This window comes from Anopheles arabiensis, chromosome X (assembly GCF_016920715.1).
Source record: "Anopheles arabiensis isolate DONGOLA chromosome X, AaraD3, whole genome shotgun sequence".
NCBI classification, from domain to species: Eukaryota; Metazoa; Arthropoda; class Insecta; order Diptera; family Culicidae; genus Anopheles; species Anopheles arabiensis.
The window spans coordinates 259,570-539,112 of NC_053519.1; the positions used below are offsets into that span (position 1 = coordinate 259,570).

Below are 279,543 nucleotides of genomic sequence, written 5' to 3' on the forward strand. Positions count from 1 at the left end.
TGTATCCCCCTGTTTACATTAGCCCTCTCGAACCTTTCGAAACTGAGCTACTGGATACCCGCAAGTAGTGATAGGTCAAGTAGCACTTTTCACTGTATGGTGCGGTGCTACCACACACAATTAAGTGTGCGGTGTTTTGGTGGTACCACTTTTGTACAACAAACACACCGGAGCCACCGAATTAACACCTTCAAAAGTAGGCCCCGTTGATTATATATTATGCCCGTTTTATACTTCACAAGGCCCGAATAGAAATGACACAGCTCAATTCAGAAATTACGTCGCCCGAATAAGTATTTACGGCGACCAATAACGCCATTACGATGCTGGATTGGCTAGGTAAACCCTGTAATGATATTATATAATAATAAAACTTATAAGAGGGGTGGTCCCGTTTTACAGTCGTCAACTCCAACGACTCAATAATATGCCCGTCATGGGGTCAAGCCTACAACCGTCTCCCCGTAGCAAGGACTGACTATCCGGCTGCGTGATCATTGTTGTGAGCTAACCTGGCTCGGACTCATTCACGGCGGTAACTCACGGATGACAGTAAATGGTCATCCGTCGATGTATGCGTGTGATAAATCCGAGGGTCATCGGTTGCGCGGTCACGGACGTTGACCGCCAAACACCAGCGCACACTGAAGAACTAGCGGTCAGCAAGGTAGCGTGCTCGGAGCCAACACCAAGTGTAACAAAGAAGAAGTTGCATATACGTTATTAAGTTTATTAGAAACGCGTTTTATTCAACCACCTCCGCGATCGAAAGAACATAAAAATAATGAATAAAGTCTCGAAAGCCTGTTTAAGCTGACAAGTCCACGTAGGACGTTATGCCAAGTAGAAGTAGAAAAAGAATAAAACTTACAATACCAGCAGTATCATGATCTTTAATGTTATCGATTTGATGGAGCTGATTTCATTTGGCCAAAGAGAATAACATTTTGTATTTTATATTCAAATTCATAATATTTTAACAACTTTAAACAACAGAAGAAAACAATAACGCGTTACAACAAAACTGTGCGTAGTATACTGTTTATGTGCAGCACATTTTTCGTACGTAGCCCAACAATTGGACTCAATTTAAAAAAGGGCATCACAAAAACTGTCCGCAGAACCAAACCGACGTAGCACGACAATATAGAACCGCACATTCAATGTGGTAACACACTTACTACAGTTGCGCAAAACTGTGCGCACATAAAATTGTGCTATAGCTAAAAACTGTGCTCTATCCCCAAATTGTCCTCTACCACTAAATTTTGCTCTATTTACAATTTTGTTTAGGGTGCAAGTGTGCTCGCACATATTGATGAGCTGTGCGTGCGTGGTAGCACTGTGCTACTTGACCCATCACTACCCATCGTACCCTCAACTCCATATAAGGCCGAAAATACACGGACCGGAATTTCGCGGCCGCGGAATTCCGCCTGCTGTCAAACCCATATACAAAGTGTCAACAGCAACTTTCCCGAACTGTCATATCCATACATTTTTCAGCAAGCGGAATTCCGCGGCCGCGAAATTCCGGTCCGTGTATTTTCGGCCTAATGTTGACAGAAGTTCGATGGGTTCGCTACTGGCGATTGGCATTGGGCATTGGCATGTCTATTTAAACGGTCAAACACCTTGCGCCATTTTCGCTACCCGGTATCTGCAGGCAAATCCTCGGTCGGCGGCAGTCGGGCTTGCTGCATTTTGTTGTTTAAAGTGCGTTTTTTCTCCGATTTTGGAAGGTGCGGTGCTGTGGCAAGGCCTTCGAAACTCCATCCGTCGGTGGGGCAAACGAAGATTTGATGGCTCGCTTGCTGGCGTTGGATGTGCAAAAGTCTCATAAACCACGAAACCCAAGGCTTCGATATCCAGTTTTTGATCAAGGCCGCACGATAGTGTGGTGTGGGGAAGAAATAAGAAAAACAAAAAAAGTTCTAGCCAGCTCTCAGATTTTGGAATCATGGAAGAAAAGCCAAAAAAGCGTGGACGTCAACCGAGAGGTGGTGCCAAAGAGACCGCCGTTGAAGCGGAAAAGCAGCAGGAGCAGCTTACGGAACCCGATCAAATGCCAGCGGATCCGTTGAAGGCTCGCGGTGGTAGCAAACGGAAAGCGATTGTTCCAGAACCGGCACCGGCGGTGGAAAAGGCACCACGGAAACCGGCAGCAAAGCGTACAAAGGCGGCCGACGTTGTTTTAGAAAGCAATGGAGTGGAGGAAAATGGTGCAAAACCCAATGGGGAGGTGATGGAAAAGGCCGTACCGGCTAAGAAGGGTCGATCGACGAAAAAGGAAGCAGTGCCCGAGCAAGAAGCATCCAGCAATGGCACGGTGGAAGATGTCAAAGCAAAGGGGAAGAAAGCTCCTGCCAAGCGGGAAACGAAGGCGACCAAAGCTTCGAAGACAGCGGAGGAGCCTGCTGCTGCTAAGCGTGGACGAACCAAAGCTAGCACCAAAAAGGAGGAAAAGTCGGAAAAGGCTGCTCCAGCGAAGCCCAAGGGACGTGGAAAAGTGAAAGGTATGGAGCGGATTGATATGGATCTTGGAGCAATATGAACAAAACGTGGATATTTATGATTTTAGACAAGGCGGATGGCGGTGACGATGTCTCTGAAAGGAAGCCTGTAGAACCGGAAGCGTCTTCTGCTATCAAATCCACAACCATGACCGCTAAACCGGCCCTAAAGGGTAAAAAGAAAGCAGCGGAGGACACTGGCCCAGGTATGTTCATTGCATAATCCTCCGTATTTCAAGGAATCCTTATAAAACTACACATCAAATTGCTTTTGTCACCTGCACGATGTTCCTATCGCATTGCTTTGTCCTACACAGGATACCGTTGAGCAACTCTGGGTAAGAGTTTATGGTAATAAACGTACTTTTATCACGGGTGTAGTGTACATTCCTCCAGATTTAGTAAACAACACTACTACCATGCAAACTATCTGCTCCACCATAGATAATATTGCTTGTGCAACCACCGATACGTTTCTCCTATTCGGGGACTTTAACTTCCCCAATCTTTCCTGGAACACCGATGATTCTAACGTTCCTGCACTGCGAATCAATTATGAGAATTCACGAATTACGGACAACTGCCGCTCTTTGCTTGACTGCATCTATAGTAATGGGCTTTCTCAGATCAACTTTATACCTAATGCATCGAATAACATTCTCGATCTCATAATTGTCTCTGACGAGATCCTACATTATTGTGCCCCACCGGTGGTGTCACCTTTCCCTATGGTTGCCGTTGATGTTCATCATCCTCCTGTTGAACTACATTTAACTGGTGCTGGCAATACAGCTCGTTCCTGGCGTTCTACCGCACCAAACCGTGAGTCCGGCACACGTAACTACAGGCGAACTAACTTTATCCGTCTAGCTGAACTGCTTCAATCTACTGACTGGTCTTTCCTGGAAGGTAATCCGGATGTTAACTCAGCATTGGAACTATTTAACACAACACTACTGGCGCTTATATCTGATTGCTGTCCTCTAATGCCACCGCGTCGCAGTCCACCATGGTCTGATGCACGTTTACGCCGTCTAAAGCAAAACAAAGCGTCATGCTTTCGCTTTTACAGTACAAATGGTACACAACACTCCAAATTAAGGTTCATTGCTGCCCATAATGTATATAGAAGCTATAACAGACAACTTCATACTCGTTATCTCATTCGAGTGAAATTCTCGCTCATCAGACACCCAACACGATTCTGGAGGTATGTTGAATCAAAACGCGGTAACAGCTCGCTCCCCGATGTTCTCACATATGTCTCCACAAGCAGTAAAAGGCATGTGCAACTTATTTGCTGATCGCTTCAAGGACTGCTTTACTACGGATGATGCAAGCTTATCATTAGAAGCAGCTTTAAATAATGTGCCCCGTGATGTTGTTGACATTGACGTACGCGATATTATTATCTCGGTAGATACTGTACTATGTGCTCTGCAGCAGGTCAAAACCTCATACAACCCTGGACCCGATGGTATTCCTACGGCAATCCTTGCCAAATGCCGCGAATTTTTAGCAGAGCCTCTGTCTCAAATCTACCAACTCTCTTTTGCACAAAGTACTGTACCCACGGCCTGGAAATCCTCTGTGATGTTTCCGGTGTACAAAAAAGGGGATAAAAACTCTGCTGAGAACTACCGCGGTATAACCACCTTGCCTTCTTGTGCCAAGGTGTTTGAGATCGTCATACAAAACTCGCTAATGTATCACTGTCGTTCTTATATTTCTACACGCCAGCATGGTTTCTTTCCTCGACGCAGTGTTACCACAAACCTGGTGGAATTCGTCTCCAACTGCCATGCAGCCTTTACTTCCGGAGCTCAGATGGATGCAGTATACACTGATCTTAAGGCTGCGTTTGATCGTGTGAACCATCGCTTGCTGTTGGCTAAGCTCGCCCGGATCGGTCTCTCTACTCCGCTGGTGAATTGGTTCAGGTCCTATATCTCTGAACGTAGCTACTACGTACAAATCGATGGTGTCTCCTCTAACGTTTTCGAGAGTTCATCTGGCGTCCCTCAGGGCAGCAACTTGGGACCACTGCTGTTCTCGCTTTTTATTAACGACGTCACACTGGCCATTACGGAAGCAGATTGTCTGCTTTATGCGGATGATGTTAGGCTGTTTCGTATCGTACGGAACACTTCCGACTCTCTTTCTCTGCAAAGATCGATTGATGTTTTCTCTGACTGGTGTATCAATAACGACCTGCTAATTTCTGTTGATAAGTGTACGTCAATGTCTTTCTTTAGAATAGCTAGTCCGATAAGGTATATATATAGCATATCAGGGACACAACTACCGCGGTGCAATACGGTCAGGGATTTAGGAGTCACCCTGGATCGCAAACTAGATTTCCGACAACATTACTGTGATATTTTAGACAAAGCTAACAAAATGCTAGGATTTATTCGTCGCCATTCGAGAGAACTCAATGACCCACACTGCCTGTTAACTCTGTATAAGTCCTATGTTCGTTCCATCCTCGAGTTTAGTTCTACAGTTTGGTGTCCATTCTCTAGTGTTTGGTCCAATAGAATAGAAGCTGTCCAAAAGAGAGTTACTCGTATTGTCCTACACTTCACTCCGTGGCGTAATGTAACCCCTCGTCCATCGTATCATACTCGTTGTTTGTTGTTTGGTCTGGACACACTTGCTAGGAGACGTGATAATGCCCAATGTACGTTTTTGTCCAAACTTATTGTCGGTGAGATAGATTCGCCAGAACTACTGGCTAGAGTCAACATAAATGTCCCTCCTAGAGTGTTCCGTAACTACAGACTAATAAGAACTGACCTTACAAGACGTGCATACAGCGAGAACGACCCAATGACTGCGATGGCCCGTAAATTTAATCAGCGTTACATTTCATTTGACTGGCACCTACCTACTAGATTTTGTTGATCCGTTTTGTCATTGTACACTGCGTTAGTTATTTAAGTTTTAGTTTTAATTCAGTGATAAGGCCGCTTGTTTGGCCAATCACTTAATACAATAAACAATACAATACAATACATGATGGATGATTTTGTATTTTGATATAGTTTCCAACGCACCCGAATCTCCCCCTTCCAAGGCTGTAGAACGGCCAAAACGGACTCGAAGGGCGATTATCCCGCGCGTGGGTAATTGATTGCATGGCTTACACTTATGTTTGTTATGATAACTGTCGTCCACCCTGATGGCGTGTCCGTTCATGTATTGTCGTATTTTTATCTTTTGTGTATTTGAATTGTAATCATTAAATGTATTGTCTGGTGTTTGTCTGGTTGCTTGATTTATGGTATTATTGCACTTAGATAGTCTAGCGTTCACTAGATGGTTGTTTTAAGTGTTAATGCCGCTTAAAAAATTGCCCGTGAAATGAGTTATGAATTTTGTTCAAGCAGCTGACAACAGAGAGGCTCTGGAAGAAGCTCCCAAAAAGGTAACGAAGAAAAAGGCACTTGCGGTAGTAGTTAGGAATGGAGGTAAGCGCGTGCAGTAACGAATGTACACACTCAATTAAGAAACAATGGCCTGAATATCAATCTCATCACAGACATTCCCACAGTAACTCAACGGAAAAGGGTAAAGCCTCAACCACCTGCAGAAGAAATGGAAGAAGACGAGGAGGAAACGGCACCGTCCAAGGGAATGGAAGCGAAAGCGGCATTGGCAGCAGCAGCAGGCCCGAAAATGAACAAATCTGCCACCAATTATGGGGAGCTAAATTTCGCCCTCGAAGAGGACAAACCGTGGAACTTCAAAATCTCCAGCTGGAACGTGGCCGCACTGCGCAGCTGGGTTGGCAAGGGCGGGCTCGAGTTTCTCGAGCACGAAAAGCCCGACATCCTGTGCGTGCAGGAAACCAGGTGCACGGAGGACCAGATGCCGGACGAGGCACGCCACATCAAGGGCTACCATCCGTACTGGCTGTGCAAGCCGGGCGGACGCGCGGGCGTTGCGATCTACTCGAAAAAGATGGCCTTCCACGTGGCGTACGGGTTGGGTGACGAGGAGCAGGACCAGGACGGGCGGCTGCTGACGGCCGAGTACGAAAAGTTCTACCTGGTGTGCGTGTACGTGCCGAATGCGGGCAGAAAGCTGGACACCCTGCGGAAGCGCTTGCGGTGGAACGAAAAGTTCCACCAGTATTTGCGCGATCTGGACGCTAAGAAGCCTGTCATACTGTGCGGCGATATGAACGTGGCGCACGAGGAGATCGATCTGGCCAACCCGAAAACGAACAAGAAGAAAGCCGGCTTTACGCCGGAGGAGCGCGAAGGGATGACGGAGTTGCTGTCGTACGGGTTTGTCGATACGTTCCGGAAGCTGTACCCCGACCGGACCGGTGCGTACACGTTCTGGACGTACATGCGGGGCGCTAGGGCAAAGAATATGGGCTGGCGGCTAGATTACTTCATCACGTCCGAGCGGTTGGCGGGCAAGGTGACGGATAATGTGGTCCGCTCGCAGGTGTTCGGTAGCGATCACTGTCCCGTGACGTTGTTTTTAAATATTTAAAGCGGTAGAAGCGATTTGTAGGTTTGTTTGTGTTCGAATATTACAGGGTCTCACACTTTAGGCCCGATTATTAAACAAAAATTGTAAAGACAAGTTGTCAAAATCGGAAGATTTGTATTATGACTATTATTATTAGTATTATTATGTGTAGTATTATTATGAATCGGAATATTTGTATGTATTATTATATTTGTCGAATCAGAGTTGTTACTGTTGCTTTCACGACAAAATATAAGTATTTTATTTCAGAAATTATCAAATTTTATCATTTTAAACAAAAATATGTGTACTGCCTTATCCATACAAATGGCAATATGCTGGAGATACTGGTAACGTGCTGCTGTTTTGGGTTAATAAGCTGCTGTTATTTCCTTCCTCTGTTGTACTTCGATGGTAGTCGAAAGATGAAGGGCTCACGCTCCCGGTTTGCGTTAAATAGCATTGGATTCCAGCAACTTCTTCAGTGAGTGACTGTTTCAACAACCAACAGCATAGGTACATGTAATTATCACATCTAATACTGCATATACTTTTAGGAATACTCGGAGGGTTCGATCTCCGCCAGAATGTCACAATCGTGTCTTAAATAAACTTGTTTACGTTTTTTGTTTTGATTTTGAACATGTTGACACATCGACACAGCTTTAACGAAAGAAATAATTTAACGAAACTTGTCTGTCACAAGAACGGTTTCAAAATGCATACCTAGGGGTTAGTTGGTATTAGTGGGATTTTTTTTGCGTTGATACCGTTACGGATTAGTATTACCACGCCTCCGTAGCCATCCTCTCTGTTATCGGGGATCACTTGGTAGTGTTGTGGTAGTGGTCTCTTGGAGACAGGCTATATCTATATTTTTTTTATCAGTAATTCTCTGATTTCTTCCTTGTTATTTTTTATTCCTTGTGCATTCGCTTGAAGCAGTATGAATGTTAATCGGATAAATAAGGAGTGTTGGATGTGATAGTTGTCTGTTGGTATGATTTGGTAGTTTTTGATTTCTGGTTTGTTTCCTGCTTGTGCGTTAGTTATAACCCTACCCGCAAATTTCCGTTAAATGCCTTCTAATCGCCTTGTAATCGCCGGCGAATTGAAGGCGATCAGCAGTGCATTTATCAGTAATTAAATGCCTTTGAAATATGTCAATGAAAAATTTCGCTTTTAATTTGAAACTTGAAATTGCAACTGTCAAAAGAAAACCTTACAAGCGTCTTCAGCACTGCACTGTTGTAGTGTTCCCAGATATGAGCGCGAGATTCGATAGCACGATTTACGTGTTATGTTCTATTGCGTTAAACTCTGAGCTATTTCATTTTGTTAAAGATGGTCTGCATTATTCGGTTGTTAAAGCCCAACCCGTTGAAAGGTGGTATTATATCTAACTCATCTCGATAACTCTAAGGCTGGAAATAGACGAACCGAGATCATCGCGGTACCACGAAAATCGCGTATGACTTGAGCTGTCAATTATGTTATAAAATCTGACAGATAGGCGAGATAACCGCGGTTCGTGTGTGGAACCATCCGAGGTCTGGTGACGATTGAATGTGCCAAGAAGAAACATTTTTCTATCAATTTGCAAATCAAATTATTTATTTCACATAGTTTATGCAAAATAAAATACAAAACTCATTTCTCGACACGAGTTTTCACACAAATCCGCCAGAAAAAGTAAAAATAATCGGTTCGCGTTACCGCGAAAATCTCAGAAATACCGAAGTTGGGTATCTCTGCGAAACAGCAGGCGCGATTGGAGCAAGGTGTTATAAATGACAAGGTTAAGTTGTTCAGAGCAAAATGACATTTCTCGACTTGACATTTCTCTTCCGGGGGCTCCGGTATAAAAATCGGGGAGGGCTGGTGAGGGGTAATGAAATTTGTATGCAGAGAATGACAGATGTCCCCCACAATGTCGCCCAGCAAAATCGATAAAAATCAACCTTCTAAATATATTATCCTTGGATTGGAGGCGCGGAAGATTTGACAGCTCTACTGTTCTACAACTGTTATAAACAAGGCGCGAATTTCGCGGTACTGCGACGATCTCGGTTCGTCTATTTCCAGCCTAATAAATGGAGAAAAAAGATACATATTTCTTCCATTCTGATAATGAAGGGATATTGTAATTATTATGTTTTTTAAAAAGGTATTATTTTCATTTTGCTTCACATAAATTTTGTTTGTATTAATTATAGCAAGAAAATATTCATTTAAAAAGAAATAAACACAGAAAAAAGATCATAAAAATCACGATTTGAACACACGTTTTCTCGGTTCGGAACCAAAAGCGTTGTCACTGCTCTATTTGGCAGTTACATTAGTAGGGGTGCTAAACCAGTATATAAACAAGCTAAGATGGCGGCAAGCTATGTGTTCTCGTTGAATCAAAAAGTTGAAAGATTTCGAAGAGTAATCGTTACAGCCGTGAAAGTTTCGGTTGAAATCTTTATTCGCCTTCTAAGGCGACTAAGGCCTTAAATGCCTTCTGAATGCCTTCAAAGCCGTTTAATGCTGGTATGGAATGTATTCCTCCACAATCATTGTGGGCGTTTTTGGTGTTACATTTATTCCATCTACATCGATGGATTCTTCTGAATCTTCTGTAGATTTCGTTGGTGTGTATATTTCGTTTAAAGTGTATGTTTGTTCGTTACGTGAGTTGGTATTTTGTATTTCTGTGTTGGGGATTTGATGTGGTGTTTTCTGTGGTGTGAGTTGCCTGGATTTCTGTGTTATTGTGTTATTTCTTATCGGGGTTTGGATTTTTGTACTTACATTTTCTGTTGGGGTTGTGTTTGTTTCACTCGTCGGGGATTTTGTTTTTTGTGCATATGTTGTTTCTGTTATATAGACTCTTGGGATACCGGGACATTGGCGTCTCCGAATACGTCTTGCTTCCCCATACGTTACCTTATTTTCTGTTTTTATTCTGCTGATCTCCATTTCGTCGACGAATACAGGGCAGTTCCTGTTTAATGTGTGGTGGGCTTCTCCGCATGACACGCATTTTGTTTTATTGCATTGATCTTTGTGTTCAATTTCGCTACAGTTCGCGCAGATTTTTTCTGTCTGGCACCATTTTTTTGTGTGACCCAGTTTCATGCATTTTATGCACCGCATGGGCCTGGGGACGTAGAGTTCTACCTTTACTGGGTATAGTCCAAAATCCACTACACGTGGTATCTTTCCCGTTTCGAACGTTATGATTGCCGTTCGGGTGTTCCTGAGTGTTTGTTCTGTTTTCCTTTTCATTATGACGACCTCTAGCACTTTTTGCTCCTTTAGTCCCTCTAGCAATTCTTCTTCTGTGAGGTATTCGATGTCTGGGCATCGGATCATTCCCTTACCTGAGTTCAGGGTCGGGTGTTCGTAGGTTTTTACCATGGTTTCGCCTCTTCCATTTGAAATTTTCTTTATTGTTGCCAATTTGTTCGCTTGTTTTTGGTTCGCTACTTTGATGAGTAGTTTGCCGTCTTTTAGCTTGTTGACCAACAGTGCTTTTGTACCGATTGCATTGTAAATCACTTTTGCTGCAAGAAACGGGTTTATCCGGCTTAGGTCTTGGGTTTTAGAGGTTGTCTCCATCAACATAAAGACCTCTACGTCTTCTATGTCATTGCTAAGCGCTAGTCTTCTAGGATTTTTTCCTATTTTTCTTCTCGGCTCGCTTTGGTCTTCTAGTAAGCCAAAGGAGTAATTGAGAGGAATACCCCCTCCCGGGTCCTGGACCCCTTCCCTCCTTACTTCCCACCGCCTTTTTTTGCCTAAGTCAGAAATTCTTTTTCTTTTTTTTCCTTTTCCCACTCTTTATCCACTATCATGCACTCGGTATCTGTTCACTAGTTTTCTTTTCACCAAAATCGTCACTTGAGTCAATCACAACTTTATCCTTCAGGGTTTAACTGTCGAATGACTGAAAAACACACAATTATTTTTTTTTCGTTTTTACATGTCCTCGCATGTCCTCGGCGCGGAACAGTGTGTTCGAGAAATGTGCCGCAGATTCAGCATTGCATCCGATGAATTCAGGTATCATCAACGTTTTCAAGCATCATACCACAGTCTTGACATTGGCCAAGACAGATAAGGGAAGGGGTCCCGCGGTCTTGAGATAAAGTGTGAAACCCTGTAATGAATGTCGTCCCCCGGTTAGACTACGGTGTCGGTCTACGGGGGTTACCGTGATGTGCATGATTTAGTTTTTGTTTCGTAAAGGTATCATTTTAAATCCACATTTTATTTAAACTAAGCTACAATTAACGAGCGAAACAATAAGTTTTTTCTATAATACAATAGTTCCTACTACCGCTGACGTGAGGGTGTTTAATCAAACCAGCGGCATGCTTATTTTAAAAAACAGTCTGTTTTAAAAGTGATTCCTCTTCCAATCACATTTTCCCCATATTTTCTTTTTTATCTCGCAAGCATAAAGCGGGTTAGCGCATGGACCAACAAAACAACGTGAAAGAGTGTTTTATAATAAACTTTTTGTTTGATACGGATTGAAGAGTACACATGTTTTGTTTTGGGCCGGTAGCTTCCCAAGCGCCACAGATTAAGCTGAAACGACTGGAAAATTGAATATCCATAGAAAAAAAATGAAAGCTCCACAGCTTCATTGGTTTGATCAATAGATGGCGTATTACAACTCATCATTATATTGACATCCTTTTCTTACAATGTGTTTCGACAAGTTTCATCTTATCATGACCTATATAGCCTTCTAACTTTCTGAGCAAAAATCTATATGAATGGTCGTGTGGTCAGATACGTGGGTATCAACACCAACGACCATTACTCAAATCTCACTTGCTTCAGTGCTGGTGGTTTCCATTGGAGTTTAGTATTTAAACAATCGTACCGCCGTTCTAGTTCTAGCGATGCATAACTTCAATGCGAAACCATACAACAGTACAGAGGAAATGAGAAAGCTCTCCTCCAAGCGATGAAGCTCAACTGGTTGGAGTATCCCACCAACAGAGAGCGCCACCAGCTTTTTCGCTATTTTTAGAATGCATGAGTCGTTTGCCGTCTGCTAAACGAAGTCTTTCTATATTCCGTTTAGGTAGAGAACTTGAGTCGTTTAGACGCCGTTTAGTGGTCGTTTAGTGGATTTGTGGCACTTGGGTTTTGCACAACGTGACGACAATTTCAAAATGGCACCAGTAAAAACGCTTCACTCTGACGTTTCAACTGTTATAATTAGCTTAAAGTCGTTGATATCGCCAGCTCTTTAAGCTAACTTTAAGCCTGCTCTTTAAGCTTCCAGCAGCTCGAAAAATGAAAAAATCTACTCGAAAATGTCACTTGGGTATACTGCCCGTAACGGCTTTTTGTAGGTTCGAATTTGAACGCACTGCTCGAACGGGTGTTCGAGTGGCGCCGCGCTCGAGTACTGCAGCTGACAGTTGACAGTGAGCGACGCAGAAAAAAAAGGAAAGAAACAGGAAAAGGAAAGAAAGATTGAACCAACAAAAAAAAGCACGCAATACATGGACGGTCGAACTGTCAGAGGGAATTTCTGAAAATCATTTTCTACCTCTTGTGCTTCTTCTTCCTCCTCGCAGTAAAGGACAAATAGTGCGAGAACGCGTTTTTGCAGTGCACAGTGCACACGGTGTTCGTGCAGAGTCATCCCGAAAGCGAAGCAAAAAAAAAAGAAAGGAACAAACCCGTACGTTGGTACGTGCGTGTGTGAGGTAAAAGACGAACGAGCGCAGGCGGCAGAGAGCATTTAACTTCCGAAAACCAGCTGAAGCCAGCTGGACGGCGACGACGACAAGCAGAACTTTCCTTTACATTCGTGGCAAACGCCCGTCGAGCCCGTTCTTTGTGTGTGTGTGTGCGTGTGCACGCATCGTGCCGTTGTGTCTGATTGCGTGCGTGTGCCCGCGTGTTTGTGTGTGGTTCTGTGGTGAAAACACCAGGTGAAAAAGGGCTTCTGGGAAGGCGTGTAAAGGCCACGGCTAACAGCAGCGCGTTAGCAAACATAAAAAGTCCGGGAACAGCCACGCGCCCAACATGAAGATCACACTGAAAACACTGAAGCAGCAGACGTTCTTCGTCGAGGTGGACGTGGAGCAGGACACAGTGCGGACGCTGAAGGAGAAGCTGCACGCGGAGAGCGGGCTGGCGTACCCGGTCGACCGGCAGCGGCTGATCTATCTAGGCAAGATCATGGAGGACGACCATCTGCTCAGCCAGTACAAGCTGGACGATAAGAAGTTCATCGTGGTGATGAGCAAAAAGCCCCCGGTGGACGAACCGGCGCCGGAGCAGAAGGAGTCGGGCGATGGCAAGCCGGCCGACAAAGACACAGCCGCTGCCAGGGGCGAGGGCACGGGCGAACCGGCCACCAGCGCGTCCAAACCGTCCACAGGCTCCGCCGTCACCGCCACAGCCAGCAGCACCGCCACCCCATCACCAGCAGCAGCAGCAGCAGCAGCTGCCGGTGCCCCATCAACCGCCAGCGATCAAAAGACAGCGGCCGCCGCCAGCCCTTCGGCGGACAGCAGCAACCCGACCAACCCATCAACCGATGCCGTGCCGGAGGAGATGCGTGTCAACATTCAGAGGCTAACAGGTAAAACAAAACACAGGGCAGGAGGTAGTGGGGGGTCCCTTTGTCTCCTCGGAGGGAAATATCTCGCATTGGCCTAGACCGGGGTTTTCGATGCTGATGTCATGCTGATGCTGATGATGCTTTGTGCTGATGTCATCTTTTCTCTTTGTTCACTTTCTGTTCTCGTCAGAGATGGGCTACCCGGAACAGAGCGCTCGGCTTGCGCTGGAAATTTGCGCCAACATTCCGGACCGGGCCGTCGAGTACCTGCTGTCGGAGATGGGCGGCGGTAGCGACATGTCGTTCGCGCTGACAGCCGCCGCCCAGTTGCAGCAGCAGCAGCAGCGACAGGGACAGGGTGCTGGTACCGGTGGTGCGGCGGCGGCCCAGTCGGGCGACGCCAACCCGCTCGCCTTCCTGCGCGATAATCCCGTGTTCGAGGACATGCGTCGCATCCTGCGGGACGATCCGTCGATGCTGCCGTACCTGATGCGCCGGATGCAGGCGAGTAACCCGGACCTGCTGAACATCATAGCCGAGTATCAGGACGAGTTTCTGGCGCTGATCAACGAGGGCAGCAATGCGAGCGGCCAGCCGGCCGGCCAGCCGATGTCGCGCGAGCTGGAGAGCATTGCAGCTGCGATGGTCAACAGCCTGACGCCCTCGGACATGGACGCGATCGAGCGGCTGAAGGCGCTCGGCTACCCGGAGCATCTCGTGATCCAGGCGTACATTGCGTGCGAGCGGGACGAGTACGATGCGGCCATGTTTCTGGTGACGCAAACGCTCGACGAGGAGGAGTAGGGTGGGCGGGCGGCTTGAGACAGACGGGCAGCCCGTCAGCGACACACACACACACGCACACGAACGAACAGCCCCCGTTTTCGCGAGAGAAGAGAATTGCAAAAGTCGGGGTGGGGCCATCGTTCAACGGTTTTTTTTTAAATCCACGTGATGCACGGAAAAATAGATTTTGGATTTTGTAATTATTCAACAAGAAGGGCGTACCCGGATGTGTGTGCGTGTTTTTGTGCCCATGTATGCGGCGGGTGTGTGTGTGTATGTTGACGATGTTTCAAATTTTTGCAACCCTTTGTTTATCATCACTTACATTTTTAATTCATTATTTTGCAAGCCCATCCGGGCAGGTAGGAAAACAGATTCAAATGGAAACAAAAACTAGCGCAGCGCCCCCTCCGTTTAATGACTGAGACGAAAGACGTCTTGCGATTGGGAAAATCATCCCCTCCTCCCACACAGCTTTTGGGAAGGAAGGGAGAGCACGGTGAAGAAAAAAACACAACGATGGGCGGAACGGGGGGATTAGAGGTTTATCCAAGATCATCTGGACCCATGGAAAAATGAAACGATTAAACGATGTTAGCGCGAAATGAATGGGCACCAAACATTACGGTTATTTCTTCTTGTTTTTTTTTTCCTTCTGTTTGTACCACAAATATTCACAACAAAAAAAAAACACACAATCTAAAAAACCAAATCTCTCTCTCTTGTAACGGCAACAACAACAAAAACAAACCAAGAAATTGCACTACTTACGCATTGTGCCCCAATTTCCTCTTTATGTTTAAAATAAAAGCTCTGAATTCTGGTTCGTCCAAGAAGCAACTCGTTCTCGTACGCTTTTGTCGCTTATTTATTTATTTACTCCGTTAACTGCATCTGGCTTCCGTAGCCTGTAGTTGTGCAGAGCATCCAAAAATCAAGCCAAATTTTAACACGCTTGGGTAAACTAAAGGACAGTTCGACAGCAATGTAGCAATCATTGAATAGTTTAGTCATACTATGCAACGGATCGTTAGCACAGTATAGACGAGAGCGGTGGTCAATGGCTAAAATGTGTCGGGGTCTTAAACTCTGTTCCGTACAAATTTTACGAGGACAACAACAACAAGGAGCATCGATGAGTCCAGTCAACAATTTAAACACCAATAACCCCTGGGCCACTTTCCAACGATTCTCCATAGTATCAAGCCCTAACAGTAAACAGCGCGACCTGTACGATGGATGCTCAGATCGATGTCTCCATGGCAGCCTACTAATGGCAACTCTAGTACATTTTTTTTAAATAATTTTTCTATCCTATCTATTTTAGTAATGTGAATCGGGGTCCAAGCAACAGACGCATACTCAATGATCGGACGGACAAAACAACAATACAACGCTTTTAGACATATAAGGATCATGAAACATACGGCTAGATCTAAGTATAAAGCCTAAGATCCTATTTGCTTTGCTTTGGTTGCTTTGGTAATAATAGCGTCAAAATGTTGATCTAGGCTTAGATTAGAGTCCAATAGAATATCTTAATCTTATCAGAATGAGGAAGTGTGACGACTATAAGTTTGTAATTGTATTTTAAAGAGTGCTTACTGCGAGAGAAGGATATAACAGTACTGCTGTTGGCAGATAACATATTCGCAAAACACCAAGATTGGAACAGGGAGACAGAGTACTGCAGTTTTTAAACAGTCACTACTATTTCTGATCGCAGAGTACATTTTTAAATCGTCAGCATATAATAACGTTGAACCTTTCCCGGTACTGCCAAAGCTACGTAGTTGAACAAGATATTAAACAGTCACGGACCTAGTACGCTTCCTTGAGGGACATCTGCAACATTGGAATAATCTTGCAAGATGCTATCTCCTATCTTGACGATCAAGGTACGATGGCAGAGAAAAGAGATGATCCATTGGACTAAATCCAAGTCAAGTTGAGTAGCTGCCGTGCAAAGATGATTAACTCTAGTAGCTGCTGTGACAAAGATGATCTATCGCCTTTTTTGAAAACAGGAAAACCCCAAGCTTTCCTCTTTCATAGTGCAGGAAAATACCCCGAACAAAGTGACTTGTTGTACAAAGAAGTTAGAGTTTGAGCCAGGGATCTTGATGCACTTAGCTACAATAATTACCGGGTATGCTGTCCGGACAACACGCCGTAGACAGCTTCAGTCCCGAGGCAGCTAGAAGAACATCTTCAAGTAGGACGGCAGAGAATCGACGACGCAGTCTGCCGAAATTGCGCGTATTTTAATTTTTCCCGCTAAACTGCTGACCAGTGACCGGTCGGTGACACTGCCGCTGCGACACTGTCTACTATGTGCTGCCCAGATTGGTAAGAGATCTTCGACAGTTTCTGCAAAAACTCGCATCGAATGCAACATTTTTTGTATTTTTTCCATCTCTTGCTTTTTTTAGGTCGTCAACACGGAACGCACCCCGGGGAAGCTGTCGCTGTTCCGCGTCTGCCGGAAGTAATCAGTTTTTGGGGCGTAAGTATAGTTGAGCAGGGCCACGATCAACGTCTTGCGCTGAATTGAGCGTGTCGCAACGCGTAAAGCGCGGCAACGGCCACGCATTGACCATTCGCTGCGCATTCGTGTTTTGCGTGTCCACCAAAGGTGTGTGTTTGGGGATCGGATTTTTCCGTTTCTCGCAAGCAGCAGCCGGTGTCTTTCTTCCACTCTCACACACACACACACACACACACACACACACTCGTCGTGTTTGGGATGAATGGGTGGAATGAGGAAGCGAAAATAAATACTGCTCGATCATGTTCTTCCGGCGCGCGGCCGCAAAAGAAGAACCGAAGTGCGCTCATGCGTGCCGTGGTCTTGAAAAATGCGGCTTTGCGGCAGTACACAGCGGTGACAACTCAGCGCGGGCCGGAGATCCATGAATGTTACTCCCTAGCCTCCCCCTCTTTTTTTGGAGTCGTTTTGGAGTAGAACAGTGATGTCAAACTCGCTTTGTGCCGCGCTCCAGAATGTAGTAATAATAAGCTTGCGCTGATTTCATATTCCAGTTTTGAATCTTTATTAAAATCTAACCTTTTATTACGAAAAACTTAAAAAAAATAGGCAGAAAGGATGAGTAGGTTGTGGAGGTTTCTTTTAGTGTCATAAAGATTTTAATCAAGTATTGACTTAAAGGGCATATGAATGATTTTCCACTATTTTGGAAGCATTTTCAATTAATAAAAAAATTAGTGGTTGTTAATTTGTCCTTAGTCATTGCTTTCCATCGGTGAAAATAAAGACAAATCCTTGGACCTAGAATCATACCTACATATGTTGATAGGCTTCAACGAATCGATTCATGACAAATAATATCTCATACATCGTTGATTATGTTAAAATAAGGAACAGGGAAATAACAACTTTTCTACTTCAACTTCATGCAATGGGAATTAGACTCTATAGCACCCTTGTTGCACAAAACCAATAGAAATTTCCAAGGAGCTTGTCCAAAAAGGGTGCCATAGAGTCCAATTTCCAACGTTATGAAGTTCACTTCTAATAGGAAAGAGCCAAGGAAGTGTCCCGCAACTATGAAAACCACTGGAAAACCCTGTATAGCTTCAGTGGTAGTCGTCCTAAATCGAAAATTTTATAACTATTATACATTCCTCCACATAAAAACACACATAAAAACATAAAACTTTAAGCCTTCATGAACAGTTTTTTAAACCCCTTGGTTGAGCGAGAGTGAGCCATTATGTAGTTTTCCAAACTGTCCAAAATGGGTGAAAATATGAAGAGTCTATCTTTAGCCTCCCGCCACTTACACTAAAAAACACACGCTACATGTCCTCTTTGCGGTTGCCTTACCAAAGAAGCCACTATGAGTGAATTACTTGAACTAATAAGACTCAATGTCCAAAGCGAAACAACATTAGCACAACCATTTTTTATGATCTACAATCTATTCCTGCTTCATGCCGAAATAACTGCCGAACTTCTTCGTGGGCCGAATTAAAAGCCTTCGCGGGCCGTATGTTTGACATGTCTGGAGTAGAATCTCGAACACAGAACGGGACACGAAAGTTGAACTTTGCGATTTTTGGAGCCGGGCTGCCGGGCGTTAGCATAAAGGGGGAAGACGCTTTTTGTCGCCGAACGAAAGAGTGGGGTGGTGGAACGAATAGTCAATGGATGGCGTTGCGAAGATTGCCACTTCCCTGGCCCTGGCCCTGGTGAACCAGCAGCGGGACGCCCGGGGGCCGAAGGTTCTATTTAAGCCTACCAGCCGACGCTCGCCACGGTCAGTGTGCTCCCGAGTGTCTTCCCGCGTGGTGTGGTGTGCAGTTGTTCGTGAACCAAAAAAAGAAAAAAAGAATGTTGCTCAACAATCGGTGCAAGTGTCCGTGCTCGGTGGCCCTGCTGGTCTTGGGTTTGGTGTGCAGGCTGGCAATCGCACACGCCTACCCGTACGCGGACGATTTCCCGTACCAGGTGCACGGTCGACCCGTCGCCACCGTGTCGGGCGGCTCTAGTTCGGCCGGCGTGAAGAAGCTCGTCGCCGGCAGCTCGCAGGATGCGCGCGGCGAAGGTGGCAGCGATGCGCGCGACCACCGGAAGGAGCACGCGTTCGACGAGGCGGGCAGCATCGGGTCGGCCTCGGACGCGGTCCGCTACCATCAACTCGACAATCAACTGGACGGGCACCGGGTGGTGGACGCTAGTAAGGGCAGCACGGTCGACAAGGTGAAGCATCTGGCGGGCGAAAACTTCGAGGCGGACAAGTCACACAACCGAAAGCACATCAAGTCCGGCTTCAGCAACTCGTACCACAAGGACGAGAGCGGCAGCAAGAGCTCGTACTACGAGGACTCGGACGACCACGGCGGCAAGCAGGTGTACGACAACCGGCACAACCTGCGCAACGACTACGCGGACAAGCTGTACAGCCAGGACCGGCGCAACGACTACCTGCGCGACCATTACGATGATCGGGCGTCGGGCAGCGAGCTGCTCGGTGGGCACCACTACCGGCGGGTTGGGGCGCTCGACCGTGGTAAGTGGGTTGCTTGAACAGGCTAGCCTGTGGGACATGGGAAGGAATTTGATTTCGCAAAGGAGCATGAGTTTTAATGATTGATTCTAGAATATTTCTGAATTATTTTCGTTGGTTGTTGGAGTTGATTACCCTGCAGTCGCAAAGTTAATACTCCCTAATGTCCTTGTTGTGTCCATTTTTCCCATCACTAGTCAGGATGACAAGGTAGAATAAAGTTTTCTGGAATCGATTCCGGAAAGTGGGTCCGGAATCAGCTCTGGAATCGGATCCGGAATCGGCTCCGGAGTTGGCATCGGAATCGACTCCGGAATCGGAATCGATCTCCAAGCAGATTCTGATTTCGGAGCCAATTCCGATTCTGGAGCAGATTCTGATTCCGGAGCCGATTCCGATTCTGGAATCAATTCCGGAGCCATCTCCAAAATCGGAACGATTCCAGCATCGGAATCGGGTAGGTCCGATTCCGACCTTCCACCAGTAATCCCAACACCTATTAAGAATAATATCAAAACGTTCTCTTTCCCTACAAAAACAAACCAATCCTCCAGGCAACGCATACGGACATCGAGACGGCTATGCTCACAACGACCACAGCGATCAGCACTACGGCACGCAGTCGTACGATGGGTACGATCACTATCAGCCGGCCGCCAACTATCACTACGACGATCTGTACCGGCGCCGCTCGTACTACGATCCACGGCCCGCCTTCGCGACCGCTCCCCTAGCACCCGCCCCCATTACGATCTACGAGGATCCCCGCGACTACGCCCCGTACCCGGCGGCGCTGGCCTCGTCCTATCCAGCGCGCGAAATCAGGGACGGCTCGGCCGTGCTGAGCCGGGACGAGAGCAGCTACCACCATCACCATCACCGCCTGCACCAGGACCCGGCCGCGGCCGGTGGTGGTTCGTTCGGGCAGCGGCGCCGACTCATCTACCGGCCGAGTCCGGTGGCCGCCGCCGCACCGTTGCTGAACGGCGGTTACGGCCGCTACTGAATAACTTCGCCCAGTGGGCAATCCCATTTTTTTAGGTTTAGGCAAGCGTCGAGCGACTTTGTGAGAATGGGAAAATAAGATTTCCAACCATTTCCAACGTGTGTCGCGACGGTAAAGTATTGATTTTAGCTGTGTAATATTTCGCCTGTAGGACGAATTCGATTCGATTACCAGGACGCTGGCCATAGTTGGCGTTCTGACACGAAATAAAACAATAAAAAGAAGCTTTGACGATATATCGCTGAAGCTTCAATGAAACTATCTATCGAATCGTTTTCATTGACCGGGTTGAACGATACAGAATTGTGAAATTCTTCACAATTGTTACAGAGTTGTTTTAGTATTCACAATTGAAGTGCTTTTATCACAACTGAATGTACAATTTCTGGAATAAACATTATTCGCAACTAAATACATATCTCAAATCCAATAGTTGTGTGCAGTTTTGCTAAATCTTCACATGCAACTTTCTCGTAGCAAATTAGCAAGTGTGATCTGTGTGTCTCAACCTGAGTTTACAAAAAAGTATTCTCGTGTGACGGAACCAGTGGCGGATCTAACGGTAGGCGGACTAGGCGGTCGCCGGGGGCCCCGTAGATAGCTAGTCTATAGTATGCCGTATGGACAGAGTACTAGCGACAAGGGCCCACGGAAGGATGAACGTTGGGGCCCCGAGGCGGATTTTTCTTGCTCACCTTTCCCCACCGAGCCCTAGTATCATGACACCACGGTGCTAACGTTACACGAGATTTTGCTGCTGCATCTTAGTAGACTATTTTCGCCTATACTAGACGGCGGCCGTATGATCTCGACGAGTTACGCGAAACGCTGATCAAATGAAGGACATGTTTTGTAACCTTCAAAAATGGGTAGAATAGGTTATGCAAATGATTAAGATATGATTTTCGCCATCATGCTCAATTCCTTTAAGTCTACTATGTCCACAGAAAATAGACATGTGGTTATAGTGGTTATAGTCGTGGCATGAGTAAAAATAGTTCATACGGGGAATTCTGTTGAGGATATGTTTAAAAATGCAAAGGAAATAATTGCATGTTGATCATTTACGAAACGAAGGTCAAAATTTGCATACTTAGTTGATTGAAAAATCGACGTCAAATCAAACACACCATTGGTTGACTATAATCGTTCAGAAAGCTACTTTCAATAAGTTTCATCAAACATCATCATACCAAGCTGACTACTACATTGCGCTAAAAGGCATACCTAACGACAGTAATCGTTGCTATTGATATTCGTTCTGTTCCGTTCAATAGGCCAAAGGCATTGAATTTTAGAAAATAAATTATAATTATAAGGTATGAGAATATAACAAGCCTGATTGTGTATGTGCGTGTTTTTTTGTTTCTCAACTCGACGGCAAAAGTCACCAATCAGTAGTTCAACGAACGCCCAAACACAAAAATCATATCTAGGTGTAACTAATTTATTTTTCATGTTCAATTAGTGCACCTTGCTCGGGGCACGTGCACATGAGAAGCACAAATGCGTAGCGCAAAAACCACAAACAAACATAATAATGATTCGAATGAGAAATGGAAAGCATCAAAATAAAAAAAACCTTGTCTTTTGCACAACAAGCGCGCGCGTTTGTGTTTTTAAGAAACAAATGATAAGTTATGCGCACTTCTAAAAGTTTGCGTGTGCTTTTGAGTTGTTCTCTCTTTTGACCTGCTTGCTTGATTGCTTGATGGATGATTGGTTGGGATGGGTTGGTAGACAGAAGCAAAAAAAGCGCGGACAATCTTTGCCTTCGCACGTTAGGCGGTGGATAGTAGCCGACGGCGCAGCTCCTCGATGAACGTGTCCAGGGCGACCTCTTCCTCCTTGCGGGTGGCAATCTCGCGCAGCTTGACGACACCGCGCGACAGCTCGCCATCGCCGAGTATGACCGCGTACGGGATCTGGTACTCCTCGCAGTGCTGCAGCTGGGCCAGCAGCTTCGGGTTGAGCTTGTACGAGTGTTCCGCCTGTGTTGGAAGAGGAGGAAACGTGTGCCCCATTAGTTTCGGTGCCATTTTCTTTTCTTTATTTGCGCCGTCCAAGAATGAATTTGTTGTAGAAAGCAACGTGAGGGCAACATGTTATAGTAAGCAACATTTACCGATAAAGGTTTCGAAGTGCGTTTCGATAAGTTAGGATACCGAGTCCTGAAAGGAAAGCAAGTATTGCTGACAGGTGAACGTAAAGGTGGACTGTATCACCTAAAACAGACTGAACAAATCATGTTGGTGGATAAAGATCATGAAGCTTCTTGTATACACCTGTGTCATAGTCGATTTGAACATCGTGAAACGAATGCCAAAATGAAAATTGCGCGGCTGAATTTGGGAAGCGGCTTGTACATCAACCAATGCCACGTAATGTTCTTGTTACTATGTACTATGAAAAGTATCGCACCTGTTCCCAATTCAGAGAAGAAACTTCTGTGGTGGGTTCTTCTGAACAAAATGAAGAACCCAGGAATTTTAAACAAGTTCTCGTCTGTGAAGCACGCAATAAATGGGTATAGGAAATGATAAAATCGCATGAACTGAAACGGAACTTTGGATGTGGTGTTACCTTCAAGAAGAAATGTTACTGCCATACTAACGAAGTCACTGGCAAAGCAAAAAAACCGAAATGCTAGAACTTCATGGCACAAGTTGAGGAAGAGTGTTAAGAAAGAAACATGTGTGCAATGAAGATGATGAAGTCGCTGATGTATGCACTAGTAATGGGTAAAGTTGATTCCGAAATTATCGGAGTTGGATCGGAGTCGACTCCAGATGTTTGCTGACTCCGACAGGTAGGCATCCGCCCTGCATTATCCGGAGTCGTCCGGATTCGCCCGTAATCGTCCGGAGTTGATCAGAGTTGTTGGGAGTTGGAGTCATCCGAAGTCGTCCGGAGTTGTTGGAAGTCGTTCGAGTCATCCGGAGTCGTCCGGAGTCGTTGGAAGTCGTTCGAGTCATCCGGAGTTGTCGGTAGTCGTTGGGAGTCGGAGTTATCTCGAGTCGTCCAAATTCGTTCGGAGTCTTTGGAGTCGTTCGGAGTTGCTCGGAGTCGCCCAGAGTCGTGCGGAGTCATTGGTAGTCAGAGTCGTTCGGACTTCGGAAGACTCAGACTGCAACCGACTCCAAAGACTCCAAACGACTCCGGACGACTCGGGATGACTCTGACTTCGGGTGGAACTAGTGGTTCCCATTTTGTCGGAGTCGTAATCAGACTAACAATAGCCGGAGTCGGATCGGAGTCGTGAGTGCACTCCAAAGAGCACATCACTAGTATGCACATTATAATAGTCGTTGGTAAATGTTCATTATAGTTAGTCCTGTTTCAAATACACTAGGGTCTAGAAAATCCAGTTCAAATAACCAGAAAATAAATTACTGTGTTATAAACTCCGCTCCACAGAATGGACCTACCTTGAGGCCGGCCGTCCACAGCTTGTTGAGTATTTCGAGCCGCTTCAGGTGCAGACCCTTGTGAGCGGACGCGACGTACACCTCCGTCTCGTTGGTGCGTGTTTTGCCGCCGGCCCGCGCCTCCAGGATGGAAAACAGCCGCTCCACCCCGATCGACACGCCGACACACGGCACCTGCTTGCGCTTTGGGTTGAACATGCCGACCAGATTGTCGTACCGGCCGCCGCCCGCCACCGACCCGACCGTGATCTCCTCGTCCGCGCTGCCGCCGCCTCCTGCGCCGCCGCCGCCGACGAGCAGGACCGCCTCGTATATCACGCCGGTATAGTAGTCCAGCCCGCGGGCCAGGCTCAGATCGAACGACACTCGGTCCGCCACCTGGAATATCTCGCAGTACTGCAGCAGCAGCCGCATGTCCTCCAGCCCCTCCATCGCCACCTTGATGCCGCGCAGCGTCTCGTCCGCCGCCAGCCGCTCGATCAGCTCGGTGCCGCCGTGCAGCGTCACGAACTGCCCGATCCGCCCGACCGCCTCCTCCGACAGCCCCTTCTCCTCCACCATCTCGCGCCGCACCTCCTCCCAGGGCGTCTTGTCCAGCTTGTCGACCGAGGAGCAGGCGGTGCGGAACTTGTCTGCCGGCACGCCGCACGCCTCGAAGATGCCGTCGAGCAGCTTGCGGTGGTTCAGCTTCACCACGAAGTCGCCCACCCCAACCTCGGCGAGGATTTCGCACACCACCTTCACGCACTCCGCGTCCGGCAGCATCGGGTCGTACGTGCCGGCAATGTCGAAGTCGCACTGGTAGAACTCCCGGTACCGGCCGCGCGTTATCTGCGGATTGTCTCGCCGGTACACCTTCGCGATGTGGTACCGCTTGATGTTGAACACGTTGCCCATGCCGACGTAGCGCGCGAACGGCACGGTCAAGTCGTACCGGAGCGCCAGTATCTCGCCGCCCTGGTCCTTCAGGTCGTAGATCAGCTTCGAGTCCTCGCCGTACTTGCCGGTCAGCACCTCCTTCAGCTCGAACACGGGCGTGTCGATCGTTTCCGCGCCGTGCCGGCGGAACACGCGCACCACCTGGTCGAGCACGCGCTGCCGCAGCGCCATCGCTTCCGGGCCGTAGTCGCGCGTGCCCTTCGGCGTTTTCAGCGACAGGTTGCGGTTGCCGGGCTCACTGGTCGCCGCTGGTTTGCCCGGCGCTGGTGCTGCTGCTGCCGCCGCTGTCTCGCCGCTGCCATCATCGTCAACGGTGAGCTGCTTGAGCTGTTCCTTCAGCGCCAGCAGCTTCTGGACCTCCTCGTTGATCTGCGTATGATGCGGAAAAAAACAGACGAAATAGGAATTAGTTTCCAATTCATAGCAAAGCAATAAAAATCCCTTCAATCCCTTCAATCGATTCGGGGGTTTTCCTCCTATTTTTCTATCGCCTGACCTGAGCGAGCCGTTGCCGGACGTCCTCCTCGCCCGCCCGTATCGCCTGCATCGTGCTGGCCACCATCGCACCCCGACTGGCGGAGGAAAACCGGCGCAGCGAGCAGCCGGCTCCGAGCAGCAATTGTCTCGCCAGCATTGTGCAATGCCCTTCCCGCCCCACTCCCAAGAGCCCTTTTCTTTGTAACGCGGGCGCGGGAGTGCACTTTCGAGCCACACTTTTCAGCTGATTTTCCTTTCACTTTCGTGTCGTCACTCGCGTTCGTGCTGCTGCTGACGCAATTGTACTCTCTTTCTCTCGCGCTCGCACCTAGCGTGAATGGTAAGATGGAATGGAATTGAGTTTTTGTTGGCCTTCTTTCCAACAATTGGAACTGCTTTCCCCATTTGTGAGTTGCTTGTGGTGGGTGGGTGGTTTATTGGGCGAGCGGGGATGGTAGTAGTGGCTTGATTGCAGACCGCATAATTTGCTGCGGATTTCCGCGGTGAAACTCGATCGCGTTGCGGCATTGTTCGATTTTTGCACTCTCAGCAGCAACAAAAAAAATACAAGAAGCAATTGGAAAAAGTTGGAAGTGGAAAAAGAAACTGTACACAAATTGGCCCCCAGAAAAGTACTAAAGTTTGGGGTTAAAAAGTACCAAATTGTCGCTCACGCCCCCCACGTGCTTAATGCCTTCTTAGCGTCGCCTGTGGACCCTTGGGGTTTCCGGCTGGTCGCAATTTACCTTCGGCTTATCCTTCGTGGCGGCCGACTTCAGCTTCCGCACCACGTCTCCCTGGGCGGTGATGGCAGCCTCGAGCGTATCCTTTGCCGTCATCGCTGCTACACTTTCTGCTTGTCTTCCACGCGCGTGGCCACACGGGGGAAACCAAAACTACCGAAATGTGGCACCGATGGGAAATGGGAAAGAAGTGGGACCCTGGGGCAAGGGCAAGGGACCGCGCAACACGACCCGGCACCGGACTCTGTGTGAGTGAGTGTGTGTGTGTGCGCGTGTGGAAGGAAAGCGCGTTGTGTGCGGACGTACTACCGCTGCTGCTGACGCTGATGGCTGTACTGCACTCGCAGAATTGTCCCTTCCGCCTTTCTACCAACCCGCTTCCCCTCTCGCCTGATCAGACCACCTCGTGCACACCCCTGCCACAAAACGGGGGAAAGCGTATTTACACGTTGCAGACCTACACGAGCGGTACCCTCGATAAGCGGCCAGCAAAACAGACCCGCCGCCCCGCCTGACAGTTGCACGCCGTGCAATTTTTGACGTTTCGCCCTGGCGCAGGCTGTCAGCGTTGGTGTCGTCTGCCGTTAAGCACCCTTCTGCACCCAGCGAGAACGTTTGCGGCGCAATAATTACAAAAATTTAAGGCCCGTGTCTGTGCTCCATCGCATGCGATTTTATCGCACGTGCTGTCAAACGCTTTTTCGTATAATATTGCGATTATTTGGATGATATTAATAATATAACGATTATGAAAAATTAAGTTGAGATTGTTCCTACAAAACACCACACATTTAGTTTGACAGATAAAATCGGATGCGGCGTCTGACGAAATCAAAAAATTTTGATTCCGTCGTACGACGAAATCGCACGTCCGACGTTATCTGTCAAATCTCATATAAAATTTTGACAGGCCTTCCGATAAAATCGCATCCGATGGAGCACAGACACGGGCCTAAGGCCGCAAATACACGACGCGCGTTTCCGCGCCCGCGGAAACGCGTATAAGGCCGTAAATACACGACGCGCGTTTCCGCGCCCGCGGAAACGCGTATAACAATCCAGCCATATAAATGAAATGTCATTCGAACGCGCTACCGCGGAAACGCAGAGATGCTCATGCTGGATATCTCTGCAGAACTGTTATACGCGTTTGAACGCGCCCGCGCAAACGCGCGTCGTGTATTTGCGGCCTAACAATCCAGCCATAGAAATGAAATGTCATTCGAACGCGCTACCGCGGAAACGCAGAGATGCTCAGCTGGATATCTCTGCGGAACTGTTATACGCGTTTGAACGCGCCCGCGGAAACGCGCGTCGTGTATTTGCGGCCTAAGGCCAGTTCCGCAGAGATATCCAGCTGAGCATCTCTGCGTTTCCGCGGTAGCGCGTTCGAATGACATTTTATTTCTATGGCTGGATTGTTATACGCGTTTCCGCGGGCGCGGAAACGCGCGTCGTGTATTTGCGGCCTAAGGCTGGAAATAGACGAACCGAGATCGTCGCGGTACCGCGAAAATCGCGTATGACTTGAGCTGTCAATTCTGTTATAAAATCTGACAGATAGGCGAGATAATCGCGGTTCGTGTATGGAACCATCCGAGGTCTGGTGACGATTGAATGTGCCAAGAAGAAATAATGTTTATCAATTTTCGAATCAAATTGGTTATTTCACATAGTTTATGCAAAATAAAATACAAAACTCTTTTCCCTACACGTTTTTTCAAGCGAATTCACCAAAAAAAGTGAAAACAATCGGTTCGCGCTACCGCGAAAATCTCAGGAATACCGAAGTTGGGTATCTCTGCGAAACAGCAGGCACGATCGGAGGCGCGGAAGATTTGACAGCCCAACTGTTCTACAACTGTTATAAACAAGGCGCGAATTTCGCGGTACCGCGACGATCTCGGTTCGTCTATTTCCAGCCTTACTTTTTCTGGTGGATTTATGTGAAAACGCGAGTCGAGAAACGAATTTTGTATTTTATTTTGCAATCCGCGGCCGCGAAATTCCGGTCCATGTATTTTAGGCCTTAAAATTTGTTGGTTATCAAATCGAACATGTCGAATCCCATACATTTTCAATGTTCAATGTCGCGTTCGATTGGTGCCAGAGCGCCGTCAATCGATGAAGCTGCAAATATTGCGCAAATGTTCAACACACATCCGGGCGAATCTTTGCGCGTGGTGTAGAGGGCACTTCACGTCTGTCAAACGGATTCAAATTCCATTGTAACAACATCCAAAACAAATGTAACATTTTATAACGCAAAATAGTACTACCAGTTTCTAGAAATAAAGGAAACTAACAATTAATGACAAGAATTTTAAATGTCTCATACCTTACGGTTCACGAGAATGTCCCCTCCCTCCTGCCCAGTTCTGTGGAAGTGTGTGGTGGAATTCCGCGAATAGACAACATAAACATTCCATGCTGCTGGATGACATTTTCCAGCGAAACTGGACCCGTTTTTCCCGTCCCACCCACAGCTGTTCGATAGCAAAAGTGGAACAAAAAAATAACAGAAGCAGTTGTTTAGATGACACAAGGGCAGAGCGACAGTGGACACATTTTCCTGAGACGCCATTCCCGTGCTCAATCCAGTTGTTTTGCTCACTTTTTTTCTCCCCTCAATCGCCCATCTAAAACACGGAGTGTGTGCGTCGGTGAGTCATCACCACCACCCAGCACCGGATACAATCAACCGCCGCCAGTGCAAGCTGCAATCAATCCGAAATGTAATCGCTGTACAATCAGCAACAATTGCGAGCTTTTCGCGTCTGCACGCCGACGATGTGAGTGAGCTTGCAAGTGCGAGCACAACCAAAAGTAGCAAAAACAACCAGTGTGCGTGTGAGTGAGTGTGTGTGTGTGTGTGTGTGTGTGTGCCAAGACAAAGAGGGGCAAGGAGATGGGCAGCCAGGCGTCCAGCATTTCGCAGCGCATTTTGCCGGCCGATGCGGTCGACTCGCTGCAGTTCGAGATCAAAAAGCAGGTCCACATCTTCTCCGAGATCAACAACCTCGGGTACGAAGACTTCCAGAAGTGTCTGGCCGATCTGAACCGACTGTAGGTATCCCCCTTGTCCGTCTCTCTCTTCGCCTCGATGACTCATCGTTCGGCTCAATCCGCTCCTTTTTCGCTTTCCCTCCCTTCCCCAGCTCACGAAAGTGTCTCGACCCGAACGGGAAGCAGCTGGTGTTTGCGGTGAAGAAGGGCACGGACAACTCCATCCTCTGGAAGCGGACGGTGCGCATCGCCTGCGTCAAGATAGACCCGGAGACGCGCAAGATTGACTGCTTCAAGCTGCTGACGCTGCAGCAGTTCCTGCAGGTGTTCCGCACCTTCCAGACGAACCTCCACGCGATGGTGACGGTCGAGAGCCAGCGGATACACAGTCCGGGCGCGAGCCCGTCCCGGTCGAGCACCGGCAGCTCCGCCACCGGGCCGCCGGACACGCCGCCGTCGGCCAAGGTGGACGGGGCCGGCCCGTCCGCTGCTGCTGCTGGCGCCGCCCGGCCACCGCCGGAGAGTCCCGCGCGCACCGCCACACCCACCACCGTCCCGCTGTCCAGCTCGGCCTCGACCTGCTCATCTTCGGGCGGCGGCACGTTCGTCTTTCCCGACTGCACCACCGCCTCGATCCTGATGGCGCAGGTCGATGCGATCGCGGCCGGCCCAGCGGACGCCACCGACCACGCCGACGAGTGCTGCATCTGTCTCGAGCGCCGGCCGGAGGTGTCGCTGCCGTGCGCGCACAGCTACTGCATGCCGTGCATCGAGCAGTGGAACATCCACCAGAAGACGTGCCCGATCTGCGACGAGGCGCTCGCCAGCACGGACGACACCTGGGTCCTGTCCGAGATGCCGGAAGCGAACGAGGTGAGCGAGGAGATCTGCGCCACGCTGCTGAAGCTGTCGAACGAGCCGGTCGCGGACGATGACGACGACGGCGACCGGAACTGGCTGCGCCGGATGCTGGACTTGTGATTTGGCCTTTGGGAGGGGGGAGGGGGGAGAGAGAGTGTTTGTTGGCCACTGTAGTTTTACTTTTTGTTTTTCAACTCTAAATTCAAATGTTTTATTAATTCACTATTAAGCGCTGCTCATTTGTTGCTCAGGGATTTTCGAATCTAGAGCAAAGTGATCGGTAATGTGCTTGCTCAATGAATTACGTCAAGCCCTTCCTATTTAATATTTTCGTTTCATCCTTTAGACTGTCCCATATACTTTCGATTTTCTAAAAAGCCTTAAATCACGCTTCTTTCAACATCTTGTTAATCAGTTTTGCAAAGCCATCCTAATGTTATAGCACTATTAACCGCTTTTCCCTCTGTTTACGACTCTTTAAAGCCGGCAACAATCGATATATGTTAGAGTTAGGTTAATATTTTCATGACATTTTTGCTTTGACAATTAACAGCAATTATCCTATTACAGCGAGTTACTCGTAGGGCGCACTAATCAAAATGGTATGAGGACCTTTTCGCATCGCAAACATGTTCGGTCCCTTTTTAGATATTATTATGCTTTACGATGCCAAAATTCAATCAATTGATAATATTGTAATGCATTTAAAATTGCACCAAAGCCACCACGTTTGATATTGTGATGAAAATTATGTTTTTATTTCTTACACAATGGCGGCCACCTAAAGTCGGGAACCGCGTAATTTCACCTATCATCTGACCTTGCGGCACGCTACGTGGTCATTTTGCTCCTGAAATGACTGAAATGACTGAAAAGACTGCCCAGTCTTTCAGTGGAGCGCATACCAAATTTCTTACCTTTGCTATCAGTTATCAGCATACCAATTTTTTAAATCATTTGCTATCAGTTATTACAGGGGTTTTCAGGGGTTCTCATAGTTGTGGGACACTTCCTTGACTCTATCTTATTGGAAGTGAACTTCATAACGTTAGAAATTAGACTCTATGGCACACGTTTTGGACAGGCGCATTGGAAATTCCTATTGGATTTGTCTAACAAGGATGCTATAGAGTCCAATTCCCATTACATTAAGTTCATTTCACGTAAGAAGGAGTCAATAGTGTCCCACAGGTATGAGAACTCCTGGAAAATTCATCGACTATTTTGAGTGGACATCGGCGTATTAAATAACCTAGGCAATCTAGAGAACTGTCCGTCTAGAGAACAGGGTGTCGCAAAGTCAGATAATAGGTGAAAATAAGCAGCTTTGGGTGGCCGCCACTGTAATCCAAATGAACGTTTGGCAAGATACCTTACAAGCACTATGAGTACCAAAATTTACTTTAATAATTGCGGGCCCGATCGTGCGATGCGAGAAAAGGAAGATACTGTTGAATGCGGCATCTCCAGTTGAAAAAAGTATGAAGTGCCAAACAAAGAAGTAGAAGTACAAGAAGCTAGCCATAAAAGGTGTTGTCATTTCCCGCTTAGATTAAAGAGCTTTATTAAAAAGTACCTGCAAACGCTTATTGTTGTTTGCATGAAGTTTAGACGTATTGCCGATACCACATTGCCGAGTCCACGTTGCTCGCTTTGATAATGAAGGGAGGCTTCGTTGCAATTCTGCTTCTATACAGGTTTCGTGGTTTCTTTCTCTTAAATATTTGTTTAAATCAGCGATGTCAAACTTATTTGACCCCGCGGGCCAAAATGCCGCTGAAAATAGTAGCACTTGTCGCAGCCTAGTTTTTGTATTACATCTTATGATACAAACATCAGATCGTTAGCAGTTCTTTTCATTCCATTTCGGAATAACTGTTACGTTACAATAGTTAAAACATTGATGTAAAATAAGATACAAAAAAACAATTGTTGTAGCACATTATTTTCAATAGGCCAAAGGCCTCTGATATTTTCATAATTTGCATAATTTTGTGCCAACTAATAAGATTTTATGCGCGAAAATAATGCCAACAACCTGGGCATGACTAATTACGTTGGTTTATCCAATACAGGTGTAGTAAATTTTATGTTGAAATTGGTGTCATTTTGATTATCAATATTTTTGAGTCGGGATCGATTGTGAAAGCCGTTTTTACGTTCATAAGAAATAATGAATTATTTTTGATGATGTGCAAGGTCCATGAATTCGTACAGGTTGGTTTGTCCAATCCAGTCTAGACGTAGACAAATATTCATTTGACAGTAGGAGAGTGCAAAGTGTAATACAAGTCTTTAGTAACCATTACTCTTCTCCTGCTAATCTCCATAGCAATCCCTATTTGTTATGGCAACAAAAATCAGAACCAATTCACCAGTAGTCTATCTAATCATATTGGACTTGGTAGGCTGCCTCATGAAAAGCTTGCGATCGTTTGTAATATCCTATCAAAAGGAACATGTGTTTATGCTGAGATATGATTGCAGCTAATTTGTAAACGTTTGGCAGAAGAATAATATTCTAAGCTGCAACCATACCTAAAGGGGGTTCGACCTTTTTTAAAACAATATGCCAAAAAAGTGTTAAAAAAAGGGTTAAAGTGTTTGGAATTCATATCTTTTTGTGCATACGTGCATAGAGAAAACGGTAGAGAAAAAACACAGATAGAGTGTTGATGACGATGCATGGTCTGACAATTAATAAATAAACCTGGGAAATTGTACATCTCTTCATATTTCGGGTGTGCGGAGTTCACTGACATGTACTGTAGAAGCAGAAATGCTACTACAAATAAATGTTGGCTTAACCCTTCGCAGGCCACACCGAAAGACCTCGCGGGCCATCAGTTTGACATCTTTGGTTTAAATATTTTTCATCACTTCAGTCGGATAGCTTTCCGGAAAATCTTATGGCATTATTCTTTAGTATGTCAAAATGTCTTAGATTCGAAGCACATGAAGCCATCAGCTTGTTTGATTATGTTGGCCGCGCATTTTTCTTGCTAGTTCACATACGAAAGCTCTAGTTACCTCCGGAAGACGAATTCTGAAGAGTTGCAGGTTACCGATCCACTGTAAAGGGTGTTCCGTTCTGTTAAAGGGTTGATCAAATACCTTTTTAAATGTAGGTACTGGCAGTAATTTCCAGTTTTTAACATTACGTGGAGACGAGTTACCCTTTTCTGATAGCATGTTTGCCACCGGAAGTTGCTAAAAACCCCTGTCCCTTTTAACCGTTTTGAACAGAAAAGCATCCATAGATATAGTTTTCCTCCATAATGATTTACACTTACGACGACCTAATTTGGACCGCAGAGCACTCTTTTCGCTACTTCATTACAGTTGCTCGATAAGCATAAGTAACCGTCGACACTTGGGCACGCGTGCAGCTTTTGAAAAGCCGAAATAGCGTCCCTCCCACAGCTTTATTACTGTATATTTTAGCGATGGGGAAAAATGAATTTTTCGTCGGAATCGATTCCGGCTAGCGCCGAAGTTTTCTGGAATCGATTTCGGATAGTAGGAATCAGCTCTAGAATCAGAATTGGTTTCAGAATCGGAATCGGGTCCGGCATGGAAAACGGCTCTGGAATCGGAATTGGCTCCGAAATCGGCTCCGGAAACAGAATCGGTTTTGGAATTGGAATCGGCTCCGGAATCAGAATAAGAATCGGTTTCGGAATCGAAATCGACTCCAGATTCGGAATTGGCTCTGAAATCAGAATCGGCTTCGAAATCGGAGTCAGTTACGACATCTCCATAAGAATAGGCCTTTGGGTCCAATGATGCTACGTATTGATAGCCGCAAAGAATCCAAATTTACTTGCAAACGATCCATTTTCATGGAGATTCCTGGATTGAATTCGCTTGTGAAACTTCATATTTCAAGAACTGATGCTCATTCCGGAGCTAATCCAATTTCCGGAGTCAATTCCGATTCCAGAGCCGATTTTGATTCCGGAACCGTTTCTGATTCTGAAGCCAATTCCGGAGTTGATTCCGAGCTCCCACCACTAGTATATTCACGATACATACCGCGATTGAAATGGAGAATTTAACGAGAAAGGGATAAAAGAACAGGAATACCCGATTTGTGACAAAAATCCATATATTTCTTCAGTTTTAAGCTCTCAGACTCTTTCTTGTTTCTAACGGCATTCTGTGTGCTTTCTCCGTGTTTTCCACACTTTTGCAATGAACAGCCTACTTTACTGGCATGTGTGTGTGTGTGTGTGTGTGTTGAGAGGATGTCAAAATAAAAAAAAGTCCTAATTCAAATTATGTTTACAGCTGCGCAACACGTGCTATTGCTTTCTACTTTCGCAACGGAACGCACATGGGCGAAAAAAAACAAAAACAAAAACGATGCAAATGTTGATGTTGCACCAGAGTTGGTCATCTAAATTATGGGATAAAGAATCAAGCGAGAGTGAGAGAGAGAGAGAGAGAGAGAGAGAGAGAGAGAGAGAGAGAGAGAGAGAGATGGAGAAAAAGAGAGGGATTGGGAAGGGAGTTTGGGGTGAAGTTAAAAATCTCCCAAACAATACATGTTATCCTTAACTGTCAAATAAAAACAAATATAAATCTACATGAACAGGTTTAATTTAAAACGAACCGTTAGATAACCGCCTCCGCCGCCGCCATACCCAGCGACCGAGCTGGGTGGTTTTTGAGAGAATTGAGGAGATTGGCCCCGTTTACCCTTTCCTCTTTCTGCCCGGCCACCATCCTTGTTTGTCCTGGCCCGCGTTTGATTAAATAAGTGCAAATGGAAGCGAACAGAGAAACAGCAACACTGTCCACTATTTCCGCTTCGGCGGCCCGCCCTTCTTCTTCACCGTCTTGCGGCGCTTCTCCTCCTCCTCCATGCGCATGTCCTCCAGGTCCTCCATCAGACCGATCTTCTTGCTGATGTACTCCTCCCGCATCTGCTGCGCGTACGACGACTCCATGTTGTCGTCCTCGTCGTCGTACGCCTCGTGCCGGTACCGGGACTTGTCGTAGCCGAAGATCTCCTTGATCGCAGACGAGTAGTCCTCCTCGCAGTCGCCATCGTCGATGAAGTCGTCCATCTCGCTGTCGTACTCGCTGTCGCTGTCGATGATGCGCCGCTTCTTGCCGGGGCCACCACCCGCACCCGGGTGCGGCCGGCCGCCCACCATCGTGGGCGGACCGGCGCCGGGCCGCTTCACCACCGGCGGGCCCCGTCGCACGTCGGGCGGCGGAAACTGGCGCGTTTTGGCGACCGGTTCCGGTGGACGCTTCGCCTGCTGCTGCTGTTGCGCTGCCGGACGCGCCGCTGCGCTGCTGGCACTACTGACGGCTGGCGATGGCTGCCGGGGGGTGGCGGAGGCGCTCGATTTCGAGCCCGCCGACGAGGACCGCGGCCTGGCGGACGCTGCCGTCGCCGCTGCTGCTGTGGTGCTGGTCGGTTTGCTTTTGAGCGCCGTGGAAGACATGGAAGAAGGTTTGCTGTGCGCCGCGGACGACTTCCCGTTCACTGCCAGTGCCGGTGCGGAAGCTTTGGGCGTGGGTGCACTGGCCGTGGAAGGAGCGCCCGTTTTGCTGGTGCGTGCGGCGGGGGCGGCAGGTGTGGCCGGGCTGGCTCGTGGCACACCGGAGGAGGCCACCTTACCATTGATCAACCCGCTGGTGCTGCTGGTAGTCTTTGTGCTGCTGGAAAGTTTCGCCTTCGGCTCCCCGCCGGCTGCGGGCGGCGGGCCGGCCAAACCCTTATCGCCCGGTTTGGTCGGTTCGCCCGCTTCGTTGCGTTTTGGAATTTTAAAGCCCGGGGCCCGAGCGGCAGGGGTGGCTGGCTTTGCCGCCGCCGGTCCCCCCCTTCCTCCACCCTTCCCAACCGGCAGCGGTGGAATGTTCGGCAGCTTGCCGGCCGCCCGCAGCTCGTCCAGCCGGGCCAGCTTCGCCTGCTTCTCCTTGTCGGACAGGTTCGGGTCCTGCTTCACCTTGTCCCGCAGCCGCTTCATCGCCAGGAAGGCCTGCTGCTCCTCGTACTCCTGCTTCTCCTTGCTCGTCATCGGCCGCTCCGGTTCGCGCTTGCGGCCCTCGGCCGGCACCTCGATCTTGACCGCCTCGTGCTGCTTCGCCTCGGCCAGCTTCAGCAGCGTGGTGAAGTCGGGCGGCGGCGGCACATTCGCCCTGCGAACCGGCCGGGGCTTCTCCTCCGCTGGTTTCGCGACCACCGGCTCCTCCCGCCGGCCGCCCACTGACGCACCCGGCACCACCCGCGCCTCCCCCACACCGCTCCGCGTATCCTCCATCTCCGTCCGGGCCGTGCGGGGTTTGCGGGTGCGCGGTGCGCTCTGCTCCTCCTGCTCCTTCATGATCGCGTCCTTGACGCGGGCCCGGGCCCGCGCCAGCTCCTCGCTCGACATGCTGCGCTTCTTCGCCTCGGTAAACAGCGACTCGTCCGGTGCGTTCTTGTACTTGTCCACCAGCTTGTTGAAGAACTGGCTCGCGACCGCCGACGTGTAGCCGTAGTCGTCCTCGAGGCTCTCCGTGCCGAGCGCAGACTCCGCCGCGTCGGCCGCGTCCTCCAGCACCGACTTGTTCGCCGACTTGATCACCTTCAGCATCTTTTCGATCTTTTTCTTCCCCTTGCCGCCCCGGCGCGCCATCAGCTCCTGGGCCTTCTGGTGCTTTTCCAGCGCCTTCTGCCGCTCCTCCTCCTCGCGCTTCGCCAGAAAGCGCTTTATGTTTTCCGACAGGTCCTTCTTCTCCTTGGTGACCTTCTTTGGCGGCGAATACTTGGCACTGTACCCTGTGCGGTTCTGTTTGCGGCGATGGTGAGAGGGGGGAATGGTTGGTAGTGGGAGGAGTGGTTCGTTTGTTGTTCACACCGGCGGCATGAAACGGAAACCAAAGCAAAGAAGAAGAAAAGCGTGTTAAGCGTTTTGTGTGATTCGATTGTTCTAGAAACTTTCCAAACTCCCCCTCCCTCCCCGGAAACCACATGCCGTGGTCCTCCCTTTGCTTTGCTGGCCCACCGCACATTCTCGCGATGTTGTTTTTACTTACCGTTTTGGTGCCATTCTGTTGCTCGAGCGCGTTTTGCTTGGCCACATTAATCAGTTCGCGAAAATCCATCGCGCACAAACACACAACTACCAGCGGGTCAGTCTTGCGCTCAGATAGAGATCATCCACCCTGTGACGGAAAGAAAGTGGCCGGTTAAAACACACCTCAAGCAATAACAACAAAAAGTTACGTCTCCAGGACGCCAAGCTGCCGGCACCATACGGCGGCCACATGTTATCGATCCCGCATCGACTTACATCCGCGCAGCTCTGCACTTTCGGAGGAGGAGGAGGAGGAGGAGGAGGATGAGTGATGGTTGATGGCGGGATCGGTAGGTAGTGGTAACAATCTGTTGCCACCGTTCCCCCTTCCACCGTGTGTGTTGAGGGTTGAGACGGTTGATCGTTTTTTTTTCTGTTGAGAGGTTTGTTTGGCAAATGCTCCGTAGCCACTTTGATTGCGGAGAACCGTCCCTCCGCGCGAGGGCAAGACGAGCAGGTGGGAAGGTTAATTTTCCTGCACCGACGGTTAGCTGGTGTCGCGAGTATGGAATTGCATTTATTTACCTTCCCTTCAAGCACTGTGCTGTGTGTTGCTGTTCCGTAGCAGAGGGTTCCCGAGCGGTTGGATTGTTCCCGATTTTGTTGACATACCCTACAACTGTCAAATTGAGGATAGGCAAATGTCAACGTGCGTAATTTTGAAACAACAATAGACTGATGTACACAAAGGTTATCCGTGTAAAAAAATATTCGACCGCATGTCCTCGGCGCGACCAGCGTGTTTCGAGCAATGAGCCGCAGATTCAGCATTGCATCCGATGAATTCAGGTATCATCAACGTTTTCAAGCATCATACCGCAGTCTTGGCTTTGGCTAAGACAGATTCGGGAAGGGGTCCCGCGGTCTTGAGATAAAGTGTGAAACCCTGTAACGTTTATTTAGCGTTCTTCGAAAAAAAAAACGAAAATATAACAGTGGCGAAGAGGATGGGATACTGTTTACATTTATTTAAATGGTTCTTTTTAATTTATCTACCACATTTTTCGATTAAATATACTTTAAAAATATATTTTGGGCTTTGTGAGCTGTTATTTTACAATAAAACATCGATTGAAGTGAGTTACTTTGTGTGATTTCATGAATTTATTATATAATTAATTGTGTTTCGACATGTCTTATGTTTAAAACTAAGACATCATTCATTTTTCCTGTTTTAACATATATTCCTAATTATCTACGAGACACCTGTACGGTTTTAGTGAGATTAGAACTCTTACTCATTTATTTTAAATTTCGTGACGAAACAAATCATCAAATTGTTTGTTATTAAATCTCATTTTTTCGATAAAATCAATAGAAACACAAAAATGCACGTAGTAACGAACAAATCTGTTCTATTTGCTAGGCTTTGTGTGCGGAAACCATTAGTTAACGGTTTTAAAAAGACGTAAAGTCCCTCAACTATGGCGACCCCCCAAAGGCTCTTATCCACCACCTGAAAGTTTTAATCCACCTTGCTTGGTAGTACGGACAATGTCCCCCGGCCATTACGTTGAGTACCCGTCGCTGTGTGTCAGCGCAGTCTAAACATTTTTCGCTTGGTGCCGAACAAAAACCGCTTGGATTGTGGAATAAAATAAAAAAGCTTCATGGAATCATCCACATCCAAAATGGATCAGTTCAAAAATATAAACCACCAGATGCACACCATCTGTACCACAGGGTTCGAACGCTTGCGCGATCTGTGGGACGAAATGTTTGATGCCAAGCTGTGTTTGGATCAAGCCAAGCAGTTGCCGGACCAGATGATGGCATTTTTCGACGAGATATACCAGGAGAGCAACCAGCTCCGGGAGATCTTCGTGGCCGAAATAGCCGAGCTGAGGCAGGAGGCGCTGGAATTGCAGCGCCAGCTGGGCGAGCAGCAGCAGGGTTTGCCGGCAGCGATCGAATCCCGCTCGCTGTTCGAACAGCGTTCCGCACTGGACGAGAGCCTCAATCAGATGCAGCAAAAGTTAAGCCAGCGGCACGTAATCATCGACGAGTATCTGCTCGAGATGGAAACGCTGTGTGAAGGTAGGGATTTTGTGTGTGCCCCAATTGTCTCAATTTGTGTTTAATCCCTTTTTTCACCTCGTCCTCCCCCCCATCTAGAGCTTAGCGTAGAACCACGGACACTACCGAAGGACCCACTGCCAACGGAGCGCGAACTGGTCGAGTTCCGCTCCTACCTGGACTATCTGATAGCGAAAAAAATGCAGCGCCAGGAGGACATTGGCAATCTGCGGCGCGAAACGAAGAAGCTGATAAGCTGCCTGCAAACGATCTCCATCACGAAGGAGCAACATCGGCTGCTGAACGCGCGCAAATTCCCGCCGACACGCGAAAACATGCACGACCTGCGCATGCTGCACGAGGAGGTGGCGGCGCAGTACGAAAGCTTGAAGCAGCACATCGACGATACGCGCCGCAAGCTGGAGCGGCTCTGGCAGTGTCTCGAAACCGATCCCGCCATCGTCCAGAAGTTTGGAAAGCTAACCTCCTACACGCAGACCACCTTCGACAAGCTGTCCGCCGAGCTCGACCGGTGCGACGCGTTGCGGCGGGAAAACATGGAAGCGTTCGTGGAGCGCACCCGGTGCTACATCATGGAATGGTGGGAACGGTGCATGAAGTCGCAGGACGAGCGTGCCCAGTTCACCATGTTCCACTCGAAGGACTACAACGAGGGTTTGCTGAAGCTGCACGAGCTCGAGCTGGACTGTTTGAAGCAGTTTTACGGCGAGAATGAGCAGATCTTCCAGATGGTGCTGCAGCGGCAGGAGATATGGAACCGGAAGCTGGCGCTCGAAAACAAATCGAACGACCCGACGCGCTACCACAACCGGGGAGCCAAGCTGCTGCAGGAGGAAAAGGAGCGGCGACGCATCAGCACCCAGCTGCCGAAAATTGAGGCCAAGCTGCTGGAGGTGTGTAAGCAGTACGAGGAAGAGCATGGGCGTAAGTTCACCGTGTACGGTACGCCTGTGCAGGAGCTGATCAAGCAGCAGTGGAAGCAGCTAGAGAAGTATCAAAAATGGAGCGCACGGAAGAAGGCGAACGGCGTGCTGGGTGTGCCGACGGTCGGGAGCACCTCGAACCGGCTCGACGATTTGATGGTCAAATGCTCCTCCATCATGAGCAGCAATCGGTTGCGGCTAGTGACCGGCAGTGGTTCGACGCTAAAAGCATCGCTGACACCATTGGTAACGGCATCGGCCACTAAATCAGGGCCCTGGCTGAAGCGCAAGCTGGCCACACCGACCAACAGCAAGAAGCACGCGAAACGCTCGCTGCTGCCGGAGCTAAACAGTCCTTCGGTCGTAATCATCAGCTCGGCGGAGAGCACCATCATGCAGGAATCGGATTGTTACGAAGATATTAGGACCTACTTCGACAATAATGTCCCCAACCGGTCATCGTTGGTGTCGCGAAGAACACGCCTGCACCAGTAACGGATGGTGCAACCGATCAAACCGCTGCCTTCCGATACCAGCTTGATGGAGGGGGGGGGGGGGAAGAAAACCAATGCCAATGTAGAGCCAATGCCACAGCAGGCCCCCATGCTGCCACCGGTACAGATGAGCTTCTCGCACTCACCTGCTGCTGCTGGGTCGTTGGTTTTATTTACGCAAAATTGCAAACTGTCTTCCGAGCGCGGACGGTGGCTGTTAAAACGCTTGCTCCAAGGAATAGAATTAAGGTTTTACAGAACTTGACGATATTAAATTGACGATACAAAATCATTTTAGTCTGTTGTTTAAGTGTAATAAATATTAAAATTTGTAAATCGAAAAAAAAGTCTGTCCTTTCTGCTTTATCTTTTGCTAGTGTCGCTAACTTTTTCTATAGCGCCTATTCTCGAACAGCTGATCCGTCTTGACCGCACTTGACCCTGTTAAGGGACCGCTGTCGAACTTATTCGAGCTATCCTTCTCTTCTTCTTCTTCTTCTTCTTCTTCTCTTTGCGAGGTTATATGCGGTTCGGCTTCAGAGTCCAGCTTCCTGGGCCCTCTTAAAACTACAGTGGAGCGCCGATTATCCGGGGTCATCGTGACTTGAATGAGTCAAACAATATATTTTATCACCAATTCCTGATTAATTTTTGAAAAATTATTTTATTTTTTGGTAAAAATAAACCAGTTTTTATTAACTTCATGTTTTTCCATTGGGAATATTTGAAATTTGCCATGAATTATAGTGTTTTTTGTTATGAGAATGTGCTCTGATAACCGTAAGTAAAAAGAATGTTTACTGAATCATTCAGTAATGTCCGGTGCTCACCAAAATGACAGCTCGTTTACTGAAATCCCAGTAAAGCCATTCTCATATTACTGATTTTTCAGTAGTTGGTAGCGATTAAAAAATGACGAAATACTTATTTTAAATTGAGTTTTTATTGATACGCAGATATTGCTAGTCGCTCAGTTCATATTAATACATGTTTCGTGTTGTTTTATACAGTTTTTATACAGTATTTCACCGCCGCAAGTGTAGATGGTTCAGTAAGCGCTCACAGACACCACGCAATTTCAGCAAGCACAGTGGATTGTAGCAAGCATTTTACACACCAACACGACTGCCAATTCTTTTAAATTAATCCCGTCCCAAGTGCCACAAATCCACTAAACGACCACTAAACGGCTTCTAAACGACTCAAGTTCTCTACCTAAACGGAATGTAGAAAGACTTCGTTTAGCAGACGGCAAACGACTCATGCATTCTAAAAATAGCAAAAAAAAACTGGTGGCGCTCTCTGTTGATGGGATACCCCAACCAGTTGAGCTTCATCGTTTGGAGGAGAGCTTTCTCATTTCCTCTGTACTGTTGTATGGTTTCGCATTGAAGTTATGCATCGCTAGAACTAGAACGGCGATACGATTGTTTAAATACTAAACTCCAACGGAAACCACCAGCACTGAAGCAAGTGACATTTGATTAATGGTCACTCACTGTTGGAGACGCTAACCCGTCGGCATAAACGCGTTGCGTTGTTTGACGTTTGCTGCTTGGGTCGGAACCGAAGCCAGGAAAGTGCGCGCTCTTTGTATGCGATCTCCACGGTGTACGGACGTGTGTGTGAACCAGAATAATTTGTAACCCTTTAGAACTATCTGAATTACCGAAATACAAGAACTTTTACTTCGTAAATACAACAACTGGCGACGAGAATACCACGATGTCGAAACCACCTGCAAAAGAAAGCTCAGAACAATGGATAATTGAAATGTTCAACCAGCAAAAGCAAATGCTTGATCAGCAGCAGCAGCTCTTGAACAGTGTATTGTCGGTGATGAAAACAAAAATGATGATGGATCGGAGAAAGCGATCGATGCCATTGCGGGGCAAATAAAAGAATTTCACCACACGGAGGATACAAACTTCGAGGCTTGGTATAGCAGATACGAAGGTTTGTTTCTTGACGATGCGAAGCGGTTGGATGACGGAGCAAAATTGCGTCTTCTTCTTCGTAAGATTGGCGTTACGGAGCACGAACGCTATATAAGTTCCATCATGCCGAAACAACCGAAAGACTTCGATTTCAAAAACACCGTGGAGAAACTGAAGAAACTGTTTGGAGACCGTGAGTCCATCGTGTGCAAACGGTTTAAATGCTTGCAGCTAGTGAAAGAGCCTCACGAAGAGTACGGAGCGTATGCGTGCCGCGTAAATAAATAGGTTGTTGAGGCGAAGTTGGCGGGGATAGCAGAGGAGGAAATAAAATGTCTGTTGTTTGTCTGTGGTCTAAAACGGGATGCGGATGCTGATGTACGAGTTCGGCTGCTCTCAAAGATGGAGGACAACAGTGAAATCACGTTAGATCAGCTAACCGGTGAAGCTCAACGCCTGCTTAACCTGCGCCAAGATAGCAACCTTATCTCAAACACTGCGCATGAGGTAAACGCAGTGAGAAAGAATGAGACGAAACAACAAAACATCAAAGGAGGTGGCAAGGAAGCGAAAGCAGTAAGTTGCTGGTTGTGCGGAGGGCAACACTTTGCACGAGAATGTTCTTTTACGTCACACAAATGTGAGGACTGCAACGAGATAGGTCACAAGGAAGGATTTTGTGAAACGGCGTACCGTAATCGTTCTCGCTATCGCAATAACAAAGCGAAGGTAAGGGTGGTGACAGTGAACAAAATCCAGGCTGGCCAAAAGTATGTCACTGCTGCGCTAAACGGACGCGAGCTGAAACTGCAGTTGGATACCGGTGCAGATATCACCATTATATCGCAGGGAAAATGGCGTCAGATAGGAGGTCCCAAATTGAGTCCAGCATCCGTTTCAGCGAGGACAGCTAGTGGAACACCGCTTAAGCTACTAGGTGAGTTGTTAAGCTACTTGTTGCAAAATAACGATTAACAAACAACAGAAAGAAGCGTTAGTTCGTGTTGTAGAAGAGGAACTGTTACTTTTCGGAGCAGACAGTATGGATGTTTTCGGGCTTTGGAAACAGCCACTTGATGTCTTTTGCAACATCGTTGGGTGTGTTAAAGATGCCGTAGCAGCTGTGATTCAGCAATTTCCATCGTTGTTCTCGAACGAACTTGGTCGTTGTGATAAGATGAAAATTAGTCTACAGTTGAAGGATGACGTGAATCCTGTATTTCGCCCGAAACGTCCAGTAGCGTATGCTATGCAGTCGATGGTTGAAGATGAATTGACCAGGTTAGAGCGTAATGGCATAATAACGCCCACTGATTCTTCGGAGTGGGCAGCTCCGATTGTGGTAGTACGGAAGGCGAACGGAACAGTCCGAATATGTGGCGACTATTCGACAGGTCTGAATGACGCGCTTCAGCCGCATCAGTACCCGTTGCCTATACCACAAGACATATTTACAGCCATTGGAAAATCAGCTGTTTTTAGTCAGATTGACTTGGCAGAAGCTTTTCTCCAAGTGGAGGTATGTGAAAGGAGCCGTGAGTTGTTGACGATAAACACTCACAAGGGGCTTTACCGTTTCAATAGATTGCCACCGGGAGTAAATACAGCACCTGGTGCATTCCAGCAAATCGTTGACTCAATGTTGAGCGGATTAGAAGGTGTCGCGGGTTATATGGATGACATCATTGTAGGCGGTGCTGATGAGGAAAGTCATTTGAAAAACTTACGCGCAGTTTTGATTCGTATCGAGGAGTTTGGTTTCAAGCTGCGGGCAGAAAAATGTTCCTTTTTGAAGCCCCAAATCCGATACCTTGGACATTTGCTAGACCGGCAGGGTATACGACCAGACCCAGCAAAGATTGAAGCGATTTTGAAGATGCCAGCGCCAACGCAGCTCAGCGAAGTTCGTTCGTATTTGGGAGCGATAAATTACTACGGTAAATTTGTGTTTCAAATGAGAGATTTGCGTTACCCCTTAGACCTTCTTTTGAAAAAGGGCGGAGAATTCCAGTGGACAGCTGAATGCGAAAAAAGTTTTCGCCGCTTTAAGGAGATTTTAAGTTCAGACCTTCTCCTGACCCACTATGATCCTTCCAAGGAAATTATTGTGTCAGCGGATGCTTCATCAGTAGGTCTTGGAGCTACGATCAGTCATCGGTTTCCAGATGGTAGCATAAAAATTGTTCAGCATGCTGCTCGTGCTCTAACGAAGGTGGAAATGAACTACAGCCAGCCGGATCGCGAGGGTCTTGCAATCGTGTTTGCAGTAACAAAGTTCCACCGCATGTTGTTCGGACGCCGCTTCATCCTCCAAACCGACCACCAGCCGCTCCTTAGAATCTTTGGCTCACGTAAAGGAATTCCCTTGTATACTGCAAATAGACTGCAGCGCTGGGCATTAGCACTACTTCTTTACGATTTCGCAATCGAATATGTTGCGACAGACAATTTCGAAAATGCCGACATACTGTCCAGGTTAATGGACCGACACGAGAAACCGGAGGAGGACTACGTCATTGCTAGTATCCAGCTAGAGGATGATATTAATCATCTAGTAACCAGTGCTACTCAAGCCCTACCGTTGAACTTTAAAGATTTGGAGCGTGGTACACAAGCAGATCCTTTGTTAAGGAAGGTGTTCCAGTTCGTCCAAAATGGTTGGCCAAAGGGTGAAGAGAAGACTGAAGACCTAAAGCAATTCTTCGCACGACGAGAGGCCTTATCTACGGTTGGAAAATGCCTCTTATTTGGAGAACGGGTAGTAGTTCCCGCGAATCTTCGGAATCGAGTGTTAAAACTGCTACACAAGGGTCATCCTGGAGTATGCCGCATGAAGGCGCTTGCAAGAGGGTATGTGTATTGGCCGAAATTGGACAGCGAAATCGAGAATGCAGTGAAGACGTGTCAGTCGTGTGCAAGTGCGGCGAAATCTCCAGAGCATTGCACACCAGTAGATTGGCCAAAAACTACAGGCCCCTGGCAGCGTATTCACGTTGACTACGCTGGACCTATGGAGGGAGAGTATTATTTTCTGGTTGTAGATTCCTACTCGAAATGGCCAGAAATAATACCAACGCGTCAAACCACAGCACAAGCGACAGTTCAAATGTTACGGGAATTGTGTGCACGGTTTGGTATACCAGAAACTGTCGTAAGCGATAACGGAACACAGTTTACAAGTTCGGAGTTCCGTGACTTTTGTATGGAGAATGGTATTCATCACGTGCGGACTGCGCCATACCACCCGCAGTCAAACGGCCAAGCCGAAAGGTTTGTTGACACGTTTAAGAGAGCGGTCAAGAAGATTCGGGAGGGTAGAGGTGAGATACACGAGGCTTTGGATGAATTTCTTTTCACCTACAGGAACACGCCGAATAGAACCTTGGATCAAAAATCGCCGGGGGAGATGATGTTAAATCGCAAGGTTCGAACGTCTCTGGAGATGTTGCGTCCATCATTTCGCGATATTCGACCAGCGGATCCAGTGGTGGCCGACGAAGCTACTAAGAGGAGTTTCTCCATAAACGACCGTGTCTACGCAAAGCGATACCATCGAAACGGCTGGGAATGGGTATCTGGAGTAGTCGACAAGCGCGTGGGTAACGTAATGTACATGGTCAAAATCGATGGCAGGACCTTGCGCTATCATGTGAACCAGCTTCGGATGCGTAATGCAGAGACCAACGAAGGGCGAACTCAGCAACCAATGCCACTGCATGTGTTATTAGATGCCTGGGATATGTCTGGAACAACGGTGTCAGCATCCTCATCTGAAACAGCGGCAGCGACTACAACAAATCTTGCGGAACGTGAGATGACACCTGCGGATGGTACAGAAGCAAGCCTTCGCCGCTCGACGAGAGTGAGGAAGCAGCCTGCGTGGTTGGAGGGGTATCATCGCAGTTAAAGCGGGGGAATGTTGGAGACGCTAACCCGTCGGCATAAACGCGTTGCGTTGTTTGACGTTTGCTGCTTGGGTCGGAACCGAAGCCAGGAAAGTGCGCGCTCTTTGTATGCGATCTCCACGGTGTACGGACGTGTGTGTGAACCAGAATAATTTGTAACCCTTTAGAACTATCTGAATTACCGAAATACAAGAACTTTTACTTCGTAAATACAACACTCACGTATCTGACCACAACGACCATTCATATAGAATTTGCTCGGAAAGTTAGAAGGATATATCCCAAATAACCAGCTCGAACTCTATATCTGATTTGAGGCTGTTTAACAAAAAATCGTTCCGATGTCGTACTTGTGGCTAATTAAGAGATAGACGGTACTTTGCGGAACTATGGAGCTTTTTAACAGGCACATGGTACTCTCAGGAACCTTGCGGCTGATTAGCCTTGATTGATGTGTATGGTTCACGATGGAACTTGAAGGCTTGTTAAGAAAGCGTACCGAACTTGGTGGAACTCTTTATAGCTTTTTAATGCATGACATCAAAAGTGTCAAAGACTGGTGCCGCCAATCATCTCGTTGCTGCTGCCCAAGCTAGATACGTTAATTGAAGAAGGAATATTGAGTGAAGTGATTGTGATTTTTTTAGTAAATTATGTAAAATTATGTTAAATTCAAGAAACAACAAGAAACAAGAAAAACACACATCGTGTTGTTTATATCATTTATGACGCCTTGCTCGAAAATAAATCGCAAATAAAAATAATCACTGGCACCGTGCCATAAGGAAGCTGCTTAGGCGCTGTTTGAAAGACTTACATGGAACTTTGATGCTTTTTATCTACTGCAAAAGGCGAATTCATGCAGCGATCTTTAGCATGCCAGAATTAGCTTCTTAAGCAATTTTGGCTATTTGGGATAGGTCATGATTAGATGAAACTTGTCGAAACACATTTCAAGAAAAGGACAGCAATATAATGATGAGATGAAATACGCCATCTTTTGTGCAAACCAATGAAGCTTTGAAGCTTTCGTTTTTTTATATGGATATTTGATTTTCCAGTCGTTTAAGCTTAATCTGTGGCGCTTGGGTGCCTTCTTATCATCCAATCTATTCTTGCGTTCACGCTAAAAAAATACATTGTAATTGTAATGAGAGCGTATTGATTAGGAGATGGACAGCGCGCGACAATTTTGCTTCATCCGAAATAATCGAATTATCTAGTTTTTTTACAAGCCAGATTAATGCCAAACGCAAAAAATAGATTTGAACACATTTTAACCTAATTTTGTGTGTTTTCAAATAAAAAAACAAGTTGGTTGACTGAGTCAACTGAGCTACTTTGATCTACACCAAGTGAAATTTTGAGCTATTTTTCGTCGCGCGCGACGTTGCCGCTCTATGTCTATTTGGACGGTACAGTGTGGCGCCGTCTATCCGGGCTCATTGGAACTCGACCTCGCCCGGATACTCAAATAACACGGATAATGAAGGAATAGGGTAACTGTACCAGTTTTCGGCAGGCTAGTGCAGCAGTTTCACAAAAATTGCTCACACATCAATATTTTTCATTATTTTTCTTGAAAGTGTTGTTATTCTGGTTGATAAACTATCATAGTATGTTACAATATTTTTTATTTGCCGGTTCAAAGCCCTTTTGCATAAATATTCGTGAAAATGCAAACATTGATTTTGCTCCTATTTTCGGCAGTTTGTTCCTATTTTCGGCAGGCTGTGTTCCTATTTTCGGCAGCGCGAATACGGGTCAGAAAATGTTTGTATCAATGTGAATATGTACAAAAAAAATGTTTAAAGCAATTTAACACTCTTATTTTCCTAAGATTGGTGTTAAAAAGCACTTTAATTATTAATTTTATGTTGCTTATTTTGGCCCGTTTTGACAGCCATTTTGATGCGACGTTTAAACAGAGCAGCCATTGACAGTTTGATGGTTATAGCGTACGGTGCGAACTGGCTTACAAATATTTATTTTTCTCTTAATTTAGTGCATTTTTTGTCGTAAAATTGGTGATATTTGGTAGAAGAAAGGTCATATTATGTGTCGACATACGCATTGTAGTGTCCTGATCAATTTTAAAAGGAATATTCAGTCAAATTCAAAGTGTTATTGTTCCGAGTTTCGACAGGAGCCCACAACATTGAGCTGTCAAAAATGAACATTTACTGTGTACCTATTTTCGGCAGCATTTAAAGTGAAAAATAACCTGTTTATCGTGATTTTAAAATTCCGAACAAGTTAGAATAAATTAAATAAGCATAAAATCTTTTATATACACCACTTTTTCATTGTTTTACTGTTCTGATTCTCTTAATCACAAAACCTGCCGAACGATTGGCTGACAGCAAAGCTGCCGAAAAAAAGCACAATTTATTTGATATTTTGGAAAATACGTAATGAAATGGTGTGAAACTTCGTATGTAAATATCAAATAAGTACACTTTCACTACAAAATTGTATTTTGTGAAATTTTTTACCGCATTTATGCAGAATTTCACGTTTTTAGCTACCCTGCCGAAAATAGGTACACTGCCGAAAACTGGTACAGTTACCCTACATATATTTTAAAACAAATTCGTATTTTTTACAGTTGTCAACTCGTACAATGGGCTCAAGACCCGAATGGACCGTGCCGAAATACGTAGGACTGACTAACCTGCTATTAGGTGGGGGTAATCCATAAGTCACTGAAAGCCAAGCCCACAAGAAGTACAGGGAGGCCTTGACCGACAACGGTTGCTGAGCCAAATAAAAAAATAATAAATTAAAAACTAGCCAGTTTTTTTATGCATCAGGCCGAAAATACAAAGACCGGAACTTCGCGGCCGCGGAATTCCGCCTGCTGAAAAATGTATGAATATGACAGTTCGGAAAAGTAGCCGTAGACAGTTTGACAGTGACAGATATTTTTGGCCTAATGTTTTTCCAACAAGAATATTTTAAATGTGCGTTGAATTATAGCGGTCTTTGTTACGACAATGTGTTCTGATAACTATTTTTTTTTTCATTGTTTCCTCAGCACGCAATGTCATCTTTGTATTGAGCTGTCAGCTGAGCCCGGGGAATGATTTTTTTTGCAACTTTGACCAGTCATTACTAATAAAATTGAAATGATTGAGTTTTAATATTACAGATTTTTCTTTAAATTAAAGTTGTTAATAAAAACAATTTTTTTTTCGAAATATTTTTTTGACCTCCGACCGCCGTTGCCCCGCAGTGCAGTGGCAAACATGACGCCGCTGTCAAACAAAAACGTAAATAAAAACATAGCCTCCGATGGCGTCATATATCGCGCGCTTGTTGTTTAAATAGTTAAATAGAAATAAATAAAAACAGTAAAACAAAACTTCGATTTGTAGCTAATTTTACCAGGCCAGTGGGCTTAAAAATTCTGGAAAAGGGTAGCATTGCGCAGTGCGTGTAGTATTTCCCAAAGGGAAAAAGGTTTTCCTTTCGGGTCCGAATCCGACTCGCCAACGGGCCAACAGTGCGACCCGTGGGAGGGGTGGGGGAGAGTATGGCAACGAACCGGGGCGGTAGCACGGTGTACCTCGAAATGGACGGCCGGCGGGAGCAGCACGCCCAGCCGGAACAGGACGGCGAAAATGACGCCGATAGTGGTGAAGGCAAGCGAACCGACCGGGTAGAGTAGCTGGGCCGCGGTTGGACACGTTTGTATAACACGGGTTTTTTTGTATGTTCCCCTCCACCAACAGACACCGACGAGGCGAGTGAGAGTGAGCTGCTGACCGGCACGAACAACCAGCACAGCGTGGACGAGCGGATGGAGATCCGGGAGCAGATGTACCAGGACAAGCTGGCGAACCTGCTCGGGCAGCTGGAGCTGCTGAAGCAGGGCAAGCACCCGGAGTACCTGAAGATCGTCGACCGGCTGCAGCTCGAGCTGGACGACCGGGTGCTGCTGAACGAGGTCGAGCGGGACTACCTGCTGGCGTGCGCGGAGCGCGACTGCATCCTCGAGAAGGCGGCCGCCGAGAAGGAGTTCGACGAGAAGAAAGCGGAGCTGATCGAGAACCTGATCGCCGACCTGGAGGACCAGAAGAAGATGATCGAGCACGAGTTCGCGACGATGGAGCTGAACGGCGACTCGGTCGACGTGAAGCCGACCGTGACGCGGAAGCTGCGCCGCCGCCCGAACGAGCCGCTGCCGGTGCCGGAGAAGCGCCGCAAGCCAACGACCAACCAGCTGACGTTTCTGCTGGAGGACAAGGAGGTGGACCACGATCTGAAGCTGATCTCGCGCAGCAAACCGATCTCAGCGAGCCGGGCGGCAGCAGCGGCGGCGGCAGCGGCGGCCGCCGCCGCAGCCTCCTCCACCGCCGCCGCCGCTCAACATTCCGTCAACGATGGGGCGGGCGGTAGCACCGGCGGCACGGGTGGAGGAACGCAAACGGGTGGTGGGGGAGGAGGAGGAGGAGGAGGGGGCGGCGGGGGAGCGAATGCCGCCGACCAGAACGGTGGATCTCAGCCGACGGAGGGCTACGGTGGCAGTGGGGCAGCACCCACGGGAACGGTAAGTATAGCTGGCGGGTGTGTGTGTGTTTTGATTCAATTTCGGCTCAAGACGTGCGTTTTTTTTTATTTTTTTTTTTTCAGGGTGGACAATCGAACGCACAACCGTCGACGGAAACGCGCATCGAGGATGGGAAGCTGTGGTACGAGCGGCGCTGGTTCCACCGCGGCCAGCCGGTGCACGTCGAGGGCCGGGACATACCGCGCTTTCCGGCCAACATCTCCGCGATCGGGACCGAGGCGATCTGTGTGAAGAAAACGTCCGACGGGCAGAAGGTGCGCATCTTTCTGTCGCATCTGCGCCGCGGCAAGGTGTCGATCAAGCGGCGGGCCAACTAAACCATGGGGACAATGGGGGAGGGGGGGGGGGAGTGAAGGGCCTTTTTCGGTAGAGAGGCGTTTTCGGTGTTGTTGTCGGCGGACGAGAATGAGAAGCGTTGTTTTGTGGTTTCCGAGCGCCACTGGACACATTTGTTTGGTTAGAGATTTATAATAATTGCGTGCGTTTTTTTGTATAAGGAGATTTGTGCGCTACGCGAGGATGGAAAAGGGCGGGGACTGGGTGGATAGCCAAAAACCGTACGACACTTACCCACGAACTAAGGTCAATCTCGGATTACAGTTGAGCAATACACACACGCGCGCACACTAACAAAACCGCGGACTGCTAGAAGCAAACACGATAAAACTAAGAATTCGAGCTCGCGCTCGCGCTCGCTCACTCCTACCCCACAAAATACACACACGCACGCAAACACACACCAAGAGAGAAGTGTCGCCTGACTTCCTGACTGTAAAGATCGAAAAGTGTTTGAAACCAACGGCCGCTCGTGTATCGGACCACCGCGCGGAATTCGCAAGAAATTCACATCCTTTGTTGTGCTCTAACGGTCTGTCGCACTACCACCAACACCATCGACACCACCACCAGCACCTCTAGCTCCACCCCCGTCGCAAATGAGATCGCTCCAGCGACTGTTGCTGGGAGCCGTTGGCGACGACGAACGAGATGAGCTTCCTTTTCTGCACAGCCTCTCGAGTCGATCGGACGTGTTTCACCAAGCCCGGACGTGCTTTGTCAAGAGCTAGTTGGTGTTGGTGCGTGTGTGTGTTAGTCGCGATTTTGGAGAAAATTCTTTGATAGCGTCTCACATCTCGGTGGTCGAACAATGGATCATAGCAACAAAGGTAGGCAAAAAAGCGGACAATTTGGAAGAGTTTTCTCGCAATGATTTCCCTGCCCGGGTGGTGCCCGGTCCACTTCCCTGCCCATTTTCTAACCACACAAATTCACACAGACCACCGGCTCGGATTCGTCGAACGATGAGTTTGATTTGGCGTCGCCGAGCTTTTACGAGCTGAACCGGCCGGCTATGTCAATCTCGCCGATAGAAACGGAGGACGGGCCGGCGGTTTCGGCCTCACCCATTCCGCCGCTGCTGGCGTCCCCGGAGCAGCAGCCGATGAATTTGTCGGTGGGCGGCGGGCAACCGGCGCGCACACCGGCGCGCCCACAGACGCGCAGAACGGTAGGGCAGAACGGGCAGAACGGGGCAGGGCCGGTGCACGCATCAGCATCCTTTAGGCGCCCGGTAGTGCTGCTGCAGGACAACGTGAGGTCGCGCTTGATCCAGCGTTACAGCGCGACAATGGGGTCCCCGCCGACACCGTCGCGGCAGACGGGTAGTGGTTTGGGCGCGATCCGGCATCGTCGGCACATCGACGGCGGCAGGCGGGCAGCTGCGGCGATCCGGGCGCACGGGGCGCCGGACGGTGATGCCCCAGCTGGACGACATGGCGGCGGTGGAGTGGGAAGACGCGCGCAGCGGTTTGTTCTCGCCGCGCCCGGTACGCCGCGCCGCTGCCGACCAGCAGGCGGCCAGCGACGACGAATCCATTGCGCGCAAGCAGCGCCAAGCGGACGAATCGTAAGATAATCGTAAGATGCGCATCGAGCCCGTTTTTTAGACACCCGATGTGCCATGACGAACGATGTGAATTACCAATAAAGATGAGTTCAAAGGTGTGTCTCTTGTGAGGCACCTGAAAAGCAACTGTTGTTTGATGATTTTTATTAATTTTAATTAATATTTTCATCCCCGATCACATTCGAACCCAACATTAGGGAAATAACAAACATATTAAATAGTTGGACATTTTTCAGTTTTTTCTTAAACCTCAACGGTAATAGACACAAAGCATACTGAAGAGATAAAAATGATATTTTTTCTTAAATAATGTTTTCTCAAACAAAGCTAAATCTCCTGTAAGCATGTTGCTGCTCCATCCATCTAACATAATAAAGTTTAAAATGTGAAATCTCCATGCAAACAGTATTCTCCACACGCATGCCTTACCTTCGGATCGTGATGAAAAGCAATTGGATAAGGTGTGTAACGGTTTATTTGAAATTCTACAGGTGATCCACGTGTTTTATCTCACCTGTCGAAAGCATGGGCACAACACGCTGAACAATGGCGCAAAGTATGAACGGTGCCAACAGAGATACACACCTGTGGTAGTGACGATGCGAGGAGACTGGTATTGTATCGCAGACATACCCGCACCGGTCCAAATGTCGTTCCGAATCCGGAACAGTTCCAGGTATTGTTCCTGAAAATAAATGTAATCGAGAGCTATTTCTGGATTTGTATGGGTTCATGATCGATTCCAGGACCGGTATGGGTTCAGAATCAGTGCCAGGTCTTTTATAGGTTTACCTTCAGTTCCAGGACTAAAATAAATTTATCTGTAGTTCTAGGACTGGTATGGGACTAGTGTCAGTTCCAAATCCGGTATGGCTTCAATATCAGTGTCAGGTCCAGTATAAGTTCATGATAGGTTCCAGGACCTGTATGGGTTCATGATAGGTTCCAGGACCGGTATGATTTCATGATAGGTTCCAGGGCAGGTATAGGTTCATAATCGAAACCAGGACCAGTATGGGTTCATGATAGGTCCCAAAACCGGCATGGGTTCATGATAAGTTCTAGGGTAGGTATGCATTCATGATAGATTCCAGGGTATGTATGGGTTCATGATAGGTTTCAAGACCGATATGATTTCATGATAGGTTCTAGGGAAGGTATGGGTTCATGATAGGTTACAGGGCATGTATGGGTTCAAGATAGGTTCCAGGGCATGTATGGGTTCATGATAGGTTCCAAAACCGGTATGATTTCATGATAGGTTACAGGGCAGGTATGGGTTCATAATCGAATCAAGGATCAGTATGGGTTGATGATAGGTTCCAGGACCGATATAGGTTAATCATAGGTTTCAGGTCCTGTATGGGTACATGATAGATTCTAGGACATGTATGAGTTCATGATAGGTTCAAGGATCGGTATGGGTTCATGATAGGTTCCAGGACTTGTATGGATTCATGATAAGTTCTAGGGAAGGTATGAGTTCATGATAGGTTACAGGGCATGTATGGGTTCATGATAGGTTCCAGGTCCTGTATGGGTTTGTGATGGGTTCGAAGATCGGTATAGGTTCATAATAGATTCCAGGACCAGTGTGGGTTCATGATAGGTTTCAAGACCGGTATGATTTTATGATAGGTTCTGATAGGTTATGATAGGGGAAGGTATGGGTTCATGATAGGTTCCAGGGCATGTATGGGTTCATGATAGGTTCCATGATCGGTATGGGTTCATGATAGGTTCCAAGACCGGTATGATTTCATGATAGGTTCCAGGGCAGATATGAGTTCATAATCGAATCAAGGATCAGTATGGGTTCATGATAGGTTCCAGGACCAATATAGGTCAATCATAGGTCCTGTACGGGTTTATGATAGGTTCGAAGATCGGTATAGATTCATAATTGGTTCCAGGACCAGTATGGGTTCGTGATAGGTTTCAAGACCGATATGGGTTCATGATAGGTTCTAAGGCATGTATGGGTTCATGATAGGTTCCGGGGCAAGTTTGGGTTGATGATAGGCTCTAGGACCGGTATGGGTTCATGATTGGTTTTAAGACCGGTATGGATTAAAGATCTGTTAATCTGAACTAATATGAGTTCAGGATATGATTTAGGGCAAGCGTGGGTTCATAATTTGTTCCTGGACTGGAAGGAGCAAGGTAGGCTCCAGGGCAGGTATAGATTCATGATCAGTTCTTGGACCGGTCCGATCCGGTTCAGTTTCGGATCCTGGACCGGCATAGGTTCAGCAATCAATTTTTTAACCGGCATTAGGTCATGTGCAGTTCTTGAACTAGAAAAGGTGATATTATACTATGTTTTATTGTTTTTTTTTCTCAAAGCCAGTTGCTGCAGCACTATCGTGCCTGTAGTACATGTGCAAATGTGATGAAATTGGCATTCACACAGTAGTCTCATTTGCATGTCTTACCCTGCTGAAGTCAAAATGAACAGCATATATGGAAAATTTGTGTAAAATTTCGGATAGGTAAAGGTGATCCACGTGTTATCTCACGTGTCGCAAGCATGAGCGCAAAATTTCGGAAAAAATAAACTGATTGTTTGAATAGTGCAAGACGGCTAATTTTGGATGATACATGACCATTAAAACGATATTAGCTTAAAGATAGAGAAATGCAATCGTTACATAAACCATGATAGGATTGAATTTACAAAAATAATGTGATAATTTCTTGTTTTTGAAGATCCACCAACTCCTACTTGAAGATTGCATACAATAACGAAAAAGCTAAAACCCTTAAAGTTTGCAGTTTCTATCGTTAGCAGGCCGTCAATGTTTCGCAAGTATGAAATTGTCGGTTTTTTACTGACAACGGCTAATCCAACTGTAAATGCAGATAAGTGATTAAAATTAAACGTGTTCATGGCTAATCATCTTCAACCAGCAACCAGAAATGGGCCAGAAATGTTTCGCAATCCTTTTTCGGCGGTGACTTGTACCCCGTTACGACCACAAACGTACCCCACGCACCGCCTAACGACAATGGAGAGAGGGAAAACGACGCCGTTTGCACTCCCTTCGCTGACGGTTCTTTCCTAATGCCGATCGAGAGAGTTTGATTTATCGGTGGACAGGATGTTTGATTGAAGAAGAAGCGCGCGTTGGTTGATTGTGGCGCAGAGAGGCAGGATAGCAGGAAAACAGAACAGTTGGGTGTTTGTGTTAGAGCATTAAAGTTCGTTCTGCTTTATTCAATCGAAGAGAACGTCTTTCCATGATTTCTTTTATGTTGTTGCCTAACACAAAATTATAAAGGTAAGCGTACCCGGTGTTTTCGAAGCGTTCATGTCACAAAAGTAAGGAGAATACAACACCCTGCTCGCGCGTGTTTCGGGAGGGGAAGGGTGCTGTGTGCTGGACATCAAAACATTTCCCACAACTTCGTCTTTCCGCTCATTAACAAGCAAGCACGTGTGTGTGCACGTTATCGTACTGCTGTGAATCGAACTTGAAAAACACCCGGACAGGATTTGATTGTTGGAAAAAACAGGGACGCCTTTACATACGGTTACCACGGCCGAATCCACCACGCTGTAAAAAGGGAGGGAAAAAACCAATGTTATTGACGAATGACGCCAGCAATGCCACACACATTGCACTTACGTATTCGAGCTCGCCGGCACCGACACCGACGTCTCCCTTCTTGTCGGCCGGGGCGGCCTGCTGCATGCGCCGGTACGCCTGGCGGTCCTCGCCCGTCTTCGGACCCTCGGGCCGGGGACCGGCCTGGGTGCGGGCACGCTGCGGCTCCGAGCGGGCGGCGCGCTTCAGCGTCGACGGCACGATCTCGGACGGCAGGTGCAGGAAGGCGCGCAGGTACTCGATACCCTCGTTGGTCAGATACCAGTAGTAGTGGCGCCAGGCGAACTGCTCCTTCACGAAGTTCTTCGACTTGAGCGACTGCATCGTCTTGATGACGTGCAGGTTCGGGATGTTCTCCAGCTCCGGGTGCTTCGGGGCGTAGAAATCCTTCTGCGCGACCAGCACGCCCTCCTTGAAGAGGTACTCGTAGATGGCGACGCGATGTGCTTTTGGCATGAACATCTGCAAAAGTGGAGAAGAAAAAGAAGGGAAGGGAAACAATCACGATTAGAATCGTTCAGTCGCGTTCGGGCGGGTTTGCGGGTTGATGTGTTGGGCGGGGAAAATCGGCTGTGCACACTTTTACGTATTACGGGCGATTGTCCTCCTACAGATTCACTTTTCAGATAAAAAAAATCTCAGTCACGCGCACGGAAAACACATTTCGGCAGAATGTATCAACAGCCACACACACGAACACACACACACATGCACAACGGAACGCGCTTCACTTCGAAGAATCGTGCGTGGAGCGCGCGATCCAGTACCCGAAGAACGTTTGGAAACACATAATTTTCACACATTTCCCGGAGGAAAATCGCCCGCAAAAGTGTGCCACCGAGTCGCGGGAGCGTTAGGCGAACCGTTTCCACACCAACCCGCCCAAGCCGGGGCTGTTTTTCGGCCCATTTTTCACCGAATTTCCTTTACCTTGGCGAAATGTGTCACAACAGTTTCGGTACACTGCCCGGAAGAGAAAGAACGAAGGCACGGCAGTCGGCTCAACACTTTTTGACAGCTGCGATGGAGCGTTTCTGTCGGCCCCGGGGGCGAGAAAGGGACAGAGCAGGACGGCACGCGAACGCACCATCCGTTTCCGGCCGACGGTGACGTTGACGTTTTGGGCGCAGGAAAGAACGCGCCCAAGGTTTGTAGTGCGCGGTTGAGCCGTCGATTGTACAAAGCGCGGGCATTTGTGGTGGTGAGAGATTTTTTAACGCAAAACTGAACATTTGCGCAGAGGAAATGTGTACAAAACGTGTGAAAAAATATAAATTAATTTTCATACTGGCTGTAGCGCCGAGCACTGAGGCTAATCATTCAATTTTACCCACTGAAAATAATTGCCCCAGGGTGATCCTGCAACATTAGTTAGAGCTTTGAACCATCAACGACAGAGGGCGCTCTACGTCGGAATTTTTATTACTGAAGTTGTTCTTGAATCAATATTTATTTGCTGGACATCAGTAAACAAAAGTTATACAGGCGGTCCCCGAGATACACGGTTAATGGGGACCGAAATCCGCCGCAAAATACCGCGTATCTCGAATTTCCGCGTAAGTCGAATCTTGTGATTTCCAGCTAAAATATCACTAATTTTCGTGCAATTTTGCAAGTAGGGGGTGGTTTTAGCCACCAAATTAATTATTTCATATGTTTCTAATGAATTGTACAGTTTTAAACCGTTTGAAATGGTATTTTACATTCGATCAATACGGAAATTATTTGGTATTTCACAATGGATGTGTCAAATCAATACAATTTGCTCAAATAACTGTCAGATTTGGAAAACCGCGTATCTCCGAATCCGCGGATAAGAGGTACCGTGTATCTCGGGGACCGCCTGTATAGTGGAGCACCATTTATCTGGGCTCATCGTGACTTGACCTCGCCCGGATATACGAATAACATGGATAAGAGCCAAATAATATATTTAATCACAAATTCTTGATTCTTTTAAATTTATTTTGGTGTTTTGATATTAATTACCTAGTTTCTATTAACTGCATGTTTTTCCAGTCAGAATATTTGAAATTTGCCATGAGTTGTATTTTTTTTGTGATGCCAATGTGATTAGTTAACCTTTTTTTAATATCCTCGTAGAGCATAGTAAACTGTTTGTTTACGTTTGAAAGCGGCTTCCTAATTCGCGAATGCAATTTGTCTGTAAAATTCTAATAAAAGGTAATTAATCATTGATTACCCAAGCGCCACAGATTAAGTTTAAATGACTGGAAGATCAAATATCCATAGAAAAAAAAAGAAAGCTCCATGGCTTCACTGGTTTGCACAATAGATTACGTATTACAACTCATCATTGATATTGATGTCCTTTTCTTGCAATGTGTTTCGACAAGTTTCATCTAATCAAGACCTATACAACCTTCTAACTTTCCAAGCAAAAATTTATATGAATGGTCGTGTGGTCAGATACATGCATGTATGCATGGGTATCAACACCATCGACCATTATTCAAATCTAACTTTCTTCTGTACAAATGGTTCGCACTGAAGTTTAGTATTTAAACAATCGTTTCGTCGTATCAATGCGAAGCCATGTAACAGTACAGAGGGAAGGATGAAGCTCGCAAAGCAAGGAAAATATTCCACTGGTTGGGGTTAAACTATTAAAAATCATAAAATAATCGCAATATGAATGGAAAAAGCGTTTGACAGCACGTGCGATAAAATCGCATGCGACAACGCACAGATGGGGCCTTCATGCAGATTCGAAGATACGCGGTTTGCTAAATTTGACTATTAAAACGCTAAATCAGTACAATTTGCTTCTAGAACTGTCCAATGCAGTATTAATTGAATAATTCGACTTATACGGACGTCACACGAAGCGTAAACTTTGGCGTAAACTGGATTTCAGCCATACAACCCTGAAATGTTTTGACAGGAAGTTTACGCTCTCCCATACAAATCAAGCGTAAACTTTTTGAGTTTACGCCTCGTGTGACGTCTGTATTACGGCGATATTGGACTTAGGGCGGTGGCAACGCTCATCGGATGCGATTTTATCGGACGCGATTTATATGGGATTTGACAGATAACGTCGGACGTGCGATTTCGTCGTCCGACGTTATCTGTCAAATCCTATATAAAAATTTGACAGGCCATCCGATAAAATCGCATGCGAAAAAGCGTTGCCACCACCCTTACGCGGATTCCTCGGGAACGTACGGGAACAAACTGTAGGAAACTATTTTTAAATGCATAATATAAACCGAGAGACCACTTTTTTCTCAGCTTCATTGTTTGTGCCAAGTAGCAGATAAATTTCTCATTTTTTCTCAGCTGCAATTGCGTGTCTGTGCCAAGCTCGCACAGATTTGTTGTTTGGGCAATCACCAGGTCGATTGACTTCAGTTTCCATTTACCGCCAATAGAGGGCGTCTAGCACAGGGTGCCCAATAAAGATTAATTTATTTAGCCGAATTCGCAGAATTTTTATCACCTTTTCCCGCTAATAATTAAACACAATCAAATCCACATTCAAAACACATTTGCTACACCTATGTAAACGGTATATATAAGTTTTGTTTTGTTATTTATTTCAGCGCCAATTTCGATTATTAGTTTCGTTTACGTGTGATTGTGTGTGTCTGTTGTTTTTTTTAACTTCTTTCTATCTATTTTCACTGCACTATGTAAAATCGATACAATAGTTAAAGATATGCGTTCTCCACTCTCCTCCCGCAACTGGCAAATATATGAAATTGATAATTCCCTGCCACACCGATGAAAAGTTGCGCGCGCTGTTCATGCTCTCTTCCGTTTCCAGTTTGATTTTGTTTCTTCGCGAGGGGGAAAGGGAAGGGACCGGGCTATCTGCGGTGCATTCGGTGAGTAAGCTGGAGTGTTCGGCTGAGATTGCGAGATTTCATATAATAATGACACCCTCCTCGTTGTAGTATTCGCTGTAATCCGGCAGCACACTGTGGTTGCTGTTGTTTACGCCGCCGGTGCCGGTCGATGACAGCCGGTCCGGACGCGCCGTGTGTTGATCACCCTGCCGCTCCACACCCGTCCAGTGGCCGTTCTGCGCATCACGAGCCTGGTAAGTTGACGTCCGGGAGGAGTGGGGGAAAAGAAAGAGCGCGTGAAAGAACACACAAAACAGGTGCAAAACCCCCTTCTCCGGGGGTCAGCATACATACCTGGGTTAGATTTTCCGGCACGGGCAGCATTTTCCGGCTGCTGGTGGAAACAGAATTTTCTACCGTTGTGCTGCCACCGCCACCGGGATGCACTGCGTTGGTGTTCCCTTTCGCGTGCGGCTCACCACTGTCGACGCTGCCGCCCGAGTCGCCGTCCGGCGGCTGAGCGACCGTCGAGCTGCGGGACGGGGACGGCGAGGAAAGGTAGCGCACACGCTGCAGGTGCTGATGCTTGCCGCTGTAGTCCTGTATCTTGACCGTGCTTCTGCACGGTGGTACCAGCTCGTCACTCCCGGCGCTCCACCGCCGTGGTGCTGCGCCTCCCGCAACCGGCAGGCAAACCGGTGCCGGCGGTGGTAGTGGTGGAGGCGGTGGAGGCGGTGCAGTTGGCGGCAGGGCTGGCGGCTTTCCGTCCTCCAGGCTCGCGCACGAGAAGGAGGAGGAAGAGAAGCAGAGATTGCTGGTGGTGCTGTCCCGCTCGATGCACGTGACCCGTTCGCTCAGCTTGACCGTCTTCCGGCCGGCCGGGTGCTGCTCCTCCTCCGCCGGCGTGAACAGCTCGTCAAACTCGTCAAAATCGCAGGCCGGCCGGCGGAAGATGTCCACGCTGCCGGCCGAACCCTGCCGGTGGTGGGGCGGCCCCGTCCCGCCCGACTCCAGCTCCGCCAGCTGGCGATCCATTCGCTGGACGATATCGAGCTGCGGCACGAACGCTTCCTCCAGCTCCATCGCCGTGACGGCCGGCCGGCCCGGACCGTCGCCGCGCGGCTCGCCCTCGCTGCCCTGCGACAGGAAGTCGTTGAGCCACTTGCGCTTCAGCTCCGCACTGTCGATCGATTTGCGCAGCACCTCGGCCAGTGGCGTGAAGGCGCGGCCCGGGCCAGGTGGAGCAGCAGGCAGTGCGGGAAGATTAGCGGGCGGTGGAAGGGGAGGAGGAGGAGGAGGAGGAGGGGGAGGGGGAGGGGGAAGAGGTGTGGGATCGGGTGTCTCGCCTTTGGGCTCGTGTTTCGGTACCCCGGCACCCGGCTCCCATCGGCCCCGATTGGCGTCCGAGTCGGTCCGGCGGAGCTGCAAAACGCGCGGCGGCAGGGGCAGCTTTTCCGCCATCTTGCTGGGCTCGGTGGCTTGCGCAGGCGGCGGGGCGATGGCCGCCACCGTCGTCGTGGCGTCGCTGCTGCCGTCCGTACTGTAGCCCCGCCGGAACCGCACCTCGATCTCGTCCGAGTTGTTGTCGATGGAGAAATCGCACGCCCGGTCAAGCGCCCCGGCGGGCGGCAGTGAGGTGGAGCCCGACGCCGGTGGCTGCTGCTGTTGACGTATGGTGCGCAGTGGAGCCCGTTGCGTTGCGGCCGTCGTTGGGACGATTTCCGCCCCGGCAGCCGACGAGGTGCGTCGATGATGATGGTGCGATGGTGGCTGATGGTGCCGTAACGATTGTACCTGCCGGTCGGACGATTCACTGTCCGTGTCGTCCCGGGAGCGCTCCGGCTCGGCGAAGGCGCCCCGCCGTCGCCGGTGGTACCGCACCGCCAGCAGGTTGTCCACCGATTGGGCCTTCGTCTGCTGGACCAGCTCGACCACACCGTCGCTGCTCGACGTCGGTGCGTCTAAAAAAGCGCTCTTGGCCGGGGCGGCGGCTGCGGCACGGTGCGGTTTCTTTGCCCGCGGCATCCCCAGGCCGCCCGCCGAGCGGGCCCGGGCCGCGGTCGCCGACTCGCGCTCCACGATCCGGAACAGCTCGCTGCTGTTCTTCTGCCACCGGCTCAGGTCCGCTTCCGGAGGGCCGGCGGGCGGTTGCCGCTGGTGGGCCACCGCGGGCGGGGGCCGCTTTCTGCGCCTTGGCGGCGGCCTTATCTCGGGCAGCGGCGCGTCCATCGCCGGGGGATGCCGCTTGCAGGGGGAAAACTTCTCGTGCACCATGGCGGGCGCACCGTGCTGCACCGTCATGTCGCCGCTGCCGCCGACCGCTTGCGTGATCTTGCGCGGCAGATGGAGCAGGATGCCGCGCTTGGCCGCGCTGCGATCGCACTTGAGCGCGTACAGGCCGAGATTGTCCCGGTGGCTATAGTCGGCCGGCGTGCGGCTGCTGACCGCCGCCGAGATGATGGAAATGTCGGACGAGTGGCGCATGTGCTGCGGCGGCTGGGCGCGGGCTGGCGGTGGGGCGGGACCGTGCGGCGGGTGCACGCAGTCACCGCGGGACAGGGTCGGCTGCCGGCGGGTGCTGGTCGTAGTTGCGGGGGCGGCCGGGACACTGCCGCCGAGGTTGAACGCTGCGGGCAGGTTCGGGAACTGGTGCAGGTTCAGCAGGGAGCCACCGTTCCATTGGCGGATTTTCTTCAGCTTTGGGAGCTTCGGCAGCGGTGGCAGCACGCCTACAACGAACGTGTGGTTAATTATAGTGGAGGGAGGAGGAGGGGGAATTGTTTGTACACTAGAACATCTAAAGGAGCAAGCTGACGCAAGGCGTGGATGAAGCATTCTTGGGATGGTAGAGACAGTGGGAGATATAGCACGGGTAAGGCTGATGAGAGGAACTACACTTTTCCAAGTCCAACGGTGTCGTGGTAAGGTGCTCGTGCTCGTGTCTTGGGGTCAAAACTGAAGCTAGATCGAATTTGACAGGGGTCCTACTAAAGATGTTCATTAGTAGGCCACCCAGATGTGTAGGAGAAGCCTTTACCACAGCAATTACCCGAGATTTAAGGGTTTCCAGTCATATAATGACAAATTTCAATTCGTTTGTGAAAGGTTTAAACTCAATATTAAAATATGGAGAGCCTTTTTCCTATGAGGTTTTGCAAAATGGATTGCAAACTGTAAACCGAATAGTGGAATTGTGCAAGGATCCGGTGGAAGCTTACATTCAACTGTTGGGTGTAGTGTTGGGAAAATATAATTTAGATTCATGAATCTTAATGGATCTTTTAAATGAATCAATGAAGCTTATTCTCAGTTGGAAAGAATCTCCGAAAAAGATTCATATATTTCATGCACTAAAATATTCATATATCTCGAAAGATTCAAAGAACATAAAGTTCTTTTTATTCTTCTTGGCGTAACAACCTACTTGGTCATGCCAGCCTTTACAGGCATTCGAGATGTTGCAGTCGGATAGTCTATTTGGCTACGGAGAGACGGTTCATGGGCATGTACCATGGGATCACGCTAATTAAATATTTTGAAAATTCTACATGTCTAATGATTCATGAAGCTCTGGAGATGTATAAATGTTCATGGATTCATGATTCTTTGAAGATTCCTGAATCTTTAAAGATTCCAATGGTGGTTCAAATAACTCATCGCTGAAGATTCCTATGAATGAAACTTAACGAATGATCGGTGATCGTCTAAAACAGTTCCGAAGTGATACTCAATTGAACAAATTCTGAATTCTCACCTCTTATCCGACTTCATGACTTTCAAATGACTATGGGCATTTTTTTTATTTAGAAAGAACGGCCTCGGCCGTATTGCTTGACTATGGATATTAGTGATGTGTAAAGTTGACTAAGATCCGGATTTCACCCCGATCCGAGTCAATAAAATTCGGTGCCGTCTGGGGTTGACACGAGTCGGCCAGAGTCGGTCAGTAATTTAATATAGACTGATAAAACACATTAGACCAAGTGGGCAACAAATGACCATGTAAATTAGCTCTAAAGAAATGTATCAACAAGTCTGATATGTTGTAACCCTCGTTAAGAATCTTTAGAGTGGCATATCTCGCGAATGGGTGGTCCGATCGGGGTGAAATTTGATAGGTGAGTTGGGGCCATCGAATTCTCCAAAATGCATGACGAACCATCAATACTGAATGCAACTGCGATTATGTTATGATGTTTTGCCTCCATGCTTCGCTAACCCGAAAATCTTTCTGCCGCCTAGAAACAGTGTTCATAGTAAAAGTCTTTTTGCAACGGCCATCTTTGGATTGCACACTGACCGAACTTAATCGATTCTGGTCGATTTTGACTAAGGCTTACTTTGGTCGATTCAGATTCCTGGCGGTTCCGTGGTACCGTTTTCGCCCGGAGCTGGAATTGGACTAACAATAACTGGAGTCAGATCGAAGTCCTGGGGGTCGGTTCAGAAAGTACATCTCTAATGGAAATGGTGCGCGAGCGCGTACTCATGGTAAGTTCAATACTCTATGCCTAGTAGCCGTGCGGAAAAATGCACTGCCGTATCAAACGATTTGTGACCTCTTCTCAATATGAATATTATTCTCAGATGGTTTCCAACATTTTTTGATCATCATAAACATCATATACCCATTAAGATTCTTTACGATTCTTCAATGCGGGTAGTTCGATCGCTCTTTCACGAATTTTGGGAACAAATCTAGTCTGCGAAGTTGAAGCTACCAGCCGCCGCCAGATGCGATAGTGAAAATCGAAATTACACTAGCGAGTACGGATAGTGTTCCCCGGCCTTTATATTTGAAACCGATTCATTACAAAGCCGCTCCAACTCCAACAGTTGATTGTTAAGTTATACAGACAATACTTTTTCTGATTGATCGATTCTGGACGATTTCAAACATTCGTCATGTGATTCGACGATTACATTATATGATGATATATGACTCATAGATAACTTATCTTCACCAAATTAATCTCTAATTCGCAAAACATGTTTTAGATGTCGACACAAGCTACAGGAAATAGGGGTACATATATACTGGAACGCACAAAAACTGATCAACAAAACAACAAAACGTAGGTGTCTTGGTTGATAGTTGCCGTAGTGATGAAAATGCCACTTTTTCGGCCAACCATGTATACATCCTACCAGACGAAGTATTGATCCTCCCAGCATGTGTCGATTAGATCACTGAGCGAAATTTAATGGAAGATGTTGAGCGAAATTCTCAAAACCGTAAACGTACATTTATGCCTTGTGTTATAGTTATAGACATATCTCAAATATTATATGATATATGGTTGTATTATGAACGTTAACTGAAATACACGATTTTTTGTTGACCATTGATAGCTCCTCACCAAGACTTAAATTGATTAAACGAATTTGAAAGTCACTAACTGCGCACTAGCCGTGTGTTGTCCTCAAATTAAACTGACTCATTGAGCCTCACGTTTACACACATACCCACACTACTTGCCCGTATCTCGCTTACTTTTAAAGAAGTCCATCCTCTCGGTTACGCTCTCCTTGTTGCCGGCAAATCGAGCACCTTCTTCCAAGAACAAGCGCACAAGATGCACGGTAGGATCATTTCCTGTGCCTGGGCTGTTTTGCGGTATGTTGAATGCTGCGTTCGCTATAGTTCACCTAACGTTTGCGGAATGTTTGACTGCTATAACCACCCCAACACCACCACCGTCTAGGAGCACCTAATTAGCATTGTTCGCGATACTGTGAAGCACGCAAACGGAGGTTCCTTTTCCTCCGACGAGAAGAGCACACCAAAAGCAGCTCCCGGGGTGCCGCGACACTAATTAAATTACCGACCACCGGGACGGGCTAGACGGGGTTTCTGCTTAACTAGGGCGCGTGCGTGCGCAACATGCAGCTTGTGTGCAGGGGCAGGATCATATGTCAGGAGGGGAGTTTTTGCCGCATCAATGTGTAGTTCAAGAACTTCTATAAATTAAGTAATGCTAGCTTAACTATAAGAAGAATACTCAAATTAAAAGAAAAACATTGGGTGAACGAAATTATTAGCTGTTTGAACAATCGAAAAACCAGACGCTTTGCGCGACATTACGTAATGAACGGATGCTCCCCATGCATTGCTCGACTTGCGTTGTAATAACAATGGAGGACGCATTGAGCCTTCCGTTGAGGAAAATGGAACAGGGATCAAGACACACACACACACACATACAGCGACGACAAAAGCATTAAAACCGAAGCAGAGAAAGGGAGGAGAAGACAGAAAAGTACACCGAAAACACAAACATCCACTACAACACATATCGTTAACATTGATAAACCGTATGCATATTATTTATCTTTCTATTTTTTGTTGTTTCTATCTACGTTTCTCGTTTTGTTCCATTTTGTGTTTTTTTTTTTCGTTTGTTTGTTTGCTTGTTTTTTGTTCTGTTGCTTGTTATGCAAGTTTACTGGAAGATCCACAGATTTCACTTAACTGGTGGCTACAATTCAAGTCAATTAAATTCAAATAGGAAGCAACTGGTCTTAACCCCCGCTATACAACGCAACGCGCGCAACCACGTGCACGCCTAATGGAAAGGAAAATAATTGTGACAGAGTGTGAGAGAGGGAGGAGGGAGCGTGAGGGGGTAATTTTCCCGAGTGTCCCGAGGAAAAAACAAACTAACGCAATACGGAGTCGATTGCCGCGTTGCCGATCACACCTTAGTTACTGATTATAGAGCTAGTCGTCGTCGGCGGCAGTTGCGCTGCGCAGCGAGCGTCTCAAACACGTGAAGAACGTGCGCAACGTACTATAGTGTTGGGTGTTAGGAAGGAAAAGGGAGGTAAGGTGAAAGACTAATGCTGCTTGCACAACCTGCCGACTACTAATAAACGCAACGAAACCCGCTTCCCGCTAAAGCTTTAAAGAAACAACAAAACAAACACAAAACACAGCTACTACCTCGCTACCTACTCCTGCTGACTGCTGTGTTGCCCCCTCTCTCTCTCTTTCTTTCCTTCTCTCTGTCTATATATATATATATATCTGATAACTCTTTTCTAGTGACCCATAGGCCTGTTTTTACAAGATCCTTGGAGCTGCTACTGCTTTCTGAAAAGTACATGGAGAGAGGTTTCGCTATAAACTACCACGTGGTAGCTGATCTGGGTTAACGCTCCCTTTTCCGGCCTGGTGTAGTGAAAACCCTGAGCTACAAAATATCTCTATGAGGAGAACAGTGGGAAAGGGGGAGGGATGGGGAGGATTTTGGTATATTGGTTCCGGCTAGCTCCGGGTCCTTGCGGATTATTGCGTTGCCCCTTTGTTCGTGTGCCTTAAACCTTCAACAATTCCACGCCGCTATCTATTTAAATGGAAGCATACACACGCACACATACACACACACACACACTTACGTACACACACATACACGCATACACATGACAAGATAAGGAAGCAGGGGTGAGGTATCGAGAGAGAGAGAGAGAGAGATAATGAGACGAGGGAAGTAGAAATGTTGAACAAAAACAAACAATCGAAACTACGCAAACAACAAACTGATTACAACATTAATACGCTTATAGAAGGACGCGAGGACATGCTATCTCTTTCGGCTCGTAATTCTCTCTCTCTCTCTCTCTCTGTCTCTCTCTCTCTATTGACCCCTCTCCCCGAATCCGTCATGTATCGCGCTCTCTAGCCTAGTTTTTCTTGGGTTTTGTGGCAAGGGCGTAAAGAGATTAGATGAACACCTGCTCGTCCTCGGAAGCGTTCGAGAGGGACAGCTGCGTCCGGATTGGGCCGACGGTCGTTTTGAACGTGTCCTTCGCGGGCGTCACCGGGTAGCGGGTCGGTCCGGTGTACTTGCGGGACATGGTGCCATGGTGCTGCTGCTGCTGGCCGGGAAGTTTTACGGACGAGCCGAGCCGTGGGCCGCCGACCGCCGCGGTCAGTAGCGTACCGAACGTGGGCGGTTGCTTGCTGTAGGCCTGCAGAATCTGAAAGAGAGAAGCCCGTGATCGTCAGTGTGGGTGTTGCTGGGGCGGGTGCAACCAATTTTGTGTGCTACCTTCGGCAAGTCGGGCATGCTTTTCGACGGGCTAAGCCCAACGTAGGCGGGTGCGGGATGTTGCTGCTGCTGTTGCTGGTGAGCCGGCTGGTGACTCCGCTCGGCCAGTGCCATTCGATTGCGCGTCCGGAGAATGTCGGCTACGTTTTTCGTGTACCGCTGGCTGGCGACATTGCCACCGTTCGTGTTGCTGTCCGCACTACCGTCCGGCTTTCGTTGTTGCTGCTGCTGTGGGTTGTAGGCCGATTTGACTTCCTCGTACAGCTTCGTGTAGCTCGGCGCTGGCGGTAGGTTGTAGTGCGTGTCGAGCAGCGGTGTTGCGGTCGCCGATCGGCTACCATTCTTGATGTACAAACTGTTCGACTTGGTAACGGTGGGTGGCCGTGGTTGGTGCTGCTGCTGCTGCTGATGGTCGAGATCCCTTAGGGAGGGTTGCTGTTGATGCTGCTGTGGCCGTTGGAAGATTTGTGACAGCACGAGCTCCACCGTACGTCCCGTTTGCTGTAGAATACTGAGCGACTCGGCGTACGGCAGATTGAGCAGCGACTTCCCATTAACTGCTATGATCTGTGGGAAAGGACGGTACAAAACGAGTCATTATTAAGGATTTTTATTTGCTTAATTATATAAGATGGAACGTTTTCTTTCGATAGATTTATTATTCTAAAGTCAATATTTGAAAATGAATTTAGAATAGGGATTGTGCAACCCTTTTGGAGCTGTGAGTCACATTTGTAACAAAATTCTGGTGCTAGCGGCTCACATGACCATTATTCCCTACAGGATATGACAAAGAACTTTCAGCATATGCATTACAATATGCATAATTGCATACTAGTGTGTGCTTTCTGTATGAAAACATCATCGCTCCAAGTGATCTCTCGCTGTGGAGTATGCAATTTCGAATTAGTTAAGATATTTTATACTTCTTCTTCTTCTAATTTGGTGCAATAGACCTGTCTTAACCACTAACAGATCTGCTATCAGTGGCCTATTGATTCACCCACATGGTCCATACGGTCCTATGACATTAAGTCGTGCGAAATAACGATAGTGTTACGGAGTTGTACACTCCATCGACGATAATATTTGCCACTATGTATGCCCTTGACTATGTTCGGCTGCATCTTGTGTGACCATTTATGAATTTGAAATACTAAACATGTGTGCGTATCAGGTAGCAGCATTTGTACTGCTTACCTGTCGTATGCCGCTGTGATACCGAGCGAGACGCATAGACCACGCATCAAAAGGACATGTGTAGCCGTGTGGAAACTTTCCTGTGTCTCTTTTACCTTATCCTTGCCTTTAGTTCCTGATGGGTGAAGCATGCATACCTTTTGGGTACGTTCGGGGTATAAGCCCTGTACCTCTCATGTTAATGGTAAAGATAGAATCGTATGTAATCGGATCTGCATTCGGGCGTGGGCAGCCCCGTGGGCGTCATGTGGATGCTCGCATTAAGTACCACACAGTCAAACCTTGCTTAGGGCGATAGTCCATATGAGGCTTGAACCCAGGACGGGCATTTTAAGTCGTCTGAGTTGACGATAGCACCGCGGAACTCCCCGATAGGAAAACCACTGGACTGGATAATTCCATGACTGAGACAGGTTCAAGTACAATGTTTAGTCCGGAATGGGAACAAGGAATGAGGTCAGAATCTGTTCCAGGACCGATATGGAATCTTAATCAGTTCAAGGACCAGTATGGATCTGGGATTAGTTCCAGTACCGGCAGAGATATGTGACAGGATATGTATAGGATTCGAATTACCCAGAATCGACATTGATTCGGGATCAGATCCAAGATCGCTAAAGGTTTTGAATCCGTTTCTCTTAATGTGTCCCTTGGAAATTTAAAGACACCTGGAGTTTGTGTTGCATTACCGATTAACCGGGCCAAATAAACTAGTTGTTATAAAACAAAGAAATAGACGACAAAAGTAAGTAGGAACTTAAATTTTGTGTAACTAGGTACTTTTTCAGAATAATTAGTCATTTCATCCAGCTACAGCAAAACGTTCCCATTTCTAATTTAGACCTTGTGCCTAATCAAATTCTGGATATGTAGACACTCTACCAATCAAGATTCGTTTCTGGATTAAAAATATTAATTTGAGAGAATTTTCTCAAAAACTTTTGGTGTTTTGTGCGGTTTTGATTTCTCTTTCTCTTACCTGGTCGCCCACCCGCACACCATTGCGTTCGCCTGGACCGTTCGGTGCGAGGTCCTTCACGTACACGTTGTTATCGTTACCCTGCACGATGCTGATGCCGAGCGTGTACCGCGTGGTGGTGTTGGCGGCGACAGCGGCTGCAGGATCCCGATTTCTCTTCCGCACGCCGCCACCCATCGTGGCGTACGGGAAGCGCTCGTCGAACTCGTCGTACCCGTGGTGGGGCACCGTCAGCGACCACTTGCTGCCCGGGAGGGCGATCGATTCCTGCGACCGGGACAGAAAGTGGCACTGGGCGGACGGGGCGTCGTCCACGATCGCGTCCTTGACGATGAGCACCGTCGCCAGGATGCGATCGGTGGACGCACCGCCGCACTGGCTGATGTTGTTGAACTTCTCCAGCAGCGTGTCGGAGATCGTTTCGTCCGCCATCGGCAGCTCGAACTGGCAGCTCTCGCTGCGGATGCTTGATTCTGTGTGCAGGAAGGCAAAAAGAGAAACCCGTGTTAGCTGTGGCGGTTTCACTTGGTCACGCAAAACAGCATGGTGCAACTCACGTATCACACAGGCCTTCGGCGACAGCAACGTTTCCGCACTGCCACCGACCGACTGCTCGTCGATCTTCTCCATGAAGTACACCGAGCCCATGCTGCTCTTCACCGACAGCACCTCGTCGACGCTGCTCTCGATCAGGGGCTGGGTCGCCGGGGCCGGCGGCTGCTGACGGCCGTCGCCGCCCAGCTCCCCGTCGTCCTCCTGCAGCAGGTAGGCGCAGCTGCTGCTGCGGCTAATGTTGGCCACGTTCTGGAAGGAGGCGGCACCGCTCAGCCCGCCCGGCGGCTGGTGGTGATGGTGGCCGGTGCCCGCCGCCGCCAGATTGTCGAACGATTTGTTGAGAAACTGGGCGGAAAACACCTTCGTGCCCATCTTCACCTTGTTCCGGTTCATGCTGTGCGTCGTCTTGGGCGAGTCTTCCGGTGACATCAGCTGTTGCTGCTGCTGGTCGTAGCCGAACGTTCGGCTGCCTCCCGACTGCGTGGTGGAGCGCAGCGTCCCCACCGTGTGGCCCGTATCGGTACCGTCCGACGGGGAGGAGGTTGGCCGCCGCATGTCCCCCTCCTCCGGCTCCTGGTCGGGCTCATCGTCGCCCGGCACCATCCGTCGGAAGGGATTTTCGTTCTCCTTGTTCTGGTTCTGCTGGTTAGTGATCTCGACCGTCAGGTTGAGCGCGGACGTGCCGCCACTGCCCGGCTCGACCGTCGATTTGGAGCGCTTCAGAAGGAACCGCTGCCGCAGCCTGGCCAGCCGGTTGTCGTTCAGCATCGACTTCTTCAGGTTGCGCACCCGCAGCCCGGTCGTCTTGAACGGTTTGTCGATCTTTTCGATATGCTTCGCATCAAACGCGGCCGGATCGGGCGACGGTTGGCCGTCAATGACCAGCTCGCTCACCGTTCGCTTCCGGCGGCCGTCCTCGTCCGCCAGCAGCCCACCAGCACCACCGCCACCGACGCTGCCCGCCGGCTGCTCGATCGGGATGTTCAGCTCGCTGGCGAGGGTTTTGATCGAGATGAACGAGTTGCGCAGCTTCATGTAGAACTTGTGGTGCTCGGACGCGAGGTTGAACGCAAAGTAGCTCCTGCAAAGCAAAAAAGGATGGAGAATATTATGACGCTCGGGCAATGCTGCAATTTGCGGGCACTTACTTCCTGCCGTCCATCCGCAGCTTGTACTTGACCAGATTTTTGTCGCTCTTCGGGCCGAGCGTCTCGCTGCGCCGCACCACCACGCAGAACGCGTGCTTCGAGAAGCAGATGTTTTCGATCTCGAGCCAGTCGAAGAACGCGTACAGGTGGCGCAGGAAGCTGCTCTTGCCGTTCCGGCACTCCTGCTGCTCCTGGGCGGCGGTCCGCGGCTGGTAGCGCACGTTCCGCTCGAAGATGGCGACGCCGGCGAGCGAGATCGCGACGTACACGTCCAGCAGGATGCCCTCGCTCGTCGCCCAGGACGCGCTGTACAGATGCAGCCCGTACTCCTTCAGCTCCTGCACGTACCGGATGAAGTTGTGCTCTGCCTCGCGCTGGTGCAGGCCGCGCTTGTGAAAGTGCGCGTTGCGCAGGTAGCGGGCCAGCTCGCGCTTCTTCCGGTACACCTCCTCCGGCAGGTAGTGCGAGATGGTAAAGTACTCGGTGTACTTCATCTGTGGGAAGGGAAGGTGTGGTTAGAGTGGATACAGACAAGCAAGTAAGTCCTCCAAGTGCTCGCTTACGTGCTCTTTGAAGCTGCCAATCTCGGCCTGTAACGCTAACCCGCCGAGTGCGATCAGATCGTCCTCCGCGCACAGTATCTGCCGCTCGAGGATGCTTTTGCGCAGCTGCAGATAGAGCAGATGGCGCGACTCGACACAGCTGCAAGAGAGGTGGAAAGGAAGGGAATATGTTAGAGAGTGTGGCCTGCAAGAGGGAGGAAGGTTCGTCCGCGCTCACCTGACGCCTCGTAGCGTGGGCAGGAAGAATTTGATGCGCACGTAAAGGGTAAACACAACGTTCTCCACCACCGGGGTGGACTTTTTCGACGTGTTGATCCATATCTGGGGCGCTACCTGGAAGTAGTATCAGGGAACGCAGAAAGATGCATTAGCAAGAACCTCATAAAGAAGATATTGAATCGCAATATGGACGCCGTGATGAAAAGTTGGGTAAATCGCGCGGAGTCGCCCAAAGTCGAAGTCATTCGGAGTCGTCCGGAGAAAGCCGGACGGTTCCGGTTGACTCCGACCAACTCCTCCAACTCTGGATAACTACGGACGGCTCCGAACGACTCCAAACGACTCGGGATAACTCCGAACGACTCCGACCGGGATGAATTCGACTCCGGACACTATTCTTATTAAAACTATAAAAACTATTCTACTTTTCGTGGCGACTCACTCAACGTTAATTGAATACCAACAAAATGAGTCGGTCTTCAGGATGGGTTGTGAGTGTATTGAATCGCAGTGAATCAGTAGTTGGAATATAGAGTAAGGGTGATTTTACTTGCAAAAGAGTCGAGCAGTAGTCGCAACAGAGCGTAATAATTAAAGAGTTGAAACGTAAAAATGTGAGGGAGTGGGCTATTCGATCTCGGATTCGGTCTCGGATGAATCTTTGGGATGTATGATTTTTAAAATATTAAATTGGCGCGATCCCGCCTAACAACATGTCCGTCGTGGGTTCAAGCCTCGCATGGACCGTCTCCCCGGAGCAAAACAAACTATCCGGCTGCGCAAAAGTGCTAGATTGCTACGTCAAAAAGAAGAATAATGGGAAACTCAAGCTCTGTGACTCTTTGGAGTTGTATGACTACCCATAGATTCGTGAATCTTTCGAGATATATGAATCTATTGAAATTCATGCATCTTTCTAAATTCACGAGTCTTTGGAGATCTTTGGAGATCTTTGAACTGACCACTGACCGTTTTAACAAATCGGGAAACAACCAAAAAACCCTGTTCGAATCTCTACACATCTACTCATTCGTTCTGATTCTGAGCACGTGGAAAATTTAAGCTAGGAGAGCATTCCCGCCGATTGTGTGCAGGCTTTACCTTGTAGATTTTGAGATCGAGCGGCAGAAAGACGAAATCGCCACCGATGAGCGCGCACAGGCCGAGGAAAAAGTTTTCCCCCAGCCCCTCCAGCCGCAGTATCGCCTCGAAGATGTGGCGGGCGAGCGTGGTCGTGGGATTGCACGTGACGTTCACTTTGGTACCGTTGAGCAGAAGAATTGTAACAACTCTGCGATGTTGCGTCTGCCGATGAGGATAGTTAGCATTAGTGTTTCATTTTTTCCTTCTGGATTGTGGATTAGGCGCGATGGCCTTCCGAAACCGTTGCCTACCTTTGCGTCGGTGAGATCAATTGACTTTGGTGCTGAGTGGGAATTGATAATGAACTCCGGACCCTTGTGCGAGGCTGCTTGTGCGGGGACGCTGGGATCGGTCTGTTGGCCACCAGCAGCCGCCGCCACCGCCACCGTCGCTTCGGCCGGCTTTCGATTGGCGATGGTTTGGGTGGCGATCGAAACCGTCGTCAACGGTATGCCAAGATCTGCAATGAAAGAGCGCGGGATAAATGAGTCGTGTCAGTTCTCCTGCCGGGAACTCCTCGCCTACTTACTGGGCATGGAGGTGGCATTGAAGCTGCTCTGGTCGAGTGGGGCGGGACCGTCGCCACCATCACCACCGGCCAGACTCGCCAGATGGTTGATGGACTTGGAGGGCATTAGCCGGCCGGGGCGGCCAGTGAAGTAGGCGGCAGCAGCAGCCGCCGATTGCAGATGCATTCCCCGCTGCTGCTGTTCCGCCGCCGCTTCCGCCATCTTGACCTCCACCATCGTCACGTCGATGGTGTTGCGCCGGTAGTCGGCTCGTCGGCGTGCGGCCAGCAGCTCCGCATTATGCCGTCGCCGCACGGTAACGCCCTGCTGGGGCAGATGGGGCTGTGGCTGCTCCACCAGGCCGGTGCTGTCCCGTGCCGCCCCACTCTTGGAATACGAGATGGTGTGGTAGTTCGGGTACGGTTCGGGACCACCGAGCGTCTGCTGCTGCTGGTGCCGGTCGTAGGGTCTCGGCAGCGAGCAGAACCTCTGCTCGGCCGGATGATGGTTGCTTGCCGTCGGCGGTCGCTTTACCTTGAGCAGCGTCGCGGCAGTGGACGCACCGTACTCGTGGAAGTCGTCGCCGCAGGACGAAACGATCGGACCGTAGCCTTGCGGTTGATGCTGATGGGTCTGCTGCTGGGTGCCGACCGCTGGTTCCTTCTTCCGATGTACCTCCAGCAGCTCACCGTGGTCAGACGATCGACCCGAGTCGGTATCGCTTCTGTACGGGAAGGAAAGAGAAAGAAATGGGCGCAAGCGCATTAGAACTGGCTGGAGTCCGGCAGTCCGGACCATCTCGGCGGTGCTGGTGTACGTACTTTTGCTCCTCGAACGACTCGAGCGAACGTTTGATTTTCAGCTCCGGTGGCTGCCCTATCGGCGAGGGGCGCTGCTGGCTGGGCGGTTCGGCCGACGAGACCACCTCGCGGTACAGATCGATCAGCATGTGCGAGAACGGTTTGTACAGGTGATGGTTCTTGCAGTAGTCCGATATAATCTGGAATGAGCCCAAGCACAACGAACGAGTTAATTTAATTCCGATTACGAGACATTACTCGGATAGATGCAACCTTGGTATATCATATATTATAATGATCATGAGTTTTTTTTAACAAGAAAAAAAAAAGATAAATAACCTTATTATGAATATGGCTTCCGCAAATAATAATGTTTTCCCATTTTTATTTAATAATTAATTGATATAACCATGGTCAAAAAAAAGTATAGTAGTAATATTTTTTTAATTTCTTTAAATAGCCATATAGCATAAAATATCCACTCAATGTCAACCTACGCTGTTTACATGATCGGTATTTTCATGTAATCAATGAAACTTCTTCTCGAAATCAAATCCATATAGAACATAAAACTGTTGTATTCCCGGTTTGATGGTCAAAACAAAACATAAAACGAGGAAACAACAAGAAAACAACCCAACATGTATTTAAAATTCATTACTTTGTTCAATTTTTAGTTCTTTTTTCTGCTATTCAATAACACTTCCCTGGGGGAAGGCTATGGCTATCATATATGATAGCCACAAGAAATGTAAACATAAATTGTTTGGCTCCCAGTGAAACATAAACAAAAATGGTCTGACACTCAACGTTAATTGTTTGGCAAACGTTTGATAACGGATTTAATTACTATAAAGTGGGATCAAAACAGTTAAAACTATATTTTGTTTTGTTTTAGAAGTAAAAATACGACACTTATGTTGGAAATATTTAGCAATCGAGACTTGAACAGAATTGGAATGGCATCGGGAACGTTCAGAAAGTATGCAAGTAAATAGAAACCAAGATAGAAACACTGTCATGCAGATGGATTGTTAAATGACTTGCGCTCCCGGGTACACAACTCTGAGGTTATATTGCGTAGATACTTTTGGCTTAAAGTTCTGGGTAATAATCGCATGATTCTCAAAATGTCGTTATACTCCCAGATGAGTGGTTCGAACGAGTCTTGAATTGCAGATTTATATGATGAATTCCCTTCAAAAGATGTATCAATCGCTAGACTAACGTACATTTTCCTCTGTTCCTGTACAGCTGCTTCAACATGTCACAAACACGTCCCACCACCTACGAGCTGACCAGCTCGTCGACAGATTCACGCACTGATCCAGCACTGCAACGGCTGCTAGAATCGACCTGGTCCGAACGGCATGATGCTGGCGTTGGCTTTCGCTACCGTCTGCACATAGAGCGTGAGCGTATTGCGGAAGGAAAGTTCAACTTTCTCATTCTGGTAAGCTTATTCTGTGCGTCACTGTTCCCACAAAATTTACTGATTGCTAGTTCTTTTCTCTCCCGATCGGGTTCGTCCAACAGCTGAATCGCAAACGGCTGACAGAGCGCCGGCAGCCGCAAGCATTCCAGCTCGATGCACCGTTCGATCCGTCCCGGTTTAACTTTACCCGCGTCGATCCGGCCGAGGTGCAGCTCGAGCTGTTCGCGCCGTCGCCGACCACGATCCTGATTAACAACAGCCCGGTGACGGTGTACCACTCGCTAGTCGTGCCCGATCGGGCGGGTCAGCATTCGCAGCTGCTCACATCGGGCGGTGTGCGCGTAGCGTTCGAGCTGCTGCTGCGCCTGCCCGACCGACGGTACCGGATCGGTTACAACAGTCCCGGTGCGCAAGCGTCCGTCAACCATCTGCATCTGCATCTGCTCCGGATCGATACGGAGCTTTACGTGCAGCGTGCGGTAAGAATGGGAACGCGCTTAACATCCGTTTATATTGTTTAACCTTTACATGTTTTTTTTGCTTTTGTTTTAGGAACTGCTTCCCGTGCGTGGCACTCCGTTGCTGCACCGGCTGGCGGATCATCTTCCGGCCCAGGGGTATTGCTTCGTGCTGCGCGACCCAACCACGGAGCTGGAGCACGTCTGCAGCGGGCTGATGAAGCTGATCCAGGCGCTAGCGGAACGGCAGATGGCACATAATCTCTTCTGGAGCTGGACCGACCTGCACCGGGGTGGCGAGCTGCGGGCTCTTGTGTTTCCCCGCGTGACCCAGTGCGTCAACAAGGCGGCCTGCTCGTTCAATGCCGCGTTTCTCGAGCTGTGCGGGTTCGTTTCCGTCGGTGAGGGGACCGATTACGACCGGCTGACGGAGGACGCTATCGTGCAGGCGCTGCGGGAAGCGCAGGGTGATGTGTACGGTATGCTGGACGGCATATTTCCCGTCGCTAGTGCCGATTGAGCGTTTGGGTGGTTGAGAAATTCAACCGGTGTTTTTAAATACAGGGTTAGGAATGTTGAATGATTTAAAGAAAAACATATTTTAAGAGAAAGATAGTTAAGCAACCCCGCTTTATTTGAGGTTAGTTAAAGGTTCAACCGTCGGTCACAAAGAACCGTGCCACTAGCGTTGTAAGTTACGCTTACGACCCCTAATAGACACGTCTTGGCTCGGATGGTGTTGGACCGGTACCCAAAAATAGCACACTAATACTAGCGCAACGCAAAAAAGGGTATGAAGGCAGTTTTTCATGCGTAAAAATGCGGCAATAGAGAGAGAGGGCAAAAAAAAAACTCCAAGTAAACATTCCAAAAACTGTTTAGCCAAGGCGTGCGTACATTACACCGACAAAAGCAAACCCCTTACTTGAGCCGAGGAAACGACCTGCGTCCTGCCTTAAGCCGTTCTTTTGTTTTTGTTGTTCTTGTATCTTCCATTTCCCCCGCGGAAAAGCGGAAAAGATGGACAGTGGAGGGCGGCCCCTCCGATGGTGGCGCAATGTCTTACTTATTCTTCGTGTTCGGCTTACGGTTAACCCTCACAAAAAAAAAAACAAAAAAAAAAACTCCTCCTTTAGGAATGGAAAGCTTCTCCGGGGGCGTTATTTTTCTTTACACCTCATCTCCCTCTAAACCTTCCCTCTCCCCCACACCGCCACCGTCCTGTTTGCTTGCGGCAAAACGAGGATTAGATTAAAGGGGATGATCGTTTCGCGATTAGGCGAGATAGGGACGAGAAAAGCAGCCGGACGCACGGCATCCGTCCCTTCAACTATTGGGAGCAGCGTGGGTGGCCGTTGCGTGGTGCCTGGCCTGGGTTGTGATTTGCATTTTCCGATCATTAATCACGAGGAATGATGGGTCCGATCCATTCCCCATGGGTTCGTCTTTCGCTGGAGCGCTCCACTTCAAACCGAAACCGCAGCACAAAGCAGACGCAAAAGCTTTGCGGAAGGAAAGTGAGAATGCGGACCCAGTGTGCTTCTCCGGACCCGGGGGTAAATAGGTAATAGCTGTCAAATTTTCTGTGCACAGTGTGACAGCCTCCCCAAAAAGCAGGGCGTCCGATGATGGTTGTGTTTTGGGCCGGCGGACGGTGAATGCTGACTGAAACGTGAAACAAAAGAGCAGTGCGCTGGTCTTGATTGGTCTTGTGTGCCTTTCCCCGGGGGCGACGACTGTATTGCGCGGGCGACGGGCAGCAAGTCAGTGCTTCTTGGCAGACTCAAACAAAAAAACGCTCCTACTTTGACAAGTGGCAATAGTATTGCTTTTTAGCGCAACAGGCAGTTGCGGTGGAGCAAGACAATGTTGCAAAGAGATGAGTTTTGTTTTTGGTTTGTTTGCAAGGCAGTTGCGTGTCGCATTCATTCGCTTTCTTATTGCGAAAGGACGAAAGATAAATGGAAATTCAGCTTCAACTTCAACCCTTTTTTTTTGTCTGGCACTTGGGCTAGGGAGCTGTTGTGTTGTATCGTCCGCACGTTCGGCTGCGGCTGTTGCATCAACAGCCCATCAATTTCGTTTGCGAAAAATCATCCTCACCACTAACCACCATTTGTATCGTTCACAATGGCCGGATATTTGTCACACATCAGGGCCTGCCAGAAGCCAGAAGCTCAAATGGATTGTTCGGCTTGGCAATATGAGGCGAGGAACGGAAGGGAGAAACAGAGGGAGATAGAGAGCAAATTAAATGTTTTAATGTGATTTTCTGTTGTTTCTTTTTGGTTGGCAACACACATTATGTCGCCTTTTGGGACCGTTTTCCGATGACCCCGGCGCGTGACACAGTACGAACCAATAAGTTGATCCGGTTCGAACCGACCGAATTGTGCTCCATAACTTTAGCGTGCTCGATGCAAGTGAAAGACGCTGCTCGAAAGAAACGTTCGTTAGGTTATAGCTTTTTCATGTTTTGGAGTGCGTCAGGGGACCAACACGTATGTGTGTGTGTGGTTAAGTTTTTTTTTAAAGTGACCCCGTTTACTCTTCCGCGTGCTCCAAGTGAGCGGAAATGAGAAGATCATTTGAAACATGCAGGCCAACCTCACCACAAAAAGAAAAGCCCGAATTCCGTAAGTGGTTGGTAATGCCTCTCCCTCCTCTCTCCTCTTCCTCCTTTCTCTGCGAAAAACCATAAAACCATAACCTATAACGCGACGGCGATGGCGAAGGAATAACTAAAACAGAGAACTGTTCTCAGCCGTTTAGTGTTTTTCGTATTTTTTTTTTCTACTTCGGTTTTCAAACGGATCGAACAAGTTTTTCACACCACTCTAACACTAACTAAGCGGCAAAGGAATTCGAGAGTGGAAGGATGAAGTGCCACCCAACACCCTCACTCCCCGGCACTACAGTTTTACCGGTATTGCAAAGGGATTAACGACGATACTGGGAAAAAAGAGGGACGCGTTGCTGGTGGGTGCCGGCGATTGGGTGAAACACTTTCCCACCGCTTCACTCCATTTGCCTCCGCCACCGAGCGGGTAAAGCAAAGGGGGACCATTTTTCGTGCACAGAGCACACTTCCCATTCAATTGGAAGTTATTTATTATATTTGAAACTAACCTCGAACCCACCGTGCACACGTTCCCTTTGCCTTTCTGTGCTCCTCTCACTGTGTGAGAACACACACACACACACACACATGCACATAAACACACACTGGTAGACACTTCTGGACAGACTGGTGGATGCTAGAGTGTCCAGTAAAAAAAAAAGAAGAGTAAACGGGACTGGGTGCGATGGAAAAGCGATCTACACACCCCTAACACCCTGCCCCGGCGTAGGCGAAGGCTATTTGACATTTCGAAGCAAACGCTTCCCGCCCACACGGCACCCAATGAGGCGAAAACTTAGCTGCCAGGGGGAAACAATAAATCAGTTACAGTGCCACCATGCTGCCAGTCCGCCCCGCGTGAAGCTGGAACTCCCGCCTGGAACGCGCGATGGACAGCTGCGGACGGAGGCGGATGACGAGCCCCGCGCAGCGTGGTGAGCGAGGTGAGCTTAGAGGATAAACCACAAACCACACTCCCCGCTACGTTGGCTCTGTGTGTGTGTGTGTGTGTGTGTGTGTGTGTGTGTGTGTGTGTGTGTGTGTGTGTGTGTGTGTGTGAGTGCTACCGGGAAAACAACAGGCTGCTGGCACGGGCAAAGCGAATGGCGCGCAGGCAAAGTGAAAAGTGAAACCTTATGAAGTGGAAAATGATTTTCCGATACGTGTGCTTCAAGTTGTGTGTGTGTGTGTGTGTGTGTAGGAGGGCATATTGGTGATCCCTTTTTTGAGCTCAGCGTTTATGCTGGCCAACGGCCAAACCCAGATGGGGATAGCTTTTCGGTAGGGGGTGGTCCGGGAAAACTAGCGAGGAAGGCTGAGTGGCAATCGAGTGGACGACAAAAATGTATGAATCAATTTTCCAATTCTCCCTTCAACACACACACGGATGCTTCTGATACGGTCAGGACAAAAGTGTGCTGGATGTGGGTGTGTGTGTTTGCGAAGGGATTCGATGCGATGGACCCAATTCACAAACTTTTGCCATCTTTTGTTTGTGCGCTTGAGCCGCTTTTGTTTTCACTCTGCTAACCAATCCGGGGGGAGGGGAGGTTGCCCCTCCAATGTCTGCCACTCGCACTAACCCCGGGTTGGCATCGATAAAGAACCAGCGCACAAGCAAGCATCTTATCACACGAGGCCCAACAATGGCAAGGACCTGGAAGCGCCTGCATGTATGCAATCGCTCTTGAATTGACGCGGAAAGGACCGTCCCTGTTATACGCTCAACTATGCCGAATGCATTGATCGTCAAAGTATACATTGACATATTGTAGCAAAGTTTTGCTAAATTCAGAGGTGGGATTAGTGAGACGTGAAGTTTTGGTACCAGTTTTATTTTAAATCAGAACTGCCCTCAAACTTCCCACTTTGGAACGTTTAGAATTTTGAATATTTAGAATTTTTATCTACTATAAATAAACATGTTTCGATGGGAGGTGGTGGTCTCGGTATCCCTAAGGGGATTATTTTCCGCCAGGTCATGTGTCACCCCGGCCTTTTGTTTTGTTCCACCCCCAACGCGACCGGAAAAAGGCGTGAACCCAATCGAGAGCATTGATAAACAAAAAAAGCGAGGGAAGCAACATCGACCAGGCTTAAATCAATTTTGCCGTTCATCTTTTTTGCATGTAAAGTATACGTTTTTGTGATTTCAAATGCAAAGCTTGCTACACTACAGCAGCACTAAAATGTTGCGAGTGCATCGGACATTAGAGCAGAGGCTCAGTACAGCAACGTTTCACTTCGTATCACACAACGTAAAAGTAATTTAAAAAAGGACATTGATAAACAGCACTGAGCCTAACAAAAGCTTTCAAAAAAGATCGAAATAGGCAAAAAGTGTAGTCAATTTACACAACGTTGTCTCATTGTTACAAAAAAAAAAAGTGCTACAATTGTGATATTGGCTGATAGCTGCTAAAACCGATCGATCAATTGTGTTTTTGCGTGCGTGTATGCTATCGCTATTCCGATACTCTAGTTGCATGTAATTGCCACTGGAATGCAATTTCACCGTAGAAACAAATGGACTGTGCAATAGTGAGTTCGAACAATCGAAATCAAAATGGAGACACTTTTGATGAAAACCGTTCCGCTTGCATTGCCCTCCCTTCTCTCCTTCACTCTCTCTCTTGCTGGATGAAATGGTGCTCCTAGACTTCACCGCTGTGTTGGAGCATAGGTCTGTGTGTGTTTAGATCAGAGATGTCAAATTATTTTTATTTTGCATTTCTGCTTCTCCAGTACATGTCAGTCAATTCCGAACACCTGAAGTTTGGTGAGATCTTCATCTTCACGAATTTCTCTCACCAATTGTTAGACCCTCCAGCGTCATAAAAGCGTTATCGGTGTTTTGCTCCATCGATCGAGTATTCAATTCCGGACACATTGTTTGCTGGTTTGGTAGAGCGGTTACAAAAATAATGAAAATTATTTTTATCTTTTAACAATCCCTTACGTATGAATACACTGTTTTCCTTCAACAAAAATATTTGTTGATTTGTTTTATTAGCTTCCAACTTTAAAGTGACATTTGCTGTGTCACTGTGACATTTTCTGTGTTTAAGCAAATAATCAGAAAAAGTAATTGATGTAAGCAAAAAACTTGATTAATGATTAACAAAAGCGCTCATCCAACACGACTGCAAAACGAGATTCATCAATTTGTTACTGAGGTGTGGGATAGCGAATTAATGCCTTGTGGCTGGAATCTCGGCATCATCTACCCCTTATACAGGAAGGGAGACAGGTTGGACTGGACAGGGATGTCACAGTGTTGACGCCTTCTGGATCGTCTTGTTGCTCATGTTGAAGACACAGTCCAAAACTATCAAAGAATATTCCGAAACAGAAAATCAACCATTGATCAGAACTTCACCATCCGGTAGATCTTGGAGAAGATGGCAAAATACAGACACAACACGTACCATCTCTTCATTGTCTTCAAAGCTGAATATGATAGCATAGCCAGGGTAAAACTGTACGACGCTATGAGCTCGTTTGGAATCCCGGCCAAACTGATAAGGCTAGTTAGAATGACTATGAGAGGCGCTAGAGAGGGCCATCTGTGACTCGAGGGTGGAGACTACGGGAACCATCTTCTATAAGTCAACCCAGATCTTGGCATACGCTGATGATATAGATATCATTGGTCTGCGGCTCTTATATGTAGCAGAAGCTTATCAAGGGATCGAGTAGGCGGCAGAGAACCTTGGATTGCAGATAAACCAGGATTGCAGATGCATGATCTGCAGACCATGGATAAACCAAAATTTCAGAAATACATATGTAGCCTTGACGTACTTTTGTACGATAGGTGAACGCACTTTTGAAGTCGTCCCAGAATTCACATATATTGGGTCAAAGTTCAGCAACAACTGCTGGGTGCCTACCGGTCATTCTACAGCCTGAAAAATCAGTACACCTCAAAGAACCTGTCGCGACGGACGAAGCTGGGACTAAATAGAACCTGTATAGTACTTCCATACGTCTCTGAAACTGTCAGACTGTACACTGTCCAAATCCTTGGTTCCATATGTATGGAAGGACAATGGAGAAGCCGTTATAACGAGGAGCTATATGAGATGCACGACGACCTTACTGTGGTGCAGCGTATCAAGCTCAACAGGCTCCGGTGGCCTGGTCATGTTGTACGCATGGAAACGGACGACCCTGCCAGTAAAGTCTTTTTAGGCCGTCCACAAGGACATAGGAGGCGTGGTAGGCCCAAATTGTGGTTGCCTAGAATTAAGGCCTGGATAACGGACTGGCAGGCGAAGGCGCGAGACCTGGAGCAGTTTCGGACACTCCTGACACGGTTTCGGAAGACCCCAAAGCGGTTGTAGCGCTGGATAAGAAAGTAAGTAAGCTCATCCAAAAGGAATAAAAAAACTGAAAAAAATTGTTTAGCACATTATTTTGGTGAAAATATTAGACCAAAGGTGTTACTTTCGATAGGATGTTACTCCAATATCAATATAAAATATGCAATTCTGCCAAGAATAAACCAATCTACTTAACTATTGGCCATAACTGGCAATGACTATTTTTGCGTACTAAATCTTGTTAGTTGGCACAAATTAAAAAAAAAAATACCAGAGGTCTATGGCCAAATGAAAATATTCTCCTACAAACGTACTTGCAATAAGTTTCTTGGATTTCATAATACAATAATTGTTAATGCTGTAACGGTCTTGGTATCCCAATATGGACTGAGAGATACTGCCACCGATCCGATTTTTTGTAAAACTATGATGCGGCCTGTACTACTATTTTAAGCAGCATTTTGCCCCGCCAAATGATCAAATGTGTTTGACATCGCTGGTTTAGATGATTCAAAATGTGTTTTTGTCTGAATTTGCCTTCATCCGCCGTGTCCCGTCCAATGGCCGGGCCCACTCGAAATGAGCGCGCGAAACTAAATTAAAGTTTTTAATTAACGGCTAACTGGCCGACACTGACAAAAGCGTCCACGTTTGATTCATCGGGCGGTTTTTTCTCTCTCTCCTGTTCCTCTTCGCATTCTCTTCTTCCGCTGCGTATTGTTTGCTGCGCGCTCATTTGCACGTGCAAAGAGAGAGGCAGGGCGATAAAATTGTTGAATGAAATGTTTGCAACGATACTGCACACGGGGCTTTTTTTGGGAAATGAATGTACCAACCGAGTCGTGTGAGTGTGTGTTTGTTTTTTTCCCTCTCATTCCCAATTACCGAAGGCACGGTCCCATCGAACAGGAAAACGTTTTAATATTTCTGATGAAAAGTGCATTGCATTGATAGGGAGGAAGGAGTGAAGTGGGTGTATGGTTTTTTCCCATTTTTGCTGTTGTGATTTCCAATTTGTGTGTGTGTGAGTGTATATGTGTGTGTGATTGTTACAATTACGAAATTGTACTTCACTACCAATTCCGGGAATGAGTTGGAATATGAGTAGCTTTGCTCTCCAAGAGGTTCCATTGCTTGTACTGACTGGTTCAGAAGCGAGAGAGGACGGAGTTGAGGAAAACAAAGCATTGTAAAAAAAACTCATTTTCACCATTTGCCACCATTAAGGAGAAATGGTTAATGAAATCTAGCAGCGAACAGAAAATTGACTCGCCCTGTTGTTTGATTTGTCTGCTTTTGTACCGACGCACCTCTTGGGATCGGCACGTGCCTTGGTACAACCATCGAACGGGGTGCTATTTTTGCTCTGCTCCACCTCTTCAAGCATATCCTCTCCCTCACCCATTGGGAAAAATTTAATTAGTTTGCTTTTGGAATAATAAAACACTCCCGCTACCGGGAACTTACCGCTGGCCAACCTCCTTCCCATGGGGTCGATGATGTATCAGTCGCACTCCAAAAATATAGACATTAGACGCATCGTCAACCACGGTACAGGCAAGATGGTCGGAAGTGAGTGTTCCATTGCCTCTCCTCCCGGCAGAATGGTACCACCGTTACGTTTCAAATCTTCACTGCAGGCAAGAGTCCCTTTTACCACTGTTCAAACAACACACTCTTGCTCCTCTCTGGTATATCGTTAATGTTTATAGTTATCCGGGCAAGCATGTTTTCGACCGCATGCTTCGACCCATGAAACGTTATTGCAACTGCAGGCTGTGCATTCTGGAGCTTTGGATCGTAGTGTATCCTTCATATATCATGCATTGTTACAAGACAGAAGGAGACGAGCGCGAAACGTGGCTTCACGTCGTCGGCCATGAATTTCCTGCTCGTCCGGATGCTGCTGCTGGCAGGGCACGTATCATAGTTTTGCTTTGGCATACTTTGCATTTCAGGAGCGTGTGGTTATTAGTGATTGAAAGCTATGGAATGCTGCTGCTAGTGACCGATGGCGTCATCCGCCAATTACGTAATCTCGAATAGCTTATTTTATTGAACAAAATAAGATTTTTTGTGACTTTTTCTTGTTTTAACTTTCTTGTGGCACATTCACGGTGTTTTAAATGAAGCAAAACCAAAATATATTATATTTTACAGACAGAAAAGTTATCCCAATTAAATCAATTAAATTAAAAAAAAAAACTGATAATCGGATCCTTAGTGTCGTTTGAAAAGGCAACAGTATCAGGGCCCGGAATGGGGTCAGGATCAGTTCTAGAACCGATGTGGAATCTTAGTCAGTTAATCAATTCAAGGACCAGTAGGGGTTTGGGATCCTTTCCACTACTGGTAGGTATATGTTACAATTCCACGGCCGGTTTGATGTAAGGATAAGTTCCAGTGTAGGTTTATGACTAATTCAAACACTTGGCTGGAATTGGAATCAGCTCCAGAACCAGTATAAAGAATCGACATGGGTTCGGAATCAGTTCCAGGAACGGTATCGGCTCGAAATAAGTTTGTCTTAATGTAGAATTAAACGTCACATAGTATTTGCATTATATTTTGACAAAAGTGACAAATCGTAACGTTTAACATATCCCTATCAGCGTTACGTAATTCATAGATGACGCCTAACACGCTGCAATGAATGATCCATTGCCTAATAAAGTTAAGCAGTGCAATCCTTTCCCAGAAGCCTTCCCTGTAGGGGAAATTGCGTGATATCCTTTGTGCTTTACGAAATATTCAATTTCCCTGAAATTGGTTCTAGGCTTGCAGGCTGTTTTTGGTCCTTCATCTCTGCACAAAAAAGTCCCCAAATAAGTCAATTATATCAAAACTACCGAAATGAACGCGCTTGGACTTACATCGAGCAGAAACATCAGGCTGGCGCGCTGGTATAGGTTCGCTTCGCACATCGCCAGCACGACGTGATCGAGTGGTGTGAGTGCGTCCTCTGTCCGCAGGTGATGGACGCCTCCGTCGTACTCTTGCTGCTGCTGCTGCTGCTGGTGATGATTTTGCTGGTGGTTGACGGCGAACGACGAGACAGTGCGCTGCAATGTCACACCGAGCGAGTAGATCCACATCTACGGGCAGGGGGTGAAAAATAAAAGAAAAAAGAGCAAGAAAACCAGTCCGAATAAGTGATTTGCGATAAAAAATCCAAATGCTGTGGCTTTGCTTTTAAAAAAAAAAAACACGAAACTCGATTAAGGCATGATTGAGTTTATTGGGCAGGAGACGAACTCCGCCGCCATTGCATTGCGCGCCGTGCTTTGACAGGTCTTATGTCAAATCATGTCAAATTAGTCTAGTGCTGGACGGGTGTCATAAAATAGGGAGAAAAAAGCGCGTGGGAGTACACACAGAGAGTGTGCTGCGCGTCCTGCCCTGCCCCAGGAATTTTAATCGAATGTCCATTACTATTTTCAATGCTCCGAATGGCACACGGCAAACAACCACCCACCCACCAGTTGCGACTGATGATGATGACGGACATGATTGGACACTTTTTTGCCTGCTACCTCTCCCTATTCTCCTCTCCTGTCAAACCACTGTGACAACTGTACTGCGGTGGTTTCAAAATGAAAAGTACAACCAAAATAGAACAGGACGACGACGACGACGAATTGAATTGAAATGCAATTATTGTTATTGTGTTCGGACGGGCGGCGAAAAACCTGTTACCGCAGAAAACAATCAGCCTAACAGCGTTTTGCGTGGAAACGTTCGTCTACCTGTGTCTGTGTGTGTGTATGTACAAACGCTTTTTTGTTTGTTTGCTGTTCTGTATCACTCTCCCCAGAAGAGTTAAATAGATATTGCTGCAACGGGGCTTCAAAATGCATTACCCACTCAAGCGCCAACCTTATCCCCGACGGGCGCATTTTCCCCTCGTTTTTCTCTACACTTTTCTACACTTTTTGCAACAGGTCCCGCAGTGTGTTTGTGCTTTCCGCCCAGCAAACGGCCGTGCTGTTCTTACCTTTTCAACGTCCGACTCGCTGAACTGCACGTTCTTGCCGAGCGAGTTGATGTACTCGGGCGATAGGAACGGTTCCTCCGACGTACCGAAGTCCGGCGCTGCACTGGCGTTCCGTCCCTGCTCGTGCTGCTGCTGCTGTCCGCCGACGCCGCCGGTTGCCGGCACGATGCTGAACACGACGCGTCCGCGCGAGCTGATCTGCAGACTGGCGGGCGTTATCAACGGTCGAACTTTGCTGATTGATGGTGTTTCTGAGAAGGAGATAGAAAGAGAGAGAGAGAGGGAGAAGGTGGGGTAAAAGAAACGAAACGAGATTAGACACGCGGTTGTGACGCACCGCCCAACAGGCATCCATCAAAAAGTCAAACGTAAGGTGAAGGACACTTGTGATCCTCCTTGCGCGTCCGTCCGGGTGGGCTTCGCTTAATGATAATTAATAGAAATGGACGCCCTGCCCCACCGTAAGGTATGTTTTCTCATTTCTTCTGGCAATGGTTTGTTTCGGGAAGCTGTTTGCTTTGCTGAACTTGTAGCAAATTGCCGTCCAGCGTTTTGCGTTTTGGTGCCTCGTGCAAATAGATACGGTGTAATGCGTGCGGTGCAAATTGTGTGGCAGTTCAAATTAAAACCGTGATTTTGAGGATAAATATTTTTTCAACAGTTTTCAATTTGAAGAAGAATTTTCTCTCAGCAAATACATACACAGTAGCGTAGCCTGTGCGTGTACTGCTTGGTCGAATAACAATAATTGTAAGACAGGGCGGTTGCTCGTTGCAGCTCAGATTGTTTTATGATTTAGCCGAAAGGTCACTGTAGAAGTTTGAAATTGAATTAAATTTAAAGCAAATTAATGAAGTTAAACAACTATCCTGACAACCTTGGTTACAATGACCCAAGAAAATGATTTTCAGGCCAATTTGTACCAATACAAAAAATTGTTGAATTTAAACTTTTCCAATAAAACAAAACTGTTTTCACGTCGCTCTCTCCTTTCCTATACACAATGCACAGTGGGTAACATCCATACAAACGGTGGGATGATTTTTCTCTCATATTATTGCATTTTTCTTCATTCAATATATTTGTTATGGCCATATGGGACGGTCCCATAGAGTATTCGTCGACTGGTACAACTTAATAACATTCCCGTCGTAAGCTGAAATCTTATTGGAACCGTTCTGTACAATAAACTGTACCAGAAACACAAATAATATTGCTCAATATACGATATTTTACTCGTTAAGTTGTTGAGCATTTAAATTTGCTCGTTAAGCGAAAAACTCGTAATAAGGGGTATCCATTACTGTGTCCGAGGAGCTGCCATAGTAACCATAGTAATGGTTACTGCAGAAAATACAGATTAATAATTGCAGAAAATACTACTATTAGTATTAATATTAATACTAATATTAATTGCAGAAAATATAAATGCTCAAATATGATCATTGTTTGATTTAATATGATGGTTTATGTTATGTAAAGAAATCGGCACCAAAAACTTTTTTTTTAAATATATTGTCATATATCGCAGTAAATTTATGTTAAAAAGAGTTTTTTTTATTAATTTTAAAGTTTAAGTATCCAGTAAAAGAAAATGTATTTGGCGTTAACTTGCGGTAAAGTTAGTTTTTCGATTTCTATACAGGCGTTTGCCCAATGTGCAATGCAACGTAGGGTCGACGAGCGCAGCTGCTTCGGCAATACTATTTAATTAGCAAAGAATCCAAAAGCTATGGGACGCGCCACACCGAGAGCCGTTGTTGCTGCTTCTCGCTTAAAGCCATTAAAGATTTTGTGCAGTTTGCTCGCCCGTTCCCTTTTGCAGGATAACGATAGGCAGACAGTGGAGCTGAGGAGAGGGGAGCAGTGGAGGGAATGGACTGAATGTGCGTCTGCTGGCCGCACAGTGCGCTCGCCCACTGCGCTTGACGTTAATTAATTGAATTAATTAGCGAGCCCGCTTGTCGGACGCAAGCGACGAACCTCTAATGAGCTTGTTAGCCGTTCAGGTGGAGCCCAGATGTGGTGGCGGCGGACAAGGTAGAGGTAAAGGTGAAGCCGCACACACCGTTCCCCCTTCCTCTCTGTCTGTTGTGTGTGTGTGTGTGTGTGTGTGTGTGTGTGTGTGTTTTAGGACATTCCTGCTTCATTTGGCGGGGTAGGGTAGGAAGACGAATTAGGACGACCGCCGCCGGTGCAGAGCTTTTCATCTTAATCTCGGGAAAATAAACAATAAGGAAAGCAATTCAACGCTCGGCGGGGTAGGGTAGGCCGAGAGCAAAGGTAAATTTGTTTGATCTTGTTTTGTAGCTGCGTATCCGACCCCGCAAGAATGGAGCAAGAATGAAAAAGTGGTCCGTGCTGCAGTTCAAACACTATTTCAAACTCACTTCGGCAATGCAATTCGTCTCTGCAGCTCTGTGTTTGCCGCGTCATCGGTTAGCAATGAATAGTTTAGTTTGCTCTGGTGCGCTCGGATTGACCAGTGGATGTTAAGGAGAAAAACAGGGACCAAACACGAGACTAAGAAAAGGTAGGAATTATGCGGATCCGAGTGAAATAGTTTGCAGTATTCCAGTGCGGCTGCAGTTGCAAAACAGTTCAAGCAGAACTTTGTGAGGCTGCAAAAGTGATAGAACGTATTATTTTTCACGAAAAAACGGCCCATGGGCTTTTGTTTCATGCCATCATGGGACAAATATCATCGTATAATAAATAAAGGGGGGGGGGGGCAAAAAAGCCAAGATGGTTTTCAAAGGGAAAGGGGGACGATGAGGAAATAGAAAATAGAATAAAAATCAACAGCTCACATTTGCAGCGAACGGGGAGAGAACGCTACATGAAAGCGCCCAGAAACGTAAAGACGTAATGCCACGGATGACGTAAAGCCCGCAAGCAAATATGGCACTAGGGGTCTTCCCTTTTTTTATTTTTAAATTTCTCTCCCTCCCTGTGCTGTAATTTTTTTTCTGACTCCTCTTTAGCTTTCTGCCGCATGCAGGGAAGATAAATGAATTCAAAAAAACCGATTGAATGGTACGGAAACAAAGCATTACATTGTAAAGAAAGAGTGTATGTGTGTGAGAGAGAGGTAGAAAAAGAAAGAGAATGAAAGAGAGAGAGAGAGAGAGAGAGGAGAGAGGGAGAAGAGAATTCCTTTCAAGGCACGATGGAAAACATTCGCCCGGAAGGGAATAGCGGACAGTGTGCAGCGAAACGCAAGAGTACGATGACGAGACTTGCAACAAACATTATTATTTGTCCTGAAATTTGTATCCCGCAGACACGCAGGAAGGCGGGAGTGGCGGCCAGGCGCTCCGAAGCCCCCTGCGCCCCTTGTGCCAGCACCTGTCCTCTTCCCGGCACAGCGGATGAAGATGGAAAGCGGAAAGGAAAATAAGTGGAAAATCTTGAGCGCAAACTTTTTGCCCTCGCGCCTCGTCCTGCAACTCGCCCACGAACCTATTCTCTTAAAAATGTGCATCCCCGCCTCCCACCCCTCCAGCCTTCGCTTGTGCTTGTGCTTGTGGGCCGTGGCCAAAAAGAAAACCCGATTATTGGCCTCGGTCTATTTTCATTCTTGGCGTTTTCTTTTCAACGCCCTTGACGGCGTTGCGCAAGCGAGACAGCGAGACAACGGGGAATGAAGTGCCAATATCCGGCACGGCGAACGAGCGCACTACAGAGCCTAGCTGGAATCCGGGGGGTGGGGTGGGGGGGGAGCAGTGAATGGGGAGGGGTGGGAGAATAGGATGGGATTATAATTCTGTTTCCGGCGCTTCACGGGTTTTACAATAACGACCGAGAGCGACACGGTAAAGTTCGTTAAATTTGGTTCCCTCCCCCACGGGTACTTCTGAGCGTTCTTCCCTTGCGTTTGCACCCCCTCTCTAACGGTTGCTCTACCTGCAGCGATGGCGCGATGATAATGTTGCGGCTGCTACCTCTTGATTAACATAATGAATATTTGTTGCGTTTTGGTTCAGCAGCGCGCACCCGTCTCGGCACACAAACACACACACACACACGCACCTAAGGAGCATATCCTGTGTGTGTGTCGTTGTGTTTGTGTGTTTTGCACGCGTAATTGTACGTGCACGATAAACGAATGAAAGATTGAAATTACTTTCAACACACAATCAGCCGGTCTGTGGTGGAGGCACGGCTGACGGGGGTGGGCTTTTCCCTCCATAGAAATCGCAACTGTTGCCCCACAGCAAGAAGAGGGAATAAATAATCAAATCAAAAACCACCCTCAACCTCCTTACAACCCCCCCCCTCCTCCCCCGAAGTGTACGTGTCGGTATGCAACATGTGTAATTTAACGCTTCGTAATTTAGTTGCGTGGTTTTTGAAGTATGTTGTACGCACTGGGGCTGGTTGTGAGTGGGTAAAAATGCCTCCAATTGAGTGTGTGTATGTGGGTATGCATGTGGTTGGGAAATGATACTTTAATGGTAACCTGCTGCTTTTATCCCTATCCAAAAAAAAAAACAAACAAAAATGGCGGTGCAGGCGTACGGGGTTACAAAATTGGTAACGTCTGCCAGTGACATACGCTGGGTGCGCGAATACTTCATCCTTCTTTTTATTCTTTCTCTTTTCCACAATCAGCATAAAAACGGGCCAGCATTCCCTCTTTTCTTGTGTGTGCTTGCCCCTTTCCAACGACCCTGTTTCCCCCCCCCTCATAAAACTATTGTGTGCAGCAGCAGGGGAGTGCGCTTTGAAAAATGATCGCGAAAGGTTACGCCAAAGGGTTGCGAGAGACGGAGATGGCAACGAAACGAACACTCTATCGCATAAATGCGTCGCGTCCTTGGAGGGAGTTTGGGGGTGGTGGTGTGTGACGTGAGCCATCGTTCACGGCCTTGTGTGTGTGTGTATGTGTTGTTGTTGTCTGTTTGCGTTGTGCAATTTCTTGTTTTTTCGGCTCCCATCGGGCCCAGGCCAAACAATGATGAAAAAGTGTGCGGCGAGAAGGTAAGATGGGGGAAAAATGCCCGGGTGACGGTACAGGCGTTGACAAGCGTGAATTGAACCGCAAATAATACAAACAGAAGAAAAGTAAAAAAAAAACAAGCAAGGAAACGATTCCGTTGTTCGGGTTGTTACAATTTTCAGCGCGCATCGAGCAACAAGATAGTGATGCTGCCGCCGATCCATCTCTCACCATTGCCAAGCCCACGTGAAGATGGCGATGGTGGCACCTTCTGGCCCTGCCGTGCCTGTTGCTGCACAGCCACACAAGGGCCCCGGCCTTGGAAATGAGGCCACCGCAACCGGAATGCAAACCGAACGCGCGGTGTCCTTAAGGTAGGCAACGAAATGTTTGATTTTTGCGCGGGTGCGTTGCTGCCCAGTTCGCAACGGTTGCTGTTTCCGCCTCTCTGCCCTATCGCTGCTCCGCGGGGGCCGTTGCTTTGTTGCGGGCTAAAGTAAACAATCCAACCGAGTCGATTTCTTGGGCGCTCGTCGTTCGATAGGCACGGTGCTGCCATTGGAATTAGAACGGAGCGCAGAATGCATCACGCAATAGATAATTTTTTGCTGTGACGTTACACAAACGAACTAATAAGGATGGTTTTCCTATGCAGGTTGCATAACTGTTGGCGTGTTAGGAAATAATCGTATGACACATTTAGAGGTATGCAATTTTTTTTTGAATTTATTCGCGAAAGTTGCTCAGCTAAACAAGTCAGTTTCATATTTTATAGCACTTGGATGTTAATTAAAAGTAAATTACATAATTAGCAAGCACATTCCTAACCGATTGCATAACTGTAGGCGTGTGGGGATTTAAAAAAAACGCCTAAAGGTATGCAATGTGTAGAACTAAGCAAAAAAAGCACATTACGATGCATCTCCGCTCCTTCGTCACGCTTTTCTCCTCTCAAACAATATAAACAAAATTTATAGCCGCATTGCGACATACAACAATGAAAGTTGTAATACTGAGAAATGTTCCTTTCATTACAACACTCTCATTAGCGAGCACATTTTGCGCCACAGATTGCACAACTTTAGGCGCGAACAGAAACAACAAAACTCAAACAAAACGTCCAGCGTGATGCAATCGTTTGTAGTCGCTCTTAAAACAAGGAAAGCTGGCAAACAGCTGTGAAACATGTGGCCTTAAGCGAACTGTGCAAAAAAAAAAAACATTCCTTATCTCAGCCGTCATCTACTATCTTCCCTTTTTTAACAAGGAGCACAAAAAAAAACACTGACATTGGTGATTGTACCAGCTGATGTGTCACTGTCAACCCATTTGGGAGCCGTTGTGGTGAACTTGGCGCAGGCTGCACATTGTTGCACTGCACACTGGCGACAATCTCTTGCGGGTAGACGGATGGCAGCACCAAGGAGCGAAATGATTTTGCCTCGCAATCCAATATATGACGCAATCCTGCGCCGGGGACGGATGTGCAATTTTGCCAACGAAATGAAGTTAGACATAACCGGTGTTACACACCTCCCGGGCGCACAGTAACGGAAATGGTTCGGCGACATCGAGCATAATTGCACTCCACCAGGCAGGCAGAAAGTTGGGTTCATGTTTAAAGCCTTCGCTCGCTCAGCTTTAGCAAATGCAAAACACGAAAGCTAGCCCAGCGGGCGGATGCACCACCACTCCGAACTCAGTTCATCATTATCGTGTACGGTTGAGTTGCCACTGCTTTGGCCCGGGTTGATGTACGCAGCAGTATGATAGCGAAATGCGCAGTGCACGAGGGGGGAAGGTGTGAAAGAAGAACCCTTTTCTTTGCTTGCATTTCTTGTTCTTCTGAAGCCCTTTATTGTCTATTTTTGTTCTCGTATCATTCGATCTGCAAACGGTGCAGCGTCTCAATAAAAATTTATTCTTTTCTGAGCGTCGCGGCAAAAAAACAACGTTTCCGCCGTCGAAAATAATTTACCCAATGCGCTTATTTAATTTCCTGCCACAGCGGCGCCCTCCCTGCAGTGCGCCGCACATGATTGAAAGCACATTATGCTGACACAATGGAACCAGTTCAGGCTATTGACTTGGTTAACAGTTTCGGTCTGAAGTGCGACGGCGTTGAAGAAAATTGCTTACCTACACTATCGCGATACTGGTCCTTCGAGCCGGATGAGTGTCTGCCCGAGTACACGGCGCACAATCTAGGCAAGCGGAATAACAAAGGACCCACTTTAATCAGTTGTTGTGTTTTTCTGTTACGAACTGAACAGAATGGGGGGGGGGGAATGAAAACTCCTAGCGTGTGTCTAACTCGGGGGAGTTATTGTTTATCATCAACTTTTGGTCCTTCGAACCGGATCATCACCACCAGATCTGACGGTGCGCTCTCGCGGTTAGCGCGGTTGCAGTAACGATCGATTAGCATCGCCAGCGCAAAGGTGGCGTGCTCGGGGACACACAGTGTTCCGTCAAGACAGTGTTGCGTGTGGCAAGAAGCCCAAAAAAAAAAGAAGAAGCTTCTCAAATAAAATATTTAGCTCGAGGGAGTTTCAGACGGCAGCATCACGCAAGCAGGCCGGCTGTTGCCGGTACCGGTCACGGAGAGGCTTTGTGGTTGAGGATTGTGAGTTATGCTTGTTAGCACTGCTTTCGCATCACGTCCTTTTCTTCAACCACCCTTCAACGCTTCCCCATTTCTGTCAAAAAAAAAAAAAAACCTCGAGTGTCCACCGGGGCCGAAGGGTACGAAAGCGCTCCCTCTCATCTTGACGAGTGTTTGCGTCTTCTTCGCCGCTAGAAAGTTAGCGCCGGTCAGCAGAAGGGCAGGAGTGAAATGGAGAAGAAGAATAAAAAACTCTCTTTCTTGCACACACACATTGAAAAGGAAAACGCAAACAGATAACAAACAAAACAATCGCTAAGCACACATACACACATCCAACAATGTCACGGTGCTGTTGTCCTTTACCGCTTTGTGTCGCAGTTTTGTGCCCACAAAATGTTTTGTTTTTTTCTTCTTCTTTTTTCTTCTTTTCTCTCTTCTCTCTCCTCCCTCCATACTGTTTAAGAAGTTATCTTTTTTGTACATTTTTCTCTTCTTCGTTTCGAGTACATTGAAGGAGCGTTAAAGACGTTTTTAACAATTGGAGGAAAAAAACCAAAATCCTCCCCGAACAAAGTGAGAGTTTCGGTCACGGGGTGCCGGAGTGTTGCATAATTACATTTTTCGGCAGGAGTACATCACTGCGTATGCCGAAGTTGAAGCGAGAACGATCCTCAACAGTCGATAAACACGCCGCGCGTTGGCTTTGGCGTTGGGAGCTGGGCGGGCATATGATTAATGAACCTTCAAATCCAGTGTCCTTCACACCATGCCCGGGGTCCAGTGTGGGGCACGGGAGACGAGCAGTCGTTTCGATTAATTCCAACCGACCTTCTTCCCACCAAGGTGTGTGTACGCGTTTTCATGATCCTGCCATGGGTTTCATCTCTTCATATATATTTGTGTATGTGCATGTGCGTGTGTGTGTTTGCTGGAGGAATTTGTAATTGAAAGCCCTGTAGGTGTATGCATGCATATGTGTGTGTGTGTGTTTTATGTGGCATTCAAGAACGGCCACCGCCAGCAAATGAAGAACAAATTTCTGCTCCGACCCTAAGCAAACACACGCCTCCGGACACAGCATGCTCCTCTCCTTCCCTCCGTGTAAGCGGGTGACTGACTGTCTCTACCAACATACCACCCTGCGCCTCACCCTTTCCACAACCTTCAAAGGTGTCTCAAGGTGCGGAGGCACGTGATGGAATGACCTTTCGCTGGGCCTCGGTGCGCCCGGTAGAGATTTATTTGATTTGAAGATTGGCCGCAGTGAAAAGTGAGTGAATTCTCCGAATTCAAGGGATCATCCGGACGGTTAAAACCGGAGCTTGTTGCGTAAATCACCTTCCCAACCGGTCGCTGGCGAACCCAGCCCCACCGCTGCCTGTAATCTTTCCCTCCGTCCACGTTAGAACACACATATTTAGCACGCGTGACACGCACAGACACGTATTGCTGTTTTCCTTTTTTTCTTCTACTGGAAGCCTTAACCTAACAATGAAGTTATGCTCTAAAATTTGTGCACACAAAAGTCCGACAGTCGGTTGCGGCGCTCGGGTACTTTAAGTCTTTCAACGGTCAGCAGTCTTCGAAACCACACGGAAACGTGGCTGGCATTAGTTGTCGTGCTCTTTGACATTCCTGTGCTGAGAGTTTTGTGGCTCGGCTTTGCCTTTAACCTAACCCCACCGCTCACATTGCCCTGGTATGATCCGAAAAGTTGGACGACCATTTCCCGATGGACCGTTTTCTTTCTTACGAACGCTACGCGTACAGGTAATTTGCTGTTTCGCCAAAGTGTTTCAGTAAACTGAACCTGCATGGAGACGCCCAGTACTTTTCGATCGCGTTGGTGGAGCCGCCCAGTGGTTTGCTAAAATAGCGACAAACCTTAACCCCCTTCAAGTTGTAATTTGCCAACCCCCATCTCCCTGTTTTTTTGGGTTTACGGTAAAAGAGGCCCCACCGTTTTCGCATAATTCGATTTGGAATACACGAGCGCGGCACGGCACGAAGGGAATAATAACACACTGCCTAACCCTCGCCTGCGTTTTATCCCTTTTTTGGTCTTTAGGAAAAATTAGGGGACGTAAGGATGGTTACGGCAATTCGGCAAGATCAAACAGTTCTCCGGGAATGGAATTGTATTTGCCCGCAAGAAAACAAAAGAGGAAACGATAAGAGTGAATCCTGTGCTGCTAAACCATTGCATCCTCTTCCCGCACCCATACTGTTGCAACAGGTGACACGATGGTCACCCTTAAAGCGCGCTCTCTCTCTCCCTTTCCTCCCTTTCCCAGTTGCGGGGTAGTAAAAACGCCGTGCGAAATGGATTATCTTAAAATGCCGCGGTTTTAAGCTGTGGCCCACAAACGTAAGTCGCAAACGAACCGAATCCAATCCACGGGCCGATTCCGTTTCGGTGAAAGGTAAATATTGGGACGGATGGAAAACGGCATTAAGGCGAACGGCTCGAACGGGAGGGATGCCAGAAGAAAGTTTCAAAACCCCATTCAAGTAAAAAAAAACACCAAACGAAATAAAAATGGAAAGAATAATCCTGAACCGGCCCAACACGACTTTGTGATGCCGCTCCGTTGGTGGCTAACAAGAACAACACATACACACAAAAAGGATGCTCTGCACGCTCATTGCTTCATTTAAATGGTCTGTGTTTATCTCGTTTTTATACCCCCCCCCCTGCTTCTTCCTGTACCCTTCGCGCCTGTTCCGCTTCTAAATGGACGGGAGAGGCGGCGGTTGGGCAGTCAAGAAGGGCGATATGATGGCTAGGTTAAACAGCAACTGGAAAGGCCCATTAACCGCTCGAGTGGTCATGCTTTATGGACCTCCACAGCCATATCCGTAATTTTCCCCTGTTGGGGAGTTTTTTGTTTTCGTTTTTATTTCGTTGGGGGAAATAAACCCCTGCCAGAGAAAGCTTACACACACACACACACACACACATACAAACACACACAATCATCCATCCACACTCATCCACAGCCACCTATACAAATGGCGAACAAACAGCCCAATTTGTCCGAAAAGAGGGCATCATCATTAGGTGAAATTCCACCAAGCGGGCTACCCCGATGCTGGAGGGCGTGTGAAAGCCCCAACCCAAATGGGGCGGGTTTTGGAGGGGGGTTGGCGGGGTTGGTGTGGAGTGAGATAATTTTAGCTTTAATCTATTATGTAATATTTTCGCTGTCCGATGCAGAGGGAATTGTAACGGAATAAAACCAACAACAACAAACAAAAAAGTCTCAACGAACGACTGCTAAAGACGTTAGCACACACCGTACGGCCGAAGCGAAGCGACGGAAGGGAGAGCGTGAATGTGAAATGGAAAATAAAACTAGAGAGAGGGCGAGAGCAAGGAAGACGAAACAATCGAAAAAGAACAAGTTGCCAAATTAAGTGAGCACCACGTGAGAGGCTGGGCAAAACAAATAAAAAAAAGGAAAAGCAAAATAAAACAAGATAACGCGTACAGATTTACAGAGGTTTTCAAGCAATTGTCACACAAAAAATGGGAAAAGTTGAGCTTTTTCAACGTTGGTGTTGAATTGATTCATTCAATAAACGCGATTTACACGTATTTTGGTGTGTTGGTAATAATAGCCGGCAGCGCGAAGCATTGAACACATTTTAAAAGTCGTTTAACGCTCACTTTGGTTAAATCGGTTTTATTTGATTTTCATTCCTGTTAAAATAAATGATTGACAAAACCAAAGTCTCTTTAAAACAGAGGTTGAGTTATCCAGAACATTCGTTTGAAAACCGTGGGCATGTTTGGACAGTTGGATGAAAAAGTTTCAATCGTTTCATCGGAGTTTTCAAGGTTTTTTTTCGATTTATTCTATTTGAAAAAGTTTGCGAATACCAAGAAAAGATAGCAATACTGTGTTAAACTGTACTAACTGTCACAAACCACCTTTGAAAATGGTGAACCAAAATCGAGCTATGCATCGACCTCTGTATTACTGGGTTTTCCTAGTTGTGGGACATTTTCTTATAGGAAGTACTTCATATGTTGGAAATGGACTCTATGGCATCGTTTTTGGACAAGCTCCATGTAAATTCCTATTGGATTTGTCCAACAAGAGTGCTATACAGTCCAATTCCCGTAACATTAAGTTCATTTTACCTAAGAAAGAGTCTATAAAGTGTCCATCAATGAGAACTCCTGGAAAACCCTTATGGGATTTGACAGATACCATCGGACGTGCGATTGGTCGCCCGGCGTTGTCTGACAAATCTCAAATAAAAATGTGGCAGTCGTTAAAATTAATAAACAAACTCAGTGCGTGAGCAAAGCCAATGTCGAGCAATTTTTAACGACCTATAATTTCCAACCATTTTTTTCGTGATGCAACAAAAAATTTAAACAAAACTGTCAGCTACATTTTTACATGAATCGTTGAATCTGAGAACTGGTCTAAGTGCTGTCCTGGTGCTTTTAAAACTGTTTTAAAACTGCTCAATTTTCTATCGTGATTCGAAACGAGCTTTTTGAGGAAGAGAGAGAAGAGAGAGAGAAAAATTTAAACAAAAAAAAAAGAGTTAAAATGGCAGAAATGTTTGGCTGTATTCGAAAGCGAATGTCAATCTTGATAAGTTGATCGGTAAAGTTTTCAAATACTGCTTGAAAACCCCTGCAAGGGTGCCGGTTCAAAGGTTGAGTGGAACACAATGATGGAAAATCGATGCCACTTGCCACGGTATCGCTTTAATTCCGGTGGGAAAATGTACTACCGCACGCACACGTGTATACATTCACACGCAATTAAAAAAAAAGAATTGCCGTACCGCAGGACAAAGAGGAACAGCAAGTTTTGATGAAGTGGATTCCACTGGAGGCGAGTTTTATTTTAGCGCTCACACATACACACACACACCATGTCGGGTCAGATTTGTTACACATACACACACAGCGATAAGAAGTCCGTCCGTGATATGGGAAACAAAAAAAAAATGCCCAAAATCTGGAACGCAAGTGTAAAGAATTTGGCACACCGTCACCTAGGCAAGCGGCAAGCACAGGAAAAAGTTTTCCTCGTTTAGTTGTTGTCCTAAAGGACATGGGAGTTGTGCCCTCCAGGTCGTACTGGTCAGGCATCTGCCCCGCGTCTTACGACACTTTTCGCTCGAGTGTGATAATAAATTGCGGTTAGAGACGAACCAACTGCTCGACGCAGCGGAGAGTAATACCCACTTCTGTTGCGTCTTTTATCTTTGTCCCGCTCTCCTCTTCCATTGGCAACTACCATTCCATCACCGTCGCCGCTCAAATACCTCATCCAATCTAATTCCTAATCCTTAAACGCAAACGGCCCAGTGCCGAGCGGAAGGGGCCCGAAAACTTTAACCACAGAGCCGAGGGAAACGGCACAAAGGGACGGCACGGGGGCTAAACTTTTGAAAGAAGTACAAGGGGACGAGTCTGGGAAATTGAAAATAAAAAAAAACGAAACAAATCAAGAAAGAGAAAGGTGCCGCGCGCGCGGACTCTTTTCGGCGTGGTTTGGCGGGAAGAAAGAAATTAAATTTTGCAAATCGTGGCAGAGAGAGAGAGAGAGAGAGAGAGAGAGAGAGAAAGAGTGTAATGGAGGGACAGTAAGGGAATGAGTACCTTCAAAATAGCCCCATTGACGAGTAAGACGCGAGAGGGCACGGGTGGGAAATGGCAGGACACCAATGTCTGGGCTTAAAAGGGGTTTAGTGGCTGGGTGTGTTTGTGCGCCATCGAGGGACGAAATTCTCATTTCCTCGTCAATCAAAAGGCGGAGAAAGGGCGAAGAGGGCACAGGCAAGCGCTGCGCTTTGTTTTTGGTTTTTTGTGCGGCTGTGGGAGGGAATTTCCCGAGGTAACGCTTACATCCCAAATCCAACCCCATCGGGAGAGCGAAGCTGTGTCTGTGTGTGTGTGTGTACTTGATCCTGCTGGGAGTTCTTGGCAAACTTTCGCGCAGCCCGATACCCACAGATAAACAAGCAGGTGGGCTCGCGCTTCAGCACCAGTTTGATGTGTTTGGGTGGATTGTTTTTCTTTTCTACCGGTTCTTTGGTCTTTCCCTCTCCCTTACTTGCTCCTCTCAAACTAATACCAAACCACCACGAACGATACAAAAAAAAACTAAACTTCTATGGAAAATGATCGATGTTGTTAGCGTGTCGGGTCGGTACTCAAGAGAAGATGCGCTAGCCACACTGGCGCATTTTGGCTCCTATTTATTTATTTTTTTGACAAACGTTTGGGGTTTGTTAGACACCCATCACTTGTAGGCGGGTCACTTCTTCTCGGTCGCTTGAGGGTTGATAAGGTTTTGATTTGTACAGGGTTGTAAAACCTCTGATCTAAACTCATAACAGCAGCTTATAAGATGTGAAAAGGACTTCAGGAGGTATTGTTGGAATTCGCAATTATTTCCATGATCAAGAACCCTTGTTCCACTGAATCAGTTTTTTTTTAATTTCCATTAAGTCATACAGTAGCATCTTCGGAATTCATCCACATCAAGAATAAAGACTGTAGCATATGAGACCAATAGACCTGAGGGCTGCAGAAACCTGTCAGAATTGAGCTCATGGAATTCATGTTGGACATCGTATTGTTGGAGTTCGCAACCTACTCGAAGATAAAGTAGCGTTCTTCCAGTGCGTTGGTTATTTTGAATGTACATTTCTTCATAAATCGGTATCTTCAGGGGACTTCCTCTTGAAGACCCAAGACATAAGCAGGTCAGCATTGAGCTAAACAAATTATTTTTGGAGAGTTTGTTACAAATTTTTCGTAATCTAATATATTCCAAAGTCTTCAACATCAAGACTGTCATGACGCCAAAAGGACTGAAAACTGCAGAAACCTACCAGGATTGTGCCTATGGAAGTCATTTTAAACAAGATAGTGTCTCAGAGTTGCCAACTACTCCTAAGATACCAAAGTATTCCTTGAGTGCATCATCAACATCTCTCTGAAATGAACGTCACCAATAAAACATCCTTAATATTTTATCACCTCGTACCACATCGGTGGAACCATCTAGAGGTGTCTGGTGCCAACAATGCCATGCAGATCTCCTCCTCCAAGGTGTCATGTTCCCATGGAAGTTGCGGAGACACACACCAACTTCACCGTAACAGTATCGCCCACGGTTGAGAAAACAAAACCTAGATTTAATTACTAGTTTTAGAAGTGATGCAGTGATCCTAGCTGTGTACCGTGTGTGTTACTTGCGTGGATGTGCGTGTGTGTGTGTGTGTGCATGAGTCAAACCGTTTCCGTGCGCAGATCTAACGACACACCTGCCAGATCCATCTTCATTAGGGCGCGCAAGCACAGCGCCATTTACCAGTACCGGGAAGCACGCTCTGTTGCGTTGTCAATTAAAAACGCTCGACAGAAGCGCCCCGCTACCCGGCTTTGCCCCGATCGAAAGGCAAAAGTTATCTTCGGCTCGCTAATTAATTGATATCCTTATGCTCCACCCATACGCGGTGCATATCTTGCACACCCACACACAAACACACAAACCGGGAAAAGTCGTGTCATTAAGGCGCTTACCTCCGAGAAACAGGTCCTGCAGTGCCTGGACGGACTGGCAGAGCAGTGCCCACCCTTCCGCCTGGTTCGGGCGCTTGAGGGTGATCACGTTCGTGAGCGAGACGGCACTGCCGGTGGTGGCGGCGGTGTTGGTCGCCGGTGTCAACGGCCGTAGCTGATAATCGGAACCACCGTCCGCCGGTTGATGGTTGACCGCCGCCGGATGTTGATAGAGATGTTGATGGGGTTGCTGGTGGTGGTGGTGGTGGTGGTGCTGGTGGTTGTTGTAGTGATGACGCGGTTGTTGCTGCAGCTGTTGCGCGACGTACCGTCCCTTGTACCGCTCCCAGCCCTGGTCGTCTTCCTTGCTGTGCGTCACCATCAACACCGTCTGTTGTTGATGGGTCGGCTGATGAAGATGGTGCTGTTGTTGTGGGTGTTGGTGTTGGTGGTGTGGGTAGTGATGATGCTCTAGCTGCTGCCGGTGATACTTCCCCATCTCGTCCTCTTCCTCCTCCTCGTCCTCCTCCTCTATCATCGCCCCCTCCTCTCGACGGTCTGTGCCGTTATGCTCCTCCGCCAGCTGAGGGGTGATGCGTTTGAATCGTGAAATCATTTCCAGCACGTCACTGCTGCGTAACGGCTGTCGTTGATGTTGTTGTTGTTGTTGTTGTTGTTGCGGTTGTTGTTGTTGATGATGGTGCTGTTTTTGATAATTTTGTTGCTGCTGCTGCTGCTGCTGCTGTTGGTGGTGGTGTGCTGATGCATGTTGATGATGTTGCTGCTGCTGCTGCTGCTGCTGCTGGTGTAGTAGTATAAGCTGCTGCGGTTGCTGATGTTCGTTATTGTCCTGGTTGCACGGAACACTACTAATGTTGTTATACTTATACTGAAGATAAGGCCCCCGCGGTAAAGTATTGTTAGTGTAGGCACCATACGTTGGTGGTGCTGGTGCTGCTGCTGCTGGCGGTACGGTTGTTGACTGATGGCCACTGCCGGCCTCCGCCTCCACCTCGGTGGCAGCAGTCTGTGACATGTCGTCGCCCTGCACTACTGCTGGTACCGCTTGCTGTTCCTTCGCACTGTTGCTACTGTCTCTTTCGCTCGATAAAGTTTTACTGCTGTTGTTGTTGTTGTTGTTGCTAGCAACAGTTGCCGACATGCTGTTGGTGGCTGGCTGCTCGATTGACTGGTCAGCTCGGCGCAACAGCAGCGCGTTGCGGTTGTTGATGTCGGCCAGTAGCTGCGGTGACGTTTCAAACTCTCGCTTCTCCAGATAGTTTTGATTTCGGGGCAAGTGTTGCTGCTCTTGCGATGCTTCCACACCTTCTAGCTGCTGCTGCTGCTGCTGGCGGTTCTTTTCCTTCTCCGTTCCTTCCGATGGTGACAACGATAACGACGACGATGACACTAACGATGACCACACCAACAGAGACGATGGCTGTGCATACATTCTGAGGGGGAAAGGAGGAAAGAAAACGGGAAAAGAGAAACTCGTTAGAACAGGGTTTGAAGGAATTTTGAATTAATATTGCCCATCAATCAAAGCTCTTCGCGTGGCTTTAAAATCGTGCTCGAAGGACCGATTGATTGGTTCGCATCGCAAAAGGGTGAAGCATGACAGCAACAACAACAACAACAACAACAACAAAAACGCAAAGAATGAAAACGAGATTTTGCAATCAGCTGTTCATTATCAGGTCGGATGGATGGGCAAATTCTTCACCTAGGTCGGATAAAAAAGGGTCAAAATGGGTAAACGCACACACACACACACACACACACACACACACACACACACACACACACACACACACACATCTCTAGCACCTTCTCGCTTGCCAATTTCCACCAGTACCAATTAGGAAGGGTAGAAAAAAAGGAAAGCGGAGAGAAGATAAATTCTGATCCAATCGAGAAAACAGCGTCGTGGAACGAAATTCGAAACGATTGATAAAAAAAAAACAAACAAAAAAACGGACATAACTGACAGCACGACGCTGTTGCTGCTGCGACTTGACGTTTGATTTGACTGCTCGTTCCTCGGGTTCGCGTCGCCGTCGCCGGCGTTCTTTGACATCTGCCAGGGGTTATTTGTGAACGACGGTGGCAGTAGCAAAAAAAAAAAAATGAACGGAAAGGCCCAGCATTCTTGCTCTTTCGGCTGGCAACGCCACCGAGCGCCGATTGCCTTCACCTTCATCCATAGGAATTACCTTTATTAATTGTATCCCTCGGCTCGCTGCCGTTGCTGCCTGCTGCTGGCTGTCATTATTTTATCCCCCAAAGGCAAGTCAAATTTCTGACGCTTGTAATTCTGATACCAGGTTTTTTGTTGTGTGCGTTGTTTTCCATTTAATGCCCTTCAATCCACGCCCCCGTTTGTCGCTTCATTCTTTAAGTGAAAGATAAACCGTAGCTCGGATATTGATATGGAAAAAAACTGTTGGGAGGAGTAGGCAGGTTGTTGATCGTTGCTCGGTGCCATTTCCCAACGGTGGGACGGAAAGTGGCCCCAAAAAAGGTACAAAGCAATTTCCATTCGAATAAACACACTTCGATCGGAAATTGATGCCCCCGATGGACGGCGAGACCTGCCCTCTGCTCGATGGGCGGCATGCGATAGGGCAGGGGAAGCGGAATGGGGGGACGGGAGGGGTGGAAAAGTTAAAGGTGAGAAAATCAGTCAAAAGCATCCGGCTGGTCGGTTTATGTTGCCACACCAGAAGACTGAAGTTGATCCTTGTAGTACAACGAAAGCGACATGAAAAGATGAGCGGCAAAGGTAGGGAAGTGGGCTGGAGCACGGATGAAGGAGGGACAGTAACCGCATGTGTCTAAACACTCACACACACACACACACACACACACACCCAAATCATTTTCCTAGCAAGCACACACACACACACACACACGTACACATACACAGATCGAAAAGCGAAACAAAATCAACGCTCAAAAAGTTAATCTAAAATTAATGAGAACGATCCTTCCGTGGGACGGCACGGGCGGATTCCCTGCTCATGCTTTCTTGATGGACCGAGCCTTACTGAAGAAGGAGAAAAGGAGTGAGGAGGAAGGGAAAAAGGATTTAGCAGCATATTGCGGGAGGTGTGGGAGCACAAAGGCAGGCCAGCCAGCCAGCAGCCGGGGCAATCCGATTGAGTTCACGCTCATTTCTCATCCATGTTCCAGGGTTGGTAAACAGGGCAGGGGAGCCGGTGTTGATGGCTTCAGTTCGCCCTCCGTGCAACAGATTTTACATTCCTCTTCCTATTCGGCCGAGTGTGCCCCGAACACTGCTCTTTTTGCTGTATCTCCCCGGCTCTCCAGGTGTTAGGAGGCGGCAAAAGCAAAAGCTCGTGGCATAAAACGCAAGCAACCGAACGGGAATGGATTAGAGGTTGGCGGAGCTGAGTGGATAGTTTTTTTTTACTGTGAATACTAATGCGCGACTTAGGTATGCAAAAAGGCTGTCAAGTGGTTGTTTCATTTCAGGATCGACATTGAGAAGCAAATGTATGTGTATCGTTTTTTGTGTGATGGGATTAATTTAGCTGAAATTAATTGAACGCTGTTATGGTAAACGCGTTCTGCTTGGTGGTTTTGTGCATGCGACGCCTACAAGTATGCAATGACAGTTTTGAGGCGACCATAAAGCTATAGTTATTATTTTACCATAAAGGTAAAAGGTTTTTTTTTTATTCAGGAGGAACGGTCCAAAAGAGCCGTATTGCTTAAAGCAGAAATCGCGTTACATGGGAAGCTATCGGGCTTCTTAGGGTTACGAAGATTACAGAGTTTGGTTTTTGCTTATTGATGAAACATTCATTTTTTTACCTGTTTGTTTGACTCAGCGGTCATTATTGTTGAATAAATCAGTAAATTGATCAATGAAATCTTGGGATTATATTTCATTAAATATTAATTGGTGTATCAAACATCAAAAGAAGAGAATTCAATCCCCAGTTATTTAGACTACAAAAAATATTGATATAATGAACTAAATGCATTTCCTTGCGATTCCCCACATTGTTCACGGGTTTGAAAAGGTCAGCGGCGAATCACAAGGGAATCCATTTAATTCATTACTTCAATATGTATACAGTTCAACAGTTGGAGAGTGGAGTATCCTTTCTACACACCAAACGATAAGCCACATTCTGATAAATATTTAATGAAATATAGTAAAAAAACATAGATTATTACGTTCAATTTCACTCAAGGTCTAAATTTGACCTTAATAGTGCCCAAAATCAGGCGAACTACATTATACTCGGTTGACTTAGCTTCTATTTTAGAATCTACGGCTTGGTTTTCAACCATTAAAAATTATGTACTTTTCCAATAAAACAAAATTATAAAAAATATCATTAACGTTTTTTTGACAATTTTTACTCTAACATTAATTTTAGGACTTCGAAATAATAATAATAATAATAATAATAATAAAAATAAAGATAATAATAAATCCTTCATTGCAGTCGATTGTTTGAACTCAAATAAAAAATCGTATAACGGCTAAAACCTATCAGAAAACAATCGATTGCATACAGTTAGGCGCTCCAACCAAAAACCTCAAAATAACTCAAAGCGGTTTGATGAAAAAAAAAAGAAACATACTTGTATCGAACAAATCAAATTTCACCACAACATTTTGTTGCATTCCGCTGCACCCTGGTGCCTTTTTTATATTTTCCTCCTCGGCCTCCTGCTCCTGCACAAATCTACTGCAACGAATCCCGCAAGCTACAGCGGCAAGCTTCAACAGCAAAAGCCCACAAACTCTCGAAAAGGCGCTGCGCACGGGAAAATAATTAATTTGTCACTTTCATCAAGCGGGTACAGTCGCGTACACTCTCGCGGCCTGTTTGCCTCATGTTTCACGCGTCATTCGGGCGTTGCGGTTTAATTGAATCAAAGCGATCGCATTTACGCTCGGCCCAGTGGGGCGTTTCATTGTGTTGCGGAGGCAAGCATATTGGAACACACACAGTATCGAGTGAGCGCGCGTGTATGTGTGTGTGTGTGTGTGGTTTGCTATTTAATTGGATTGCAACTGTCTTTACCATACCACCACATACGCACACACCCACCCACCTCAAAAACTTATCATGTTCTGAACAAAGCAGTGTGTTTGTTTTCCGGCATGCAACGCCGGCAGAAAGGGAAAACACCCCCACACACATACATAAGAAAAAGAACAAAATAAATGAAAATATCATTCGCTCAATGCACACCGAAACTACAATAATGAAATAATTAACATCAAGAAGAGCCTAGAAGAGATACAGGACGGATGCCGTGGTGGTTTCTTCCATTATCTCGTATTATGGCGCAGCGCTTAAAATTGGACAGCTCCGTCATTCGCAAAATCTCGTCCCATTTACGCCCGCTTTGTCTCGCACCGTTTCCTTCCCCTTGCAGGAAGGGGGGAAGCCATTTGGTGAAATTTTAAATAATGATAATGAACACAGAAAACGCTTCCACTCCGGAGACTGAGAAAAAGGCAGCAATCTTGCCTGGCGCTGCAGCTTCCGGGGGAAGGTGCATTCTTGCGCATCTCAGCGCACGTACCTCCATTTCCGTTTCTTAGTGATCCATTAAAGACAAAAGTGACATCGCTTTCCCGGCTGGCGGGAATGATTTCATTAGCACCTGGCACGATGCTCCTGACGCCGCACTAAGCAAAAACAAAAACTGCAGTTGGATATCGTTTTTGTTGCCAACGCTACGACTTTACTCTTGTACCAGAGCTGCTTGCTGACCGAGAAGAAGCCCCTGATACCGGCCACGGGCTGAAATAGCCTTTATGACCTGGCCATTGGCTTTTTTTGTGCTCTTGTTGACTCCAGAGTTTGTGTTTGTTTTTCAAGCCAGCTGCGCGCTCGTTGCCAGCTTGTCGTGGGAAACCATTAAGGTGTCTTTTAGGATGCATCCCGATAAAATGTGTGTGTGTGTAAGCATCCTTTATACTGCATTTCACACTCCGTGCCCATTCGCCCATTACACACTTTTAACATCGAAGACCTTTGAAAACGAAACAAAAACCGCTTCATTACTGCAGCCGCTCAAAATGCACGCTTCGTCTGTTGAGAAGAGAACGATAAAAAAACCACACACACATACCCACACACAAGCCATCATCCACGGACGAAACCTAATTACTTCCATAATGACGCCTGCGCCCCCTCCCCCTCCCCCCCATCTTCAGCTGCCAGTGCCCGGGAGCGAGCTCGCGCGCATTTGTAATCCTTGGACAGGCCCGCATCGCGCGTCCACAGTTGCGGATGACACGTGACAAATGCTCTGTGCGGTGTCAAGCGCTCCCGCGTGCCCGAACTGACACGTTACTGATCCTTCATTTCCGCTCCCTCGCGGCGCTGGAGGTTTGGCCGAGTGCTGTGCCGGTGGCAACGCGCTTGCATCTCCACTCGCGACTGGCATCACTAGCTGCGTTGCAATTAATCATCATTAATCTCTGGACGCTGGTGGTGGTGGAAGAAGAAGGATAATGGGGATAAAGTGGGATGTGCAGAAAGGGGCCTTGGGTCTCAATTCGTGCCAATTCGTGCGCGTTACCAGTGCTCAGTAACAGTAAAGGTGGGGCACAGAGCGCAACCGATGCACCGACGCGCAGCATCGAAAGCTGAAACCGTTGCTGATGACACCAGGCCGTAGTGTGCGGTCCTTTTGTTCGCACAGCACGTGTAACGGAGTCGCTCGATTCCGTTTGTCGTTCCCACCACCCACTGCCCACTGGGGGGGGGGGGGGGGATGGGACAAAATTTGGCATTTTAATTAAATGCTCTCGGTCTGAGTCCGATATACGAACTGCCGATGTTACCGCTTTTCGGGATTTTCGGACGGATTTGGGAATGTTTTTTTATGTGTCATACAAAAGACCATTTTGCAATGCGAGTTGCATACCTTTAGGCTGCCGTTGGCTAGCTCCTAGCAATACGTAGCTGGAGTAGTGGTGGGAGGTCGGAATTGGAACTGTGGTATCGGAATTTCGATTCTGGAATCGATTCCGGTTCCGGATCCGATTATAGAGCCGACTCCGGAGTCGATTTCGGAATCGGATTCGGTTCCCAAATCACAGTCAGCTCCGGAATCGGAACCAGAATTTACTCCGGATTAGGAATCGGTACCGAAATTAGAATTTGTTCTGGAATTTAGCACAGATAAAGTACATTTGGATTCTTTGCGGCTATCGCAGCAGTATAAGACAGGACCCTAACGCCTATTCTCTTGGATGCCGAAATCGACTCCGATTCCGGAGCCGATTGTGATTCCACATCCAATGCCGGGCACAGATTCCATACTTACCATTCGATTTCGGTTCTGGACCCACTACCCGGAATCGATTCCAGAAAACTTTGGATTTCGCCGGAATCGATACCGAAGAAAATTGATTGTTCCCATCACTAGGCTGGAGGGTCTTTTTTACTGCGGGTCCTGAAGAATCGAATGCCAGCACAAACGGACTGTACTGTTGTAGCACCACGCATCAGGAATTGCATGCATTTGGGCGCGCGAACAGTGTGCCATGTTCACAGTGGCCATGACAGGTTCACAGCTTGTAAGGATCGAACCTTTTATCGAGAAGCTTGTCATGCCAACGGCAAACCTATTGTGTAGCGTGGATTGCATACTTTTAGGTGTGCTGAAAAAAAAAAACGGGTCCTACAAAAACATCGAGTGCCGTCTAAATGTATGCACTTGGGTACGGTTTAACAAGTGAAGCGTTAACGATGACTTTATGGCATGCTCAGCAAATTCCGTTGTTTTCTTTTCTTTTTTCGAGACAGCTTGTCGTATCGCACTCCCATTATCGCATAGTGCGCTCAAATAAAAACAATTTCTACACAGGATTGGTTGACTGACTGTGCAGATTGTTTCCTCTCAGTCTGATTATAAAATTGTCTGCCCTAAAAATAACACAAACATAAAAAAACGCACACAAATACATCTCTAATCCAAAACACCAACACACCGAGCGGGCGGCTTTGGTGCTACTGAAATGTATGCAAATTAAGAGCAACACAAAAAAGGGAGGCAATAACATCCAACAATAACAGGACCGGCACGACATGACCGGGGGAGACGTACCTCTACACATCATGAATCGGTCCACTGCACGCCCTGATGTCGGTATCCTTCGCCCGGACGTAGCAGCAGGCTGGCATCGACGTCGGTTCGCCGCCAGCAGCACCACCACCACTCGTTGCCATTGACACTGCCGGGATGGTGGTGGTAGTGGTGGCATTGGTGTTGCCGTTGTTGGTCGTAGGGCCGCGCCGTTCGATCTCGATACGAACATACTCGACACGGTGATGCTGCTGCTGCTGCTGCTGCTGCTGCTGCTGGTCCACTTCATCAATGTATTCCTCCTCGTCCTCCTCCTCATCCTCCGCTTCGTCCTCTCCGCCCTGGGCGAAGGGCACAGTGCAGCGCGGCGGTGGTGGCGGTGGCGTCGGTGGCAGCGGCACGATGGGCGCTACCGTTGGCCCGACCCACCGGTCCACGCTCGGCTGGTACTGGCAGCAGCAGCTGCGGCACGGTTCCGTCCGGGACAGTCTCATCTCTCCACCGGCCGCCATCTGCCGTAGGGCCACCAGCTCCTCTAGCGTGCAGTCCAGCAGCAGCACCTCCTGCTCGTCGGCCACCAACCGCCCACCCGGGTAGGACGGGTACAGGTCGACCGGGTCGGTCCGCACACTGTCAGCTGTCAGTGCGCGGGAGAACCGCCTTCCCGGTGACCGGTCCGGTACTGTTTCCTGTTGCGCATGTTGCTGTTGCTGCTGCTGCTGCTGTTCTGCTTCGTTTCGCACACCGACCAGTATGATCGGTGTGCCGCCCTCGCCGGAAATGCGCCGCGCAGCGGAGGCACAGCCACGCACCACCGGCCCACCCGAGCGCGGCGAAGGAAACGCAACCGGCGAAGAGGAGGTGGAGGAAGAGGAGGAGGAGGAGGAGGATGAGCAGAAGGAGGACGACTGGTCGTGGGGTGTGAGCTCGCGGGGCGGCAGATAGTACACCAGGCAGGTGACGCCGACCAGGAACAGGAAAAAGATGAACACGATGTCGAACATGAGCAGCGAGTTGAATGTCATCAGCTGCATACTTTTAGGCGCACACGGGGCCCCCGGCCCAAGCTGCCGCTCTCGGTGGTGGTGTTGATGGGCTTTCTACTGCCGTTTGATTGTTGGTGGTGATGGTGCTGGGGAAGGGTGGGGCAAACCCCACACACACACACACACACACACACACACACACACACACACACGAGTACAACCCGCTTGCACAGGTGGGATAGATTTCACGCGCACGACGCAGCGATCACTTTCACTTAAACGTTGTCTGTCCAGCTCGGCGTAAAGAGCTGGGCGCGTTGTGCACACATTCAGCCGCCTCGGTGCGTATTGTTCCCGATGAAGTTTATGGTGTTTGAGAGCGAGTGTGTGCGTGTGTTTGTTTTTGCTTACATCGTTCACTCGTCGCGGGATGCTGGCACGCTGTGTTTCATCGCATTGCACAGTGGAAGTGGATAAATTAATTAAAACCAGCGGCACAAGGAAGCACCGACCTGCGGAACAGTGCACAAGCCGTATCACAACACTGGGTCAAAGCTGTCGAATTTTAATGTTAATAGACTCATTAAGAAGGAAGAAGGAGAGGGAAATGAAACGATAAAGAACGATGTCGTTCGTACTCGATGCGACGCTACCGCTCTCGCCGCGCTTTGTGTGTGCGTGTGTCTTTTTGACACCTGAAACAACGCAGGAAATAATCGTTTCCCAATCTGTTTTTTTAAATCGTAATCACCGTCCTTTTGTTCGCTTCAGTTCGCTTTTATCGCGCAGCGTTCGCCCATCGAAGCACCTCCGGGCCGAGATGCTCGTAAGCGGATATTATTACGCTCTTCGGTTAGTACACCCTTCCCTGAACGAAAGGAGAGTGGCAAGGGGTGGATTTTTCGAGATTTTATTAACCTAACGATGGAGGGAAAACAAAACTTCCTGCCCGTGCACGTGCACGGAGTAGTGCAGGGTTCTTTGCGGTTGTGGTGACTGAAGAGTTTCCCAGAAATGACGACGCCGCTTAGTAAAATACTTATACTGTATAATGCTCTAATAATGCTCTAAAATTGCTCGAAAAGTGCTGGAAACGTATTGGTACAACTTCACTAGGTTACGTTACGAAGTATTTAATACAAAATATGTCATATTTGTTACAGCTTTTCTGGAAAAAATCCTTGCCAAAAACATCACATTCGTTTTTACAGGGCTCGTTCTAAAAGTCCCTCAAACTGTTGCAGTTTAAGGCGCCAGTTCAAGGGAAATATCGAGCTCAAAAATGTCAATTGGGAAATGTACGCGAAGTGCTCAAAAATCACTCGAAAAACGCTTTAGAACAAGACCAATTGATATTTCCGAGCTCGAAAATCTGACTTTTGAGCTATTTAGCCTTAAAATGCTTTTAAACTACGCCAGTTTAAGGAACGTTTAGTACAAGCCCCTTAAAATCAACTGTGATGCGGCTTTTACGATGCTTTCTTCGTTGTCCTTTGCAAAATAGTCCCAAGAGACATTTTTTATAAATTTTTAACCATGATCTGCTCGAGTGGAGCTCGAAATAGCAAGAATTTATTGTGCGTACTTATTGTTTTAAAAGTATAATCGAAAAGACGCTAGAAAAACGATCCAAATAACTACAAAGATTATGAATTCGAACAGATTTCATGCAGTATTATTCACACGCTCGAAAAGCACTCGAAAAGCACTCGAAAAGCGCTCGAAATATGCAAAAAAAAGCGATCTGTGCTACAGATCCCACGAAGAACATCCCTGCAAAAATCCAGCAAGGGAGATAAAAACACCACACTCCAACGTGAAGCACAAATATTGTGCTAGCAGTAAAACTACTTCCCTTGTTACCATACTTCCGGAGGGGAAATTATTACCTCCGCTTCGTGGCGGTGGTGCTGGTAGAGGCCGCGACGTTCCGCCAGGAAAGACGTGCGCAAAGGGACGCGGGGCAAAAGGATGAGCCAAGAACAATGAGCGTCACACACGCCATGCAAACAACGGGCGCACGAAACTCCACCCAATTTCGAAGCTCCCATGGTTGGTGCGCTCGTGCAAACACAGAAAGTGACATGGGAAAACCCCCTCCCTTCTTCTCTTCTCCCCCTTCGCTTACATGGCTTTATCACGACCGTGCTGGAGAAGCTACTGTTACCACTTTGCTCAAACCCTTCCCCTTCGCTTCCCAAAAAGTGTGGAAATGGGATTGTGATGGACGACGCATCGGCACTGCCGACAAATGGCAATTTAGCCAACCGAAATGGCGAGAAAAGCTTTTACAGAGAAAGCGCACGGGACGGGAGGGAGAGATGGGCTTGCCCATGCAGGAGCCCGAGCAGGAGCAGAAGGAAAACTTTAATCCTTCTTCTAGCCACTAAGTTTCTGCGCTTTCTCTCTCACCTCGTTCCCCCAAAAGGGTCTCCAAAGATTCATGTCGGCCGTCCGGAAGGGCGACAGGCAGAGCTGCCGTGTGCGAAAAGGGATTTTATAATTGAAAAATCCTCCCACCGGTAAACATGTGTCGGCAAACGGCGAACGGGAATGACGATGATGAGCCGCCCGTGAGAGACGATTTACTCTCCCTCACATACAGAAAGACACACATACACGCGCACAGTCTCATTCGGCTCTTTTTCTTCGGTAGAACAATAACGTTATCAGCCCCCCTCCCCGATAGTAGTTGGCGGGTGTTGGGGGTGGTGGTGCCGTCGGTGCCGTTAGCTGCTCAAATTTCAAAAACTCTCCCGGAACGCACTGAAAAGCAACTCTTCACACGAGGGTGGGAAAGGATGAAAAGTCATTGGGGGTGGGGTGAAAATCATTGAATCGAGCGTGATAAAGTTGCGATGATTTTTCCGGCAGACCCGATCGGGTAGCGGGTGGTAGCGGAAGAAAGAAGAATCGATTCTCCGAAGGTGAAGGTGAGTGGTGGTGACGTCGTGCAGAAGCAGAATCATGGGAAGTAGGGCGAAAACGGGCCGGTCGCACGACACGGTTCGCACCGAGGAAGCGGCATCGGAGCTGGCACGAACGAGGTTTTTCCTCTAGCTCTGATTGGACTGTCCTAGAAGCATGTTAAGTGCCGTTGCGATTAGCGTTTAATGACTACCTTTAGCGGGAAAAAGATTTTCAAGCACTTCGGAGAGTGCTGGCTTAAAAAGACCCTATCGTACTGCAGATTGCATACTTTAAGGCGCTTTTGCAGCAACATCAAAAAAAGAACAGACGCCCAAATAACTAAGCTACGACTATAAAATGGCTATGTTAATAGGGTTAGAACGTATCAACACTGGTCGGCTCGCCCGTTCGCAGGTTAACGCACCGCTGCTAACCCTGCTAAACCCCAAGCCGATAAAGAAAAGCGCCGGCAAAGTTTTGTTGAAAGTGAAAGTGAAATTGATTTCAAATCGACAGCTTTCACAACAACAACATAAAAAAAAACAAAAACAAAAGCGGTAACGCACGTTTCCCGCTACCATCTGCCAGACACATTCATCCTTCCTGCTTTCTGTTTTGCTCCGGGCCTCGCCTTCCCGGGCTCAACAGCGTGCAAGCGCCTGCTTAAGTGAAGGCAACAGGAAAAGAATGAGATATAAATATTCAAAAAACCGAAGGCGGTGTAGCAGCTTTGCTCCCGTCCCGGTGCGGCCACCGCAAGAACAAAATACCCGAGAAATCCACCAGACAAATAAAGTAAATGGGAAAACAATCCCGTTTTACTTCCGACCCGCACTACCCGAATACACACACACACATATATATATATACAAGTAACATTTCTACACATATACACACGCAACCAGGCCGTTATCCGTTGCTATCTCTTCTTCGCCGGAGCAGCAGCATCTCAGGCAGGCAACGATCCATCATCGAATGTGGTTTAATAGCTTTTCAGCAAATAGCGAATGCAAACTCGGCAACTCTCGCCCCGGCACGGGTTTTGGTGCTTTAGTAGAACGGTGGGGAGGGGAGGGAAGATGGGAGGGGTTGAATTCGAGACGGGTAGGATTGGAAAGTCATGAAAGTACTTCCACCAGCACTCTGCACTCGCCCAAAAGTCAATTGTCTAGCTCCATTTCGCCATAATCTATTCCCCGTCAGTTCCCTTTTTTCGCGGAACTTCATCCTACACCATCCATTCGCGTTGTTTTACCATCGTTTCATTTGGCGATTGGTTTTTATCGATATTTTTGCCACCCTTCGCCCACCCGGGAGACCCTCACGCTTCTTTCCGCTCTGGGTGGCTTGTCTTTTTCGCTCGTGCTAGCATGCTGCTGGAAACCCGCAGACCTACCTTCCCTGCTCCTGCAGGGAAAAGGTATTGTACCTTCGCGTTTTTGCTTCTAAAGCTAAAACAACCACATAACCTCATTTAACCCGGTTGGTGCGCCCGCGCACGCTTACGTTTTTTTTGTGGCGACAAAAACGAGTGCCGTGAGGAAAAAAAGACTTTACTGGTGCCGTGACCAGGAGCAGTAGCGCAAAACCAATCCGGCGGGGGGTGGAAGCAAAAAAAAAACAATAAATTGAGAAAGAGTGTAACGACTATCGTGCTGGGCGAGCGGATATGGGTAAAAATAAACGTAGTCATAGCTGAAGAACAAAAGACAGAGGGCGCCTTAGTTCAGGCACACTCCATACCACCTTTTTTTGTGAGCCAGTTTTTGCTGAATATGATTTTAAAAGAAGCACGCAAAAAAACAAACTTAGAGCAGCAAAAATGAGTGAAGAACAACCGGTCTGACATGGCACAAGCGAACAATCAGAACAGGGCGATTGGTGATAGAGAAAAGAGAGAGAGAGAGACTGAGAGAAAAGAACAAAATGGCAACGAAAATAACATGTTAACTTTATCTTATCATGATTTTCTCGCACGACACACACGTATCTCATCGCTCGCAATCGCTTTCGCTGTTGCTTCTCGTTCGCTTGTGTTTGGTTCGCCCCGTTTCTATTATACGCTTCCGGAAAGCATCGCCATCCTTTCCATCCTTAAAAAAAAATCAAAAATACAGTGGCGAATGGTTTGATGCCAAACTGGCCTCATACTTTGGCGCGAGGCTAAGCGCAGGCATGAGGGAGGCAGAACCAAACATTGTTTCTTTTACGTTATTTGAGAACGTTTGGATCGAATCATCGTGTACCATCTCGAACGGGGGAGGAGGAGGAGGAGGAGGAGGAGGAGGAGGAGAAAGAACACACTCGTCGGTTGAAGCGCACTTTGCCTTTGAGTGGGAATGGCGTGGGCCATAGCACTGGGCGCTGATAAGTAGGAGTTAGTCTACCGGACGGCTGGAACAAAGGGGGTGTAACAGTTTTGCACCGTGAGTATCCATCGGACGTTCGCAAACCGCTCTCCAAGCCAGCCTTTGGCCGCTTCAAACGGGTTTCTAGCGGGAAGTGATGATGGCTGGAATTGAAAACTGCCATGCTTGTAAAATTAGCCGAAACAAAGCGAACAGGCAACAATAGGGCAACACGGCAGGGGCTACAAATGAAGCACATCAATGCGCTCACAGCAGCTCACAACGGTCGAAGAGAGACAAGTAACAGAAGCAAACAAAAAAAAAGCTTCATATATGAGAGCATAATTCTCCTGTGGCTGATAATACCACATGCTCGCTTTTTCAGTTTTTTTTTTCACTTGCATAATATTGCTCACATTATGTTCGTTCGCTTACGCAAGCACTCATACACGCACGGGGCTTCAAATTAATGCAGTGAAATTAGCAGGTAAATCAATACGTCAAATGCTAGATGTGTGGTAGCCTCATGCTAAAAACAAAGAAAATATATTTTGCTTTTGTTTATGATAACCCGATATCTTCATCTACCGGTGAAAAATATCCTTTTTACAGTGCCCTTGGGGCACCAGGCGTCTCCATGGATATTGGCGTACATGGAGGCGCCTGGTTTTTCAAGAGTTTTGATAAGATTTTGAGCTTGGTTTGGGGACACCAATGCGATTTAATTTTTTTTATTTGCATCTTGATTGTGTGTGTGTGTGTGTGTGTGTGTGTGTGTGTGTTTGTGTGATTTTCTAGGGATATTTTGGACGTCATTACGTTACGTTGCCGCACAACTCAATAAACCCTATTGTGCGGTTGTTCCGTCTTCAAATTGTTTTCATTCAACCCTCCTCGTATGTAGTGAAACATGCAAACATTCTTCTGAACAATTCTCCTTGTCCTTTTCAAAAAACACACACTTACGCAGACAAACTAAAGTGTTTGAGGGTAGCAGGGGACAAGGATAGCGGATTCGCAAAATGGTTCTCCCTTCCTCGTTTGCAACCAAAAAAATGGGGAAAATGGAGGTTTCGTCCTCACGCCAGTTGGTTGGGGCGTCCGGGTGGCAGGGTAAAAGTCATTCAAATCTTCTCACACAATTTGTTAATGGTGATGAGCATCCCTTTTGCTGCCATCGCACACACCAAAACCAGCGCACAATTTCAGGTTCGTCACTTCCCTCACATTGTGCGTTTCGTGACCGCCCGTTCGCCAACCCAAAGCTCTAATATAAACCTTTTTTAACGGCTCACCGCTTATGGGCTATCGGGTTGCGCGCGCGTGCATCGCTGTGAACGCGTGAGTGTTTTCTTTCCCCCCCCTCGCGATGGGTTTCCCTTGGCTGTTTTCTTTTACCGTCGGCTGCACGGTACCCGCACGGCACGGGCGGACCCACGCGAGGCGGGGTAAATGTTGACTTTAATCAAATGGCTCATTTTGTAGTCTCCCCGGTATGGCCCATTCAAACCCCTCCTCCACTTTGCCACGAAGGCGTCCAGGCAGTTGGCGACCCAAAACGGTCAATGATACATCCCCCACCGCCTGTATCCGTTTTGGGGATCGTATTTTTCGACAGAAAGAAGAAAGGTTTGTTCCGTATTTTTTTTTTTTTTTTGGTGGCCACCCCCTAAATCAATCTCCATGTTGCACACTTGACACTCGGTCGCCACATTCGGTTGAAAAACATGCCGAACGAACAAACAGTGTCCATTAACGTACACATTCTTCTTCCATGGTTCTTCACACGTTTCGGGTGGAATGGGGGAAAATGGGGACATGAAAAGTATTCATATGAATTTTACCGCGTGGCTAAAATATGAATGATGAAAAGGACACGTCGTCAAAACGTTAAGCCAAATCAGCATGAGAGCATACACAAACACACACACACACACACACACATCGAAAATGAAAAAAAAAACAGAAGGAATTACAGAAGAGAAAAAAGGCCTCAGAATATTCGCTTAAGCCTTAAATGCGCTTGTCCCGTTTTCTCTACACCCCCCTACCCCCCTTGTCGTCGGTAACGCACGATTTTCGCCGAAGCATCGAACACTAATACGCATTTTTCGTAGACGATTGAGTAGAAGGATTTTTGGTGTCTTCGTTAAGGCATGAAAAACCTGCTCGATGCCATACACGTCCCATTTCCGTCCGTCGAATCGATCCGCTGGGAGGCGTACCCAGAAAGGGATTCCGACTAAGGGTAAAAAGGTTGGCCCCGGATATTCAATAACGGGAAGCTGGACTGGATTGGAATTGTTGTGCCATCCCTTCTCCTTTCCCCCCCGGCCGGTGGTCTATTATCGAGTCTTGGATCGTGCGAGTCCATTTCACCTGTGTGCGTTGGTAGAGCAACAAACAAAAAAAAAACTCCATCCAACCGTCATCCCAGGCACTCGGACACAAATGGAAATGATGCTCGTGAGATGTGGTTTGGAAAAAGGTGTTTTGCTGCGGAGCCATGCTGCAAGCCGTTCGACGACGTCGACATCGAGTTAAGCTCCCGAAGGGATAAAGTGCAATATATGTATAGTGGTGTCGGCGAAAAAAAGGGCTCATGCAGCCCATGTGGCTGTGTGTGTGCGAGTGTCTTTTTTTGACCGAAAGGCAAAGGAAAAGCGATATCTGTGCTGGCGTCCAATTTAAGGAGCAACGGTGTTTTGCACTCCTGCGCTGACAATTGCTTAAATATTTCCTAGCTGGCCGATCCGGGGACTAGGGACAGCGAAGCAACGGTAGTGTGAGGTTGTGTTTTTGCTGAGCACAAAAAAGTGCCAAAAAGAAAAGGAAATAAAATGTCTTCCACCCTGACACACTGAGTGACGAAATACACAGTTGAAAAGCAACGAACCCTCATATAAAGCGCTCAGGACGCACTCGTCACCTTTCACACCCCGTTAGCTAACTGTTCTGCCTTCGTGCTGGATCACTTGCATGTGTGTGTGTGTGTGTGTGTGTGTGTGTGTGTGTGTGTATGTGTGTGTGTGTGTGTATAAACACAGCAAAAATTCAAGACATTTGGTGGTTTTGAGCAAAAGCGGCTCTCCCGGGAGCGATGGTGGGTGTTTGATTAAATATGTGCCCGCGTGTGGGCACGTCTGCACAATCTGCGGGTCAGCCATGTCGCTGGATCTCAGCCATCCAAATCCTCACGTACGTATGTGTCTGTGTGTGTTCGTATTTTTCCATTCACCGTACCGAAAACTCATTTCCCTTTCTGCCGGTGAGGCACCGTTTTGCAACCAAACGGCTAAATTTCCGTTTAATTACCATTCAATCATCGCACCCTGGGCGGAGCAGTGTGAGCGCGTGAGCGAAAGTTTGTTTGAGCGTGGGCAGGGCGGATGATGTGTGTTAGAAAGCGGGAGACAGTGATCGAATGACATCCTCCGGGTGGTTGAAGCGGCCGGCTGACACCGGAAGCGAACGAGTGCGGCAGAGGGAGGCGAATTGATTCGTTCCAATCTCACTCCCCGCACACTATCGAGAGCCGTGACATCGACGCCCGAATGTAGGCAAGCACTGTTAATAGGCATGTTAATCGGCACTGCCACTCCTCCCGCAAACGACAAAACACACGCCCAGGACCGGGGGGACTCCCGGACTCGGTTGCAATCAGATCGTGTGCACACTCCACACACAAACCGCCCGTAAGGTTTGCGTTCTTTTTGTTGCTGTCGCTTTCATTACCTTCTTTGCTCAGCGACCACCCACACACACACACACCCACAGACAATCAAAGAAGAAAAGTCCTCGCACGACAAAGACGCAAGCAGAAAAGGCAGATGGAAAATCCATCCACCGCACGGAAGCAACCTTCCGGATCGATAATCTTTGCCTGAAGTTCCGACCTCCCGAACGTCCCCCCTCCCCCCACCTACTGCCCAGGCTTTCCATCCTTCCTCTCTCCTTTCGCCGCGGGCCGTTGTGTTAGCAGCAGCACACCACCATCTCTGAATGGCAATTAATTATGTATCGAAATTGCATCATTGCGCTCACACTACAGCAATTCTCCGGTGGCATCGTTTGCTGGCATCGTTTGTAACGGAGCAAGCTGAAGCGGGCTTGCAAAACCCAAACTGCAATTCCGGTTCCCGGTCGGACAGGGTACGTTTGGGCGCGTAAAATAATTGCATAACTTTAGGCGCTATAAGGTGCTGGTTTGTGATGTTGGTGCTACATATTAGGGGCGGGAGCTCGGAATCGGAACCACCCGATTCCGATTTCGATTCCAGAATTGGAATTGCAATCTGCTCCGGAATCGGCATCAGCTCTGGAATTGGAATCGGAACCAGCTCCGGAAATGGAATCGGCTCCGAAATCGAAGTCGGCTGCACAATTGGAATCGATTCCGATTCCGGAGCTTATTCTGATTCCGGAACTGATTCCGATTACGGAGCCTATTCCGATATCAAAGCCGACTCTAGAGCCGATTCCGATTCTGGCACCGATTTTGATTCTGGAGCCGATTTTGGTTGCGTTTCCGATTTCGGAACAGATTCTGGGAACCGAAACCGGACCTACTATCAGGAATCGATTGCTCGACAAATCAAAGCTAGTCGGAATCGATTTTGACCAAAACTTCATTTTTATCTTCACTGCTATAAGCATTAACAAACTGATTAGTGCATGTGCGCCTAAAAGTAGGCAAACCACGTTGCTAAGGCACTTTTATAAAGCTTTTGGAATGATTTTGTGACTTTAAAAATAAAGTTGCTTTAAGCAAGGGTACACACACACACTCACACACATTTCGAACGGTTTGTGTTTTGTAGAGAATTTAATTACATTTCGTTTCACACTAGCCGTGCCCGGACGATGGACGGGAAATTGAGCGCAGCAAAAGCAAGATGTGATTGTTTGCCCCGACTCCTGTTCCACCATTGCTCGATGGAAGCTTGCCAGCGAAAGAATGAAAAAATAAAACATTCAGGAAAAACTGGACCAACAAAAAAAAACAGTAAAAATCCCACCCACCGCAGAACAAGAAGAGATTTGATTTGATTAAACACGATGGAAAAACCGGCAAACCTTCCGCATTCCCTTCGCTCGCTACAACGCTCAACCCCATTGCCCGTTGTATGGTTTTACACGAGTTAAAGATGAGTCGCTTCATTCATTTGCGTGTACAACACGGGGTTTTCCCCGAACCTTCCCGTGGGCAGCTCTGCCATCATCGGTCGGCGTCGTACCCATAATCGCATCCGCCTGAAGTTGCAGAAAGGTTAAAACACGGAGGCATCATCGGGGAGGGGGGGGGGGACTGCTAAAAGAATCTTTTCTGCCCCTCCTCCCTCTCCCCCCCTCAACCACCAACCTCACTGCCCTACCCTGTCTCTTAGCCTCTGTATCCCAACATTCTGGTGGCGTTTTTCCCAGAGCATCAAAGAAATTCTGCACACTCCAAGTGTGAAGGTAAGCTCAACGTTGGTTGAGAGGGGGGAAATGTGTACGCTTTCCTTTTCGACACCCGTCTGTTTGTTTGATCAGGCCGGGGGAGCACATGGGTTTTCACCCCATTTCATTCATTCACCCCTCTTTAGCCATGGGCGGACCGCAGACATCCACACGCAGCAGTACACATTGCAACAGAAATTATCTTACTAAGCAGGGAAGAAGGAGTTGGAGGGGGGAAGAAAGTAATGAATTTTCCTCCACTTTGGGCGGAGTTTTGCCTGTGCCTTCAGAAATGGAAATTATTTATAAATTTCACCTCCATTCATGATAATTTTAATTGACGTCGAGCAGCCCGGACAACCATCAATTGCATCTATACTCCCCAAAAGTTTACCTGCGCGTGGGAAGGCAGAGTGAGTTGGGAGGAGGAGTAGTGAGGAGCTGGCGAGAACAGCCACACGGCTGCGGCAGGAAAAATAGTGAGTTTGTAAATTAGTTGGCAACCACTGTTACAAGGAATGTGATTTTGCGGGGAGAGTTTTTTTTTATTATTTTATGTAACCCACGGAAAGAGAGAGAGAGAGGATGAGGTAGGGAGTAAAAAGATGGCAAGAAACAAATCAGCTCGTAGTAAATGGACAAAAAGTTTTGCGCTTTTTGAAAGCTGTCCCGCAAAATGAAGCTCCATTCAACGCCGGTTTCAAGCATTTCGAGTTTTTGTGGCCAAAGTGTCGCTTTACACCCTTTTGAAAGGAAGTGGAGCCTTTTTCGGCCGCCATGATTCCGCCAGTGATCGCGTCGAATCAGTGGCGGGAAGTGCCAGGCCCTTCGCAACGGAACCGGAAGTCTTTTGCTTTCACCGTGCGGTCCTCGCTCTGAACCGTGCACTGAGAGAAATAAGACACAATCGCAAACTGGACCGCCGCAAAGAATGGGCTGCTGCCTCTGTCTACAGGAAACTGATCAACACAGAGAGAGAGAGAGAATAAGAGAGAAGAATGTCTTGTTTTTTTTTCGCGTTTTGTAGTCTACAGCACACAAATACATTGACTGATTTTTAAACAAATATCTTTAAAGCTGCGTGATGGTGGAACTGAGCGAAATTTGTTTGAAACCATGACAGCCGACAAAAAAAGAAACGTTTCTTCGAGTGCGTCGATTTGACCAAGCACTCCTACACACCATCGACAAAAAAAATCAAACTGCCCCTTAGATGTCCCCACATGGTTTTTGATTCTAAAAAGACATATTCACGGGAGTCTGGAAAAGCAATTCCAAACACACTGAATGAAACAGAACAATTAGGCAAAGCAAATTAACCCATTTTACACATTGATGGAGAGCCACAATTAAGCAGACGCCTAACTCCCCCCAAAACTGTAAACCCGTTTAAGAACACTATGCCCTACGTGCGATTGTGTATATGCGTGTTTGCTTATGTTTGCCTTCGGTGCCTCGTTCGGGTGGCGATTAATGAGGAAACTTTTGCGCTTCGCTTCGAGCCCCCACCCGAAAAAGGATATCGTCCCTAAATCCCGCTCACTCTCCTCCAGCGTTGACCTTTCTATGGGGGGAAGGGGGGGGTGGGGTGCACTTTTGTTTTCCGAGTGTTTGATAAGCTCTCTAAAAACTCTTCACGCGTCTTTGTGCAAAAAAAAAACAACCTGCCTGTAAAGTCATCGTTACACAAGGAGTGGCGGAGCTTCCTTCGGGGCAGTACAAATGGCAGCTGTCGTCTAGGGATTTGTCAACTTTTAGACCGTACAGAGGAGCTGTTGAGATGACTTTACTTGGCTCTGATGGGGCGCGAGAGTCGTACCGTAATGCTGGGTTGTTTTTTTTTTTGTTCAAGCAAAATTTGAAAATCACAACAATCAGATGCTATGATAAATCCGATCATGCATTAGGGATGCAAATAAACATTCTGCGGTTGCATACATTACGGCGATCGGTTGTGTGCCCGCACACTGCACACTTTCGGCCGCGTGAATGATATTCGAATAGTTGGTTTGCTATCCGCGATGCAAACAGTCTCACGTAATGATTTTTATTTTTTTCAATTATCATGGATGGAATTGCGCCTGTTTCATATTTATTTAAACAGCAGAGGAAACAAATCAGTACTTTTCCCCTTGGCCACTTTGGTCTCAATTAATAGCATTGCATAACTTTAGGCACTCTTGTATCATGCACAATATTGCCTAATCGTTTCAACCAAATTCCTGCAAGTATGCAATCTGTGGAACAAACCTATTATTTTAATTTGTGCATAGCGTAATACAGCCATAAAGGAAAATGCATAAAGGGAAACACCCCGGCAAGGTAACGCAGCTATGATATGTGTAAATTTAGACACTTTTACTTAACATGTTAGTTCTGCACTTAATAGTGATACTTATCACGAACGCGACTGTCTGCAAGATTTAAGATCTTTTATAAAAGTTTATAAATGTAAATTAGTTAAAAAATTACATAATATTGATTTAATTTAATGACGTAAATTAAGCAAGGAACGGTACTAACACCACCTTAAGGATCATAGTTTATTCACACAGGTTCAAGTCGACTCATTAACATGATGATGCACCTGCAGGTATGCAGTGCACGCAACAAAACGCCTGTTTAAGAGCATTCTTCACTGTCTCGCTGACGCTTTCCGCCTGCAGGTATGTAACGTGCATCTTAAAAAATATATTCTTAACAGTAATTTAACTTCAACGAGTGTTTCGCAATCCAAACGAACAGAAGCAAAAGTCAATCCCGTTTCATTTCACCTTTCATTTTTGCTTCTTTCATTATTTTCAATCTGCTGTGCAAACGGTCTCGGTACTTTAAGAGGGCAAGAAAAGATCTCAAAATGTTCGATAGGCTCAGCCCGTGCACACTTCTAGTACAGTAAAACAAGCACACATACACCCATATACACACACACACATACTCTGCTTGCTTGCCCAACCAGCCACAACACCACACAATCCCTCTATTGTCCTTTCGCGCAGACACAACTTCTGCCAATTCCCCTTTGGCGTCGTGTATGTGTGTCTGTGTGTGTGTGAGTGTGTGTGTGTGGGTCTGTGTGCCGATCACAGCTGGAAGTCCATCTTTTTCTCCCTGTGCACACACACACACACATACACATGACGAGTGCCACAGGCGTGTGTTTGACTTCCACTTCCATCAGCTCTTACTGCTTTGTGGACGGTTTGTTGTCCCGCGTGTGTTGTAAAACGGGGACACAACAATTCCAAAGCACACAGTGCCCAGCAGCACGTCCCTCCTAATCCACCCATAAGCTGGCGGGTATAGGAACACCCACACACATACACTCGGCAGCATCTCTGAGCCATTGGAATGGTGAACGCAGAATTCCGGCAGACTCCAAAGAGTGCCGGGGGAAAATTGGATGGACACGAAAAAAAAGAAATGAAAAAACGGTTCAGCATCGAAGCGGGATCGAGGGAGCGGTTGATTGTTGCAAACTGACAGCAGAACGCGCGCGTTCTCCACACTCTTGCAGCGGTTGCGGTTATCTGTTTTGCTGCACAATTCGGTGGACGAAATGCATTTGTAGCGGGTGGTGCACCATCCACAGGAGGATCGCAATGTGTTTCCGTAGTTTCGTAAAAGTTCGTTCAACTTTCACCTCGTTACGCGGTAGCACTTTTGCAAAACCACACAATCACCAAGGGGAACGTTATACAATCTAGTGAAAAATTTAAGGGACAGTTTGATTTGATCGACATAAAGAGATGGACAGAGACAGAGAGAGAGAGAGAGCGCGCGTAGAACAGAGTGTAGCGTTGATCGAGTACGAACGTTTGGGTAACAGCTAATGCAACAAAGTATATTTAAAATTGAATAAAAATTATAAAATTGGAAGAAAAAAATAAAATATAATTGGACAGCTCTGTTAACGATCGTCTGCGTGAAGAGTGATTTACGAATCACAAATTACAAATTTAGAAAGAGTGCAAAATTGCTAACTTTAACCGAACACGTTTGACAGAACACGTCGGACGCGACCCTATATTCACCACCAGCTCTTCCGCGCGGAACGGGAGCGCAGTTCGAGGCACCTGGGCACTGTGGAACTGTTGCGAACTGTGCGCGATCTTTTCGACTGGTTTTTTTGTTGTTGCTGACCGGCGGGCAGGAACTACAGTATCCTTCGGGTATCACTCTGTACGATACGGCACCGGACCGAAACGAACTATGGCGCTCGGCATGCGAAAACGCTCTGGTCGCAATCTAAGCGGAACGGATTAATCAAGAAGGACCGGGATGCCAGCGCGTCAGCACGAAGCGAGCTTGTTGCTTGTTGCTGTCCGCTGAAGCAGGATGCTGTTCTGCTCGTGCGCTCGGTCGGTTCGGTTTGTCTGCCCGATTTCCGACCGATCGGCCGTTCGGGTTCCGTGCACTATGGGTGAGTTAGGTGGGAAGGGAGCAGCGAACAAGAACTATCTATTCAGCGGATTAGTTTTTGCTCGTGAATTTGGCTTTCAACGTTATCCGCGTATAGTGTCAACAATAAAAAAATTTACTGAGTACAATGAAGTATAAACAATACAGGATACTCCTGAGAAACGACTGTATTTGGGACCGAAAAAATGTCCCAAAGTAAGGCGTTAGTGGACAAAGTTGTATGTCTATCCATCTTAATTATCTGTCAACATAAAGCTCATGGGGGCCGGCCTCGTGGTACAGTCGTCAACTCATACGACGTAACAACATGCCCGTCATGGGTTTAAGTCCCGAATAGACCGTGCCCCCATATGTAGGACTGACTATCCTGCTATGGTAACAATAAGTTACTGAAAGCCAAGCTCACTTCACTAGTGGGTACAAGCAGGCTTTGACCGACAGCGGTTGTTGTGCCAAAGAAGAAGAAGAAGAAGAAGAAGAAGAAGATAAAGCTCATGACCACAATTTAAGAGTCATCTATCTATGATATCTTGTATTTTATTTAAATCAATGTTCGAAGATGTGCTCTGATACTCCAAATATATTGCATTGAACTGTCATTTCTCAACAACATCGATATACAAACAGCCGGATAACAGATACCCGGTAAACGGGGCCCTGCTGTATACGAATTATATGTATTATAATAATCGAAATATTGTATAGCAATGATTATAATTGTTCCTGCAATGTTACAATTTTGTATCTCTGTTTTGCAAAACACACGGGACTTACCGTGCGTCCTTCACAAAGCAGTAAGAGCTGAATGGAATGGCATTCAAACTCACGCCCGTGGGATCCGTTGTAAATAAATTTACAATTTTACGTCCAACTTATGTCCCACCGTGCTCGTATCTCCTTCACTGGCAACGATTTCGGAAGTCAAAAAGCTCCAGATAAGGGAAAGAACGATAGAGTGAGAGCGAGATATCGAGACGGTGGCTGCTATACTGTTTGCCGGATGGTGAACCCTGCGAAAGAGTATCCGCGCATTATCGCCTTTCTCACCAAGGTTGCTCTCTCGCTTGCTCCTTTGCCGCCGAATATGTGCGCGCGCGTGTCGAAAAACGTTATCAGATAACGGTGATGCACAGAAACGGCGGTCTCTCGCTCTCTCTCTCTCTCTCTCTCTCTCTCTCGCACGCCGCAGAATCACTAGACTGAGATTCATCATCGTCCAACCCGTCCCGGTATCGCGTGCGCCCGTGTGTCTCACTCCCACGCTCATCGTTCCAGCTGACACGATTCGGGCGACCGTTCGGGTGCTGCCGCCCGAAAGTCTGCAAAACCGCACGTGCACTTGCCTGCGGGACACACTCGTTAGTTAGTGCACACGGGAAGAGGGCGGTGTGGTTGGCTGAACACCAGAGGACAGTACTGTATGCGTGTGTGGGAGGGGGGGGGGGGAAGGGGAACAAAAACCCAGCGCGCCGTCTGTTTATATGAGACGCGACGCTACACTGTCTCTCTTTCACTCTGTGTCCAATCCTAACAAGTGGTTTCATTTGCATTGTGTTGTGTGTGTGCTTGGAGGAAGTTGCTCTCTGTTTGCTACTATTATCCATCCCTCGCGTATCTCTTCCTCTCTGTGGTCAAGTTGGGGATATCGTTTTGCCCAATTTTCAAATTCCCTCTAGGGAGAACTTTCTTATCAGTCCACATGAAGAAAACGCCTTTGTTCTCTCTCTCTGTCTCTTTATCGTACTTTACACTTCCAGTAACACACTCATACACAGGCAATGTATGTGTCTAAAACACTGCTACCCACCTCCGCGTACTCAGCACAGTTCGAACTTGTAATGTGTCGGTCAACAGCCGAGCGCTCTATCCGCTACACTATCAGCAGCCGTTGAGCGTACGCGGACTAGAAGCAGTTTTTATTGTGAAAACGTCTCACGGAAGCGTTAACCAGCAGCAGCCCAACGCACACTGTCGTTCTGGTTCCATCCATCTCTGCTCGAAGCAAATGGACCAACAAAGTTATTAGGGCGGTTGGTATGGCCGGTCAACGGAAGGTTGTGTGCGGGCTTTGCACCACATTACTCAAATACCGGGTAGAATTCGGGCGCATCCCGTCCTCGCCATGTCATCAACATCGTACTGGTACACCCACAAAACGCGGCTGTTGCTTGCCGGAAATGAACTGTAGCAGCATCGCTCCGCTCCGCTGACGAATGAATGGAACACAGTCTCCAAGCACCCTGCCTTTCCGCTGTCCTTCTCTTTTTCTCTCTCTCTCTCTCTCTCTCTCTCTCTCTCTCTCGCGTGATCCATCTCTGTTCGATCTTCATCAATGCATAAGGGATGAGTGACATTTCGAAACCGATTCCAAAGCGGAAGTTACTTGCTTTATTGCATATGGCACCCGCCGCCTGTTGTCAGGATCTCCGAGCTATCTCTACACAGTTTCCTTCTCCTTTCTGTCTGCTACCTGAACCCTTTGCCTGCAGCATCACGCGAGTCATTGACCGAACACAACAACAACAACCTACTAATATCTAACGAATGTCAACCAGAACATCTAGCAAAAAAAAAAAACGGATGTGCATCCGGTTACGCGACTCTCGATTCATGCGATTCACAATCGAGCATTCCCGTCATTCGCCGGTGCCACACTTTTTCCCATTTACAGCTCATTTCCCTGTGTCCCAGCTGTCACACATACACACACATACACGCACAATAAAAGCAAAAGCACGTCACACAAGCTTGAATTCAATTCAATCACCCAAAAATAGCTGGCGTGCCTTGATGCATGGCGGTCCGTGTACCGCAACAGCACGTTTGGTTCGTAAATTTTGAAAGCTCAATTTGGATGCTGGCCAAGCAAGCGGCGGGCAGGACGAAACCCGAGCGTTAGTTTATCTTTTTCTTCCGTAGTTCCGTAGTCCTCCCGCTTGCTGGCGGATTGCAACTGACAATCGTAACAGTCATGCAGCGCCCGATTTGCGCACCATCTGCTGTCGACGTCGCTGGTTGCTGCCGGCGGCGGCTGTGAGGCCCGGGGAAAAGGGGTCAGACAAATTCCGCTGTAATTCCAGCACGTAGAGCACCACATAATACCCGCCTACGTGTGTGGCTGATCCGATAGCTTCCTTTCCGAAGCATCACAAACATCACCATCACCACCAGCAGGGCCAGCAGCCACTTGCAGTGCATTTAATATCCCTTTTTTTGCCTTTACACAAACAAACCGCCACATTCCAAGCGAGTGTGAGAATGGGAGTGCCGAAAGGGTGAGAGAAAAAACATGAAATAAATGAAAAAAACAGCGCCCAACATCCACCAACCCGGTGGCAATCACGGTGGAGGGATTAGTGTCGAAAGCCGTCAGCTCGATGGTGGGAGCCATTCAACACGAAAGGAAAAAAGAAGACATCGAATGTAAATTGTGAATCGCAAAATATTTCCAAATCGGAAAAAAATGTTTGTAATGCCTCGCACGGATTGCTGTTGGGGTGTAGAGGGAAGGAACGGGAGCAGCAGGAAAAGCTCTAACATGCTTTTCTCGAGCGGCTGATCGTGGTGGAACGGGTTTTTTTTTGCATTGCCGATTTCAATAGCTGCAGTACGAGAGCGGGTTTTTTAAATTTATTTTTCACCCATTTTCGCCCTTCACTCGCTTACCAACGTCGTAAAGAACATTTTCTTCCTTTCTGCTACCAATCCATGAGGAAATACGACCACGTTTTCACGGTGGCATGGTTCAGAGAGGGAAAAAAGGATAAATACAGGGTGCAGAAAAAGGACAAAATCTTGATCGGGAAATATTCTCACAAACCGATAATGGAGCAGCACCTGTCGATAAAACTTATCGTGCGTGAATTTGATCCTGCACCCCGTCCTGCAGCCTGGCGAGTTCCTATGCCACATGATCATTCCTGCAAATGGAACGCAACACCCGCACTCAAACACATAGCAATCGTGAGTGGAATTGCAAATCGGACCAGCCCCGACAGGACAGGCTACATTTGTCGATGGTACGTCCCACCGCCGACTCCGACGTTCGGGAGCTGCAGCAGGCTCGCTCACCCTTTTTTGTTTAACGCGCACCACTGCTCCCACACTTATCAATCGTCCAGCTGAACCCCGCTTCGGGGGGGGGGGGGGGGGTTAGATGCTTTATGGGAGGTTTGCGGCAGCTTCCCTAATACGTTATGAATATGCCCCGGGACCGGCATCATCCCGGGCATGCATAATGCAATAAAAATGGAAAGCAATTTCTATCCATCCCGATAAACAATAAAAGCGGGCGTACGTGTATAGGTGGACTAGGGCGGCTAGCGTGCCCAGTGGGTGATACGATGTTTCTGATTGGATCAAGCGTGGTTCACCGTTTGATGGTTGATGGTTAGCGATTATTGCATGGTTAGTGCGGTTAGGCAGGTAATCCGCATAGCAGGAGTACCATTTCGTGAAGTGTTTTTTTTGGGAATGGAAAGAGTATGTTCCTGTGTGTGATCGGGATGTTGAGCTGCTGATAACAGTTGAAGATCATGATCATTTTGAAATCAAGCTGCTTTTTCTTAAATATCATATCTAAGCAGGATCTCCGATGTATCAAAATCCTATTTTAAGGTTATCAAGGATCTATCAATATCTTATTCGAAAGGAGACATTATCGGAATGAGGTACTAATTATTTCTTATTTGAAGATAAAATTGGTCCTATTTTATTAGGATCCAATTAGATTCTGAGATTTTATTACATCCCATTTTAAACTTCACACCGATGCACAAAACTAGCTCGCAATCATCCCAATCTTCTTCTCCAATATGCCCTAAACCACACACACACACACACACTGGCAGAACGAAATCACCAGGCAAACTATGTAGCGCGGCAACTAGCTCGCGCGTGCCCCCAGCACATTGACGTGTGCCGCTCAACGAGCCACACAGAAAAAGGTGTAAAGATTTCATAACGAGTGAAGGGTGTTGAACGTGTGCCTCTATGTGTCTGCGAGAGTGCGCACAGGGGCGCCAATCGGGAGGCTACCGTAGCGTTTCGCAATTCAGTAAGCAGAGATCTCGAGCCACGGTTCCGCCATCCCGAGCCCGACCACTCCGCGGTGGTGTGCTCCAAACAGCCAATTAGCACGCAAATTTCGAACGGCGAGCACCCACTTCACACTTTGTTTCACACACCAGTGCAGCCGGTCCCGTTATGTTCCATTTTTCTTGCAAATGTCTTCAGTTGAATATGGGGGGGGGGGGATGTTTGCTGGACTCGTTTATCGCCGGTACAACTTAGGTCGGTGTGTGGTATAGTTCCGCTCAGCGCTCAACATACAGCAAACGGGAAGCCAAACTGGACCACCAAAGCCAAACTGGATCGGCTTGAGCGAAGCCGACGACGAAAAAACCAAAAGCGAAAAGAACCCACCTCCGGTGACGTCTGTAAATGACCGCTCGCGCTTATTGCGCGTCGTTTTACCGGAAACTAATGTGAAGTACTGCCAGCAATTCACACACACCTACGACCACCACATCCACGCTGAGCAGTGAAAAGGGAAAGGAAAATGGATCCCACAGGTAAGAGTCAATTAACGATGGATTAATAAGCGAGCTCACTTGCTGACTGTGATCATTTGGGGGAAAATGGCTAGCCTACACACACAAACACACACATACACCTTGAGGAAGGCAATTCTATAGCTTTTGCCTGTTCTTTTTTGGCCCATTGGGCCATAGATCTTTAGCCGGCTTTTCCACACCAATTGCCCAACTACGGTTGGGAGGAGGGCGATCAAACAGAGCAGCTGGAATTAGTGCTGAGGCTATTTTGGGATCGTTCTCCAGCGTGTACACTCAAGCTCTGAGGACCCTTTCAATGTGAAGGAAGCTTCTGCTAAGGAAAAAAACACACAGTTTGTGTTGATTCCTCAACGAAAAAACCAAAAATACAGTTAAAAGTTACATCGCTTAAGGTGCACCAGGCTCTGGTAAGTCATCCAGCAAGTCCTGCTATTTTCATTCCTTGCACTACCACGGAAGAAGCGAGGTAGAACTCAGAACTAACTTTTTTTGTTGTTGCTTCCGCTGCTGCTGCTTTTTTCCTCAAACAGCGCTACCTAGTGGGAGCGCAGTTCGACTTGTGCTTTAATTTGTTCTTCCCTTTTTATGCCACTTTCCTTTCCTACTAGCGCGCACACACACACGCGCGCCACTGCCAAGGAAACTAAAGTTTAGTTCGCCGTAACAAGAAAACGTACTTTCCGATTTCGCTTGAGGATTTTTAGCACCACCGTGCTCTCTTCTACTCTCTCTCTCTCTCTCTCTCTCTTTCTCTTTCATTTGCTTCCTCATTTGTAGGGCGCTGCTTCAAGGAGGCAACTTCCGTCGTTCACGAGGAGTCAGTTAAGTTTCCGGTATGCAGACACACAGACACACACAGTACTTGCCAACCGGTACATAATGCCCATGGCTAAGAGGGACCCAACAAGATGAAGGAAGTTGGCAGTTATAGTAGCACTCACACTCACATCCACAGGCACAGTTCGTCTTCTGGGTGCTTTTGCGCTTGTTACTGGCACCAGCCGAAGACTTTGCCAGTAAACATTGGCATCATCTTCCAGGCACTTGGAGTTTTCTGCTTCCTTGCCGGCACACTTGCAACTACTTTCAGGGGTTAGCAGAAGAAAAAACACACACCCACCCAGAATCACCCGTAAGCGAACTGCACCGAATTGCAACTCGCAACTCGTCTGTGGGCGGATTAGATCGGCTTAGCGAAATTAAGTCGTGGAAATTAAACTAGACGCCACCGCTTTGGTAATGAAACATTCATGGTGCAGCAATGTAAACCCTTGCAACGAACACCGGCAGCGCAAAATGGGGCCAAAGGTGTTGGACCTTAATTCTTCTCCACTACACGAGCTACGTGTGCTCTGCCGAAAATGTTGTAAGAATAAAGCATGCCAGTAAACAACTTTAATGCGATTTATAGCTGCCGATTACCACGCGCTTTGCTACATCACTCAATAAGCTCAAACGCTGTATTTGTGTTCCTCCATGATGCTGGTTGGCGGAGAAAGTTCTCGGCATCTGCCTTGCAACTCATCTCATCAGCGGGATGATGATGGGCCGTGAAGAACAAAAACCCACGTTCGAGCGCGCGCGTGTCGTTTCGTTGCACCTCGTTAGGCGCACATCAGGTGTGAGTACCCATCCGCAATTTGTCTCGTTACGACACCGATGAGTCATCCTCAACCCCGAGGACACATTGCCTGGACGTACGGCTTCCGACTCCCTCCCCTCCCTCTGACCGCTCCTCCCCTCCCACGCGTGATAATGTTATGCAAAAAGCTTTTCATGCACTTGGAGTACATCGCGGCAAGAAGTTGCCGTCCATCTTAAAACAAAAACACTCCCCAGGAAGCGGGTAGGAAGGCGGGTAGTGGATTGCTAGGAGAATTGAAACCCTACCGGCGGAAAAGCTTGTGACGAGTAATGGAAGAAAAATGTGTGTATGGATGAGTGTGTGTGTGTGTGCTGGCAGTTCCTCCAGCTCACCTTTCTCACAGCAAACCGTACTTCCATCTTGAAGAAGGTCTACATTTTCTAGGCTTTGTGTGGTGTACCAGGTACTGCCCAGCTGGGACAGGGAGGACACACTGGTGTACTTGAGAAAGGTCGCGTCACGCTCACACACACACAACCCAGAAGTGTCCAGAGAGCTTTCGATGCCTCCTTGGCAACTGCCTCGGGGGAACCAGTGCGGCAGTGTGACATATGTAATCCGATTACGTAAGAGGATTAAAGTGAGCTGAGGTATGACGATGTCATCGTTGTCGCTGTCGTCGTCGTCGTCGTCACCGTCCACCAGCACCGCACTCTCGGGGCAGTGTTGTATTGGGCGTTGTAAAGATCGGATCCTTTACCTTCCGGAGCATGTCAGCCTCCTCCCCCAACTTCAAGAAGAACAACCATATGGGAATGCCGGCTCAAGTTCACCGCAATCATACCAACGACACACGCACGCACACGCAAAGTGGATGCATATATATATATTGATGCTCTCAGTTTCCCCACGTATCTTTCTACTGCTTGGGTATTGTGGCCACTCGAAAGGATGCCATTTTCCGACGCTGCATTTGAGCGAGGAACACCCACACTGGAAAATAGGCTTTACAATGGCTTCTCCCCCTCCCTTTGCCCTATCCATTTCAATGTTTCTATTTGTGACACCCGCACTTGAAGGGTGTCTACCGCTAAAATAGGGTCCATACCCTCTTATGACCCCACTCGTTTTTCCACTCCTGCTATGAGATCATCTCGTTAAGGCAGGCCGGCCGACAGTGCCGAGTGTAGAGCGCACAATAGAGGTGAATTGTGCAGCCAGTGCACACACGTCCGTCCGCGGCAAGTGTTTTCGGGTGGCTCAGTTCTCCACCGGCCGGCATCTTGACTGGACGTCCAGCACACGACGGCAAGCGTACAGCGGTGTGCGTCTCCGCTGCGCCAGGGAAAGGAGTGTGAGTGACAATTAACATCTTAATTTAATCACCGAGCGCGAAAGGGGTTCCGGGATTCTGTATCGAACGTTCGGAGCGTTGTGATTGCTTGGTAGATGTTGGGAGGATTGAAACATTCACACGTTGCGTATCCTTGCAAAATAGCCAGAATGTGAAACATTGTGATCGAATAACGAAATCTGTCGCGTGTGCTACTTAGGAGCGGCGAGAACATCTTCGCCATCAACCATACATTTTCAATCACTAGCTGCTATAACGGACTAACGGAAGAGATGGTTCCGTGGTAGTGCTGTTAAATGGCCGGCTTTACAACATTCTCGTCGTCGGTTCAATTCTCGGCTGGGACCGCGTCTGATACTTAAAATGCGTGTAATATATATACATAGCTAGTCCTGCTATGAGTGAGCCTCAAATTACTTGATGGAAAATTACAATCGTTTCACGAAATTTGAAGAAGAGAAAGAAGCTGCTATTCCAATGGTGGGTAAAACCAGTAGTAGAATCTTTTTTTTTGTGCATGTTGAGATTTATTGTGCGCCCAGAGCTCCTTTGCATTAAATTCCCATTTTGCTTACCTGTAATGAGAAGAAAATGATAAACAAATCATTAGTGAAAGTCTGCCTGAAAGATTTTTTTAAAATAAATTGAAAAAAAAATGTAAAAATATGTCTTGCTATACTTTTTGATGGAGAAGTGAAGTATGAAATACTCTTAAAGTGTGTTTCAATTATTTCCAGCTAGTTTGGTTTGTTGATCATCCAGAAGTACCCTTCCCTCCTCTCAGAAGAAGTATTTACATACCCTGAAAGGGTCAAAGTTGGACATCCTTTTAACTCAAATGTCTCTCTCTATCTCTCCCATTAACACATCAACCCGAGCACCGAGAATAGGAAGATGATGAAGTTATATCGAAAACGCTAGAGTACATGCATACGCGTAGCGAAATAGAGACAGTGACATAAGAGAGAGAGAGAGAAAGAGAGAGAGAGAGAGAAAGGGAGAGAGAACCTGAAGAAAACAGAGGCAGAGAAACATCGAGTTGGAAAGCAAAAATATGACCGGAAACCGGATGCTTCGCGACAGCAGACAGTTGAAAATCCGCGCCAACTGTGTTGTTTACTTCTACCAACATAACTGCTGCCGCTGCTTTGGTTTGGTTAAAAACTTTATTTTATTCCACTTCTTTAGCGTGGGACTACAGTAAATATGAAGCGGGCGAGGAAGCGGGAAGGCTCTGGGGGCCCTATTTAGCCATCGGGTTGCCCATCCATCTCAACCCCTTTTTTCCCCGAATGTGAATAAATAAACATAAAATCCGGACCACCAGCCACACCGGCGGGCGCGAGAATCAGTCTGCCCGCGAAAACAAGCACGACCTTCCCCTCCACCACCCGCCCTCGCTCTATGAACCTACGCCGGTGAATGGAGATCATGAGATAAAGGGTGAGCGGTTGGAGCAGTGTGTGTTTGGAAATGGTGCGTCGTTATCATTGCCCAAACACAGCAGCTCCATGTTCACATAAAACCCGTTTTTGGTTTGTGTACTCCTCCCCACCCCCTTCCCTTCCACCGCCAATACACACAATCCTCGGTCGCCCTTCGCCGGCCCATTGTGTGTCGGTGTGTCCGGAGGGAAAATGATTGATTAAATTTTTGCCCCAACGAGGGGATGCCCACACTCCAGTGCCGGGACCTCGGCGGGCACAGCCGCTTCTGTGCATGTGTCACACGATAGCGATTATTGTGTGGACGCTGTGTGGGGCGGGACGATTCGCAAAACAACCGGCATTGGGAACTAGAGACAAACGCCTTTTTCGATGTCGCTGCTGGGCTGGGAGGGGAGCTGGGGGTGGGATTTTGGAATTGGGGAGTATGAGAGGGGAGATCTCGTGCGCTCGCTCGTATTTCCTACATGTGTAGCTCGAAGCTTCCGAACTGCCATCGACATTGGAAAATCTGTTTTGCTATTTTGCTGGCTACCGATCAATGACAGATAGCTGGCCATCTGCACTAGTGATGTGTTCTCTGGAGCGCATGCACGACTCCGATCCGACACCGATTAATGTTAGTTTGATTCTGACTGCGGCACAATTGTAACCACTAGTTCCACCCTGAGTTGGAGTAGTCCGGAATTGGAGTCTTCCGGAGTTGGAGTATTTGGAGTTGAAGTATTCGGAGTCGGAGTCATCCAAAGTGGGAGTCAACGAGAATCGGAGTCAACCTGAGTCAGCCGAAATCAGAATCAAACTGAGAACGGAATCACTCGGAGTTGTTCAGTATCGGGCTTCTGACAACTTCAACAAGGTTCAGACAACTTCAACTTCCGTCGTCTCCGACCGACTCCGACCCCGGATGACTCCAGCCGAATGAGTCAGCCGAAATCAGAATCAAACTGAGAACGAAATCATCCGGAGTTGTTCAGTATCGGGCTTCTAACAACTTCAACAGTGTTCAGACAACTTCAACTTCCCTCGTCTCCGACCAACTCCGACCCCGGATGACTCCAACTTCAACTCTGGACGACTCCGACTCCGGCCGACTCTGAACGACTCTGGCTCCGGATGACTCCGAGTCGATCTCCGGCTTACTCCAACTCCGGCTTACTCCAACTCCGGCTGACTCCAATTCCGGCTGACTCCAACTCCGGGTGACTCCGACTCCGGAACTTTACGCAGAACGAATCCGCATCACGGACTGGAACTGCACCGAGAAAGATGAATTCCTAAACTTATGTTCTCTCTTTCTTTATCCCTATTGCAAAACCTTGATTGCTGCTGAATATCCCAAACAGGTCGGTGTTTTCTGCTTTACTAATTTTTGCTTTTTTTCATGTATTTGTTTTTGTGTCTGTTTTCCTACAGCATAGAAGAGTGACAAATAAGAGCGGACGGGAACACCCATACACTCACTACTCCCATCCACTAAAGCGTTCAGGTGGCGTGCGCTTTACAACAGTAAATTTGTCTCCGGACCTGCCTTCACTATGCATTCAGCAGCTCCCTAAGCTGTAAGTGTGTGTGTGTGTATGTGTGCGTGTGTGTCTTTATGAGTATTTCTAAGGGCCCGGAGGGTCTGTTACAAGTCGTCCCAATTCTCCTCCAACCCCCGACAGCGACGACACTAGCAAACACAAACAAAAACAACCGGGCGGCGGAAGGTACAAAGGCAACCACAGGCATAGGTGCCGCGGGGTAGGAGCGCGGTGCGAAAGCGAAAGGGGTGGTTACGACTATGCCACCGGCAGCGTCGTCGGGACGGCGGGGCAATGGGACGGCGGCACCAGGGCACCAGCAGCGCAAGGGCAAGGGAGGTGGCGGTGGCAGCGGCGGCACGGTCGTGAAGGGCGATGGTTCTGGCGCAGCCCGGGCGCCCCAGGACCCGGACGAGGATACCAATGCCGGCTTCGGGAAGTATTTAAGATCGCAGGAAGGTGAGTGGAGAACGCGGCGTTGCGAACAAAGGGAATGGGTACGGGGGCAGGAGTGTTGAGCTGAACGTGGAACTATTGATTGGATTTCGCCCATCCATCCACGCGACACCATTGACGTCGTCATCGTGATATCCGCCCAACAATGCCGGACGCTCCAGGCAACAGCTTCTTCAAGACACCGCCGCAGCCCGCAAGTGTGCGGGCGGTCGGCGGTCTGGTGGGGTGTTTCGGGGAGCGGAGAAAGCAATGCGCTCTGAATGTGACGTAGGAGGCTGGTTGAGGAGTGGGGGGGGGGGAAAGGAAGGATGGAATCCAATCAAAGAGCTCCAAGAATGGGAGAACTCAATCCGTGCGCGAATGGAGACCCCGGGAACGGCAGGATCGGCTCCAGAAATCTAAACGTTAGTGCAAAATGCATTGACCGTTGTGTGGTTTGTACACGGGAAGGAAGCCATTTTGCTATCCTCCGGATTGCAAAATACGGCATTGGCTTTTTTATGTGTGTTGCTTTTGAAGGAAACGAATGAAACGACTCTGACGGATCCGGAATCCGGGAGATGCAGTCAAAATTCTTAGCGAGCAGCACCTGCCAATCCAACAAGATAGACAAATGGAGGTTCGAGCTTTTTGAAAACAAAGCAAGAACAAAAAACAATGAATTTTGCAATGCAGATAGATTGACAGCCGAAGCGTACTGTCGAATTATTGGTTGGGATTTCCCAAATACCATCATTTTGGCGCTCTAGATTGACAGCAAGAGCGCATGTTGCTAAATAGGATAGTTTTGTTATGCAAATTGCCAACTGTTAAGTTTCCAATTATGTTGCATTGCTATCAGTTGGGATTGTGTTAACAGTTTTATTAAGTTTGCCTATTCGAAGGTAAATATCTAATAGAAACGATGGAAATCTCCTTAAGAAGTTACTTTTTAACTGCAGGATACCTACATTTAGGCGCAGTTTGTCCAATTTAATTATTTTGTTCGTTAATCTTCCAGAAGGTCAGCATCAAATCAATTGATTTGAAAAATTATATTTAAAACAATACATGTACCACAAATAACAGTATGTAAGCAACGCTAAACATATTTTTTCTTCAACCCCTTACTATCCAATGCTGTATCTCTTTCTCTCTCTCTCTCTCTCTCTCTCTCTCTCTCTCTCTCTCTCTCTCTCTCTCTCTCTCTCTCTCTCTCTCTCTTACTCTCCTTCTTCGCCGGTAGGAATAGAAATGATGAAGCTGTTCGTGATCGCTAACACAATTGTGGTGTTTGTTACGATGGCCTGGCCCCAGATGCAACAGTCTTACCGCATTTTGCGCTCGCTTCTGTTTAGCGACGAGGACGACGATGCTGGTGAACTCTAAAGAGGTGTGAAGTATTGTGTGCTGAGTGTTTCTGTGGTGTGCCTGCGCTGTGCAAACTTTGAGAACTAAAATAAAAAAAGAACAATCTTGCTCTTCCTGCTGCCATTAAACAAGCTACCGTGGCACGTGGCAAAACTAAAATAAAGAGAAAAAACACAGGGAGAGGGAAAGACACGACTAGAAAAGAAAAAGCAAAGCAAAAGGTAAACTCTAATCTCCATAATAAATATAGTAAGGCTCTGGCCACAGGCCGCCACACCATGCTGCTGCTTGCCTTTCGCAGCTTCTTCTTCATCGCCGTCATCCTCGGCTACAGTACTGGCATCTGGCGACTGATTAACGACTACTTCCGGCGCGAGTTCCAGTCCTACCTGGAGGTGGAGGCGCAGACGAACCAGTACCTGTTGCGGGACCCGCCAAAAGCGGTGCTGGCGCCGGATGCGCCCGATAAGCAGCTTCCAGTTGGGGGCCGGCAACTGGTGCCGTCGCCGCCGCCAACACCACCACCACTGGACGGCAACCATCAACAGGTGACAGATTCGATTATGGCACTTTTCGAACCCATCACCCTCGACGCGGACGCGAACGTCGATCGGAAAGTTAGTAGTAACCGGCAGGAAGGTACCGTTGGCGGTGATAAAGGGCCACCGGAAGCTGCGACGCAGCGGGTAGGGCAGGACGGGACGCTGCCAGTAACGACGGCCGTTGTCGCCGCAGCAGAAGCCACCGATATCCGGTCCCGGAACGGGAAGCAACCTTTGGCCGAAGAAGACGACGACAGAACAGGGCGGAAAGGGACGATGGAACAGGAAAAGCAGGAGCAGGAGAAGGAAGAGGCGGAGGAGCAGGATAAATGGATTTCGTACTGGAGCGAGCGGGGACGGCGAGCAGGCGTACCGGTGGATGATAATGCGAACGCTTACTGTACGGTGCCGAGCCGGCCCGACTCCTACGCGGAAACGTTGGCTGGTGCCGTGACCAGGATGCGGGAACGAACAGTAGGCGGCGACGCGCTCGGATGCGATTAAACCGCAAACGCACCGAGTGCGTTGGCTAGCCGTAATCAAATTAAACGTGCCTAACGTGACATTTAGTTTGTTTGTCTTTTTTGTAAGGAAACGGGAAAGAAGAAGCCAAAGTGAAAACAAGCATAGCGGAATAAAAATAAACTAAAACAGACTAGAATAAAAAAGTGCTCTCAAATCGAAAGTCTTATAGTGATGGGAATAAGTTGATTTCGAACTAAAATTGATTTTGTATGTTTTTGTTTTATATTTGTCGTGATACATCGTGTGTGTATGCTTGTATTTTTCCCCTCTATAACGGTATCAAAGCGAGCAAGACGGAGTGAGGAAGAGGGAGAAAGAAGAAACAATTATGCATGCGCGTGAAGAAATTAGAAGGTAAAATATGGAAATGAAAACTTGCGTGTTCGCTGGTACAATGCCCAGGCACAGCTGGACTTAATTAAGCATCTGTTGCATCTGTCGGTGGAAAAGGCTTCGCGGAAGAGGAAAATAATGGTCCAAACACACACACACACTCACACACGCCAGACTGCAAACGGAGCGGTGATTTACTTTCCACTGTTTGCCTTTGTAGCACGTAGCATGGCCGCAGCCGCACGGGTTGCTCACATTCTTTACTGATAGGTTTGTTGTTTCTGTATATATATTTTTTTCTTCCCTTTTTGCTATCGGCTCTCGCCCCATACCTTCTCCGAAAAGTCATTCCAACTTGTTTTAATTACGACACAGACACATTGGACATTTTCGGTGCGACAAATAAATAACGCGACCAACAAGGTAAGACACGGAGGGCGGCATGCTTGGGCCTTCTTCAATCTCCTTTCTAATTAAAATTCCGCTTTTTCCATGCCCGCGGCCAACCTCGAAGACCAAAAACGACAAACGGATGACGCGATTTATGGCTGCATTTGTGTGTATGTGTGTGTGTATGTATCACTAGCGCCCGATTTGTTCCCGGTCCCGGTGTTAGTCCCTTTTCCGGAACCGATCGCCGCTTTGCTGGCTAATTTGCTGGTAAGAGACGGTTCGTCGCCCAACGCGTGTTGAATTGGTCTCGAATTAGTCACCAACGGCACCGTTGGAATGTGTGTGGTGGCCTTAGTCTGTGCACTGCTTTCCTCCTCCAAAGCGGACGATAAATGGCCGATTCTTCGGATAGAGCAGTGTCGAATTGGGCGTACCGTTTTCCTCGCACCCGGTTCTGGATGCTGGCGACACACAGGCTTACTAAAAAAAAGTACTAAACTAGTTCGAACGCTTCTGTCAATTTGGACTTCCCGTTCGTCCACGGGGCCGGAAGAGTTGATGCGAAGAAAAATGCTAGAAACGAACGCCCAAAACCCATTTTAATCCCGTTTCCGATAAAGTGAGCGCTCGAAAAAACAAAAAAAAACACGTGGCGGGCAATAAAAGGAAGGGAAAGCACCGCAACCGTCGTCCAGTTCAGGGTGGGGGTGGTGAGCATTGATAATACAGATTGAGGTTGCCATTTTGGGGGTGTAAAGACAAAGCAAAAGCGATTGAAGAGAGTGATCGAAGAAAATAAAAAAAAAAAAACAACGGAACACAAATGTGTTAAATGTGCAGCACAGGAGTTACAAGAAAAAGAAACACGCACCACGGCACTTTACTACCATCTTCCCAACAAAGCACCAACAACAGCAACAAAAACGCATTCCCAATGAACAAGCGACCACCCCCGGACCGGAACCGAGAAGGAGCCAGGGTGAAAGAGCGATAGAGAGAGAGCAAAAAACCTCTCCACGAAATGCCACCCACTGTTCCAATGGTGGGCTGGTGGGTGCTGCCGCCGGCAATGGGAAACGCGCGCGCTACTCGCCAGGAAAATTGGGAATAATCGGAAGCAGCTAATTGAAGGTGCATTCACACAGACACACACAGGGACAGGCACACTTACACCCCGTTTTCACGCGGTTGAAAATTGACAGGTGGGCACAAAAACAAGACCAAAACAGCAGCAAAAAACCCAACTGGTGAAATGTGATCCACCCCCTTCTAGCGGCGGGTGTGTGGCGTGGGAGGGCTTTCTTTTACTATCTCTTTCTCCCTTTCTCAAGTGAAAAGCCCATTGGTTTTGTTTTCGCGGTGTGTGAATTTGGTGTCATCTTCAGTACCAAGAAGGCGAAAAGAAACCGAGAGTCGCAGTCGACAAAATGTCATTACCTTTGCGGTCACCGTTGAACGGAGAGGAGTACACACAAAAAACCCTATTGCTAATTCGTACTACTCTAATTGAATTTATTGAATGGGTTTTTTTTTGTTGGGAGAATAGGTCATCTACGCCTCTATTTCTCTGTCTATCTTTTTCACGATCGTGCGCACATCTGGAGCAAGTTCCGACAATCGACTTGTCTGTTGACACTGATACATACCGCAATTAGAGTGTTGTTTTCTCGTTTAGGTTGCTGTGCGTTACAGGTGGACAGTTTTGGAGCTCGTTGAATAGGTCAAATGATAAGAGAAATCCCTCCCGAGACACACTCAACCGAAGAAGAGAAAAGCAACCTCCAGCTAGTGAGTAGGAGTGAATTTTAAGTTCGTTTGTTGACCGTGAAGCGCTTGCAGCGCGTGTGTGCTAAAGCACGGCACACTCGCACATCCGATTAAATTTAGAGAGAAAGTTTGTCCGGTTCCGGAGAGTGACAGAGCCCAAATCGTACGCACATCGCGTCGGTCCTGCTTTGGGAACGTAATTGATCTGGGTCACTCTCGAAAATCGTCTACGTTTAGTGTCATTTGTGTCATCGTTTGATTGTAGGAGGCATATTAGCGTAATGATCGTACTTTGCTTTACCACTCTGTGTGTCTGACATTCGATCCACCACATGTAAAATGCAGCTCATGTTACCCCATCAACTCTACGCTACGACAGACGGGTAGAGTTTCCTGGTATTCTAAGGTGCGGCTAGATTCTTCCAGCGGGATAGGCACATAAAAGATACAAAAAAAAACATACAAGACGGCAAAATCAGAGTCAAAATTGCTACATTAGTAGGGTAGGCCAGGGCTAAATGGCACTGTTAAGCATTGTGCTCTGTATCCCTTGCGGCAGTGTAAGATTGTTCCTACATAAACTAAATGATTACATTGACAGATAAAATCGGATGCAACGATCCGACGGAATCAAACATTGTTTTTGATGTTTTTTTTTCTTTAGAATCTTAGATCTCTAGAATCTTCTTTAGATCTTTAGAAGAAATTATGAACGTATTGATTTGTCAATCATGCAGGTGATAATTTCGCTCCACCTTCCCCTACGAGCGCATTGTTGCGCTAGTGGTGGCGCGCACTGCGTAGTGACTGAGCGCGCTCGCGTATACTTTGCGCCAAACAGTCACACATCTCCTTTGACAGCAACGGCGGCGTTACGGGGCGTTATCTGTCAAGGACGGCAAAATTGCAGGCACCTGCAAAAGCCCAATCCGACACTTCACACAGCGCTGATTCTCGTAACATGATGGCGCTCAAGGTGTATGTGTGTGTGTCTGTGTCACTCCGTCGCTCACATAGAACCAATATGCACATACCAAAGCCCGCTGGTGCAAACATCAGCAACAAAAGATAAGGTAGAAAGAATAGAGAGCGGCAGAGAGCGAGCAAATTCCGTTCTACCCCGAGCCGAGCTCAGCCCTTCGAAACCCTACACCACCCAACACACCGACACAAACCCTGCCAATGTGCGGGAACTGCGCAGCCGGTATTTTGTGACAACTGGCTGGCTTAAAGTGACACTCAAACTTCCCCGACCGTTCCCGGCCGCTCCATTTTCCCGCGATTGAGGTATAAGATGGTATAAAATGTAGAGCAAAATATTATTTTTCCACCCAGAAGGGGCGATCGTTGACAGAGAAGAAGCAAAATAAGAAGCAAAAAATAGGGTAAAATTAGCCAATTCGGTTTTCTCCTGTGTGGTGCATTCTTTTGTTTTCGTTGTATTTTTGTGTGTTTTCGTTCGCTCGTTCCGGGCGCTGTTTTTGTCTCCTGCCAAGCACACACGTGACACGTGGTAAAATGGGGATGCACACAAGGATACCAGCGCAAGACAGAGTACGTCACGACACGGCATTATTTTTATTACATTTCCTACCCCCTCACAGCACTGGCAAAACGGGATGGAGTTTAATGCAATTCGCCTTCGCCTTCTCATTGGAGCCCTTGTTTTTGTTTCTTCATTGCATATTTTGCTGGCAACCACATGGGATAAGTAGTGGGTGCGCTTGCAACAACGTTTCCAGCATTTCCGGAGCATTCCTTTTGGCTGCAAGATAAGAGGCCGTGGGTACGGGTACGCCCGTTCGTGCAGGTCAACACACCACAGGGCCCGACAACATAGCTCTCTGGCACAGCGCACAACGAAAGAACAAAAAACAATTACCACTCACACACACACACACACTATCACATGGGAAAGGATCGAAGGACGCGAAGGACAGGAATTTAAATTCGACAACTTCAGAGCTTCGCACCGCGTGAGAAGGAGAACGATCCGGGTACAGGGGTGTCATCCCATCCCGTGCTGCCAGCCCCTTTACCGGCAACGTTTAAAAAGGGATACCCGGTAGACTCGTTTATGGGCGCACACATGTGCACGCAAGGCAAAAAACGGTTTACCACTTTATGCTAATGTTCGCATCCGCTGCATATTACATATTTAATTACCGCTTACGAGCAAAAGTAGTGAGTGAGATGGACCGAGAGCGAGCGGGAGAGAGAGAGAGAGGGATAGAAAGGGACGCAAAAGGACAGATAGATCTTTCCATCGCCCCGGCTTGCTGGGTCGGGAGTTGTTCTGTGCGAAATAATAGACTATTTAAAAACATGTCGGGCAGCAGGAGGAGCAGAGCGGATAATACGGGATTGCACTTGGAAAGGAAGTAAACACATGCACACACACACACACACACATACATGTACATTGGTGGGACCGATGGGAGAAGAAACAATTACACATCACAGACACATCAGGGATGATGACGACAACGACGGCGATGATGAGAGCTCGCGCTCTGTTTCCGCCTTATTCCACCGGTTCGACCGGAAGTTTAATACTCCAAACACACACACACACACACACACACACACACACACACACACACACACACACACACATACACATGTACACGGGTAGTGTTGCTGGGCGGAAAGACGAAACTGCAACAAGCTTTCGGAAAGGATGGAATTTATGCATCTTGTACTTGTACGGCCTCTCGCGCGGGTAAAAGATGTTTGGCGGTGGACGATCCCGTCCAAGGAGGCGGAAAGGAGTTCGTCAATCCCCCCTACCCTGGGAAGAAATCCTCCTGTTTCGGAAACACAGCATCTTCCCATTCCCTAACCGATAGTACAATGTATGCGGGGAGGAGGAGGTTTGTATTCAAATTTAATTCGTTACATCACATTGCACATCCTTCACCCATTCTGCTTAACCCTTGACCCCGTCCCGGCGTGTTCAGGACATCTAAGGATATCGCTTTCTGCAGCAATCTCCCAACAGAAGGCGACCGTTTCTCACACGCACACACACACACACATACAAGCACGTACTGTGAATAGTTTGCCAAGATCCGCCGGGCGGGATTTAAATCAGAGCGTTGTGCTCCGTTCGATGGTGGGGCGAAAATGGTTTGTAAATTAGTAAATGTGCGCCAAACAGATGCAAGCGAGAGACGGAGAGAGATAGAGAGAGATAGAGAGAGAGAGAGAGAGAGAACAAGGGAGGTAAAGAAGGAGTGTTGCTCATGTTTTGATAGATCCTTCGGGGCCTTTTGCCGAGGATCCCGGTCCATGTTGACTGCGAACGCTGGCATGCATTCACCAGATGGGTTTTGTATGTTTGCCTTCATCTGGAGACTGTATTAATACATTCCGGATCAGATTACATTGGCTGCGAGTGTTTTCGTTCGAAATAATCTTTCTTTCTTCCAGCCATCCCTCACTGTCATACATGCAATGGCAAACTGATAGGTTATCTCTACAATAAATTTCTATAATATCTGTATAATAAAATTCTAAAATTCTAAATTGACTCTGAAAATACATTTATCACGACCCACATCTATTTAGGGCATACACTTTGTAGGCTTAGTTCAAGTGTTTGATCAAAAATATCGTTAAATCTACTCCTAGACAAGCCAATTCAAAGTGTCTAATTGTGATGAAAATTTTACTTAGATTGTGAACAAATATGCACAACATAAGTTTTAATGTGCTTTTATTTAAAAAAAATAGAAAAATTCTTTCGCGAATCACTTCTGTTAACGCCACGGACCACAGGGTGGAGACCACTGAGTGAAAGGACAGTAAAGGGGTTAGGATCAGTTCCACGGCCAGTATAGGTCTTGATGCTGGAATTTTGCCGAACTCTACAGGATCCTTGTGCCAAAACTGATTCGAATCCCATACAGCTGTTAGAATTAGTCATGAAAATTCTAACAGCTATATGGGATTCGAATCAGTTTTGGCACTAGGATCCTGTAGAGTACTGCAAAATTCTAGTATCAAGATGGGTTCTAAGTCAGAATAAAAACATTTTTTATAGCTTCAAAGCAAAAGAAAATTACGCGTAATTTCTCACCATCCGCTCGGTTTGTCTTAATGTGTGAAAAATGTGCCATTTCCAGTAAAAAAACACACACACACACTCGCACCCGCTGGAAAATGACGAAACCTTTCGACAAGCCAGAACTTCCGCCCTTTTAAGTGAACGCAAAAGACGATGATGTAATTGTGTAACGGCCATCCTCCCTTTCCTCCGATCACCAGCAACAAAAATGTGCATCCCCGCACACAACCACCCCCTTTCTCTCTCCCCCCCTCGCCCTCCTTCCATCTCACCTACAGAGAAGGCGGAAAGAATTTTCCGTAACCGAAAAAGGGGTGAAAGAAAAGCGCGGCAACAATTTAGCCCGGGTTGTGTGAGTGTGTGTTTTTCGCTTTTCCTTCGGCAAAGGTATGCAAGTGGTGCCGGTATTTTGTGTGTGTCTGTGTGGCTGTGTGTGCGAGCGCTTAGGGGAAAATGGGGGCCGCGCTCGTTGTATTGCGTGCTGCACGCCATACCGTCAATACACCAAACGAGGAAATAATGCGAGGCCGTCAACACAAACAACAGCATACACACACACACTGCCTCAAAATGGATTCATTAGGTGCGCAATTGGCAGAGTTTTCTTCCCCACCCTAAAACGGCAGCTTTCCAGAAGAAAATAACAACAACAACAACAACAACAACAAACCACACACACTCACCCAGACGAGAAGAGCGCGGTAGTAAGGGTGAGCAATTAATAAGTTATAATCATTTTATGTTTTTTTAATTGATTGGGTTTGATTTCACTCCTCACTCGGTGGGCAAACATTTATCTGTCCACAACGGTGGAGTAGTTGGAGGAAGGGGAAGAAAACAACAACAAAAACGTGTTATTTCGTCTGGAAATAAAGGGTACGGTTTTTGGTTGTGAAGAAGTTCCCAAGTTCTCAAAAAACAGTAAAAAAAATCCACAGAGGAGGAGAATCTGTGTGCTATAAAATCTGGCAAAAGCTCCCTTTCAGTTACCAAGGCTAGTGTTGGTTTGTATATCAATGCCTTTAAATTGAGTTTTATTGTTTGTTTTCGCGCAGTTCACAATGGGTCTTGTTTTATAACTATTGAAAGCTTTTTAGCTGGCCAGAGATGCTCAACTAGTGTTTGCTTGGCGTTGTGGCTTGATTTGCACAGTGTGCTCGATAAAATCGATAGTTATCTACGGCAATAGAAAAACTTGTTTTGTTGGGAAAAATCTATCATCACGGAATTTTGTTGTTATGCTAGCGATTACGGCCTCTATCTGACCCCGGAATCCAGAGCAAACCCTTACAAACGCGTCCCTGGAAAGGACCGCGTACACGGATTTATGTTTTGTACATAATTGAGCATGATTGTTGGTTGACAATCTACCAATATCTCCTTCAACTTCGCCAACCTTCAACAAAATAGACAAAAGTTTTCAGATTACATGGTGAAATCACGTCCTATTCGGCTTAAACGTACTTTTTTTGCAGCACTTTTTCCCCTGCAGATTGGCCAGGAAAGCGTCCATACGAGCACATTCCGATCATCTGATGGGCGTAATTCTTCGTAGAACTTTCACAAAACCTCCAATGCAGTTTCCTTTTTCATTACCAATCGTGACGGTCATGGTATTCAGGGAACACATAGCAGACTCATTGATGTCCCAGTGCTGCTTTCCGGCATTTTGCAGATCCGTATCATCATGATGCACGTGATCATAGTAGTGCACGTCATAGTGTTCTTTGTGTATTTTTTTTTTGTTGAAGCTCAATGCTACAATTATCTTTATTTGATGAGCAACTTTAAACATCTTCTGACTTAATGCATGCAAAATCAGTGAGAGATAACCCTCAAACTTTATACACCTTTTACTTATTTGTGGCTGATAGATGTCAACAATAAATAGTAATTGCGTATAACCCTTGCTAAAAAAAAGGCAGAGGTTTGACAGCCCTGGACCACAGCACGGTTTGCTTCGGTATCATCCATGTTTGCCTCATCCTTTTATTGTCCTTTCCGCATAAACCTGGGCCATTGGGTGCCAAAAGTGAGCAAGTTATGCTTTGATGCACACACCAACCTCTTCTGCACCCTTCTTTCTTGTGCCCTTTCAACCCTGTGTAACAATACAACCACAACGTCTCCCTCTCGGATTTCCCTTGTTAGTTTCTGCTCGAGGAGCCCACTCAACGACACAATTCGCTCGAAATTGCCCGATATATCACTGGCGGGCTAAAGAGCTAAACAAAAAAAAACAATACATCCACGAGTAGACCTTAACACCTCCCGCTCCCCTCCCCGTCACTTCCTTTCCTCTACGTTAGTAAAACACAAGAGCCGCCCGGAACGACGATCACGTAACAACGCTCAAAACCAGCAGCAGTTCGCGCACACAACCGGCGACTACGCGTTTGGTGTGTTTCCCTTGACCTCCGGTGAGGAGTAATTGTTGCTTCACCGGCGATTTGGCTTTTTGGTGCAGTTGTTTGGTGTGTGTGTTTGTTGTTTTTTTCTCTTTTAGTTTGTGGCTCGTGTCTCGCGGTAAAGGCTAGACTCTCTTACCACTGCCACTGGGTAGGCACCCCGCCCGTCAGCTTGGAATTGTTCAACGCAGACAAAAAAAATTAAACGCCACCAAGCGTCAACACAACAATCTTCGATGGCTATATTTTGTAAAAGTAGGACTCTGTGCTTTGGTGCTTTTTTTCAAACCCAAAAATTGGTGATCGGCCCGACCCACTGAACATGACCTTCTCCTCCCGCGCAGTCTTACAGCCTTCCAACGCCGTTCCACCAACCAACGTGGTGCACAGTAGCGTGACAAAAGTTTGTACGCCCCGGACCGAGGTTAAAAATCGCTTTTCGAAAGACCCAATTGTGAGTCATAAAAAAAGAAGAAGAAGAAGAAGCAAACGCCTTCTTGAGCGATCTTCCACCCCATACGGGTGGAGGAAGACACAACACGGAATGGCCGGAAACCGATCACCACCCGCCGGAGCGTGAATAGTAAAAAAAAATGTTTTTATTATTTTTCTGTGTCGTTACACCTCACCATATTGCAGTTGGTGAATAGATGGTGCTGTAGAGTACAGGCAGTACAGTGAGGTGTCTGGCGATACGAGGTGTGAGTTTTGTTTTGGCACATCACAGCAGATGTACGCAGAAACGGTGCAGTTTCCTTTGATGTGCGCGCCAATGACATTGGGTGGGTCCTGGTGCGGAACTGTAGAGTAGCCACTCCCTAAGAATCAGCGTATTCTTCCGTCAGGTCGTTGATGCGTTGGAATTAGCTATTGGCACAAGGTCAATAGAAGACATGGGCGGAATGCCTACCGCCAACGCAGTCGCAGACATTGAGGTTATCTGTAGGAATCACTATTAAGGAGATGGAATTGAGCGTATACCGTAACAATCAGCTCTGAGGTATTGGATTCCCATCGTCAAGGTGTCCCAAGATATCGTTAGAACATACGACGGCACATCTGACTTTAAACCAAGAAGTCTCGGACATTGGAATCATCTTGAAATCGGGGTTATGCCATTAGAAGAGCCTGGACAATATAATGATGCACCATGAAACTTCTAATTCCTACCATGAGGAAATTGTAAGACATTGTAAGACAACATCAAAAACAGATGATCATTTGACTCCATGTCAAATAATCTCAAACCCCAATATTAACTAGAGATCATAACAGTGTATCAAAGTCTTGAATTTCCCATGAACCTTGAGTTGTCGTGGAACAAAAGATCCAACATATCAATCAGCATCTTCACGTTATCCAGATGACCTTCAGACATTCTCGGACAACTGTGACTTGATGGGCTACGGAAGATACTTTCCATTTCCACGACAAACACAAAGCCCCGGGAGAAAGTCTCATACTACCCTCCCATTTCAAATGCATACTTTCAAGCGGATACCAGGAGAGATTGGTTTGTTGCTGCCTTACCGCCGGATCCTATCGTATTTGTTTGTGACAAACACTGCCGCCGACAGCGCGGAAGAATCGATTATCGCGGACCTCTGAAGCGTTTCTGCAAATTTGTTGCACGGTGTGAACAGGCTGATCCGAAGATGAAGATCCGTCAGCTGTCCCCCACATAGAGACACACACACATACATCAGCCGACAATTCATTAGAAAGTGTCCACCAAGCTAGCCAGCAGCAGTACCGAAATCGGTCTCATGCCGCCAAGTTCCACTGGGCCATGCGCGCAAACAGCAGTCGCTCGAAACACACATACACACCGTTGGTTCAAAAACCGGATCAACCACCGGATAGCTGATTTAAAGGCACGTGCATCTTTATCGCGCGCTCACGCTCTCTGTCTGTCTCTATCTCCTTTTCTTTCTCGCTGTCTCTGTGTCGCTGCCTTACCTTCCTCTCAAACCGTTGGCGTGAAGAGGCGTGAAATCACCCGTCGTGCTTTGAGCGGACGACCGCGGTCAAGCACTCCCGGGCACTGCAATCGCTCGCCACACCACGAATTGCCATTTGGTGAAAGTTGCTCTCGATAGTGTGTGAACTCTTCTCCGGGTCGAGCGCTGCCCGAAAGGAGGCGAAGCAAAAACGCGCGCGCGATAGATAAGCCAAGCACGAGTCGCGTAAGACACCGCCCCGGGCCAGGATATGGTAGGCCAATCGGAAGCGGACCTTGTTGAGACATCGCACCAGGGCAGTGGGAATGACCGGAAGCAAAGTGTATCACCTCTGGAAGCCGGTGTGGTGTGGTCACCTAATTACTTCATGTTAAATGTACGCCTCACCGACTCCAACGTCACCCAAAGCGTCTCGGCGTCCTAGCGCCCTCGAACCGAACCAATTTTTAGGAACTTTCGACTCAGTTTGCCGGAGATGCAATCGAGAAACTCAAAACACACCTGGTAACCCTCCCCCACCGGGTGGAGGGTAAGAATTCAGGGATAGCTTTTGGCGCTCGCCCTATCTCGACGACTCTTCCAAACAATTCGATCGCCCACACACATTGTTGCCGGGGACACGATTGTTATGCATTGTACCTTTATATATTTAGATGCTTTCTTTTTGGGACAGGTAGGAGAGGGAGGGGGGGATCATTTTTGCTATGACGTGCGGGCTATCTCTGCTCTCCAGTTCCCTTCCTTCCCGAACAGAAAATAAAAAGGCGGACAACCGTAAGCGCACAACCAGCAACAAATAAAAAAAAGAAAGCTTCATCCACCCCCTTCTTCCACCCACTAGCTTCCTTTCGTATGAATAAATGTTATTATTTCCAATATGCCTACCACTGCCCTCTCAGTTTCTCTACTCCCCTCCTCCCTCCCTTTTTCTACAATTTTCTTATCGTGTACCGTTTAGATAAATTTCCAGTGCCTCACGGGTGTGTGTGTGTGTGTATCTGTTTGTGCAACGACCCTGATTTTCCGGCTCGCCATTTTCCGACTCGCACCGTTACACTCCACCCTAGTGAGTGAGACGTACCCCTGACGGTCGGCTTTGCCAGATCCACCACAAATGCACAAACAGACCCATACACACAAGTACACATACAGACACAATTACGCACACAGCCAAACAGACACAGTAGGTCCATCTCCAAGGCTGAGGGAGCTTGTTATTTTGCCCATCCACACAGAGTTCGCTTAAATTTCGTGTGCCTCAATGGGTCTCGCGCTGTATGTGTGTGTCTATGGGCTAGTTTTTTCTTCTTCTTTTTGCTCCTTCGTTTTCCATGCTTTGTGGTCCGTTAGCCTCCCCGATTGGGCCGGTGGATTGGGGTGTTATAATTGAAATCGCTCATAAAGGTTCAAACGCGTTCATGGTATTTGTTTGTCTGCAAATGCTGACGGCGAACAGCGAACAGGGTGGGAAGAGATGTGGATGAGTGTAGGTATCATTATCATGTAAAATGATCTCTCTTCCCCTTCCCCTCCCGGTGGATGGCCCACCACCATCGCACCATCTGCGTATCATGTGCGTGCTTCGGTGCGTTGCGCGCCTTTATCGCCGATTTCGCAGCCAATATTGCTAGAGACCGTCCGCGCTTCTTTCGAGTAGAGCACAAAACACAACAACAAAAAAGCGCTGCAAAAGAATGTAGCAGACAAAAGCACGTATAGCCCGATTAACGTCCATTTTGATGGGTTTTTTTTGTTGGTTGGCTTCTATTCCCAAACAATTCCAAACTGAACTTCACTTTATTTCGCATTTTCTACCGCGCCGCGTTCATTGCAACAAAATTCTTCGAAGTACGAATTTCGGAACATATTTCAAGGAAGTAGAAAAAAACCCCCACTCTCTTCCCTACGCTCCCATCCACCCCTCATCTTCCCGTACCCTTGGGGAGCATTATCGTTTTTATGATTTCCATTTTATCGATACGCCAACCAGATGAGACATAATCCGTGGAAACATATTAATGAGTGTAGTCCGGAATGTGGTGATATGGATGAAGGGCAGGAGGCGTACAGAGTGGAAGTGCAAATTGGGGAAAATTAGCGTAATACAGCACACCCGCGTGGCTCATTCTTTCGTTTGACTGTGTGGCTGTGGGTGGGCTGAACATTGATCAATGCTGCATACACTCTCGGGGCAAAACGCATGTGTTACACAAAAAAAAGTTCAATATTCGGCGTACATTTTCCCTTTTTATAGACTTATGAACAACTACAAAAATTGCAAAAAGCTTGGCAAATGCTGCACAATTTCAGCAAATGAAATTATGATACGGTTTTCCGGGGAAACGGCGCATTCACATCCTCCCACGGCACGGACTCGGCTTGATGTGTGCGTTCTGTGATCCAACAGTCATCGATTGTATTGTTTTCCCCCTTCGAGCTGGTAGCACATCGTTTTATCTCAACTAACAATTACTCTGAAGACCACTCGGTGCGCCCTCTTTTGCGTCCGCCGCTGGAATGTCCCGCTTGTGTCACGGTTGGAGAGCTCGCCACCGAGCAGCACACACACACGGTGTGCAGCATAGGGAAGAAAAAGGGAACGTTATGGATAAAAATAGGTATAACTGCGTTTGAAAATAGAACGAATGCGCTGGGACACATTCTGGGACGAACAGTGCCGGTGTGGGTGGATCGCTTCGGTTTGGAGCAGCAATATCAAATTGCAAGCGATCTTCCCGCCGCACAGTTTGGTTCCTCTCAGCGAACCAATGGGCGGACATTGATGAGTTAAGTTTCACTTTTCACGTATCGTTTGCCGTAAAGTCGTAATGTTTATTCTTTGCATGATCTTGTTGTGTGCTCTGATGTATTAGACATCCAGAGGGAGCTACTGTGTGTCAAAATGTGGCATGAAATTGAAAATTGTAGTGAAATATTTATGTTTGACACTCGAACTACTGAACAATAAGTATGTTTGAACGAGATTCGTGACAAGAGTTAATTTTATGAACCCAATTTAAACTCCTCCACAAATCCATGGCAAGCAAAAATGGTAAATAACGAGGATACAATGTTCTTATTAAAATGCTTCCACAATTTTCAAATGGGATTAGCTAGCACCAGCTAAAATTTTAGGAAATATCAAGAACATATTGATGCAACTACTTACGACTTAAATAAAAAATAAGAGATTGCTGGGAATATTGCGAATGGGCATATGTTCGAATGAAAAATGTGTTTTTCCAATCCGGACGTCGCCGATGTGTTGCAATAAAAAGAGAAGTGGAAAACCCTCGTATAAATCGAGAAAACCCCAGTGGGTGGGTGTGGGTGCATTACATGGATGGAACATTTCCCAATAAAGTTGTTTGTTGTTTTGTTTTTAGAATGGATGATTATGATGTAAGAAATGATACCTTTTTTTGAGACATAATGAGAGAGCAGGACAAATTTATGAGACTCGTTTATAATACTGTGATATTGCATCTAAACACACACACACACACTCACCCGTACAACTCCATTTGCTTTGGCCGCCAACAAATCGGGAATGATTTATTGCGACAGGTTGGATCAAGATGCTCCCCGTTTCCCAAATAGCAAACACACACCAGGGAAGAAGAATAAAGGTGTCAATAAAAAAAATCATATCGCTTTCTCGCTTTCATCTGGTAACAAATTATGTTTGCCAGCCGGAGCGATCCTAACGAGAATGTTTTCATCATCCAGCGTGCAACCCTTTCTCTCTGATGAGCGCGCTCCCTTTCCGAAGCGACAACTCCGTGCTCGTACAGCAGTAGCAGCGCGCTGGAATATGGCGGAAGATGAAAAACACGTGTTTCGTAGCTCTCGATCATTAATACACCACACACTTTCGTATTTCTTCGTTCGTTTGTTTTGTTTTTTTTTTATCGTCTTCTTTTAATACAATTAATAGTGACAAACCGAAACATAATACACATTCCACCAGTGTGTGCCTCTTCCTTTCCATGCTGCAGGCATGTGCTCAAACGCATTCACAGTTTATGGCGTTGTATTCATTCGCCCCTGCACCAAACGAGAGGGCTCCGGCGATACCGAAGTGGTGGAATGGTGGAATTGTGAGCACACTGAACGGGTTGAGAAACCAAGAGAACGTTTTAACGATGTGTTGGTTGCTGAGTTTTTCTTCTTCTTCTTCTTCTTCTTCTGTATTTTGAAATACGACATAAATGGAATATAAAGAACGCTCCTAGTCTCATCATATCACGACGAGACGTGACGGGAAAAAGATGATAACACACACCCAGGCACCCACAGGCAGGGAAAGAGTTAGCGAGCAAGTAGGACGGAGGGAGCGACTGCTAGAGTGCAGCCCGCAAGACGAGGAAAGAAAACAAGAATGGAAAATATAAATAAATACAAACCAAATAAACAACGAAAAAACCGGTCACGACAGCCGTCGAAAGAGACCCAATGGGTAAGCATAAATGTTGCCTTCGCCGCAGCATAAGCATCAACGGCACTCCGTGCGAGAAGGAGAGGTAGGCAGAGGGAAGCATAAAAGACTCAAATCGTGAAACGTAAACTCCACAAACTCACACACACACAGAAGTATATACTGAAAGCCACACCACATCGAAGCGGAAGAGTTTTGCTGTGTGTGGACATGCAATGAAAACGAGATGATGCAGAGCGCGGCGGTGCTACAGGGCCCGCTGGGCTACAGCTTCAGCAGGTAAGGGAGAGCAGGTTTGAAGTGTAGCGTCTGCCCAACCTGGACGATATTTACACGATTAAGCTGCTTAAAAGGCACCAGCGCCAAAGGGGACGGACAAGGAGCGCACCATACTTTACGATCGCCTCGCGCTCGCTCGCTCTTGCGCTTGCCCTCTCTACTTTTAATGCCTATTTTGGGCTAACGTATTCCGCACAGCGAGAGAGACAGATTGGAGGCGATGAACGCCGGAGCCACTTCATCCGTCGGGTATGGGCAGGATTCGCTACACCCCACGGGGAAAGAAGGGAACAAAAAGGTGCGACCCTGGACCTGAGAGGTACTACTGATCAGTTAGAGTTGGAGAAAAAGAACAAGAGAGAAAGAGAGAGAGAGAGAGAGAGAGAAAACAGCGAGAATGACAGCAGATCACACGCAAGATCTGGGCTAGCGTTTTTATAAAAGAATTGAGTATAAGTACAAAAAAAAACCAGGCACTATGCACTGTGAAGCAAACAACGCGTGCGTGCTGTCGCTGTGTTGGTTTGGGTCTCATTGCGTCCATTTATAGGCAGGCGGTGGACGATCTTTCCACGATCGTAAACGCTGCCGTTTTGGAGATGTTTCAGAACTCTTCTCACACCACCGCGCGCTTGGGAATATGAAGAAATTGCAGGGTTGCACAGGCTGTTCACTGCCTAGTGAAGGTAAACGCGTTTTTTGGAAATTTATTTCGTCCCGTTTGAGATATACGGTTTTAGAAGAAGGTACAAGCTTTTCTAGAATATCTATTGAGCTTATCTTACAATTTTACTCGATTCCAGTCGAGTCGAGAAATTTAACTCGTTGTGAAATGTGCCTGTTGGTTTACAGGTCTGTTTGTGAAAATCAATTGAGACGAGCTCGCGAAGATGGCTTTAAAGAATCCTTGCTAAGTTAGAATGTCAGCCAAAAAATAATGAATTTCCTTACAGATGATCGACGAATTATCAATTGTATTAATCTAATTTCATTGAGTTATGTTCATGGGTGTCGATCAAAGTTAGTTTCACTTAATTTTAACGCATTTCAATTTTTCATAGGAGAAAATTCGATGTCGACGCGATATTGTAAGAATAGAATAAGCCTGTATGTCTAGCAAAAACACTTCCAAACACAGAGGCAAAAAGGTAAAATTAAACAACCATGAGGTCTTAGATCTCAAGATAGCATCCACTTCAATTATGTTCCGTCTCATTTCTACCATGGCTGATGGGAATAGATAAAAGTAGTTTTGGTTAGAATTTTCATAAACCTTATACCTATAAGGAATCATTGTATTGGAGAGTCATGCGAGCATTTCTAGCACACATATCATAAAATTAATTTTGAATGGTTTTATTGGAAATATGGCTCTCTTGGTCGTTTCAATTGCCCCGCTTACCTACACACAGTTCTATTTCGTTGTGCCTCCTCGAGCAAGGTTTATTGAACAAATGTGATGCTTTGTTTTTCTTACAAATTCTAATTGAAATTTATGCATATTTTAAGCTGATTGAATTTTGTGTTTTCCATCCCTCGAATCCATCGACCGCTGCTTCACCAATCAAATCCAGCAACAGTTACCGGATGCGGGCGTAAAATTATGGCTCTGCTACACGGCCTGCTATGAAAAACATGCCGGGAACGGCTTTGCTACACAGGAACAGCCCCGAAAACAGCGAACGAAGAGCGGAGGATGTTTCATAATTAAGAATTAAGGAAAAAAGCCACTCAACAGGCCCTTTACATATGGGCGATTGGTTTCACACCCAGACTAGCCAGCCACACACACACACACACCCTCTCCAGACCTTTTTTCCTTCCTCTTTGATTCTCCCACTTTCGCTTCTTTCCCCGTCCCATCGGGGATGGCTTTTCTGCAATAAAACAACTAACACTCTTTTCGCTGACCCAAAGAACGCTGTTGTTGTCGAAGGTTTGGGATAATGTTGCAAGGGCGCAAGAGAGAGCCCGATAGAGAGGTAAAGAGAGGAATCGATCAGCAGGGTTCTTTGACCAGGGCCATATTTTTATCGCACTTCGGCTGCGGGAACGGAGAAATTGGAGAACGATCGTACGCTGAGGGCGCCTTAAGCTTTGGCGAACACGCACACAGGCACAGACCCACATGAGGCATGATTTCGCCCGCGCACCAAGAGGGTCGCAATAAAAACGAAAAACCCGGTGCCCCGAATTGGAAGAGCGAGCGTAGTGAGGAATTTCAAAAACACACCGCGCCCCGGCCTCGATGCTGAGCGTATTTTCATCGCAACTGGGAGGGAAGCGCGGCTCGTTTGTCGGTGACTGCAACAGCCCATGGGAAAGGAGCCGGCCCGGTTGGTCCCGGCGAAGTTGTGTGAGGGTTTTTTTTTTAGTTTTTTTTGCGAGCAATATCGTATTACCCGCGCGTACGCTTCTGCGAATGGAAACATTGTGGTTTTTTTGTATTTCTGGTTACGTTTTAGATAACAGGAACTCTTCTTCATTTGTGACGTGCCATTCTGGCGGGTCCGATGGCCCGCTTGTGTCGCAAAATGGTGACAGTTACTGAGTTTTTTTTTTTTTTTTGATACGCGCAAAATGTCACCAAGACAATCCAATGACAGCGAGCGTGGCTTCTGTGGCTGGTTTGGCACTGTGTGCTAACGAATTCTGCATTCTGCTCGCCGCTCTTAAAAAACCATAAAAAGGGGGGTTAGAGAGATCTTTGGCCGGTGTCGTGTGGGAAGAGAAAACAAAACCGACCACCTTTACTTCACATTCATAAGCGAGCATCACCACCAGGATGGATCCTTACAGTTAACAGAAAAGAGTGTGTGTGAGCGAGAAAGAGAAGAGGAAAGAGCAAAAGTCTACACGCAAGCTTTGTTGACAATATTGCCCGAACCTGTACGTATAGCTGCCGACTGTTTTTTTTTCTTTGTGCTTTTCACCAAACCCCTTTCTTCGAGACACGGTACTGACGGAACGCAAGAAGCCACCATCAGCGCCTCGGTAAAACAGGTTTTATGCCACCGAGCCAAAACATTGCACTCCTCCTCGCTCTACCCAGCACACCCAACATCCCAACCACCGCAACCAAACAAAGCGTGGTGGGAGCACGCGGTTTAAAATGCAGCAAATAACCGTCATTCGACAGCAGCATACAGACCAAGAAGCTAGAGGCAACGAAAAACGAAAATCCACATACACACACACATACACACCAGAAACGCAATGAAGCGGACGGTTCCTTAGCATTGCCGCCACCATCGCCATTCAAGTTGCAGACGAAGAAGCGCGCTACCTTTGCTTAAGCTGCAAAATCCCCCACGCCGCCAAGCTCCCATGTTTGTGGCAGAGGGCGTCTCACGACATACAAACATATACACTCTAATCCAACCCCTCGCTTGTCGTTATCGTCCTCGTGTTTAGGGGTTTGTTTGTGACAAAATTAGCATAAGCATGAGAAAAGCAAAAATCGTCAACGTTGTTTTGCGTACAGCGCCAGCAGCAGGCGGCAGCCCCTGCCTCCACGTGCGTGCTCCGTTTTTATGTGTGTGTTGGTGCTGGAAGGCTTGGAGGCACTGTCGGATCACCACGGATCAAGCTCTGATGTTTTTTTTTCTTTCTGCTTGCTTCCCCTCTTTCCTTTCTTCGCCTTCGCACGGCGCAACCCGGCACCCGTAAAGTGAAGGGCAAAACCTTTCACATTTATCGAATTAGCGGGAAGTTAGAGGGGTTCTGGGGTGCTGGCCCGTTGATCGGTTTGCCGCTTTTGGCGTGGCGCGAGATCGGTAGCCTCTGGGCGACGCTCCCGAACCACCTCCAGCACAGCACAGGCCCCCCATCAGACCGGGGGGGGGGATGTTTGTTGTTTACAGTGTTTGGCGGCAGTGCCCTTTTGGGGCGCGTTGGGGTGGGTTTGGCCAGGGCTTACTTACCTTTGCATGAATGCAGTCGTGGCTGGCGGGGCTTTACACCGCCCGGGCGCAGTTAAAGGCTGTCCTGTGTCGATGGCTGGTCATTGATCGAAGCGGATGGAGGGCTCTCCCTCGCTCAGGAGTGCTGGGTACGGCTACACAGTGCCCTGATTGATTGTAATGCTATTGCGTTCGGGCAGGTTCGCTTGGCGCAGTTGAATGCTGGTTGCTACGGGAACCACTTCTTACCGCATCGCGATTCTTCGCCACACACTGCTAAGACCCGCAGAACAACCCAACAAACACTTCCACTAATCGAGCACACGCGGAACGAAAATAAAAACCACCCGCAGAAAAGGATGTGGACCCGGCGGTGGTGGTTGGGAAAATGATCGATTTCCCGTTCCGGCCGATCGGCCGTGAAACCGAAACTCTGCGCCCTCCTAATATTCCTCACCTTGGGAAAATCGACTCCAGCCGGGCGGTTGGTGCGGGCGTGCACCCTTTTACACACAATTAAGCCCACCTTTTTTGGGGGGGGTGCGTTATTTACCCACTTGCACACTTCCTTTTTATTTGATTCCCTTTTGGACACGCACTTAGACCCACAGATACGCTTTTTTCCTACACAACACCTCACTTCCCTTTTCCCTTGGACACCGAGCACACCGGCTTTGAACGGGCGAGGCACCAGCGCTGTAAAGAACTTGCTTCACCTTCTCCTGCAGGGCGTCCTCCTCGGTGTGCGCTCAAGAAAATCCGCGAGAACAACCATACGCACTGCCGCACTGTCCGAAAAAGCGCACCACGGAACCGAGCTCCTGATTTTGCGGCCTGGTTTACACTAGATTCCCGGCAAACGCGAACCGTAATTTTGGGGTTAAGCTGCTTGCACACACGCAAACACCACGACGCGTTTCGCCTCGACGTGCGTTGCTTTCTGACGCGGTCGGGGCCGAGCCGAGCCTGTGCGGACCGCTTGGTAGCAGCGCGAAGCGCAACCCTACAGCCGCGCCCAGCCGACAGTGGCTTGTTAAGCTGAGATGTGCTGCTAAACAAGGCATGTGACAAGAGTAGCAAATTATTATGTTTTTTGTTGTTGTTCCTTTGAAGTAGCGTCATGACACAAGCAAATGCTCAAAGGATTGTAATTTTCCAGAAAACATTCTGATAATGGAGTTTTTTTTTCTAATACCAGATAAATGTTTGAACAGAATTAACAGAATGCTTCGAATCGAAAGGCAAAATATTGGAATCATTCCAATCAATTCGACTCCATGAAAGTTTTATCGACCTTTAGAAGTTTTTAACTATCCTATATACATCAAAATCTTTTGATCACTTTCTGTTCGTCCTTCCGTTGGAGTGTCGTGATCAAGCGGTAAGACTTTGTTAAGGTCTTAACGGTGAGGTCTTCAAGAAAGTTCGTCTGTTGGGTGAGGCCGCTCTCGAAGATCTCTCGACGAAAAAGAGAGTAAGAGCGAATGTCTTACTCTTCACATTCTTGATCGTGTATGGATGTGTGTGTATGTTTTGGAAAGGCGTTATGGAAGCTTGTCGAGTTTGAACGAAGGCAAAGGAACGGATTTAGATATGAAACGCTTGCTCAAAATATTCTGTTGTGGCGATTATAAAATCTGGTTGTAATGTTATTTTGGTAAAATTCGTATTCTTGTTTTTATCTTAGCTCACGTTCAATGTTATTTCTTTCCACTCTCTCATTGTTGTTCTCTACATGCTCCAAGCCTCATTCCTCTCTCGTATACGTCAATTGCTCGGATCTTTGAACTGTCATGGCCACCTTTGAATTTGGGTAACGTTTCAACAACAAGCTCCAACTTCAAGTGATCAGAAATAGCTAATAAGACTGTTTGATAAACACTTGACAATAACTTTTAGCGTTAAAAAGTAACAAAACAAACGTTGAAAATAAAGAAATTGAGAGTGATCCGTAACAATAAAACAAAACAAAAACAATGTTCCAGAGCTTTAAGCTTTACATTTGAAATGAGCAAAAAGGTTCAACAGTCGCGTCGATCATTTGCTGTCTCGCCTGGGCAAAGCAAAGTAAAAGAGAGAACAGCACATTCGGTGAGAGGATCAGCGCAAAGCACTCATTGAGCTTTTGAGCCATAAAGCTTACCACATGCTTTTAAACCGTTGAGTGGAAGCTTACTTTTTGTTCGTTCAAAGCTTAACGTAACGTTGGATGGTCAAGCTGTACGAAAATGGAAACTTTACTTCAAAAAATAAGTCAAGGTTGCAGGTGTACCATACGTGGCTTTAATTTTTGCGTAGTAACTCGTCCTTCCAAATCCCAGAAAAAAAACTTTGAACGGAACACTGAAGGAATGGAATAAAAATCAATAACCTAACCTGTGAAAGCACCACAAAACCCACCAATCCGTGTTAAATTGGCTCTCAATGTCCGACAGAATGTGGCGGTATCTCGTTAGGACACCATCTCGAGTCGCATAACAACGACAAAAAAAAGAAAGAAAAAAAACCCGACCACCCATTGCAGAAGTCGGAAGTCTGGCCGTTGTCACAGCTTCCTCTTATCATCGTGCCACACGCCATCCTTGGACGCCATCCGGACGGTGGTTTTATGGCGAACGGATCTCGTCTGAAAACAGCAAATAGAAACCATCGGTGCCAGGCGCTAACGAAAAGCATTCCAACACACACACGTACACACATGACCAAGCCGGAGCTTACACCTGTCATTAAGGAACGGTACGGTACCAACGTTTCTTCGCTCGGAACCTCTCACCGGTGGTACCAACCTTTCTTGGGCATGTTTGGTCCAGAGAAGCAGCTTCCAGTTGCATTCGGTTTAAAAGCGAGTCAGAACTGGTCGCCTCAATTATCCGACATTCGGGCAGCTACGAAGCCAATTAGGAGGTGGGAATCGCACAAAAAACGGCACTCAGAGCACGGATGACAATCTCCACAGTATCTTCTGAAATGTGTCCCGCTAGCTAGCCAGCATGTGTGAGCTCCTTCCTCTGCCATGTACATCTGATCTTCATAAAAAGACGTCTCAGGAAGAAGAGGCAAGTGCTAAAGGAAGTTATTCGACAGGTTGGCCATGGTCTGCAGACTAGCGATGGGAAAAATGAAGTTTTGGTCAGAATTGATAACGAATAGCTCCGATTTTTTGTGGAATCGATTCCGGATAGCAGGTCCAGATTCAGCTTCCGAAATCGACTTCGGAATCGGTTCCGGAATTGACTTCGGAATATTCATTGAAGGTTTAGTTATGTTCCGATTCCGAAGCCGATTCAGATTCCGGAGCCATATCAGAATCCGATTCCGGAGCCAACTCCGATTCCGATTCCAGAGCCTATCCCGATTCCAATTCTTAAATCGGAACCGATTCTGGAGACGTAATCGGAATCGGGTACTTTCGATTCTGAGTTCCCACCACTACTCCAGGCAAGAAGCGGACACAATCGTTCAGATTATTCCTACGTAAAAGACTCAATTTTTAATTATTTGGATTTTATTGGTGAAAAGAGTTGGAGAAAATTTGCGTCAAGATTAAGCGAAACACATCGCCCGACCGGGAAGATTGCCCTCTTCAGAATTTTATCCCTTATTTTACGTTTCAAACACGTCGTATTGGAGTTGCATCTTGCCCCTCGGGATCGCAGTAAATTCCGCTTTCGAGTCGCTAGCTTTGACATGCCTTGTGGAGTAACCGTAATCGTGAGTGTGCGGTGTTGTGACGCGCGGGGGTAAACTTTGGTACATCTTATTCTAGTGGTTCGAGTGTCACGACTACACGCCATCAAAACAAAACGGAAAAGGGAAAGAATACGGAAGGTACAACAAAACTAAATGCTACACAAAAAAGGGAGCAGCTCCGAAGCCGCCTACCCAAGAACCTAAATCTAGTCACTCCTAGTAAGCCTAAACTGCGTGTTTACAGCGCTACCGAACTAGAAGAAAAAGAAACGAAACCCGGCGCGGTCTTCACTCTTCGCCGAGAATTTGTACACTTCGCACCGGCTTTTTGCTGTACATCGGTAGCATCGTGGCGGCGGCGGCGGCCGTCACCGTGCTCTGCCCGTCCTGCTGGCGGCCTGCCATCTGGCTCGGTTGGGTTTGGGGCCGTGGCATCGAGGACGCACCCTGCAGATGCTGCAGACCGGGGTACTGCTGGCCGGCGGACTGCGGTCCGGTCGGCAGTATGTCCGTGCCGGCACCGGGCGCCTGGATAGCGAGCATCAGCATCCGGTAGAGCAGGCTTTCGCGCACGTCCGGCGGCAGATAGTCGGCGGAACGGAGCGATCCGGTGGCGGCCGAACCGGGCGCATCGAGCGCCGGCTGGTAGTACTGGCCGTTGCGGCGTGCGAAGCCACCGTCGAGCTGGTCAGACTGGGCACCGTCAGCTGCTACGCCTCCACCCCGTACGCTTGCACTCGGTGCGGATGGGCTGTAGAGTGGGTTCTGGTAGCCGGGCGCATCGTAAGGTCCCGCACCTGGATAGGGGAAGGGCAGTGGTGGTCGGGGAATCTGTTGCTGAGGGTAGCCGCCGCCGAGGTATGGGCCGCCAAGCCCGAACGGAGCTGGAGATGGCCCGGGGAAGTAAGGATTGTACGGGAAGGCTCCATTGTAGCCGCCGTAGCCGCCACCACCGCCGCCGCCAAGACGGTAGCGCGACGCCTGCTGAGCGAACTGCTGCTGCTGATGGCGCAAGATGAGCACCTGCAGGATGCGCTCAAAGTCGCGCGCGGTCAGTGGACGCTCCGGCGGGATGTCGTAGTAGTACGGGCTGGAGGGCAGTCGCGGATAGCCGACCGGGTTGTACGGGACGGGAATGGGATACGAGTTCTGCTGCTGCTGCTGCTGCTGCTGCGACTGGTGCTGCTGGGGCGGCTGAGTTGCACTGAGTGACTGCTGCGGCTGGTAGGCGGGATCTGCCGGCGGCAGATTCAGCCGCCGCTGCTGCCGATAAGGCAGAAGGCTGTTGAGATGCGGCTGTGGTTCGTCCGCCTCTCGGTCCTTGTCGTCCGGGTCACGCCCACCGTAGGGTAGCTCTCCGGGTGGTGGTAACGGCGTGAAGGACCTCGCATACGGTGGTGGCAATCCGTACGGCGTGCGGAAGCGTCCGGGTGGCGGCGGTTGCGATGAGCCGTCCTCGCGTAGGCGAAACTCGATCGGCCGGGGGCGGAACACCGGACGACGCTCTTCCGCGTGCGGTTCGGCTTCGCTTGTCGCGAGGACCCGATTGGCGGCTGGAATTTGCACGACTGAGGAGGATGCCGGTCCGTCGGTGACGTAGCTGTGCTCGGAGCTCGGTTCGGTCGAGGTTTCGTACAGGATCGGGGCCGGTTCGTGCCTTGGTGGTTGTGGTCGGGCCGGTTGCTTCACGTACACGCGCTCGGTGGTGAGCCGGTCGGGGCCGGCTTGACCCGCCTGCAGCACGCTCTGGATGTGGGCGGCACGCTGCCGGGCCGCCAGCACGGCGGCTGGGATGCGCGGCGTCGGATGTGTGGTGTACAGGGGCTTTGCGCCGCCGGAGAAGATGCTGCCGAGTTCGCCGTCGGCCGCCGACTGGCCGTAGATGATCTGCTGCGGCTGCGCCTCGTACTGCTCGCCGGACTCGCTCACGGCCGGGGCCAGCTGGCGGCGCAGGAAGTTACCGCGGACGGGCTTTTTGGCGGGCGGGGCATGCGTGTACTTGGCCGCCTCGAGCCGCTCGGGCCGGGCAAGCTGTTCGGCCGTCTTGGCCGCCTGGTAGGGGAGGGGCGTCGGTCGGATGATGAGCAGCGTGCCGGGTTTGGTGTGCACGGTGGAAGAGTGAGTCGAGGCGGCTGTTGGTTCGCCGAACGCTGCTGCCAGATGGCCGCCCGTTTCGGTGGCCGCTGACGTCACAGTGCTTTCGGTGGTCGTGGTCGTGGTGGTGGTAGGTGTGGTGGTTGGTGAGTTACCTCCGTTCATTGCCATCGTGCTGCTGCTGGAGCCACTGGACGCCGGTGTGGTCGGTGTGGTGGTGGAGTAGCCGTGCCGTTTTCGCGGAATCGTCTGAATGACGCTCGGGCGCAGTGTGCTCGCGTGCTGCGGGTTGTGATGAAGATGGGTATGATGCTGCTGTTGCTGCTGCTGCGGTGGATGATAGTTGGGCGGGCGGCGTGTGGTCGGCATCAGCAGATGCTGGGTGCGGTTGAAGCGCGGCGGAATGTGCACAATCTCCTCCTCGGGCGTCGGCACGGTCGACACCATTGGCAGCGTTGCGGTCGACTGTCCGCCGCCGTACGAAACCCGCTTGATGTCGCCGTTCGCGTCGATGTACCCGTACGTGCCCTTGATGTTGCCCAGCACGTCCCGGCTTTCGATCTTGAACGTACCGTCCTCCGCCTCGTAGCCGACCGTGTACGAACCGTCCTGGTTCACCTTGCGGATCTGCTTGATGATCTCGAGCCGCTGCGTAGGGTCCTTCGTTTCCGCCTCGCTGAGGTCGGAGGCTGAGCGGTCCGGCGTCGTCTCCGTCTCGCCGAGCGTCACCGGGAGCGTCGTGTGCGTTGCCTCCACCAACGAGTCGGTCGTCGTAATGGCGAATACGCCTGGGAAGGGCAGTGTGAGGACGGTGACGAATAGTATCATCACCGACAGCGTCATGATCCGCTCGCGACCTGCTCTACCCGTACAGCGGTACTGAGGAAAGGGCGAGAAGAAATAAGGAAGAGAAAAGACAAGCAAAGTTTAGCAAACAAGGAATTCGAAAGTAGCCAGTTACTATGTAACGAGTAACTGAATGATGAAGTGAGTGATTTAAGTATCTACATGCTCAGATATCACGGATGCGAGAGACTCCTATAAGGGGTCCTAACGAGGTCCCAACACACATGAGGGCTTGAGGCTTAGGATTAGAGAAAGAGAGCGAGAGATCACCTAGATTTCCAGCTAGCGAGAGTTCTTTTCTCTGTCTTCTCGAATATATGGAAAAAGACCATACGATGGAAATGCATCAAGTACTAGAGTTTTGAGTATGAAATCGTTTACGAGTTCTGTCTATTCCACAATAGATCCAGGGCATTTGTTGTTGTCATCGAACTTAGTTACTTATCCGGCGCTACAACCGCTTTGCGGTCTTGGCCTGCCTCAGGAGTGTCCGAAACCGCTCACGGTCTCGCGCCTTCGTCTGCCAGTCCGTTATTCCAGCCTTAATGGCGGACGCCTCTACGCCATCTTGCCACCTCAATTTGGGCATACCAAGCCTCCTCTGTCCTTGTGGACGGCCTAAAAAGACTTTACGGGCTGGGTCGTCCGTTTCCATGCCTTACAACATAGCCAGCCCACCGGAGCCTGGCGAGCTTGATACGTTGCACGACAGTGAGGTCGCCGTACATCTCGTAAAGCTCGTCATTATAGCGGCTCCTCCATTGTCCTTCCACACATACGGGGACAAGTATCCTTCTGAGCATCTTCCTCTCGAACGCGGCTAACAGGGTTTCGTCAGATTTGGACAGTGTCCATGTCTCAGAGGCGTATGTGAGTACCGGAACTGTATAGGTTCCAAGATTAGGATAGATTCGAATCCAATTAGAACTGTCTACACTTAAACAGGATCGAGTACCAGCGCCCGAAAATCTTATAAAAAGAAACTCAAGAGACCGAAAACTGTTTTGCCGCGTTCCAATTTGATTTTAAGCGTTTGTGTAGTGTAATCATTAACGTGAATTTTGACGTTTAAATTTTAGCACTTTGTTACATTGTTGTTTTTCATTTGAAACGTGAAACTGTAAGACATTCTGTGAGACATTAAAGCATCATTAGTCTGCTGTTTAGGGTATTGCTGTGTCAAATACATTTTACTCTTTGTGCATAAAAATAAGTTAAAAAAAACAAGACCTTACAATTTACTCTGATATGATGTACCTAGTAGCTGATTACTAAAAGAGTAACGTGTTATTTTCCTCTATTTTGATTAAGCGATCGTTTTAATAGCTACAATTACGAACATGTCACCTAAACATGCGAATCGCTTGCACGCGTGTCACTGTCATACCGTCAGCTTTTTTCACCCGCGAAATAAAAGCGCCCTCCGTTACGCAACGGTGCATCTCGGATGATAACGCACCTTGGTTGCCACAGAGCTGGGCGCTGGTGTACTGGTGCTGCTACACGGAGGGATTTGCGAAATCGAAGGCAGCTTAAATCCACACCCCCGCCTTCCACTCCCAACCTGCCACACACTGTAAGGGCCACTAGAGACCGTGTGCGGCAGATTTCTTCACCGAAAAAAAACCAGAGCGCGAAAACAAAACCTCGCGACACTACCACCCCCTGATTGTATTCGGGCTGATTTTACGATGTGAGCCACCAGCGCGCGGGCTCACACGGTGGGTTGCCCGTCTTGTTTGGTTGTTTTCATTACCCTCTCCTCCCCTCCCCACGACTGCATTTGCATGGGAAGCGGCTGGATTGCATCGGGTCACAAAGCACAGAATGTGTGCTGTGCGGGAGGAACGGAGTCCACAGCGAGGCACCCGACTCCAAATTTCACCTCCGAGCGGCGCGTGAGCACGCGTGAGCACTACTGGAATTGATGAATGGATGAGCGCCCTCCAGGTAGTGCTCCAGTTTTGTCTGCACTCGTTCGGGCCCGCTCGCAGTGGCAAAAATGATGGTGATGATGATGGGGCTCTGATGCACCCGTACTCTTAACCACATTGGCCCGGGGCTTCGGGGGTGGATCGGCCTTGAGAGTTGGCAGCTACACCACTAATTAATTAGTGTATAATTTGGCCATAACTCGAGGGCCCCCCGGGGCTCTCGGTAGTTGCGCACGCGCCCATCGATTGGTGGTGAGCGTCGTGGCGTCGAAGTGTTACGACCCATTAGTGCCCAACACCTGCGCTCAGAAGTTGCAGCTACTGGACTGCTGCGTGGTATGCAAAACGCATCTTAACGGTGTGTTGGCCGAGCACGCTGTACGAGTCCTGTACCTGTACAAATATTCCAAAAGCCTCAAAACACGGCACCCAGCCAAAAAGCTACTGCCATCCGCAATTGCAATTGTGCGCGATACCACCCTTACACCACGTCACTGGCTGTGCTGGAAGAGCGGTGTCGGTAATTAAGGTAAGGCCAAAAGCTTAACAACCACCCAGCGGCGGCAGCATCCCGCGAGAACGCGTTCCAATTTGCGCGACTTGCAAACGATTTGCATCACTTTGCGTCGGTGACTTGCGCCACTACGCCATTTACGCGTGCGGCGGCGTGCGGCGGCGTGCGCGCGAATTGTGTTTATGATTCCTGGTTTCGCACTCAGCGGGGCTCACATTTAGATCGCGCTTCGGTAATCGGTAATGCAACACTGCTACAACCCGCCTCCCAGTGATCTCACCTTTGGATGCGATGGGTGTCCCATCTTGAGAGGCAAGCGTTCGTCGCTTGACGCCGTTCGTTCGACGCGGGTGCGTTGATGCTTGGCAAGCGATCCTTCTTGCGGGGCGCTCTGGTGCTTGGGTTGCGTTTCGCGTGCACTTCAGAATCTCCACCAAGGGCTCGGCTACCCAAGGCTCATGCCACTTGCCGACACAGCAAACGGTCCTTCGCGCTCACACTATCAACACTCGTCTACACGAGCACTCGCTTTGTGGTTGATTGAATGTGGGGATGAGGATTGATTGATAACCAACAAAAACTGTTCTTCTAACACCGAAGCTGCTTTCACTACGCTTCGTCCTTGGTACACCGGGAGGATAAAATCCGATTTGATCGATTCACTGCGCACCACACGAAGAAAAAATAGGAAGAAAAGCGAAAAGGATTTAGCTTTCCTCCCGCACCGCACAGGTTGGGTACACAGTTTCGTCCACCTCAAATTAAGTGGTTAGTAGCTTGCCGTGTTTTGGGTCTGTTCGCTTCATTCACACACATATACACTCACAAAGCTAAAGCGCCCAGCACGAGTGTGTATTGATTGATGATTGGCGGAATTTTTTTTTGTTTTCGTGCTAGCGCATCGATCACGTGTCCTTTTTCACGTACACAAACATGCAGATGAAGAAATAGTCCTTTTTTTTTGGCACACTCACACACTCACTCACGCGTTTGAAGCTGATTCATTGACGAGTAAAAGCACTCCAAGTATGAAAAAACCTACACCGTTTAGTCCTTTGCTTAATCGAACAAACTACTGTATAACAACAGCCACCCGAAAGTAGAAAAAAACAACAACCGTGCGTGCCGTCACAAGCACGTTCACAGTCACGCTCTGCACTTTGCGACCCGTTCAAATGAGCCCAGCAGCGTAGGCGTCGGTGTACTATATAGCATCGGACCGGTTGCCGGCGGCTCGCCTGCCAACAACTCCCCCTCCAGCCGGGGCGATGTCTGTGTGGCGCGCGAAAAAGCGCCGACGCCCACACCACGATTTGCTTGTACCGGTGGGGAGGGGTCGGATGCTGGCGGCAGGCTGGTTGGAAAAATCACCTCTTAAGAAAATCGAGAAAAATAGAGAGAGAGAGAGAGAGAGGGGGGGGGGAGAAAAAAGCGACAATAATTTGCAGTCCAGACCCAGGGGCACCGGTGGCGAACTGTGTGTTTTTCTTTTGTTCCCTCTCTCTCTCTCTACCCTCGGTTGACGTAGACCTTCCATCCCCCCAAACCCAATGCCCCACTGGAATGGGCATGGGAATTTTTGACGTTTTGTTTTTTTCTTCTTCTTGGTGCCAAATGTGGTATGACCCCGGTGAACTGTTTTGTTGCAGCCCTGTTGGAGCCTTTGGGTTGACACGAGTTGGTATGCATTTTCCGATTTTCCTGTGACGTGTAATGCTAGACGAAGAGACGCGTGGGATCACGCATCATATGAACTGATAGCCAGAGTTGGATTTTCCTATACAGGGTTTTCCTGGAGTTCTAATAGCTGTGGGACACATGAAACTGAATGAACTTAGTGAAATGAACTTAATGCAATGGGAATTGGACTCTCAAGCACCCTTGTTGGACAAATCTAATTGGAAAATCCAATGAGCCTGTTCAAAAGGTGTGCCACAGAGCCAATCCAATTTCCAATACATGAGGTTCACTTCTAATAGGAAAGAGTCAAAGAAGTGTCCCGCAACTATGAGAACCACTGGAAAACCCTGTAAGCGGACTGAGCAGACGCTGGGGCCTAAAGAACCCTAGCCAAAGCTCCGTATGTTAGTTCGCTATTATAAGCCATTGATTTTTTTTTTTTATTATTAATACACATATGCACGGTAAACTAATTTTTTCTCAAAGCAGTACATTCTTACAAGTAAGTGTGTGGAATGTGTTGATGACGTTTATGGCAATTAAAAGATTCGCGTACAAACTGGACATACTTTCGCAATCTTCCATATTAGCAATACAATTTCACATGACAATAAAGCATTACACAAGTACAGGATAATGTGGATATTCAGATACAGGATAAAGTTTTGTGTAGTGGATTTCATCTCTCATATACATGATTGAGCAAACTTTCCTCTACAAATACAAAAATAGAAATAATTATAATTCGGTGTGTGTTAGTATTTCTACATATGCTTCAAAGGTGTACTAGAATTGTCAGGTTGTTACTGTAGCCAAATTGGTCAAGAATCAGGGAAGCTGCATCAAGGGAGACCAACTAGATTAGTACTGAAATTTGATAAGTCCGGAGTTTTAATAACAATACAAAATATGAAAAAAATATCATTAAAATAATGTAATAACTGCAACATAAAAGGACAAAAGAAACTTAATCCTCGACGAATTATGGATTATGTATTTGGTATCCGTAAAAATGTATTTTTTTTTAAATGCGAACAGTATCATAGTTGTTGATATTGATATATTTTGGGGATTTATAAGAAAACTAGGGACCTCGAGATGAATTAATCCGCCTCCGCTGCCAAACACAATCAACCGGATCAGGAGAAGAAGGCAATGGCGAATTGAGCCGACGATTATTGGGACGCTTTTGTAATGCGGCGTTGCATAAATTAAGGGGCGTAAATCGAACGGGCAAAAAAGGAATTAATTAAATCACTCGTACGAGTGAGCAGCTCACAGGCGCAGCAAGATTCGGAGATGTTGCAAGATGGCATCGTTGCAATATCTGATAACTGCCGCCAGATTGCACCATCTTACATACGCCTAGCTGCGTGCCTAGTGAAAGAGATACCGCGATTAAGTAGAGCACACAATATTTAACACAAGTGACAGAGTGCATCTGGCGTGAAATTTCGGTCGAGCTTCGGGACGAGAAGCGTTGCAGTGATGTTATTTATTTGCGAGGCGTTACCGTTGTTCGGCTTGGCTGAGCCATGGCGAGGGATTGCGATGAAGACGGATGTAAAAAAATCAACACATCTTTCCTAAGCCCTTCGTGACCTTGGGAGATTTTGTTTTTGTTGATGTTTTGGTTTATTTAGCAGTGCAAAAAATCGTATCTTGTGTAAATTATTTTTAAACCACCCACACACATCCAATCGTGCACAAAATTGTTCCGGGAGTTTGCACGCCATCCGACAACAGGAGTCACTTCCTTGAACTATTGAAAACAAAAATCGTCGCGCCGAGGGGAAACAACAATAAAGGGCGATAATTACATGCGGCCAATAATCACATCACTAAGACCCGTGGGGCGGATTGTTTTAAACGAATTAAAATTTAAACATCCTCTGGTAAGGTCAAGGCGTTCGTGTGTATGTGTTTGTATGTTTGGGATTTGCTTTGCTTCCCAAGACGGGAGCTAAGTTGTTGGACGTTACATTTAAGCTTAATTTATTCCGATTGTGTTCTGTTCTGTTCCGTCCCAACCAGAGCATTCCGAGCTCGGTCACTCCGTTACGAGTGTCTCCTCCCCCTGAGAGCGTCACCTGGCAAGTCAGAGGAGAAAAACGCCTCGCTAAACGTATACCGGGCACATCGAGCAACGGCCTGGCTCGTTTTTGATGCGTCATTCCGATCCTTCCGGGGGATCATCGGCTAAAACCTGCTCATTGCATACAATGTCCCATTTTGGGGACAATGAGTCCTTGAGGCCGGTGGCCTCCAGTACTGCTGCTGGGAGATTCTTTACCTTCCCGTGCGATTGTCGATAAATCATGGTGCGCGGAGGCTAGCGGTAAAAAGGCACACACACACACTCGTTGACGGTGGTACGAATTTACAAAGAGCGGCAGTCGTTTTTCGTCCGCAGCCCGTAAAATGAATTCATATTTCTGCGGCGCCGGACCGGGGGCCTTGGTGCCGGTTCGGTTTCTTGGGACAACTCGAGTTGACATCGAACGTCCCACCCGTGTGCACCGGGGTCGGTTGGACGGTATCAAACAACAATAGATTGGTTTTGATTTGTGAGCTAGCGCGCAACACGGCAACCACGGCGGGAGGTTTGGTGGGAGAGTTTTTGAGTTTTGTGCCTTTGGCGTGGCTTACGGAGAAGGTTGTTTTGGGTAAATAGTGTTAAATCCGGGGAATGTGGGAAGGGAATGGGTTGGAAGTAAGTGTGGTTCATATTGATATAAAGTTTGGCCAGTGGCGCAGAATGGACTAGTTTGCTTTGGACTCGTTTGAACAATTGAAAATAAGTGCAGCTTTAAATAAGACGACCGTTTGTACTTATTGTTGAAAGTTTTAAATTAAATTGAGTATGATATATTTATAATGTCTTTCAGTAGACTGTACAACTGTAGGCAAAATCCCTCACGATATGCAAGCAGCTCCTTTGGCCCCTTTTCTACAAAAAAATTGTTTTGGTCCTTCGAGCCGGATGACTAACTTTTAACTCGCCCCAGCAAAAAATGTTGACCTCACAGTGTCTTAAATATGCATTACATTATTTCTGTTGAAATTGTATTACAAGGTAGTGCCGTTTATCCGAGCTCTTCGGGACTTGACATCGCCCGGATATGCGAATAACACGGATAATGAGTCAAATGATGTATTTAATCATCAATTCCTGATTGTTTTTGGAAATTTATCTAATGATTTGACAAAATATTAACCAGTTTTTATTAACTATTTGTTTTTTCAATGAGAATATTGTGAAATTGCCATGAGTTATATTGTTTTTTGTTATGCCAATTAGCTCTGATAACCGTTTTTTCGAATATCTTCCTCAGCACGCAATGTCACCTTTGTATTACTTAATTTTAAATTTGTAAAATATTTAATGTCAAAAATGCCCGCAACGCCCGTAATTCGAGTTAATTCGATATTTTAATCATTTAACCTTAATATTGTGGCCTCTTCGTTCAATCGCTCTTAAACGACAACTGTTTGTCCTTGGAACCACATTGTACGGCGCGTATTTATGTTTGCCATTACAAACATCAAGCCAAGTTTGTGGATAAATTAAACGTATAATGGCACTTAAAGACCCGTTGTACATCGAACTGTAATTGAAATCTAATGACCTGCTTCACACGAACCACCGGCAAGCAAACCCGATGCAGCCCGAATCAGTATCGCTGTGTCGAGCGACAATTTGGTGGCGGGTGCCAAACAATTGACGCTTTAGCGTCCATTAAACGGCCCAGCCTCGACCTCGGCCAAACTCAAAATCAAACCACACTCGAACACGCACAATGTTAATCGACCGTTCATAAGAAAGATGAAACGCATAACAACAGCATGCCAAACCTGCCATTGAGATGCTGGCTTGGCGTGGTCAAATGCCGACCTTGAGAGCCGACCACGCCTCCAACCGTCTGCTCCTCTCCCGCGCATAACGGAATCGATCGAAAATAGGTTTTGGTTTTTCTTCGCTCCAAATTTGACGCACATTGGACGCCAAACACCGACCGACGAGAGAAAAGGGGATGAGGGAGAGATGAGAGAGAGAGAGAGAGAGAGACAGAGAGAGAGCACCATGTCTAATGCCGGTTTGAAATGGCTTTTCGCTGCGTCCTACCGTGCGCGCGAATCTCGCTCAAGCGCTTTTCGTGGCCAGGCTTTTCTCACGCGTCTCGCGGGGGCAGACAATTTTCACACATGCCTACGCCTTCGAGCCTGTCGCGACTGCAATCTATGCGAACGTGTCGGTGAACGTAGAAGCGGGAGGGCGTTGATTCAAGGTAGCACCGATTTAAATCGCTTCAATCGCCCATCCCTTCAAGAATGGCGCGGACAATGGTTGTGCCCGGCATTCAGCCCTGGTCTTCGCCAAACTTCGACCTGAAGCACGCAAGAGCAAGAGCTTTTTTGGGACAAGCCAAGCAGCCAGAGAAAAGCTCCTGGAGAAGAAAACTAAATAAAAAAAAAAACAAAACTGCTCAAAGATAAACCCGACAGGCTAATGAAAACTGCAAGCACAATAACGTCAAACTGCCGGCCGCTGTGTAAGACAGTTTTTAATTCTGTGTGCTTCTAGTGCTTTTTCTCCACCCCACCCTCGTTCGTTTTTCGTTCAAGGAGACACTTTGGGAAAATAGCACCACCTTTTTTGTTCATTTTCAGCCCCGAAGTTCACCGTCGCGCACCTCATTTGCGTGCTTTTTTGCCGTGTGTGAATGCTTTCAACGTGCGAGATTGTTCTTCGATTGTCGCCGCCTCGGTCGTCAATGAAAATCTGCGGGCTGAATTGTTCACTCGCATTGGGAGCGCGCGTGTGTGTGTGTTTGTGCGTGCGTGCGCGCTGCACCATTTGCCACGAGGGGTGGGTCATTGCACAATGCGGTCCACAGCAGCCTGGTGCCTGGTCTGTTGCAATCCGGCCCGGCCAGAACACGCCAAAAAGGCAAGAGACCAGCCCAGGAGGGAAGGGGACGAGAAAGGGGAGAGGGGGTGTTTTGTTTTTGTTTTTCGCTCCTAAAACGAACAGCGCCGGTGGAAAGTAAGAAAGAGTGGGTGTAGTGCGGGGTCAGGGCGTAAGAATGGATGCCAGAAGACAAAAGGCAGGGAAAGACAATGGGAGGGAAAATACGGACAAATAAGACTAATGGCGTGCACCAGGTGAATGGGTATGTATGTGTGCTTGTGCGTATGCACACACGGGGGCTGCGATACGAGTTGGCATGCTAATTTGGGAGGTGAAAGGGCACTACGAAGAATAGAAAACTGAAGAGCGCAGAGAGGAGAAGGTCAGGCAAGGGAGGGTGTAAAGTTTGTGGCATGCATTGTCCAAATTTTTCCTACCTATTTGGCATCGTTGGGGGGAGGGGAATAGGTAGAAAGATGTAGGAAGCTTTAATACTTTGTCATCCAATGAATACACCGGCACCCCCAGTCTGATGACAGCTCCACAGTATGCTTGCAAAATTCCTCTATTCGGTGGCAACCAGTGGTGTCAAATGTCACGAGTATCACGTGATAATCACATCCGAAAACAATGAACATATCCGTGATGGCTTGAACATTGCTGATACTCACTTAAAGTGCGTCATGAGATGTCGAACGCGACGTGCAAATGCTTCCGTCTAACGCGATACTCTGACTAACAAGCTGAGATTAAGCATACATAATCATGACTTTTTCTGGCTGTGAACAGTAATGCCAAATGCCACTGTTTCAGTGATCAACGCTCATGTCTGAAACGAAGTTTAAATCAATTCACGTACACAACTGTTATGATCAGAAGTGAGACTCAAACAGTTGGTGGACCAATCACATGCTTGGTGACACTTTTTGTAGCACTCAACTCTTGGTCACTCACTTGATACATTCGCTCCCAATGATAATCCCGGCATTCTTGGCTTTTTGTAAACTACTTAGCGAGTGGTAGCAAGCAACAAAATGAGAATCCTTTCTCGCTCTGTCTGCTTTAGTGGTGTGTTGGGTAGGACGATTAAGCATTATAGCGAAAAGCATGCTCATTTTGTTGCTTGGGATTACTCGCACGCACCGCATATCTTCTATGACCGACAGAAAATGTCGCGATCAAGTGACTGACCAAAACGTCACCAACCATGTGATGGTCGCACCAACTATTTGAGTCTCACCTCTGATCATCACAGGAGAGCTCGTGATGCTGACATGATTTTGTTTCAGTCGGATTTTGTCATGACTATGTCAATGACATTTTGAAGAACTGATCACAATAAAAAAGTTATGACAAAGTGACTGACCAAGCGCTGGTAGCTAAAATGTCATCAAGCATGTATTGGTCACACCAACTGCTTCAGCATCACCTCTGATTATTACAATTGAGTACGTGACGCTAACAATGCTCTCTGTTAGCGTTCTACCTCTACCTTTGAAGATTAAAGCAGCTTAAGACTAACTTTTACTGTGATCAAGTAAGGCCTATTTGATTTTAACTCCTCGCTTAACACTTTTCGTAACCGTCTTCTTTCTTCTAACTTCTCTAATTCATTTTCTTAGTTTTCTTTTACTCTCTTTTTTCCTCAAAGTTTACGATAGTCTCTTTGCGCTGTATCTGAGTTTTTATTTCATTTTTATTTGTTAAATCAGGTTTAGTTTTGATTATGATTGGTATTTTTGTTATTTATTTGATTTAAGACTTCGTTATTTAGACTTGATGGCAGTAATGGAGTTAAATAAATGAATTGAAAACAAAACCAGGAAAGGATTTGGGTCAAACGTGTGGCCGCTACCACAAACATGCCACACAATTGCAGTACAACGCGTGCCAATGTGAACGAGAGCTGCCAATGGGCGGGGGGACTCTGTGATAAACAAACCCCATTGCACCCCAAAAACCATAGCGATAGCAACACAACACACACCCGCCTGGGTTCTGTCGCAAGATCTGCTCGAAAAAGATCGCAATGCCGCAGATAAAGCGTGATAAAGCACCATCTACATCAACACCCCGACCGTGGACACGGAGGGGTAAGCAACACGCAATGCACGCAATCGCACCCGCAAGCGGCACGCGAGCACCGGTCGAAGTGCGAAAAAAGCATGAATTATTAATCTGACTCGCAGCACACCAAGCGACGAACCCGACTCCCGCCCCGACGTCACGGCGCTCGCTCGCGCACTCGCTGTCACAAAAGAAAGGCTTCCTGGTGGCACTTTCGGTAGGGCTTTTCCCGTGGGGGTTTGAAAGGTGCATCAAAATGTACATTTTATCAAACGGGGTTAAACTTAACGTCCCTTTTCAGCGGCCGGTGGTTAAAATGTGCATTTATTTACCCGCGTGGAGTGCGTTTTCGACATCTTTCGGCTTCGGGCGGAGATTGCGTCGATCGTTTTTGTTTTTTGTTTTTGTTTGGTTTTCGGAGTCAATGTGCCATCTCGAAATTAATTATGCTTCACGCGGTGCGGTGAAGAGGAAACAGTCATTATGTTGCGCCAGGTGGGTGAGTGAGAAGGGGGAAAAATCATTATTGCGTTTGGAAGATTAGTTTACCGCTGCTTGGGCTAGGGTCGGACTATTGGCTGCATGAAGCTTAAAGCCCCACAACATCAAAAACATTCACACACACACACACATACGCGATCTTAATGATTAATCACGGCGGTGTGAAAGGTGCAGGTGCTGTGTTTTTCCTATACAATCCCCCTCGGAAAAGGGTGTCGCAAAAAAGGCAGTCGTCACGCTTTTAATCCTTTGCTTTGTGCAATAACCGAAACCGGTACGAAACAAGCCTAAAAAAACACCGAATCAAGCTATACTTTGAGCTGTAAGAAATGAAGAGAGAAAAAAACCAACCCCCAACAAAAGACCTGCATGTATGCAAAACCATCCCTTAAAATCCCGCGTTTTGTTGGTGGCGCTGTGCGCGTGGTTTTTAGTGGCGTGAACATTTTCCACGCGAATCAGATTCGATTTGTCAACGTGGTGTTTTTCGCTCTCCCCCTCGCCGTCTCTGGCGTAACAAAAAGATGCCGGGCCAGAACCGGAGCTGGCGGTTCGCTGCCTGCCCTGCGCGCGCGAAGCCAACCGCGCATATGATTGATGCTTATGGCGCATTAGCACCGTGGCAACACCAGCGCGAACCAGCGCGAAAAAAGGGAACCGCCGGTGCGTACGGGCAGCAGGCTGTTTGGCTGACTGCAGATTGCCGTGATTCGATCCAAGGACTTTGCTGCTGGGAAACTGCTGGGAAAACATGACACGCGGCTGTACATTTACCGCTCTTCGGTACTGTGTGGGTTTCCTCGTTGCTTGGTAACGCAGCAGTTTACGGCTAGGTGGAGTGGAAAAACACATTTCCTCATGTTGGCCCACACACACACACACATCTTACATGCGTGATGCAAGAATGGCAAAATGGCCTCGGGGCTACTAGGAATGGTCCAAAACGCACAAGAATGGCATCGTGTCGATTTAACGACAATCACGTAAGGTTCTCACCATAAAAATACGCCCACGGGTGACCCGAACTGTTTCGCGGAGTGTGTGTGTGTGTGTTTGTCTGTTGACCAGCAAGTAAGCAGGAACCCTGGCAGCCGTCCCCGGTCCCATATGGTTTTGCGCAGCCGTCGCGAAAGACCTAGGCCGAAGGAAAATGAGCAACATCAAAACATAATTCCCTTCCCTAGCCGGAGGGGGAGGGGCGCGGGGGCGGGGGACGCGTGAGAAACTGCACTGATTCCATTGTTCCAGTACAATTCACCTGCCGCAGCCTCGCCCCATTAGGTGGCTTGGCCGTTGTTGGCTTTGTTTAGTTTTAGAGCGATTGCCGTTTGCTATTTTTGCTGCAGGTTCGGCTCGGGTCGGCTTTTATTTGAATTTTTTCTTTCTTTCTTAATTTTCTTGCCGCACTCCATCCCCGCCTCGCGTGTGTGGCTGGAGTGGCGGAGGCGGTGTCGAATGGGTAAATTTTCGCGATCTCGAAGCGGGGACGGCTTAATGGATAGAATTTTAGTGTTGCTTTTGCTTTCCCGCGTTCGCTTGCAAGGACAAGATAGTGATGGTGTTGGGGGAGTTGGACAAAAAATGACGACAAACAAAAACAGACAGCTAAAAGTCGTCAACATGCCTCACATCATCTGCATACGCAATCCGGTGACTGGTGGACTGCGGGGGAGGATGGTTGAGCTGTCACCTTGATTTGTGGGGCGGCTAGCGCCACTTTAGCGGGTACTTTAGGCCAGGCAGGAGGACCGTTTTAAGCTGTCCGGACGAAGGCTACTCCGCGATCAGATCGGACCGCCTGGAGATGGGATGCTGCCGTTGGGGCGTTCTCTTTAATTGCCAATAAATAAAACATGCCAGGTAAATGGCGACGCAAAGATCTACAGAACGATTGTTTTATTTTGTTTGTGACGTTGGATTCTGAGCATTGTTTTTTTTTTTTTGGTAACAAAGGGTAACATCGCAAATGTGCGCAATTTAATTATTCATGTCACAAGGGGTGAAACAAGTGTTTGCCAAAGGTCAGCCAATTGTGCTGACATTGTCAGGTCAACTCTAGTTTTGGATGCAATCGGAGCTCCAAGTTCAGTTTTGGGAGATCTTCTCAAGAGTAGGATTCCTGTACGCAAAAGACGGCGTAGAAGTTTGAGGATTTTCGAATACATAACATTGTAGATGTTCGGGACGGTCCCATGGTCCCAGTTGTCAACTCGTACGACTCATTAACATGCCCGTCATAGGTTCTAGCCTAGAAAGGATCGTCCCCCCGTAGCAAGGATTGACTATCCGGCTGCTTGGTAATGAATTCAGTCTCGAAAGCCTGTATAGGCTGGCGTGTCCGCGTAGGACGTTACGCCAAATAGAAGCACATTGTATATACGAAAGGTTTATCTGGGTATTTAGCTAGGTGACCAGTTAGGTGATTAGAGATGTATAGAAATATCAGTAAGTTTGCGTCTTACGAAAGCTTTCGCATTGATTGAGCTTCTAGAGCACCGAAGAGGTTTAAAAGACCTCGGAAAAGTGTATCTCACTCCTTTTGCATTATATCCTTGCATCATATACACCACAGATCTAATAGTATTGTTTAAAAATAAGTCTTAACGCTTTCTGAACTTTTGGAGTTGGAGTTTTTAGTGCTTCAAGAATGTGCGTTAGAGTACCAACAAATTTTCTTAGTGTTATGCAAGATACAAGCCAGCCAACCTTCCGAAGTTTTGGAAGGGTTTGATGGAGCGTCCTCCTGCAGCAAGGACTTGATTATCCAGCTGTGCGCGGTACTTAATCAGCTCTGAAAGTCTGTATAGGCTGGTATGATCACTTAGGTCATTGTGTCAAGCAGAAGAAGAAGAAGAAGAAGAAGAAGAAGATCTAAAGTTGCAATTGAATTATTCCGTATGACAGCATAGAACTTCAATAGCTCTATAAGAATCCTTGCCAGTACCTGATCTATGTAAGATTTCCCAAGTCAAAATAACCATCAAATTGAAATGCAAGTTCAAATATACCTCCATGCCAATTTCTTAATCATAGTTTTTTAATACTCTCTATGGACTGTTATTAGATATGTATGTGCGTGTGTTTACAGTTGTTAGCATATCTGGACAAATCCAGCAACAAACAAAATGTTGTGCATGAAAGTCCCCGAGACAAACTCTTACGATTCAATATATTCGGCTGCCATCAGAGCACTCCGATACAACTTTTGCACAGCTTAACATGCATTGTTACTTTGCTGCAAGTTTTCCGCGAACTTTTTTCCGCAACGAATCCTCTCCCCTCCGGCAAACGGTGTCTCCAACCTCTACTAACGCTGAACTGCACCCGAACTATGTGCAATCGATTTGGGGCGCATTTTTCACATATGTCGACAGCGGTAAGGAAGTCGTTGAGGCGCATTGTTTAGTGCTTTTTCTTCTTGGTCGTTCGAGGCTACCAAGAAGCCACTAAGGCGATGGCAAACGTCCCAAAGCAAAGTGAATCTAAAACAATGGAATCGAAAAGCTTGCGACGAGTGGCCAAATGGCCCACCCACACCCGGGGCGAACCGGACGGCTAATGGAGGGCCGGTCGGGATACTGCGCGACATATTTTCACATTCCACGCGCTGTCAACCTTACCCAGAGCATGTGTGTTGAAATGCACTGCCAAGCTGGAAGAGATTCTTCCCATACACAATATATACACAACACACACACACACACGAGAGAGTGATGTGTCAGTTTCGTCATTTTGCACCAACTTGAACCATTTACGAAGGGGCACACTATTGCCCTGCACAAACGCAGCCCGCTCTATTGCTCAACGTGTGAGTGTGCTGGCTGCTTTTCGCCACCGTTTAAGCGCCACGTTGCGCCTGAGACGCGCGTGAGATTTATTTCGCCGACAAGATGACCGACACCGTCCGGAAATTGTAACGCAGCCGTGTTGCCGCTGTACGCAATGATATCACGCGTAATGTGACGATGGGCTGGGTTGCTTCTTTGCTGCCACGGTCGCCAGTGGTGAGTTGTCGTAGGTTATGGTGTCAAAAGTGGAGATGTAAGCAGTGCTGATCAAGATGGGCTGCGATCTTCGACGTGTGAAAACGGTTGGAGATTTAGTTACATCATCCAAACTGCTTTATAAACAGTATTACTTCAATGTTTTGTAAAGTTATAAAAAAATACTCATCTTTTTTAAACTTCCTTTTCAGAAAGAGTATCTAAAGTTTTAGCTGGAATCGCTTCTAAAAAGTCAATTAAAACCATGATATCCAGAAAGACCTTGAAAATATCTTATACGCCTCGATTGCAGTTCACAAAACTGTCTGTTACTAAAGAAACGGGCAGTTTGTTTTTGAATCCTTTCAAAGCTGTCTTGTGACAAGACGCTAGAAAAGCTCAAAGCTTTGCACGAAGTAGAGGAAAGCTTGTGTATCGATGTAGGCGCACAAAAAGTAGATATAGCATACCTCGCAGGCGCATTGAAAATACTATAATCACATTGCGGGTTTCTTGAATATTTCAATGAAGCAGGAAGCAGTGGCGGGTTCACGTGGATCGTAAGTTCAGTACATACACAGTTTTCGTGCCCAAATAAAGAATGTTAGGCTTCTTTTGAAAATTGTTCAACTGTAAGTAAACATTCGATGTCCAACTGAAATACTGATGCCTATCTGATCTTCGTTCAATTGTAATTATACAAGTGAAACCCTTAATACGTTTGCTGTATGGAATTTAGATTTTTTGTGCCTTCATGTGCAAAAATAATTTGAATTCCTTTGCCGATAATGTATCCCGAAAGTTAATGATTGGCGATGAAATGAGTACAAAATCAATGCAAATGAAGATCCAAACCATTCAAATCCAACAAAATGAGCTTCCAGGAAACGAACACTGGTAATATTGCACTTGAGCAGCACTGTGGGCGATAGACGGTGGGGCTACGTGACTGAGGAACCCTGAGTTTTAATCGATGCTCACAATAAGATCATAATAAAGATTGAACTTTATTACTATCTTGTTTCATACTTTTACTCTAACCTAACATGCCTCTCAAAAAGACTAAGCTTTATTAGGAAACAATCGAAATGGCGTAATGATTGCTACGCATAAAATAAATAAAACTAAATGACCCATTACGTAGAGTATCGTCCGAATTCATAACATTGTGTCAAAGCTTCCTGATCTATTAAAATAATCGTCACCACGCCAAGTGGGATAAGTAACTTACCAGTTACGTATCAAACGTAATCTGCGATTAAACATTGTAAACAATCTCTGCATGAAAATATTTGATCGTAACTAAACTCCTACTCTGATGTCACCGATGGTCATGCAATACAGTAGGTAGTCTAGCAGATGTCATAAAAACTTCCAGCCGATTCAGACGAGTTTGAACAGGCAAACCAATGATCTTTGACTGCACTGTGCCATTCTATTATTTTCCAACACCTACCAAATGTTTATCGACTAATTAAACCTAATCGAACAAGCCTACCTCTACTGTAACCAATACTTATTAACCTACTAATCTAGAACACGAATGTAAGGTGATCATCCACAAGGAAAGTGTTGCAAGTTCCGTCTCAAGCAGTGTTTATCGAAACAACCGTGTGTGTACCGTGATGCTAACCGTGCCTGCTAACTGGATCGTGTTTTTAAAACTTCCACCCCTTTTAGTCGCTTCATTACCTACACCGCACACCACACGGGCACCAATAAGCAGACCTGCCACCGCGCCACGATTACGCCATCCCGGGGTGCGTGCAAAAAAAAACGGTGACTAAATGCGGTTTTTGATACCGTTTTTCATCGTGCAGTACGGTCGCGATTACGCGAGCCCCAATTCCGTTCGACACTTGTGCGATCGATACGCCTGCTAACTAGTACAGGCTCTGCCGGATCGGGTGCGTCACCCGTTTCGTGGTGCGTGTGCCGGGGGCCGCCTCGAAAGCGTGGACGTGACGCAATCGAGGGGCGGAACGCATTGGTGACCGTTTTCCCGCCTTCTCCTTTGCCGACCCTGTTCAGCGATCGCACAGCAATGTGTGGAATGTCGGAATTAGGGTACTCTTTACCTAAACACCGTATTTATGGTGCTGTACGGGCAAGACATTGGAAGTAGAAAACAGATATATGAGCGATACGAATTCTGCGCTGTTCGCTCGAGTTCCTTTCTCCCGGATATTGGTTCCATTTTGTATGGGTCGAGCAAGCTTTTTCGTCACCTTGGCCCGTTCTTAATCGAATCTGAAACGCGCCATCCGACGTTTGGATTTCATCACATCGCGGAAATGCTACCACAAATCACACCAAACGGGGCTCGTTCGATAGCTGCTGGAGCACGGTGCAACCTCCAACAACACGCCTACTTTCTATAAACCTGGAGACCCTGCCGGTCCCTACGCTGTAGGCCCGAAACTTGGGCCCCGAGGGGACTTGGGACATTTCGTGAGTCGCCGACACACACATGGTCACATGGATTCTGGTGCGGCGCATCCAAAAAGACCGGACGACGCCAAATTTGACGCCTGGAGAAAGAAGATGAGTGCCAGAAAGAGAGAGAGAGAGAAGCACTAAAGTTCAAGGTTAGCGCGGACCGCAGCACTAAAACAGCAACAAACCCTAATCAGCCTCTCACCCGTTTTTGGGGGCCAGATTTATGTCGTTACTGTTGTTGTTGTTGTTGATTGCCGCCTGTTCACTGATCACTTCGCACCGTCACATCCTAACCTTCCCCCGTTGAGGTTCAGCGTGATGTCTTGAGCGAGACTGAGACTGTCTTGGCGATCTGAAGGGGGGGTTCGTTGTCTGCTAAAACCATCAGCGCAATCTCGTCGTGAGAATCGTACCGCACGTACGGTAACGAACGGTTTCACATGGAGATCTTCGACTGGTGCCCGTTCTTGGCCAGCAAAGATATCGTGTCCACCCTTTTTTCACACACCCCAAACGAGCTAAGGCTCACAACTGCAGCCGGTGCCGGGATTTGCCACAGTAACTGCATACGCAAATCATTGTTTCGCACCAAGTTGTACGGCGAGCACAATAATTACCGTCCGTGCAGTTTTTGTGGCAGTTTCACATACCCAACTCCTGCTACGTGCTAAAAACTGCATGTCAGAAGGAATGAGGAGGGGCATTACATTACGCAAAACATCTAAACTGGTATGCAAACCCCGAGAGAGCGCAACAGTTTAACCTCCACGATAAGCCATCGCATATGCAAGCGGTCGTACTGCCGCCAAAAACCTGTCCCAGTGTGAATTTCCCCTGGCAGCTTTACACAGCATCGCAAGTACAACCTCTGCGCGCGCGCGCCCGTGTGTGGGAGCATTTCCCTCCCCGGAAATGAAATGGACGCGAGTGCACGCGAAAAGTGCAACATCCGGTTTGTCGGGTTTCGGGGTCGGGATTTGGTTGGCTTTTCTCCACCAGTCACATCCGGAACTGCTGAAATCGCTTGATGTAGCCAAAGTGATTTCTTTTTTATGTTTTGTTTTTTGTGCCTCACAATTTGCTTCCGTGTTTTTTCTGCGCAAACGCAAGCAGTAGCGCACCAGAATGTTTGTCTAGCAGAATGTGTTGCGCAGTGGTAGCTCGGCAAAGCAGCTTGCGCACATCGCCATCTTGATCTACCGATATCTTTCACCATCGTTTCGGGTAGCACCCAAATGGGCGGCCAATTAGGGCCTGGTCCGTGTTGGGGCCCCGGGGTGGGCTACCGTTGCCACACTGACGCAATAACGCGTCCCGCTTTAGGTAATCGGCTCCGGTATGTTCTCGAGGCGGTGGCCCCACCATCTCGTCCCGTACATTCTTCGCGTGGCAACGGTGGTCCGTGAGGATTGCGTCATAACCGCATGCGGCGGCGGCTACACTACTGTCACGGAGTTGTCAATCCAATCCATCGTCCCCACACAAGTCGATAAGGTGTACTAGATGCACACACACTCAAAGATTTACACATATACATAGAGGGATGCAGAAAGTCCTCTTCGGGAAAAGAAGTGACTCCGCCATGTTTGTTTGACCGTCTCTAATTAGTCCACTCAACATGTGTATGTGTGTGCATTATGGAACCAATCTTCGGGAGAAAAATGCCAGAATGGAAATAGATTACGGTATCAAAACAGCCCCAGAGTTGGAAAAACTGCTAAATCAAAATCACCATCATATCTACACCGATTGATTCCGAAAGCCGAAAAAAGGGCAGGATTGTTAAATGATATGATATATCTCCTTTCACAGATACTGGACATACAGATACTGGAAGAGCTTTCAGCTTCAACAAACACAAACTTTTGTTGGATTCCAGGCCTCTCAAGAATCAAAAGTTAATGAAGAGGCAGACACGGCAGCAAATAATGGTCGCAAACAGAAAAATGGACAAGAATACTGCTTATTCAGAATTGACAGAATCGAACAAGGAACAAGGTGTTGTGGGGTGGAGCGATCACAAAACCGAAGCCAACGACATCAGGAGGAGTACTGATGCTGCATCAAAGTCTACGTAGGTCCATGCGAACTATGAAAGGTATCGCACCTGTTCCCGATTCAGGGAAGAAACTTATGTGGTGGGATCTTCTGAACAAAATGAAGAACCCAAGAATTTGAAAGCTATGGCTATGATAAAATCACATGATATGAAACGGAACTTTGGATGTGGTGTTACCAGCAAGAAGAAATGTAACTGCCATACTAACAAAGTAACTGGCAAAGCAAAAATGCTAGAACTTTATGGCACAAGTTGAGGAGGAGTGTTGAGAAAGTAACATGTGTGCAGTGAAGATGATGAAGTAGCTGATGTATGCACTAGTAATGGGTAAAGTTGATTCTGAAATTATCGGAGTAGGATCGCAGTCGACTCCAGATGTTTGCCGACTCCGACAGGTAGGTCCGCCCAGCATTATTCAGAATCGTTCGGAATCGCCCGTAGTCATCCAGAGGCGTCCGGAGTTGTCCAGAGTCGTTGGGAGTTGGAATCATCCTGAGTCGTCCGGAGTCGTTGAGAGTGGTTGGAGTTGTCCGGAGTCGTTGGGAGTGCTTGAAGTCGTCATGTGTTGTTCGGAGTTGAACGGAGTCGTTGGGAGTCGGAGTCATCCCGAGTCGTCCGGAGTCGTTCGGAGTTGCTCGGAGTCGTCTGAAGTCGTTGGGAGTCGGAGTCGATCGGATTTCGGAAGACTCTGACTCCAAACGACTCTGGGCGAATCCGGGCGACTAGAAACGACTCCGGACGACTCCAAAGACTCCAAATGACTCCGGACGACTCGGGATGACTCCTACTTCGGGTGGAACTAGTAGTTCCCATTTTGCCGAAGTCTTAATCAGACTAACAATAGCCGGACTCGTATCAGAGTCGTGGGTGCGCTCCAAAGAGCACATCACTAGTATGCACATCATAATAGTTTTTGGTAAATGTTCATTGTAGTTAGTCCTGTTTCAAATACACCAGAGTCAAGTTGGTAATTAAGTTTCTGGTTATTTTCACTGTGTTATAACTCCGCTCAACACTAGGAACTTTACATGTACAATAATTTGGAAAACAAAGAATAAAAGCACAGAGGCGAATTTTCAGTCAAAAGGCCCGTAGCCTCTTAAAAACAAAAGAAGTAATAATACTGGAATCAATTTCTGAACGTTTATTTATTGATTTTCCTTCCAGTGGATAAGGCTTGTGCAACTGCCTTATATTGCACCCCGAGCAAAACCAAAAATCAATATGTCTCTGTTTCATAACCTCACAACAAAAAACAACAACAACAACACCCCGCGCGTCGTCCCAATTCAAACGCATTCGGAAAAGTGCGATCGCTCACCACAATTGCACAATACGCTACCGAATGTGTTTGGACCCGTCTGGGAGCATCGTCATGTTGGGTAGTAAAGAAGGAATGACAGAGAGAAATGCAGGAGGAAGACTTCGAGAAGAAAAAAAACACACACACACTTATAGAGTGACATTTGTAGAAAATGGCTAATCGAGCGATTATTATTATTATTACTACCTACTACCAATTTCCAACTCACTATAGCTTCTCCTCTCTACCTCTGCCTCTCTCTCTCTGTACTAACTCCCTCATCTGCCGTCAGCGGTTTCGGGAGCCAATTTCCGTTCGCTTGATCGTTCGCTTACGTAAATCTACGCGCCGGCAGCACACGTTCGTCGCCTCGTATGTGAGCTGCATTTTATGCAGCGCGAAAGTATGTGATGGAATCTGCGAGAAATTGACGAGTTGCTGTTTTATTTATTTTTCCATTTCATTTCAAGCCAAAGCGTACAAGCAGACAGTGAACGCGCGCGTATTTTTCATTCGAAACTGACGCTTGCACACAGAGGCGCTTGCTTCTGATAAGCAGAGCAGGTCAAATGCGTCGCTCTCAGACCCGCTTGTACTAGGAACTTACTAAAAATCCGAAGAAACCGTTTCTGTTTCGAGCCGTTATTTCGTAACGCTACACATATCCTTGCCCCATAAACGGCGTATGCCCGCAAGCACCGTTTCGACCGCTTGAACCGGTGGGGCTGGTTCCTTTATTTCTTGTTATTTTTGTGCGCTTGACGATAATGATCTACTTTTTGAACTACCTCCTGCTTGCAGGCGGCTACACACGAGCGCGATACAATGATCTCCAACTGACGGATGACTCCCCTCGGGCGGCGCGGCAATGGCAAACACGTGCAGAAGCTTCACCGGGTGCGCTTGCAGGAGAAAGAAACTGAAAAGGGAGAGGAGTGGGGGGTAAGTTTGGCCACCGAAATGTAAGTGAGTTTGATGGTCACCCGTTCGCGGGTCTAAGGTCGCGCTCCGAATTAAGCCCTGAGCCGTTTTCAATAGCACGCCGCCCCGAAGAAAAAAAAAACACAAAACAGGTTGACACGTAGTTGGGACACCCGAATCGGGCGACCCAGCGTCAGCAGACGCACGGGTGAATTCAGTACCGTTGACCTTCGCGACATGATGAATGAGTTTTTCTTCTGCCCATGTGTGATAGTGTCCGAGTGCCTTCACTCCTTTCGAACGTGGCGGGCGCTGGCAGTAGCAACAGCAGCAGCCTCCAGAATCGAGCAGTTACCTAAGGGGACGAGATGTTATCGCTACCTCCGCAAGCAGGTAAACACACACGTCATGTTCTACTACTAATCCACCACTTACTACGACAACGGTACTATCTCCTACCGGTGGCGCAACGGTTTCGCTCCAAATCCGGTTTCGCTTTCAGTGCGCTCGGTTCGAACCCGTCGGAACGTCCTTGGAAGGGTGCCCTAAAACCCATTATTATCACCGGGGGCCGGGGCCTGGATCGAATTCTTCGCCACATTAGTCACCCGGCGACGGCGGGCGCACGCCTTTCTAATAAATTCCGCTCCCGAACCAGCTGTCACACACCCGTCGCCGGGCGGGGGCGGCCAGCGATTGGACGGGCGCATTCCACGCTGAAATTAACCATGCTGCGGCCAGCCAGCCGGCCTGCCCGCCCGCCCGGGTGACTCACTGCCAACGCTTCGCCATGGTCGCCATTTTTAACGACCTCCAAAGTGCAGCCGCGCACTGGGTCACCTTTGCACCGCGGGAGCGACAAATTTATTACATTCTTGTTACAAAGCGCAACCGTTACACCGGCCTAGATGGGGGAGCGCACTTGAAGCACTCGACAGCCCGAGCAGCAAGGCACTCCAACGCAAAGGTCAACCCAAGGTACTGCCGCCCACTCGCACCTTCCTTCTTCTTCTTTTGCCGGTCTTTTTGTGCCAACGCCCATCCAATCCGGGCTCGAATGTGACTCGCGGGCGTTGCATGCTTGCATACAAAAGTCGTGGAAGAAAATTGCTGGTCCCTCTCGTTTTTTTTTTTTTGGCGCTAGCTGGCCACAAACCACCAAGGCCATAGCCGCGGCTGAGTGCGTCCGAGTGCACACGGCCGATTCGATTGGGCGGATTCGTTTGTGGGCAGCTCCAATGCGTTTCTTTCACTATTCTCTGTACGCGAACGGTTTGTTTCGAACGATTTTTGTTTTTCTTTATTTATATCATTACTGTACTGTCGTCGGTTATCTTTGCTTGTTGCGCGTTACACTGGTAACCCGAAGGGTCTAGCGTTCGAGCAGTTTTCGAGCACTTTTAGAGCGAAAACGAATCCTGCACGCAAGCTCGTCTCGTCCCTCGTGGGTTGGTTTGTTTCGTGTTTTGAGTTTTATACCGGCCGAACTTCTTCCGGTCCGCCCCAGGAAGGCTGCGGCCGACGCCTACTGCCCGGCGGTCGCAGTCCGTGTGCGCAGTACGGGGTATCGTGAGCAATATAGAGCTAAATTCTTTAATGTCCTTAACGTAGGGTAAAAATAGTCTTACGCGTACTTGTCTCACTTAGCAGAAAATCAAACGTTATCGGGAAGTAGTCATGGAAACCACGTGGTGGTGCAGGCGTCCTTGAGAGAAAGCAAGAGAGCGAAAGAGAAAGAGAGGGACGCGTGGCGTAGTGTGCTTGGGGGAAAAAGGAAGAAAAGCAACAGATATAGACAGAGAGCAACACAAAAGGAAACGAATGAATGTAAGCTAACGTGAAAAGGGGAATGGAAAGAAATAAATAAAACAATTACAACAGATACAGCAAGTACACAGAAGATGCAGGAAAAAGAGAAAGAAGAAAATGTAACGAGTACAGTGGAGGAAAGCAAGCAGAAGTCGATAAATAAACACTGAAGCTGAATGAGTACGAGCAGAACTAAGCTGTGAGTGAGTAATTAATGAAAGGTACAGCAATACCTTGGAATGGCTTCGCGAATGTTGCGGAGAGGCAATGGGAGTGGGGAGAAAATAAAATAATAATAAAAAAAAACAACACGACCGCACACACACACACACACATACACACATTAGTAGCAAAAACAAAAGAGAAACGCTGCGTTGCTTCGGCCTACGGCTAAAACCCGGCTAGTACTCGATGTTGTGACCCCGCAGGAACGCGTCGATCTGGCCGGGGGCGCCCTGGGGCGGACCCTGGGGCTGGATGAAGTAGTACTGCTGCTGGGGCTGGGGCTGGGGCTGGAAGCGGTGCATCGGCGGTCCGCCGACCGTCACCTTCTTGGCCGCCTCGAGCCGGTCGGCCCGCAGCTGGCTCTGCTGCAGCTCGAGCTGCTGGGCGAACAGCTGCTGGCTGTTGATGAACTGCAGCTCGTTCTGCTGCTTCTGGTAGAGCTGCTGCGGGATCTGGACGGTCGCCGGCCGGGGGCTGGGCTGGGCCCGGTACAGTGGCGACTGCTGCTGGAGCTGCTCGAGCGTCACGAGCTGGCCGGCGCCCGGATGCTGCTGCTGCGGCTGCGGCTGCGGCTGATGGTGCTGATGCTGATGCTGCTGCGGTCCTGCCACGTACGGCTGGATGCGGTGGTTCAGCTGGAAGTCGCCGTCGCTCTGGGGCAGCTGCTGGTACAGGGCGGTGTCGTACTGGCCGGAGGCCGGGTCGAAGATGAGCTGCGACTGGTAGATCGGGTTGCCGGCGGCCAGCTGCGGTCCGGGGCGGCCGAACGGCGAACCGGTCGGCTTGGGGGCGCTGCCACCGCTCGGTGCGGTGGACGGTGTCGGCGGGCTCGGCAGCTTGTTGTCGGCCTGGAAGCGCTTGAACTCGGCCTCGAAATCGATCGACCCGGTCGGGCCGCGGGTGCTGGGCGAGGAGGTCGGCCGGTAGGTGGTGGGGGCGAGCGTTGGCTGCGTTGGGAGGGGCGAGACGCGGTACACCGGCTTGGGCGTAATGTTCACTGGCAGGACGGTCTGGGGCGCGGCCGGCGCGGCCGGACTGTGGAAGATGGTGGGCGTGGGGCTGGGCGTCGTGCTGACGATCTGGACGCGCGGGCGCTGCGTGGTCGTGACGGCACCGGCGAAGGGACGGGCGGCTGGTCGGGGCGGCGAGCCGCGCTGGCCGATCTGCACCTCCTCCTCGGCATCGGCCGACTGCTGCTCCTGGCGCTGGCGGTCCTGGTAGTCGTTCTGGAAGACGGTGGTGGTGGGGCGCGGTGCCGGGGCCGGCGTCGAGTGGTGGCGGACCGGGGCGGCCGGTGTCGGGCGGGCGACGGGCACCGGACGGCGTACCGGGTAGTTCTGGGGCACGTTCTCGTTCGAGTCTTCCTGGCCACCCTCGGCCCGGTCGCTCTCCTCCTCCTCGCTGCCGTCCGGGTTGTTCGGGTCGCACGGATTGCCGGACACGTACGTGAACTCGCGCTTGTTACCGTCCGGGTCGATGTAGCCGTACTTGCCGCGCACCACGCAGTCCGTGCCGCGCGTCTCCTCCTTGAACGAGCCGTCGGCGGCCTCGTACCCGAACGTGAACGAGCCGTCATCGTTCACCTTGCTGTAGTTGCGGATCGTCTGTACCGGCGGGGCACGAGACTCGCTGGCCGGCGCCTTCTGGCGGGCGGCTACCGGGGCGGCCGTCGTGCTCTTGGCCGCCGGCCGCTGGTACTGCTGCTGGTCGGCACGGGGCCGGGCAGCCGCCACCGGTGCACCGTACTGGCCGCCACCGTAGTCCTCGTCCGAGGACGCTACCAGCACCACATCGCCGAGCCGCTCCTGGGCGCGCTGGGGCGCGGCATAGTACTGCCGGTTGTCCTGCTGGGCGTCCTCCGCACTGTCCACGTACTCGGCGCTGGACGGGGCGGCTAGGACGCGCGGTCGAACGCGCAGTCGACGCGTCTGTGCGTCACCGGACGCCACCAGCACCACCAAACCGAACGCCAACGTTAACCACTGTGAGGAGGAGGAGAAGCGGAAGAGAAGAGTTAATAAGAGGGGCATTTGCATACTGCAGGAGAAAATAAAACGGAACATGTGTACACAAACACAAGCGAGCGCGCGCGAGATTCGAACACAGGATCATCGTGATGCAGAGTTCCAGCGCTACGCATGGCACTATCTGGTTGGACTCGTCTCATTGTGTTAAAAGAGCAATTTATATTCATCCCACCGCTCTGACACCTTTCACGATTACCGTTGCGTTGGTGGAGAAATGGTAATAAACAATTATTCTATCGCACTGAAAGGGTTTGCCTCAACTGCTCAATGGGCCGTGCATTACAAAAAAACGGCCGTGTAATAGAGTGTCTTAAAATAAATCTTTATTACCGCAACGCTCGTCCGTTCCGTGTGACGGGCTTGATCGTTTTTATTAGTTCGTTTGCATTTCTCCGCTTGCAAAAACAAAGCGAACCAACGGCGAACGTGCCGGGGGGAAACGGGGAACGTCAAACGTAATTAAAATTTAACTTCCTGCATCAAGCGAACCGACCGGCGACGGACAGAAAGTGAAAATGGAAATTTATCGCCCCTGCGGGTAGAGGGAGGAAGCGATGCAGTGTGTGGGAGCAAAAACACACTCCCAACCGGGGGGCCGCATCTTCAGCTCGGGATGCAAAGAAAGAAAATGCAAATTCCCCCCCCCCCCCCCGGTTTTCCCGTTGTTGCTCACGGCTTCCTTCGCGCTTTGAGAAAATTGTGGTTCATGACAGCAATAATCACCTCACTCGGGGGCTTCGTTGGTGTGGCGTGGTTTTTTTCTTCCTTCCCCGCAGCCCATAGAAGGTACAAAGAGTACAAGGAAAACTTCCACCATTCGCTGACGGCTAGTAACAAGGGAAAAAGTGTTTTTGTACGCGGTGCTGCCGTGGAAATTGCTTTTCATTAATAAATCAAACACACGTGCTGGGATGGTGGCGGGCACTTTAGATGGGGAAGCCAGCACAGGAAAAAGCAGGGGAAAATGGAATACGGCTAAACAAAAGGGTGACTGAAGCGAATTAAACGGCCCCCCCGTAAACGGTACGGGAAGGGAAACGGGAGTGGGTGGGCTAGCTACGAGTGCTAATGGGCTGTTGCGACTTAATAGCAAGCGTTGCCGTTTGCGGCACAAAAACGGTCCCCGTCATGCTGCTGTTGCTGAAGTGGTTGCCGCTGCTGCTGCTGCTGCTGTCAGCAACTGCTCGCAAGCGCTCGGGGTGCAATTATGCAGCCTGAGCGATCGAACTAATGGAGATGAATGCCACCACCGCTGCAAAGTGCCCGCCCGCCTCGTTTATACACCTTTCCCGTGTCTCCGCTCGCTCGCCGTGCTGCGGAGATTAGTACACAGGGCGCGCGTGTTCGCTTCCTTTCTTTGCGCCTCTCTCGTCCAGAGGGGGTTTTGCTTCCGGATTCCGGCATCGGAGTGCTCGTACGTCAATGACTTCCCTCCTGCCAGCCAGAAAGGAGTGAAAGGATGCTTGTGGTGGAAGGAAGGAGAGAGGACTCCAATTCCAAGCATCGGTAGAACGATTTGCAGCGACGATTGTGATTTTATTGCTCTGGCACTATCGATTTGGAACGCTACGGGAATGGGGGAGCAGGGAGAGCTTGAAATGCCTTCTCGGTCGGCTACGATTATTGCCTTTTGCTTCTGGGTGACTTTCTGGCACCCATTTCCATCCTTCCAGCCATTGCACGTCATGTTACGGAAAATGCCAAACTGCAGCTCATCTTCTCGCATACCTTCTCGGCGCGGCAGCAAAATGCGAAACATTATTAACAATCCATCTTTACGAGCATTCATTCCCGGGCGCATCGGGCGTCTCGACGGCAGCAATTTGGGATTCGATTTTTATGATCCCTTCCCGCTTCGCCCCAAAAAGGGGAGAACGGCCGGCACAGAGAGGAACACAATTTAAATTAGGCCTAATGCAGCGCCTCACACCGATGGCAGCATCTCTTGAGGGGGGGGGGGGGGCAGGACGGGGCAGGCAGTTTTTAATTGAATTTTCCATCCAGCTCGTGCGCAGCGAGGGCTGGCAGCGGTCCAGTGGCCGAGGTCCGGTAGCCCATAAAGTGGTTTATGCCTCGGCAAACAACAGGCAAGCGGCGGGGAGCACTCTTGAGCACAAATCGCCAACAAATTTTGCGAACGTCGTGCTCGGTATGCGCCGTGCGCTCGGGTCGGGTCGGTGCTGCCCTGCGAAAAAGGTTCGCCGTCTGCCGAAAAACCGAGCACCAACCAACGGATTGGATTGGTTGCTTTTGTTTTGCTCAAGATTTATCGCCGTTCGGCGTTTGTCGTGCGCCCCGGGAGACGGTACACCCGACCTGGTGGTAAATCAAGATGGCGTCCGTGTGGGTGGCAGGGGGAGGGAACTCCCGAGCAGTTCAATAATATTCCTGCAAACGGCTGCTGGAACGGTAATTAAAAGCGGACTCACCCTACTCCCCCATCCGAACGCTCTACCGCAAAAGGTAGTAAATCTTGCTTGCTTGCAACCCTCACCCCTCAGCTCCCCATCCTTCGTTGGCACGGTAATTTGTGCACCGAAACAATCAATTGTGTGTGTCTGTGTGTGTGTGTGTGTGTGTGTGGAACCTCTCAACCAAACAAATTCCGTCCTTCTCGCGTGCTTCTCCGACCCGAACGGCTTTCGACCCCAAGAACACCCCATGCATGGTCCGCATGGTCCTTGACATTTCGCATCCACCACGTCCACAAACGGGGGAAGCTAAGAATGTCCAGCTGCCCCAGATTGAAAGGGTGACCGCTGGCGCAGATCCGCACATCGGGCTTGAAAATCGATCCGCATACGGGGAGACCTTTACGAGACCGTTACGCTCCAAAAACCATCGGAGCTGTCGGCTGCACACGCCGGTGCAGATGAGGCAAAGATGGCGGCCGTCAAAAAGTGGGAAAACAAAGACGCACACAAGAGGCGTCCAATTTCTCGGCAGCAAATGTGCGAGGTAACGACGCAATCGTTCATTTGCTTGCTCCATTTCGATCGAGTTCACATGCTGCTGGCGGCCTTTAAAGGCGACAAACAAACACAAACAAACACGCTGCAGGTAGTGGACACATTGCTCGATGACGTTGCTTGTTGCCGCCTGTCGAGATTCACTTTCAAAGCACTACCACCGCATGTCCGTCCGTTACGCGTGTCCCGTTACTCGCGCGGGCATTGCACGCGCTTCTTCGTTAGCTTGCTTGTTGGGCTGAGCGGAAGCGGAACGAAGGGGGAGGAGGAATGTGAGGAGGAAAAAACCTCATTATCTCTCACCGCAGCCGAGGTTACGCTACCTCCCGCCGCTTGACGAGTGCCTTTACAGCCTGTGTGAAATACTTTCCCTTTTCGCGATCTTCACGGTCAAGTCCGAGGCGGATGCGATAATGGCTGAACGCTGGGGGTGAGTTTTGTGTGCCGTGCTGGAGGTAATCAGAAAGATGCGCCCTGTTTTTCCCTACACGCGTGCCCTCCCGGGACAGTAATGCAGACTGCTGTGCTGCTGCAACAGCAAGCTGTGGAAACTCGTTCCAATACGCCGCACCAAAGGCTGCATGCGAAACATGTTTCTGCCGCAAAGCGCCCGCGAAGGGAATGTTCAAGTGCGACACAGCGCCTACCGCGATTCGGTTGCTGCTCGAGCATTTCCGGCTGCTCACAAGCGCGAAAATGTAGCTCGGTTTGCCACTACGAGCCACATAGCTTCTGCACTCAAAATAAACGCAACGCATTTCGGGCCTACATCTTGCGCGGGCATTCAGGGTGAAGCGCGTTTGCGAAAACCACCTAATTGCATCCCAAAAGCCATGGGAACGCAGCAGCGAAACGCGCGCGCGCGCGCCTGCAAGGCCAACGCACAAAGACGTTCACACATCGACGCCTCGCCGAGGTGCGACCCCTTGTAGTTGCGGTCGGGTAACTGACCCTTTGTTTTGGGGGGGATGGGAGGGGGTGTGAGAATTTTCCCGAACACAAATTCGCGTCTCCATTTTGGTCGCCCATTGCCCAAATTCTGCGAACCTTGGCGGGCAAAAGCAATAGACACGATTGGGCAAGATAAGCGTGCCGCGTGGGACGCCGAATTTCGAACGGACAACACACACACAGAGAGATACACACAATCCACAATACAATACATACAATCTTGTGTATGAGCGTGAGCGTGCAATACTTGTTTTTCGACCTGTTTTGCTAGACCCAACCGGCCGCCATAACGGCTGCAAAACAGTTCGAAAATCTTTCTTTTGTCGCCGCGTGTGTCTGTGAGTTATGAGCTAATGGCTTCATTTTTTTTTTGCCACTCGCCTTCACACATTCCGGTTTACACACATATAAACCGTTCCCATATGAAGATGGCAGGACACGAGTTCGAACGAGCAATGAACAAGCGCGCACTACATCACGGCTAAAGCGTTACGTAACGCCCGCGCGCTTATTCAGCATTCATGCAGCCTCTAATTCAAGCACGAAAGTATAGCTCCCACACACACACACATACACTTAGAAACATTTTCGAGCGTCTATGGTTCTTGCTCTAGTGACGCTTACAATACTGCCACCTGGAGGATGTGACACCCGCGCACTAAACAGGAATTCGAGCGTCGCGAGAAGCTATTTCGGGATCGGGAACCACCGAGCACGACTCGATCACGCAACGGCTAGCGAGACTCTCTCTCTCTCTATCTCTCTCTTTCTCGCATTGCCTCACACTTTTTTTCGCCTTCACAAGCTGGAGATAAGCAGGGCACGATCTTAACCCCGGCAAGCGAAAACTATTCGCACTCGGTCCCAATAACCCGCATCATCCACTCTACGCTACGATCGATCGATCAAACGGTTTTAGGCGACCGTGCTACTTGGCAGCTGCCCGAAGAGTTCGCCCCCGCATCCCCGCTCCGTATCCTTGTTTTTCGGCATAATTATCTTACGGCTAAAAGTTCGTTGAACGCAGGTTGCCTTCCTTTTCGCCCGGTGCCCAAAGCGGAATGTCTTCGGTACGCCATGGTTCGTCTCTCCTTTTTAATTGAATTTTCCATCCAGCTCGTGCGCAGCGAGGGCTGGCAGCGGTCCAGTGGCCGAGGTCCGGTAGCCCATAAAGTGGTTTATGCCTCGGCAAACAACAGGCAAGCGGCGGGGAGCACTCTTGAGCACAAATCGCCAACAAATTTTGCGAACGTCGTGCTCGGTATGCGCCGTGCGCTCGGGTCGGGTCGGTGCTGCCCTGCGAAAAAGGTTCGCCGTCTGCCGAAAAACCGAGCACCAACCAACGGATTGGATTGGTTGCTTTTGTTTTGCTCAAGATTTATCGCCGTTCGGCGTTTGTCGTGCGCCCCGGGAGACGGTACACCCGACCTGGTGGTAAATCAAGATGGCGTCCGTGTGGGTGGCAGGGGGAGGGAACTCCCGAGCAGTTCAATAATATTCCTGCAAACGGCTGCTGGAACGGTAATTAAAAGCGGACTCACCCTACTCCCCCATCCGAACGCTCTACCGCAAAAAGGTAGTAAATCTTGCTTGCTTGCAACCCTCACCCCTCAGCTCCCCATCCTTCGTTGGCACGGTAATTTGTGCACCGAAACAATCAATTGTGTGTGTCTGTGTGTGTGTGTGTGTGTGTGTGGAACCTCTCAACCAAACAAATTCCGTCCTTCTCGCGTGCTTCTCCGACCCGAACGGCTTTCGACCCCAAGAACACCCCATGCATGGTCCGCATGGTCCTTGACATTTCGCATCCACCACGTCCACAAACGGGGGAAGCTAAGAATGTCCAGCTGCCCCAGATTGAAAGGGTGACCGCTGGCGCAGATCCGCACATCGGGCTTGAAAATCGATCCGCATACGGGGAGACCTTTACGAGACCGTTACGCTCCAAAAACCATCGGAGCTGTCGGCTGCACACGCCGGTGCAGATGAGGCAAAGATGGCGGCCGTCAAAAAGTGGGAAAACAAAGACGCACACAAGAGGCGTCCAATTTCTCGGCAGCAAATGTGCGAGGTAACGACGCAATCGTTCATTTGCTTGCTCCATTTCGATCGAGTTCACATGCTGCTGGCGGCCTTTAAAGGCGACAAACAAACACAAACAAACACGCTGCAGGTAGTGGACACATTGCTCGATGACGTTGCTTGTTGCCGCCTGTCGAGATTCACTTTCAAAGCACTACCACCGCATGTCCGTCCGTTACGCGTGTCCCGTTACTCGCGCGGGCATTGCACGCGCTTCTTCGTTAGCTTGCTTGTTGGGCTGAGCGGAAGCGGAACGAAGGGGGAGGAGGAATGTGAGGAGGAAAAAACCTCATTATCTCTCACCGCAGCCGAGGTTACGCTACCTCCCGCCGCTTGACGAGTGCCTTTACAGCCTGTGTGAAATACTTTCCCTTTTCGCGATCTTCACGGTCAAGTCCGAGGCGGATGCGATAATGGCTGAACGCTGGGGGTGAGTTTTGTGTGCCGTGCTGGAGGTAATCAGAAAGATGCGCCCTGTTTTTCCCTACACGCGTGCCCTCCCGGGACAGTAATGCAGACTGCTGTGCTGCTGCAACAGCAAGCTGTGGAAACTCGTTCCAATACGCCGCACCAAAGGCTGCATGCGAAACATGTTTCTGCCGCAAAGCGCCCGCGAAGGGAATGTTCAAGTGCGACACAGCGCCTACCGCGATTCGGTTGCTGCTCGAGCATTTCCGGCTGCTCACAAGCGCGAAAATGTAGCTCGGTTTGCCACTACGAGCCACATAGCTTCTGCACTCAAAATAAACGCAACGCATTTCGGGCCTACATCTTGCGCGGGCATTCAGGGTGAAGCGCGTTTGCGAAAACCACCTAATTGCATCCCAAAAGCCATGGGAACGCAGCAGCGAAACGCGCGCGCGCGCGCCTGCAAGGCCAACGCACAAAGACGTTCACACATCGACGCCTCGCCGAGGTGCGACCCCTTGTAGTTGCGGTCGGGTAACTGACCCTTTGTTTTGGGGGGGATGGGAGGGGGTGTGAGAATTTTCCCGAACACAAATTCGCGTCTCCATTTTGGTCGCCCATTGCCCAAATTCTGCGAACCTTGGCGGGCAAAAGCAATAGACACGATTGGGCAAGATAAGCGTGCCGCGTGGGACGCCGAATTTCGAACGGACAACACACACACAGAGAGATACACACAATCCACAATACAATACATACAATCTTGTGTATGAGCGTGAGCGTGCAATACTTGTTTTTCGACCTGTTTTGCTAGACCCAACCGGCCGCCATAACGGCTGCAAAACAGTTCGAAAATCTTTCTTTTGTCGCCGCGTGTGTCTGTGAGTTATGAGCTAATGGCTTCATTTTTTTTTTGCCACTCGCCTTCACACATTCCGGTTTACACACATATAAACCGTTCCCATATGAAGATGGCAGGACACGAGTTCGAACGAGCAATGAACAAGCGCGCACTACATCACGGCTAAAGCGTTACGTAACGCCCGCGCGCTTATTCAGCATTCATGCAGCCTCTAATTCAAGCACGAAAGTATAGCTCCCACACACACACACATACACTTAGAAACATTTTCGAGCGTCTATGGTTCTTGCTCTAGTGACGCTTACAATACTGCCACCTGGAGGATGTGACACCCGCGCACTAAACAGGAATTCGAGCGTCGCGAGAAGCTATTTCGGGATCGGGAACCACCGAGCACGACTCGATCACGCAACGGCTAGCGAGACTCTCTCTCTCTCTATCTCTCTCTTTCTCGCATTGCCTCACACTTTTTTTCGCCTTCACAAGCTGGAGATAAGCAGGGCACGATCTTAACCCCGGCAAGCGAAAACTATTCGCACTCGGTCCCAATAACCCGCATCATCCACTCTACGCTACGATCGATCGATCAAACGGTTTTAGGCGACCGTGCTACTTGGCAGCTGCCCGAAGAGTTCGCCCCCGCATCCCCGCTCCGTATCCTTGTTTTTCGGCATAATTATCTTACGGCTAAAAGTTCGTTGAACGCAGGTTGCCTTCCTTTTCGCCCGGTGCCCAAAGCGGAATGTCTTCGGTACGCCATGGTTCGTCTCTCCAATGGAAAACCTTCACTTTTACACACACACACAGTCACACAGTCGCACAGACGAGTGGTGTGAGTCCATCTTTGATTTAATAACATGTGCGTTTTGTGCGCTCGGTTGTCATCTTCGAGCCCAACTTGGGGTGAGTTTTGGGGAAGAGCTTCGATCCGAGGGGGATCCATCGCATGGTCTTAACCACAGCGACCACAGCCACTCGGTGCGGTCGGTGCACGTGAACCTGCGGCACCTGAAGGGAACGGGTCGGTCGATGTCTCGCGCAACAACGATGCCATTATTGGCTGCTGGTGCGCCTGCCGATGATCCGTTCTCATCACAACGCTTCTCCTACCCGCTCTATCTCTACCTCTCTCTCTCTCTCGCTCTCTCCCGGGGCAAAAGCGACACACACCTTCGCCACGGCATGTTATGCTTTTTTTTATGCTGCGTTATACTGTGGGAAGAAGCGCCAGAGAGGTCTGCGAGCGGGTCGCGCCAAACTGTACAACATATTCTCACGGGTTTCGAAGGCTTTGGTCGTATCCATTCCCCCCTGCTACTCCCGCACGTGAGGGTGCACTTGTACAAGCGCTTGTAGTGGCTGTGAACCCCCCGTCACTGAACCTCCCAGCACTGTCACGGTGTCACTGTGTGTGTGTGTGTGTATTTTGTTTGGGCTATCTGTTTTTCTTTGCTTTGTCGGCTCATCTTCATCGCCGTGTGTCGCAGGGCAATCGCAATCAAGACGCTGATTGCATCCGCACTGTGCGCACAGTCCACATTCCCCTTTGCAGACAAACGATACAGTGCAGGGACGCCCGAGAGACAATGTCTCACATATCGCGCCGCGCATATGTTATCGTCACCGAGCAGATGACAGGCATGAGCCGGCACACCAACCGTGCAAGCGACGGGTTCTCACGGTGCCGAATTTGTCGGCATTTGGCTGGCGATCGCCACGCAGCCCACCTGCCCCGGGGCGTCCGGTGTGGGAGACCTCCAGATAGAATCTGACAGGGAGCATCTTCACGGCGGCAAAGGTCAGCCGTGTGAAGAAATGTGCGAACCCGGCCGCCTGCAAGCTATGTATTTTTCCCCCTCTCACACCGCTGTCCTTCAGACTCAGAGCAGTTTTGGGGGGAGTTTGTCTACGATGCTCTTATTAGCCAGGCTGCTACAGAGAGGACTAAGCGCAAGCTGATCATCAGCTTCACCTAAGTGTGCATGTGCATCAAACCAAACTTTGGATTGGCCAGAAAGATGTCCGAAATATTCGCTTCTGTCTACCGTTTTCGGAGCAGATCGAACGCTAAAGGACCTCAACAGTAGCTGTGTAGCTGAAAACCCTCGAAAGTGTAATGCAAACCCCCGCTTTATTACCCTACTTAGCGGACGAACGCTGTAGCGTAGTGGGATGTAGTAAAAGTACAACAAACTAAAACAACCACCCGCTTCTACTCTTGCCCCGGGTAAGGCGGGTGGAAAAGGTGGGAAGTAGCTTGCGTCATGGCACGCAATTGTATGATGCAATTGCCATCGATCGAATAAGGCATGCCGGACCGACCGGAGGGGAAGGAGGGCCGAATCAAAGCATAAGTTACATAAAGAAGTGCGGCAATTAACGGCGACGGCAAAGTGGTCGATATCACTCCATACTCGTGCGAAAGACGGGGAGGTCCAAAAAACTAGTTTGCTTGTTTGGTTGCAAAAAAACGGGAGGTGGGAGAGGTGAGAAGAGGTGGTCTGCTCTTGTTATTCTCGGCCCGATTGCACCGCGAATCGCGGGGCGGCATGCGGAGCAACAACAACAACCCCTGTCCGCGTGTGTGACCAGCGGAGGCAGAGTGAGGAAGGTGCTGCTGTTGGCGGGCTCGGGCCCGGCAAGTCTCGGTTGAAACTGTGCCACTTGCCCACAGGGGCCCCTCGAGTTGTTGCCGTTGTTTTCCTTTCTTTCAAACACACGCGCGAACGCTCGATAATGGAGAAGAAATGACCCACCAGAGTGAAAGGAGCCTACCAGATCTAGTTTCGCGCGTCCTTGGCATAATCTTGCGCTTATCGCACGAGAAAGTCGTTCCAGTGCGCTCAAGGAGAACGAAACCTGTGCGCACGGGGAGTGATCGTTGCTTTCATTGATATGGAGCTTTTAACGACACACCGTCAGCTCTGTCGCCGTGGTCCCATCGCTTAACGCTAGACGCCCCGTGGTAATCGTCGCTTGCGCGAGTTCAAATCTAATTACCGAATATATTGAGTAAGAGTTCAAGCGCACGAGAGAATGATAATTTATCTCCCCTCACACACCGAACCGTGGGTTGTGTTGTGTGTTTTTACTTACCGTTCCTTGCAAACGCATTGTGTCGTTGTGTATGTTTTTTTTGTGTAGTAGGTTACTACTCTCTACTATTCCTTTCTCCTGGGACTCCCTGGGGCTGATAGATGATCGCTTCTTCCGTATGGCCGGATGTGTGCGCGCAGATCGATTTGATCGTGTGGGAAAGGCTTATCTTTCGGGCAGGTTCAACAGACTCTCAGGTCTGGTCTCACACACCTCCACCGTACGCTTTCCGGGATAGAGTTTTGCTTTGCGGAACACTCGCCTTTACACTAGGAAACGTGCACCGAGACAAACAAAAAACAAACAAACACACAACCGAATGTGTGTGTGCGCGCGCACACAGTCACACACGCTCTCTTTCTCCGCTCTAGTTCTAAGCTCTAGTGTTGCTTGTAAAAACGGCTGGTGCTGTTCGCGCGTTACTTCCGCACACAGACACAAACACACACTCACACACTCGCCTCTACAAAGGTCCGACTCACTACTCAAACACGCAAATGCGCACACGTCGATTACGCTTGCCGTAATTTGCACTGTGGAAAAGAAAAAAAGGGGCAGGAAAAGAAGAGTTGGATTAGAGAAGGCATTTGACCGAGCTAAAACGTATGTGGGGGGATACACGGATACGGTGTACCTCTCTGCAGGTTTTTTTTTACGAGCGAAAGAAAAATGCTGATCGTTCAGTATGGAAATGATGCGTCCCGATTACTATTGACATAAACTAAAAATCGAATCTTTAAACGTATTTCAAGGGCTGAAGACTTCGGGATGGGCGAAAATTAGGAAGGGCACCCAACTTTCTAAAAATCCGCCCAAAATCTATGGCTGGCCCAACATTTGGATCCGCTTCGAGCCGGCGCATCAATAAAAGTGAAATTTAGGATGGCTACCGATCGTCGGCAACCCGCCCCGAACAAACTAGAATCCAAACCCCTGGACGGGGAGCAGCATTTCGATTCCGGGCACGCGTGGCCACTTTTCCCGTTCGCCGACGCTTTGTTGTTGTGTATGTGTGTGTGTTTTTTTTTTCTTTTTCTCCCCCATTCCGTCAGTGCACCCCGCTCGGGGAGTAGTGCGTGGAGGGGAGGGGGGGGCGGGGTTGCTGGAGCGGTACTTTTACTTTCTACTTCCATTCCGTTCCAGTTCAATTTTCCCGATGCCGGAGCCGGAGACCAAAGACACATCAAAGACCATCCCCATTCCCCTCCACCGGTCGGTGGGATTCTCCCCACAGAAGCTGTGTGTTGATGGTGCGCCCGCCTGGCGGAAAAGAGACGGTGTGCTCTTGCCAGTGGAGTTGGCCGGTTGGCATTTTATCGAGGAAGCAGGATGGCGTGTGATGGTAATACGACGTACAACAACGTTGGCTATACACATACACACATATGACTTCGGGGGTGCACATACACCGAGAGACACATTCACACACATACACACACATACAAACACGCAGATATGAACGTTTGAACAGGACTTTGAAGAGAAAAAGGTAACTCAACCATCACACGTTTTCGAATCTAAAAGATCTTTGAATGTTGTTGGAGCGATCCTAAACCCTAAGAGATCTTCACGAAGCATGACCAGATTTCTGTTATTTCTTCTGGAGAGGTTATTCCCAAGTGTCCTCTATCTACTCCCACACATTACCTCCCAGCGGGAAGTTCGTGTGGATCTTCAAAAACTTCGTAGCTGGGGTTTCCGAACTCCACAAGCACTGTATTCGTAACCAAACACGTAAGATCCGTTTTTGCAGTTCAAATAAAGCACAGAATGCCAATTGTCTTTGAAGCACATATTCACTCCACACTTACACTGCACACTGGACGCTGGCACGGGATCGGACGGTGAAGGAACTACCGTACACTCGGAAGACCTCTGGATCGGATCGCTATGGTGTAGTGTTTTGGTTTGGGTTCGTTCGGAGGTATGTTTTTTAGTTGTTCTGGTTGTTCGGGCTGCGGGCCCCTAGTCTGCACCGGGGAACGTGTCTTTGCAAAATGGTATCGAACGCTACCAGCGCCACTGTATTTTATAACATTCACCCGCCCCGAAGCCCTCGCAGCAGACGCGCGAATGCGCTGCAGAAGGGGAATTAAGCCACCGCACCTGGGGCGGATCTGGGGATCGGTGAGTTGTGGGGGGAGGGGGGGTCTACCCCTTGATGATCGAGACGGACGGACGGCCGAACGGGGTGGGGGATGGAGAAACGACGCTTAAACCACCCTTCCACACCGAGGGGTGTGAGAGCAAATGGGGCCCGAGCGAGAGCGAGAAGTGGAGAAGAAAGAGCGTGCGAAACAGAGAGACCCGTGCGGACAAAATGTCGTGATCCCAGGGTGCAGTAAGACAAAGGGGGTGAGAAAGAGGATGAGGGTGAGGGGACGGTTCGAACTGTACGGTACCCAGCTGTGGCTTTTGTAGCAAGTGGGCGAAACACTGGGAGGAGAACGAACCGTTTCGGGAGGCAACACTCTTGGAGTTGACAGATGAAAGAAGCGGATCGCGGCGTTACCCACACAGCCCATATGCGCCGCAAAACTCCACACACACACACACACACACCGTGGCACTGTCCTGCCATTGGGGTGGGTGCTGCAAAAAGTTTCCCTGCGACCCTGCGCTCTTTTTGTGCTTTTTGCTTTTCTTTTCGGGTCTCGCGGGATGCACTTCTAGGGTCTCACGTTTGGAGGTTTCTGCGATCAGCTCCCAGATGATCTGCTGGCGGGAAATCGTATCTTCACACCGCACACAACGACCTAGAGTGTCTAGAGTGCACAGAGAGAAGGAGGCGTACAAAATTTCTTGCAAACCGGTTCCAGAACCTAGCAATACTCCACGAGACGGCAAGATCTAGACTGGAAAATTAAAGGCCGTGCGCGTTTGCAGAGCGCGTGGTGACTTTTCGCAACACCCAAGCTAGGCGAGATCGCTCAACTCGCAGAGTGTGGCTAAGCTGGGCATTAAGCAGATATTCTGTACGATATGTTCGGGAATTCAACAGCGGACAAGTAATCCGTTAGCCCCAACCAGATTTGCTGGTAAGGGTGAGAGCGTAGACAGTTCGGTACGGGCTCGAGCCGACGACACCAATCGAACCTTCCCGAGAGCGGACACGGGCAAGGTTCGCTACATCTTCGGCCTCGGACAGAAGGAAAGGATCCTACCCGACATACACATACTGGAGCGAAATTCTGCTCGCCGTTAGGTATGGGATGACACCTCACCGTAATAGCACAACGAAAGTGTTTGAGCCTAACCTCTTTAGGACCTCTAGAGCCTCCCAATATCCCGCAAACACTCGGATCATTCGTGTCCTCCACCGAGACTGAGACACAACCGTTCGCTTTATGTTGGTGGATATTTTTATCTCTTATTATAAGCCGATTTCGAGCCCCTCGCCACTAAGCAGCCTCGAGTGACCTCGACAGTGACATTTCAATTCTACCCCAAAATGGATCCGGCACCACCGGTCCGGCCCTTCTCCAAAACTGCCTCTATCAGAGAAGGCCCCAACTTCACAACATCCTGCTTCAATGGCTCTTCCTCACTGTGCGCCGTTCACTCGAGCAGCGGACAGGGGCTGCTGGCAACGATGCGCACAGAACACACCTCGACATCAGTTTACTACGCCGTCCATTAATTAGTCAAAGTCAAGCTCAAGCGCAGAGATCGGGCGAGATCTGCGAGCGCGCTAAGCCTTTTGCACCTCTTTTGGCTCCTGAGTGCAGAGTGTGTCTTTCCTCTGGGTATGGACATGCGAAGCTTCTTTGAGAAGCTCGTCTGGGGGTTCACGCTCGGAGGTGGGATTGTAATTATGTCCGGATCAGTTCAAACAAAAGCGCATGTTTTTTTATTGCATACAACCATCCCCCGGTGGACACTGTCCCGCATCGGATCTTTGTTTACTTTTATCGCTTTGATGGAGGTGCTTACGATTAGTGTGGCTTTTTTTTATTGATTTCCAATCAATCATGATAGCATGATGGATGGTACACGCGTTACACAGCGGGGCTGGGAAGCGCACACGGAATTAATGCACTCGCCCTTACAATGGACTGCTGAGGAGTTTGTAGTTTCGAGAAGGAAGAAAAATAATTTACAGCAAATTCCACAAGTCACTCAAGCTCCAACCGGGGTCCACCGTTTCCGTTCATCATCATTAGAAGCATTTTGCGTTTTTTCCGCATCGTTGAGCATTTGATTGGGCAAAGATACGCAGGCCATCCTCCCGATTCTGCGATTCTAGACGGGCGGTACCGGACCACTGCTCTATCTAGAATGGTTTCGACAGGGGCAGACAGTCTCCACGCTTCCTTCACTTTGTTCGTGCAACCTTGAGCGTGTGTCTCGACCACAATCGCACGCTCGCTTCCTCGTTCGACCGTTCCGTGGAAATCACTTTCCACGAGCCAACGAACAACGCACGCGTAAGGCGATGAGCTAACGCTAACCAGCACGCGCCAGCAAACATTTCACTTTCATTCCCAACCCCATCAAAGCCATCGAAATGGTCGAACGCTTCCAGCGACATATGACGACGACGCCGTTAACCGTTTACAAGCCCGTGACTTCCTCCGCGCGTTTGCTTTCGCGAAAGATGTATTATTTTTTTTTTTTTGTTGTTGCGCTTCCACCGAGCGAGTTTTTCCAAAAAGGTCGTCGCACAGCGCCGGGTTCGGTACGGCCGGGCGATGGAAAGAGGTGGTGGATAATTTCGGACGATTTTCTTTGTCGTAAAGCCCAGCACTGTCAAGCGCCTTTACCGCTTCGCTAATCTATTCGTCGATGTTTTTAGTTTGGGCTTTCATTTTTCTTCATTCATGAGCTCATGTGTTCATGAATCGGTAAGCTGGTGGCTTAATGGTCGCCTCCATCCCCGCAGCGCGACACTCAACTGCCTGGAACGGAAAACGATGAAAGCTTCAAATTTCGATATCGTACATGTCCATTTGGGGAGGTTTTTTTGCTGCCTTTTGTTGTTTTCGGCAATTGTTTATGAAACGGTCCGATCGTTAGGCAGACCAGCTTGCTTGCTGGAGATGCATAACACACATGCCTTTCCAGTTTTGCCGTACGGCCTAGGACAGGGCTCTGTTTTTTCTAGCTTCCCGCACTGTGTCGAGAGAGAGAGAGAGTTTTCCTTTTCAGTAGTTAGCATTTTACACGCCCGCCATTATCTGCACAATTTATGAGCTTTCCTCCGATTGGGCTGCTCAGCCATGGTGGACATATCGGCTTTTTGGCATGGCCCCGGTGTTTTACCAGGAGTTGCTTTTCTGTGTTTTGTTTTTTTTTTTTGCTTTGCGAATGCCTTCCTCGTGGGTGTCTATGTCGCTGTAACACCGTCAGTTAGGTGAGTAGTAAGCAGGGGAAGCGGCTAAACACGGTCCACACGCGTTGTGGACAGGACCACGGTTGACTGACTGCACTGGTTCCGGTTGCAATTCACCAACCGCAAAACTGGGCGACGATCGCACCAAACGAACCGTGGTGAACGCCTTTCGCTCGGGAGGCCTTCCAAACGTCTCCCCTCCGCTCGGTAAGCGGAAATGACAACGTTAACATCTTCGGGGAAGTACAGCCACAAGAGGTGAAAAAAGGGGAAGAAATCAGCAAGTTAAAGGTGGTGGAATGTGAGCTAGATTTTATCTTCAATATCCTCTGTTTTTCATTATGGTTTATACATGGAGGATAGATTACAGCGTTTAAACCTATTCTTGCTGAACCACAGCTCATTAAAGATTTCAAACTGCTCAATATTTTTTTAATTAGTTTACTTTTACAAGTTCAATCACATTATTGAATTTCATCAGACAAGTCTACGGTGCTGGTCATTGGGCTAACCCATTTTCAGAGCTTATTTATGACAATCTTCAATAACATCCACACATATTAGATAATCTTTATTCGAAATCATCGTTTACAAACTTTTTTGGAACTCAAATAAATTGGTGAAGTTAGCAGTCTATTCTATATTGCCTTTTTTGTTGCTTTTGTGATATCTGCAAACATTTGAAGTCAACAGAAATGTTTGCTTTTACGAAATTCCTAGCGAGCTTTTCCCATTAGAATTTTTAGGGAAATAATTGTTACTTTGACTAGATTCTTCCAGATATTCGTTAATCACAAACTATCCTCTCTAAGATATTCAAAGTACTGTTATGGAACTTCCGAAAATTTCTGAAGATATCAGTCTATGTTACATTATTTTTTGGTGCTTATGAAACATCCACGCATTTGAAATCAACAAAATATGCTACTGCCACATAAGACAAATAATCCTAATAAGGTTTTCAAATATTTGAAGACAACAGAAGATTCTACTATTCCGCAACTCCTACCAACCTTTTTCGATATCAATTTTCAGAAAATAACAGTTTCTTTAGCTAGACACTCTTTGGTAATCTTCAATATCATATGGAGTGATATTCTATAATCTCAAACAATCTGAAATATTCTTGTGCGAACCCTTTTGGAACTCCAAAACATTCGTGAAGTCATAAGTCTATGCTGCATTTGTATACTTCTGAAACATCCACAAATATTTAAAGTCAACTAAACATTCTACTGCAATTGAGCTCCTAGGACTCTTTCAAGCTACACTGATGCTCCAACAGCTATTTGTTGACTTCCAACTATTGGAGTTATCTTCCCTCATACTCCTCTGGAACTCCAATTAATTGTGAAGCAACCATTGTTTAATTGTGCCTTTTTGTAAACCTCTCTCGATAGCATAAAAACCTTCTTCGTCTTATTTTTACTACTTTCTGCAAGATCTTCTCTTTCGGACTTCTTGACAACTCAATTTCTCCGTACTAGATGAATTTGGTTAATCTTTGGGAAGATATTGAAGCTGCAGTGAAGTCTACAATATTCCAAAGTCATCTATTCTTATTATAGCTGGACTTGGTTGTGTTTCTCGTAGTGTAATTCAATGTAAATCTTCTCTTTAACGTTTTTCTCTCGAACATCAACCACTTTTCTTAGTCATCGACATACCGAACAGTCAGGTCCCTGTACGTCTTTGCCAAACGCTGCCAAGAAAACACATATTATGTAAAGAGCAACAGCACTTGTGTTGCCGCTGCCATCCTCCTCTGCGGGTATCACCTGGCAAAGTGCCGCAATCATCGTCCTCGTGCACACACATATCGTGCCACGCGATTACGCACGCTCCGGTTCGTCCAAACCATCGGGTGCACCACCCAGCCACCGATCGACTTCGACTAATCGCAATGAATTTGGTTGACGTACGCATTCCGCACCTTCCCCTCGGGTGTCTGGGTGTACGCGGAGGGCAACCAGCGCTATTGCGCAAAAGCTTTGCGGTGGATACAAACATTGGAGAGATAGAGAAAAAAGCCCCCACAAGAACCCACGAACGAGAGTATCCAAGCTGGTAGATTGGATTGTGTTTCGGCTCGTGTAATGTCACCCCCCCGTGAAATGCGCCGCTGTGACTGATTTGACACCTGTCAAGCGGTGGCCACACCAGAACATGGTTCCAAAAATTTTCGACCAAGTGAGCAAAAAAACAAAAACAATCGTGTGTAAAATCGGGGAAGACCCTCGGAAGAAATCAGGTGGGAAACTATGCCGCCGTCTTCGTAAACCGCCTCGCAACGGCATGCGTGCACCGATTTCAACATCGGGCGAACCGATTTTTCCAGACCTCCAGGCTTCCCCGCGAAGGCCGCACGTACGGCCGCAAGGGTATCCAATCTCGGTGCGGCTCGGTGGCTCACTCCACAGGTCGGCTTAGGCCAACTCGGAACACGTATGATAACGCACTTTGAACCAATTTCGTCCCCGGCCGTGTAAATTGCAGCAGAAAAACGGATTGTTGCGCGCAAGCCATCGCTCATCTGGGCCCAATCCTAGGCTGTGATTTGTAAAGTGATGTGCCCCAAAAAGGGTGTGAAAGAGGAGAAGGGAGGGGGGACAAAAACCACACAGTCACACAGCAGCGTGTCGGTGGCGAGGTACGCTTTGCCCCGGGGGCTAGTACACGGGCATTCGGTGCTGATGGTTTATTTGATTTGCCTTACGGGCGGGTTTCATTGCCATCTTTAGCAAACCGTCGCATCGTCGTGCCGCTCCCCCGCTCACCCTCCCATTTTTGTTAACACCACAAGGGTGTGTATGTGTGTGTGTGCATGAATTCAAGACAAGCGAAATATTGCGATCGGAACGCAGATCGCAAGCGATACGGAACGTGCGCGGCAGGTCGTTGATAGGCCCGACCGACATCCGTGCCCAGCCTCAGCAAGCAGGCCGAGCACTTTCGATTTCGAATGGATTTGCCTGCCTGCCCCCTGCGCAACCACACATACACACACACACACATGCACGCACGCGAGACGCACTTATAACGCGGCAATGTAGAGCACGTGCACCAGGCCGCACGCAGCAATACGCAATCGGACTTTTAAAGTTGCGCAAACGTGACCCGTACGCGCGCGAGCTGCAACAATCGAACCAAAAAAACCATCCACACACACACACACACACACACACCGTTGTCACCGTCCAACTTTCTCCACCCTCGCTCCTGAAAGGTCTTTGCGCGCGCGCGTTTGTGTTTATGTGAATCCTTTATTGCCCTTCTGCGTTCTGCGTACCTCACGCCTGACATCCTTTCTGGCCTGCTGAAGGCCACACGACGCTCGGGTCGATTGCTGCGGCTGCCCAATGCACTTTGCCAACGGTGCATCGGCTGTTGCGCACCGGTCTAGAGCGTTTCGGCGTGTTTCGGCCCCGATTCATTTTCGAGGTGGCTGTCGTTTGTGTGACCCACACACGCCACATGGCACGCGCGATTGAAGCAAAAGGCGATCTTTCAATGTACGCGCCTAGGCCTAGAAAGGAAAGAATTTAAAAAGAAAATGAGGCCTCTCTCAACCGCCGTACCGTGTGCGTATGATTACATTGCGCATGATGCAATGCTGCATGGCTTTCTGCACTCTCTCTCTCCCTCGGCCTCACATGGAGAAATGATTCGGCTGCATTGGAATGCGATTGATTACGGTCAAGCTGGTGCGAAACATTGTAGGGAAATTAGTGTAATTTTGTGCTTTTTTTCTTTCTTTCTTGGTGTGCTGGTTTTGCTTGCAGTTGGATAAACAATCCTCATTTTGTGCCCCAGTCCCCGATCACGCGTGTGTGTGGTTTTGGCCCCCCCCCCGGCAACGATAAATGTAACAACCGCCACGCACACAATGTCCGCGGGTGAAAGAGACCCAAAAAACAAGCAGAAAGAAGTGATGGTTTTTTGCATAAGTCTCCACCTTAAACAGCTGATTATTTCCGTAATTGCACAAATCACGCCCGAACGAAAGTAGTTCATCGGCAATGGGCGAGCGAAAAACAACAAACAAACAAGCAACCCACTTTTACCAAAAAAAAAATAAAGCACACACCCACACCCTGAAGCTACCTGTTAAGGAAATACAGTAAGTTTGCGCGAGCGTCCTGTTTGCGCGAGTGGACCAGCCCTTGTGTTAATTGCTGCCGTGAAGCCATGCAACCGATGCGTTAGACGCCTGTGGGGCCATGTGTGATGCCATCGGACGCCGATGCACTCCGCCAGGTCAGTCTGGCTGCGAGCCGTTCGAATGATGTAAAACCAACGAGAGGGTAAGAGACTGAAATGGGTACCGATAACGACAACGGGTTACCAACTCGTTACCGTCCTCCCTCCCTGGTCCAATTAGTTCCACCTGGGAGGTGTCGTTGTCTGCTAAAATGCTGCTACCCTTCCCGTTTAAATCGTTTCTTTCGCATGTTTGTTTTGTTTCGGTACCGATGATGATAGTGAAAGGAAGATCGGTTTTGTTTCTTTTTTGTGTTTTTTTTGTTCATTCCTTCGACGTTTCAATGCGCCGTTCCAATCGTGAAGCGATTTGTTAAATGCGCCTGGCGAGTATGCAATCAGTACCCATCGAGGCGATTGGCTTTCGAGTGGTCTGTGGTATGGTGAATGTCCTCATCAATTTCTGTTTTTGTTTTGTTAAAAACTTTTTACGCTTGGATTCCACCTTTCATCCAAAATCGATTTGATAAAAAGGCTCGTATATAAATAAATATCAATAGCGATTGTGAGTATTTTTGTACTAATTCAATATTTAAAGAGCATTTGGTGAACTAGTTTAGGAACCCTGTCATATGGACAAACTTATTTTAATGACAAAGCAGTTTACCAGAAGTCAAGATTAACACTTTTTGGGTATTAAACAAATATTTTAAATTTAACTATCTACTATTCGCTCTCTCTAGTAAATTCTAGTAATATAGTTTATCGACTGTGACAGAAAAAAAATCTACTCAGGAGCAAATTAGTGGAGGCAATACCTGTTTGCCGGAGACTCAGATCATCTGGGAAGCAGTGTATTTTTTGACGGCGACAATCTCGAGAAGGTAAAGGAATTCTGCTATCTTGGGACTTTTGTTACTTTTTACAACGACATCAGCAGTGAAATCCGGAGACGCATTGTGCAGGGGAATCGTATACTATGGGCTTCGCCAACTGCTATGATCCAGAAGTCTTCGAGCCCGCACGAAATGTGAGATATATCGCACATTGATTGGCCCGGTGGTCCTCTATGGACACGAGTCTTGAACCATTCAAGCTGAACATCGTGTTTGAACGCTCTGGGCGTGTTTGAGCGACGCATCCTCTGGAGCATCTTTGGCGGGGTGTTCGAGCATGGAGCGTGCAGGAGAAGGATGAACCACGAGCTTGTTGAGTTACACAGCGAACCTAGCATCTTTACGGAGGCGAAAGCTGGCAGGATACGACGTTTGGGGCATGTTATGAGGATGCCGAGAGAAAGAGAGAAATATCGCTGCAATATCCGGAGTCGTTCGGAGTCGTCCGGAGTCGTTCGGAGTGGTTCGGAATCTTTCGGAGTCGTCCGGAGTCGTCCGGAGTCGTTTGGAGTCGTCCGGAGTCGTCCGGAGTAGCCCGGAGTCGGAGTCGTCCGGAGTCGTTCGGAATCGTCGCAGTCGTTCGGAGTCGTCCGGAGTCGTTCGGAGTCGTTCGGAGTCGTTCGACTCCAGACGACTCCGGACGACTCCGATTCCGGGTGGATCTAGTGGTTCCATTTTGCCGGAGTTGGAATCGAACTAACAATAGTCGGAGTCGGAACGGAGTCGTGGGTTCGCTCCATACAGCACATCACTACCCAGAACAGGCTTTCGAGAATTATTCAGTACTTTCCGGCAGGGGACGGTTCACCCACGGGAACGGATTCGAAGGATATTATCTCAGATCGCTATCCCACAAACATATGGCGCCACTAGCCTTTTTTCTATATTTAAAATGCGCAGGTCGTTTACTATCTGCTAAACAGAGTCATTTAGAATTCCTTTTCCTCCGAGAGCTTGAATCGTTTAGATCCCGTTTAAGAGTCGTTTAGTGGATTTTTGGCGCTTGGTAAGACTATGATTAACTGAAGGTAGGAAATAAATACAATGCAAGAAAAGGATAACAAGATAACGATTAATAACAAGCGGCAGCTAATGAGACATCCAGTGAACCCTCGAAGCATTACTTTTGCCTTCTTTCTTTCTTTTAGTGGACATTTAATTTTCCAGTCGTTTAAGCTTAATCTATCATCCTGAGACGTTCTAGACTTGAACGCCCGTAAAACATATTGTTAAGTTTTGCAAGGTAACGACATTACTATGGGACCGCCGTTTTTATTTAGAATCACAACGCAGTAGAGATTAGAAAATCTGTGTTTTTTATGACATATCGAGTAAGTACTTTTGACAATCCTTCTATTTTAATATTTTCTTTACAACATGAATATTTTAAATAAAGTTAATAATATTTTAGAATAAAATTATTTCAAATGTTGTCCTCTCGCACCGATTGACCACCCCTGATGTGCGTTTGCTGCCCTATCGCGGCGAATGAAGAAATCAACCGTGCGCTTTAAACACAACACTGACAGCTTCACGTGGGTCTAGAAACAGACATCCCCCTTTTAGGTGGTAAACATTCCTCCCCACACAGTTTGCAAGCAAGAGACAGCTGCCGTTTGCCACAATCGAGCGAAAAAGAGACGGAACCTTGGCACAGGCGAAGCAAAATAGTGAAATATCTTCCCACCGCAGCCAGTGGACGGCACATTCAATCCTTCCGGAAGGTGTCTGGTAGTTTAGCTTTCAACTAAAAAGGCACAAATATTCCGAAATTGTGTGTGAAAAATTGCGAGAAAAATAGATAAATTCTTGCAACGCAAAAAATCACCCACAACAGCACGTCACTCCACACTCGTCCCCGGTGCAAGGTTGTTGAGCCCTGCTCACCGAGCCGAGCTAATCTCGCACGCGGAACTAGAAAAAGAGGAAGCGGGGAAAGACGATGCGGCCTCTCGCGCGCGCGTACCCAAAGTTGTGTGTTTTAAATTGCGTTTAATACCAACTTCTACGCCGTTTGGTTTTGCGGCACCAGCCAAACCCGAGTGGACAATTGATTGGTAAGCTTGCGTTTTTTTTTTGTTGGTGTGTGCTGCATTTACCCGCCCACTGCAAGTGTGTGTTTGTGTGTGCGGTTGCGCGTGTTTCGATTATGAAGTGAGGCAAGATCACGTCCAAGTAAGGTGCAGCGCGCTGGGACGGGCGACGCGCCGATTCTCTCCCACGACCAGATCTCGAGATCAATCTGTGTGTGCTGATCATTAGTTTTACACAAATCCAGCTCATGTGTGTGCTCTTGTTGGTATGTGTGTGTGTTTGTTTGGATGAGACTTTCAGTGTGTGTGTGTGTGGTTGTTGTGTGAAAATCTCTAGCAAAGTAATTAAAATCTAGTGCTGTGCTCCCTCACAAATCGCTCCCTCCGTTTCGAGGGGAGGGGACCGTCATCTCAATTTCCGCTCCGCTCGCACACCACACCAGAGACACGCTGTGAAACGGGCGACCTTGGGGCGCTACTTTACGTCACCGTAGCGGACGGCCACACACTGCAATCAAAATGAAGCAAAGCGCCCTTCTTGAACTGTCCGTTCCCATCGTAACCGTTCGGTTCCGCCGCGCGTCATCGTCTGCCCTTCCCTTGGCTCACAGGGACACAGCAAACCCACCCAACCCCCACGGACGGGAGGTAGGGGTAGGCGATTTCATTTCATCGCCCTTTTGGTGCATCACGATCCGTGCGAAAGGGACGGCGAGCGCGCTAGAGATGATCCGTGTGACATAATGCAATGTTTTTGCGCCCCTTTCGCTAACCTCTTGGCGGTGAAGCTTCGGCCAGGCAGGGGCTGCCCAACTGTTTTACACGTGGAAATGAAAAAAAAACATTGTCTTGCAGCTGTTTCCAGTGTTTGTAAAGCGTGTATTTTTTTTAATCTCTGCACACACAAATAAACCCCAAACCTTGCTGTCTGCAACAGTTTGTGTATGTGTATGTCAGTGCATGTTTGTAATTGCGCGCCATTCGTACCGTTTCGACCCTGCCTCGTGGAGCACGAAATGAAGTATAAAAGTAAAAAAGCACACACATAAACATAGAAACAACAACAACAATAAAAAGCGAAACAAATGCCCGCGTGTAGAGCTTACACACTAAACGCACGAGCGCGACAATGTGACGCCGTCTTTTTTTCATTCTGTTGTTGCTGCTGCTACGGTGGAACCACAAAAGGTCTCCGTGGTCTGCTTCACCCACGCCTGCCCCGCCACCCCCCCCCTCCCCCCTGCCAGCCTGCTGGAAACGCGAATGCAACAAGTTCATCATATCCCGGCCGTTCGACTTGGACAAGTTCTGCCCCTGCCTTAAGTGTTTCTATTTTTTTTTTCTTCTTTTTTTGGGGTGGATGACGGAGAATATTAACCTAAACAAACGTTTGCAATGGGAGGGAAAGGGAACTCCCCGCGAGACGTTTCTGAGCTTCAATGTTTTGGAATTGGAGCTCTAAACAAGGTTCCAAGTGTTTATGTCATGCCACATAAATTCTTTAGGTCGTATTGCTCTTTTTTGTTTTTGTTGGGGTCTTTTGAGCTCCAATATCTTCAACCGGTTGAGGAGCATATTTTTAGCTTTATTCGTCTCATGTACAATTCCTTTAGTCTCACTCCACTGAATGCATTCCAGAACTCCAATGTCTCGAATAGGGCATACGATCTTAAACTATTTGGGGCGTGATGATCACATTTCGTTGCTTCCGTTTCTATTTCTCTTTTTTGTGCCTTCCCTCAACCTAGCTCCAAACTACTAGGACTCCAATTGGATCGGTATTTGACGGTTTGAAAGAACTCCAAACAACATATGATGATCATTCCAATAGGTTTAGATGTATTTATTTTTAAAGCATCGAGCCTTCTTGGTCTACGTACTCTACCACAGCTAAGCTGTTGTATTTTGTCTATCTCAGCAACTCTTATTAGTTTGCAAGCTCTAATGAATAGCTCTAAGCTCTAAGTATTAAACGTTGTGACACTTGGACCTTAGATTTTTGGACTTAAATAATAACGCCTTTCATTTTTCAATTTTTATTCGTTTGTGTTGGTATCAATCCTGTTAATGCATTGAAGTACCCTCAATGGCTTTGGAATTTGTTGAACTCATCTACAGTATATTTCCGTAATGGCTTCTCTTGGATGCACTTTAGGACCTCAATTCCACCAAATCATCGAAGGCAAACGTATAGGCACCCAACCAACCAGTTGAATCCGCTCAGCTGGCAAGCATTGTTGCAAGATTATTCAATTTTATAAGTTACATGGCTTCGAGCTGAACATAGTTTGCCCACCCCCTTGCCCTGCATTCCCTTTTTTGTTTCATTCCTGTTTTTTTTTCCTGCTGCTCAGTGACGTTAACCTCAAGAGCTTGTTCTACGATTTGCATTCCTCTCCGCCCCACTTCAACCTCCTTCTTCCTCTCTCTCTCTCTCTCTCTCTCTCGGACTATCACACAATAAAATACAAACTTGAGATGCCTAGGTTATTTTTGTTTATACCACAGCGTGCATGCGTCCTCCACCACACCGCACGCTACCCTGGAGCGAGGGCGATCGAACCGAGCAGGGCAGACCGGGCACAAAGTGTCCGTATACGTGTCGCGGCCGTTAGAGCACTCCCACACACACACACACATACACACAAACAAACGGGGTAGCGCGCGCACGCAACTCAAGGAACATATGCGCATGTACTTGGGGCGCTAGATTTGTTGCTTCGATTTTGCTCTCGCGCCCCTGTTGCTTCTTACAGTGCTTTTCTTTTCACGTTTTGCTCTTTTCTCTTTTTCTTTCCATCTGCCTGCCCGCAGGATGGGATTCTGCGACGTTGATCGGTACGCACACACGTTCACCCACGACGACGACGACGACGGTTTCGCCTGTGTGCGGCAGTCGCGTTTCTGCTCTCCCGCCCGCACTAGACGCAGTTACGCAGCGACAGTCGGTGGTGGTGGCAGTAGTAGTAGTAGTAATAGCAGTAGAGCACGGCTAGCTGCTCCCTAATCTCATCGCTCGCCATCATCAACGCGGGCACACAACCGGGCCCAGTACTACCACAGCCAGTGCGTGCGCGTGTCACGACCGAAGACCACTGGCACCAGTCAGATCCACTGCAGCTACTCCTCCATCAAATCACGCAACCATCCGGGTCCCGCTATCAGCCAAGCTATCAAACACGCGTCGTGCGACGCCTGATCCCGGGGACGGGCGCTCCAGAAATTACCTTCGCCCACCAAGCACCCACCCGACCCACCCGTTCTCTACGATGGCGTCGAGCAACATTAGCGGCACCGTCGGCAGGACTGATCGTGCCCGCCGCATCCTCTAGTGCACGTGCAAGTGTATGTGTATGTGTGTGTGTGTGAAGGTGTGTGATTTTAGGGCAATTTTGCCAAGGCAGCTCTCTTTCCCTCTAGCGCAGCATCTCAACCGCGCTCCCCCGCGGGGGGAACACAACCCCAAAACACAGAACAGTAACACCCCCACCCCACTCCTCAACTCGCGCAATCCAACCTCATTTTGGTCCGGAAGAGGAGCATTATCAATTAGCGAACAGCAAGAAACGAAAGAAAAGCAACAGAAACCCTGACGACGCTCTCAACACGCGCTGGCCGATCGACATGGAAGAAACAGGTGAGTGTTGCTTGGGTACAGTTTGTGATGTTTCGAGGAAGGGGGGGGAGAGCTTTGTTTTAGTTGGAATGCGTCTAAAGGGTTGGCTAATGTTTCGAGGTCCGATGGGCTTATCGAACTCACTACTGTCTTGAATTTGAGATGGTTTAGCTAAGCACATTTATTGCGTTGTTGGACTCTGAAGTGGCGTTCGGTAGGCCTACGTCATCCCCACACTCGAGCGCAAGCCGACCAAGCATGTTTAGGCACACTTGTAGCATGGAGAATTCGAAAATCCTAGAACAAGCACGTGCTGCTGTTTAATAGCATTTGTGTAGCTTTTTTTGCCTGATATTATTGCAACAGCAGCTTAAACTTGGCAAGTGAGAGTTTAAGGGATGTATACGATTCTAGATATATTGAAGAATTGATTTCTTTCGCAGGCTATTTTTTCTATTAAAACAATGCAAACTCAATTTACATAATTCTACCTATCGTCTGTTTAGCCGTAATTCTGTTTATTGAATTGTTTTCAACGAATTCAATGTTATAGATGAAAAACCTCATACGTTTAGTGTCATTTTTCTGCGTATGCCTTTTAGTTCTGGTCTGATGAGTTCATTAAATGCGGGACGTTTTACATCGTAGTTTTACAGCATTTTATTAAATTTACTGTGCTTATTACGTACCCATCGGGAAGCCTTTTACGATTTTCCCATACGATCGGAATGAAAAAGAAACTAAAATGTATGGAATAGGGTATAGCTGTGATGCACAAAATGCTTATCGGAACGCTCTTTCAATCGGAAACGTTTCCGACCAGCTCAAGGCTAGCGTAAAGTCACATCGAATGCAATTACAGGGCAATCCCTCATAACGAGTTAATTCCGTTCCAATGACTCACTCGTTATGGGAAAAAACTGCGCTATGCGGGAGGCTCTTTTCCATTATAGTTTGCATGAAAAGGGAAATATCTAGTTCTAGTTTAGCTGATAGAAAGTGCCTCACAAATTATACGACACCTTTCCATCTGGCAACAGTTTTATCTTAAACAATTGCTTAGGATCGAAGCGCTTATTTGCCAAAGCAATAATCAAAATTAAAGAAATATTCAATACTAACCGATTGTTATGAGAGGTATTTGTTGAGCCTTTAGATTGGGCTTAGGCATTTAGATTCGGTTCATTTTCCTGAATGTAAACGTACTAGTTCGTGCATTTAGATGAACTGAACGTGAATCGCGATTCTTTCGTTCATTTAGATTGATGCACAACGACAATTATTTGGCAGAACAGGACGTTATTTATTAGGACGAGCAGAACGTTCTTTTTATCAACAACTAAGTACATTATGATTTATAAGGAACCGATGTACGTCGATTAGATGAACGTGTTTCGTTCGTTCTTTAGAATGAACTGAATGAATCGTACGGATTTGATCATTGGGGCACACCTCTAATTTAGATTTGCTCGTTATGCGAAAAACTCGTATTAAGGGATACTCGTTATGAGTGCTATTCTCATTTCTATCGAACTTGTTGTGTGCACAGCTAAAATTATATGTACAAAACTTCATTAAACACTATTTCAATGAATTCAAAAAAATCTGGTTTAAAAATAGAGACAAGGCATTATAAGCATAGAACTTGACAACAGAGCTCATAAAGAGCATTAATATCGTTCACATGAGTAGAGGGGGCGATGTAGGCCCATATTGTGGTAGCAAGATGGAGCGTGGATGCGTCCTCCATTAAGGCCGGAATAACAGATTGGCAGACAAAAGCACGAGACTGTGAGTGGTCCTCGGATACTCCGCAGAACAGGTCAAGACCTCAAAGCGGTTGTAGCGCCCAATAAGTAAGTAGGTTATCGGTTACCAATTTTTACCAATGTGTGGGTCTTGCCAATGTGTGGGAACGCTTGCACTATCAGTAAAGATTATGTTTGATTTCTATTCAGTACAGTCCTCTTCGGCTGCTATGCTTATTGCAATGGCTTCAGTTGAGAAAATGGAGGTGGGATCAGGGAGTTTTACAGCGCATTTTGTTTTATTGGAGTATATCCCACAACCAGCATGTTTGGAATCAATAGAGCCGTCAGTGAATATATTGTTATAATTGGAGTAGTTTTGATTAATATGGTCTATTGCGAGTTAATATGCTTGTGTAGAGACGTACAGATAAGTGAACGCACTTTTGAAGTCGTCTCAGACTACACCTATCTCCAACTATCTGCCAACCAGTCATTCTACAGCCTGAGAAATGAGTTCAGCTCAAAGAACCTGTCACGACGCACGAAGCTGGGACTAAATAGAATCTATATAGTACCGGTACTCACATAAGTCTCTGAAACATAGACACTGTCCACATTTGACGAAACCCGCTTAGCCGCGTTCGAAGATGGATGACGAGATGTACGGTGACAAGTTGGCGTGGAGGCATCCGCCATTAAGACCAGGAAAACGAACTGGCAGACGCGAAGGCGCGATACCGTGAGCGGTTTCGGACACTCCAGAGGCAGACCAAGACCGCAAAGCAGTTGTAGCGCCGGATAAGAAAGTCAGTAATCCCTGGCTATCTTCATATTAATATTGAGGCCTTGGCACTAAAGATGTTAATAATTGTTTGGGGAAGTTAGAACATTCATCATTACCTTACGCATTTCTTTTGCCATCTGCTTTTCTCGTGATGAAATGTGTAAGATATGTTTATTTCTTTGCTGCAATTAAAGCTATGGGAATTATTTGGGGTCTGATGGAATATTCGGTAGATTGTTTGTTTTGGGCATTCCGTCTTCATGTGTAATTTGAATAGCTTTAATGTTGTTCTTTGATCAATATTTTGTTCAATAATGAAGGGGAACTTTAAGTCCAGCCCTTTAGCTCCTATGAATTCATCTAACAGATAAATGGTACAGTTTGGTGGCTATGCGCCTTCACTTTTGCTGCCAACGACATGGCTCCCGATGTCAGCGACATGGCTACAGCAAACACGTCGTCCCCTGCGCTCTAGAGGGTCAAGTGCATCCATGTCGAAATCGGCCTAATTAAATCGTAACCTCCCCATACACCGGAGATCATATGACCGTTCCGGTAGTCCGTGCGGCACCTCCAACCTCGATTTAATTGCCTGTCAGTAATTAGATCAAATTAGAAGTGTCTCAGCAGTAGTCGCCCGGCAAACAAGACGACCACAACAAGAGAAACGACAAAAATACACCACTCAAACACACAGCAAAGGGACATTATCATTGGGAGCTTTGATACATTACGAAGCACCTGTTTGTTCGGTGTATATCTAATGCTAATTACTTTCCACACACACACGCCTGGGCATTGCGGAACTATCGCGGTGCATTTTCTCCCGATAAGATGTCCACTTTTGATTATGTATCTCGTGCTAAATGGGCAAGATAACGAGCCGGCCCGGGCTTGTAGACCGAGCCAAGCGTACTCACGAGAAGCGCCACAGTGCTCTGCGGACCGTTTGTCCGATAGCAAGGTTCGTTTCTTGGAGTGTGATTCTCGTGAATCTCCGTGTTTTTTTTTTCGGGTAAGCTCTTCGCAAAATAAAAACATCCGGTTTCTCCTGTGTAGGCAGGTGTCAGAAGGCACAACTCTCCTCACAACTCGGGCCATTATCCTTCGGTCTAACCTCCGCCAAGGCCCAGACCAGACCCGGGGCCTGCGCTGACCTTTCAGCAGTGTGCACTGTACCGTCGCGTGGCCATAATGAGCCCCCACCCGGCGCACATCGCTTATCGGCAACAACATAAGAACAAGTCTTGATTGGGTGTTGGTCAGTGGGTCGATCTGTGCACCATTGCATTGGAGGGGGGGGGGGCTGTGTTTGATCGTTCGAAAGCAAATTGCACCCACAGGCAGTGGCGCATTCTAGCCGTGGCTTGCGCAACCGTTTATTACCCTTGCGGATGGCCGCGTGCGGAGGTGCAAGTGTGTGTCATTTGGTGGCGGTTTGACAGGAAGCGGAGTTGCTAGATAAAGGGAACCGTCTTTGCACCTTTTTGCTGCGGTCAGTGGCTACGTTATCTACTTCCTTGCTCCCACACACACACGTTGACACGGATACACCATTACCTTGAGACGGAGACGACGGTTTCTTCATCCTGCCGCTGCTCAGCATTGATACGGCTGTCTCACTTGCGCGCCCAGTAAAGTGGTAATAATTGCGAATTACCTCGCCCCACCAACACACACTAGACATCGCACGGAGATCAGTGGTTCGATGTTTCTTCGCCACGGGACACACAGACGCTCACAGACACTCTCCCTGCAAACAGTTTGAAGTGTAGCTAGGAAGCATTAGTGCTGAATGTGCGTAGAAGACCGAAACCGACGAGTAAAGTATTCCCATTTCCGCTTTTACTAAACCTCCTCTCTCTCTCTCTCCCACACACAGAACCTCATGCAGTGGCAGCGGGCGTCAAGCACAGCGGCAGCATGTCGAACCTGAGCGACATATCGGGCAACACGGCGGTACCGGCCGGTGCGCATGCCGGGCCCGGCCGCCCCCGCATGGACATTGCGGCCGTGATCGACTGCGAGAAGAGCGCGTGCCTGAGCCACCGGAAGGCGGCCCTCGAGGAGGTGCAGCAGGCGTGCGCCGCGGTCGGTGCGAACCTGCAGCTGCTGCCGTTCGAGGTGCTCGACTACCACAACGAGAACAACAACAAGCTCGAGTACTTCTACAACGCGGACGTGGTCGTGGTCGACCTGAGCGTCCAGACGCAGCAGAGCACCCTGTGCTACCTGCTCGGCGTGCGCGAAAGCTTCAAGATGAAGGAAAACATCGTCATCTACAACGACACGCAGACAGAGGCGACGCTGCGCATGAAGATCTCGTGCGGCAACTATCAGTTCCTCTCGTACCGGCTGCACGAGAATGGTGGCGCGATCGTCACCAGCCCGCTCAAGGCGACCGGGCAGCTGGAGGAGACGGCCGGGGCCGTCGCCGCACCGTCCCAGCTCGCCCAGCAGCCGACGACGCTGGCGGTGGCCCTGCGCCGCCTCTTCCAGGACGTCGAGATCCAGTCGAAGACGCACCTGCGCGAAAAGTTCCTCGCCGATCTGCGCAGCCTGCGCGACCAGCACGCGGGCAACGTGGAGGAGCTGCAGCGCATGCTGCGCAACCTGCGCAAGCGGCTGGACGATCCGCAGGTCCTGTCCAAAGACATCCTGCAGACGTACATGCTAGCGCTGCGCGACGTGCAGGATTACGACGCGATGGTGCAGCTGGTGGACGATCTGCAAACGATACCGAACAAGCAGAGCTACATCAACACCGGCCACATGCACTACCTGTACGCGTTTGCGCTGAACCGGCGCAACCACGAGGGTGACCGGGAGCGGGCGCTGCGCACTTGCACCAAGGCGCTGGAGAAGAAGGAGAACCACTTCCCGGACATGCTGTGCCTGTACGGGCGCATCTACAAGGACATCTTCGTCGAGTCGAACCACACCGACCGGGAGAGCCTGAAGAACGCGATCATCTGGTACCGGAAGTCGTTCGAGGTGCAGCCGAACGAGTTCGCCGGCATCAATCTCGCCACGCTGCTCGTGATCGACGGGAAGGACTTTACCGACAGCGAGCTGCAGCACATCGGCATGAAGCTGAACAACCTGATCGGGAAGAAGGGTTCGCTCGCGCAGATCAAGGACTACTGGAACGTGGCGACGTACTTCGAGATCTCGGTGCTGGCGGAGAACTACGCGAAAGCGATCCAGGCGGCGGAGTGCATGTTCAAGCTGCGGCCGCCGAAATGGTACCTGAAGTCGACCATCGGCAACATCACGCTGATCGATCGGGCCCGCAAGCGCACGGAGGAGCCGGCGGGCATCAGCATCGAGCAGCAGATCTTCCAGTTCTGGATGGAGTTTTTCCTCGAGGCGACGGCGCGCGAACCGTCCAGCATGGTGCGCTTCCCGATACTGATCCTCGAGCCGCAGAAGATCTACATGCCGAGCTACGTGTCGATCCACATGGACGCGGAGCAGAAGTCGATCGACATCAGCAACGTTTGCCAGCAGCACGCGAAGGGCACCTGCCTGAAGCTGCACGATTTCAACTTTCTCGCGAGCCAAATCAAATCGGTCAGCCTGTACAAGCGGGACGAGCGGTGCGCCTACCTGTACGTGCACCACAACTCGGACGACTTCCAGATGTTCTTCCCGTCGGTCCAGTGCCGGCAGACGTTCTACGACCTGATCCTGCAGATGACCGCCGACCAGGGCTCGGGCTTTATCGATCTGTCCGCGGCCGAGACGACGGCGGACGAGCTGAAGTACGAGTACGACCTGGACGACGAGGGCCAGCGCATCCTGCTCGGCAAGGGCACGTACGGCGCGGTGTACGCGGCCCGCGACCTCACCACGCAGGTCAAGATCGCGGTGAAGGAGGTGTACGAGCGCAACACGCACGACGTCCAGCCGCTGCACGAGGAGATCAAGCTGCACTCGCAGCTGCGCCACCGGAACATCGTCCAGTACTGGGGCTCCAAGTCGGAGAACCAGTACTTCAAAATTTTCATGGAGCAGGTGCCGGGCGGGTCGCTGTCCGCCCTGCTCAGCTCCAAGTGGGGCCCGCTCAAGGACAGCGAGACGACGATCGCGTTCTACTCGCGCCAGATACTGGAGGGGCTCAAGTACCTGCACGACCAGAAGATTGTGCACCGCGACATCAAGGGCGGCAACGTGCTGGTCAACACGTACAGCGGCGTGGTGAAGATATCCGACTTCGGCACGTCCAAGCGGCTGGCCGGCATCAACCCGGCGACGGAAACGTTCACCGGCACGCTCCAGTACATGGCGCCGGAGGTGATCGACCAGGGTGTGCGGGGGTACGGCCCGGCCGCCGACATCTGGTCGTTCGGGTGCACCGTGGTCGAGATGGCCACCGGCAAGCCGCCGTTCGTCGAGCTCGGCTGCCCGCAGGCGGCCATGTTTAAGGTCGGCTTCTACAAGACGCACCCGACCATCCCGGAGGAGCTGTCCGGCATGGCGAAAAACTTCATCCTGCGCTGCTTCGAGGTGAACGTGGACAAGCGGGCGACCGCCTCCGAGCTGCTGGAGGATCCGTTCCTCTGCGAGTGAGTGACCAATGGCATAGAGGGTTTTTTTTATTATTATTATTTTCAATAACGTCATTGCTTTGCTTCCCCCCAACAGGAAACACAAAAAGATGCGCCCCTCGTTCAGCAGCAGCAGCACGATCAGCGGACTGCCCCATCCGGGTGCTAGCGAGTTCTCCCGCAGCGTCAGCATGCCCGCCGACCGGCACAACTCGAAAACGCTCACCACGCAGGAAAGCTCGGCCAGCTGCAACACACCCACCTTCAGCTCCGAAACCGAGTAAGTGGCGCAGACATTCGATTTTTTCTCTCTCTCTCTCTCTCTTCCCCCTTTCAGCAAGCTTGCTCCCTTTTTGCTTGTAGTAGTGTAGCGCTGCTTGCTTTCGTCTTTCTTTCTAAATTAGTTGTTTCATCTTGTTTTTTATTTGTCTGTTGTATCACTTTGCATTCTGTTCTTTATTATTCCATATTCTCTAGTTTTCCCATCGCTTTCGATTATTTTATTACTGTTTTATACGCCATTTCCCCCCACTAAAGCTAAAGGTTCATTTACAAATGGGGCACTTTGTTTTATCTCGGGAGCAAAATGGCAAAATGGTTAAGTTTGCCCAAGTCGACTGTTGCTCGAGTGATTTTAAAGTACAAGAAGACACGGACGACTGCCGTCAGCTGCAAACTAAGCGACGGAGTGGAACTGTGAATCATAAAATGCGATTGAAATTCGAACATCTCGGACTACGATTTGGCCAAACATCTCAACGCCGCTCTACTGTACGGCGAATTCTACTCCGCGAAGGTTTTAAGTGTTTTCAAACCAGTAAACATCTAAATCTAAACTTCAAACAACTAACAATGGCCAGAAACCGGGCTCGGAAGCTGTACGTTCAGGTGCTGGCCAATCCGCATGGTTGCATTTTGATGGATGATGAAACCTACGTGAAGGCCGATTTCAAACAAATCTTGGGGGTAAAATTGTATAATACCGAAGCTTGCAGCAACGTCCCCAAGAGGTTTAAATCTGTTTTCCCCGATAAATTTGCTAAAAAGAATTGGGATTCGGCAAGGAATCTGCGCATGTGGAAAAAAAAACCCCGTGTTTGTGGCGAATAAGAGCATGAATTCTTTTTCTTTGGCACAACAACCGTTGTCGGTCAAGGCCTGCCTTGTACCCACTCTAGTGAAGTGATCTTTGGCTTTCAGTGGCTAATTGCTATCATAGCAGGATAATCAGTCCTACGTACGGAGGCACGGTCTATTCGCGGCTTGAACCCATGACGGGCATGTACCACCAGACCGGCCCAAGAGCATGAATTAGGATTTGTATAAAAAAGAATGTCTAAGAAACGATTGATGCTCATTGCTGATACTCAATGAAAGTGCGTCATAACATGCCGAACACGACGTGCGAGTGCTTGAGTCCAACGCGATACTCTGACTAACAAGCTGAGATTAATACCGTAGCAAACATAATCATGACATTTTCTGGCTGTGAACATTGCTGCCAAATGCCACTGTTTCAGTCACCAACACACATGTCTGAAACGAAGCTCAAATCAGCTCTCGTGATGATCAGTGACGAGACTAAAACCGTTGGAGGATCAATCACATGGTTGGTGACATTTTGTTTAGCCCCGCATAGCTCCCATGACTATGACAAAAAATGTCGCAAACAAGTGACTGTCCAAGAGTCTGTTGCACACAATGTCACCAAGCATGTGATGGTCGCAACAACTGTTTGAGTCTCACCTCTGATCATCACAGTAGAGTTTGTGACGCTGACATTATTTTGTTTCAGTCGGAATTCGGAATGACACAGTAAAAAAAAGTCATGACATAGTGACTGACCAAGCGTTGGTCGCAAAAATGTCACGTAGCATGCATACGTGACGCTGACTTGGATTTTGTTTCAGTCAGATTTTCTTATGACATTGACAGTGACATTTTGCAGCACTGCCTATGACTCATCCAAACCAACATTTTTCAATTGGATTAATGGAAAGTGCCCCATTTCTAAATGATATAAGCCTCAACTCACACCCGTTTGTGTGTTTGTATTTTACCCTTTTGCGATCGTCGTTAATAATCTGTGCTTTTCTTGTTTTTTTTCTTTTCTTTCTCTCTTTTTTTTTCTTTCATTCTCACGCGCCCTCTACACGTGTTTTTATGTCTTCTTCTACTTCGTGTTGTACTCTTATCAAAAAATGTTTATTTACAAATTACACATTTACCACGCGATACTACTTTCGTGTTGATGTTGTTCCATGTTTAATTGGTTTAACTTTTGCTCATGCACACAACAACTACACATACAACAACAATTTCATTGTTTTCTTTGTTTTGCCTAAACATCGTTCCCTTTTCGTACAAATATTTACCGTTTCATGTATGTGTGTTTTTACGCGTGTTTGGTATTTGCCTTTTGCTATTATTTTTCTCCCACCCTTTTGTATTTGTCGCTTGCTCAAAATTCATCCTCCGGGGTTTAAAAAAACGCGTTCAATATCGGACATGGCCTTCCGCCTGTTAAAATAAACAAATTTGTCGATAACGTGTTTCGAAAACGTGTTCTCGCGCGTGTTATCGGGCTCTCCCATGCGGGTGCACTTTATCAGAGCGTCATCGATACCGCCGCTGAACGCTACGATCGGCGTCCAGACGGCAAGCCGGTCGGTGACCGAGCGGAAAAACAAACATTCGTTCCAGCTGACGCCGATCAAGATGCCCAAGCACGGCATCAACAGCATCGGGTAAGTGGGGGGGGGGGGGCGAGATCCTGGACCGCACGCGGACAAAGTTGGACTGACTCGTGGACATTTATTCGGTACGTCGTGGGCACTCATAAGCTAATCGTGGCGTTCGCCGTTTGCATTTGCAGAAATCTCGCGGAAACGCCCTCACTGGAGATGGATTCTGCCGAACAGACGTCGACCGTGTTTCAGCTCAATCGGCGCAGCTCCTCCGGAGGTTTACTGTCACCGGAGGTGAGAGGCCTTTTCCTCCTTTAGTTTGCTTTTTTGTGAATATTATTTAAAAAAAATATATATTAATTCCTAATTCACTAGATTGATATTACGACGTCGACCGCGAGCAAGCTGCCGCTGGCGGGCGAAGCGAACGAGAGCGACGGCTTCTACCTGCTGAAGAAGGACTCGCAGCGGCGCCAAACGCTCGACAAGGTGCTGTGCCACGACGTCACCAAGATCTGCGAGCTGTGGCTGACCAAGATCGAGCCGGACGCGAACCAGGAGCTGGCGATCACGCGCGATCACCTCGTGATGCTGCTGAACGGGCTGCGCAAGTACATTGCGGAGCAGCGCACCGACACGCTCGAGCAGGCGATCGCGCAGCTGAAGGAGCAGCCGAACTTCAACGACATCGCGATCGTGCAGCTGCATCTCGCGCTGTACGCGTTCCAGAACACGGTCATCACGGTGCTGCGCTCGCACAACATCAAGCCGCACTGGATGTTCGCGCTGGAGAATCTGGTGAAGAGTGCGGTGCACGCGGGCATCACCATCCTGTCGCCGAAGCTCGGCGCCAACCTGGCCGGCAACGCGCCGAACGATGACGAGTACGACGAGGAAAGCAACGAGCTGGGCGGACAGGCGGGCCCAGCGCCGCCGGCCGCCCGTGCGCCCCTGGTGAACGGGCGGTTCGCGCCAGCAGCGGCACGGGACGAGCGGGACGGCTCGGCGTACGACTGCGAGTACGATATGTACGATCTCATGGCGGAGGGCGGGGGCGCCGGCGACGAGGACCCAATGGACGAGCTGGACGATCCGCTCACCGGCACGTCCAGCGGGCACGGTACGCTGCGGAGTATGAAGCCGCGGGCCCGCAGCCACGGCACGGACGTCGGGCCGGGCACGCCGCTGCAGAAGAAAACGCGCTGGAAAACGTGGCGCGAACAGGTCGAGGCACTGAGGGCGGAAAATCAAAGACTGAAGGAGTACCTGCTGGAATCTCAACAATCCTACCACGGTGCGTTCCGCGCGGTGCTGCAGAGCGGGGCGTTCGCCCGCTGCCTTACCGACCAGCTGGTCGCACTGATGGAGCGCTGCCTGCACGAGCACGGCACCGGCCCCGAGCTTGGCGATGGGGAGGAGACGTTCGGGGATGGTGGTGGTGGTAGAGTACGGCGTACGGCGCAACCCTGGAACCGGATGCCACCGGTCGGGCAGACGGCGACGGATCGACCGAAACAGTGCGCATCGGACTGGGCCGTTGCAACGGAGGATGGGCAGCACGTGGAGGAGGCAGATGAGGACGAGGAGATGGGCGATCGGCGGCTGGCAGAGTGGCTGCAGGCGCAGGGCATCAAGCGCCCGGAGTGCCAGCGGCGGATACTGCGCGAGGGCTTCCTGTGCGACGACTTCCTCTACGATCTGGAGCGGGACGATCTGCGCCGTTTGGGACTGAAGTAAGTAACGGCAGGCTTAATCGATTTGTTTAGTCAACTGGAAAACAAAAATAGATTAAACTGAGCCTGAAGCCTAAGCTGCAAGTAGTAGTGTACAGAAACTCGATCGAAGATTGGAAGCTTACATGATATGGAATTACCGGGCAGTAGATAAATGAAGTTTGTTACCATGTCTCGAAATTGTTGAGCCTACTGGTATTGAACAATCACTAGTTTCACATTGAGAATGGAGTTGAGATAACATTTAGCTCTGTTGTATGACTCGGGAGTCCTCATCATATAAGAAATAGTCAATTTCGAGGATCAAAATATAAATTAGTAACACATTCCAAACAGGCAGTTCGTTGCTTGTCGTGTCGATAGTGCCGTTAAACTTATTTCTGTACTTATATGTATTTCTTCCCATTTGCTAATGCAAGTCTTTGCTCGCCTTCCCATTGCAGGATCGGGGAAGAGCTACGAATCTGGAACGCGCTCAAGCGTCACCGCCGACTGCATCCACCAAAGCGAACGTCCGCCGACTGCGACGCCCAAACGCCCGTTCAGCCGTTCGGCCATTCGGTCCACAACATCAACAACAACTGCTTGAATGACCATCATACCGCCGGGCTCGATACGCGATAGACAAACGCGCGCACCGAATTTGCCTTTTGCACACACACACCTCCCTGCAATCGACGTGTGTGCTGCTCCGGCAGGAGCAAACTCAACTGTCAAGTGTCCTTGAAAGTCGATCCACTCGGTCGCAGAGCAGGAGAGACCACACTCCTCTTTACACCATGCAAACAACCTGTGATGCAAAACACGCTGCTCGAAACAATCACGCGATCGACGCGCTGCCCCTAGCAGCAGCAACAGCAGCAGCAGACGAATCCGTCGTGCCGAGTCGCAGCCATATCGATTTGGAAGCCATCGAAAGCCAACCGAAGCTTACAAAACAATCATAACACATTTATTAGAGAATAATCAGTCACAACAAAGCAACCACTCAGTGGTGGTCCGTTTCGAGGGCCAATAAAACGCGCGCACAAAGAAGAAGAAGAAGGATGAGGAGGATCCTCAACAGTGTTGAAAAGAAGAAGAAGAAAAACACACACACACACATACATACACACACACACAACCAACTCCCCTAGAAGCATTAATGCCAATAGCGCGTAGCGCTGTTTTAGGGCCATTGCGCATAATTGCGTATCTGTATGTGTGTATGCGTGTTGCAAAACACATTTTTTTCCCTCCCCATAATGTTCTTTTCCCGCTTGGTGTGATAGTTCCGCACACGTGCGCATGTTGATTAAAGTAAAAACACAAAGAATAAATTGCTGATATTGTAAGTAACATTGATTCGATAAATAAAGGCACGAAAAAAAAACCTGAAAATCGTTGTGATATAGGTGCATATAAGTGCAGTCGCCGCGTGCTTCTTTTTGAAAGGCAATATATTGTACTTTATTGTTTGGGTCAGAAAAAAAATTAACAAGAAACAACATCGATAAAGCAAAACCCCCCATTTTGTCCAGATTTGTATGAAAGTAGTCGCGAGAGAAAAGCGTGTGGGGGAGTAGTGTAATACTTGTTCTGGCGTAAGGTCAAAATAGATTAAATTTTTTTTAACTCGCACACGCACATTACTCAGTTAGTGGTGTTAGTATAGTGTATAAACTGTGCCACGTTGGCGGTGTGTTCTTGATTTTTTTGGAAATGTTCTACGCGCCGAAAGAAGCCTACCCAAAATTTGTTTTGAATGTTGTCCCTGGTCCTCTCCATACACTTTTTTGTGTTTTCTCTTGTGCATTAATACTTGCGACATCATCGGGGGTATTATTTATGTTATCGTGATCTTATAAAATGCCCAGAGCAAGTGCCAACGCTTCTCTTTTAAACGCAATAAATAAGTTAATAATTTAAGTTGATGTTGAGTGATGCGATTGCTTGCTTACTCCCCATTGACGGACAAAAACAAAGAACAACGTACCGAAGGCTTCAGGGACAAAAAGCATATACGTAAATACAATACAGCTAGAATTTTAGTGTGCAGCATGAGCCATGATAAAAGAAAAAAATGTCACGCCTTTCGGCAAGCGACGAACTGGTCGCGGCGGAAAAGTTAGCTCTCCGGGGCAACTCTTCTTTTCATTTAGTTTGTTTGTTTGTTGCTATGTTTTTCCTCCTTATTCTGCTCCGTCTGCTGCACCTTCTCTCCGTGGCCCTACTTGCCGAGCAGTATCTTCCTGGTGGCGCCAAAGTTGAGCCCGGCCTGGGTAGCGCCCTTGTTCGATCCGGCCTGCAGCCCGATCAGGCCCTCGCCGGCCCGCAGCTGCTCCTCGGTAAACTCGCGCCGATTCTCCTCGGCCGGCCGGGGTCCCAGGTACGGGCCGCGGAACTCCGGATGCTTGTAGCACTGGCGATGGGATGAAAAGAAGAAGAAGAAAAAAAAGAAGAGCGTCATTCTAGTGTCTATACTAAGCGACGGTAAACACTTACCGCTCGGCCAACGGCAAAGATGGTCGTCGTGACGAGGGCAACGTTTTTGCGATCCCACAGATCGGTCGTCTGGAAGAGGTCGACGTCGGCCACGCCGTACTTGATGCACGCCTTCTGGAACCTGCGAAGCAGAAGTACACAGTTTTAGGGACATGATTGTTTTGTTAATGGGCTTAAATTAGTACGTCTACTGGTAATTTTTTTTGCAAAGACCTTGATATGTGTCTTGATAGACAGCTACGCTTGTCCGGATGTGCAGGCGCAAGATGATTGGATATAATAAAAGGTCCATCAAATGAACTGATCGAAGCAATTCAGTATAGACACATTCATTTCGCTCCTGCACAAACGTTCCGTAAATTGCGCTTTCACTAATAGTATCCCATAAATCAACAAACACAATTCGACACCTCCATCAGTCGATCTCCAACCGTGATGGCCATAAAAAGGGAAGCCCGTTCCGGCATCTACAGCATCCTAGAGCTATTAGACAACAATCAGAGCATCGAAAGAAAACCTGATTCGGAATGACCGATGACCCTGGCTTCACAGCGGCAAGCAATGTCCGACATTCCCCAGTTGCGTCCAATCGATTTTTTCTGGACCAACATGATGCAAAACCTGAACGAAAGCAAATACAAAATATTGATTCCATCAATGCCCCTCCCCCTCCTAGATCCGACCAAGACTTCTCTAGCGACACCTAAACGATGTAAAATCGATGTAAACCGTGCTGGACGCAGCAAAAAATCCGTTTTGTTTGCCTTATTTGTTGCACACAGCAACCCCGGGAGGATCTCGCGCACGTTCTCGCCACAATCATCGGTGAGAGCAATCGATAAGCAATGGAACGGGAGCGCATGCACGCTTGTCGGGGGCTGCACATCTCTCAGCGCAAGGATTGGCGGCGATAACGGGGCGATCTCGGACACCGGTACACCCCTTGGGGAAGGGGGAGAGGTTGACATCAACACGGTACACGCACATAGGGGAAACTGGGGCAAAATGGTTTGGTGGGGCGAAATGGTCATCTGCATTATTGGCAAATGAACACGTTTGCAATGACTTCTAATGATTGACAAGCATCAAATACAATGTTTAAATCTCACGATCAGCCTAAGATCAACCTGAGAACAACCATCAACCTGACCTTTCATAACCTAAGATTCCAAAATAAGTGCATACAATAGCAAATGAACAAAACACTTAAATACTAAACGTAAATATCTACTCTTACAATTCTGCCAAGATGCAAGAGCTTAAACCAAACCTTAAAGTCTAATGTTGTGGTTCCTTTTGCCCCTTTGTATTGATTTGTTTTGACAATTTTTTGTGCCCCATATGAAGCATTATTTTTTGTAATAATAACAAAAAGACGCATTGAAATGTTCTGCTTTACACAGACAAATTGCTTAGAAATTGCATATCTTAAAAAATAACCCCGAAAACATGCAAAAACGGGTTAAAACAAATGGTGTTCATAAAACACTCCAACGAGTTTATTTTTAGTTACGGAATCTTTCCTGTGAAATGGTGCTTTAATAAAGGGTACCCGTTTTGCCCCGCTTTCCGCTCGCTTTCCAGTTCCACAAACGCGCAGTGGCGCTGCCTCGAATGCGACTAGCGCGAACAGCGTCCACCTCTCGCGCAGCATGCGCTCCTGGTACGAATGCTACTCAGCGCGACCTGTTTCAATTTCAACACCGAGGGGCGCACTTTCAAAAATAGTCGCATTTGACGTTGCGAACGGGCGAGCACCGCAAACTGGCGGGGTCCGTCCGGCTGCAGGAAGCGATTTCACTAAACCGAGCGTGTCTTTAAGTGCACGACTTTCCGCAACCCCAGTGCGCACTCGTGCAAAGGCGGTGTGAAAAGCTCACATTTGTAGCAAGTCGTGTAGGAAAACTGCAACCGGTTGGCAGCGGTGGTGTTGTTACCGTCGCCTAACCAGAACGACGGTGCTGCCGGACAGAGAGTGCTCGAGCGCGAACGCGCAAAGCGGCCGGGTAGAGCAGTGGCACTGCCGGCGTGCCTGCGCGCCCGGTACAAGTGGTACCTTATTCGGCTGAATTGTTGCAATCCGGACCCGGGTCGAGCGTCGAAACGGTTCCTGCACTGCCGGCCGGTACGCTTCCGGGTCGCATGCGGCCCGGGTGAAAATGGTACTCGTTTCGACCGGATTTCTCGAAACGCTCGCGCTGGTTGTTCCCGTGCGCTAAAGGGCCCGCACACCCCGGCACACACGGAGAGCACACAAATCGCGTGTGTGCTGCTGCCGAACCGGCCCGGGATCGCCTCGCACTGCAGCAGCCAGGAAAGTGTGCATTGCGGGCAACACCCGTCCACGTCGAGCGCTTTTTGGCGCACTGACGACGCGCGTAGCAAGTTGTAGTTTTACCACGGTTTTTACCAGGGCCGCAGCAGCGCCAGCAGTCAGCACCGCTGGTCTAAACACACGCGCGCCCGGTTCGTCCAACGCGGACCGACGGTTCGCGCGCACAACGCTGCTGTGTTTGTACCAAAAACCGGTTCTGTTGCGACACGTTTGAACAAGTTGTAGCACGCAATCGCTGAATTCTACCAAGAGCGCATGAGCGACAGCGGGCAGCCGCAATGGGGGCGGAGCTACGGTGAAGCAAAGGCGACGGCCAGCCGCTGGTACCAGGCGCACAGCGTACAGTGCGTGACAAAACCAGCGGATGTGCACGAATATTTAAAAAAAATATAAATAATCTAAAAACTTTGGATTTGGAACTTTTTGACGCGAAGAATTGTTCAAAATTCAATGCAAGCTCAACAAGATTTTGCGAGAAGAGATTCGTACCATTCTTGAGCCTAAGTGTATTAAATCCAACCATGAAAGGGATAATACTATACTTTTTAAATTTAGGTTAGAAAACTGAAATTAAAGCCTATAAGTAAAAATTATGCCTCAGGCGGGTTATATTTTAAAAATAGAAGAACTGTCAGTTGGGTATGGCAAACACATAAAATAGACTAAAATGGCTGTACAAATAAACGAGCATGTGCACAGGACACATGCTAACGATAATATTGAAACCTTTCTCAGATAGGCCATCTGCTACATCTTGCTTGTTTCTAGCGATTAGCAAATCATCAACCTTCAGCGGTAAAAAAAAACTATGGTCGTGATCATCATATATGCGAGCAGTTTAGCAAAAAAAAAGTCTATTGCAACGATACGACCAGAATGCATTAAAAGGAAGATCAATGTTCTTCTCACCGTAGAACGTTAATTCAATAGTATATAAACTCTATTTGTGGATACGAAATCGAATTAAGTTTTCTTCAGACTGTAACAATATAAACTGAAATCTGAGGATAGTTTGGCGTGTCTTGTTGAAATGATTTCAGTCCCAACCGACAAACTCAATATACAGAATAAATTAATCTGAAAATGCGGTAAATCTTTCCTTGCGTCCACAACTCGGTCACGCACTGTACTAGGCAACCCCGAGCCAGCCGTCTGCGGCGAGAGCAGCTCCCGCATCGCATGCTGCCCGCGTACAAATGCGCACCATGTCGGCTATTTCCTGTTTTCAGAGCCGGTTTGTTGTTGTTGTTTTTTTCGCACATGCGCCCCCGCCTCCTCCTTTCTTTGCATCGTTCGATGTAAAAACCGACCAGCTTCGCCGAACGCGGCCCGCCGCCACCTGTCAAACGCTCTTTTCAGCGGAAACGGACCGGCGGTGTTCTTCAAATATTCCCGCCAGCGACGACGGCGCTGCTTGCCGGACAGGCTGGGCGAAGCGACAGCCTTCGCTCGGCATGCGCTCCCGGCACAAATGTTACCGCGATTCAACCGGATCCATGTAGCAAAATCACCCGCGGGTACCCAGAATTTACCGATTCGTGCGAAATGACAACTGACAAGCGCGAGTCTGCGTGGTCACGATGGATTTGTTTTGTGTGCCTTTTTTCCAACCGTCTACAGAGGGAAAGCACCGCATGCATGGAAACTCTACTCACTGATTAATGTTGTCCATCATCTTGTAGTCGCCCCCGGTGGTGTTGATTTTCGGCACAATGCCCGGCGACAGCCGGTTCATCAGCCGGCAGAGCAGGATGCCATCCCGCAGGCAGTCCTCGTAGACGTGGCCGGCCGGAAACTTTTCCCCGATCACCGTCTCGATCCAGTGCTGCGCTTCGCGCTCCTGGTCGCGATCCCGCTTGCCGGCGACCTGGGAAGGAAATGTGCAGCAAAATTCAAATATTAGCGTGTGTCCGTTGGGAGAGCACAGTAATTGGGAATTTGAAATGTCGGGTAAGAATAGAAAAATATAAATGGTGCATTAACAATATTTCTGCTATGGAAATATAAAGGATCGCAAATATGTTTGAGTAAGATTTGTTTCAAAGTAATCGGTGCTGTTGGCAGCCAAATTAAGTAAACAATAATTGATTTAAAAGGGAATTGATTTTTTATGTTGTTTGTCGACAGCAGATAATTCGCAAAAAATATTATTTCTACAAATAAAACATGCATAACACTCCAAATGCGGTAAATGATTATAAATAATGCTATCTACTGCAGTGCTGACGTATAATAATAGTAGCAAATTTATGCAAAATTAATTACCCCGTCTAAGTGCAATAATTCCCAATTAATTCCCTGCGCGCTACCTTCTCGCACGCCTGTTACCCTGGTTCCAAATGTACTCAGCTCAGGTTCGTGCCATGGAGACACGACGACGGCCATCACCGGTGTTCTCGGTAAGCGCCGTTTACATTGTCCGCGTTGCACGAGAAACAACAGTGATATTTAAAAAAACAATAATTTAATAACTTTATACAATTTCACACCACATTTCTACTGCCATGGATACAAACAATGCGCAAACAATGTTTTTATTTATTAAGTTTTTTTTTGCAAAATGCCTGTTATTGCTTCTCAAAAGCCTGCCATCCCTGCCACTTCCTTAGTAGACCTGCTTGGAAGAGGGCCGAACATCGGTGCCCGCATGCGACCCTGGTTAAAATGCATCCAGCGTGATTGGCAATTGTTTGACTACACGCGGAACCGGTTCGTGGTCGTCGTCCGCCGCAAAGGTTTCACGGAAATGTGTTGCGGTTTGTGGTTCGCACCGAGATTCGTTGCTGGAACACTCGCTTCTTAATTTACACACCAAAACGAATATCAAAAATAAAAGTAAATCGATTTCTGCTTTTGTTTTAGCACAAAAATGCGCACAGTTTTGCGAAATAAAAAGAAATGTACGATAAATGTTGTGCCGCTTCATTTTCGTAGACCCGGGCCTTTAGCCGTTTCCCGTGTGGCACGTTTACACGTTTGACCGAGCGGCTGTTGTGGTGAACATTGCACTACTTCCAACAGCCCAAACGTGCGATTGAGAGATTAATTGCGAGGAAGGAACTAACTAATATTCAAATTGCTGCAAATTGAAAATTGATTCCACCACAAATTACAGCAAGAACCCTCATGAGCTACCGGCAGAGCACTGTGCACTGTTTACACCACCGGCCGGCCAGCAGCGCCACTCGGGATTTATAGCAGTGCTAGCTCTCCGTTTGCATGCCGTCCCGGTACAGCTGGTGGCAGCTTGGAACTGACACGCAGCTTTAGCAGTTTGACACTAGGGTCCCCGGCGGCCGTCGACGATCGTTTTCAAAATTTGTCTGCGCCAAAATAAATCGTTAGTTTCGAATAATGTTCCGTTCTGGTGCAAGAAGAGGCATTTTTCTCCATTTTCTTTAACGAGCGGTAACTGTGTGTTTTTATTTTTTTATTTTTTTCTGGAGAGCGGCAACCATGCGTGGTTTTTCCCGCACACACTCTTGTGATGAGTTCAGCGGCCGCCCCCGGGTAGTGACCGCGGTTCGCTGGACCGCGGGGTTTTCGCGCTCATTTTCGTTAATTTCGCCCAAACGAACCGGGGTGGGAATGGGGCAGTGCAAAGTGTTTTCTATTAAAAATGGGTTCCATTTGAATCCTTCCCAAAACTACAAAAACACACACACACAAATACACCGTGTTGTGATCACTTTTGCAGTACGCCTTGAGTGTGTGTGAGTGTGTTTGTGTGAGAGGGAGTGGAAGAAAAATAGCACGTAAATAAATAATAATACAAAGCAGCTCGCTAGTACTGCGCCCGAACACGTTCCATGTTCACGGTTCGTTATTTTAAGATCCATCACGGGCGGTGGTGTACGGTTCCAATCGTTTCCCAACCAGGCAACGCCCGTGCGGTTGGACAGCAGAATGGGAGGTCGGGGGCAGAGGGTGGACGATGGGTTCCGTTTTGTTCTTCACATCCCACGCGCAACTTTCACCGCACACCCCCAGCCAGAGGTTATGCCCTTACGGCTTACATCCCATCTCCATCCCCCCCCCTCCCCCTCAGCGATACAGCACTAATCCTCTGAAGGCTAACGATCATCCGACGGTTAACCGTTGCGTCTTTCATGGCAGAAGGGAAATTAAGGTGACAGGCGTGGGACGCTCGGTTCAATCGATTTTATTTTCACTTCATCGTGCGTGGACGGCTTATTTGTAAAACTGTGCCTCATTTTTACGCTACTTGTCTGGGGCAAGAAAACTCCTACGTACCCTAACGTGCGTAGACCTCTCTGGGAAAACCTAAATAAATAAAAATCAAATTATAGTTAACTAATTTCAAATGAAAAACTTTCTGTCGATACGACGTTAACCATTCTAAATCTCCTTTTAAATATAATTGCTATGAGCTGACACATGGATGTTTCTCCAAGGCAGGAGTATCTAGTTAGAAAACCATACTAAAATTCCTTCCATTAGCCTGCACATCCATGCCGTAGACCGGGGGTCTCCAAACTTTCCAGTCCGCGGGCCGCACTGATCCACACATCATAAACTTTATAAACCAATATGTTTATTAAGTAATTTAACTGAAGAAATGTTATAGAGAAAATTGATGAACAAGTAAGAAAATCATAAACATCAGTTTGAATCCCGGGGACCTTATGTTAAGTGGGGAGTTGTCCAAGTGACCTGATATCTTTAATTCACCTTGCACGGGCCGTAGTTCGAAGAACCCTGCAGTAAACTACAAGGACGGTTCGTAGAATCAATTGTTATGAAGGGGTGTATCTGCTCAACATCTGCAATCTACCTCAATTGTAGTTTAATGGGACTAACATTTCTGTCAACTAGAAGAAGTTTTACTTAATGGCTATAGAACACTAACACTAGAAAATATCTGGAACATTAAAAAATAAAATTCAAAGTTTAAAATCCCAACGCTTGCGAAAAGACACCCCCCTTGGACAAAGCAATACTTCACAATGTTCCAAAAATTGTTTACTTATGCCAGTGTTGTTTTGCTGTTCTGCTTGCGCTCGAACAGCATTACAGCGGGCGTAACATTGCTTCAAATTAATCAAAATTTCTAGGACATCCCGAAACCTCACGGTCCCCGCGTCAAGGGGACCTAGAGGAACCAGATTGATGCATTGATGTCACACCTCAGCATCCGTTGGAAGCATGCCTGGGAAACTGCTAGCATTGGCAAATGAACGGCCAACGGATATAAACAAATATGCAAGCTGGGAAATTAACTTGTTGCAACATCGCCGTCCCTGTCCTGAGTGGAGAGGGGGCATGTTGCCGCCAATTCTGGATGATGTCATTGAGGATAATATCGTGCACACACACGAGCGTGACAGATAGTTCCGATTAGCGCCGAGATGGACCACCACCACACAGGATCTCGTGCGTGTGTGCTGACGATTAAATTTAGTATACGATCGCGGTTCATCATCATCATCCACATGCGGCCGTGTGGCAGCTCCAATAAGGTCAATCGTGCAGGTCCAGGCGTGTTGACGTCACTCGCCGAGTGATCGTTGGGAAAATCCGCTATCCATTTCCTTCCGTCTGCTTTACATGATATTTTTTTTTTGGTTTTGGAGATGTTTGGCAGTGTTCAAATCTTTACGAGCTCAGAACACATCAATGTCAGATCAATTTTTACGGGTTTTCGTTTTTTTTTTTGAAGATTCAAATTCAAAGTGATCACGGACGATCAAGTTGTTCCTTCAACACCAAGGGATTACAAAATATGAACTCATGTGAGCTCGTACAGAAAATCAGAATCCCCAAACCAGTGCCGAACATCAGAAGTGTCATAAATTTTTGAAAAATTGTTCATATGGTTGGCTTTTGACTTTGGAAAAGGTTTGGGCCTCTTTTCCCATTCCAACCAGTTTCCACGCACACCACGAGCGCATTCTCCGCAAGGCACTGCAACGGTTTCCAATTCCATCCACTCTACTGCTTTTCCCCACATCCGATCTCTGGGCCCTCCGCTCTTTCCGCTTTCCAGGTGGGTGTTGTTTTTCCGTTTTGGAATTATGGATGGTCGAAACAACTGTTCGCCGGGGAGATCGCGGTCCATGCCCGCTTACCACCGAGGAAAACCACCTTGCGCAAGCGCGGCCGCGCGCGACGCATCCATGCTTTGCGAGAATAATCCGCGCGCGATCTTGCTGTTTGCTGTTTTTTTATTGTTGTTTTTCCCCCTCCCATTTGCTATACCATATCTTCGCCTGTCCGTGTTCGAGGGCTTCCAATACGCCACTCCCCAACGAAACCTCACAACCGTGAAGCCCGCACGATGGTGAGTGTGTGTGTGTGTGTGTATGTGTCTGTGGGGAAGATGGGGTGCGAGGATGCGCACAACAACATACTCGACCTGGCCTAAATGATCGTTTGGGCATGAGTCGCGCGCGACGAGGGTCCGGGTGTGTAAAAACACATCCCGAAACGACACGCGCCCTGGATCACACGCTCTCACCTCCCTCACGGGGCCCACCCCGTCGACCCGGGCGCCGAAAATTCTGCCAGCCCGACACAAAATTCGCCCACCCTCGGACGATCCGGCACAGTCTAGCGCAGGTCGGCGTACGGCAAACATCTTGTTCGGACTAATTCGGTGCTCAGTTTTCCACGAATTTTTCGGCACGACTGTCTCTGTGTGTGCTTGTGTTAGTTTGCGCGTGTGTTGTCGGTAGTGCTTTGTTCGAGCAAAGCGTGATTTGTTTGCGTAGTCCGGTGTGTTTTCCGGTGCCTAACATCTTTTGTTGTTTACCTGCGAGCAATCAACCAAATCAATCAAATCTTCAAAAATGGCGGTACGTGCACTGGGCGGTGTTTTGGAAGATATTGTGTGAAGATTTGAGATCCTCTCGCGGATGTATGATCTGTGGAAAAGATCATTGCTTTCTTCAACCACCTCCTAGAACCTCATGCCCAAACCCATCACCATCCAATTCTCCAAAACTCTATGCCCTAATCAACGCATTTTGTCATCTTGGGATATCTCATTTTCTTGGAAGGAACAACATCAGGGAACGATTGTCATGTGGTTTTCTACAGACAGATGTTATGTCTAAACGTACGACTTGGTTTTTGTAGCTTTCTTTCTTCGCTTTTCAAGCGTAAGTTTTTCCGATGCCAAATCCCCTTCTCCAACGGCCAACAACTTTGAATGCCAATAGCTTGGTGCGCATGCGAATTTGCAATCCAAGTTTGAGCTAATGGCTTCTGTCGAAACAAATGCATTGGACAGGTTTGGCCCCACTCGTCCCACGCTTGCGGGAGGAGGGATGTCACGTTTCCCTTTGCTGTCCCCATCAGGCAGTATCGGTCAATGGTCCGAGAAGGAATAAAATTAGCCGACCGAGTCTGTCTTTTTTTCGTTTTCAGCCCCGACGGAAGTCGTAGGCGTTCATTTGGTGTCCGCGCGTTGTTGCGCCTTTTGCAACAGCCGCTCGAGCAGGATTTTAATAACAATACGATGACGTCAGTGCGACCAGGCAAAGCGTACGCTGGCGATTCGCCGTTGGAAATCAATGTACCGTCGAGAGGATATCAAAATGGCCCTGGCCGTTGTAGATGCCAGCGGTAAGGCTAATGCGTACCACTTTTAGAAACGATTTTTCACCCCTAAGACCAACGTGCTAGGGGGAGGGCAAAGCATTAAACGTTTCTCCAAACGCTCCAGGTCCGGAACGAGCGATTTGCGACGAACCGCCATTACATGGATGCGGGCGAATTCTGAGGAAATCTCTCCGTTCCGTCCGGTAGTGCAAACACATCCGTTCCGCGAACGATGTGCGGTTCTATTTTTGGAAACCCGGCACGTCCATAAACTCTCCGTGTGATGGAGAATAACATTGCCATCAAGCTGTTGGAAAATTCCCATTCACCGATCGGAGGGTGGGCATACAAAAAAAAGCACCCAGACGCACACTGCACTGCGGTTGGAAATTCGCGAATGGATGCGCGTGTTTATAGCTTTCTGGGTTTTATGACCTTTTTTCGGCTGCTTTCTGTGCTCCTGCCGTACTCCACAGCCCCGCAACAAGGAACAGGAAGCCGAGGTGCTGCAGTGGATCAGCGACGTGCTCGGTGAGAAGCTGCCGCCCGGCCCGTATGAGGACGTCCTCAAGGACGGTGTCGTGCTGTGCAAGCTGATCAACAAGATGGCCCCCGGCTCGGTGAAGAAGATCCAAGAGCGTGGCACCAACTTCCAGCTGATGGAGAACATCCAGCGCTTCCAGGCGGCGATCAAGAAGTACGGCGTGCCGGAGGAGGAAATCTTCCAGACGGCTGATCTGTTCGAGCGGCGCAACATCCCGCAGGTGACGCTCTGCCTGTACTCGCTGGGACGAATCGTAAGTGTGCTTGTGGTAACGTTCTGCTCGTGTTTCCCAGTTTGTACTGATCCTTCGCCTCCGCCCCAACAGACCCAGAAGCACCCAGAATACAACGGACCTACCCTTGGACCGAAGATGGCGGACAAGAACGAGCGCAACTTCAGCGAGGAGCAGCTGCGTGCCCATCACGGCGAGCTGAACCTGCAGATGGGCTTCAACAAGGGTGCCTCCCAGGCCGGCCAGGGCTCGTTCGGCAACACCCGCCACATGTAAAGGCTGCTGCCCAGCTTCCAGGGCACGGTCCTTTATTGCCTATCTATTAGCTGTATTCCCGCGGGAAGTGTGTTTGGTGTTTTCTTTATGTACAAAAACAACTCGAACCAAAACAACAACAACACCCTCATCGTACTCTTCTATTTCCATCACTCATCGCTTCAAAGAGAGTCCATTTTTTTTAAATATCATTTTGCTCATCGGGCAATCTCCGACCCAACCACATCTTCGGAGGATCCGTCATCGTTTGTGCATCATTGGCTATTTTTAGGAGTTTACAGAAAACCGACAACCCTCACCATCGCCCATACATACGTACGCCCTCGCCCTGCGACCCCAGCCTACGACACCTACGCGGCCTACGCGAGAGCACCACAGAAACCTTCATCGCTAAGGACGCGGCCGCGGCGAGGATGTCTATCGCGGTCTTGGAGGGCGAATCCATTATTTATTCTTTACGAAAAACAAACGAACCCGCGGTCATATTTCATCGCGCCACTCGCGTCCAACACTTCACTCACTCCCGACGAAGCGAGCAATGCGAGAATGCATCGGCAGCCAGCTGAACGTGACTGATCGGCTGACGGTGACAGTACGTTGGAGATTCGTGGGAGATATTCGGTGAAGGGTTTGGGCGCGCGTGTGTTGTAAATGTGTTTTATCTTGTGCGCTTTCTTTTTTACGGTAAAGCATCTCGTACGTTCCCTTGCTTTCTGGTAGCTCTATTTTGCATTCGTATTATAAATGGACGTACGGACTATAAACGAATAAATTATACTCTGTGACAACTAAGTCACCGCTCTTGTTTCGCGTTCTATCACTCCTCCGGCATGATTCCGGTAGAGCTCAAGTAGGAAGAAATCTTTTCAGCGTCGGCAATAACATTGAGCAGTCTCAGGGTCCGGTTGCATCACCAGATGGTGGCTGAAGCTACCAGCATCATTAGTACTCCCGCCTCCACGACCTGTGCTAACTGTACGCATCCGACGTTGATGGGTGTTGTCGCTGAACTCTTTACAAATTACCGTCACTTAATTATCAGTTATCAGTCCTAGTAGATAGTTACACTCCCTTCTCGCGCCGCACTATTATCACCTGTCGTTCGCCAACCCGTGTGCCCACACGTACCACACACGGCCTGCATTGGAATTGCGCGAACTCATGACCTCCTCCCTTATGAAGGGGCAGAGTAGTTGCTTCCGCCAGTTCTCGGCTCTCCTCTTACCGCTCTCCTTTGCTAATCGTGGGTTCAGTTTTCTGATTGGAAAAAGTACTAATTGCATCTTGTGCGTGTGTGTGTGTCCATGCATGTGTGTACTTGACAATATAAAGCCTGGGAGCAGGGTGGAGCACGTCATGTATTACGCACGTCGGAGTACAACGTATCAAGCGATAGAAATCTCTAGAAACCAATTCCGATTGGCGCACTGGTGGAGCCAGCCGGGGTAAGGTCACTCCAAACAAACAGATCTATAAATCCGGACGACCGAAACGATCATCATGATGAGATATGTGTACAGCTGCCGATGTGTGATGTGCCGTATACTAGGCCGGGTGGTCCTACGGTTGCCCCGCTCTCCATGTCAAGGTTGAGCGTGCGGCCTTTCGGAAAGATAAACATAGCACGAACACATCCCGGGGTCCCGAATTTCTTCACCACCGTTGGCCAAGGTTGCTCGCCAAGGTTCGGGTTCGGACCGTGTTTGAGCCAGCTGCTTCGAATGGTTCATATTTTAATCGATAGCGGGTTAGCGCGTTGCGCTCCAATAAACGCGGGATTAATTATTGTGCGCGCGCTTCTTCAACCTGAATGGTGTGCCGATTAGCGCACCATGAAGCAGTATGGATACCTTTTAAAGGGATCAAAAATTGAATAATCCATCATTTTGGGTTTTGGATAATCGATTAAGAAAAACTCCATACTCCAAACTTTATAAGTTTTAAATTTTATAAAAGTTATAATAATAAATATCCATCTATTAACAGAATCTTCTTCTTCTTTGGGCACAACAACCGTTGTCGGTCAAGGCCTGTCGCCAGTACCACTAGTGGGTTAGGCTTTCAGTGACTTACTTATTACCATAGCAGGATAGTTAGCCCTACGTATGGGAGCACGTTCTATTCGAGGCTTGGAGCCATGACGGGCATGTTATTAAGTCGTAAGAGTTGACGACTGTACCACCAGACTGGCCCAATAGAGTAAGAATGCTTAACAATTTCATAGCATGAACATCTTCTTTTTAACCCATCTAAGGTTAGCCAAAAGCCATACGAATGATTAAACAATTATTGTGAAAGATTGTAAATAAATCTTCCCTTGCATGCCAACATTGCACGAAGTTTCCGTAAAGCCCATTCGGAGACTAGAAGAAACAAAATAATATAACCTTAGAGCAGCTGAGCCGATGCTGTGGTTCTCAGCAGAACGAACCACTTGAACACACTGACCAACCTCACTTGTCACGCACTATTGATCGCCCCGTTAGCGATCTAATCCCCGCCAGGCAGCCGATGCCTGGCAACCCCTCTTGGCACGAAGCGCACCTAACCCTGGCGGCGACAGTAACAACAGCAACATGCTCCCCAACATTGTCATAAGATGCGAACATCGTGTGTTGCATAATTGTTTCGCGCATCACTACGGGTAATAACCTTCGCCGGTACGGTGCTACTCACCATGATCAGCAGTAGCCGAGCGGTTTGCCCGCTTTCCGCTGGCGCACCCCCGGTGGTGCATGATGAAATCAAAATTTAGCAAATCCCTGCCCCTTCGTGCCCCCTTCTTTACTCAAACCAGCAGGTGGGTAGCAACGGAAATTGGAAACTTCTTGCAAGCCCACCTCCCGACTCCCTTCGGCCATCGATGACATCTCTATGCTGGTTGGAAGTTTGGCACCGGTACGAAAGCCGTTGACCTTTCTGGCCGTCATGCCGTCCGAGTCATACGATCCGGATGCCGAATGTGCAATCGATGGCTGATGACCCGAAACCCCGGGCGCTCCGAGGAGAAGCAGGAAAAAAACGCGGCCAATTAAACGCGGCAGGCATGATGATATGCGGATTAGCACCCCCGCCCTCTACCTCGAGACGGATCGAGCTTGGGAGACCTGGGTGGGATATTTCACAAACATTGACACGGTTAAGATTACGCGCAAAACGCGACATCATCGTAGCATCCAACTTCCAGCAGCAGCGGTAAACGGTTCTAACGGATCGGAGTGGAGTAGCAACCGCTACCGTTGGTATCTAACCACACATGAGGCACAGCTCAGGTCGGACCGTCACCGCAAACACCAGCGCGAAGGGAAGGGATGGATTTCTAATGACGGGCAGGTTGTTCTGACCAGCCTCCCCGGGCGGTGGGATGGCGCGGGAGGGTGTGTGTGTGGAGACTTGCATGAGCAGTGCCGTTCGGGCCTGATTGCAGTGTTTCCACGCTCACACCGGATCGCTCACCCCAAGGTATATATATATATGTGCACGCTTATATAAATCGTGCCTCCAATGGTGCTGGGCTTTCAGACGTCGCTAGTGCCCGCGGTTTAGGTTGCTGCTCTAGGCTGTATCTAAGAAGACGTGCCTGCAGTGCAGTAGAACGGTTCTGTGTGCGGTACTCGACAGTGCACGTGCAGTGTCTTTAGGCCACAAAGTGAAACAGTGTTACTTCCTCGTAAGTGTTTTTCTTGGGAAATTTGTGACTTTTGCAGTAAGTTCTAGTGCGTTTGGAGAGAGCTTTTGTATGTCCGTGTGTGTATATGAGTTGCCCTGAAATAAACGGGCATTGCATCTTTGCAGCACCAACTACAACCCTCTCAACTCTCAACCGTGTGTGGAACCTACCCCGTATCAGAGATATTCTTCATCCCGAATTCGTCCTCAACCAACACACCAATGTCTGCCGCGTGCTGGAATGTCTGGAGCACCGTCCCGCAGTTGGTGCGCCTGTTCTGGATGGTCAGCCTGCTCGCGCTCTCCCTACCGGCCGCCTCGGCCAACTTCGAAACGAAACGTACGCATCGCTTCGTACCAAACCATCCGGCCATTGCCATTTCTAACCGCGAACCATTGTTTTTTTTTGTATTTCTTCTTCATACGGCACCGATCCACAGCGGAGTTCATCAAGACATGCCGGTTCGATCAGCCAGACTTTGTCGACTGTTCCACCGAGTCCGTCCAGGGACTGTTTGACAAGCTCGTTACCGGTAAATGATTTTGTTATAGCATTATGCCCACCAACAGTGTTTGTACTTGCATGGGAGTGTGTGTGTGAGACAGTGTAATTAAATTAATTTCCCTCCACGAGTCGGTCGAGCTGGACAGCGCGCGTAACGCGGCAAACCAGTACTGAGAAATAGGGCCAGCGATTCTTTTCTCGACCTTCGAGCGCTATTTTCCCGCGGCCGAGATCGCGGCTCCAAACGTGCGGCTCGCTGCATTTGCGATGCGATTCAGTGCACACACGATGAGGGGGAGGTGATGGTGAGACACGTTTTTCTTTGCTCCGGCAGGGCCTTGAACCAAAACTTCTGCCACTTTTCATCGTAGGAATTTCACAAGCATCCATTTGCCGAACACAACCTGCAACCGATCCCGTTCGCTCGGGTCGTGTTCAACAAAAGCAATCCCACCCACCCGCTTACGCTCCCTCTTTTAATTTAAATTTAAATCTCACCACATGTGCGCAAAGGGTCAGATATGTTTTTCCAAAAGCCAACAAAAAACCAGCTACCCACTCACGCGAATTGCATTGCGTGGCGTGAAACCGGTTGGCTTGCTGCCCAGCACAAAAATCGAAAGACCGAATTTTCCTGTTCCACGGGCGTTGGACGATAAAGTTTGACAGCACGTTAACTTATCGTCCGGTTAGCGTAACGGTCCCCGTAAAGTCGTTTCTGTGGCGTTCGCGAAAAACTGGTCGCGCCTGCAAGACGCCACTACGATCGAGCGCCAAAGTGGTGCAAAACGGCTGTCCGCCTGCGTTCGGAGCGTTGGCAGCCGTAATGGAGGTCAATGCAAAGGTGCACCCCACTTGGCCGGCTTGTTGAACGGTAGGGGTAAACGGTGCGCGTGACACGGTGACCACAACATACCGCACATGTACCGTATGCAGTGAAACTTGTGGCCCATGTTTGGGACTGTCGAACGAGCGCAAGAACCTCGGCCACTGACCCTATTAACAGTAGCTGCTTTAAGAAGCAAAAAGGCAATACGCTCAGGCCACACTAATCGCTCTAAACGCTTCTAACTCGCGCTAGGCATCGAAGGGCTCGAGCATGTCGGCACGATCGACCCGATGAAGATCAGCAAAATAAGGATCCTGCAAGGTGACGGACCGGTCAGTGTCAACGCGTCACTCTCCAAGGTGGTGGTCACCGGTTTCGCCAGCACCAAAGTCCTCCGCAATGTGTAAGATAGGCGATCACTGACCGATTTGTAACCGTTTCTGCCAATGCTAACATTCGAATTCTCCCTCCATTCTTGAGCACAGCGTCAGCAGTAAGGACTTTGGCTGGGAAACGCACATCCGTCTGCCGAAGATGCGGCTCGAGGGCAACTATCACATGCAGGGCCGCATACTGGTGATACCGCTGAACGGGCACGGCAAGTGCTGGTTTGAGCCGAGTAAGTACAGGGTACCCACGAACTTCACCGACGAACAAGCTCCATGTATACATGTACTTTTTCCCTCCCTTTTTTCAGGCGGCATGGACATCATTATGCGCACCAGCACCGACCTGTACCAGAAGAATGGGCACGTGTTTTACAACGTGACCGGCACGAAGGTGGACTACACCATCTCCGGCCTGCGCCTGCACATGGGCAACCTGTTCGAGGGCGTGAAGGTGCTGGAGGACAGCACCAACCAGTACCTGAACGACAACTGGCGCCCGGTTTCGGAAGCGCTCAAGCCGATCATCGCGAAAACGATCGAGGACATCCTGCTGGCGATCATGCAGAACATCTTCCACCAGCTGCCGGCCGACTACTTTGTGGCGGATCTGCCGCGGAGCGGCGGCTCGTAGGGGATCGGATGCAGCTCCGGTTGCTACCGCGTGTACATACAGCAATGGTGACACAGAAAATTGTACTTGTAGGCTTTTAGGAGCAGGATTGAACAACATAGTTGTATTAAATGTTAGCTGAACGTTAACGTATGCCTTCGTTTCGCTGGGTTTTGATTTTCATTCCGATAACTACAGCATAAGAAACAAAGCAGGTAGGTTAAAGAAGGTTGATTAGTCAACACTTGAGTTGATAGAGTTTAATGTAGCTGATTTCTTTCAACCACATATTGTCTTTGGTCTGCTTAGAGAAAGATAAGTATATTGCACTATTCTGTTAACTACGAAGCTGTTCAACTTGATGAGTGACGGCATGTTATCTAATTTCGGTATCTTTCTTATTGGTAATCTACTTGCTAAGTACCTCTACCAAGAAGGAATTGTTCATGGAATGGAAGGAATAATTGACAAATGAGAAGCCGTACAATCAGACAACATTTGGACAACTAATATTCGCTAAGAAATTCTAGACTTTTCCAGTCCAGCCACCCGATGTTTTTTTACCAATTACGCGGCTAGACTTGTAATTAATTGATTTTGTTGGCATCTATGTGATGGTATTGCGAAACACTTTCTAGTGTTGTAGTAGTTTGTGCATGTACATGCTTCTTTTCAACTGTTACTAGCAAAGAAGTTACAGTGTAGAAAAATAATGTGCACACCCACACGGTAACAGAATCATGGATCAGCAAAAAGTAACAGCACTACAGTCGAGTTGTGTCAGCAATATTGAAGAGGATTTCAAGGGCAAGAATATGAACTCATATAACTATCCAGAATTCTCGAAGCTAGAACGAAATTTGGTATAGGCCAATGTGGATTTCGTCTAGAAGAATAATTCCACTGCAAAAGTGTGAAATGGTGGTTTATTGCGAAAGAAATACATCAACCAGATCTAAGAATGTCGTCACAGATCAATTTCTTCAACATAAACTGTTTTTTTTTTTTATTTACAAGGGGAAATGTTTTATAGAACATTCCGTTCCATTTCCAATTCCCGTCATGCTATTACCATATCCGAGCCTTTTATGTCTGTTGATGGATAACAAATTCCGGAACTATACCTTTTATGTACTAACTACTTTACTTAATATTTTGATTTGTTTCATATTTTTCATTGAAACAACATGAACATAATTTGCGTTTCATGCTTAGATCATTTGTATACCTTAAAAATGGGACGTTGTACAGTGAGTGTTGTGTGACTGGATTCTGAATGAACAGGACATGTGCACAATTATTCGGTACTTGTCCTCGAGGCAATATTAAACGAATTCTTGGTATCGAAGCTCATTTATCTGAGCAATAATCAGAATAAACAAATGTTAAGAGAGGTATTTGTTCAGTATTTAGATTTGCTGAAGGGTACATAATAATGAAAAATTGTGTAGAACCAAATTTCTTTCACTATTCACTGCACGGCACGATTCAAGCGACCTGCTAGTACAGTATAAACATTCTGGGAGAACTTTCCGCACGCTAAGCAAATTGAGTGACTAAGCCGATTTTTCAACTAAGCACTCGAAAGATTTCACGTTTGAAACGGCCGAAACCGTTTACGTCGACACAGGATGGATTCAAATGTTTATAATTGTTTCGTTACCTCATTTTTCACTCGTTGAAGGGTATGATTTTAGACTGATTTGTAAGAAATCAAAACTCTGTTCAGTTTGTTGCATACGCGTGTTTGCCATTTGCTCGCCACTAACGGAACCGAACCTCGTCCCATTTAAACGCTCTGCCCGTAACGCTTCTTCGGTACGCATGCGATTCGATCGAAGCGCCGATGCGATTGAACTCGATGCACGGGCATGTCGGATCTGGAGTTTTTCAGGTTGAATTAGGTTCCAAGAGAAATTGCTTCTTACTTCATATCCGCACCAGCGCATGCATTATCGATCGTGCAATCATTGCTATCATGCACCGCGGTGCATCACCGTGACCCATCGATCGAGTCTCCTCCCATCCCCCCCCCCCACTTTCTGCATGCGAATTGCCATCAAAGTGCCATCATTTTCGCATTTCCCTTCAGCAGCAGGCCCGCAAAACGGTATCGTTGTAATTATTCAGCGCAGATTGCACGATTGCTCTCGGCATTCAGTCGGTGGAAACGCCACCCAACCGAAACGACGCACCGGGGTAGGAACGGAGGGCGGCAGGCAGGCAGGCAGGGAAATGATGTTTAGAGTGAAATTTATTTCTCACATCCGTTCCAAGGCAATGCGCTGCACGGTACGGGGTGCCGATTTTATGCGAAGCATATGTGCGCGGCGTACCTGTACGACGCGCCCTCTCCAAGCCAGTTAACGATCGAACACATAACCATTTCTCACTCACATAAGAAATATCCGGTAGACGTACAAGTACACAGCATCCTTTCTCGATCATAAAAACGAGTAACTGGGGTTACAGTTCTAAAAATAACGTCAATAGTTTCAACTCCCCCCCTCAACGCCCAACACCTACAACACAGCCGTGAGAAGGCAACCCCATTCGGGCGGGCGAGAGTAAACCAAAAATTTCACACCCATCGGCACCCCCGTTCCCCTGGTTGGAAAATGCTGGAAATCTTGGTTTGTCTGCGGTTAAATTTAGAACGGGCAAACAAGCGAGAACGCTTCCCTTTCGAAAGCACGCACGCGAATTCAGTGCGCGCCAAGCTTGTGTGGGTGAGCACGAAGAAATTCGTTATCATTTCAAACCCATGCTCTATACGTTCGCACACCATCCAAGTCGAGCGTGTCACGGTGAATGGTTAGATTGTGAATAATTCATTCCATCTCTTCCCGTGCGTGCATCTTAATTAGAAAACGTTCGTCTTTTTTGCGCGGGCGCGTAAGTGTGCCTGCCGTGGGCAGCGACCGTTTGATGCGAGTTTGAACTGTTCTAGTGTGAACGAGGAATGGGAATGAGGGACGATGCTCGATGCTGCTCGTTACGCATCTGTAAGCTGCTCCTGTTTTGTCATTGCAAATGGAAAAAGAAATAATGGCAGGAACGGCACGAACAATGACAGTAGCGGTACCACAGAGATGAGCGGAACGTGCATGAAATAAATTGATCATAGTGCCTGGAGGAAGTTTGCCTGGCTGGTGCCAACGTTTTGAAAAGTGTAAACAAAATATAAATGCATCTGAAATTGTGTTGTGTAAATTCTAATCTCATGCATGTTGCCTGCATTTCCTGCCAACGCAACAAGCTTAGGATAAAGTTTACACTAGAATAAGAGTAAATAGGGTAACTGTATCAGTTTTCGGCAGGCTAGTGCAGCAGCTTCACAAAAACTAAATGTTTTGTTATTTTTCATGAAAGAGATGTTATTTTGATTAATAAACTATCGTAAAGTATTACTATTTTTTACTTGCCGTTTCAACACATTTTTTTAGAAATATTCGTGAAAAGGTAAGCATTGGCTTTGCTCCTATTTTCGGCAGTTTGTTCCTATTTTTGGCAGGCTGTGTTCCAATTTTATTTCAAATTATTTCTGCCGAACTAGTCAATAATATTTGATTCAAACAATTGGTTCGGTGCTGAACCTGGTTCTCTTTTAACATTCGTTCAAGCGACTGATCGATTAGCTCAGCTCGTAAGCCGACCGGTTGACACATCACTAGTACAGCGTTCAGTTCCCAAACATGCATCGTAACGCCGCGCGCGCTTGGACTAATACGTATGTGTCTCTGCTCTGCAAAAATGCTTTGCTTGTGTTCCTTTCTTTCCTTTATACTGCTTGGAGCGTGCTTGCATGTGTGTGCTTGTGTACAGCAACTTTTCTTCCCTTTTCTCACCGAGTGACTCATACGTGTTGCTACCGAACCTCTATCCTATCTCCTCCCACCTTCCGCTTAATGAATGAATGCAATCCTTCCAGCAGCCACTTTAAAACGAACCCAATGCTTTAATTATGATGCGCGCACGGATGATACTTTGCAACAAAAGTAGTATGTATGAATATGCACAACACCATCTTAAGTGCACCGTGACACACTCAACCACACATAAGGGTATGGAGGAAGCTTTCCCATTTGTCGCCCTCCATTGCACCGTTGCGTCTGTGCACGATTTTGTTTTTTTTCCTTCCCCCATTATATGCAGATCCCCGTCGTCTTATTCGATGATGCGCAAACAGGGATGCATTAGCGACTAGTGTGTGTGTGTGTGTGTGTATTTGTATGTGTTTGTAAGCCGGAAAACTAGCGAAAGGTGTGAGCTGCGATGATTGCCCCGAGGGCGCGTTTTGCTTTTTGCCGAGTGAGTTTGCCGACAGTTTTTCACGTGTTAAAAACACACACATGAGGCTGCGGGGGGGGGGGGAGAGCAAGAGATTCACACTCTTCATTTTGTTGCAGGTAAAGGCTCTGGGCTGGGGAAGAGTGGCAGAAAAGACGGATGTAATTGTTTTCAAAACAATCAGTGCATCCCAACTGAGAGCGATTTCCCAATGCGTTTCGTGTACGGACGAGTGGAAAACTCCCTCTAGAGCGTTGGCAGTGGCTAGGGGAGGGTAGGGGAAGGGCCCACGGCACAGCACGAAATCGTGCGGAACTGCGGGTGCGCTTTGCATAGGGCCGCGGGCATGCGAGCGAAGTGGCGGCTCCGGGAGGCAGTAAGCCGTAGTAAGACAATTTCCAGCGCAGGGTAGGTGTGAAAAACGATGTGAAATGAGATGCGTTGCGGGATGAGATGGAAAGGTCCGTTAGTTGGTTATCAACCATTCTTTTCCCTCGCGTTTTCCCTCGCTTTGCCGTTTTGGCTGGTGGGTCTCTTTCATCGAGCCGTATCTCGCATCCGATTTTCATCACGGGCGTGCAATATTTCATCAAAAAAATTGCCGACGCACGAAAGGTGGGGATCACGGTTTGGGAAACTGTTTGCATCGTTTAAATTTAGCACCCACGGCCAACAAGGGGGAAGCTTGAAGAGGATGGGGAGGGTAGTTGGGAGCGCTAAAACATGTGCTTTTGCACTGCGGCATGACTCACGACGGTGCGTCGATTTTTCCAAAGCGCACCGGGCTGAGCCGGATGGGTAAACGGCTGGCGGTTGGGGCGCAGCCATCATTCCACAAGCTCATCAGTTTTGCCACCGGCCATACGACGGCCAGTAACGGCGACTAGGACGCGGGCGGGACCGGTGGTTTTGAGAGGACGCATAAACAAAGCGGCTTGGCCAAAAGGGATCGGAGACGCTTGCGATGCTGATGAGTCAGCTCGGGGCCTGCTTGGAATGGCACAAGGCCAGAACGAGAGCGCGCGCGCGCGCGCAATCAGACGCACCGCACAGACGCACGTGGGGGAATGTGCGGGAGTGTTGACGTGGCCGAAGGTAACCAAATCGTTCAATTTTTAGGTCGAGCGAGCGTCCTAAGTGTCCATTTCCCTACCCGGTGGGGGGAGGTTTACCTTTCCGTGTATAAGCCGAGACCTACACTATTAATTACAGCTGACCCGAACTCGCCATTACGCGGGGATATTTTTAGCTTCCCAAGACCTTCACTACCTGTCCTAGGGGTTAAAATAGCAGACTCCTTAAACCGTTCGCTCGGTCCAGCGTTTGGAGGTGTAAATGCTACGCCGCCCCTCAATGTTAAACCAATTTGGCTCCCCCAATCCATCGCTAACTGATGCTGGCTGCACTGTCACCTGCCTAACGGGTGACCAAATATGGTCAAACTAGCATCGGAGGGCGGAGTTTTAATCAGCTCGCGTTCGATTGGACCAGTTTCGCCAGTGCACCTACCTGCCACAGTGGACGTCCAGGCATGATGGTGATTAGGCTGGTCGGTAGTAGTGTGAGTCTGCCGCAAAAGGGTGCGATGCGATTCTGCGTAACGCTTCACTCTCGGTGGCTCAGCTGTTTGTCGCACGGGTTGATTGATGGAGCAGCAGCGGCTCGCTACCTGCTTGGAGCTGGAGCTGGGAATTTGTGCCGCACGTGGTCGGCGTCTTCACACGATCACACAAATGCTTTGCTTGCTTTCACAGGCAACACTCTGGATAGGCACTACGACACTGCTGGGAGGGATGAAAATTGGGGATGGTAAAGAGTAAGCAGGTGCGACGCGGTTTGATTTTTTTTTTTTGGTTTAAGCCAGATCGCCTTAAAAGGACTGGATCCGATTCTGATGCGTGCGTGACGGGATCTCGTACACTGTCCTTTCTGGATGTCTCTACGCACGGATCACGCACACCTGTAACGTCTAAATCACTGTACACACAAAAGCGCAATCACGGACACACTCTTGCAAGAAAAAATCTTATTGGAGCATTCACACAAACAGCGAAGATAAACAAGATGGTAGAAATTAGTACACCGTGGGTAGTGACGCTACTGGAGCACGCAGAATAAAATACAAACAAAACTTCGGGAAATAAACAACAACAACAAAAAACAACCAAATGCGAATTACTACGGGTAGTGATTGCGGGCAGCGGCAAATACTGAGACTACTGAGTGTGTTTGTTGTTTACGGCCGGTTTTGCGAACTGCTCAAGGCAACGGCTGAGAACTGAATACGCGCAAACGGTGGAACGCGTGCCGTGTTATATATATAGACAATCAGGCCGGCGCGCGGGGAACCATCCGAAGATCCGAAGCATCTGCCTGCAATCGCACCCGGAACGCACTCCGCCGTCCGCACCCCACCCATGCGTAGTTTATGGGTCATCTACGCTTCAACACGCCGCGGAGCAGGAGAGGATGGACGCGCTAACTATCCACTACCCGGCGGGATTTCACTAGGCAGCACCACACTCTCCTCAGCTGACGCTGGCTGCTTCCAGGCTGCCCTAGCACGGTCTCGCACTCACTCTCGCACTTTTGGAGCACTTTGCGCAAGCAGCTGATAATGGGTATGCAGCAGCAGCAGCAGCAGCAGCAGCAGCAGCAACAGCACCAAGAGACTTTGAATTTGAATTCGATCCAGCCTGGGGCTACGCATAAACCTGTACGGTTCCGGCCGGGTAGGCGCGGAAGGGCGAGTGATGATAAAACGGATTGCACCGAAGGCATCCAATTCCTGCACGTATCTGGCTGAAGCGCTTGCAACATGATCCACGCATCGTACGCGGTTTGGTATTTATTAGTTTGTTGTTTTGTTTTTTTTTTTTGTTTTTGCTTCCTCTCTCCCAATGTTTGCGTGGAGAAACTCGCCACTCCGGGAGACTACGGGGTTGCACACCGAGATGGGATAGCGGATATGGAGAGGTGCCAGAGGGGCAGTACAGAAATCAGAACGTTCGTTGCGGACACCTTTGTCATGCTAGGTCGGCTGGAATAAATGCTCCGCAGCCCGCTGGAGCATTGGGACATAAGCTGTACAGCTAGAGCCGTTTGGAACAGACATCTTGGAGTCTCTGCCACTGGGTTCTTCTGTGATCTAGGAAGCTCACGGGAAGGCATGATGCAGTGCGCTTTTTGCTTGCACACTTCAATGTCCTCCAACTTCTTACATTTGCGTGCTGGCTCAAGCGTTGTGGCTTGAGAGTGTGGATTAGTAATTTGTTTTATACACAACGGCTTATTTACCAACGAAAGCCTCTTGAACAGCTAATCTGTTGTTGAAGGGGTAAAAAAACAATGTTCCCAAATTGAAAACTGATTGCCATTTTTATTCAACTCATATGAACAAAGTTATTACTGCACTAATGAAGGTACTCCTCTGCATGTTGGAATGCGCATCCGATTAATGGTGCAATGAACAGACCTAGCTACGAACAAAAAAAATCAAACCAGACAGTAAACAATACAATAAACTCCAATTGTAATGCTAAAATGCCATACCCAACATAAGCTCATAAGCTGGTTGATCAACTTATCAACATTGCGATTGCGGCTCCGATATCACGATCATTGAGAAATTAAGAAAGTAAAACTGCTGCCGCTGCTGCTGCTGTTGCTGCTGCTGCTCCGCACGAACGGCCATCAATTTCAAACGCACGATATCGCTATCAATCAACGGTGGCGCGTGAACAGCGTGTGCGTTACACGCGAGCGAGCGAGAAAAAGAGTGCGAGCAGGAGAGAAAAAAATGCACCACTCGACGATAGCGTTAATCGATGGTTTATAAAAATGAATATCGCACAAATCAAACCCGCTGGTGCATATCAGAAGTTCAATGTTATGCGTGTTGTGCGATAAAAAGGGGCATTTTGCTTTTGCCGGAGGCTTTACAGTGCCGGTCCAGTGCTGCTGGTTGTTGAGTACAATTTGTTCCTGGTCGTGCATACTTTACACTTACGGACAAAATATTAGTTTGTCAACCGTTTATCCGGGTCTTTGGCTGAAGAGATACAGCTCAGCAACATGTTCGTCTTTCGAAATGCTATGTGAGTTCTGACGACTCATTCGCCTGTTTGAAGTATCGATTGTGCAATTAAGCGCTTTTTTAGATAACAAAATACTGCTTTTCAGCTCCGACACCCAATTTAGCAGCTCGATGTTCTAATATATACTTCTGCTTTAGCTTTCCGTAGTCGTAGGTTCATGGGACTGGGTGACTGGCCCCGCGCCCTCGTGACCGTTTTGTTTAGCGTCGGGTTGCCCCCCCCCCCCCCGGAGTTCAGTCCCGGTTTCTCGGGATACCCACCCCCCTCTTGGTTCGCCATATGCCACCATCCGCCCAAGGGGTTGGGTCAAGCCCGTGTACCCAAGCTTGGATATGTGGTGACACATGTTACCACTCTGAACGACGAGGACGTGTCGGAATAGGAGTTGGATGGGAGAGCCTGTATTATCCCTCACTGGGGTTTCGGATCCCATCCCATTACAGAGTAATATATACTCTATATTACTCTCTCTCTCTCTCTCAGAGTAATATATACTTCTACCTTTTGATATTTTGTTCAGCACAAGAGGCACATCAAGCAATACTAATTGTAAACCATTCTTCTTCTTCTTCTTTGGCACAACAATCGCTGTCGGTCAAGGCCCTGCCTGTACCCACTAGTGAAGTGAGCTTGGCTTTCAGTGACTTATTGTTACCATAGCAGGATAGTTAGCCCTACGTATGGGGGCACGCTCTATTCGGGGCTGGAACCCATGACGGGCATGTTATTAAGTCGTTAGAGTTGACGACTGTACCACCAGACGCCCGGATCGTAAACCATTAAGGGAAATGAAACTGCTCTTAAAGCTATTCAGGTACTGGGATTGTTTCTGAGCCCATAGCGGTGTTGGAACTTGGCTTGAACACATTGCAGTCCTGGATTTCAATTCCAACCCGTACCGTTTCTGGAACTGGCTCGGAATCCATACTGGCCCTGGAACTAACCCTAAGACTATATTGGTCCTGCAAATGATTCACCACCAGCATCGGTCCAGTAACTGATCCTGAACGCTTACTGGTCTGAGAGCTGATCCTGAACCTACTTTTATCCCGGATCTAATCCCCAACCCATACTGGCCCTAGAACTGATCTGGAACTTGAACCCATACCTTTCACGACGGGAACTGATCCGTCCTCCTGTATCTCTATATCGATTCTGCGATTGATCTCAAACCCATGCTGTCCTGGAACTAATGCAGTAACCATACCATTCCTGGAAGTAATCCCTAACTAATACTTGCCCTAGAAATGGTATAGAAAACATACCCATTATTGGAACTCATCCTGTCCGGAAAACGCTACCTTTTTTATTCCGAATAAATTAAAGTACTTGTATCTGTCGCATACATAAAACGGATCTTGACCATGCCATAGCAGGAACTGATACTATACAGTCTACTCCCGAGTTACGCGGTTCTCGACTTATGCGGATTTGAAGATACGCGTTTTTCTAAATTTGACTGATCAAATGTCAAATCCGTACTTTTGATTGAAGATTTGTCCTGACTGTAACTACTCTAATCCAGAAACTTATTTCAACGCCATACACCATTTATTTATTAGATGATCCGATGCGATTTTTTTTTTTTTGTATTTTTATTAAATTTCGAATAAGGAAACTTCTCAGCGGCTGTCATAAAGGTCAAATCTCATTCAAAAGAATACAGCAAAATCACACACGACAGAACTGTAAACATTCCCTCCAATAGCCACTGATGTGGTTTCATGGTATTTGGTTTATTTGATTGGCCGTTATTTCAATGTGATTTAAATTGCAACGACCTTTTTAAATGAATTGTTACAAAATTTTCAGATGTTGTCGAACTGTGAAATATTTCGACACTACATTGTGAACGTTGACACTGAAATGTTTCCCACACACGCACACACACACGCAAACATACATGCAAACACCATTTGACAGCACTTGAGCGCGTACAAAAATTCATCTTACCCAAACGGTCGGACGTTTCGTGCTGTGTACACAAATCGGCGGCCCGGTTTCCTTTGTGCCGAGAAAGTAGAACCGTTCTTTAATATTTACGTGTGATAGCCCCGTCTTCAGCACAGCAAGGCAAAATGGCTACATCGCAGGATCACTGCATTACGCTGCAAGGTTCCGCGGCCATCATCCACGAGTATCTGAGTAAGTTGCATTAAGCTGGCGGTTTTCGGCGCAGAATGTGAATGATCATCTGCCATATTTTTCCCTCCCCCCACACACACACTCCGAGCAGAGTATAGCTCGCACTCGATCATCTTTCAGCGGGGCATCTATCCGGCCAGCGACTTCCTGCCGATGGATTACAACGGTGTGCCGATGATGGTTTCGCGCGACCCGCGCATCAAAGAGTACATCGACTTGATCATGGAGCAGGTCCACGGTAAGCCATCGTCGCTTTGTTTTGTTTGCTGTCGCTGGATACTCATTTCTACCTCCCCCCCCCCTCCCCCTGTAATGGGATCGTTTGCAGATTTGATCATGAAGCGGATGGTTACCAAGGTGACGATGTGCATCGTGACGGTAGAGAGCAAGGAGGTGGTGGAGCGCTGGGACTTTAACATCCAGCCGACGTACGACGGAGAGCAGGGCGAGGAGCCGGCCGTACCGAAGGCGCTGAAGAAGATCCAGTCGGAGATACGGGACGTGATGCGGCAGATCGTGGCCACGATCAGCTTTCTGCCCTGTCTCGACCAGCGCTGCACCTTTGACATCATGCTGCACACGGTCGGCGAGGTGTTCGAGGCCAACCCGACCATGATCAAGCAGTTCCGCGAGGAAGATATGGCCAGCATCGAGATCGAGGGTGCGCAAACGATCGGGCTGAAGCAGTTCAGCACCGGGCTGCAGACGGTCGACACGAAGGTGGTGTACCGGGTGACCGATCCCTAGTGGGCAGGCGACCAACCGACCTTTTGCCTTTGTTTTATTACCAGTTTAAGTATTTTTTCAACCTTTTCTTGCATGCATAAATATAGACATTAAGTGGCTGTGATGGGTGGGAGACAGCGAGCATTTGTTAATAAGACGATGATATCGAGCTGAAAAACGGAAGGGCTTTCTTTCATTCCATTGGATAGTTCTCAGTGATTGGCAATGTACGTGTTGGCGGTGGAACTCGGGCCAGTCCACGCGGAAAGGAAAGGCCTTCAGTGTCCTTAGTCCCAACCGAAAACGGGTTCATAGGAAAATATTGGTTTCTGCCCGAAAGGAGTTATTATAACAAATTGTGCATTATACTTTCCGCTAGCATTCTCGGTTCGTTGCAATCTATGCAGCGAACGTGGGACAATTGATACCACAACTTTTCGGGATGGGGCAGAGTGACCCGGACGAGACCTTAAGCAAATCCTAGGAAAGGCCAAGACGTTCAAAATTTTTGTCATAAATCGTTGCAACGATGATGTGTTGCTTGGGCGAATAATTAAAACTAAATATCTTATTTTCCAACGACTAAATTCCCTGGCCAAATCCAATCTTTATCTCTAGCGGAAATTAAAGAAATGCGTACACCAGCTTAGAATTACACCTTCCAAAAACCTCACGCGAGGCAAGCCTTTATTGCCTGATTGTAAGCAACGTCGCTACACGTTTCGCCCTCCTCATCCCTAATCGTGCGGTCCGCGCCGTGCTGCAGCAGCAGCTGCAGGCACTCCACATTGCCACAGCTGGACGCGTAATGCAGCGCGGTCTGGCCGTCCGCCCCGCGCAGATTGATGTCGATCCCGTCGACGGCCAGCAGGCGGGTCAGAATGTCTACGTTCCCCCGGTCCGCCGCCCAGTGTATGGCGGCCATGCCTTCGTCGTCCAGCCCGTTCACCAGCGCCGCCGGCTCGCCGCTGTCCCCGAGCATGGCCCGCACACCGTCCAGGTCGTCCGCCTTGATCCTGTCGACCAGCGACCGGGCCGTCCCGTCATCCGGCAGGCTGCACTCCGACAGTCGCTTCGGCCGCGACACCGACACCCAGGCCGGTTCCGGTGCGCCGGGCGAGCCGTGGCGTTCGCACCAGCTCGGCGCCAGCTCGTCCAGCAGCCGCACGTACTCCTGCCTGGCGTCGGCCGGATCGAGCTGCCGCACCTTGTCCCAAGCGTACCACTTGGCCCGTGCCGCCATGCTGTAGATCGCCGGCTTCGGCGTGTTGCACGGCCCAACCGTCGCCTGCTTGTACAGACCGTAGAACTGTAGCAGCTGCTCCTGCTTGAACTGGTCCGTACTGCGCTCGATGTATTTGGTCGCCCGGGCAAAGCTCTCCTCCAGCGGGCTGGCGGTCGTCTCCTCCAGCTCGTCACTCATATCCGCCATCGCGAGCAAGTGGGCCGCCTCCCTTACCACATATCCTACAAAATGCTACCTAGCCCACTACCGCCGCCACTACTACTACTGCTACTATCTACTACTACCGCGTCCGCCCCCCCCTAGTCCGTTTGCTGGAAGAAGATGGGCGTGTTGTCGAGCACGTGCTTCTGGTTGCGCTCCAGGTTCTCGATCGACGCCCGCTTCTGGAACGACACGAACCCGTACCCCTTGGACAGGCCCGTCTTCCGGTCGAACACTACCTGGGCCCAGGAAACCTTGCCGAACTGGCTGAAGTAGTTGCGCAACTCCCGGTGCCCCACGGTCCAGGCGACGTTGCCGACGAAGATTTTCAGCGAGCGGGCAGCACTACCGGCCCCAGACATAACGCCGGAAGGAATGCCTGTCGAGAGGAGGGAGAAGCACCGAACGTTATAGCAACGTGTCCTTTGCGGTATCGCACAGAGAAAAACAGTGGTGCTAATATTTATATACCGACGTAAAGAAGGTACGACTGGAGGAAAATGCTGCCTGGCGGGGAACAAAATAAAAAAATATGCGCACACGTTGGGCAATGTCTCACTTTGATCGTGTGTTTTTTTTACTGTTCTGCGAGAATGCGAGCCGTGTGTATGTGTGTGTGCTTAGAGAAATTGTCAATTGCATGACAGCCGATACAGCGATTGCGTTTAGGCGCACGAGTTTGTGGACTGTAAATATTGTTTTTGTTAAAAATGAAATGTTTTTCTTCCAATCAAATGGTCATCAGACATGTCGTGAAAAAAGTGCAAAATGATTACATTTATTGTACAATTGACCAACAATGCAACATTCTAGAGGGGTGTATCCGCCTCAATGCTGACGTTACAGGGGTTGCACGTCTATTCCCAAATAGCCAGCTCGTACTTGATAGCTGATTTGGGGCTGTTTAACGAAAAATCGTTCCAATGTCGTACTTTGTGGGTGAGTGATGAAGAGATACACCCCAAGTGCCACAAATCCACTAAACGACCACTAAACGGGTTCTAAACGACTCAAGCTCTCAGCCTAAACGAAATTTTGAAAGACTTCGTTTAGCATACGGCAAACGACTCATGCATTCTAAAAATAGCAAAAAGCTGTTGGCGCCACCTGTTGGCGGGATACCCAACCATCAGTGGAGCTTCCTCGCTTGGAGATTCAATTTAAATTTCATTTTGAAGCAAATACACCGTTTGAAAGTGGTAGAAAAACATCTTGGAGACGGTGATTAATTATGTGCACATTCGAAAGTGACTTGGCAAACCCTGTAACGAAGTCCAAATTTCGCTCCGTAACCCTGCAAATAGCGCAAACGTACCAGTGGAACATTCAATTGCATAACACTATCATTTTCAATAAAATAAACGAACTGGCAGGGCCTTAAAACCGTCTAAAATCAAAAATAAACTTAAATAAAACGTTTTGTTATTGTCTACGCTTGTTTTCGCAGCAAATGGTCGAGTGTTGCAGCGAGCACTATATACACGCGCTCCTCCGTTAAGCTGCCATGCGCAATAGCGATGTGCAGGTGTGCGTGTGTGTGTTTGTGTATGCGAATCTGTGTATCGAGTGTGTGTGTCTACGGCTTTTCCATTAGTTTCGCAGGATCGGCGTCCGTTTGTTGTAGGCACTGTGAAGATGTTCAGGTTTGTGCAGCATTTGTTGTGAATCGCTTTTACATGGCTTTTCCCATTTTCTAACCTGCTCGCCGCGCTTGCGATTGTGACATCTTATTAATCGAAGTGGATGGTGATCCCTGTTTCCTCGTCCGATTCTAGGTAAGCGTGTCCCCCCGGCTACACGCAACAACGAAGAGCCCCCCTTCTCCCCCGTAGCGCGTCGACAGATCAACACACACACACATTCGCACACACGTTCAGTCTCAAGAGCACACAAAGCACGCACACTCAACAATCAAAAAGCAAAACACGCCAGCCTGCCCGGAGATGAGAAACAATATCAAGCGCCGGAGGGCGAGCAGCGGCGGCGGCGGCCTCACCACTCAAACACTGCTTGACTTTGATTTGGGCGAATCGTCGTCGGATTCGGACTTCCGGATTGAGGACCATGACGAGAGCGACGACTGTTCGCTCGGCTCCAAGGACGATGGCGACGACGATGGGGACGATGACGACGACGATGAGGATGAGGACGACGACGACGACGACGACAGCGGCGACGACAGCGGCGACGACAGTGAGGATAATGGGGAGGCCGGCGCCGGCAGCAACCCACTGTTGCAGCTGCTGCATGGCGCCCAGAACGGTGGCGGCAACGAGGAGGAGGAGGACGAGAGCACGACTGAGGGCGGCGGCGGCGGGCAGGCGAAGGGGCGACCCCCGGCCCCGGCAGCGAAGCAGACGAGCGAGCGGGACGCCGCGCTGCAGAAGCTGCTGATGAAGTCGATCTGCTGCGCGTGCCTGGGCGACCGGAGCGACGACCAGAACGAGATCGTCGAGTGCGACGGGTGCGGCGTGACGGTGCACGAGGGCTGCTACGGGGTGAGCGAGTGCACGAGCGTGACCAGCACGATCTCCTCCTGCTCGACCGAGCCGTGGTTCTGCGACGCGTGCAAGGCGGGCGTGGAAAACCCGGACTGCGAGCTGTGCCCGAACAAGGGCGGCATCTTCAAGGAGACGGACGTCGGCCGGTGGGTGCACCTGGTGTGCGCGCTGTACGTGCCGGGCGTCGCGTTCGGCGAGGTCGACCAGCTGTCGTCGGTGACGCTGTTCGAGATGCCGTACAACAAGTGGGGCGCGAAGACGTGCTGCCTGTGCGAGGACGCGCAGCTCGCCCGGACCGGCGTCTGCATCGGGTGCGACGCGGGCATGTGTAAGACGTACTTCCACGTGACCTGCGCCCAGTACTACGGGCTGCTGTCCGAAGCGCACTCGGAGGAGGCGGACCAGGCCGACCCGTTCTACGCGCACTGCAAGATCCACTCGGACAAGTCGCTGATCAAGCACCGGAAGCGCAACTACAACACGATCCGGATGCGGGCGGTCCAGCGGCAGGTGGAGGAGGAGGGCCGCCGGCAGCAGAAACCGACCGCCGAGCAGGTGCGAATCGAGCGCAAGCTGACCAAGCACCGGCGCCGGTACGTCGCGAACAAGGAGACGAAGAACCCTCCCTGGGTGCCGACGCAGAAGATACCCCGGCTGCTCATCACCAGTGCGACCGCGTGCAAGAAGCTGCTCTACAAGGCGGAGCTGATGGGGCTGGACCGGGCGGCGATCGAGTTTCAGGAGGCGCAGGTGGCCTCGCTGGCGGACGTGCGCAAGAAGTGGCACATACCGCCCGCGTTCAGCGTCGAGTTCATCGGCTACTACCTGGACCGGGCGCTCCGGCTCGAGGACATGAAGAAGAACCTGCAGGAGCAGATGGCGCTAAACCAGCGGCTGCTCGGGAAGCAGCAGCACCTGCGCAACCGGTACGACCAGGCGGTGGCCCAGAGCCAGGCCGCGCAGAAGGCGAACGATGCGGTACGGGCCAGCATCGCCCGGCTGTACGAGCACATTGGCGCCCTCTGCCCGAGCAAAGCGCTCGTGCCGGTGGAGCAGATCGGCAAACCGCCGGCGCCGGTGCCAGCAGCGATGACAGCACCACCACCACCACCATTACCACCACCACCACCAATAGCGCAACCAGCACAACCACCAGCGCCTCCTCCTGAAGCAGCATCGGCACCACCGCCGCCGTACGTGAAGCCGCACCAAAGCGTGGTAATTAATACGGGGCCGCTCGGGGCGACGCCGCCCGCCCGCACCATGTCCGTGCCGACGGCGGCCGCCCTCAAGATGGGGGTCGGTTTCCCGCTCCAGAATCTCATGGTGCCGGGCAAGCGGGACGACACCGGGCGCATACTCAGCACGCAGTGCAAACAGAACAGCGAGGAGCTGCTGAACGAGTGCGGCATCTGCAAGCGGTGCCACGATCAGCACCTGCTCGCCAAGTGCGACACCTGCCACCTGCACTACCATCTCGGCTGTCTCAATCCGCCCCTGACGCGCCATCCGAAAAAGTCCAAGCTGTACGGCTGGCAGTGCTCGGAGTGCGACCAGTCGGACGACTCCAACCCGGAAAGCATCATCATACCGAAGGCGCCGCGCAAGTCGCGCACCCGCTACTCGAAGGACGGCACGATCGTGCCGTACGACTACGCCTTCCCGCCCGACACCCAGCCGCAGGCGGTCGAGGCGGTGGGACGCCGGGCGAGCCGGGCCGGGCCGGCGGCCGTCGAGGTGAAGGATGAGCCGGTGGCGGAAAGTACAAACGAGGCGGTCGATCCGTCGCCGGTCAAGACGCCCGGCAAGCGGGGCCGGAAGAAAAAGTCACTCGAGGGAGTTGCGGTTGGCGAGACGACGACGACGGCGGCGATTACTGCGGCGACGAACCTGGCCACCGCTGCACAGTCCAAAGAGGTGAAGCAGCAGAAGAAGAAGAGCGATCCCAAGCTTCCGGATGGAAAGGGCGCAGCGGACGAGGAGCTAGGGGAGGAAGAGGAGGAGGAAGAGGCGCGACAAAGTGACGAGCACAGCGGTAAGCACTCGCTGCTCAACACGACCCCCTCCGAGCTGGACACGTCGGACGAGCAGCGAGCGTCGGAAGGCGGAAGCAGCAAGATGGCGAAGGTAGAGTCAACCACGCACCATCACCACCACCACCATCACCACCAGCACCACCATCCGGGGCCACCGCCTGCACCGACGGCCGGCTCGTCCGAGGCAACGGCGGCGCACACAAACGCCCAACCGCCCGCCCCGGAAGGTTCCTCGGAAGCACTAGCAGCAGACGGCGGTGGCGGTGGTGGTGGTAGAGAGCCACCGGGAGCGATGGGAGGACTGCCGGCGTCGGTGGAGGACGGTGCCGCCACCAGCACGCACCACAAGCACAGCAAGCGGCGAAAGGAAAAGCACCGGAACCGGTCGCCGAACGCGGACCGCCCCATCTCGAAGGACCACAAGCGGAAGCGGAAGCGAAAGAACCACGACTACGAAACGGTCGACCAGACCGAGCTCGCCGAATATCCGCTGCCGGAGTACGGTGACAGTCGGCCGAGGATTAAAATTAAGGTACGCAAACTGAACTAGTGGTGGGAGCTTGAACTTCCGTGTTCGGAATCAATTTCGGAGCCGATGTCGATACTGGAATCGATACCGATTCCGGAGCCGATTCCGATGCTGGAATCGATTCCGATTCCGTAGCCGATTCCAATTCCGGAACCGATTCCAGAGCCGATTCCGAATCAACTCCGAATTCGGGTCCGGAATCATCTCCGGAATCGGCTCCGAAGTCTACTCCAGAAACGGCTCCGGAGTCAACTTCGGAGACTATTTTGATTCCGGAACCGATTCCGATTCCGGAACTAATTCCAGAGCTGATTCCAAAGCCGATTCCGAAATCGATTCCGAATCTACTATCCTGAATCGATTCCAGAAAACTTTGGAGCTAGCCGATTCCGAAGAAAACTTGTTCCCATTATTGCACCAATCGACTACGCGTGGAACTGGAAGTGTGCGTTTGGCCAACGTTTTTTTTTCGTGTTTGCTTCAGATCAAATCCGTGCTGGACGGTTCCAACACGCACACGACGCAGATATACTACGTGCGAACGGAACCGCAGGAGGAAGAACCGACCGAGCCGCAGCTTACGTCCGGTGCCGCCGACAGCTCATCGCAAGCGGTAAGACACGCATTTAAGGTTTACGTGAACGTGATTTTTGTTTTGCTATATTTCACTAAATATTTATCAGAATTTGGTTTGTCGTACACCAAAATAAAAGAAATTCACCAAAGCCGTACACCAAAACATATTGAAATAATAAATTAAATGCGTTTTCTTGTGATTGGCCGATGAGCATTATTTTTGCACTGTGAACAAAGCGGGTAATCATAAGGAAATGCATTAAATTTATTAATTTCATATGTTTTATAGCCTAAATAGTGGAGGAATGGAATATTCTTTCTTTTGGTGTACGATAAGCCATAATTTGATCAATATTTAGTGTGTAGTACAGTGAAATCTCTCTAAGGAGAATCTCCAAGGGGCCGTCAGCTTAGAGAGATATTCATGGTGAGGAAAACTAATGAAGGTTTTGCTTTGAAGTATCTAAGAAATCACGGGAAATCATGTTTATCGGGTCTGACTAACCGATAATGTGATTGTTTGATTTTGCCTGAGAGTTCTAGACGGAGCAAAGATATTTACAGCACGGAGTATGTTGGGCGCCTTATGACGTAGATCACCAGTCTCCATGGGAGGAGCCTTACAGCATAACGCGTTGCTTTCCTTTGAATAGCCTCAATACGCTGAATCGAATACGGAGCTGCAGGACACCAAACAATACTAGCTGTTCATATGGGTCATACAATTTTACTTAAATCAATTTTCTACTTGGTGCTTTGTCCCCCTAAATGTTGTGCCATTTGTTTTGGTCGTCCGTCTAATCGAATTTTGTGTGATTACTGTTTAGAAAGTACCAAATTGGCTAAATAATCCTCTATAGAAGACCTGAGAGTTTGGCTTGACGATTGTACCTCATTTTAAACCCAGATAGATCATGTAGACAGCAAAGCAAATAAGCAATTGGGTCTCATGATCCGCTTTGTCTGAAGGCATTGTACTATTGCTGGTTTCGCTCCATTCTGGATTATGCTAGTGCTATGGACTATTAGTGCTAGTGCTATTATGCTAGTATGGACTCCAGGTGGAGGTACTATGCAGATATTAGAGAGGGTACCGAGGAAATTTACGCGTATTGCAATCCGTAGATATCTTATCGGTTTTAATACTACTGCGCCCTCCTATCCCCCTATCCTAGCGTGTCCTCTCTTCCGATATTAATGATACCCCGCTCCTCAGTTCCATTCCATTGTACGTCTCATCCCGTCGTCTCCGTGACAGATCTCCCATGTACATCCCGACCGATCGGTTTGGATCGGTTTTTGACCAGAATGATCCCTTCTTAAGAGCCTGCGCTTCATTGAATCGAGTGCGCGAGTTGTTTGACTATCGCATTCCTTTGTCCCGCTTCCGTTCTAATCTTTCCGAATCCTACTCCCTATCTGCTTTCCCCCATCCTTAATTGTTCATCCCAGGGTGGAAGGCAATAAAATTTTTCAAATAAACAAATAAACTCGAACTGTAATCCGGGCTTTAGGACAAACGCACTTACTTGCCTCCGGAATGCTTTCAAAAGCAAACACACCGTAAAAATAGGAAGAAACCGGTTTTAAAACCTATAATGTTACATTATTTCCCCCACCCAAAGGGTCCGTTGATGAGCCATCCACTGCTGCCGCAGTTGCAACCGGCGGCTCAATTTAACGGCAGCATGGAGCAAACCACCATCACGCAGGGCCGGGCCCGGGTGAAGCGGGACGTCGGCAGCCGGCACAACGCTTCCAGCACCACCTCGATCGGTTCGTCCGTTGGCAGCAGCGGCAGCGACGAATGCATCTGCGACGTCTGCCAGGGTGTGGGCACGTCCGCCAACATTGTGCAGTAAGTATAGTTGGCGCCGGCGATAAACAAGAGCGCTAAAACAATATTCAACCTCTCTCTATCTCTCACTCTCTCTCTCTCTCGCGCTCTCTCTCTCTCTATCTCTCTTCTCTTTATTCTTCAGGTGTGATGAGTGTCAGAAAAGCTATCACTTCGGCTGCCTGGAACCACCGCTGAAGAAGACGCCCAAACGGCGCGGCTACTCCTGGCACTGTGCCGATTGCGACCCAACGGTAAGGCTCGGAGCGTGAACGGCTCCATCCCGGTCGCTAATTGCTAATTGGCTCCCTGTTTGTTTCATTCCCGGTTCTAGGATGTGGAAAACTGAACGCAGCGCGACATGCCATCCATTGGTTCACTTCTTCGCATTAAGCCATTAACAGTCCGAAACGTAGCGTAGCGCGTTCTTTTTTATATATATTTTTTTTTTGTACGTGGCATACACAGCTCACAGCATTGGGAGGAAACCCCTCTATTTTTACTTCTTTTTTTTTTTTGATTAACCATGATCTCATTGAAAGTATGATGAACTACACGCTTAGACGCTTCAAACAAAACAAAAAATCATGCTCGTTAATTTGTTGCGCGGTGAAATCGAATTGCAGCGAAACTTTTACAAAAAAAAAAAAAAACAAATTCATTCGACCGAACGCAGAAACACACATCGATGCGCTGAATGGTACGATGCAATTCCCCCAATGGAAGCACGGCTGGCCTACATTGCGTGACACACCACATCACGTCCCTTTTTTGCAGTATGGAAATTGATTTAAGAAGAATTGTAATATTAAAGCGTCTCATTGCCGAAATAAATGTCAGTCAGTTAAACTCAAAGTCAGTCACCATCTTTTCACGCAGCGAGAGAAATGTTGTGGTTGTTGTTGCCCACTGCAACGGTGTTATTCGGTGTTAATGAAACCGCCTTTGCCTCCCTTTGCTTTACGAGCAAGAATCGGTTGGAAGCAATTCGTTCACACTGTTTTCTTCTCAAAACCGCACTAACAGCACGTGCCCCTCCTGCGTCTATTTTGAGATTTATTATCGACCCGCATTAGGTGGTAATTATAACGCGCGCCCTCCCCCATTTTCTCAACTCTTGGTCTCTCTCGCTCTCTCACCGTTTCCCTTCTAGCGACTGGATGGAAATATTTTGTCACACGTTTTTGTGTAAATCGAGTGTTCCCGGTGGCGGCAGGTGGGAGGCAAACACACTAGCGCACACACACACACACACTTCACAGTAAGGGTAACGATCCGGAACGTCACGGTGCCAACACCGTGTCCTCGAGACGGAAAGAAATGAACACACAGCTGGCGGTTGTGGCGGTTGCACGATTTGCACACGTATCAACCGCTGGGTGACACCCACGTACGACGATGGGACGGGTGGTGGGGATTTAAATACCCCACGCAATTAAAACTGCACCAGGCAAGGGTGAAGGACAAGCGAAGGGCATGCGATTACTAATAATATTTTCCTTCACTTCCTACATTCCAGCCAATTGCTGTCCAGCTCGACCAGTCCAGCAGAAAAAGGGTTCACGGTGGAACAGAAAGCAGAACCTGTCACTATTCATGTCGCGGAACCCTCCTCCTCAGCTGCGTCATAAATTATGGCCGCACCGTGCAAGAGCGACTCGCTGCAGGTCGGAAAATTTCGGCACGTATGTGAGCAACGTTGCCCCCCTTTTATCCCACCATCGACCATCTGTGTCCCATACACCGCGCGGGGGCATTTTCCGAACCGAACCACCCACACTCACATCTACGCTACGTTCAAACAGGGGCGGGGAGGAGGGTTTGAGTGGATTCGCGCGCGCAAAACTGCGGCGCACGCTTACCTGATAGTGTCGTGTGCACGTGCGCTTTGTGTTTGTTTTTGCGCTGTGGCAGGCCCTATGCCGGCCCCCAAGTGGTCACAGACCAGTTGCAGCCAGATCTCCGTGCGAAGTGGGTTAAGATTTCAGTGCGAAGAAAGTTCGTCCCGAGCGCGTGGCTACCCAGGAATTATTTGCAGCAGCGTGCTTGCCACTAACCCGTTCTACGCCAACTGTTGTAGCTTTCCACGAAAAGTATTAACAAAATGGTGCGTGTTTTTTTATTTGTTGGTGTTAAAGTTGTGTGAAGGATAGCAGGAGTTTGGATCTGTGAAATCGTTCTTTGAACCCATTCAAATTCAAATCGAAAGACCTCTGATCGGACTGTCTTCCTTATTTTAATTTCAATACAACAATCAATTTTTGAGCTGTGTTTCAATCAAACCGTACCATCATGCAACAATTCTGTTGTTATAGTTGCCCAACTTTCCCAAAGTCAAGTGTTTTTATTTCCGTTACTGTGTCTCCAATCATGCAAGAGTTTCTATCAATACTTACATTTTTCCTTTATTTCATGTAACCATAGATTGTTGGTTTCAAAATTTGAAACTTTATGTAACTAACGTCCCAAAATGCAAACAACATATTTTGAATCATTCAATTTGTTTAAAGACTAATGATACGTCGAAGATTTAAAATAACGAAGAAGATCTTTTTTGGGAATATTTCTGAAGTTTTATATTGTGGCACTAGACACTTAAGGAGTATTTTGAATCTTTTTCTTTCAATGTCATATAGCAGTATAGGCTTAAGTGTGAATTAAGGGACTAAAGATCCTGATGAATATGATAATATAAATGGAATTGGTGGACATGCAACATAAATCGATACCGAAAGTTGGGCAGTAGTGGTCCAAAACTTTGAACTCTAATAGTTTTGGAGTTCCGGGCACTGGCATTGCGATGTCACACGATGTCCTCGACTGTAGATGCCAAGATCAGGGACCAAGATCTTTTAAAAACACACCGACGAACATGTTGCTAAGTCGTGCGACTTGACGAGTGTACCATCGGACTGCAACTATTAGGCACATCCTACACATCCGAATGAATCTTCACACAGAATTATTTTCAAAGAATAATAATACCCCGATAAGGTATCTCAACATTCCTGTAAGTTTCTAAACCTTCCCCTATCTTCCTCTCTTTCCCGCTCTCGTCACTCGTACCCAGGCCGCTGTCTGTTTCGGTTGCAAGGAGGAGATCAAGGACAAGATGCTGGAAGCGCTGGACAAGAGCTGGCACCCGGAGCACTTCGCCTGCAAGGAGTGCAAGAAGCGCATCGCGGAAAACAAGTTCCACGAAAGCGAGGGCCTCCCGGTGTGCTCCAAGTGCTTCGAGTCGAAGGTGCAGGCGATCTGTGCCGCCTGCCGCAAGCTGGTGACCGAGGTACGCATACACGTCTAATGTTTTTTTTTTTCTGGACGGAGACGATCGTCCGGTGGCGTCATCGCGTCCCTGGAGGTTGCACACCGTGCGCTACTGTATCGAATCGAATAGGAAGCACAGTTGCACACGGTTACAATTTCCGACATCTCCCCTCTCTCTCTCTCTGTGGGACCATTTACCAAGAATCAGTGGTGGAAGGGGACGGAGGTTTATTTTTTGGAGATCATTCTCGGAGTAGCTATATTTAGCGCACCACAGACCGTCAGAGGAGTCAGAGGTAAACAAAGATCACACGCGCCTGACCTAGGCACGGGCCAAATCGGAAATGGGCCCTGGAATGGTTCAGGGCGGGGCAGGAATAATAACCATTTTTGTGGCAATGTATGTGCCATGGCAATGGCATGTGGATGGATTCTAACAGTTGGAATCGATTAAGAAAACACGCGCACGACCTCCACTGCGTTGCAGCTGACGCATCTTTACTAGCAAAAACCGCACAAGATGTTCTCTGGTCTGGAAATAGGATCATTCTGACAATGTTTTCTTTTGCTTTCCGTACCGTATCGTTCCCCCTGGCCATCTTGACCAAGTCCAGAAGGTGGTAAAGGCAATGGGCAAGACATGGCATCTGGAGCACTTCATCTGCGGCGGACCCTGCAAGCAGCAGCTGTCCGGCAAAACGTTCTTCGAGCGCAACGGCAAGCCATACTGCACCGCCGACTACGAGCGGCTGTACGCACCGAAGTGTGGCGGCTGCAAGAAACCGATCGCCGAGAAGGCCCTGTCCGCGCTGGAGAGCAAATGGCACAAGGAGTGCTTCAAGTGCAAGGTAAGTTGTCCAATGATACGTACCACGCCGTCCCTCAACATCCTACCGGACAGCGGGGAATGTGAGTGTTTCGGGTTTCAGGCACCGGACCGTTTGCGGCCGATCTATTCAGTTGGCTGTGCGTTATTAAATTCTATTTATAGCTTCCGTTGAAGATTTATGTCACATGATGCTTTATAAATAGGACACCGCCAATGTGGGAGTGAGTGTGGAAGCGAATGTCGGACACGCTTCTCCAATAGCGCTGCTAACGAGCGTCCCAAGAGGTGGCATAGATCTTGCGCGTCTTCCAAACATTAATCTCGACCCTTCCATCTTCCCACTCTCGCTTGCCTCGTTCCAGCTCTGCAAGGAACCGATCGGAGCGGATGCCAAATTCCGGGCCGACAAGGAGAAGCAACCGATCTGCGAAAAGTGTGGCGTGTGAAGATACCCCGAGCCCCCGCTCGCGACCAAAACCACCCGGGAGCGTCCATCTGTTTTGCAGTTCACTTGAGAGCTTCAGGCCTGCTTGTTCGATGTTAAATGTTTAACGTATCGTGTGTACCCCGTTCGTTTGTTTGGGAGATGACTTCCAGTCGCGCCTAGATGCGCACATTGATGGCCCATGTGGCCCCGGAGGTGTTTAGAAGTTGGCTAAGTATTGGTGAAGTGCTCCCTGTTTGCTGTATGAGTGAGATTGCTAGTATTTTGTATCGTCCTACCAACAACCTACCCTTTCCCAGTCCATGTACATACGGAAACTAACTCCCATTAAAATTCACTCACCATGGCACATTGAGATCCTGAGTACGTTCTGAAGTTCAAACACCAGTTCAAACACCACACAACACTTGTTTTTTTGCTATTAAATAAATAGATAATTTATTGTTGCATCTTGCAGACAGAACATTGTACCATTTGTTTGACATTGTTTTCCGTTTCTTTCTCCCGTTGTTGGTTCGACGTACACTCGATTTTCCAACTCTTTCCCACCTCTACTATGACCTGCCCCCTTCCCCCTCCCCCCTCTCCTTCCGCTCCTCCTCCGCAGGTGAAGGGCGGCCGTTTTCAGGTCTCTTCCTTCCCGCGTGGTTTCGAATATGTTGTGTGCAGCTAAAAACGACAAACGGGCAAGAAGCCTAAATAGATAAAACTACCGGGAAGCAGAGATGGAAGACCACAGTCTGGAGTGTTTGTTTAGCTACTGCTTTCTGTTTACTGTTTCTTCTTGGGAGTTGGGAAATCCGCTCTCCATTTCCGCTCTTCTTTCCGCTCTTTCTATCACACAAACCGATAAACGGGTCTTAGCCGAAAATGTTATTCACTAAGCTGTTGAAGCCGCTGCTCAGCGTCGACAGGATGCCCTCGTCGGAGCCGGAACCTTGGGCCGAGCCCGGCGGTAGCTGCTGCTGCGGGCGGTACTGGGTCGAGGCCGCAGCCGGTCGATAGTGCTGTGACCCATCGTTGCGCTGTGCGTGTGTGCGTTTTGTGCAATGGGAAGGGAAGATACTGGGATGTATTACTAGGATCGAGAGCATGTGTATATGATGCGAGGAGCAACGAACAACAACGCTCCCATTAGTTCTATAAAAAAAGCAAACAAACAAACCAAAAACCCTCTCCGAAGTGTTGAACAGTTTATGGGAAGTAGAGAAAGTGCGATTAGGTCATCCCGGAACACCTCCACAGATACATATACGCCATATTCCTCTTATCGTAACCGTATGTACATGTTCACGCTTCACAACACGACGAGCAGTCCCGACACGATCACTCGCCACGTGGCTGAAGAACCGTTGAGCAGCTTTGCAAACTTCAACAGGAACGAACGAGTGTGGTTTTAGTGTCCCAGATTTAACCAGTAAGTGGAAAGTGAAGAAAACACCAGACGTTAAATTCATTAAAGGATAAAAAAACAAGAAAGATAAAAGTATTGCACAAGCCTTCACGCTTATCCCCAATCGGTAAGAGGTTTAAGTAGCCACCGCCTTCCGTCAGAGCACGCGTGCCCATTAGCAGTTAGCCTGATCTGGACTGGCCGCCATCTTGAACCGTCGTTTGACTGCCTTTTGCGTAACTGCCTCCGTACGACTAACTTAGATTAGATTGGCGGAGGATGGTAAGCGGAGGAAACTTCTATTCTATGTACAAAACAAATCGATCGCTCAATCGCTTCGCGTGCTGCGCTCAGGAGGTAAAAATGAGCCGATCCTGGTTTGCCGCATTCGGTCGGGCGGGCTCACGGTTGGCAATGGGTGTGGTTGGCGTTAGCGGCCGGTCGTAAGACGCACCGGGCAGCTGACTGGCGCTGTATTCCGCGGCTTCCTTTACGGTGGAAGAAAAAGAGCCAGTAGTAGTGCCAGCGGTAGTAGTAGTGGTAGCAACGGTAGGGCTAGTGTTAGTAGTGGTAGGTGAAGCGGTGGTATCGGTGTTAGTAGTAGTAGCAGTAGGGATAATAGTACTGGTGGCGGTGGTCGTCGCCACCTTAGTACGCGCATTATTCATTCGAGGTCGTTTGTTAGTGTTGGCAGCGCGTTGTTTGGCAAGGGCAAGGTGCACTGTACGCTGTTAGAGGTAAGATAGAGGTTAGGTTATGGTTAGTGATGGGGATCCATTTTGTACACGATGTTAGCGTTAGATTTTTGTTATGTAAGCTTTGATGAAAGGAGAGCCAAAACAGGGTTGATAGAATGTTCTTTTACACCAATTTACAAAATTTAGACTGACTTATCTGCCTACTATGAGTTACTCTTAGGCGAGCCATTTTGGAATCGTCTTCATAAGTACACATCGAAAACAACATGATCTACATGAACAGATGTCTTAAATCCACGAGTTACTCATCGGAGGCAGATAAGCCGCAAGATCTTCCCAAATATGCCCTGCCCGAATTAACCGATATACTGCTTGAGGCACACGCTGCGCATGACTCTCTACGACTCCCACAGGAAACTACTTGATATACGCACCTTGGCCGGCTGTAGCGTCACGTTCAGCAGCGTCGGATGCTGCTCGACGATCATGAAGTCCACATCCTTCGGCACGAACCCGTCCGCGTACACCTCCAGCTTGTAGACGCCGGGCAGCAGGATGCGCCAGAACTCGCCGTACTTGGTGGTAGTGAAGCCGATGTCGCGCCCCTTAATCTTGAGCTGCGCCCGCTCGACCGGATTGCCGGTCGGGTCCATGATGAAGCCCTGGACGCCCCGGTGCGCCTCCGCCAGGAACTTGATCATCGACATCTGGTTGTCGTCCCAGTACTTGCGCAGCTCGTACGCGGGCGGAAACTTGCAGCAGGACACCTCGAGCGTCACCTCCATGCAGCCGTGCCAGACGTAGTTGAAGTCCTGCATGCCGCCGGTCAGCGGGTACCAGGCCGCCCCGTTCGTGATGCCGTTCTCGAACGAGGGCGACGCAGTTTTGCAGGCGACGCCGCGCGACATCTTACCGTGGTTGTTCGCGTATATTAGCGACAGATGCTTGAACACGTCGTCGTCCGGTGTCAACGACGGTTGCGACAGGTAGCTGTGGAAGACTG

The 279,543-nt window shown here is 48.4% G+C and overlaps 26 protein-coding genes across 52 annotated transcripts in view; 15 read left to right on the forward strand and 11 right to left on the reverse strand.

The window, feature by feature from the left end:
- Positions 1–1,391: 1,391 nt before the first annotated feature.
- LOC120906603 (DNA-(apurinic or apyrimidinic site) endonuclease-like) lies at positions 1,392–7,274 on the forward strand. Of its 3 annotated transcripts, none has more exons than XM_040318396.1 (5): positions 1,392–2,516; positions 2,582–2,719; positions 5,561–5,641; positions 5,906–5,986; positions 6,058–7,274. In XM_040318396.1, the coding sequence occupies exons 1-5, from the start codon at positions 1,961–1,963 to the stop codon at positions 7,020–7,022; spliced, it is 1,821 nt and encodes a 606-aa protein (XP_040174330.1). In that variant the 5' UTR covers positions 1,392–1,960; the 3' UTR covers positions 7,023–7,274. The 3 variants fall into 3 exon arrangements, with proteins under 3 accessions (XP_040174330.1, XP_040174332.1, XP_040174333.1); XM_040318398.1 differs by having other exon boundaries at positions 6,070–7,274; XM_040318399.1 differs by lacking the exon at positions 5,561–5,641.
- A 5,217-nt stretch (positions 7,275–12,491) lies between these two features.
- LOC120905635 (UV excision repair protein RAD23 homolog B-like) lies at positions 12,492–15,210 on the forward strand. Its single transcript, XM_040316611.1, has 2 exons — positions 12,492–13,605; positions 13,775–15,210. The coding sequence occupies exons 1-2, from the start codon at positions 13,044–13,046 to the stop codon at positions 14,386–14,388; spliced, it is 1,176 nt and encodes a 391-aa protein (XP_040172545.1). The 5' UTR covers positions 12,492–13,043; the 3' UTR covers positions 14,389–15,210.
- A 123-nt stretch (positions 15,211–15,333) lies between these two features.
- On the forward strand, positions 15,334–20,669 carry LOC120905636. Its single transcript, XM_040316612.1, has 3 exons — positions 15,334–16,719; positions 16,803–19,403; positions 19,955–20,669. The coding sequence occupies exons 2-3, from the start codon at positions 18,725–18,727 to the stop codon at positions 20,404–20,406; spliced, it is 1,131 nt and encodes a 376-aa protein (XP_040172546.1). The 5' UTR covers positions 15,334–16,719; positions 16,803–18,724; the 3' UTR covers positions 20,407–20,669.
- Positions 20,670–21,832: 1,163 nt separating this feature from the next.
- LOC120905634 (histidine--tRNA ligase, cytoplasmic) lies at positions 21,833–26,526 on the reverse strand. 3 transcript variants are annotated; one of them, XM_040316606.1, is made up of 4 exons: positions 25,997–26,526; positions 25,270–25,578; positions 23,835–25,142; positions 21,833–22,397 (listed from the first exon to the last, which is right to left on the reverse strand). In XM_040316606.1, the coding sequence occupies exons 2-4, from the start codon at positions 25,405–25,407 to the stop codon at positions 22,188–22,190; spliced, it is 1,656 nt and encodes a 551-aa protein (XP_040172540.1). In that variant the 5' UTR covers positions 25,408–25,578; positions 25,997–26,526; the 3' UTR covers positions 21,833–22,187. The 3 variants fall into 3 exon arrangements, with proteins under 3 accessions (XP_040172540.1, XP_040172541.1, XP_040172542.1); XM_040316607.1 differs by having other exon boundaries at positions 26,455–26,518; XM_040316608.1 differs by lacking the exon at positions 25,270–25,578 and having other exon boundaries at positions 25,997–26,525.
- Positions 26,527–28,212: 1,686 nt separating this feature from the next.
- On the forward strand, positions 28,213–31,786 carry LOC120906108 (RING finger protein 141-like). The gene is made up of 2 exons (XM_040317558.1): positions 28,213–29,059; positions 29,152–31,786. The coding sequence occupies exons 1-2, from the start codon at positions 28,902–28,904 to the stop codon at positions 29,978–29,980; spliced, it is 987 nt and encodes a 328-aa protein (XP_040173492.1). The 5' UTR covers positions 28,213–28,901; the 3' UTR covers positions 29,981–31,786.
- Positions 31,787–33,945: 2,159 nt separating this feature from the next.
- Positions 33,946–37,545, reverse strand: LOC120906415 (protein SPT2 homolog). Of its 2 annotated transcripts, none has more exons than XM_040318086.1 (3): positions 37,462–37,545; positions 36,896–37,024; positions 33,946–36,648 (listed from the first exon to the last, which is right to left on the reverse strand). In XM_040318086.1, the coding sequence occupies exons 2-3, from the start codon at positions 36,962–36,964 to the stop codon at positions 34,663–34,665; spliced, it is 2,055 nt and encodes a 684-aa protein (XP_040174020.1). In that variant the 5' UTR covers positions 36,965–37,024; positions 37,462–37,545; the 3' UTR covers positions 33,946–34,662. The 2 variants fall into 2 exon arrangements, with proteins under 2 accessions (XP_040174020.1, XP_040174019.1); XM_040318085.1 differs by having other exon boundaries at positions 37,153–37,515.
- Positions 37,546–38,406: 861 nt separating this feature from the next.
- On the forward strand, positions 38,407–40,720 carry LOC120906676 (protein regulator of cytokinesis 1-like). Its single transcript, XM_040318528.1, has 2 exons — positions 38,407–38,973; positions 39,052–40,720. Exons 1-2 carry the CDS (start codon positions 38,547–38,549, stop codon positions 40,389–40,391), a joined length of 1,767 nt encoding a protein of 588 aa, XP_040174462.1. The 5' UTR covers positions 38,407–38,546; the 3' UTR covers positions 40,392–40,720.
- Positions 40,721–49,497: 8,777 nt separating this feature from the next.
- On the forward strand, positions 49,498–52,837 carry LOC120906570 (sin3 histone deacetylase corepressor complex component SDS3). Its single transcript, XM_040318336.1, has 5 exons — positions 49,498–49,876; positions 49,967–50,523; positions 50,725–50,784; positions 50,868–51,971; positions 52,082–52,837. Exons 1-4 carry the CDS (start codon positions 49,768–49,770, stop codon positions 51,120–51,122), a joined length of 981 nt encoding a protein of 326 aa, XP_040174270.1. The 5' UTR covers positions 49,498–49,767; the 3' UTR covers positions 51,123–51,971; positions 52,082–52,837.
- Positions 52,838–55,891: 3,054 nt separating this feature from the next.
- Positions 55,892–57,382, reverse strand: LOC120906512 (40S ribosomal protein S10b-like). The gene is made up of 3 exons (XM_040318244.1): positions 57,250–57,382; positions 56,341–56,781; positions 55,892–56,268 (listed from the first exon to the last, which is right to left on the reverse strand). Exons 2-3 carry the CDS (start codon positions 56,779–56,781, stop codon positions 56,236–56,238), a joined length of 474 nt encoding a protein of 157 aa, XP_040174178.1. The 5' UTR covers positions 57,250–57,382; the 3' UTR covers positions 55,892–56,235.
- A 2,467-nt stretch (positions 57,383–59,849) lies between these two features.
- LOC120905588 (actin cytoskeleton-regulatory complex protein pan1-like) lies at positions 59,850–66,345 on the reverse strand. Its single transcript, XM_040316526.1, has 3 exons — positions 65,626–66,345; positions 60,486–62,860; positions 59,850–60,382 (listed from the first exon to the last, which is right to left on the reverse strand). The coding sequence occupies exons 1-3, from the start codon at positions 65,639–65,641 to the stop codon at positions 60,209–60,211; spliced, it is 2,565 nt and encodes an 854-aa protein (XP_040172460.1). The 5' UTR covers positions 65,642–66,345; the 3' UTR covers positions 59,850–60,208.
- Positions 60,273–78,077, forward strand: LOC120905589 (GDP-D-glucose phosphorylase 1). Of its 2 annotated transcripts, none has more exons than XM_040316527.1 (4): positions 60,273–60,385; positions 76,553–76,751; positions 76,835–77,212; positions 77,286–78,077. In XM_040316527.1, the coding sequence occupies exons 2-4, from the start codon at positions 76,563–76,565 to the stop codon at positions 77,709–77,711; spliced, it is 993 nt and encodes a 330-aa protein (XP_040172461.1). In that variant the 5' UTR covers positions 60,273–60,385; positions 76,553–76,562; the 3' UTR covers positions 77,712–78,077. The 2 variants fall into 2 exon arrangements, with proteins under 2 accessions (XP_040172461.1, XP_040172462.1); XM_040316528.1 differs by lacking the exon at positions 60,273–60,385 and adding an exon at positions 64,497–64,622.
- On the reverse strand, positions 66,431–162,256 carry LOC120905587. Its single transcript, XM_040316525.1, has 15 exons — positions 161,356–162,256; positions 103,245–104,677; positions 88,131–88,381; positions 87,010–87,231; positions 75,320–75,498; positions 74,519–75,222; positions 74,241–74,449; positions 73,948–74,151; positions 72,845–72,960; positions 72,628–72,766; positions 72,065–72,558; positions 70,919–71,997; positions 70,362–70,834; positions 68,183–68,749; positions 66,431–68,111 (listed from the first exon to the last, which is right to left on the reverse strand). The coding sequence occupies exons 1-15, from the start codon at positions 161,361–161,363 to the stop codon at positions 67,854–67,856; spliced, it is 6,336 nt and encodes a 2,111-aa protein (XP_040172459.1). The 5' UTR covers positions 161,364–162,256; the 3' UTR covers positions 66,431–67,853.
- LOC120905591 lies at positions 135,811–140,845 on the forward strand. Its single transcript, XM_040316531.1, has 4 exons — positions 135,811–135,940; positions 138,802–138,947; positions 139,053–139,370; positions 140,593–140,845. The coding sequence occupies exons 3-4, from the start codon at positions 139,172–139,174 to the stop codon at positions 140,733–140,735; spliced, it is 342 nt and encodes a 113-aa protein (XP_040172465.1). The 5' UTR covers positions 135,811–135,940; positions 138,802–138,947; positions 139,053–139,171; the 3' UTR covers positions 140,736–140,845.
- Positions 140,968–141,920, forward strand: LOC120905590 (histone-lysine N-methyltransferase EHMT2-like). The gene has a single exon (XM_040316530.1). The coding sequence runs from the start codon at positions 140,996–140,998 to the stop codon at positions 141,761–141,763; it is 768 nt and encodes a 255-aa protein (XP_040172464.1). The 5' UTR covers positions 140,968–140,995; the 3' UTR covers positions 141,764–141,920.
- Positions 162,257–164,821: 2,565 nt separating the features above from the next.
- Positions 164,822–171,582, reverse strand: LOC120906728 (extensin-like). The gene is made up of 2 exons (XM_040318629.1): positions 170,693–171,582; positions 164,822–167,997 (listed from the first exon to the last, which is right to left on the reverse strand). Exons 1-2 carry the CDS (start codon positions 170,714–170,716, stop codon positions 165,313–165,315), a joined length of 2,709 nt encoding a protein of 902 aa, XP_040174563.1. The 5' UTR covers positions 170,717–171,582; the 3' UTR covers positions 164,822–165,312.
- A 19,968-nt stretch (positions 171,583–191,550) lies between these two features.
- Positions 191,551–206,725, reverse strand: LOC120906425 (pollen-specific leucine-rich repeat extensin-like protein 1). Its single transcript, XM_040318095.1, has 3 exons — positions 206,518–206,725; positions 204,707–205,239; positions 191,551–194,293 (listed from the first exon to the last, which is right to left on the reverse strand). The coding sequence occupies exons 2-3, from the start codon at positions 204,722–204,724 to the stop codon at positions 192,488–192,490; spliced, it is 1,824 nt and encodes a 607-aa protein (XP_040174029.1). The 5' UTR covers positions 204,725–205,239; positions 206,518–206,725; the 3' UTR covers positions 191,551–192,487.
- A 10,114-nt stretch (positions 206,726–216,839) lies between these two features.
- On the forward strand, positions 216,840–233,668 carry LOC120906704 (mitogen-activated protein kinase kinase kinase 15). Of its 5 annotated transcripts, none has more exons than XM_040318575.1 (8): positions 216,841–217,191; positions 219,982–220,804; positions 225,201–227,886; positions 227,966–228,148; positions 230,481–230,615; positions 230,744–230,849; positions 230,931–232,288; positions 232,732–233,668. In XM_040318575.1, exons 2-8 carry the CDS (start codon positions 220,792–220,794, stop codon positions 232,910–232,912), a joined length of 4,662 nt encoding a protein of 1,553 aa, XP_040174509.1. In that variant the 5' UTR covers positions 216,841–217,191; positions 219,982–220,791; the 3' UTR covers positions 232,913–233,668. The 5 variants fall into 5 exon arrangements, with proteins under 5 accessions (XP_040174513.1, XP_040174509.1, XP_040174510.1 ...); XM_040318576.1 differs by lacking the exon at positions 216,841–217,191 and adding an exon at positions 217,298–217,433; XM_040318579.1 differs by lacking the exon at positions 230,481–230,615 and having other exon boundaries at positions 216,840–217,191.
- A 41-nt stretch (positions 233,669–233,709) lies between these two features.
- LOC120906707 (muscle-specific protein 20-like) lies at positions 233,710–258,318 on the reverse strand. 7 transcript variants are annotated; one of them, XM_040318588.1, is made up of 5 exons: positions 258,197–258,318; positions 257,524–257,795; positions 238,763–238,974; positions 234,773–234,893; positions 233,710–234,689 (listed from the first exon to the last, which is right to left on the reverse strand). In XM_040318588.1, exons 2-5 carry the CDS (start codon positions 257,545–257,547, stop codon positions 234,498–234,500), a joined length of 549 nt encoding a protein of 182 aa, XP_040174522.1. In that variant the 5' UTR covers positions 257,548–257,795; positions 258,197–258,318; the 3' UTR covers positions 233,710–234,497. The 7 variants fall into 7 exon arrangements, with proteins under 7 accessions (XP_040174522.1, XP_040174520.1, XP_040174521.1 ...); XM_040318586.1 differs by having other exon boundaries at positions 257,524–257,798; positions 258,194–258,317; XM_040318587.1 differs by having other exon boundaries at positions 258,194–258,316.
- Positions 243,662–246,518, forward strand: LOC120906709 (myophilin). The gene is made up of 3 exons (XM_040318593.1): positions 243,662–243,922; positions 245,147–245,467; positions 245,540–246,518. Exons 1-3 carry the CDS (start codon positions 243,917–243,919, stop codon positions 245,720–245,722), a joined length of 510 nt encoding a protein of 169 aa, XP_040174527.1. The 5' UTR covers positions 243,662–243,916; the 3' UTR covers positions 245,723–246,518.
- LOC120906706 (protein takeout-like) lies at positions 249,212–251,877 on the forward strand. Of its 5 annotated transcripts, none has more exons than XM_040318583.1 (6): positions 249,212–249,459; positions 249,518–249,731; positions 249,832–249,924; positions 250,978–251,128; positions 251,211–251,344; positions 251,423–251,877. In XM_040318583.1, the coding sequence occupies exons 2-6, from the start codon at positions 249,614–249,616 to the stop codon at positions 251,743–251,745; spliced, it is 819 nt and encodes a 272-aa protein (XP_040174517.1). In that variant the 5' UTR covers positions 249,212–249,459; positions 249,518–249,613; the 3' UTR covers positions 251,746–251,877. The 5 variants fall into 5 exon arrangements, with proteins under 5 accessions (XP_040174517.1, XP_040174518.1, XP_040174514.1 ...); XM_040318584.1 differs by having other exon boundaries at positions 249,212–249,438; XM_040318580.1 differs by having other exon boundaries at positions 249,212–249,428.
- A 3,738-nt stretch (positions 258,319–262,056) lies between the features above and the next one.
- Positions 262,057–263,533, forward strand: LOC120905648 (mitotic spindle assembly checkpoint protein MAD2A). The gene is made up of 3 exons (XM_040316637.1): positions 262,057–262,256; positions 262,348–262,494; positions 262,585–263,533. The coding sequence occupies exons 1-3, from the start codon at positions 262,190–262,192 to the stop codon at positions 263,001–263,003; spliced, it is 633 nt and encodes a 210-aa protein (XP_040172571.1). The 5' UTR covers positions 262,057–262,189; the 3' UTR covers positions 263,004–263,533.
- A 101-nt stretch (positions 263,534–263,634) lies between these two features.
- Positions 263,635–264,438, reverse strand: LOC120905646 (acyl-CoA-binding domain-containing protein 6). Its single transcript, XM_040316634.1, has one exon. The coding sequence runs from the start codon at positions 264,412–264,414 to the stop codon at positions 263,653–263,655; it is 762 nt and encodes a 253-aa protein (XP_040172568.1). The 5' UTR covers positions 264,415–264,438; the 3' UTR covers positions 263,635–263,652.
- A 63-nt stretch (positions 264,439–264,501) lies between these two features.
- On the reverse strand, positions 264,502–265,041 carry LOC120905651 (SRA stem-loop-interacting RNA-binding protein, mitochondrial-like). Of its 2 annotated transcripts, none has more exons than XM_040316641.1 (2): positions 264,905–265,041; positions 264,502–264,808 (listed from the first exon to the last, which is right to left on the reverse strand). In XM_040316641.1, the coding sequence occupies exon 2, from the start codon at positions 264,789–264,791 to the stop codon at positions 264,528–264,530; it is 264 nt and encodes an 87-aa protein (XP_040172575.1). In that variant the 5' UTR covers positions 264,792–264,808; positions 264,905–265,041; the 3' UTR covers positions 264,502–264,527. The 2 variants fall into 2 exon arrangements, with proteins under 2 accessions (XP_040172575.1, XP_040172574.1); XM_040316640.1 differs by having other exon boundaries at positions 264,901–265,038.
- Positions 265,042–265,809: 768 nt separating this feature from the next.
- On the forward strand, positions 265,810–272,763 carry LOC120905639 (PHD finger protein 14). The gene is made up of 6 exons (XM_040316616.1): positions 265,810–266,072; positions 266,205–269,498; positions 269,980–270,108; positions 271,697–271,929; positions 272,054–272,162; positions 272,243–272,763. The coding sequence occupies exons 2-6, from the start codon at positions 266,373–266,375 to the stop codon at positions 272,255–272,257; spliced, it is 3,612 nt and encodes a 1,203-aa protein (XP_040172550.1). The 5' UTR covers positions 265,810–266,072; positions 266,205–266,372; the 3' UTR covers positions 272,258–272,763.
- Positions 272,764–273,830: 1,067 nt separating this feature from the next.
- LOC120905650 (leupaxin) lies at positions 273,831–276,912 on the forward strand. Its single transcript, XM_040316639.1, has 4 exons — positions 273,831–274,015; positions 274,979–275,194; positions 275,790–276,023; positions 276,367–276,912. The coding sequence occupies exons 1-4, from the start codon at positions 274,013–274,015 to the stop codon at positions 276,448–276,450; spliced, it is 537 nt and encodes a 178-aa protein (XP_040172573.1). The 5' UTR covers positions 273,831–274,012; the 3' UTR covers positions 276,451–276,912.
- Positions 276,913–277,190: 278 nt separating this feature from the next.
- Positions 277,191–279,543, reverse strand: part of LOC120905640 (carboxypeptidase M) — a 9,835-nt gene continuing 7,482 nt past the window's right edge. For 3 of the 6 annotated variants that reach the window (XM_040316619.1, XM_040316621.1, XM_040316617.1), the window contains 2 exons: positions 278,975–279,540; positions 277,626–278,570 (listed from right to left, as the gene is read on the reverse strand). In XM_040316619.1, coding sequence (XP_040172553.1) covers positions 278,193–278,570; positions 278,975–279,540 — 944 coding nt within the window. In that variant the 3' untranslated portion in view covers positions 277,626–278,192. Of the gene's footprint in view, positions 277,475–277,625; positions 278,571–278,974 lie in introns of those variants that run through there. The other 3 variants (XM_040316622.1, XM_040316620.1, XM_040316623.1) reach the window with 3 other exon arrangements.

Coding starts and splice junctions, on each gene's coding strand:
- LOC120906603 (XM_040318396.1), top strand. CDS start 1,961: ATGGAAGAAAAGCCAAAAAAGCGTGGACGTCAACCGAGAGGTGGTGCC. Junction 2,720..5,560: donor AGCGGAGGACACTGGCCCAG/GTATGTTCATTG, acceptor ATTTTGATATAG/TTTCCAACGCACCCGAATCT. Junction 5,642..5,905: donor GGCGATTATCCCGCGCGTGG/GTAATTGATTGC, acceptor TTGTTCAAGCAG/CTGACAACAGAGAGGCTCTG.
- LOC120905635 (XM_040316611.1), top strand. CDS start 13,044: ATGAAGATCACACTGAAAACACTGAAGCAGCAGACGTTCTTCGTCGAG. Junction 13,606..13,774: donor CAACATTCAGAGGCTAACAG/GTAAAACAAAAC, acceptor TGTTCTCGTCAG/AGATGGGCTACCCGGAACAG.
- LOC120905636 (XM_040316612.1), top strand. CDS start 18,725: ATGTTGCTCAACAATCGGTGCAAGTGTCCGTGCTCGGTGGCCCTGCTG. Junction 19,404..19,954: donor GGTTGGGGCGCTCGACCGTG/GTAAGTGGGTTG, acceptor CCAATCCTCCAG/GCAACGCATACGGACATCGA.
- LOC120905634 (XM_040316606.1), bottom strand. CDS start 25,407: ATGCTGGCGAGACAATTGCTGCTCGGAGCCGGCTGCTCGCTGCGCCGG. Junction 25,143..25,269: donor TCCGGCAACGGCTCGCTCAG/GTCAGGCGATAG, acceptor CATCATACGCAG/ATCAACGAGGAGGTCCAGAA. Junction 22,398..23,834: donor TGTGGACGGCCGGCCTCAAG/GTAGGTCCATTC, acceptor CTTCCAACACAG/GCGGAACACTCGTACAAGCT.
- LOC120906108 (XM_040317558.1), top strand. CDS start 28,902: ATGGGCAGCCAGGCGTCCAGCATTTCGCAGCGCATTTTGCCGGCCGAT. Junction 29,060..29,151: donor CTGGCCGATCTGAACCGACT/GTAGGTATCCCC, acceptor TCCCTTCCCCAG/CTCACGAAAGTGTCTCGACC.
- LOC120906415 (XM_040318086.1), bottom strand. CDS start 36,964: ATGGATTTTCGCGAACTGATTAATGTGGCCAAGCAAAACGCGCTCGAG. Junction 36,649..36,895: donor AACAGAATGGCACCAAAACG/GTAAGTAAAAAC, acceptor CGCCGCAAACAG/AACCGCACAGGGTACAGTGC.
- LOC120906676 (XM_040318528.1), top strand. CDS start 38,547: ATGGAATCATCCACATCCAAAATGGATCAGTTCAAAAATATAAACCAC. Junction 38,974..39,051: donor GATGGAAACGCTGTGTGAAG/GTAGGGATTTTG, acceptor CCCCCCATCTAG/AGCTTAGCGTAGAACCACGG.
- LOC120906570 (XM_040318336.1), top strand. CDS start 49,768: ATGGCAACGAACCGGGGCGGTAGCACGGTGTACCTCGAAATGGACGGC. Junction 49,877..49,966: donor TGACGCCGATAGTGGTGAAG/GCAAGCGAACCG, acceptor CTCCACCAACAG/ACACCGACGAGGCGAGTGAG. Junction 50,524..50,724: donor TGATCTCGCGCAGCAAACCG/ATCTCAGCGAGC, acceptor GCCGCCGACCAG/AACGGTGGATCTCAGCCGAC.
- LOC120906512 (XM_040318244.1), bottom strand. CDS start 56,781: ATGTTCATGCCAAAAGCACATCGCGTCGCCATCTACGAGTACCTCTTC. Junction 56,269..56,340: donor GTGCCGGCGAGCTCGAATAC/GTAAGTGCAATG, acceptor CCCTTTTTACAG/CGTGGTGGATTCGGCCGTGG.
- LOC120905588 (XM_040316526.1), bottom strand. Junction 60,383..60,485: donor TGCCGGAAAATCTAACCCAG/GTATGTATGCTG, acceptor TCAACTTACCAG/GCTCGTGATGCGCAGAACGG.
- LOC120905589 (XM_040316527.1), top strand. CDS start 76,563: ATGTCACAAACACGTCCCACCACCTACGAGCTGACCAGCTCGTCGACA. Junction 76,752..76,834: donor AGTTCAACTTTCTCATTCTG/GTAAGCTTATTC, acceptor TTCGTCCAACAG/CTGAATCGCAAACGGCTGAC. Junction 77,213..77,285: donor AGCTTTACGTGCAGCGTGCG/GTAAGAATGGGA, acceptor CTTTTGTTTTAG/GAACTGCTTCCCGTGCGTGG.
- LOC120905591 (XM_040316531.1), top strand. CDS start 139,172: ATGCCACCGGCAGCGTCGTCGGGACGGCGGGGCAATGGGACGGCGGCA. Junction 139,371..140,592: donor GTATTTAAGATCGCAGGAAG/GTGAGTGGAGAA, acceptor CTTCGCCGGTAG/GAATAGAAATGATGAAGCTG.
- LOC120905590 (XM_040316530.1), top strand. CDS start 140,996: ATGCTGCTGCTTGCCTTTCGCAGCTTCTTCTTCATCGCCGTCATCCTC.
- LOC120905587 (XM_040316525.1), bottom strand. Junction 75,499..87,009: donor GCCTGATGTTTCTGCTCGAT/GTAAGTCCAAGC, acceptor GGCTCATTCCAG/ATTATATCGGACTACTGCAA. Junction 68,112..68,182: donor GCATGCCCGACTTGCCGAAG/GTAGCACACAAA, acceptor TCTCTCTTTCAG/ATTCTGCAGGCCTACAGCAA.
- LOC120906728 (XM_040318629.1), bottom strand. CDS start 170,716: ATGGGACACCCATCGCATCCAAAG. Junction 167,998..170,692: donor GACACCCATCGCATCCAAAG/GTGAGATCACTG, acceptor CCCTTTCCTCAG/TACCGCTGTACGGGTAGAGC.
- LOC120906704 (XM_040318575.1), top strand. Junction 228,149..230,480: donor ACCTTCAGCTCCGAAACCGA/GTAAGTGGCGCA, acceptor GCACTTTATCAG/AGCGTCATCGATACCGCCGC. Junction 230,850..230,930: donor GAGGTTTACTGTCACCGGAG/GTGAGAGGCCTT, acceptor CTAATTCACTAG/ATTGATATTACGACGTCGAC.
- LOC120906709 (XM_040318593.1), top strand. Junction 245,468..245,539: donor TGTACTCGCTGGGACGAATC/GTAAGTGTGCTT, acceptor CCGCCCCAACAG/ACCCAGAAGCACCCAGAATA.
- LOC120906706 (XM_040318583.1), top strand. CDS start 249,614: ATGTCTGCCGCGTGCTGGAATGTCTGGAGCACCGTCCCGCAGTTGGTG. Junction 249,732..249,831: donor GGCCAACTTCGAAACGAAAC/GTACGCATCGCT, acceptor ACCGATCCACAG/CGGAGTTCATCAAGACATGC. Junction 251,345..251,422: donor CAAGTGCTGGTTTGAGCCGA/GTAAGTACAGGG, acceptor CCCTTTTTTCAG/GCGGCATGGACATCATTATG.
- LOC120906707 (XM_040318588.1), bottom strand. CDS start 257,547: ATGCCTGGACGTCCACTGTGGCAG. Junction 238,975..257,523: donor CTGGACGTCCACTGTGGCAG/GTAGGTGCACTG, acceptor TTTCCTTCCCAG/GTCGCCGGCAAGCGGGATCG. Junction 234,690..234,772: donor TCTTTGCCGTTGGCCGAGCG/GTAAGTGTTTAC, acceptor TCCCATCGCCAG/TGCTACAAGCATCCGGAGTT.
- LOC120905648 (XM_040316637.1), top strand. CDS start 262,190: ATGGCTACATCGCAGGATCACTGCATTACGCTGCAAGGTTCCGCGGCC. Junction 262,257..262,347: donor CATCATCCACGAGTATCTGA/GTAAGTTGCATT, acceptor CACTCCGAGCAG/AGTATAGCTCGCACTCGATC. Junction 262,495..262,584: donor GATCATGGAGCAGGTCCACG/GTAAGCCATCGT, acceptor GATCGTTTGCAG/ATTTGATCATGAAGCGGATG.
- LOC120905646 (XM_040316634.1), bottom strand. CDS start 264,414: ATGGCGGATATGAGTGACGAGCTGGAGGAGACGACCGCCAGCCCGCTG.
- LOC120905651 (XM_040316641.1), bottom strand. CDS start 264,791: ATGTCTGGGGCCGGTAGTGCTGCCCGCTCGCTGAAAATCTTCGTCGGC.
- LOC120905639 (XM_040316616.1), top strand. CDS start 266,373: ATGAGAAACAATATCAAGCGCCGGAGGGCGAGCAGCGGCGGCGGCGGC. Junction 269,499..269,979: donor GGCCGAGGATTAAAATTAAG/GTACGCAAACTG, acceptor TGTTTGCTTCAG/ATCAAATCCGTGCTGGACGG. Junction 271,930..272,053: donor ACGTCCGCCAACATTGTGCA/GTAAGTATAGTT, acceptor TTTATTCTTCAG/GTGTGATGAGTGTCAGAAAA.
- LOC120905650 (XM_040316639.1), top strand. Junction 275,195..275,789: donor GCCGCAAGCTGGTGACCGAG/GTACGCATACAC, acceptor GACCAAGTCCAG/AAGGTGGTAAAGGCAATGGG. Junction 276,024..276,366: donor AGGAGTGCTTCAAGTGCAAG/GTAAGTTGTCCA, acceptor GCCTCGTTCCAG/CTCTGCAAGGAACCGATCGG.